Below are 288,358 nucleotides of genomic sequence, written 5' to 3' on the forward strand. Positions count from 1 at the left end.
GGAAATGAAAAGTAGGAACCTTTATTTTGGGGAGTGAAGCAAAAGTTGAAGAGAAGAATCTGCTGAGATAATGACTGTGATGTGGTCCATAACCCCAGGTATCAATCTCAATGACTCAGTGCTTGGGTTAGATTTGTGCTAACACAGCTTGGAGATTTATTTACCAGTCAGCCTGTTTGTGCCTGTTTGGACCTACACTCCCTTTGCTCTCTGAATATTCTCCCTGCACAGTTTCAGCACCACTAACGCCGTGTTGGAGTTGAGCAGGGGAATGCAATCTCTCCCCATGCAAGAAGCAAACAGAACAGGCTCACAGCAGAAAACAGCAGCACAGGGAAGAAGAAACAAACCTGGGCCTGCTGACCCCAGTTTATTCACTCCCTGCCACGCCAAAGAGTTTTTCCTTCTCGAGTCATCCCAGGGGTGGACAGAATAAAAATCCTGCTCCAGGAATACTGAAGTCAAATTGTTCCCTTCTTCTGCTTCCTCCTTCTCACATTGCTTGGAAGAGGGAAGGAGCTGGAACAGGGCCAGGTGTCACTGCAGAGAGGAGTCCTTAGCTGGCAGGGAGACTGCAGAATGTTTCCTACAACCTGAGTTGTTTTTTCTGATGGGATTCATCTTCCCTAACCTTCACCATCCAATAATTAGGCATCTAATCCAAGCCCTTCATTACATCTCTCTGGAGCTGATGCAGGGGGTTGGATGAATCGCCCTCAGGGGTTACTTGTCTCTGTGTGCTGACAACAGAGTCAGCCCAAAAGGATGGCTCAGAACAGACAGCAAACTCCTTGGCAGCTAAAATCCAATGGGATGAGCCTGAGCATCAGCTGCACCCCTGTGAGTGGCAGAGTGACTCAGAGCAAGTCACAGCTCACTACAGCACTGGAAAAGCTCAACAGGAGCCTGCATTTTCCTGCCTCTGGGGTCACTGTGTGCACCCTCAGCTCTGCAAAGGCTGGATTTAATGTATGTTCTCTATATACACTGGAACAGGGTGCCCAGAGAAGCTGTGGCTGCTCCCTGGAAGTGTCCAAGGCCAGGCTGGACGAGGCTGGGAGCAGCCTGGGATAGTGGAAGATGTCCCTGCCCATGGCAGAAGTGGGAAATGAATGGTCTTCAAGATCCTTTCTAAGCCAAACCATTCTATGGTTCTATTATTCTATGTATGCAACTTTTTGGGGCACCTGATCAGATCCAGGAGCAAATCAGGGAGCAAAGATGCATGGACTGTGACCACATGAACATGGAATATAAATATATAATGAGCTGTGCTGAAAATGGGCTGGAATACTCAGATCAAAAAGATGTGATCAGCTGCAGGAAGTTTGGCAGGAGGCAGGTCAGTAATGCAGTACCACAGGTGTTGATTTTGGGATGGATGTTCCAAAATCATGTAATATCATGTAACATTTTTATTAGTGTTATAAATGACTGGGACATCTCCAAGTTTGGAGACAATAACAATCCAGGGGGAATGCTTGTTTTGCCATTCAGAGAACCCTGTAGCTCTGGGAAAATGGGCAGAGAGGATTCTCATGAAGGTCATTGAAGAGAAATGCTGATCCTTCACCTGGGGAGGAATAAACCAGTGCACCAGTGGGCTGGAAAGCAGCTTTGCAGAGAAGCCCTGAGGGATCCCAGTGGACACCAGACTGGCCATGAAACAGCAGTTTGTCCTCAGAGCAAAGTAAATTACAAGAACCTTGGGCTGAGTGATAAATGTGTCTTAGGTTGCAATACTAACCAAAAGTGTATTCTATCACCAGCTGTTAAACCAGCTGGGGCAGGGTTCTTTATCCCTTCCAGGACCCATCCTCCCTCCAAGGGATCTCTGCTGTCCATGGGCCATCGAGGCTCACTGCAGGGCTGATCCAATTCCATCATCCATGGGAGATGCTGCACCCAGGGGAGGAGCCCAGCATTCCCACCTGGATAAACCCTGGCATTCAGAGCCCAGCACAGCCTGTGTGCACTGCATTCCCACCTGGATAAACCCTGGCATTCAGAGCCCAGCACAGCCTGTGTGCTCTGCATTCCCACCTGGATAAACCCTGGCATTCAGAGCCCAGCACAGCCTGTGTGCACTGCATTCCCACCTGGATAAACCCTGGCATTCAGAGCCCAGCACAGCCTGTGTGCTCTGCATTCCCAGAGGAAGAGCAGACCCATCCCAGCACCACTGGACCTTCAGAGGAAACTCCACCCTTCTCCAGGATCATCTCTGCTCCAACAGAGCCACATCTGTCACTGCAGGAGGGCCTGACTGGGCTGCTGCCAGCACCCTGACCAACAGGGTGTCAGGCTGTGTTCTGACTCTGTCAGGGTTTTTAGGACTTTTTTTTTGTTTGCTTGCTTTTTTTGTACTACTAAATTTGTATTTTTAATATTTCTGGTAAAGAACTGTTATTCCTATTCCCATGTCTTTGCCTGAAAGCCTCTTAATTTCAAAATTGTAATAATTCAGAGGGAGGGGTTTTACATTCTCCTTTTCAAGGAAGCCTCCTGCCTTCCTTCACAGACACTTGTCTTTCCAAACCAGGACAGAACGGCACCAGCAGCAGGTGGAGGGAGGGGATCCTTCCCCCTGCTCATTCCCACTGGGATGTTCCTGGGGCTGTGTCCTGTGCTGGGCTAGAGGTGCAAAACAGGCATGGACAGCCTGGACTGAGTCTGCTGCAGTTCCACAAAGGTGTTTAAAACCTCAGTCTCAGATAGCTGGGCCAGCACAACGATGAGAAGGGGAAGATCTTATCAAAAAATATCTTGTGGGAGGAAGGAAGAAGGCATAGCCAGGGTACTCTCAATAACACCAAGAGAAAGAACAACGTGAAACCTGCAAGAAGAAGAACACCTTCCACCCCAAACCCCATCCAACCTGGCCTTGAGCACTTCCACGAAAGAAGAATCAGCTGGCTCTGACATATTTCCCACTTTGTAAAAAGTCAATTATTTTGATGTCAGTTTTATAGAGTGTGGATAAAAATATGCTCACATCCACTGCTTCCTTTGGGTTCCTGCCTGTTCTCCTCTAATTGTTCAAAGCTGGTACAGCACTGGGGCATGAAAACCTGATGCAGATGACAATAAAATTAATGAATCACATCTAGAACACGATGCAATTGACATCACAGATATTTTGGCAGATCTAAAACCAGAACTTGTTCTGACAGGTCCTTGTACATATTTGAAATGTTTTTCCTTTCAGATCAGAAATTTGTGATCCAGAAACTCCTGTCTGCAGTAATTCATGCTACTAGGATTTTTTTTAATTAATCCTCTCCTGAATTGTTTATCTCAGTTTGTCATATATATGCAGAAAACACTACTCTGTGCTGGAATGGGGTGATCTCTAAGTTCCCTTCTATCCTGAACCATTCTAAGATCCTGTTCTTCTCTTTCTGTTGGGTGTAGAATGACAAGACATTAGAATGTAGAACCAAGATATTAGAAGTGTAATATCTACAGTTCACTTCATTCAGTGATTCATTTAAGCCTTTATACTCTGACCTAAGGGAGTTTAACCCAAAACATTTTGTTTTCAAGACTCAGAAATGTTTCCTTTTCTCGTTTGGGGTTTAAGCATTCACTTAAATTCATTAAAGCACCTGCAGAAATGGAACAGGTTAATGGTGAATCATTTTTTGCTAAGGATAGCTGTGGCTCTCATGTTTAAATTCCTATTTTTAAACAGTAAGAACAGTTTTAATTCCATATTGCTGCATGTATAAATCTAAGATAATTATATAGCAAGGAGATTAGGCTCTTATTTGCTTATCATGCCTGAAGATGTCATTTAACAATTATTTAATTTTCACCTAATGTAGAACTGCCTTATTAATTTGGTGCAGAGCAGCAAAGACCTTTCTTTAAAAGAAAACATTCACAACTTCATGAAAGAATAGAATTGTCAGACGTGTGAAGCACATTTTTATCTGTAACATAAAGCTTGACTTACTTAAAAAAAAAAATAGGCATGTGATGTATATTTATTGGTACTGAGGCTGATGAAAGGGGTCCCAGAACCAATCCCTTCCCATTTTTATGGGGTGTGTGGTGTGTGAGCTTCCAGGAATTGCAGGGAAATGCCTCTGACAATATCCAGAGACAAGGAGTGACCAACTCTTTGCCCTTTGAACCTTCCAAAATCTCCTCTCTGAAAGGCTTTTCCACTCATATAAGGAGCACAGAGACCAAGCAACTGATGCCTTGAGTTTTAGCTTTCATGTTTTTCAGACTCTGCACTGCCCAGGGCACAGCTCTGAGCTCACACCAGGCTCACTCAGCTCTCTGCACACAGCAGCCACACAAAACAAATCCTTCTCCTGCTGCACACCAAGGACAGCTGGCACAAGTTCTCAGGCCCCAGAGCACAACCAGCGGTGGCTGCAGGAGAAAACAAGAAGGATGGGACTGCATCACCTGCAGCTGGCATTGGACAATCCCACCCCAAAGTGCCAATGGACCCAAACTGATCCAAGGGGGAGGCCTGGGCAGCGTTTGTCCATTTGGGGCCCATTTTGGGCCCCCCTTGGGTGCAGCCCTGGCCAGGCTCTTGTGCTGCCCAAGGTGTGTCCTTCAAGGGCTTTGAATAAATCTCTGCTTTATTCTCCAGCTCTGCCCAGTCTCTGCTCCAGTCCAGCCTTCCTAAGGCATCCCAACAGCTTTCCTAGAAATCACCTGAGGAGGAGAAACCATCTCAAAATGAATAAAAACCCTTTCAGGTGAGGAAAATTCCAAACAGAGGAGGTGATGCAGGTGATCAGGGCACCACCATTTTTCCACTGCTGATCCACACATCACCAGCTGATCTTCCTTCACATTATCCTGCATGCTGTGTCTGTCAGATGCCTCCAAGTCTCCACAGGACTGGAAACGGATGCAGTAAAGCAGGTCAATGGCATAAATTTCCAGGTGTTTATCCCTGGAGGATTAGTGCCTACTATGAAAAGAAAAGTAAACTGAAACCCTGGAGTATTTTTGAGGCATTGAATGCTCAGGAAATGAGCAGAATTTCACACCCTCTGCTTTGGGGGCTTTATGCCAGGTAGTCTATAGGTGAACAAAAGCACATTGTGATCAAAGAGTGCTCAGCTCATATTTTATATAAGAACATGGGCAAATTCCAGTCTGAGTCTTTCAGTGATGTTGATAAGCACCCCAAGATTTATGTAAAACAAGCAGTTGGGTTCTTTTTTAAAGCCAAGCACTTGTATCAAAAAGTTCCAGTACTTATACTTTAAAAAAATAAAATCAAATTAATTATTAACACAAATAGGATGCAGCCTTTGCACCTCAGCTGTGTTTTGTCTCTATCCAATCCCAGATGTGATAAACTGTTCTGACTACTTTTTAGGGCTTATTTGCCTTTTCTGCCATTTAGATAGTTGAATGAACCCTTTAAGCAGATGACAGCTGTGAGGAAAGATCTATGAGCAGCAGGACCTTTCTTCTGATTAGACTGGAGCCTGCAGTCCTGATTTGTGTTTTACATATAAGTAATCTACTAAGCCATGATTCACTGACAGTGGCTAAAGGACTTAATTAACCAATTAATTCAACTTTTATCCTTTCAAAGAGGAATTTAAACCCTGGTGATCTATGACCATACCTCTAAACCTTGAATAAATAGCCATGAATCAGCACAAACCAGGGCTGTCCTGTTTCTTTCCTGCAGGCACAGGGCTTGTTGACTCAGTTGTTTGTGCAGGCTAAGCCTCCCAAATCATGTTTTCTAGAAACAAAAAGGGTAACCCGAGCATTCAGAGCAGGAAGCACAAGCTAATTTATAACAGGATTAACTTTGCTCCATCACCCTCCCTGTGGCATTGCTGGATCCTCTGCGTCGAGATCTCTGCTGCAGCTGCTCTGATTGCAATTCCACCCATGTCGCCTCTCTCCTGCAAGGCAGGGGCTGGTTTTGTGTTTGTTTGGGTTGTTTTGTTTACCCCAGTACCCTACACAGCCACCTCTACAACAGATGAAGGTTTTTTAGTAAGGAAAAGCAGCGATATCCACACGGAGCTCTTTGGGAGTGATGCTCTCCTTATTTGCCATGCACAGCACTGAATTGAGGGAGTTTCTCCGTGCAGAGGAAATCCAGCCCTGGGAGCTGCCCAGGGTTATCGGTTTCTTATCTTCTTTTCTTCCTGTTAGAGCTGGGATTAACACACAGGAGACACAGTTCTCGTGTTTGGACTCAGGTGTTTATCAATTCTTATCTAAAGTACAGTCTCACAAATTGTGAGCTCTAGCTAACAAGGTAGAAAATGGTTCTGCTCTTTAAAAATGTGCCTAAATTTTTCCAAGGTATTTTAAGTGCTATTTATCCAATACCAAGATGACACTTATATTATTTATACTTAAAATCCAATAATCAAAAAACAAAGGTCTGCAATGCAGATCTTTTCACCCAATAAGAAACAAAACCAACAAAACCATGAAGAAGAAGGTGAAGAAGAAGGACAGAGACAACACCTAAATCCTCCACATTGACCCATATATACCACTATATACTAACATCCTAAACTCTAAGTTTTCCACCCTGTGATATCACACACTTCTATTCAAACTGCACACCCACAATCTCAGTGCTGTCACTCAATTTTGGAAGCCTGTTCCACAGCCTCAGGTCAAATGCAGTGCTTGCTTGAGGGTCAGTGTATTTTAGCACAGGAAGTCTGGGATTCTCAGCTTCTAGAGTTCCAATAGAGGGTGTTAAGCTTGGATCTGCCTGCTGACCCCACAGGCATGAGTGGGATTCAGCCAAAGACGAAAACAACCAAATTTAATTAAAGATTCAGGTATCAGGTGCATGTTCTAATTCTCCCTGTGCTCAGTAGACATCGTAATCTGATTTATTTGTTTACATTTTTGTGTCTGTTTGTGATATCCTGCCTGAACTTCACTTGAATTGCAAGAGGAGGTGGATCTTCCCTATCTGAGGTGGGTTTGCCACCTCTGTGGGGTTGTCTCAGCTATCCCAGTCACAAAAGCTGGTATAAGTAAATAAACCTGCACCCTGATCAGGGTAGTTCAGCTGCCCAAATGCCAGATTCTTGCCACAAGTAAAATTAAAAATAATCTCTTCGGTAAAAAAAAAAAAAAGGTAAAATTTCAAAGTGCTGGCAAACACTTACTTCAGACCTTTGTTCATTTTGTCTGTTGGGCTCATGAGAAATTATGGCAAGGGAAGTATGGTTGCTACTTTTTTACTAACCAGAGATGAATTTTTGGTTTGCCAGACACAAATCCCTGTGAAATATTCTAAATTATCTTATGTTGTATGGGACATTTAGCAGTGCCATACAGCAGTTGTATGTAAGAGTTATCTCTTAGCGATACTGTTATTCTGTAAAGGCCTTGGAAGAGGTGAGTGGAAAATCAGGATCAGTAGAAAATATCCAAGCAAAGGCTTTGTCAGGGTTTTTGAGCAGCACACCTCACCCTAACTCATGTCTCATCCTGATTGCTATAAAATGAATAAAGGGTTTCCATGGCCTTTCGTCACTGACACCGGTGTTTAAGGATTGTTTGAGGCACTGTAGGAATATTTGCTCTGCTCAGAGGGAAGTTCTAACTCAGCATCGTGTCTGACAAAGTTCAAAAGAAACAGGGCAAACATGACCTTGTCTTTATGGTGTTCTTCAGCCTTTTTTTAATACAAGAAAAGTGATTATTTGAAAGGATTGTTTGAATTCTGCAACTCAGAGGCTGAACAACCTTCTTCTGTCTGTAGTCTGAAAATGCATTTTCAGAGAATAAAGGATAATTCCGCTTTGGTTATGTCTTGAAACTACCAGGACACCAAAGAATCCAAGCAAATTCTAATGGCAAATGTTTACTCTTCAGTTTTTTCCCTGAAAGATAACAACTAGGCCTGTCAATAACTGGTTATCATAGAAACACTGTTATTTTCATTGTACTTTTATCAGCGCTATCATTGTGATTTCACAGACATTTTGTGCTTTCAGAATTTCTATTTAAGGTGTAGCATGGATGAATCTTGAGTAACCTTTTAATACCTTCCTTTTTTTTCCCCAATACTGCAGCTAGAAAGTAAAATCAAAATTATTTCACTGAAGGACATGAAGAGGACATGGGCTCATCTCCTGGAGATACATTCCACCAACTCTCAGTCACAATTCTGGGGTAGGACTGATATAACCCTGCACAACAGTCAAATATTTGAGTTAGTATGAGAGAATCATCTTATAGTTAAATAATCACCAACAGAAAATATTTCAGGTCGTGCTAACCTGAGTACCAAAGACACCAACAGACTTTTAGGTACCCTAAATATCTCCTTTTATTAATTAAAAGAGAGTCAGAAATGATCAGCTTCAGAATGGATATGTAACTTTCAGGAGCCCACCTTGCCATAGCTACATCTCATCTTTGGCAACATCACAACATGGAATTTAAAGGGCACTTTGACCACCTAATGTGGCAAAGGAGGGAGTCACCTGAGTGTAGGAGTGGACATTTTAAAAGGAAAAGTTTCTTGTCAGTCACTGTGCAGAGAGCATTAAGCAGAAAAGAGCCTTAAAGAGATTTTTTTCAAGGCAAGCAGAGCGAAAAAAATCAAATAAAATTGACTTGAAGCAGGGAAAAAAAGGAGGGAGATAATAAAAGGAAGGCTGGATCAGAGGAGAAGAGTTTTGAAATGCTTGAAGAACTGCCCATACTGATGAGGGATGTAAGGCAGGAAAACGGCAGCTCCTGGAATAAATTAATTTATCTTTTATACTACTTGAATGGAAGTAATTAGGCTTGGAATGAAGTGTGAAGTGCCCTGAATGAAAAACCTTAAATGTGTCTCCCACTGAAGTTTTGGGGATGGATCTCAGAGAATCACAGGCTCCTGGAGGGGAGCCTTTGTTCTGAGGAGGAGCACAGAAAGTTCATCATTACTGTTCTACAGCCTGGCTGGGCCCAAGGAGTGTGGGGGGCCACAAAAAGAATCCAAATCATCAGAAACCAGAAACAAGTTCCTCAGAAACCAGGACTATGGCTGAGTTAGGAAAGCTCTGTTACGGTTGTGTTCTCTCTTTGGGCAACTTCAGACGTGTTACCTCCCTGTGAGCCCACAGTTAACTGTGAATGTGAAAAATTGCCTTTATTACTTTGATAAAAAACAGTTTTCAAAAGCTCTCTGTCTCTCAGTGAGAAGAGTTTCTTCTCTAATAGTCTCTTTGGAGGGAGACATGCACATTCCACACCTTTGGAGCCTCCAACTTTCATTTCAAATTCATGATCACAGCATCTGTCTGACCAGCATCTTCCCCAGGTCTGTTTGTAGGGTTGAAAATGATGCAATGCTCCAAGGAGATGCTGCCAGGAGCTTCCAAGACCTCTGCTCAGAGCTGGTTCCCTGCACAATAAACACAGAGATATCACCATGCCAGCCACCAGAACCTGATCTCCTCCCACCACAGCCACTGGCTCAGAATTTGGGGACACCAGGTGTCCCTCCTGCCAAGCCATGGTCTCAGTGATGGACCAGGTGTCCTCTGCAGAACTGAGCCCTGGTGGGTTTGAAAAGCACTCACTGGAACACTTTAAAATTTCCCAAACAGGGATGAGTGGGAGATTGCTGAAATCTACAGCCATGGTCAGTGCCCCACATGGAAAGAGTGAATTTTTTTTGTACAGCAGAGACTGCCTTGTCAAACTTACTCTTTGCTGTGTTTCTAGGGCAACATCTCTCTGCTGAGGCAAGGCATGAAGCACACAGCTCCTCCCGTTCCACAGGATTCTCCATTTAAAGAGATATTCTGTTTGGGGCCCTGAGGGCAATCTCAGAGTTACCTAAAATTAGTGCCATTTCAAAAAAAATCGTTCTTTTAATTGTTTCTTATTCTTTTTTATTGTCCATGAAACCTAGGAAATTCTCTGGGTTCAACCTACCCACAGTGTCAGAGCTGCAGATCAGACCAAACGTGTCCTAGTGCTCATTAGTTTGAAAATGTGACAATGGATAGCAAAACAAACCCATTGCTCTGTCACCTGTGCTACCACAGCACTCTGGGGCTGTTTGATCCATTTATTGGGACACTTTTTGCAGCATTGCTTCAGCTGTTCTCCTTCAGCTCTGTCTTGTAGTCTTGTACTCATTAGGAATAATCAAATTAATTTTAAATATCTTTTTGTGGAATGGTTTGGGTTGGAAGGAACCTTAACTCTCATCTCATCCCACCCCCTGCCATGGGCAGGGACACTTTCCACCATCCCAGGTTGCTCCAAGCCCTGTCCAACCTGGTCTTGGGCACTTCCAGGGATCCAGGGGCAGCCACAGCTTCTCTGAACAACACATGCAAGTACCTTCAATCTGTGAATCTCAGGCAATTAACAAGTATAAAGTATTCGATTTTAATTCAGGGCTGTCTATGCAACTAATTAGCATAATGGCTCAAGAGAATCTTTTGATCATTGAAGGTGAGAAGGGACACCAATTTCTTATAATTCTGAAGGAGGAAAGTACAACCAGCCCTCCAGAAAAGCAGACCTTTCAAGTCCAAGACCAACATGATGAAGCTCATTTGCCCCAGAGAGGATTTTTGTGCCTTTATTACTCAGGAATATTATTATTACTTTAAACAGATTCCTTAGATGGGAGACTTAGAGACAAAGTAACATTTTAATTTATTTCTCTTTGGGTTAATGAAATAGACATTTGAAATAGTTTCTAAGAACCAAGAGATATTTGGAATGCAATTAAAATCTTGATGTTTGTTATTCTTGGTAATTACTTTTAGATGAGTATTCAAAGCACTCCTGGATCTAAACACAGGGAATGCAGTGGGTGAGGTAAATTATTCAGTAAATACTGAGGGTTTCATATGACAGCACAAGGAGCATGAGAGGACACAGGCACCAAAGAATTCATTTTACCACAAATTAGGGCTTCTTTTTCATTTTCAGCTCAGCTCCCCTTGTGCCCCTTATATCAGCAGTGTGTAAAGAAAGGCAGAATTTTAATCCCAAGGTTTGCTCAAAAACAATTGTTTACCAACAGAGCTCAGGTGGAAAAAGCAGACCAAGCAAGGGAAGATGAATGGATTGACAAAACTGCAAACATCTGGACTGGTCTTGCAGTAGGATGTGCTTGACAAGAGCAGAGCAATATTTATGTTCCCAGCACCAAAGGAGGATTATCCTTTGCTACCTTATCAAGGTGTATTGATCTCTGTGCTTCACATTTCATCACTGCAACAGGGGCAGAGCCAAATCTAAACCTAAAAAATGATCAGGAAAACTACAGCTGAGGCTGATGTCTCTCTCTTTGTGATCTTTTTGAGAGAAATTTTCTGACAAATTCCAAGTTATTTGAGTCCTAAAAATTACCCTTGGGCTGAGAGTTTCTGAGGCAGAATGAAGCAGAATGAATGGAAAGCAGAAAGAATGAATTCTTGAAGCAGAATGTATGGAAATAACTTTCTGTGGCAGATCCTTTATCTGGAAAATGAGATTAATGATACATTTTCTCTCTCTTTTCTTTCAGTTCTGGAAATTAAATGTTTACATGATGGTTTATATTAAATCACTGGGAAAGGATCAGGCCTCTTGAGAGGTAAATAATAAGCCTCATGTCTTTATTAAGTGACCATGTCAGAGTGTTATCTTTCCTCCTGAATGGTCTTCTAATTATTATTTTTTTAAAATGCGGTTAATGGAAAAGGAAGAACAAATGTTTCAGCCTTGGGACCTCATCTCAGGGTTGCACATTGCACAAAAGTGCATTATGAAAACCCTTTTGTACCACCTGTAATTAGAGATAATTTCCAGCAGACCGGCTGTTCATTTTCAGGAACTAGGCACAGGTTATCTCTGCTCAAAATGCCCATTTCAAATGCCTGCCCTGTTGTGTTTTCATAGCAAGGACCTCTCCAGTTTTACTTCAGGATGTGAGGGGATAATTTATAACCTGGCTGAACACAGGGCACTCAAAAATGTGCAGTGTGGAGAGCCCACTCCAGCTCTGCTGCTTGGGAGGTGAGAGTGGTGCTGCTGCATAAAATTAGATTGTACCTGATGAAATGAATCCAGCTATTGGTTCTGCTCTCTGGGGTCTCAGGAAAGAACTTTGTGCTTTGTGTAACTGGAGTAAAGCGACTCAATTCTGGCAGCACAAATTTGCACATGTACTGGGTTGAAAGCAAAACCAGTGAGACTCCAAGTCAGAAATACAATTTAATAGAGAGAGAAGAAACAAACAACAAAAAGGGTAAAATAAAATAAGATAAATGCAATAGTACAAAGGACCACTGGCAGAGTCAGGATGCAAACCTGGCACCCTGTTGCTCAGGGTGTTGGAAGCAGCCCGCAGTGAGTCCTCCCAGAGTGACAGATGTGGCTCTGTTGGAGCAGAGATGATCCTCAAGAAAGGGTCCAGTCATCCTCTGGGAATCCAGTGGGAACAGCTCCCTTGGTGTTTGGGATTGCTGTTTTATCCCATGGAAAGGCTTTGGCTCCTCCCGCTGGGTGCAGCATCTCCCAATGGGATGAGGTGATGTTATCAGTCCTGTGAGAGCCTTCAATGGCCCATTCACAGGGGATGTCCCTCGGAGGAGGATGGGTGCAGGAAGAGATAAGGAGGCCCTGCCTTATCTGCTGTTATCAGGTGTCCATTAACAGAAGGGATCTGCCCTCTTTCCACCCCTAGAGTTACAAGAGATAAAGAACAATATCTCCCAACCGGCTTCAACAGATGAAAATAGAATGCACATTTTTGGTTACATTTTTCAACTCAAGACAGCACACAATGGAATATCAGGTTGTACCTCCTGGGCATCTTGTGGGGATAATTGTGATTGAGGATGATTAGGAGATAACTGTCATATATTTATAGAACCTCCAGCAGAATATTAGCTGTTTTCCCTTCCAGTCTTTCTGGTATGCCATGAAAATAAAACAATTAAAACAGTGTGAAAGTGTAAATGTAAAATACATTTTTACCTCTTTTTAGATCTCTACCTGGGTATAGAATCATTGAATCCTGGAATCATGAAAGTTGGAAAAAAACCTCCAGGATCACTGAGTCCAAGCATTAATCTCACCCCGCCAGACTCAACCACTAACCCATTTCTCTAAGTGCCACATCTAAAAATATGGCCATATCTATTTAAAACAAACACAGAACTAAACCTCATATTTTTGCTTTCACTGGCTCTTAAATGTAATTAAGTTTCAGATCAATCTCTTGCAGTCGTGAAAATGAAAAAAAAAGGAGCAACCTTAAAGAACTTGAAATCTTGACTCCAAATCATGGAGTCATTATTCTGATATTAATTTCCTATATTCTGATATTAATATTCTTCTTCTTGATAATAATTTCTTTTTCTTTGGAGGAGAAACTACTGTTTCCTGTGAGATGTGTTTTAAGAAAAAAAAAAAAGTTATCTCGAGAAAAATCTATTACAAATGAGTGCTCAGGAAATGTAGAGCTCAGGGGTTGGAATGAGAAATGGAGGTACAACCTGTGACTTACAAGTTATTGGCAACAGAAAGGTGAAATTTCACATCCCTTTGTAAGTATCCTTTTATCTTTGCCCTTAGGAAAGATCAAAGGGAGTTCTTGTTATTTCTATTCATTCTCAGAGCTTTATAAGTTGTACAAATATTTTGCCTAATGCAGTGTTAGAGCCCTTTGGGAGCTGGGCTGAGTCCACTCAACACATTGCTCCTGATAATTTTGTCCATGCTTTTTAATCTCTTTATGAAACAGTTCTTGGTCCTCAGGACAAAATCTTTACCGTATTATTGTACAGAGCCAGAAGCCAAAAGAGCAGTAATTAAACACAAAATGAGCACATAATTTAGAATTTCTTTACATAAGATTTTCAAGAAGTGAGAGCCTAAAAATTAAGCCCCAAGATTCACGTCTTGAGTATTGCAAGAGCTCTTGTCATCATGACTTTCAAGATTCAGAGTACAACACTCCTGGAAGCTTGTAAGACAGACAGGTCCTGATACCTGCCTTTAATTAATTAAAGATCCTTAAATGAACTTCCTTCTGCTGGGAATGACCTTGAGATTCATGCTGGTTCAACACTGACAGTGGGTAGCTTTCAGATTCTTTGCAAGGTGTTGCACAGCGAGGGGTGGAATGCAAGTTGAGATCTGTAGTCCTTGCAGTCACAGAGAATCAGTAATGTTTGTGCAAAGAAGCTGAAGAATCACATTTATTTAACATGGCAGACACTGCTGGAGCAAAATCATCTGTGTCTGCCTCCCTCCCCTGTGACAGGGTGAACCTTTTGCTGCTCCACTCCTTTATTCTGCATCCCAGCCAGCCCAGCTGTTCGTTTGTGCTTGGAATGGATTCTTTTTGTCCATTAGCCCCCTTTATCTCCATGTGAGAAATATCAGATCTTGAAATCCTCTCCACCCTTGACACATGAAAAGGTTGCTTAATGAAAGCCTTGGTAAGACACTAATTATCCAGTTGGATTTCTGACTCGTGCCTGAAGTTCAGCTGCAGGAGGAGGTTGAAAACTGCAGCACAGAACAGAATTTGTGCCTCTGCTTCAAAAGGAAGGATAATCTACTGAGTAAATGCCTAAAGTGTGGTTGTGCATCTGCTGGAGGCTGCATACAGGTTGTGGTGGTCTGAGAAATCACGTGTGCAAAGCAATCCCTTCATCATTTAATTTCCTCATTCGGCCAAGTGAAATGTCTGCAGCATTCTTGTCACTGGAGAGAGCAGTTCAAAAAATATACAGTCATCTCTTTTTTCTTTTTAAATGAAGAAATCCTCTGTTTAACAGATAGGAGTTTTTATTATGTTAAGCAATGCAGTTAATTAAATTTATGGTAATTTTTACTTACACGGCCATACTATTACCTTTCACACTAAAATATAAATTCAGGGAAGAAATGGAGTTCATGAAATTACTGAAAATGGCTTTCTTAATGATTTTCATTCCAAACGTCTTTGGAAACAACCTTGATAGCATTTTGAATGGGTTTTAAATATTCCATAGCAATAATAGAAGACTTAGCCCTACACTGTAAAGAAAGGGGACATTATATAGCTAGAGAAATAAAGAGAACCTTTGAGGTAGTTCTGATTTCTGTGTCTGTGCTGGAGGAGTGAACATTGTAAGCTTTCAGTAACTGCTCCAGTTTAATGAAATGAGGAACATAATATACTGAGAAATTAAAAGTATCTTGGTGGGGTTTTAACAACTTGAGGGAACAGAGTAATTAAACAACTTTATTTATACAAAATGAAAAACAACAACTTTAACCATAGAAATGATCACCAGATTGTGCTGGTTGCCCAGGGGATTTAAAAAGAAAAGACTAAAGAACATCATTAGCAAAGGCCTTGCAAAATCTGATTTCCTTTCCATTCTGAAGATTCTATGGTGTCAAACATTATGATTAAAATCCTGAATATCCAATTCTTATAATTGCCACACCAGCTGTTGCCCATCTCCTCTTCCTTCCTAACCACCCTTAGCAGACTTTTTAATATCCTTGAAGCATTTACCTCTTGTCTAATGATGATTGAACCTGGCCAAGGTATTTGATGAATAGTGGGGACTGGCAGACATGCAGCAGGGCTGCAGAATCTTCCTTCTCCTTAGGGAATCGATTGAAAAATGATGAAGACTTTGTTTGTGCCTTGCATTTTCTGTGCTGGTGGTGCTGGGTGGGTGAAAATGGGACTGGAAGTGAAGTTTGCTGTGGCATCTGGGAGAGCAGGGGTGTCCAGGGTTGCATGGAGGAGTTGCAGGTCAGCAACGTGACCTAGGGGAAGGTGTCCTTGCCCAGGGCAGGGATGGGACCGGATGGTGTTTGAGGTTTCCAACCTAAACCAGGCTGTGTTTTGATGCTGTGACTCTAATTCCAGGCCAATACACGTGAGGAAGGCCAGGAACTGTCTGGAGTGTCTGAAGACACTGCAAGAATGTCTCACCTGAGCACAAAGAGCTTCCTGAAGGCCAAGTGAGGGGATGGCTGAGAAGCCAGACAGGGTTTTTAAGTCTCTGCCAACCCCTTTGAGCCACGGGAGCCCTGCAGAAGCGGCTGCTGTCTCCAAACCCTGACATTTCAGAGCTCACACAGCCTCGGTGCTGGTCAGCCCAAGAGCAGCTGCTCTGAGCAGCCTCCCTGGGGGCAGGAACACCTGTTCTGTTTAACTGGCACAAAGCAAAAAACCCAAAAAGGGAGTGGAGAATCAAAACGTGTCAGACTCATCTGCTGCTCCTTCCTCCTCCTCAGCTACTCGAAACTTCTGCAGTTTTCTCTCAGTGCAGCAACCATATCAACCTTAGCAGGCTGGCTTGAGAAGAAAAATTGAAAGGATTATCTGATACCCAGGAGGTTCCCATCATTTCAGCATGGAAACACACACCCTGGGATGTCTGTGGAACAGCCATTCCCGTAAAAGTCCTATATTGCTTGTCTCAAAGCTCTTACAGAGAAATGTTGGTGTTTCCCTGTTAGCTCCATTTCTCAGGTGTGGATACGGTTTCCATTCCTTTCCACTAAATAAAAAATCCCCCAAAATACAGAGAGTTTGGTTCATGCCATAGCCAGAGATAAAGATTTCCTGCTGTTTGAGACTCCTTTTGCCACCTGCATGTAAACAACTGTAATGATCTTGAAGGGTTGATAGCTTAATCTGCTGGGAATAGTAAAGGTGAAAGGAAAATGTCAGGCTCTGACAGTAATTGCATAAGTATGATTAAGCTAAACTGCTGCCTACAAACTTTGATTGTGGTACAGCAAAGGAAGATGAAAATTATTTCCTGCTTCAGAGCAGCATGGAGGGAAAAATACATCCTAATTTTTAATATATCAAATGACAGAGGAATGATACCTCAGCAGTTTATTTATACAAACCCATTTAGGGATTTAGAATCATAGCTCATGGAGAATATTTTCACTGTGCATTACCCAGAGCCATCAAGGCTATAATTTAATTTGGGAGAATGGAAAGAAGAGGAGAATGTGGATTAAAATGGTGCTGTGTGTGTAAATAAAGCAGGACATAGTGCTGAATTACAGCAATATTAGGAGTAAACCATGATTATTTTGGAAGCTGTGGAAAGGCAGCAGAAACGTGACCTGTTTTTCTTTTTCTTCTCTGTTCTTGAGGGTGATGGGAATGCTTAGTTCAGTTCAGCAGAGTTCTCATCTGCCTTTGACTCAGCAGTGCTCTCACGTACTTATCCTCTTCAGTCCAGTTCCACAACTCAGATTAATTTGACCCAGCACCACTGACTTTACTGGAATCTCACCAATTTACTCAGAGAATTCAGCCTGCCCTGATTTCTTCTTCTTCCTGTAGCAGTTTGTGATCTCTTGCTGCCTTGGCTCCTTTTATATTTAATTTTTTAAAATCAAATATAACTGTTTTCCACAGTTTATTAAACCCAAACATTCAAGGCAACAAAGGTTAACGTGTCAAGTTCTTCTTCCTGATATAAGATTTTAGGTTTGACCAAGGCAGCCAGGGAATGACTTTTACAAACTGCTCATTGTTTATGTGAGAAAAAACCTTAATAACTTCAGGACAATTCAGCTAATATATATCAAATAAATCCCCAATGGTTGATAAAAAGGCAGAACACACTCTCTACTGGAGGATGAAAATAGTTTTCCCCAGTCTGATCAGCTTTATGTGTGCTGGAATTCTCAGAATCAAATATTTCTGACAAAAGTGCAAGAAAATCTGAGGCTGACAAATGTAACACAGTTTCAACTGTTCAAAGAGGTCGTGACACTTTTTTTCCAGGAACTCTGTTATCCATAAGTTTTCCTCAAAAGTCGCAGCTCCTTATCCTGGAAAAGGCAGCTGGGTTGATAAAGAGTTGGGAATGTGCATTTGCTAATTTATGTGTGTTACACACAAATTATTGGTTTTAATTTTGCTTTTACAAGAAAGTCAAATTTTCCAGAGGACAAGCTTGTAAAATGTGAATATAAATCCAAGAGGAATAAATTCAAATCCTGATTCAAGAAGAAAAGGTCAAAGTATCTTTTTTGAGGGAGAGAAGAAAGAGGGAAGGACACAGTCCTATCAGGGGAGAGAATAGAGAGAATAGTCCTTTCCCTTTCCTGAGCAGCTGAGGTTTGATCTGGAGTTTAGCACTCAAAAGCTCAAATGTCTTGGAATGAAATTATTACTTCCTTGGGACAAATTCTGCATGTAGGAGCAGCATTCAAAATTAGGCAATTTTATGACAGTGTCATATTCTGGTCATTTTTCCAGCAACCTTTGACAGGGCTTGGAGCAGCCTGGTCCAGTGGAAGGTGTCCCTGCCCGTGGCAGGGCGTGGAACTGGATGATCCTGAAGGTCCCTTCCAACCAAACCATTCTGGGATTCCATGAAACACGAGGCATGAGGAGAGATGGGACTGATAACCCTGTTTTATAAAGTTTTATAAAGTGTTAATTGCCTGGCTCTGCTCTCTTTCCCGTGGTGGGATTTTCCTTCCCTCTCCTCGTGATGCCTTGGGAAGGCAGAGCTGGAGAATAAAGCAGAGATTTATTCAAAGCCCTTGAAGGACACACCTTGGGCAGCACAAGAGCCTGGCCAGGGCTGCACCCAAGGTGGGCCCAAAATGGGCCCCAAATGGACAAACGCTGCCCAGGCCTCCCCCTTGGATCAGTTTGGGTCCATTGGCACTTTGGGGTTGGATTGTCCAATGCCAGCTGCAGGTGATGCAGTCCCATCCTTCTTGTTTTCTCCTGCAGCCACCGCTGGTTGTGCTCTGGGGCCTGAGAACTTGTGCCAGCTGTCCTTGGTGTGCAGCAGGAGAAGGATTTGTTTTGTGTGGCTGCTGTGTGCAGAGAGCTGAGTGAGCCTGGGTGTGAGCTCAGGGGCTGGAACACAGGGAAGGGAAAACTGAAGGCATCACTTGGATGTCTGAAATGCAGATGTGGGTGGGAATTTCATCCCCCAGAGTTTCACTGACCATCAGTGGACAAACCCAGGCTGTTTTCAGCATGGTTTATGTCACCTACACTGGATGTCTAATTGAGGATGAGAGGAATTGGATCTCACTGTCCATTGACTGAATTGATCAGACCTTCTCAAGGAGCCCCATGGGAGCAGCTCAGGCAGAAATGTCTACTTTTTTCAGGTGCTTATGAATAGTGAAAGTAAATACTTTGTGATAGATCTTGTCTCCTTTTTTATCACACAGATACCCAGAATCAGCTTTTTAGCCCAGAACCTTCTATTTACTTCTCTCTTTTCCCTATTTTTTCTCTTTTTTTTTCAATTATGAAAAAAATCTGTACACAAGATCTGTTACTCTGGGAATTTCTCTCTGTTGCCCTATGAATTTCTTGCTTTCTTTTCCATATTCCCACCTAGAATTCCTTTTTCTTTTTTTCCCTGTACTCATCATTATTTCCACAGCAACCAGTGGGAATTCTCAAACAAGGAGTTGTTATTTCAGCTGAAAAATAAGCAGCAGAAGCAGATCCATGACTGCAGCAGCAGAGGTACAATCTGCTCTCCTTTTCAGAGTTTTTGAGCATCCCTTGTCCTGTTTTATTCAAAAGATATGACTCCAATGTCAGCCTGAGTGAATAAATGTTTTCCTACATATCCTTGCTGCTAAAAATCTATAATTCAGTAGACTCTGGAAAAAAAAAAAAAAGCTCTTGAATCCTAAAATATTAACTTGAAATTTAAATGTGGACTTGTTCAGATAAGCAAGAAAATTAAGGATAATCCTCCATCAGGATGGAATGGTTTTATTACAGTTTATTTTCTGATATTGTCTGGATGGAGTAAGTTATGATGTCAGTGCCAAACATTTATTAGACATGAAAGGAAAAAAAAAAATCATTCTAATATTTCACCAGAATGACAGTGAAGGAAAAAACACTGCTTGCCATGGGTGAAGGAACCAGAGCGTTCCCAGTTATTGTGTTATGGTAATTCTTAGAAAGGAGAGTGAAATTCATTTCACTGAGCTCCACAAAAGCATCTGAGCCACCTTCCTCAGCTCCCTCCAGAGTCACTGAAAGGAAAAAAGGCATTTCCAGGGTGTGATTTTACCTAAACACCTTATATATAAAATAAATTTATCCTGTAATATGAAGGACTAAATTGAAATGAATGCCAAAATTATATTTTTTTTCTCTTTAAAGCCCCAGTTCCTGTCAAACCTATGAAGAAGAAGGAAGACAAAGGCAACACTTAACATCTTCTATCTTAACTCACACACATTGCCATATACTAAAATCTTAAAATGTAAGTTTCTAGCATTCTAACAGGGTCCAGCAATGGCACCAGAGGAATGGGCAGGAACTGATGGCCAGGAAGTTCCCCCTGCACATGAGGACAAACTTCTTCCCTGGGCAATGATCATGGGATGATTCTCAGAGATTGTGGCAAGCGCCACACAGCTCTCTGAACCCTTTTTGTTGTTGTTGTTGTTTTTAATTTATTTGCACTAGCACAGAAACTTTCATTGAAGATGGAGAGTGGCAGCATTTTGTCAGCCAGCTCCCTGCTGGATACAGCCCATCCAGCTCCAGCCCTTGTACACATCCAATTTACCAGGAGCAGGGCTTTACTAGACTCCCAAATCCCCAACCCAGTGCTCAAATTTCCTTCTCTCTGAGAACAGAGACATCTTTTTTTATTTTTTTTGTTCCTCTCAGAATCCATCAACCTAATTATTATGAACAGCTACAGCTGAGGCAAACAGCATCTACAACATTTCAATTAGTGCTCTATTGAAAACGCTTAGGACTGCATGTACCCACTCCAGCCCTCCCATCCAGCCACATTTTTCCCCTCCCAGCCTTCAAACAAGCCAGATGGAACGAAAAATTGTGCGCAGCAAACTTCCAGGTCACCACCGTGGGGCATGGAAAATGGATTGGCATTGCACACAGCACAACAGGAGCTAATTTTGCTCTTCTCTTTTCCCTACTGAGCAGCTGAATCTGGCCCTGACAGAAAACAGCTCATGGTGACAAGTGGCTTTATCTCTCAGTGTGGCCTGAAGTTTAGCTCACCTTGCATATTCCAAATATTTACCTGGAACCAGCACAGGTTGTGGATGCTGTGGTGGGTGAAGATTGGAGGATTCTGTGGAATTTCCTAGTCCCAGCTGGCATGTAGCCCTAAAAGGCTGTTGGAGACCCAAAAATAAAAGTCATGAGGTGCAGCTCAGCCTGGAAGGGGAGCTCCTCATCCTCCTGAGAGGAGGCTGGAGTGACGTGGGGTTGGTCTCTTCTCCCAAATAACAGGAGACAGAATGAGAGGAAATGATCTCAGGTTGCACCAGGGGAAGTTTAGATTGGATTTTCAGAAATATTTCTTCACAAATGGAGTGGTCAGACACTGGACCAGGCTGCCCATGGAAGGGATGGAGTCACCATCCCTGCAGGGCTTTAAAATGTGTGGATGTGGCCCTTGGGGATGTGATTTAGTGGTGGGCCTGGCAGTGCTGGGTTAACATTTGAATTCAGTGATTTTACAGGTCCTTTCCAACCTAAATAATCCTTTGACCCTACGAAATCTCATCTTTTCTGTCTTGGGACACCCCGGAGAAAGCAACAGTTCTTCCCTGATATGAAGGGAAAGAGAAGCACTGGAGCACAGCACATTTATTTCACACCAGAAAATAACCTCCCTGAAGTGAAGAATTCTCAGATTGAAGTGGTGAAGTGGCCTCATCCTCTGTGCCAAAGCTGCAAAGGGACAAAGCTAAAAAGGAATCTGCTCTGTCACCTTCAGCTGATGTTTTGCACAGTTGGAAGTTGGGGATGAGCAGGATCCAGCTCAATAAAAATTAACACTGACATTACAGACATTTAAATCTGGGATGGGCACCACCCTTTATGGCCAGATCTAGGACAGGATTCTCATTCCTAAACAAAACTTCTTGCCCTGTCAGCTTCACAGCTGTGCTCCAGAAGGGCAAAAAATTCCTCCCTCCTTGTTTAAGATATGACTTTATTCCATTCTCAAAGGGTTCTCTAAATGGAAACAAGCTGAAAAATTAACAATGAAAAATGTGATCAATATTTTGGAAGAGCTGGTAGTTTTATTTTCTATTGGAGAAACGTTTTCATCCAAACAATGGAATGGATTTTGAAATACATTTTTAGTGAAAAATTAGTCAGTGGTACAATTCTAACCAGCTTCCTTTTCCCTCCTAGAAGCAATTTTTTCCCATAAAATGGAGGGAGAGGGGAATTATTTGTTTCTTTGTCTTTCTAGATCATAATTTCATATTTTTATAACACTCCTATCAAACTGAGTCATTTGCTTGTTGTGGGAATGAGATATTAAGTGCATTACAAGAAAATACTTGCAAGAAACATCTTGCAATACTGATATTATTTACTTTAGTGAACACCTTAGAAAAACCTCAAAGGAAGATTAAATCAAACCTCCCTAGCAAATTTCAACAAGGTTCCTGATAAGCACAAAAAACCCACAGACAACAGTGAAATTCACTCCTACAGAAGGACCCTGTAAATTTTACCAAACAACACTTGGATTGTCATTCTATATCCTTCAATTATTTCAAGAAGGATCATAATGTTATTTTTTTTTAGTTTTAAATGATGATGATGATGATGATGATCCCCAGTCCCATGGGGTTGTACATCCCAAATAACCCAGGGTGGTGAAAAACCATTGGAATCTTGCCTTAGGAACAAAGCTCTGGGAATTTAATGTATGTTAAAGGTATTAAACTTTCAGAAGAAGTTGTCTTTTTAGTCTAATAAAGAGCCTGATCAGAAGGGATTAAGAAAAACAGTCATTAAAATGAAAATTATGGAAAAGTTAAAAATTCAAAATTAGGGCAGACTGGGAAACTGTATTTAAAGAGGGTGTGCCCAAGGTCTCTGTGTATTAGACAAACCTTATGATAATCTTATTTTCCTCCAGGACTTGAGTTTGAAAAGAAGACAGAAGCAAGAGGAAGTTCTTCAAGGGAAAGCAGCAAAAACCTGCCAGAAGGTGGAGAAAGGAATCAAGATGATGACAATAAAAACAAACAAACAAAACAAAACAAAACAAAACAAAACAAAACAAAACAAAAAAATCCACACTGTACATGTGGAAAAGTTGGCAATATGAATGTTATTTATAGAGCACAGGGGTGTCTGGAGTGCTGACCATAACCAAGGACTGTGCTGTCAAGTTATTGGCATTTTAATGAATAAAGAAGGTACAAAACCACAAAAGCCATTTCCTTCCAACAAAATTCCAGCTCATTTGATATGGTATCTATTCTGCAACTGCTTGTTCCAATAAAAATGTTGTGCCCAGCATGGACTGAAGAAAAGCACTCACTTCTGGATGAGGTTTCCAGCCTTCTCCAGTTGAAAAGTCAGAGTTTGTTAAGCATAGGATCCTAAACACCAGAAAATATTTTCAGGTAAACTTTCCTTTCAGAGGGAAATGGTGTTGACAGCCATACTCTGAACTTTTCATGACAGAAAAATGTCTGAAAAATTGAAAACATTCCGTAAAGGTATGACCTTTTTTTTTTTTTTTTTTTTTTTTAATCAGGGAAAAACAGAGGAAGAAAGGGAGAGGAGAAATAATATGACCAGGATCTCTTTTTATATGGTCATAACTATAAATTCAAACCCTAGGACAGTAAGGTCTTAAGATCTATCAAATTATTCATCAAAAGGAGTTAAAAGTCTGGTTTTTTGGAGAAAAAGAGTGAACTTGATCTCCAAAATTCAGATGTGGAGGCCATCACCCAGAAGTGATGAGGATTCTCAAAGATTTGCAGAGACCTTCCCCTGTGATCTTTTGCTTGGGCTCTCCCTTGTGCTTGGAAAGAAATTCTTGTGAGGATCCAGAGCATCTCATTATCTTGCTGTAAATGTTCTTTTCACAGATCCCTGCAAATATTTTGTTAGTCTGGTCAGCTGGGGATCGTGACCCATGCTGCTGATATTTAGTATTGATTATTAATTTATTTAGAAATTAAGGAATCTTTGAATAAAGTTTTCTCTGTGTTCTACTGTTTCCATCCCATGGCCCTGAAACAGCAGCATTGTGGGAATTGAGAGGAGCAGGCAGGGGCAGCCAAAATCTGCATTTCTTGTTTTCAGAGGAGTTTTAGGAAAGACTCAGCTCTCAGCAGTGCAAAGAGCTGTAAAATATTCCTGCAGGCAAGGGACAGATAACCTTGTTTATTGTGGTGTTGGGGTTTGCTGGGTGACAGGACAGAACACACACGTACCCCTAACAAGGTTAATGGGCCTGACAAAATGGCAAAAGCAGCCTTGTCAGACACCAGGCTCTTCTCCTAATTAATAATTTACAGCAGCTTATAGGAGATTTAATAACACCAGCCAGTGACAGAAGGGAGAAGGAGTAAATGTTCAGCTGAGACTTTGAGGTGTGTGTAAGTGGAATGGGCATTACCCAGACTGGGTGGTTTAATTAGTCAAAAATATTTTGTGAATCCCTGCAGCCCCTGAGGATAAACAGGCAATGCTGAGTTGTGAGCAGCACCAAAATTCCTTCCCTAAAGGTCAGAGAAGATGCAGAATATGAGCTTCTGCTCCAGGCTCAGTGAAGACACTGGTCCTAATCAGAGCAACAATCCCTAAAGTTTTGCCAGATTTTGTGGCAATCACTAAATCTGCCAAATACAGCATGTCAAGTTCATATTTCGTATTGTCCTTTTAGAATGTGTGATCTCTGAACCATGTAGAGACTCTGAGTCTGCTGAAGTGAAGAGATCCACTTCTCTCTAAACCTACACTCTAAAGTCTTTTATTTGCTTATAGCTCCTTCTGAGCATTATGTCCCATAGTTTAATATATATTAAATAAACCCCAAACACAGAAATAAAAACAAACCAAAAATAAAACAACTTTTCATGACAACTTTTTGTAAATGAAAAAAAAAAAATTTTCCATGAATAACCAAAGTGATCTGACCCATTTCTTTTATATGTAAAGAAAGAGAGATGAATGAGAAAGAGCAAAAGGTGGGAAGAAAAACTCGATCACCTTTATTTCAGGCAGCAGTATCTGGCAAAGTTAGAGGTAGATTAAAGAGGAAATGTAACACTTTGGTTTTTAACCCTGACTACAGGAGAATGACACAGAAAAGGGGGCTCAGGTGGGACCTTCTGGCTCCCCACATGTCCCTGACAGGAGGAGGCAGCCAGGGATGGATCAGGCTCTGCTCCCAGGGAACAAATGATAAAACAAAAACAAATGGCCCCAAGCTGCACCAGGGGAGGTTTAATTTGGATATTAGGAAAATTTCTCCCTGCAATTAGATGTTATGCATTGTAAGAGGCTGCTGAGGGCTGGGGTGGAGGAACAATCCCTGGAGGGATTTGAAGAAGGTGTGGATGTGGCACTTGGGGACAGCGATGGCCTTGGCACTGTTAAATTCATGTCCACCCTCAACGATCTCAGGGGTCTTTTCAAAACTGAACAATTCTGTAATTCTCTGACATTCAACCCACCGTGAACACCCTGTGCTCACTGATTTGTCCTGGCTGAAGCACCTCCTTCAGAAAGACATTCTGGTTTTGTTTGAAGGCATCAGAAAGGAAGAATATATGACTCAACTTGGAGTTGTTTACTGAGTACTATAAACATGCTTTATTTCCAATGTGAGCTAATCTGGCTTCAGCTTCCAGCCACTCCTCCTCTGTCTTTTACAATTAAGATAAAGAGCTTATCAGGAGGCCTTATTTCCTTCCAAGATGTTATATTCATATTATCTGACCATTACCAATCTAAGTCATGCTGTGATAACCAAAATGGACTTCTTTTTTTGTTTGTTTGTCTTTCAGACCATGATTTATACAACTGAATATCAATTTTTTCAATAGAACTATCTCTACTGGAGTTATTCCCTCTTGGCTCTTGGCAGCCACTGAAGAGCCAGTGAAGAGAGTCAGTGGAAATCAGGACACGATTTATCTCACCCTAAAATAAATATGTGAAATATGCCATGTGACTCACACCTGAAAAGGGCCTATTCCTTCCTTCTGACTATAAAATGAGCTGGGTCTGACCTGCTCAGTAGCAAATCCCAGTTTTGCAGATAAATAGTGTCAAACATGTTCTGTGTCTTCAGTATTTTTTTTTTTTTCAGCAGCAGTGCACAAGGACGTGCAGTTTTCCTGGATGAATTCCACAGGAACAGTATAGGGAGCAAAAATAACACATTGTTCTCCTCTTCACACAGCCAATAACCACTCCCACACTTTTATTTTTTGCACAGACAGATAAAGAGGATCACATTGAATCTTCTCTCCCTCTGTAACCTTTTTTAAATAACTGCTTGTAAAAATGCACACATTCCATTCCTAATTCTCAGGTGTGGAACTCTCCACATTACAAGGAACCATTGCACTGGCCCTCTTGGATTCAAGTGCCTCATTTGCTGTTATTTGATTATTTGCTGGGAAAGAAACCACATTTAGAAGGAACTCCTTCTCCCTCTTCCCATGAAAGCGCAGATTTCATAATGGTCAGCATCATTGTTAATGATGGTCATTAGAGTTATCTTGTTCCATCTGTCCCTGGGCCTGCATTCCATCTTCCATCAGGTCTTATCAGGATGCTGCAGCTGTCAATTAACCTCATTATCTGCAAGGGGGAAATAGGCCCAGAGATGCTGGCTCATGAGATATCTTGCAGTGGCGATTAAAAGATGATTTGACCATGTGAAAACAACTCTGTTTACAAGTCAGGAGCCTGCATTTGGTATTGCAGCCCTCTGTCCCCAATCAATCCCTTTGTGTGAGGCTGAGGATACCTCTGCACTGTTTGAAATTGTGTCCACATTGATCACCAGGGAGAGGAGAGGAGCAGCCTGTTCTGATGCCTGGCCAGCCTTTCAGAGAAGAAATTTTTCTGAATATCTGATTTAAACCTCCTGTGATGCAACTTGAGGGCGTTTCCTCTCATCCTGTCACTTGTTATGATGCCTTCAGTTTTCCCTTCCCTGTATCCCAGCCCCTGAGCTCACACCAGGCTCACTCAGCTCTCTGCACACAGCAGCCACACAAAACAAATCCTTCTCCTGCTGCACACCAAGGACAGCTGGCACAAGTTCTCAGGCCCCAGAGCACAACCAGCGGTGGCTGCAGGAGAAAACAAGAAGGATGGGACTGCATCACCTGCAGCTGGCATTGGACAATCCCACCCCAAAGTGCCAATGGACCCAAACTGATCCAAGGGGGAGGCCTGGGCAGCGTTTGTCCATTTGGGGCCCATTTTGGGCCCACCTTGGGTGCAGCCCTGGCCAGGCTCTTGTGCTGCCCAAGGTGTGTCCTTCAAGGGCTTTGAATAAATCTCTGCTTTATTCTCCAGCTCTGCCCAGTCTCTGCTCCAGCTCAGCCTTCCCAAGAAATCAGTTACCAGACTCCCACCTTATTACAACCTCCTTTCAGGTACTTCATTACATGCTAGGAAATTAAACCTACTTGATTGACATTTCTTTGAGATCAGTATGTTCAGAATGTTCAGAAAGTGTTAACCAGACTTCAGAAAACAGAAGCTGTAGGGAAAATATGTTTGGAGGGAGCTGGTTTTTTTCGAGTGAAGAGATGATGAAGAGATAAAGTTGGGTCCCTAAGTTACAGCACTGAGCAAATGTTACTTGATGAGACACTTATTTCCCAGAGAAAATTTGCCATTCTCAAAAGCTGTCTCAAATGTTGTGTATCCCCTCAACGACTTGGATTCTGGAGTTTTCTCTCCCCCCACCACTTTAATTAGCTAATGTTCAGATTCTGTTGCTCCTTCCCCACAGTCTGAATGTGATTAATTTGAAAATGCAGCTTAATTGTCCCTTGGACACACGGGCCACAGCCATTGCACTGAGCAGAGCCTGTTTGAGCCCAGAGGATTTGTTAGGACTGAGGCAGAACGAAGGGAGAGATGCTCCTGATGCCTTCAGGGTCACCTTTGGTCCAGGAGATTATTGGAGCTCAGGCTTATACATTTGGCGGACTAAAGTTTCTTGGTAAATATTTTCTGTTATCTGGATGAGGAAAAAAAAAAAAAAAGAAAGAAAAAAACCAATCAACCAAGCAGTCTTCCTCCCTCCTCTTCTGGCCTCCCTCTTAATTTTTCCCTTGGTAAAAACAATATTCAACTCTTTTGAAGGGGTGTTTTCCATGCACATGGACCTGAGACACCCTTGAAGGACTGGCACAGGGGCTGACACCATCATTTTCTAGACTTGACTTCATCCCTTCCAAAATTTCCACTTATTAAATTACTTTCTACTTATTAAATTACTGCTTCTTCCTCTCTCCGTGCTGCCACGTGCAGCCATGAATACACAGTTCCCAATTTCCTCACAAAATGTGACTTTGGTTGGGGTTAAATCCATCCCTGGTTTGTTGGCACCCAAAGCCTCCCTGCCCTGAAGGTGGGGTTGGTGTCATTGCACTCTTCCTTTCCTGCCTGTGCAGTTTTCCAGTGGCCTGGAAAGTAATAATTTTGAATTACTCTACAATTACTTCTCACCCATTTTCCCTGATCGTGGTAATTACACAGCTGAGATGATTTTTAGGCTTAAATTTGCTACATAGCACTGGAGAGGGAAAAGATACCCAGGGGTCCACAGATGATGAGATATTGAAAATCACTGCTGAAGAAACACACTGAAGGAAACAAGAAAACTGGCAAACGACTTTATTGGGTTTTCTAAGCTCATTCCTGATGGAAATGGAACCATTAGCATTAGGGGTAGCATTACCTCTGGTTTCCAAGGCCAGGCTTCTTAGGAACTCCTCCAAACCCCTTTTCCAAAAGGAAACTACCTCTAGCTGCTCCACGGGAGGTTCAGGGGGGATGCCAGGGGGAATTTTTTCCTGGAAAAGGTGGTCAGGCACTGGAAGGAGATGCCCAGGGAAACGTGGAGTCTCCATCCCTGGACATGGAACTCTGTGCTATGGTTGGTTGACGCTGAGGTGTTTGGTCGAAGACTGGACTTGACCTTGGAGGTCTTTTCCAACCTTAAAAACTCTATGAACCTGTAAAATCCTTTTCTGTTCATCAGTAATCCCAAATCTATAAAACACTCCCCTCTCCTGTTGTTTTCATTCCCTACCCAGCCTACATTTATACTCATCTGTGCAGGAAAACTGCTTTTCTGCTTGGAATGAACCAAAGGACAGAGGAAAGAGGGCATGGGGCTGTCAGAGCATCACCTTGACCCTCTGTCCCTTCTCTAACACTGAATTATCCACGTGCTGAAGTGCTGCTTGCAGGTTCTGTGCTCCTCTTTCCAGACAGAGCCTTGCAGAGGTGCAGAACACAAACCCTGAGGGCACTGCAGGGCTTTGTGATGAACCATCTCCTGAGCACTGAGGATAATTATTATTATTATTATTATTGTTATTATTATTGTTATTTCACCAACACTTTATTTGTTATTCAGGAATCCCCAGGCTGTTTTGCTTCCCCCATGGAGCCAATTCCGACTCACATTGCAAATTTCTGCCTGGGATTTCTAAGGAGATGCTCTCAAGTGCTTCAAATGAGAATGATCACTGGCAATTTTACTGGGAGACAATTCCCTGCAATCTAAATGATTGTGTTAAGCCAGCCTGCTTGCCTGTCATGATTTGGAAAGCTCTTTGGAAAAAAAAAAAAAAGAAAACCTGAAAGAGATGCCCACAAAAATTGCAGCTCTAAAGCTGATAGTCTTTATTGCCAGTGCTGACATTTCTGATTGGTTTTTCTCCTAGATTTCCAATCCATGTTCATTCAGAGCATTTCATTATGGTCCTAAAGTGTAAAACAGCAGAATTGATAGAATGATGGCTTTTATTGCCCTTAAAAAAAAGAACTAGAAATGAATAGAGGAACATTCAGAGGCTCTGTATCTGGGTTGTGTTTGTGCAGCTCGCTGCAGAAAACTGTCTCCCTGGTTCATTGAAATATTTATCAGCAGAGCAGATCCTTCAGAATTATCTGGGATAGTCACAAATATATGGAAAACCAACTTCAACTTTGGCTTCTCCATGCTGATGGCAAAGCCTTCATTAGATGTGGGTGACCCTGGGCTGAAGTGTCCTGGGAAAACATCTGTATCCAGGGGTTGTGCAGGGGTTGTGTCAGCATCTGCTTCCAAGAGATGGAGGGAAAACACTCTGGGGTTCAGAGCTCTTGCTGTTCTCCAGGGGAGACCAGTACCAAAACTGCCATTTCTGAGTGGGGAAACTGAGGAAGAGAAGGACAAATGAGATCACACCACCACTGTCACAACTTCAGCTCAGGTTTGCTGTTCAAAAAAAGGAATAACCTCAGCTTAATTCTTAATGTATTTGCAGGATGTATATTTATTCCTTAAAAAAAAACCAAACAAACAAACAAAAAAACCCCAAACCTCATGGAGAAGTTGTTTTCAAAGATGAAGTGGTGCTATAGCAATTTTGCAAAATGTAAATTCCTGCTGCCTGTAGATCTAATGGTATTAAGTCTGCACGTACTTGGTGAAAAGCCAAGGATGTCATGGGAGAATCTGAGGGATGTGCTTCATCTTTGGCTGCAAAAGCACTGAAAATCAGCATGAGCAATGCGTATTATTACAGGAATTATTGACCTCATTTGCACTGGGTGGATGTACATATGGGAGAGGAGGCTGTGGTGATAGTCCTTCCACATTTATAAATGTAAACATTTACACTGCAGACATCTTCACTTAGTGGAATAAACCCATATTTTCACTTTCAGCCGAGACGAGCTATTTTAAGAATCTCTTCACTAGGAGAAAATGGGTTGAATCCCAGACTTGTATCTTTGCCAATGTTTCTAAACCTTTCATTCACCACTTGTAAGGATGGAGTAAGTTTGCTCCTGAGGGCTGAGACACTCAGTTGCCATGGAATCATATTAACATACAATGGTTTGGGTTGGAAGGGACCTGAAAAAACATCCAGTGCCATCCCCTGCCATGGGCAGGGACAGCTCCCACTATTCCAGGGTGCTCCAAGCCTTGTCCAGCCTGGCCTTGGACACTTCCAGGGATCCAGGGGCAGCCACAGCTCCTCTAAGAACCTGTGCCAGGGCCTCCCCACCCTCACAGGTAAGAATTCCTTCCCAATATCCCATCTGAATCTCCTCCCTTTCAGTTTCAAACCATCCCACTCCATATCACCATCTGCCCGTGTAAAAAATCTGATTAAATGACAACAGCAGCATCTTCAAAGCAGCAGCACAGGAGGAGAGAAGCCAGAGGAATGCAAAAGAGAAATGCAAAGAGCTGCAGTTGGATGAAGTGCAGAGATGGGAGCTGATTTGAGAAAGGATGCTGCAACCTTTGGACAAGGGTTTGGACTCAATCAGGTACAAGAGGAATTAGCTTTTCAGGCAGGCATTAAGTGAATTCATGGTACGTTGGTGGGATAAAATAAAGACACAAAAATTATTTGTCTTGGGCATAGGCAGATCTGAGTCTTGCTAATCTTGCTACTGCAGGGGGAAAAAAAGAACAGCTCACAAAGCACCAATTTTTTAGGAAGAGGATGTGTTATATCCACCTTCTGTTGTGTCAGCATCTTAGAATCAGATAATGCTTTGATTGAACAGAGAGCAGAAACAAAGCTGGTGTTTAAAATAAGCAAAGTGTGAGGAACTATTAATTTCAAATGTAAAATATGTGCAGAGTTACAGTGAATGCTGAGGCAGTCTTGCTGTGACAAAAATACAAAAGAAGTTATATTAAACCCGTTGAATTTATTCACTGTTTATTGTAAGGCTATGTAAAACAAGTATAAATGATTAATAGAAATGGAAGTGAGACAGTTCAAAGATAAAAGAAAGTGCTAAAGAATCAGTTTTGGGGAGCTTTTCCCTCAAGTGACACTGCACCATGTCTTTCTGCCACGTGAAATATGAGGCCTTTTGTTCTGCATGACTTTGATTTTTGTAATTAACTCACTCTGTTTTGCTTTCTGTAACAGGTATTTCTCTGTGTAACTCTAGTAAGGATCCTTGTTCCTGTTGAAGAACTGCCAAAATCATGTTATCCACCACCTGTTTAAAAAGAAAAGCATAAGAAACTCAAAAAGTGCAGTGATAAATTTCAGAATAGAGTAGAAATCCAAATCCAAATAAGAAGAGAGAGTGGTGATCTTGTTTATTTGCCTGTTTGCATATTATTAATTACCTCAATAAATAAGATGAATGGATTTTCTTTTTCATATTTTGAGAATATAGGATAATATTAAGAATATTTTGAGAATATAGGAATGTCCTATATTCATCAGATCCCTTTCTTGTCTAATCCCATCTTCTCTTTGCCCAGAAAAGGTAAATTAGATGAAAATGGAAGAATCTCATGTCTAGAGTAATATATTTTGTTATTTTTGCCTTGACCTTTAGCAATTGCAGACTGATTAAAGCTGTCAAGTTGTAACATACCCTACTAAATTTATTTCAATATTATTAATGTTTCCTCTGGATAATCTTAACTTTCTTTTTTTCTTTTTAGTTTTCTACTTCCTTTGGTTTTAAACTGTACTCTTGCTCTCTGACATTTTTTCTCCTTCTCCTTCTCCTTCTCCTTCTCCTTCTCCTTCTCCTTCTCCTTCTCCTTCTCCTTCTCCTTCTCCTTCTCCTTCTCCTTCTCCTTCTCCTTCTCCTTCTCCTTCTCCTTCTCCTTCTCCTTCTCCTTCTCCTTCTCCTTCTCCTTCTCCTTCTCCTTCTCCTTCTCCTTCTCCTTCTCCTTCTCCTTCTCCTTCTCCTTCTCCTTCTCCTTCTCCTTCTCCTTCTTCTCCTTCTCCTCCTCCTCCTCCTCCTTCTCCTTCTCCTTCTTCCTTCTTCCTTCTTCCTTCTTCCTTCTTCCTTCTTCCTTCTTCCTTCTTCCTTCTTCCTTCTCCTCATTCTCCAGATTTTTATATTTCTGAAATGCATTTGTTTGGCCTTTGCTTCGTAGCTTTGGCTTTTGCTTTTCTCTTCTACGTTTGACAGAGCCAGAGGGGAAAGTGTTCTCCTGATGCAATTATTTTATTTAATTTATTGGTTTTGTTCATGTTAGAGGAGATGAAGACAGAAATTCTGGATGAACCTGCCCTTGGTTGTTTGCACAGGATTTTTGTGGCTGCCTCTGGATCCCTGGCAGTGTCCAAGGCCAGGTTGGATGGGGCTTGGAGAAGCCTGGGACGGTGGAAGCTGTCCCTGCCCATGGCAGGGGTGGAACGGGATGACCTTAAATGTCCTTTCCAACCCCAAAAATTCAAGGATTCTGTGATTTTCAGGTGCAGAGAAGGGAAGGGAGGCCACAGTCTCCTGTGGGAGATCAGATTTTATATCAACATACACTAAAATGCAAAGGGTTTTGTGCAGCAGGGGAACAGCAGAAGAGATTTCTACTAGAGAAGGAAAAGAAGCTTTGTCATATTCCATTTAAGAAAACTGGCTTTCAGCCAGTGCAGGGGAAGAAAATCTGCACAGAAAATAAAAAATACAGGGAAAAATCAGGGAAAAAAATAACATATCTGAATGCAATTAGCAGCTACACTCCAATGACAAAGCATATTCCTTATTTCACAGTCTGGCTTACTTAATGATGATAAACTACCAGCAGCAGCAGACACAGCTACTTCCTTTGTGTAAGCACAAGTAGGAGATATTTTGTAATGGCTAAAGCTGCATTTTCAAACCCTGACTTATCTTGGAATTTGCTATTTCACATATAAATTCTATATACATGCAGCACCCAGGACCCAAGATAGTGTATTTAAAAGATTATATATGTAGTAAAAGGAGTAAGAAATTGAGGATAATGAAGTTCTGAGAGACATATGAAACAAAGGGAATTTTTTTCTTTAGATAAAAGATGATTCCCTCATTCCACATAAAGAATTTCAGCAGATAAAACAGCACAGGCATCAGTTCCTCAAGAGAAAACTCCATGAGTTGCATTTGCAAATCTAACCATGAGCTCCTTACATTGAAACCTCTTCATGATGGCTTGGCTACCCCAGACTTGATGCTCAGGCCAATCAAAACCTTCTGCCATCCTCCCTAGAGGGTTATTTGCTCCCATTTGAAGGGAAAGAGATTTTTTTTGTCTTCTATAGCTGAAAATTTTCCAGTTGTCCTCCTTCAGCAGTAGAGAACCTCCTTCCAAAGGGTTTTGTGCAAGAAGAGAAGAGCAGATGTTAAACTGAAGTATTTTGAGAATCAAAGCCCTTGTGCACTGTTGGATAATCCTCACCAGGAGCGCAGCAAGGAATGAACTCAAGGCATCCTGTCAGAGAAATTAAAGGAAAAACACTTGACTGCAGGGCTGAGGGACCAATCTGTCTGAGCCTGCAGATAAAGGAAGGCAGGACTGTCCCAAGTGGCAAAACCAGTTCATAAATCAAGGGAGTTCAGATGGGGAGCGCGACCTTGGAATTCAGCCACAAGTTGGTCATTAGTAATTTTAGTGGGAGGTGTCTGGAGAGGATGTTTTGCATCTTCCAGCTGCTGAAAAAGGCAGCTGGAAATTGAGGGAAGGTGTGTGAGTCAGTTGGAGGTGGGAGCTGGAGAGATCAGTGACCTCTTCCTCAAATCTGCTTCGTTACTGTGTTTATTATGCTTTCATTACAGAGAAATTGCCCCGGCCAGGACTTAGGCCACAAACCCCCAGAGATCAATCTGCAGCACAAGAATTCTCAGGTGGACTCATCTTCAACCATCTTCAAGATTTGAAAGTGAGCATTTTATTGGGTGACTTTTAAAGGAATCGACTCCAATGGGCATCCACACCCTTTGGATAGGTTAATGCACCTGGAAGGAGACTTCTGCTCATCAGTCACATTCAGATAAACAAGCAGGAATCTCTGAATGCCTGGTGGAAGGTTTTTCCCGTGCTTGCTGGCAAGCAGGAGCCACAGACAACTTTCAGCTTTCAGAGAACATTAATTTCTTGAAATATTTCTAGTTTAATCACCTTATCTCACTACAATCGAAATCCATATCTCACCACAATCAATATCCATCACTCTAAGAACTGATAAGGAGTACTGCTTAGGCATGTATTTATTTATGGTTTCTTTTCTTTAGAAACAATCACAAAATCTTATTAAACACAAAAGCTTTGTGTATCCTGAGCTTCTTTATATTTATAGGTGGAAATTCAGAGTTATCAATCAATCCTTCCGAAGACCACTCATTATTGTTATTTGGATTATCAGAGAAGGCACAGATTTATATTCCTTGTTATTTTAATGCTGGTTTTTCCAATCCTTTCTACAGAGTATCAAAAACTTTGCTCAACAAATAAATCTCTGTAATAACATTTTTAGAGAAAAAAAAAAAGGTTTTGAAATCCTGTTCTGAGAAATAAAAAAAATATGTTGTTAAATGTGGAGCTTTTTAAATTAAATATATGTTTGGGAATTTGGAAATAACCCTGACCAAATCACTGACTTCTGGTGCTGCTTAAGGACAAGCCTCTCATTTCACCACTCCTCCTGAAAACCACCAGCCCCCAACAAACAAAACAAGAAAAGAAGAAAATACAAATATTTCACTGGCAATTTCAATTTTATCTTCCAAACCTCCTGCTGACACTTAGGGGGACACTAAGTGACAGCTCAGAGCTTGTCCCTTAGATCTTCTCAGTGCTTTGTTGCTGCTTTCCATTCCTGGCCAGTGCTGCCAACACCCAGTCCACCTTCTCCTCTGTGTTCCTGCAGACTGCCCAGGAAAGTGGAAAAGTCACCATTCCTGGAATTACTCAAAAATCATGTAAATTGGGGACATGATTTAGGGAAGAACATGGTATTGAGCTGGCACTTGTGACTGCGGATTTAAAGGTCTTTTCCAACCTTAATGATTCCATGGTTTCTAGCAGGCAGAACAGTTCACCCGGAGGTGATTGTTTGTTTTTTGATGAGGATGGTTGGAGAATTGGACTTCCAGGAACAAAGCAACTGAAGGGAAATCAGTGGGCTGGCTCTCACCTCAGCTGTGAGAGCCGCTGGTGTCTTCCATGTGAAACTTGAGTATCACTGCAGATATGACAACAGGAGGTTCACAGGCTCATCAGGACAAAATCCAGAGCCCCAGCCTGGGCTGAAAGGGCACTTTGAATAGCAGACTCCTTCCACACTCCTTGGAACTGGAAGTTCTCATCATTAGCTTTATTTTCTGCCAGACATAAAGAACCTTTTTGTGCTCTTTGAGACTCTGCAAGTCCCTTCCTTCTGATAAAGAGGTGTTGTCAGATAATAATATACAATTCCTTCAGTGAGTGCCAAGTATGAAAACACAGTGTAAACATCGTTGGTCCCCTTTTCATTTTTATCCAGGTTTTGGGAGGAGAGAAAATCACAGATGTTCCTGAAGTCCCCTGATGATCACAGGAGGGCTAAATCCTCAGAAGCAGTGGACATAAAACACAAAAATCCCTAAAACATTCATCCATCTAAATGTCTAAATTGTGGTGGGATGAATCTTGGCCACATAGGAATAGAAGAGTTATAAGCAGAACTGCCAGAATGCTGCAGCTCTGAGCTCAGATTGAAATAGAAATTTATATAATAAATTACATAACATATTTAAAGGTATATTCATAAAATGTACTTCTGTAAATTACACATTGATATGGCAGTCAAGTGAAGTCCTTGGTGATGGGGAAATGGGAAACTTGCAGGAATTTTTGAAGAAGGTAGAAAGGAGGACCCTGGGAACTCCTGACCTGTCAGCCTTGCCTCTGGGCTTGGGAAGATCACGGAACAGATTCTCCTGGAAGCTGTGCTGAGGCTGCTGGAGGACAGGGAGGTGATTCAGGACAGCTTTGCCAAGGCCACATCCTGCCTGACCAGCCCAGTGTCCTTCCCTGATGGGGCATCAGTGGACAAGGGGAGGGCTGCAGGTGTCATTTATCTGCAGTTCTGTAAAGCCTTTTGTCTTGGTTTGGAAAGACAGGTATCTGTCAGGGAAAACTGGAATTTCCCTTGGAATGGAGAATGTAAAAACCTCCTCCCTCCAAATTATTACAGGTTTACAATTAGGAGCTTTCAGGCAAAAATATGGGAATAGGAATAACAGTTCTTTACTAGGAATATTAAAAATGCAAATGCAATAATACAAAAAAAACAAAAAACAAGCAAACAACCAGAAGTCCTAGAAAACCGTGACAGAGTCAGAAATACAACCTGACACCCTGTTGTCAGAGTGTTGGAAGCAGTCCAAATAAATCCTCCTGCAGTGACAGATGTGATTCTGCTGGAGCAGAGATGATCCTGCAGACAGGTTCAGTGATGGTGAGATGAGTCTGGTCTTCCTCTGGGATCCAGTGGAAAAGAGGATCCTTGGGGTCCCTGTGTCCCCATTTTTATCTGGGTAGGAATGGTTGGCTCCTCCCCCTGGGTGGAGCATCTCCCAATGGATGATGGAATGTGTCAGTCACTGGTGAGCCTCAATGGCCCATTAACAGAAGATATCCCCAAGGGTGGGCAGTGGTGACAGAGATCACAAACACTGCCCCACCTGGTTTAACAGCTGGGCTGTTATCAGAAGGCATCCACCCCCCTCCCCCATGGAGTCACAAGAGATAAAGAAAAAAGAAGCCACTCCCCGACTGCTTTTTACAGATGGAATAGAACAAACTTTTTTTTTGGTTACATAACCCAAGACATCTTTGGCTCATCTTCCCCCCAACACCTTTCTCTGTAGATTAGAAAGAGGCAGAATTGATGGATAAGGAATTGGTTGGATGTCACATCCAGAGGGGTGTGGTCAGTGGCTCGATGTGCTAGGGGACATCAGTGGTGTCCCCTGGGGTCAGCACTGATGAAAATCTTCATTAGTGACACAGACAGTGGCACTGAGCACAGCCCCAGCTAACTTGCAGCTGGCACCAAGCTGAGGCTGCAGTGACATTCCTGAAGGATGGGGCCATGCAGAGGCACCTGGAGAAGCTCCAGCAGTGAGCCATGTGAACCTCATGAGGTCCAGCAAGGCCAAGGGCAAGGTCCTGCAGGTGTTTGAAGCAACCCCTGGTATCAATAAAGGCTGGCAGGAGAATGGATTGGGGGCAGCCCTGTGGAGAAGGACTTGGGGGTGCTGGGTGGTGACAAGGTGTGACAAGAGAAAATGTAACGTCTGCACTGAGTTAGACCAGAAATCAGCAAGTTTTGCAAGGTCCTACAGAGAATATTAGCAAGGGGCAAGCATTAACATAGAAGAGCCTTAAATAATCTCCCAGAATCTACTTAAAAGTGTTTTAGAAACTTTCTGAGCCAGAATTGGTCTCATGATATTTAATTGCCTTTAGGGACCTTTCCTCCATGGAGTAGCTTTGAATCCTTGGAAGCTTCTAGCATCTGTCAGGTCATGTCACAATTTTAGTTTAAGACATTTTTGGTTTTTTTGAACCAGGCCTCCCTGGATTTTTTTCTTTTTTTGGCATCTTTCCATCCTTACATTAGGAAAGACAGTGGAATTTTCTTTTCGTATTTACCTTCTCAACACCATTTTTATGTGTTCACACCACTTTCTGTCTCAGTAGTCTCCACTGAAGGTTGAAGTCTTCTCATCCAGAGCAATTCCACAGGTATAACTCCCATGATGACCTCCTGTTGTGCCTTGTTCATCACTGGTTTGTCTGTTTTTACTCTCTCAGAGGAGCTCACACACATTCCCTTCTGCTGACTCCCTTCAGTGGGGATGTAACTTCCATTGGAAGGATGATTCACACAATGTAATTTCTTTTAACAGCTGATCGTGAATCACAAGGGGTTGTCAAAGGGCATTTGTGGCTTATTTACCTGAGAGGAGGAAAGAACAAATTTTGTCTTCATGCCAAGCTGGAGGTCCAGAAAGAGGAGGTAGGTCAAATGGGGAAAAGAAATCTGAATTTATTGGTAGCTGTACTCTTGACTTCAAGAGCAGTGGGATACTGGAGCCTTGCACCTGAACTATTCACTTTTAGTAGATTTTTTGGATCTAAAACATTCCCAGAGGAGCTGCAGGAGATGCATGGTAGGATACAGGAATCAAGGAGTTTGTTTCAAATAAAGTCCCTTTGAGGGTATTGAGTTCAAGAGCTTCACACCCATTCAGCTGGGATGGAATTTCCAGCACTCAGCTCTCACTGGTGGCTGCTCTGACACCAGTTCCAGCATCCTGAGGTGCACAGCTCTGGGGGATAAGCTACTTTTTATTTGCTAAAAGGTGAAAGTAGTCACGCAACAGGGTACCTGCTGCTCTTCAGGTTCATGGTTTGAGTCACTGCCTTTGAACACAGTGGTGCAGTCCTTTGTCTACACACCAGGAATGTCCCAGAGGACCACAGCAGATGAGGGATTTGGGATAGTGCATCCCCCTGGCTGTGGACACAGTTCTAGGAGCAGAAATGTCTTTGAACAGTGCAGCTCATTTCCATGGCTGAACAGGGAACAAGTGACCGCACTGTCTGCAAAACACTCCCACCAGAGGTTGTCCTCAGGAGCCAGGGAATGTCTTTTTCTGATTGTTGGGAATCTTCTGGTTGGTGGGAAGTGACTGAGGAATATGGAGATCAGGGAGCCTCAGGGTCGCTGCTGGAACCCTGGAAGCTGAGAATTTCAGGCTTTCTGTGCTAAAAGGCACTGACCCTCGAGCAAGCACTACATTTGACCTGAGGCTGTGGAACAGGCTTCCAAAATTGAGTGACAGCACTTGGATTGTGGGTGTGCAGTTTGAATAGAATTGTGTGATATCACAGGGTGGAAAACTTAGAGTTTAAGATTTTAGTATATAGTAATATATATAAAGCAAGATGGAGGATTTAGGGTGTAAGCTAATTTCTTCTTCTTTCACCTTTTTCTTCATGGGTTTGGGGGGTAGCTTGTAATTAGGTGAAAAGGTCCACATTGTGGACCATGGGTGGTTAGTTATGAAGTTGAAAGTAAAAATAACATAGGTGTCATCTCATTATTGGATAATTAGTGCTTAATAGACCTTAGAAAGAGTTACAGACAGAGCCATTTTCTACCTTGTTGGCTGGAACTCACAACTTGTGAGACTGTGCTATAGATAAGAATTTATAAACAACTGATTCAAAGCACAAACACTGCTTGTCCCAAGCATTTAATCCCAGCTCTAACAGAAGAGAAGAAGATATAAACCCCACAGGTCACGAGGTATTTTTCAGCCTCACACTTCACAAGAGAATTCCCCTTTTCTCTGGCTCTCCTTTGGGTGCCCAGCACAGCAGAGGCTCTGCAGGCAGCCAGGCCTGGCAGGAGGGATCTCAGTGTGGGTGGGAGGCTGTGGCACTGTCCAGGGGCAGTTCTTGTCCAGCAGAGCAGAACAGGCCACCGGGGTGAGCCTCAACATTCCAGGCTTGTCAAACCTGATAGTGAGAGAGGGACTCATCTCATTAACCCTTGGAGGTCCAGAATGGAGAGAAACAGGAACATCTAGGACACAGCTCCTTGGAGCTGCTTTCAGTATCTCCTTGGGATGGGATGGATCTTGCCTCATGTTCCAATAGCTTCATTGATAACACCTGATCTTAATAGGAAGGTAGAGGTGCTTGGCCAGCTCAGATCCAGTTGTCCAGTTAATTAAATCACATCTCAGCTGTCAAAATACAAGAGCAAGGGCCTTCTAATAAAACACCAGCCTCAGCAAATATTCCTGCAACCAGCTTACCTGTGGAGATGGGTGGATGTGTGGATGGATGTATGGATGGATGTATGGATGGATGGATGGATGGAGGAGGGATGAAGGAAGGAGGGATGGAGGGATGGATGGATGGATGGATGGAGGGATGGAATCCATGGATGGATGGATGGATGGATGGATGGATGGATGGATGGAGGAGGGATGAAGGAAGGAGGGATGGAGGGATGGATGGATGGATGGATGGAGGGATGGAATCCATGGATGGATGGATGGATGGATGGATGGATGGATGGATGGATGGATGGATGGAGGAGGGATGAAGGAAGGAGGGATGGAGGGATGGATGGATGGATGGATGGATGGATGGATGGATGGATGGATGGAGGGATGGAGGAAGGAGGGATGGAGGGATGGATGGATGGATGGAGGGATGGATGGATGGATGGATGGAGGGATGGATGGATGGATGGATGGATGGATGGATGGATGGATGGAGGGATGGATGGATGGATGGATGGATGGAGGGATGGAGGAAGGAGGGATGGAGGGATGGATGGATGGATGGAGGGATGGATGGATGGATGGATGGATGGATGGATGATGGATGGATGGATAGATGGATGGATGGATGGATGGATGGATGGATGGATGGATGGATGGATGGATGGATGTCAAGGTCATCCGCAGGAACTCACACTTTGCCCTCAGGAAGCCTCCTCCTGCTCCCCTCAGTCCCTCACACTAGCCAAGAACTGTTATTGTGCTTTACACACACTTAAATAATAAAGACCTATTTAATAGACTGCTCAGGAGGGTAAAAATAAAACATAATTTGCCTGGGAGTGGCTTAATTGTTTTTCTACTCATAAAAATGGACTTCTTTGGGGAACAAAGTTCTTGGACAGCCTCTCCTCACTACTTCAGTAGGAAACCTGATACTCAAATCAGCTGAGATCATCTAAGGCAGTCCAACTGCTGCTGGATATGGGCCACTAGATGATTCTCTTGGCCCACTGCCCTTCTCCTGGGAAAGATAGGGAGCAGATGTTGGATCAGCACACAATAATTGAACACCTGGGAGTCTTCTTCCATGCTTAGCAAGCTAAGGCAGAGTCTCACTGCAGGGCTTTTGAGGTAGGACTGCCATAAATTCTGGAAGTTTTGAGGGAACACAGATAGGGCTTTGTTTTCTTGTGGGTTTTTTGGAAGAGGTTCTTTAAGTCTGCAGAGTGAACGTAGATAGCTTTTTGTGGGAAGAGCAAACATTTTTTTTGTGGAGGTATTTTTTGTCCTACATCATCTAATGCCCCTCATTGTCCTGAGGGCACCCTCAGGAATTTGGCCAGTGACACTGAGCTGGTGGCGTGGTGGACATGTAGGAGGGAAGGGATGGATCCAAAGGGGCCTGGACAGGCTGGAGAGGTGAGGCTGTGCAGACCTCGAGGAGGGCAACAGGGCCAAGTGCAAGGTTGGGGCAATCCCAGGCATAAAAACAGCTTGGGCAGAGAATGATTGAAAAAAGCCCTGAGAAGCCTTGGGGGTGTTGGTGGGGAGAGGCTGGACAGGACCCAGCACGGAGCACTCCCAGCCCAGAAGGTCAATCGTGCCCTGGCTGCACCAAAAGAAGTGTGGGCAGCAAATGGAGGGAGGTGATTCTGTCCCTCCACTCTGCCCTGGTGAATCCCCACCTGGAGTGCTGGATCCAGCTCTGGGATCTCCAACAGAAGGAGGACATGGAGCTGTTGGAGAGAGTCCACGGGAGGCCACAAATTTGATCAAAAGGCAGTAGCCAGGCTGGGAGAGCGAGGCTTGTTCACCTGAAAAGGAGGAGGCTCCAGGGAGAGCTCAGAGCCCCTGCCAGAGCCTAAAGGGGCTCCAGGAGAGCTGGAGAGGGACTTTGGAAAACAACATGAAGTGACAGAAGAAAGGGAATGGCTTTAAACTGAAAGAGAGGAGTGTTGGGGGGATACTGGGAAGAAATTTCCTCTGTGGGGGTGAGGAAGCCCTGGCAGAGGTTACCCAGAGAAGCTGTGGCTGCCCCTGGATCCCTGGCAGTGTCCAGGGCCAGGCTGGATGGGGCTTGGAGCAACTTGAGGTAGTGGAAGTTGTCCCTGCACGTGGCAGGGGCTTGGAACAGGATGATCTCTAAGGTGCCTTCCAACATAAATCGTTCTATCATTCCATGATCTTTAATTTATTTTCTTAGTGAGATGTGACGGGAGAAGACGCCGGACCTGCCGGAAAACCCACAAAGAGAAGCTTTGAGAGCTCCAGCTGATTCCTTAGTCTGCTCCATGGTGCTGGAACAAAACCAGAGCTGAGTGCATTCACAGCGTGTCTGCACAAGGTTTTTCTCCAGAGGAGGCATCTGTGCAGCCCTGGGGCTGTGACAGGGCTGGCTGGGCTGCTGCTTCTGCCCTGGGGCTGTGCCCACCAGGCTCCTGCACGTGGGCTCAGAGCCACAGGGCCAGCGCAGTGACTGGGACAGGGCTTTTCATGCTGGACAGGTCATGGATTAGGTTGATTTTATGACAAAATTGCTCCCCCCCTTTTTTTTTTTTTTCTCTGTTTAAAGAAAGTAGGGTGAAGGCTGAGGGCTCTGTGATGGTAGAGTCGGGGACAAAGAATCTCTATAAGCAAAGTAGCAGGGGTAGCACCTGGTTTATTGTGAGGGCCTTGCTTGTAGCTGCCGGGCACAGCTAAAGCAGGCCAGGAGAGCAGGAACAGAGGAGGAAAGAGAGGGAAAGGAGAAGAGGAGAAAAAGAGAGGAGGGCAAAAGAGAAGAGGGGATAAGAGCAGGGAAAAGGGAAGAGGGGATAAGAGAGGGAGGTTCTGAATACTGTACAATAAATATCTTTCCAAGTTGAATAGTATGAGTTGGACCAACCAATCTAATACAAGATAACAACATTTACATACAGACAATAGAAATGTCCCATTATCTAAGGCAGGCAGAAGGGGATTGTTTATCAAGGGAGCTGGCCCTCAGCTTAGCAGGAGTATATTGTTTAATCAAGGGAGCTGGCCCTCAGCTTAGCAGGAGTATATTGTTTAATCAAGGGAGCTGGCCCTCAGCTTGGCACACCATTATTCACTAGCTGATGGCCCTGTACCCCACACCCTAAATCTCAAAGCTTGCTTTCATTTCTATCTCGATTGTTGAACTCATACTCCCAGAATCTAAACCATCATATTTACAAGGCCTTTCTACTTCATCCTTCCCAACAGAAGGCAAGGAGAATCTGAAGTTAATTTACATGCCATGTGAAACAGAGGATGGGAGATGCAGGAAATGAAGGGGAAGAGGTACAAGCCCCTGGACAGAAGGAAAAGGCCTCAAGCTGTGCCAGGGGAGGTTCAGGGTGGACATCAGGAAGAATTTCTTCATTGAAAGGGTGGTCAAGCATTGGAATGGGCTGTCCAGAGAACTCTCCTTCCCTGGAGGTCTCCAAGGAATGACTGGATGTGGCACTCAGTGCTCTGTGTAGTTGACAAGGGGTCAGAGGTTGGGATCAGTGATCTTGAGGTCTTTTCCAACTTTAATGATTCTGTGATCCTGTGAAAAGATAAGCAGAGGAAAGGCTTCCACAGCAGGGAGAGCAGCAGTAGGCATACAGGTGTCATGGCATTTCAGGGTAATTAGAAGAACCTCTAATTAGCAGGCAGCTGCTCTTCCAGCAAATCTCTGAATTTGGGTAAGGATGTGGGTGTCCAGCACCTCAGATCCTTGACATGGAGCTGTGGGGTCTGAGAGCAGCACAATCAGCATGGGGCCAAGTGTCTGCATGGGGTGTCCTGGCAAAGGACTCCTCTGGGCCTGCTGTGGCCCCTTTAGTGGTCATTTCCCAGGTCTGGACAGCCTTCCCTGAGCCCCGTGCTGCAGGGAACAGTGCCTGGATGCTCCTGTGCAGGGGACAGGTATAACCCTGCCCTTCTGCAGGTACGGGATAGGGAACCAGCTGCAGACCCCTTCCCTTCTCCCTGGCCATCTCAGCCCTCTCTACAGCTCCTCCCCACTGAATTTCCAGCAGCAAGTGCCACTCCCTGCTGCTCCAGGGGTCCCGCAGGTGGCTCTGTGGCCATTGTGAAAAACGTGAAATGATTAATTCATGTTCTTACGGTAAATTGGAAAATTATGAAACTGTATAAATTTATATCAGGTAAAAGTCTATGTTTTAGGAGACCTTGTAGCAGATGGTGAAACTAACAACCCTGAAAGGCAGGCGCCTCATTCAGAAAGGAAAAAAAGACTTTTCGGGGAGAGCCTGCAGCCTTCTCAAGTACCGGGAAGGGACCTCCCGAGATAAGGTGGCATCAGCAACTCACACCTTGGTTGCCACCTTCACAGATCCTCAAGCAACATCATCCTTATCTCGATCATTCATCAACCATAAGGACCTATAGATATTGGACATTAACATCTGAACTGAGAAAAGAACTCTTTTCTGCTTGGTCGGGGAAACTCCTGAATTTGTATAGCTAGTCGGGAAACAATGGGAAAAACAGGGAAATATTGGCAAGGGCAGAATAAAGTGTATAAAAACCAAGCCCCGAACCGAGCAAATTCGTGAACTGTTGGGGGAGATAGCAGACTGCCAGACCCTGTATCTCACAGTTCACCCTTGGCATTTCCCAGGAAAACTCTGTCAAGTGTCTCCACTGTTGGTGGGTTTTCGAAATTCTGTGATTTGATCTTTATTAATAAACCAAATTATTATTTTAACTGGAATATCGTATTGGCATTTATAACACCATGCAGGGCAGTGCAGGTGCTGCTGTTCCTGGGCAGTCACTTCCCTCCCCGGCTGTGCATCTGCTGTGGGAGAGGAGAATCCTCTCTGCAAGCCCAGAGGGCTCAGCCCGGGCACGGGCCGCCTGCCTGTGTGCAAATACCATCTGCAAAATGGTGTTTCCAGCTGAAATTCCTGCTCTGCTCCCCCTCAGTTCCCCTCCCTGACAACTCCAGCTACTTTACCGCGTCTCTTTGCAATCAACTCTGCAGGTCCGCGAGAAATTGGCTCCTCTCATCCTCCCTCGCACGGCCCCCTCTCCCTGCCAGCAGCGAGGCCATCCTCCCTCCCATCGCCGTGTGCTGCTGACCCTGCAGTGATGAAATAAGAAATAAAAATTTCTGGGACAGCAGAAACGGGGCCAGCGTGACGGGGAGAAGGCAGATTTGGGGTACGTGGAAAAAAAGAAATAAAAAAAGGGGGGAAAGGGTGTTCGATTCAGCAAATTTGATTTGAATAAACCCCTCCTCCCGCTCCTCCTCATTGGTTTCTTTTTGCTTTCCATATTAATGAGAGCAGCCAAGGAGAAGCTATTGGTTCCATATCGCTTTCCCTTTGCTCAGGCACTCGGGGGAGGAGGTGTTTGCATTTCTCCGCAGGACCAGCTCGCTTTGCAGAGCATTGTCTGGGTATGAGAAGCACACACAGGCACAGGGGCAGGGGCGAGCGCACCGGAGCATCTCAGCCCGGCACAGCATCTCCGGCAGCCTGAGCGCCCCTCGCGTCCCCCGCCCCACCCCGAGCACCGACAACCCCCTAAAAAAGAGAAAACAAAAAACAGAGAGGGGGAAAAAAAGTTTTAAAATATCCCGCCTGCCTTCTTGCTTTTATTTTGTTGTTGTTGTTTGGGTTTTGGTTTTCGGTTTGGTTTTTGTTTCTTGGTTTGGTGTTTTTTTTTTTTTTTTGCTTTAGCGATGGCAAATTCCTTCACGGCCAGGAGCTGGCCCACCCCCTGAGCAAAGGCAGCCTGGACATGACCGGCAGGCGAGGGAGGAGGAATTTGGATTCCCTTCGGAGGCGCCGACCCCTCCTGCGGCCGGGGGGAGCCAGCGCGGGCAGCGGGGCCGGACCGCTCTGTCCCCCCGCGCCCGCCCGCGGGGATGCGGCATCGCCAGCGCCGGGACCGAGCCCTGCGGCAATGGTGAGTCCTTCCCCGGCCTCCGCCGCCTCCTCCCGGGGCAGCCCCGTCCCCCGAGCCCGGGGATGCCGCGGCGGCGCCGCCGCAGCCGGCGGGGGCAGAGGAGCGGGCGGCTCGTCTGCGAGTGACATTGATGGAGCGGCTGGTCCGGGTGCCGGGAGCGCTGCTGGAGGGGGGAATTGCGTGCGGGGTCGCTGCCTCGGGCAGCCTCGGAGGAGGCGTCCCCCAGATGGGTTCGGTGCTTTGCGAGCAGATCAATCTGCCGGCGGTGACAGGTTGAGGCGCTCGGTATGGGGATCACGTCTGGTTTTAACACAATATGGCTGGTAAATAAAAGCTGATTGCCAACAGCCCCGCCGCTGCTGTCGGCGTTTCCCGAGGCTCCCGATGCGAGCTCCGCATCCTCACCTGCCGCAGAAACTCTGATTCACCCTTGGAGCAGCGCAGCGGGACTTGCTTGTTTTTGCTGTGGGGTAGGAGGGAGGAACTGCGGTCCGTGTGCCTTTGACCTCTGCTCGCGTGGCTTCTTATCAGTGTTTGAACAGCTGGCTCTGATAACAGCATCTCCATGGCGAGCACATCTCCGCTCGGGGATGGCACGCAGGACAGGCTCCTCTCCGCTGTGCTCGGAATTTAGCATGGGAAGCGTTCAGGTATGTGTTGGAATCCGAGGAGTTTGCAGCCAGGGAAGGAACAGAATGCAATAATGCAGCTTGCTGTGCAGAGCTGGGAAATGCACGGGGGGGAGAAAAACCAGGGAGATTTGATTAGTGACACACTGGTGTTTATGGCTACACCAGCATCCCACTTACACGGCAGCAGATCTGGAAGAACTCCCTGGGAGTCAGTGGATTTCTTCTGCATCTGATCTGCAGGTAAACAGAATCTGGCCTTTAGCTTGAGGGATGTATTGGAGGAGCACTGGGGGTAGCTATAATACGAAGAAAATCTTAACTAAAGTGAATAAGGCAGCAAAGTGACGTGATTCTTTCTCAGGGAATTATCAATTACCATCCTTCTGGTGTGTGTTAATTACAGTGCAAGTGGTGGACTGGCACAGCAATATGTAACTGAAACAGCTTGTTGGTTTTTTTTTGGGTTTTTTTTTTTTTAATTTCATCTGTTGGAGTAAAAAAAAGAAAAAAACAACAAATGGATTTGCACTTGCTGTTATTTGGGTACACAGCCCCCTGATTCCGCTGTGCAGCCTATGCAGCACTGGTGAGGTACAGCAGGGAAAGGCTTCCGTGGCTGATCCAAGGGAATGTTTGATTGCTGGAGGTTAATGATGGCACAGAGGCAAACTCCTGAAAGTGCTCGTGGTGTAGCTGCAGAGAAGGAACGTGTTACACAAGCATCTCTCTCTGGCTAGTGCCAAACACCCTGGAGCTGGCTTGGAAGAAGTTGTCCCCTAGGATGGGTAAGGCAACGCTGGAATTTGGTGAATAATTAAGGAATGCTGGTCAGGGCAGTAAGAGGAGCTGGATTAAAGTGGATGTGTCTGTGTGTGGGTTGTGGTCTTACACTTTCATCCCCACCTGTTTCCATGTGCTGTGGGCCAGGGCTGCTGCTTTGTTGTCCTTCAGGACAGGTCCAATCACTCTTGTTTTGTCCCGGGCGCTGATCTCGGACATCGCGCAGCGGAAGGTTTTGGTTTTGCTGTTTTGTTCTCTCCATCCAAAGACGTGTGAATGGCTGGGATGACAACCACGGGCACTGCACAGCCTTCAAGGTCACAGGGGGGGCTTTTTGTGTGATAAATACACTTATTTCTCTCTAGGCAGGCTTTGAGATCGCTCCTTGGCTTTAGTTTTCCATCTCCCATGGGGGTCTCCAGGAGACTGGAGGGGTCTTTCCTCCAGAGGGTTTGAGGTGTCTGCTGTGGGCATGGTGGTGCCACAGCCTCTCGAAGCTGCCCAGACCTGCTGCTGCTGCTTCTGCTGTTTGTGAGGCTCACAAACACGGAGGCAGCAGCTCTGCTGTGGGATGCTACCAGGGAGAGGAAACCTGAGGCTTCTGAGCTTGTGGGCTGCTCTGCTGAGCACATTCAGACCTTTGCTCATCACGTCCCTCCTCGTTTGGCTGACTGAGGCAGCATCCTGGAGATATTTTTTTCCTGGGGTTGAGTTCCATATGTGCCTGTGCCTTTGCTAAGTTGAGCCCCGTGTCCCCGAGCTGATTCATTCCAATGTAGCAGATTTTGTTTGCCTTTCCTTCCTTCTGAGCACGCTTAGTACAAACAGTCTAATGCCTAAATTAGCTCAGATTATCTTTTAATGAAACCAGAGTATCTGAGTTAAGAAGCGCTGAGAAAAAGTGAACTCAGGGCAGGATCATGCTGCAACTCATGCCTGGTGGGGAAACCTGCAGAAATATCAGGTCTTGCAGTTAGTCCTGATTTAACAGAGAAATTGCTTATTTGCCACCGTTCCCAGGAGAGGAAAACTGATCTGAGGATGTGGAAGTCAGTGGAGAGGCTGAATTTTATTTGCCCCCTTTCCTTGGCCCAGAGAGTGCAGCCACAATCTTTAAGTCAATGAGGAGAATTTTTCTGTTGGCTTGTGTTTCCTTGTTTCCATTTCCTCTGCTCCTGTCACATCCAGCCAATCCCACACCATCTGTGCTTCGGCACACACTGCAGTCAACAGGATTTTGGAGCGAATTTTCCACATCAGGGCAGAAGTGGAACAGCTCTGCTGAAAGGGATGCAAAATGCAGCAGTGAGGAACTCTCTCCTTTTTGCCACCCACAAGTTGAAAGTCATCTTTGCTGACAGTGCCTGCTCAGGGTGAGCTGTGGCACTGAAAACAGGCTGCTCAGAGTATCCCTGAGGAGACTTTCCCAGCTCCCTCGGTGCTGAACTTGTTCTGTTCTCAGGGAATGCTTTGCATACAGAAAGGTGTTTGGTAGTTTTCCACAGCACTAACAAGTTCTAGAATTCCTGTGTTTACTGAAACGCTGTTTAGATTGCAATTGAGTGGGTACAAATATATGAAGAAAAAAAGCAGATTCTCTTTTTTTTTCAGAAGCTTCATGGCAGAATTGTCCACCCCTCACCCCATTGCTTTGCTGGTGTTTTATCCTCTGACCGACCACCTTTTGCTCTCTCAGTTTATCTCAATTTTTCTTCTTAAGCTTGCACTTTTATCTGCACAAGGCAAACCAGGAATGAGTCTAAAACTCACTGGGTTGTTCAAGCCTTGTTTATGTAACTCACTGCAGCTCAGAGATTGTGTCCCCCTGCAAGCTCATCTCCAGAGCAGCTGGATTAATAATTTCAGGGTTGAATTTAGGATGAGCTAAACCATTCCATCTCCTAAAGAAAAGGTGGGAGCATCACCACACAGAGGATTTAAAGCCAGTGTGGTTGTTGTGCTGAGGAATATTTCCTCTAAAGGGATCCTGCAGAAATACGCAGCTGCAGGGGTCTTGTTTGCTGCTCTGGTTCCAGGCTACTGTTGAATACAAATTCTTCAATTTATTTGCCCTGGAGACACCCTGACAGTCTCATCCTTGCTCATTCAGGTGTCATATTTTACTCCTTGATAGAGAGCTACGATCTGAAACTACTTTGATCTATTTAACTGCTATAGTTTTTTTGGTTTTTTAAAGTTTTTAAAGGTGGAGAAACCTCTTTCTAATGCCACTGGTAGAAAAACCCAAACCAAAGCAAGCACCAAAATACCCAACAAATAACTCAATAATTCTAGTTTTTGTTAATGTAATTCATGATTCACTCTAAAACTGAGAGAAAAGGGGATGAAAATGTATATGGTGAAAATTCTCTTAATGATAATTATGACATTAGCAATAATAATAATAATAGCTTATTTTGTAACACATTGGGAATATTGATGTCTAAGAGCTCCTCAACATACATTAAACATCTGCCAGGTCTGTTTTCAGGTTTGCCCATCCAGTCTGAGGCATTTCACAAGAAATGTGCCTCAGTCACTGTGGCTTTTGCACCCCATTAGAGACGCTTGGGTCACGATTGCTGCAAATGGAAGGATAATTATAGTCTGTTGTCTATGATTTGTCGGTTTGCTAAAAGGAGCTGAGGGCTAGGGCAGGAAAAGATGTTTTAATCTGTGTGGTGGGTTAATAGCCTGGATTTTTTATTTTTATTCATTTGTTGCTCAGAATCAGGCAAGTTTTGCTGCTTTCTGTCCCTGCAAGGGACAGGGCATTGTCCAATCTGATTCTGTGGGGATTCTTGAGAAAAAAAAAATGTATTGAAGGGAAATGTGACAGAATTAAGTTCTCGGTTTCTGGGGAGCAGATTTGTCATTAGGTCCAACTCTGAGAGGCTGAGGATGTATAAATTCACTCACTCTCAAGAGGAAACTTGTCCCCAAAGGCTCCTCTGGCAAAACTACTGCTCATTTCATGTGGAGGGAAGGCTTTCTCACTCAGAAGTGTTTGGCTGCCTGGATGATGCTCATGTACTCTCTGAAAGCATCTGAAATCAGAATTCTCCAATCCAAGCCAATCCCCCTAATTCAGTGTATGAGGAATGAGCAGAGTGGTTCATCCCATCCTGGAGTGGGTCAGATGAATCACCCCGTGGAGGCTCTCGAGCAGCTGACTCAGATACAAATCCAACATCAGCCAGATGGAGCCTTCCATGGTGTCTGAGGCATCCCCAGGAAGGGAAATGCCTCTGCTTCTCCCATCTTTCTTTGGAGGGGAAGGCTGGTGGTATTTTAATAGCTCACAAATTTTGATAGCTGGGAAGTTTTATGAAAAGCCCAAGACTGTTGTGATGGACTCACATCTTCCTCACCCTCATCTTCCCTTTATTCCATGGAGGGCAGATGCAGCGGCAGGAGAATTGGTGACACATGTCTCAGACAATATCCTACCTAGTTATCTTTGATAAAAAAATTATTCCTTGATTTTTGAGATCTGGTAGGCTTGCTTGGTGTACCAACACTTTCTTCCTTTGTCCAGCTACTCAGAGGGATTTTCCAGCTGAAGCTGGGGTGTGATTCTGTGGGTACAGGCACACATCTAGGACAGCGACACGAGTTTCTGCAGGCACACACAAGCTGCTCTGCCTGTTCCCTGAGCTCCAGATTCCTCTGCTGTGCCCTGCCTGGGAATGGCTGCACTGGAAGCTGCACGGAGCTGGAGATGAATGCTGACCAGACCTCATTAACTCGGGGTTGGCACCTTGTGAAATACGTTTTGACCAGCTTGGAGCCCTTGTGCTCAGAACTAGGTGACCTGAAAGGCAGCTTTTTGCCATATATCAATAGCTCAGTGCTTTTTTTATTTTAAAGCTTTCACCCTCTGTCCTAAGCTAACAAAGTCCGCTGATAAATAGGCTTAACTAACATCTCCCTCTTTCACTATGGGCTTTAAAATTATTTACTGAAAAACAAATAATGCAAAATAATAAAAACATGAACCTCTCAGAACACATTGGCACATAGACTGGAGGTAAAGTTGCAGCAGTAAGAGGTACATTTCTCCACAGCAGAAATAAATTATATATATTTGGAAAGGGAGTTTAAAATAGCTAAGATATCTTTAACTCTGAATTCCTTTTCCTGGAATGGAAGGGCTTTATTAAATCACAACATTTCTGTTTCTGCTCTTACTGTCACATTTTTGAAGTAGGTTTAGAGAAGGTGCTTTTTATTTCTAGCAAAAACATAAAATGGCACGGTCATGGTCGTAAGTAAAAAAACATTTCCTTTTAAAACAACATATTTTTAATAATGACATTTTACATGCATCTGCATTCTTAAATTGATGCAATTAGTACCAAAAGCCAAATACGAGCTTGGGCTTAATTTGCATCTAAGATTTTGGACACACAACAAAACTTTCCCTCTTGGCCTAGAAACAAATTCTAAAAAGAAGCCAGCACAAGTGCATTATTTAAAGACCCAAGTTAAAGTTAGTGAAGTTACTCATTTCCTGTGTTTTAGAGAGCTGGATCTTTGGCTTCCTTCCAGGAGTTTTGTGCTCTGACAGAAAACGCAGAGGAGATGAGAGAGCATCCGAAATGCCGCAGATGCTCGAGCTCCCCGTGACTAAGGCTGCGAGTGTGTCACAGCTGCCACCAGAGCCTGGGATGGCACAAGCCACGCTCATTCATCCTGGTTCTGTGGCTTTGGACAGCCTGGATGGGGTTTTTGTGCTGCTGGATGGGTCTGTGAGCCCAGATGATTGTGTGCAGTGGGCGAGCAGCTGGGAGAGCCTGGTTAGAGAACAGCTCTTGGTGGCTGCGGGGAGCAGGCGGGGTGCAAAGCCAATGTGAGCCATGTGGAAGTTGTTTCTCTGCATCATCCAAGCCTCTGGACACTGCTCTGTGTGCTCCAGCTTTTTGTTCTCTGGCCTGTTGCTTGTTCCACAGCTGGATGTGGCAGGCAAAAGATCCTCCACAGGCTACCAAAGTCTGGGTTTCATTTGGAAAAGGAGAAGGAAAGCACATCACAGCATTTTTGGTGCCTACAGCAAGTGTATCCCTGATGGATTTTCACCTCCAGTATTCAACTCATTCCCTCTTCTCTGCGTGGAACTTGCAGGTCCCTTTTGCTCAGATAATTTTCATGATGCTGACCCGAAATGGGATCCAGCTCTCAGATCAAGACACTTCAAAATGGGTGTGGGTATTGAAGTGTCTGCCTGTGTCTGAGTGCAGAAACTCCTGTTAAAATAAAAGTGGATTTAGGACATGATTCAGCCACTTAAACAGAGGTGTTAAGTGTCACTTGAGATCCCCTGGGGTGTCTAACATCCATCAGGGATTTGTCAGTGTGATGTTTATCTGCAGCACATCATTTCCCCTCCTCCTGAGGGCAGGTTAAATGCCCTGGGGTGCTGCTGCACCGAACACCAGCATTCCAGCTACTGATCCTGGCCTCTGGCCAGCGCCCAGTCAATGTGGATAAAGACAGTTATCTACTTTAGACTGAGCTCTGTAGCTCTTCAGCCTAGAAAGTCTTCCATAAATACCACTGAGACAGTGTCATCTGCTGTCTGAGTCCTGTCCTGGCTTTCTAATCCCTCCTGGCGGTGCAGAATGAAGCTGATCAAATCTTGGTCTCAGTGCTTTTACCAAACACACAAAGAATTGATTGATTTTCATATCACAAAGGGCTGGAAAATGCCTTTTTGAATTTCTTTCTTGGATCACAGTTAAGATACTGGGTCACAAAAAAACCCCACCAAAAAACAAAAACAAAAAACCAAAGCAAAACCACAAAACAAACAAACAAACACAACCCAAACCACAAACAAACAAAAAAACCACCACCAAACACCAAAACATAAACAAAAAAACCCCCAAAAAAACCACCCCAAAAACCCCAAACTCTGCTACATTGTAGGTGTATCTATCTATTTAGCTCCAAATCATTCCTGGAATCATTTTTCATGAGACAGCCTCAAGACTGCATTTGCCTTTATCCAGATTCAGCTACCACTGACAGCTCCTGGCTTTTGTTGCCCAGGTTGCTCCATCCTTCAAGGGTGAGAAAGAACTTCTGGATTGTTTGAATGTTTGTGATTCACCAGCTCCAGTCTGGAGTTTTTTCCTTGCGACTACTTTTCCCAGCTTCCTTGAGATGTAGATTTCATCTACACGTAGTTTTGCATTTTTAATGTGAACAGAACTTTCTGTCCAGGTTCCAGAGTGCTGTTGGCTTTGCTACCAGGTTGTTTCAGTTTCTCCAAGCTCTCCTGTTTGGAATGAACAATGTCAACCACACACTTTCTTTGGTGAAGGTTTGTGTGGCTTTTTGTCTGCTTTCATTTTTCTGGCATGTTCTCTGTCTCCAGAAAACACAGAGGTGGGTCCAAGGTGATTAAAGCAAAGCATGGCCTATTTAGAGCAAAACTCTTCAGAGCACCAGGCTTTAATATTCTTCTGATAGACTCAGCATCTTGCAGGACCTCTGGGGAGATTTATGTGCATCAATTTGGAAAACCTCTGATGAAACTCTCCCTGAATGAAAAATGGTTTCTTATCTTTCCAGGATCCATCTGGAAAAGTGAGTCTCCTAGCAGGAATAAAAATGGTTTCTCCAAACTAAAAGTTTCCCTTCTGGCATTGTCTTGATTTAATATTTGTTCTCCTGATGGATCATTACATCGACCTCTTGCTTTCCTTCCCATTGTCCCTACTGAATTAGAACAAGGATATAATTTAGTTACTCTGTTATTCCCAAAGATCTTCTTACTGAGAGACAGCTCTCAATAAATAGATTATGCATATTTTCATGTACACTGCATTATGCAGTACCATGGGTGTGACCCTTTGCCAAATCCATTCACAGCCAGAAGAATTTTAGTGTGTGAAATGCCATGAAAAAAATGGGTATGAAACCAGCTCAACCAGATCACTTAGATCAGATTGTCTGGAACTCACAGTTATTTTCTAAAAGAGTGAGAAGGAAGTTCACCTGAACATTAACATGCAGCTCATCTCTTCACTGACTGCAGAAACTCTAACCTGATATTCTGCTTAATGAACTGACAGACTATTCTGTAATGAATGTCATTCACTGAAATGTTGAAGTTTAAAAATGCTTTCGTTTAAACCAGGGGTTGTCTGAATTTCTGGCAATCATATATAATTTTATGTAATTTCCTTTTTCTTCTTTTATAACTACTTGCTCTAAAATACAACCTTCTTATGTGTGCAGATGTCTGGGTGGAACTAAATGGTGTTTGCTAAATGTTGTCTTTACAGCAATGAAACCTGTGGAATCCAGGTTTCAATTCTTTTGATCCCAAATCGGGTTTCTAAAATAATTAATTAGATTGGGCATCCTTTTTACTTCCATTAGCTGTGGGGGAATTCTGGGCAGTGGGTGCTGTGGAAGAGCCAGGTAAGGCAGATACGATGATCAGAAAAAGAAAAGTTAACAGATCTCCCCATTCTGTGTAGACTGATCAGACTGGGAGGATATGCAGGCATGTCTGAGTGCACGGCCAGGATAATCCAAATCACTCTCCTCAGCAGCATGTTCAGACTGGCATTTCATAAATCAGCTCTGAGAGCTTTAACCCAAAATATGACAGCTTCTGATTCACGGGCTGGTTTCAACATGCCAGAGTTTTCCTGTACTTGTGCCACGTCCTTGCCATTTCCAAAATGCATTCCTGTAAAGTGCTACTGCTTCTGTGTGACTGAAAATCACCACCTTTAGGGCCTTTGTGTTTACTTTTAGCCTGCAACAGGCAGAAGATCAGACCAGCAAGCAAAACCTCTATTTATATTCTTAGTGCATTTTTATCAGGAATGGCCAAGATAAAGAAGACAGACTTGAGGATGGCTGAGCCTACCTTGTTCTTTCATATTTCTGCAGCTGCTCTCAACAGAGAATCAGAGAATCAATCAGAAATTCATGGAATGGGTTGGGTTGGAAGGGAGCTCAAAGCCCATCCAGTCCCACCCCTGCCATGGCAGGGACATCTTCCACTATCCCAGGTTGCTCCAAACCTCATCCAGCCTGGCCTTGGACACTTCCAGAGAAGGGGAATCCACAACTTCTCTGGACAACCTGTTCCAGTGCCCCACCATCCTCTGAAAAAGAAGGCAGTAATCTCCAAGAATTTCTTAACTTCTTAAAGAAAATAATAATTTCCATCTTCCCTCAGTGCATCTCAGGACTTTGCTTCCTTTGCTGCTGGAGCAACATAGATGAGGATGTTGTCCAGACATCCTCCTGCCTTTATTTTCAGCACTTCTAAACTTTGTGTTAACCTTTGTGGCAACTTTTTTCTACTCTAAGTTGAAGGAGGCAAAGAAAAATTACTGATGTAAGGGAACATGAATAAAAAATTACTAATGTCCTCTAAATGGGGCAGCTAGTATTGACACCAACAGAAGCTGGACTTAGCCTTCAAAAAAGTTCTCATCTCCAAGAAAGATGTAAACTCCTCCACTCCCAGTGAAAGGAAGCACAGTGATTTGCGAGTCCATTTAATAATCAAATGTGCAAAAGAGTAAAGCAATGCACATTCCTCCAGGAGCTTTCCATTCCCCTCTGTGCTGTTACCATTCTCTGCCCTTTTTTGCAGTGTTCCCTCTTTGTCCATTTGGGATTCAGGCTGTGCTTACCATGACTTCAGCTAACATCACCATCAGCTCCATGGCTGGAAGCTCTGTATTTGCAAGCCTGGTTTTACAGAGTGTTCTAGGGGATCCCACATTTTATCCTTTATTTCCTCTCTCAGCAGATTCCTGCCTTCAGTGACCCATGGAATACAATACAAAGCAGGAGAGACACGGTGTGACCTGCCTGCTGTTTTGAGTTTTCCCCTCTGATTTTCCTGTGGGCAGCCTTGGAAGAGCTCCTCTCAATGTGCAGTGAGCTCAGGGAAGGAGCCCGTGTCATTTAAAGTCAGCAATGCTGAAATGTTTGTCAGGTATGTTCATCCTGCTTGTTGCAACTTGGCCTTTCAACAATACCACGGGATAAACAAGACCTGACCCCAAGTTCTTAGTAAGTCTCTTAGCAAATACTCTACTGATGTTCTTTGAATTCTTTTAAAATAAATCCTTTACACAAATCAGTCTAAGCATTGGAACTTTTTTGTTCTTTTGGGGGTTTATTCAATGTGTTGCTCCAGCAGCAATGAAATTCCATTGCAAAATCACAACACCCTGCACGAGACACCTGGAGGGCTACACCTCGAGTAAACCTCTACAATATATCATTGTCATGGAATCACAGAATGGTTTGGATTGGAAGAGACCTTGAAAATCATCCCCTTCCAGCCCCTGCCGTGGGCAGGGACACCTGCCACTATCTCAGGCTGTTCCAAGCCCTGTCCAGCCTGGCCTTGGACACTTCCAGGGATGGGACATCCTCAGCTTCTTTCGGAAAGCTGTTCCAGCACCTCACCACTCTCAAGGGAGCAAAATCCAATCTAAACCTGCTTTCATTCTGTTTAAAATCATTCCCCCTTGTCCTAGCACTGCATGTCTTTGTAAATAAACTCTCTCCATCACATCTACATAGACACAGGTTCGTACACTATATCTACAGAGCATAGGAATATAAAGTTCAATTATTTTTTTTTCCTAAAGCAAAAATTTTAAATAAATCAGATGACTTGTGCTGCATAATAGCTTCATAACCCACCCCTGCCCTCCCACTGTCCATTACAGGAGTCTGGGATGACTTGATTATCTATAAACATCCACAAAGTACATGTCTAAAGCTACTGGAGATAAATCCACTTTGATTTGTAAAACACTTTCTTAACTCCCCTTATGGATTTACAAAACAAAGGCTTTTCATGTCAAGGATGGGACATAAGGTTAATAGATTCAAAGTAAAAAAAAAAAAAAAAAAAAAAAATCAAAATATTTCCTTCATAGGTTTTTAGCATTTAAAAGGGAATACTTACTCTTCTCCCAAAGGATTTCTTAAAAGTGTCACTGTCATTATCCTAAATTGGTAGTTAAGGAATTATCTGAGGAAAACTCACGTCAGAGTTCTTGTGTGCTCAGACAGGCACAGACTCGTCGTCAAACATTTTTCAATTGCTTGGGTTTTGCATTTGTGCCTTTTTTTTTATCTCCACGCTGCACAGTGACAGAAATTTCTGTTGTCTTTTGGAGATGAAATGAATCTCCCTGGATGAGGAGAAGCAGTTTTCATTAAGATCTCTTCAGCAGAGGTTCGTTTGCTTGACAGCACTGGCATGAATACCAATGAGGCTGGAAACGGCGAGGAAGGCAGATAATAATTTACAGGGCTCTGATGGGAGGGAAACAGCAAGAATCTGCAGTAGCCTGGCAGAATGTGATCTCCAAACCCTCTATGCAACCTCTAAGTAAGGTATTTAACAAATGAAGGCAAATAGGAGTTGCAAACCTCATGGCCCAGGGAGTGTTTCCACAGCAGTTGGGATGAGGCTGTTGTGGTTGGTGGTGAAGCAGTTTGGCAGGGTGAGCAAGAGTGAGGGCAAAGCCATTACTGGAGCTCAAGGCCAAGGAAGGTTCCAAACCTGGTGTGTTTCAGGTTGTAGTTACAATATTAAAGTCATTTTCTTGCCCCTGCTAGGAAACCAGCACTGGTGGTTGTTGGCTGCCCCTTGAGCTCCCTCTTGTTCACAAGAAGGTGGCTGAGAAATCACTTCTGATCCAAAGGTGGGTGATGAGTTTAACATAAAAGCAAAGGCTCCTTGCTGGCTGCACAGAGAGATTTTTACCCTGGTAGGGGATTGCTCTGTGGTTATTGATTTGTTGCCATTGACAGATGGATTCACTCTGGTCCAGCTGTTGCCTTGGACAGAACAGCTTTTCTTTTAGACCTTTTAAGAACTTTTGGTCTACACAGCTCAGAAATGAGAGTTAAAGAGAGCCAGAATACCCTTTTACACAAGGAGAAGGGGAATAGAAGAATAGAGACTGCAGGATAAGGACACAGTAGAAATAAACTTGTCCACAAAGACATGTTCTGGTTCTTGGATGAAAGTGCTTTAGTCCTCTAAAGGAGCCTTAGGAGGTCAGATCTGACATGGGCACCTGTCCATGGTAACAAGAAAATGTTTCCAAATTTCAAATGCTCTGAAATGTTACATTAGTGAAGCCTTTACAAAGATTCTATTTAACCAGTTTTCTTTAAGTCTTGGCTTAGTCTCTGGTAATTAAAAAAATAATTCTATTCCTTAGTTGCTGCCTGTTCTGTGCTGTCTTTTTCAATTAATTTAGCCACTATTTGCTCCTTAGTCTGCAGCAGAGCTGGTGACAGGGAATATCTGCTCTGAGTGCTCCTGTTTGAATGTATTTCAGCAGAATATGTTATTGAGCTTTTGGGATATGAGGGACTCTACAACTCAGGAAAACAGTGTCTGTGCTGGGAAATTGATCACTAGGGAACATCCTAAACTTAGAGAATTTGGTCACTAAACCATTATTAAATTATTATTAAATGAATGATAAATAATTTGCATGTTGAATGGGATTGCAGGTAGCTGAGACTCTTTCTTGCAATGCCTGGGCTCAAGTCAGAGATGATCCAATCTCGTGCATCGTTCCCAACAGGCAGAGTGCAGATGGCCACTCTGCTTGAAGGGCTGAAGAGGTTAAACAATTTCTACAAACCCGTGTGCCTCAATCCAAACCCAGCACACATCTCAGTCACCGTGTGTGTTTGGGGGTGTGTGTGTGAAGTGTGGCTGAAAAAAGCACCACAAATGAACAGACAGAAAAAAAAATCCGCCTTGTGCCTCCCACATTCCCCAGCTCCTGTGCTATTCCAGCTCTCCTGGCAGTGTTGTTGGATTGCAAGAAGTATCTTGAGGCAGAATCCCTCGGTTCAGTCATGACTCTGTGCTTTGATGTCACGTGTTGTGGCAAGTCTGGATTGTGGCTTTTCTGGAGTGTCAGAGTTCAAACCCTGCATGAAGCGAGGCCTCAGCTGGGACAGGGCAGGAGAGATCCCCTTGGTGGACAGACCTGATTCACCAGGGTTGGGAAGTGTGCTGGAAAAGAGAGCTGGCTGCACATCAAAGAGCCTGTATACTCAACTTGCAGATTCCTGGGGAGCTGTTTCCTTAGTGACAATAACAACAAGAGCAATTTCAGAGCATTTCTTCATGTCTGTTCTTAGTGCTTTAGAGATGTTCAGAAGTCAGAGTACAACTGGCACTTTTCTTCAGAAGGGTTGTTTTTTCAACTGGCTTGTCTTTCTTTTCCCTTTTTGTGGCTCACGTTGACATATCAGAATTTTTGTTTATCACAGGGATCTGTCTTAAAACTGTTGGCATTTTTAAATCCACGGACACCCTGGGAGCTGAAGGAAGAGACCTTGCAGGATTTTTAATGTGTCCAGTAAATGGTAGCAAGTTGGGAGGTTATCCCTGTGACATCAGTGCTGGGGGGTGTGGAGGGTGGACAGACCTCAAAGCCAATCCCACTGCCATGGAAGGGACTCACCAACCCCCAAAACTAGGCTTGTAAAAGGAAAAAAAATAAGGAAGTGAAATGGCAAAAACCAAACAAACAGACACAAAATCACGCTTAAGAGACAACTCTTGACAAAAGTCATCAACCTCCATATTTGTCAACATCCAGAGTAAGTTATGAAAAAAAAAAATGTAACGTGATCTGGGGGGTGGAGGGAACAAAATACCATAAAATCCTAGAATGGTTTGGGTTGAAAGGGACCTTAAAGTTCACCTCATTCCAACCCCCTGCCATGGGCAGGGACATCTCCCACCATCCCACTATCTCCTGTCCATCCTGGCCTTGGGCACTTCCAGGGATGGGATGTCCTTGCAAGGGAGTGACCTGGAATTAGTGGAAAGATGGGACTGTTGTAGCAATAAGACAAATTTTTCAGTCTTTCCTGAAGAAAACCTGCAGGGTGAACACCCACTCTTCATCCTGGAAATTAAAGATCCTGTGCACACTCACAGGAATTCAGTTTTGATTTCCAAGAAAACAAAGCTGACTGAAACCCTCGTGAAAATACGCAATCTGGAAGCTGGGAGAACCTTTAGAGGTCACAGCGTGTTGTGAAACTGAGTCAGAACACAGGAAAAAAAAAAGTACAAACTCAATTATAATTTCTGAATTAGGAGGGCAGTCGGTACAGGCTTCATCTTTAACCAAAGAGACCAAAGAGTAGTGACTGAAGTAAAAATATGATTCATGCCACGGAGGTGTCAGGCTCTTTTTATTAACAGCAGAAAGAGACTAAAATATCTCTGCTTATAATTTAAACACTAATAATTAGCTGGGAAGAACTCTTTGTCCAGGAGCAGTACAGTCAATTCACTAACACCACATGATTCTTTCTTTGTTCAGGGTGTCACATAATTCTCAATAAATTTCAATGTCATGAGCAACTTTGTTTTCCCTTCCTCAGTCAGGGCAGGGGGGCTTAGAACATTGTGTGTGTGCATTTCCAAATGTGCTTTTAATTTCTGTTCAATTCTTAGACAGTAATTCTTGATTAAATTATGAATTGGTAGAAACTAAATCAGAATGAAGCATATGGCACGATCCAATATGGAAAAATCAATGAAAAAATAGAAATTAAAATACATATCACTTAAAATATTCCTGAAATACTTTCCCCAGTTATAAAAAAAAAATTTAAATTGTGTCTCCAAACTCAGTTATCATCAACCTTTTTTCAGAGTGGGGGAAAAAAAGCTAAAAATGTAAATTACAAACAGAAATGTCATTTATGATTAGATTGTAGATTAGCTATTTTAACACTTTGGATCATTAATTTAAATGGCAATCTCTAATAATGAAACAGCAGGGTTAATTAAGTTCTAAGTTCTGCTTTGGACAACTTGTGTCCACGTTTCACCCCAGTGCTTTGGAGCCAAATTTCAGTCTCTCTTGTGAGCTTCTCCTTGCTGTTACACAACTAGGGGTTTTTTTCAGTATCTCACCATTATTAAGTGGTTCCAGCCTAGACTTGAATCTTTATCCCTTCATCAAAAACCTGATCAGGTTTGACTCAGCTCTGCAACTCTTGGTGATAAAATCTGGGATCACAAACTGTGCACTGCATGTGTATTTTACACCAAACCACTCGATAGTATCTGAGAAAAATGAAAGTGATTTTTCTTAGCTCCAGCTTTCTGGGCTCTTTTCATGGGTGAATCTATTAGAGCAGAATACCAAATTAGGAATTAAAAGATTTACTAGGTTAAAGCAGAGAAATCCCACATGGGATGCACAATGGTACGTTGGTACTGGGGAGGAGGGAAGCAAGGAGGGGTGCAAACAAGTAGCACAACAAGAGTAGAACAAATTAAATTGACAGGGCACCATTTACCGAGCAGGATGCAAACACATTGATTAAATGGCAAATTAAAGAGCAGGAGAATTTGTTGCAGATTTTATTACTGGAAAATGTTTCCAGTCAAAAATTAGAATATATGCATTGCTAAGAGCCAGCTTCACCTGCTCTGTTGAGAATGACAAAATTAATCTGGCTGTTTGAGGGTTAAAATCGTAAACATCAAGAGTAAGAAATAACACATACAAGAAAAAGGGGGAAAAAAGCCCATAGGATTATAGGAACACCTTGGGTCCATGAGTTGTGAAATCCACGCAGTGGTTGTGGAGCCCTGCAGCTCCCTGGAGGCACCAGAAGCTCCAGGCAGCTCCATCTCATCATCACCTCCTGAACCACCCCACTGAGCTGCTGAGGAGAGCCTGACCTGATGGCTCACACTGCCCTTGGCTGGCAAAGCTTTAGTTTTCCATAGGATCACAAAATCATGGAATCACAGAACGTTTTGGGTTTGAAGGGACCGTAAAGATCATTATAGACCATTTCCCACCCCTTGCCATGGGCAGGGACACCTTCCACTATCCCAGGGTGCTGCAAGCCCTGTCCAGCCTGGCCTTGGACACTTCCAGGGATCCAGAGGCAGCCACAGCTTCTCTGTGCCAGGGCCTGCCCACCCTCTGAGTAAGGAATTTCTTGCTACTATCCAATCTAAACCAGCCCAATATTTAACCCAATTCACCTGGAGTAAGTTGGGTCAGGCAGTGATCCTTCGAGGAGCCTGATGTGGACAGGAGGCAGTGCAGCACTGGTGTCTCCAGGCTGCCTGGGGGTAATGTCCTTTGAGCACAGCCAGAGCTGGGGACAGGCATGTCTGTACCCTCCTGGAGGTGTTTGAAGCATCCCTTCAAACATTTTTGTTTGGGGTTTGTACCCTGTGGTGGACACCTCATTTCCACAGAAGGTCAGCAGAAGGAAAGAATTCACACCTTCTACTGAAGAAATTTCAATTTTTTTCTCAGCTAATGCAAACAAATGCTATTAACTTAAGAATAGTTGAAAAGAAAAACACTGTGGAAGAGTTGAAAAGAGAATTTGGTGTTATTCCCTGTGCTGGTGATCAGAGGAGGTACAGCAGGTACTGGGAGCTAAATTAATCCTGTGTGCATCTGCAATATTGAGGTTACCTGGTTGTGAAGTACCCAATGTCCTTTCTCACTCAAGGCACTCTGCAGAAGTGCTGCTCCTCCTTGAGGAGGCCTCTACATGTGGGAGCAAACTGGGGCATTTGGTTTGATTTGGGATACACATTAAAAAAGCAGGAGAAGGAGAAAAACACAATAATTTCCATTTTAGAGAGATGTTACTCATGGTCTTTAGGACTAGAGCTGGATGACTGTCACAGAATAATTATTAGGTTTTATTCACCTGCTTGTTTATGACCTGTAAGCCCTAATGTCCTGGTTTGGGTTTGGGATTTGTTTGTTTGCTTTGGTTTTTGGAAGAGTTGTTTTCATACATTAATAATGTTATCATACATTATTTTTATTTAAAGACTGTCATTATTTTCATTGCTGACTGGAAGATAACACAGAACACTATGCTCTTTGCAGAGCATGGGCCAGGATTATTTTCATAAAACCTGTGATTATTTTCCATCAAGAGTCAAGCAGTGCTGGATAGAATTAAACAATCCAAAAGACATTTAAATCTATGCCACAAAATTTTGGTTTTATCTAAGTGGGAGACCTACACACACCCAAAAATAGGGAAAATATTACTGGAAAAATTATTCCCTGCCTCACACAGCATTTTCATTTTATGGCTGTTTCTGAATAAAACAGTCTTCAGTAAAATCCCCAATTCTCTGGACATGCCTAATGACAGCCAAGCTGTGCCCTGGAGAGTCCTCTGTGCACCATCCTATCCAGACTCCAGCACAAAATCTATTCTGTATTTCCAGAACAGGCTCCCACTGTGCTGACTGCAGGTTATCACACATTTAGTTTTATTTGCTGAGAGAAGATCATTCTCTTCCTTTCCTTTCAGTGTCCCTACCCTGCTCTCCCCAGTGAGTTCCATGTTTCACAAAAACACACAAACTCATCCCATGCTTCATTTGCTGCAGCTGGCAACAAACTCCAGGGACAGAAGTGAACTGTGGGATAGGAGGGAGGAAATACGATGCAGATTCACCTTTTCTACTGCATGGGGAGGATTTGCTTGGGGTTTGTTTGTTTTGGGGTGGGGGTTTGGGGTTTTGTTTGTTTGTGGATTTTTTGGTGTGTTTTTCTGGGTTTTTTTTCATTTGGTTGGTTGGTTGGTTGGCTTTGGGGGGTTTTATTTGAGTGGTGCTTTCAAAAAATAAGTTTGTCTTTGGTGCAGAACACATTCCCAGGGAATGTTCACCAGACTGGCCTGAGCCAGAAAATGTTGTGAAGATAACTCAAAGTAATTCTGTGCTAGCACTACCTAACTCCTAGGGTGGCTTCCATGTTTAAACACAAGGATAGTTCCAAGGTCAGCCAAAGCACAGATAAACCATTAAAATTTGCCCTAGTTTTTGTCAGCTGACTCTCACATACCATTGATGGTTTCTCCTTTATTTTCTTGTCCTGGTTCACCTTTAATCCTCTCTTTAATCCTCTATTTGGATGAGGGAGCCCAAGGAGGACACTTGAATGTAGCTCTGTGCCATCAGCAGCCATGAGGGTCCTCAGTAATGCAGAAATGAGGGCTTTGGGACAGTTGGATCTCTGATCTTAATAAATTGCATCCTTTGGAGGCTGCTGAAGTGGATCTCCCAGTGCTGGAGGTCAGTGAAGCTTTTTCTTTCTTAGGTTGCTTTTCTTTATCAGGAATTATTGGATATTTGGAAGTGTTCTGATCGTTTCCAAAAGTTTTTATCAAATGCTGACCAGGGTGGGCAGATCCTGTGTTTCCATGAGAAACCAGCCTGGGAAATTGTCCCTGCCTACAGCACTGCTCTTCCTTCTTGTAGTTATTCCAAAAGATTAGAAGAAACCCTCTCCACAGAGTATCCAAGGAAATAGGGGAATAATGTAGAACTGATAAATGATACACCACGATGAAATAGCAAAATATTTGGCCAAAATCCTCAGTCCTAAAGAGTTTCTAAAGGATCAAACCTTCATTACCCGACGTGCTTGAAAGGCACAGGATGATGATGATCATGTGTTTTCAGTGCCATTTCAGCTGAGCTTAAATTGCATATTAAGCTCAAGGTGGGTGTGAATGAAGACCTGAACAGAATTTACACTTGATCTGATGTGAGGAAAGTAAAGGGAGGATGTTGGAGCAACAAGAAAAAAACTGTTGCTAAACACATTTTTTAACCTTAAATTGCTGCCCACTAAAAGATGCTACTCATCAGCTGAGTGTAGCTTTGGCAACTTTTAATGTTTGTACTGAATCTTTTAATGCTGTCTCTCAAATCCTTCTCTTTCCCTCCCTTCCTCTTGATAGAAAATACAGAGAAATAGGACGTAATTAATCTGTTGCTTTTAAATACATAATTTTGGATCATCTAACATAGGCTGTGAACTCTTTGGGATGCGCTGATTACATCTCAGGGGCTGTAGAAGGAGTCTGTGGAAATTATCTCAGGTTTAGAGGTGCACATTTTAATGAGACAGCTCTCACCCAGGGCTCTGAAGGACTCCCCATGGGGAGAGAGGCATTTTCACAGTGTCTCTGAGCCATGAGTCAGCCTGCTTCAAACCGAGCAGCGGGCACGGTGGAGGAGAGGGGATTTCAGCTTGGCTGGATTTACGTGTTTGTATCCTGGGTTTTACTGGGATGCGTGACGATAAAATGACAAAGCTACCCAGTGGAGAGGAATAGCACTTTGATTGTTTTCTGGGCCACCAGGGATATTCCAGTCCCACACGACACCTAAAGGAAAATGTGAATCACAGCTGGTTGAGTTGCGTCTGATCCGATGGCCATCCTGTCAATTTATAAACTTCATCATCAGAGAGCTTAATATCTGTAATCAGGATTTCCAGCTTTGCTTCAACAGACACATCCAAGAGAGAAAATTACTCATTTTTTTTTAGTTTCCAATGTTTCCTGTTCACACAGGATCTGTAGATAAGGTTGCTGCTGTAGTAGCTTGGAATTTGACAGGAGTATAAACAATGCTAAAATGGATGCAACTTACATCTTCCAGTGTTTTGGTGAGTTTCTTTTGGCGAGTTTTTTTTGGCGCCTCTAGAACTGATAAAATCAGAGAACACATCATTTATTGGCCAATGAGTTCTTCACGTATGTCTATGTGTGTGTGTGTTCATATGAAATTCTTGTGGTCCTGCATTGTTCTGACCTTCCCAGGTGCTGCCTTATTTCTATATTCTTATTTCTATATATTCTGCCACCCTATAGAGCACCACAGGGCCAGCTCATCTTCTGGAACTCTCATATGGAGATCCACCAGCAAATAATGAAGATGAATATAGAGATAGTCTTAATCACTGGCTGAAAAGATGATTACAGGGAGTGAATCACTTCCGTTCGTTTCTATTTGCCTTTTTTTTTAATCTAGAGGTGGTAAAGCTTCTTTATTCATAATTATAGTGAAGTGGTGTATGAATTTAGCGGAATATTTACATTATCTAGAGGAAGGAAAGGAAAGGAAAGGAAAGGAAAGGAAAGGAAAGGAAAAGGAAAGGAAAGGAAAGGAAAGGAAAGGAAGGAAAGGAAAGGAAAGGAAAGGAAAGGAAAGGAAAGGAAAGAGGAAAGGAAAGGAAAGGAAAGGAAAGGAAAGGAAAGGAAAGGAAAGGAAAAGGAAAAGGAAAGGAAAGGAAAGGAAAGGAAAGGAAAGGAAAGGAAAGGAAAGGAAAGGAAAGGAAAGGAAAGGAAAGGAAAGGAAAGGAAAGGAAAGGAAAGGAAAGGAAAGGAAAGGAAAGGAAAGGAAAGGAAAGGAAAGGAAAGGAAAGGAAAGGAAAGGAAAGGAGAGAAAAGAGAAAAGAGAAAAGAGAAAAGAGAAAAGAGAAAAGAGAGACATTTTTCTCTAGACTTTTCTCTAGACTCATTCTCTAGCCAATATTTTCTCTAGACTAATTTCTTTCTGTGTCAGGCTATGACTGCCTTTTGTGTCAGAGCTTTTAGAATCATAGGACCTTTATGGCTGGAAAAGGCCTCCAAAATCATTGAGTCCAACCCTTAACTCAGCATCACCAGGTTCATCACTAAAACCCTGTCCTCAAGTGCCACGTCCAGACTCCCTTGAAACACTCCAGGGATGAATTTTTCCTCATCAAAGTTTTCCTCATTGCAGAGCCATGAGTTTGCTCTGTGCTTTAAGGTGAAAGATGGGACCCAGCTCTGAACCAGAGCCATGTGGTTGGGAATCTGCATCTGCTAACACTGCAGTGTCTTCATGTGTCAGAGAAATTGGTTTACAAATATTCATATTACATGGAGTACTCTCAAAATTCTATGTTTATTTTTACTTTCCTCCTCTCTCTGGAAGGCTCTTTCAGGTCTTTTTTCTGCTGATGGTCCAAAGCTTTCTTCCAATTCCCAGCTTAACCTCTTGACCCAGCCCTGACTTTGATTTCAATTGCTTTTCTTCCTCTTTAAATTGATACTTCTACTGTTCTCAGGGCTGTGCCTGTTCCACACAGGCTCTCCCGAGCTAATCAAACTGATTTTGTGCTTTATTAGTTTGCCAGGATGAGTAGCAAAGGAGCAAGGCGAAGCCGTGTGCTGCTGAGGGCAATTTCTCGTCTTCCATTCACTGTGGAAGCAGCTGAGAGAAGCCAGGGTGGATAGAGACAATTCCCTTTCAGACAGGCAGATTTATGTGCCTTGGATTCCATCCCTGGTGCTGCAAGAGCACGTGCTGGGGAAGGCCCTAACAATGTCCAAACGTAATGAGTTTATTAAGCACAATGTGGGACACAGCTGGGAGCCCAGGCTGTCAGAAATGCAGCAGGAAAGGAGGACAATGGGAAATGTGGAGGGAGAAAATTACACAGTTTCCAAGTGCTCGTGCAGTGTCTGAACTTTATCTTTCAGTGTAGTAGAGAAGAGTGAAACGGTTAAAAAAGGGAAAAAGGGATTTTCACCTCCCTAAGAATGGAATGGACGGGATTGTAGCCCCAGGCCTGTTCTGGGATACATTTCCTTGACAATATTTGCTTGAGGAATCACAGTAGTAGAGGCATCTTTTTCTCTCCCCAGTGAGAAGCTGGGAAGCACTATATATCTATTTGTATATCTATCTGTTTCTTTATCAAGATGGGCTGGAGCCTGGCCCACGAAAGCTTTTGATGTTGATTAGGAGTGCAGAGGAGGAGCGTGGAGGTTCATCTGGGCCATCACCACAGAGTGTCAGCTCAGAATGCTCAGCCAAGTGCAAACTGTTTTATTCAGAATGCCTCTGATTTTGCACTGGAAAACAACAGAGTTGTACCCATGAGGCAAAGAAAGATCGTTTAATCATCTTCTCTGAACAGCTTGGCAATTTTTCCACACTCCCCAGCACCCTTTTCTCAATACCAAGGTTGTATCAGGCTGTTTTCTTCACACCATTTTGCATTTATTCCTTTGGCATCAGGAAATACAGTCACTTGCTCATTGTATGCACCACCTTCCAAACCAACAGATTACACTCTTTTATTGCCTATTTATTACTTTTGTCCTGCCCTCAGACAGGAAGGGTAGTCTTGTTTCAAAGGGGTGATAAGAGTTGTGCTGTTGCTGGAGCTCCAAGACAGGAGTCCTGGCCTTGGTTCCATCACCAGCTACAGGAACGCTCCTGTGGAGTCTGCCCATGCTAAATAAATAGTGGAATGTTTTGTTAGAGACACCCTTGGCACTTCTTCACAGCTGAGAGCATCTTGCATGGAGCCTGCCTCAGGTCTGGGGAGCAATGGTGGCTTTGTAATGGCAGTTGGACCTTAAGATAATCAGCTCAGCACAACAACAGGGCTAATTGAGGGTCTTAACCACACCCTGATAAATAGAATATTTTGAGTTAAAGAATTTTTTTGAAGGTACTGTCCAAGCACTGCACTTGGGAAGATCCTTAGAAACATTGGGAATAAAAGGCTCTGGTGCAGAGCTGCATTTTCTGCTCTGCTCTTACTCTTTCTCTGCCTGTGAGAGATGCCTGCTCCACATGTGCTGAGCAGGTTCAAAGCAGAGCCCGATGGACAGGTTGATGGACAGGTTACAGCTCTTACAGCCTCCTATGTGGTCATGAGAAACAATATTTACACCTACAACCATTTACACCAGTCAAGAAAAGCAAATTGATCAAGGAGCTCCTGTAAAACATGGATATCCCAGGTACAGAACACGTTTTCCTGGTTGTGGAGCAATAATTCTGCAGGCTCCTGCCAAGCACCACTTACAGCCCTGCTGGAATGGAGCAGCACATCGTTATCTTTATGATCCCAGAATTAATTTCATATTAGCAATGAAGTATCACATTTACCACAGATGCTTCAAAAGGATAATTGATCTGCTGTGAAAAGGGAATCTTCTCATATGATTTTTTTTTTCTTCTGCTTTCCCTAATGCTTCCTGAATGGGGGTGGCAGTTTGCAATAATTTCCTTGCATCAGTGTGTCCATGGTCTTTAGTTAAGAAGTTTGGTCATTTCACCAGGCCTCTGGGGACATCAATAACAGAAGGACACAATAAATCTGAGGGATAATGCAATGGGGAAAATAATGCCAATCAAGGCAAGAATTTTATTGATGATGTTATGTGGGAGACCTGCCAAGAAAAGCAATTCTGTGCCCAGGGAGGGATGAATTGTGTTCCATAGCCTCTGCTATCATGAGAATATCACTGCAAAGATAAGCTAGAAAATCTTGACCTCTGGGTAGCTGATCCACTCATGTCCACTTGAATTTTCAGAGAGCCTCAAGCAGCACCTCCATCAAACAGACATTCAAAGTTATTACAATGTCAAAATACTCAGATATCCAGAATTGACATGTCATTAACCTTCAATGTTTCATCATATCTGCACTGGTGCAGCAACATAATATGAAGGAGAAGAATTGTTATATTGTGAGAATTTCTTTTATTTGTAAAATTCAGGCATTTCAAATTGAGTTTGTTTTTAAAAAAAATGAAGTCTTGTTTAGTTTTATACATATGTCCCAGAAAAGCATAAATTATCAAAGCTCAGGAAAGGCTGGGCTTTATGCCCACACCTATGAAGGGATGGGATAGAGATGATTAGGAATTTTGATAATTTGAAGATAATCAGGAAACTAATCAGATCTTCATATAGCGTAAATTTGTATATCTTTCTTGAATTGGCTGAGCAACATTCACTAAAATCTGTTTTAGAATAGCTTTAGATTTTTTTTTTTTCAATATATTAGGAAAATTCTATAAAGCTAGAGGACTACAAAATGCAGGAGCTGTCAGGTTATACAGAAGTGATAAAGAGTGTACTTTGTAGGAACAAATTATAATGCTCATATCTTCAGGGAATTTCAATTTAATTGAAACCACTCAAAGGAAAATAATAAAAAAAAACCCTCAAAAAACCAACACTCAACCAAAATTGTAATGGGGGACAGCTGAAGTAAAACATACATGGAGGTTATTAGGCTGTGTTAATAAAAGGAACTCAGATAGTACTGGAAGAAAAGGCTGCAAGATAGAGGGAAGTCAGGGCTCTGTTTTGTTTACCATTAATGCTTTGGTGTCTTAAACTTTGGGAATGGAATTTTTTGTGTTTGCCCTCATCAGGCCTGCACAACCAGAGGAAAAGAAAACTGGTTCTTGCAAAGCAGTAATTCACCTTGTCCAAAATTAAGCATAATGTTACAGAACCCACAGAATGGTTTGAGGTGGAAGGGACCTTTCAAAAGTCACCCAGTCCAACCCTCTGCCATGGCAGGGACAATTCCCACCAGACCAGGTCCCTCCAATCCCCATCCAACCCGGCCTTAAGGGGTCAAGCTTTAGGATATAGAAATTGCTCCCCGATGTTATCTACATCTCCACTGACTGTAGGGAGAGCCTGGGCAGGCTGGGCTGAACAATAAAGATATTTTTGATGTGGCAATGCTGGTTGGTGTCCTCCCTAATGATCAGGATGATGGGACAGAGTGCACCTGCAAGAAAGTTGAAGGTCACACAAATTTAGGAGGAGTGGTTGATGGACCAAGAGGTTGATCGTGCTCAGAGGGAACAAGAGAGGTTTGAGAAATGGGCAGAAAAGATGAAGAAGGGACATGCAAAGTCCTGAATAATTCCCTGCACAAGGAGAGGCTGGGAATCAGCTGTGGGAAGCAGTTCCACAGAGAGGGACCTCAGGCTCTGGGTGGACACAGAGTGGATCCAAGCCAGCAAAGTGCCCTTGCAGCACTGAAATCCAAAAGCATCACCAGCTGCATGAGGAAGAGCCTTGGCAGCACGTCAAGGGAGGTGCTAATGCCTCTCTCTCAGCCCTGGAGTGCCTGGTCCAGTGCTGGGCTGCTGAGAGCATGAACACCATGAACTCTGGGAGGAGCCACAAAGATTATTAAGGAATTACAACAGGAGAACTGTGGCTGTTTAGCCTGGAGAAGAGAAGATTTGGGGGTTCTTATCAATGTGTAGAAATACCTGATGAGAGGGTGCAAAGGAGATGGAGCCAGGCTCTTCTCTGTGCTGACAAGAGGCAGGAAACACAGACAGACATACAGGAAATTCAGCTGTAAGACAACACTGTTATTGTTAGAATGGTCAGATTCTAAAAGAGTTGATCAGATAAATCACTGAGTCTCAACATTTGAGATATTCAGACACTGATTGAAAATGGATTTTGAATAACCTGCTGTAGCTGGCCCTGCTTTGAGCAGGGGAGTTAGACTTGGCAATCTCTTACCCCCAGTTCTGTGAATCTTCTTTAGCAGTCATTCTTCTTGCAAGACCACGTTGCTTTGATTTATTTCCCACACAAGGGTCCCTGGAAGTAAATGAAAATGATAATCCTACTTCACTTAGAAATATTTGGACAACTAAGCTCTCGTTTGTATATGGGAGTCTCAGCATCTGCAGTTTACAATTTCCTTCTTTTGTAATCACCTTTATCTTCACTTTTAGAAAGGGAGTTCTAGTAAAATTCACAGGTGTTTCCTGAGTTTTATGCAAGGAAAAAAAACATATCAAAAGCCTATTGCTGCAGAAAGTAAGAGGATTATTACTGAGTATTGCTAACAGACTTGGATACTCATTCACACTGAAATGCCCAAGCCAGGCAGCAGCTGGATTTATTTATTTCAAATATATCCATGCAAAATTGTTTCTGTGCTGTATCAGCTCCCTTTTAAATTCTGTTTTCTTAAGCAGCAATTTTCCTGCACGGTGAAAAAACTGGATACCAGCAGAGTCTGCCTGAATGTATCTGTCATGAATGTGATTCAGCCTGTGATTCCCACATCACGTTAGAACAATGGGCAACCTGCATCCATCCTTGTGGACCATCCTGTGAAAAAATTCCATGTTGTTTGTGGACAACTCTTTCAGGCAAAGGTGTGGGATTTTTGCCTGAGACTCTCAAGACATTTGTATGCAGCTGAAAAAGAGTTTTGTCCTTTGTAGCAGTAAATCCTTTCTGAAAATTCACCTCTTAGACCTCCTGATGTAATGACCCTTTGAATCCTGTTTTGTCATTGACAACAGACTCCGTGAGTGGGAGCAAGGACTTGAGGGACTTTCCCAGTTAAGCACATAAAGGAAGAATAAAATCATCTTGGTTTATAAAAGAAAGTAGTCAGACCCTTGGCTGCTGTGACCCATGAAGAAGCTTTAATTTCAGCAAACTTAGAAAGTAGGTAAACAAAACTGACCCCAAATACTTAAACTTCAAGAAATAATAACTACTCTATTAAAGATAATGGAAAGATCATGATGTTCTTTTCCTTTGCCTTAATGAGGTTGCTCTTTGTGGACTATTTTCCATGGAAAGCTTCAGAGCTCTTGCTGTCTGGTATTAAACCTTCCTTTAGCTTTTCTGTTGCTTTAAATATATCAACATCAATTTATTGACACCCAAAACAATCAAATTCTTTCTCAATCCTTTGTGGTCGGTGAAACTTTGCTGTTTTGGGTTTCATGTTGCTGTTCCATATATTTCAGACTGGAGGTGGGATTATTCTGTCCAGATTTAGATATCCACAGTGTAGATGTCAACAAACAAGCTGGCTGTTCAGAATTCCTTTACACTCTGGGAGGGGAATTTTAGAGGAGATGGTTAAAATAGGTCAGACAAAACATTTTCTTCACATGTCTGCTTCTCTCTGTTGATATAAAAAGAGACTTGACAATGAGCTCATGTGTGAGGATGTCTCTGCCTAAAGAGAGAGGGTTTCTAAAATTAGGAGAGGTGTCCTAGGTCATTGAGGGGTTGATTTCCCAGCTCTGCTCATGGCTGGTGAGCAGGAACGTGAGGAAGGGGCACAGTGCCTTTTAAATAGATGATGTAGCTGGAATACCACATTTAGGAACTGATAGGAGGGAAATCATAAAATGTTTTGCACTTTTTATTGGGAGCCTTAAGATAGAAAAATACCAAGTGACACTTACTCCTTAATCAAAGGAGTTTCAGCCCTCGGGAGAGTCTCTAAGCTGGTCAGGGGGCTGGAGCAGCTCTCCTGTGAATTCAGGCTGAGAGCTGGGACTGTTCATCCTGGAGAAGAGGTCCAAGGAGACCTTAGGGCACCTTCCAGTGCCTACAGGGGGGTTTAAAGAAGGCTGGAGAGTGACTTCTCATGTTGTGAAAGTCCAAGGGGGAACAGCCTTAAACTGAAGGAGGGTACACTGAGATTAAATACTAGGAGGAAATTCTTTACTCTGATGTTGGTGAGGCACTGGAACAGGTTGCCCAGAGAGGTTGTGAACTGACAATCCCTGGAGGTGTCCAAGGCCAGAAATCTGCTCTAGTGGAAGGTGTCCCTGTCCATGGCAGCAGGTTGGAATGATAATCTTCAAGTTTCCTTCCAACCCCAAGCCATTCTAGGATTTTATTACAATTTCCTGATCATATATTTTGCACCCAGTAATTCTCCACCTATGTTTATTCTTCATAGGGAAACATTCTTCACGTCTCTAAGAAGTATTGGAGTAACTGTGCAGGGGTGGTTGACTTTTTTGAAATGAATTCAGTCTGCAAAACCTCAATTTCTCCTGCAGAAATTGTCAGAACCTTTCAGGCTTGCACACCTGGGCAGCAGCTTGGGCACAGGGCAGGAGGAAGATGTGGTGGGAGGCCCTGCCTGGAAACTGAAATGAGATTAATTGAGTAATGAATTCCCATTCCATGGTCACTGGTCTAAACCATTGTGGGCCAGCTTTGAAATGTTTTGGTTTCTTTTCCAACCAGTGGCACACGTCCCAGAGAACCACAGCAAGGAGCCCAGCAGATCAGGTGATTTCTTTTGGGAGAAATCTCAGTAAGAGCTCGTAACTGCCTTGGAAAGCCACTAAAAATCCTCTTTCATACATCCAAAAAACTTGCTCCATTTCATTCACCCAGTGGGTATTTTACCCTTATGTGATACAGGGACTTTTTATCCTTTGGAGCAGTGATTTATTACCTTTTTTCTGCCTCCCTGGGAGTAGCCCCATTGTACCTGGAGAGGTCTCACTGTGTGGTTTTGTTCATTGGTGACACCAGATTGTGCACTTGACACTTGTGGGCTTCTCATGGAGGAATTGTCCTCACCAGCCTCCAGAGACCTTTTATAGACACAGAAAGAAATGGGCACTTGCAGCAGAAGCTTTGCCAGAGCTGTTCCAACCTGCCTTTGAAGCAACCCAGATACTCTCATAAAGAATCTGCTGTGGCACTGAAAGTGTTTCCAGTGGACAAAAGAATTCACCTTCAGAGGGGATGGGTTATTTTCTTGAGTCATTAGGTGACCAAAACAATGTTCTTTCTTGTTTTTTGCTTCTTCCTGTATATCAGCCATGCTTGAAATAAAGCCCTGAAATTATTTTAGCAACAATCAGCTGATTTCCAGATTCTCAGACACTTCAGCAGCCCTTCTGTTTCACCAGAGATAACTGAGGATTATTTTGAGGAACTTTTTATCCGTAACTGAAAGGTGCAACCCCTCTGTTATTGGTTCTCCTGACTCCACTAATTTTAATTACAGTGGCAGATGCAGATAAAACAACAACATGAAGCATCAGTAATGAAATTACAGGATTTATCAAACAGTGACATCAGAAGAAAATATAATCATTCAAGCTTCCCTTCCAATCCAACACTGATATATTTATTTCTTTTTCTCCATACTGAATGGTCATTTTTTTTAGTATTGCCTATATTTAAAAAAAAAAGTTTATTTTTCTAGTTTTACATAGCTGATAGCACTTATTTGGGAGGTAGCTGGGCTTAAATTGGTGATACAGATAATTACCCTTTAACTGATAATAGAGACAAGTGAACTTTAATTAGTAATAGGTGGACTCTGAATGTATGTATAATTTACATGCCAGGAACAGCTCAACAATACAAAAGGTTGTGCTGCAGATGCAGGGCAGAAGTTCTGGTAGCTGTTATTCCCTAATAAACACTCCAGTCTCCGTGGATGACACAAAGGCTTCAGCCCAGTATTTGGTACAGGTTTCCATGACTACCCCGAAGGCAAAAAAATTGAAGTAGATTCTTTCATTTTCCCTGCAATATGTGAAAGAAAAGCCATGAAATGGTTTGCAGATGTTCTTGTCGTCTCTTTAGAAGCTCCTTTGGAACTCAGGCAAGACAGAAAACAACCAGCCTGCACTTTTCAAACCTAGGCACTGGCAGGTTGAAGTAAAGAGTTCTGAAGGTCACCACTTTTCCCCCAGGGCATCTGTACGTGTCCATCTCTTAGTCAGGCATCTCCCACCCTTCCACTGTGTTTTAATCATTTCCTGATGCATCACAGTGACAGAATGAAAGGACAGAACACAACCCCCACAGCCCTCTCTGGCCTTTCTGGCCTGAGCTGCACACAGGGGTGCAGATGATCAGGAAATCATTTCAAACCCAGTGGCTGCTAATGCGTCTGCCTGCTTTTGTCTTGCTGCTGTTAATGGAATTCCGAGTCCTCACGGCTGAATGTCACCAGGGATGTTTGCTGTCCTCCTCAGCTGAGATCTTATCAATTGCTCATTATTTGATAAACCATCAGAAATACAGCTAAGTAATTAAATTCAGTGCCAGAACAGAGCGTGAGCGACTGATCAAGTGAGGATAGAAGGAAACAGGTCAGTTTGGAGTGAATTTCATGAATCATTGTTCTCCCAAAATGTATAGAGAGATTAATTTTCCTGTTTTATTTTTTAATTGAAAGACTCTCCCCTTTCTAAATGCTGATGTCGTGGCAGTGCATTGCAGTCAGTAGAAAACTTGAGTGTCCTTTGGTTCTTTTACAAATCATTCCTTTACAAATCAAAGCAGGATGATGAGAAATAAATCCAAATCTTAGAACACCTTCCCCCCCCAGTCCTCAATTCTTTCTGGGCAGAGGCTGAGGAATGGAAGTCACAGATATGGATGACATTGTTGTTCATACAAATCATTCCTGATTATGTCCTGGATGAATCTTTAGCCTGAGACTACAATTCATTCCTTTGCCCTCTGCTGCCAGGTTCTCAGAAAGGTTATTAACAAGCTTATTAACAGGTTATTAACAAGGCTGGTAATGGGTTTTGTTATCTGGACAAACTGTCTTGGGAACCAGACCCCTAAAAAGCTCCCAGACAGTTTTGCTTTTAAGATGCTTTTTGCTTTAGTGCTTTTTGCACTACTGAAAATCATGAAGAGCAAGCCACAGCTCCAGAGATGAAGCAGACAGGTCTTTTTTCTTGTCTGAAATAACCCACCCTTCCTTCTCCCCTGGGTACCACTTAGGTGTTTGCAGCTACACATCCTGTTCCAGCATTTCTTTGACACAAGTTACTGATCATACAAAGTCCTTTGCCTTTAAATTAGATATCCAAGGCCATCTTTAAATTCTGCAAAAGCCTGGTTGATCTCTAATAAGTGCAGCTCGCCGTTCAAGTGTTGGGTTCTCTGTTTTCTGTCCATTTCTTTTCATTCTCTCCATGGTTTCCATATTTATAATAATTTTCCTCTTTTGCTGCAGAGATCTGAGCCTTGACGTGAAGACCTCAACAAAAACATCTGCAGAGAGCCTGTGCTTCAGCCCTAATTACAGTGTTAACGAGCAAACCTTGTCCAAAATTAAGAGAGAAGATGGCCATCAACTGGAGGGTCTACTTCTTCAGCCTTGCACTGCTTCCTGTGGTAAGGAAAAATGATTTTACTTGCACTGTTCTGATATAAACTCATCTTCTCAAGGCCAGCACTTGCCAAGAGGGAAGGATCTGCTGCTGACAGAGATCCTGGATTTTTCTGGGTGGTCTCAAAGTTTGGGTTAAGGCTTTTCCAGCCTCCTTTTTTAATGAATTAGGATTGTGATCACTGCTCATCCTGAGAAGGACAAGTCCATCCCTTGAGGGCATTTGTTCACTGTTTTTAACCAAGATTGAAAATAAAATTAAGTAATAATTAGAAAAAAAAAAATAGTGGCTCTTCTGTTTCAAATCCATTGGTTTAAGAATAATTTTTTTCCAGACAGAGGGATAAAATTAGAGATCTCCTTCATCCCCCCCTGTGAAACCTAAACCTCGAGGTATCCCAGGCAGTGCTTTTAGAGGCCTCCATTTTCAGAGGAGCAATTTTAAGAAACAATACAAATGGGCCTCTAAAGATACTAAAGGCACTTAAAGTCATCCATCATCTTTCTGAAGATATTCAGCTCTTTGTGAAGATGACAGGGATTAATTTTCCCCACAAGCCTTTACTTACTAAACAACGTGTTCTTCCATTAATAACTGCGTGTTAACACGTCTGGGGGTTGTAACTCTGCCTCCCCATTGTCCCTAAACAGTGACTGCATCTCTCCTCACATAACAGCCACAAAACCACTGAACAAAGATTATTTTTTTCCCCCTTTGTAGCCTTGAGGAGTCCCACACAAGCCCTGCAATAACCTCGTGTTGCATTTCAGCACAATTCTGGGCTAAACCATTGATCACAAATGTGCTTTTCAGCTCTTCTCCAGCAGCACTGCTCACAGGGATTCAGTGACAAATAGCACCAGGATTTAAATCCTCCTGCTCATTCCCATCAAGAGTCTTCTACAGCTTCTATGCAAATCCTTTACACTTGCTCAATACACAGATATCCTCACATTGGTGAGTTTAATAGTCAGTATTTGAAAGAATTCATGGCATTTAGATAGTTTTCTTTTGAAATGACAGCTATTTAATGGGATGGAGGTGTGACCAGGGCATCTTTCAGCAGTTATTGCAGAGTTTTTTTGTTCTTGTGTATCAGTTGTGTGGCCTGTCTCATAGCAGGCAGCACACAGAACCTGTTTTTGCTTTGGCACACAAAAATACAAAATTTTCTTTCCTTTTGGCTCTTATTTAGAGTCCATTTCACTGCACATCTGGCATGTGGCATAATTCAGCTAAATTCTATAGGACTGGGTTGGAACTGTTACCATAGCTCTGTTCATCCAAATAATACAGTCCTTTACATACAGATGTGTGGTCTTGGAATTTCCATCTAGAGCGAGGCTCCTGTGACTCTTCCTTAGATTTCCTGGTCAGGTAGAAATGATTATTTATTAAAAACCGAGTATGTTTAATTTTTATAATACATCTCTAAAATTACCACCATAAACTTCCTCTAATGGAGAGGGAACGCCTTCCCCCCCCCAAATTAACCTGATTTAGGTACTGATGTCCATGTGAGATTCCTGACCATAAAAGGATTTTAGCTCAAATTCAGATGCTGGTTTTTTGGACATAGAAGTCCAAAAAACCAGCATAGACCATAGAAGTGTTGATGAAATGGATCCTGCCCTGGGAGAAACTGGAAAGCTGAATTCCTGGTCATGCAAGCATATTTTTCAGACTATAACCAAAATAATTAAATGACTCAAAAGACAAAAGGCATTTCTGTCAAATGACCAACAACCTTTAATATTTTTGGTGCACAGATCGAGATCCTCGAAAGGTGTCTTGCTATTTAGAGGTTAACAGTTTTTAATTAATGGAACTAAATGAACAAATCTCTCGAGCTCTCAGATGGGTGACCTTCCTGGCAGATGGAGAAGGACAGAGAATTCCCAATTGCTCACGTTTCAGGACATAACTGTGGTTGCTGAGCTGGATAATTAGTGATCAGCTCCAGCTTGTGGAAAGAACAGTTCTTAATGAAATACCAAATAGCAAACCAGAGCTAATCGGAAAAAAAAAAATCTGCTTTTTATTTGCTGCTTCTGCAAAGTTTGTGATCTTATTTATGATTATAAGGTTTTACTGCAGTCTTTTGCAGGAATCCAGATATTAAAGTTCACCATCTAACACACATGAATTTATTTGTGTGTTTGCACACACAAAATCCACCACGGAGGTTATACAATAATTGTGTATAAGTATTCATTTCACATGAAATCCCTACCTTTCTTTTCAGAGACCAGATTTAGGAGTGATATAATATTATTTATGCTTTTTCCCTCGCTGTGGTGCTTTTGCAGTTCATGTGGTAACACATTTCTCTCCACTGGGGCACACCCTTCCACTGCAAACCATCTCCAGTGTGCTGGGCTGGTCACCTCAAACTGGCACTTTCCTGTCATGCAGGTTTTCCAATTTTCTACCAAGGCAGTGGATGTGACTTTTAAAAAACTCAGAGTAATTGAAAGTCATCTTAGACTCCCAAAAAATCCTGGAAAAAATGTTTATATACTGCTTTCCTCTAAGCACATCTGGTCAGACCCACTTTACCCACAAAAGCCCCCAAAGTGATGTCCATATCCATAAACAAATCAAGAAAAGACAAAAAAGAGAACCAAGTATGAATGGCAAATTCCAGGTGGCTTCAAGTATGGGCTCCTACCAGACAACAAGAATATAATATGCTGAGAAATAATTAGAAATGAGCATTTTAAGGCTGTTCTAACTGTCAGAGTCAAGGGTGGTTCAGTTTTTCATGTGTTTAACAGGCTGTTCTGCATTAACCTAACCTGGGAACCACTCAGGACTGAAGGCACCTGCAAGGCCTTTAGAGGAATTCTTGAGCTTTACATTTTTTTCTGCTTTCCTAGATTTTCTGATTTCCTAGATTTTTCTGCTTTCCTAGCCTATGTTGCTATTTTAGCTGGTTTTAACCCATTTCTTTCAGCTGGCTCAGCTCTTCCCAGTCATTTCCATTCTTTGCTTTGGATGAAACTCTGAACAACCTGGGGTAGTGGGAGGAGTCCTTGGCAGGGGGTTGGGGCTGGATGGTTTTTGAGGTCCCTTCCAACCCAGACCATTCTAGCATTCTATGATGTGAAATCATTCTATGATTCTGTGATTTATTTTCCTTCTGAATTCACTTTCACTGGCATTTTGATTGGCTTTGCATTCCGTTCATCTGGTTTGGTTTTTTTATTCTTTTTAACTGGAAAATATTAAAAGAAGTCATCATAAAATTATGGAGGAGAAAGGATCCTAAGCCATCGTTCCTTTTTCTGGTTCCAAATGTACTTGAGAAACAATGAGTTTCATGACTCACAAAGTTGGCTTGGGGTATGAACTGAATTTTAAGTGTAACTGCAATGCAGGTGCTCTAACAGTCCGGAATAATTCCATCAGATGTATTTCTTCACCTAATACTAGGGATTTGCTGTGGGTACATATTTAACATTGCTAAGCTTCAATGTTTCCAGTGGTGGAATATTCTGTGCAATGTTTGATCAGCTGGGAAGAATGTTCTCCTTTCAAAGAGGGGGAAATATGGAGAAGGGAAGGTGTAAGTGCTGCCTCTTGTGTAACAACAGTGAAGTGTGATCTGAGTGAGAGTCAGATGGGAAAATGCAGATTTGGATGTACAGGCAGCACCTCACAGCACAGAGAATGATGCCTGGATCTGGTGATAGTTGAGTAATTCAGGAAGAGGTGAGGAGAGGAACTGAAGTGTTTGCTCAGCCCCTGTTGGCTGAAGGGGGGAATATTTGGGGATATTTCTCAATCTTCTCCGGGTGTGTGTAGGCTACAGAGCTACAGAGAACTCTCTGCATCCTCTATTATTCATCTGTGGCTGTCACTTCCAGTGCCAGGCTACCTTCAAATAGAATCATCTACGTTCCAGCCTCTGTTATTTTTAAAAGATGAGGCACAGACACAATATTCCACAAGTTTCTCTCCCAGCCTGCAGTGGTTTTAAGGGCAGACCAAACCTGAGGCTACTCAGGCACAGACATAAAAGCTTGGGTTGGTCCCTGCTCTTTAAGCAAACTATTTTTTTTTCCATTCCAGGGTTTAATGAGAGAGCTTTTAATGAGTTTACCTGCCTGGTGATTTGTAGCATCTCATAACCCTGTTAGAGAAGTCAAGCTCTCTGTGGGACTGCAGGTTTCTCAAACACAGTGCACAGTTGCATGTGACTTCCCTGTTATTTATGTAATGAAAATATAAATATTTTGTGTACAAACACAGCCAGGGAACTGCTGGGAATGCTCTCCATAGGAGATAAAGACTCAGCTCACCAAGGCATTAATGCTGCTGCAGCTTTTCCATTTTAATGGGAGGAACTGGTGCCGGGGGCAGTCGGGAGAAAATAGCAACCTCTTAACAGCCTTGTTTAAAATAGAAAAACAAAGTCTTTGGGTGTGTAATACTGGGAAAAGCAGTTCCAAGGACCAGGTTGAGAATTCTGGGATCACAAAAAAAACACCTGAGAAAATCAGCGTGGTGAAACCATTGAGGTTGTGATACCAACCACCTTCAAGGGCATGTCAGAGGCACAAAAATCAGGATTTCAAGTCCCAGGTGGTTGTTAGCCTGTCAGTGAGGTGGGACAGGGACTGAAGAGAGTGCCACAGGGTGAGATTTCCACCTGACACATGTGTGAGTATCTCTTTTGTTTTTTCTCTGAGAAAACTCAGTGTGTTTACACTCCTGCCTGAGACACCTAAAGGTGCTGGGAGCCCTGGATCTTGTGTTGCTGCTCTGTCTGCTGCACTGGCACCTGTAACCTCACCTGGGCACCTCAGGTGCCAGTCAGGGTTACTGCAGAAGCTAAAGAAAGACACCTGGTTAAAATATTAAAATGTTTTTCATAGAATTATAGAATGGGTTGTGTTGGAAGGGACCTTTAAGGTCAGGTAATGTCAGGGCACGGACATCTCCCACTAGACCAAGATTTTCAGAGCCCTGTCCAGCCTGGTCTTGAAGAGTTTTTAGCTTATTGAGCTGATTTGCACTAAAGATGAATGACAGGGGGAGATGAAAAAAATCTAAAAATGCACATATTCTACCAAAATGTGGTTCACAACACTGTGAACAAGCACAGGGATCCACCACAACTTCCTTTAGACAGATGAGATATCTCTGTCTCAGAAATGCGAAGCAGCAGGTAACAAAGCAAAAAATAGTTGCCCTATATTACATTAAAATGCTCCCTTTTATACCCCTCTGGAAGTAGCAATAATTTCTGTGAGAGGCAAGTAAAATTATGACAATGCTGGTTTAAGGGCATTAATTAATGCGATTTTTTTTCCCTGCTGGTTTTGCATTGATGAGCTTGCAGGAGGGTTGGATGAGCAGCCAAATAACAAATTGGGCATTAGAAGGAGGTTTTTTTTTTTTTTTTTAAAGGAGGGTGTATTAAAAAAAAAGAGAAAAAGTGGAATCAGAATCAGTGATTTTTCTTGTTGCTCAGCTGTTAATTATCCAGCTCCTGAAGGGACATTTTTCAAGTCTCTAGCAAGAATCTTGCCTGCAGTTCCTTGTGTTTGCTGAGTCAGCAGCCCAGGAGGATTTCCTATGCAGGCAGCTCCAGAGGAGAGCTGTGATGCACAACCAAAGCTGCATGGAGAGGAGGGGGAAAGGGAAGCCAAAGAGCAGGAAGAGAGGACAAAAATACAAAAAAAAATCATATTTACAGCACTATTCCTCTGTGAGGGATTTGTCTCTTGTATTCCCTCCTGCTCCTCTCACCAGGGCTGGCAATGAAGAGATTTTTCCCAGCCTGTGAAATAAACCCTGCTGCTTCTCAGAGTGAATTCCTGTGTCCTGTGGCAGGTGCTGGGCTCTGTTTGAGGAGCAGGGAATGATTCTGGAAGCTTCCCTGGGGGAACAGATGGGGTCAGTGCTCGTCCCAGGGTCCCAACCCCACAAACTCTGCACACCAAACCTCCAGAGATGGTTGGAGCACGGCTGTGGGGTTGGGAGAGCAGGGTTTGCCAGGCCTGAGGGGGCTGCCAGGGCTTCTCCTCCAAAGCAGCAGCAGCATGGCTCTTAAACCAAGCAGCTCTTTAACCTCTGTGAGCCCCTGAGAAAGCTCTGCTGCCATCTCCTCAAAATGCTGTTTATTGTATGGAAGAGGCTGCAGCAGTGACAGAGCCAAGCCTAAAGCTGCCAGCTCCAGCTATAGACAAGCCTGAAGCCCAGTTAGCTCTGCTTACAATGCATTATATAGTTTTCTTTGCTGAGCACCTTAATACATAAAAACCAATCAGCATCATACACAAATACCTTTACATTTACCTACAGCCTATCATAACTACTATCATTACCATATTATATGACAGTTTAAGCTTAAAGTTGTTTTTCTCTTTTCTCGCAGTGGAAAATTCTTAGACCTTTTTTTCTACTTGGTAAAAACATCTTTTTTGTTTGCCTGTGGTAGCTTTTGCTTTTCCTAAGACCTATTTCTGCTTGGTAAAAACATCTTCTTTGTTTGTGTCAACACATCCTTTGCTCCAGCCATAAAACCTCTTTCTAACTCGATTTATCCTTTGCTTTCTTAGTTGTTCAGTTACAACTGGCTCAGCAATTGTTAATTTAGACATCTTTTATTCTTCTATATCAAAACTTGCTTCCATCTCTATTCCATTCTCATGTTCCACATTCAGAGATCTTTCTGCTAAGCATACATACCTGTGAAAATTACTTGTCAAATTTTCATCTTTCCCAACACTCCACAAACCCTTCTCTGGGCAAGGGGGGAATTGCTCACCCCAGGGAAACTTGTGCTCCTGACAGGAAATCTGTATTTCTGTCAGGTTTGTTTTCCCATGTGGAAATCACTTGGAAGTGCAGATTTTGGAGCTGTGGATCCCATCTATGCCAAAATCTGATGGTCTCTGGGATGTTTTTATTCCATGCCACGTAATGCCAGTTTTGCCTGAAAGGACACCATGAATGAATCAGAGCTGCCTCTGTATTTTTCTGTGTGGTTTTTTTCTCTGTGTGTTTTGGAGCTAAATCTGCACTTAAATAAGTCAAGAAATTTACTTAGAGCTATAATTAGCTCCCTAAATGTTGCATGTCTGGATTAGAATCAGAGAATCCTGGAATGGTTGGGTTTGGAAGGGACCTTAAAGCCCATCCAGTGTCACCCTCTGCCATGGCAGGGACACCTTCCTCTGTCCTAGGGTGCTCCAGCCTGGCCTTGGACACTGCCAGGGATCCAGAGGCAGCCACAGCTTCTCTGGGCACCTGTGCCAGGGCCTCAGATTAAGATATTTGTCTATATTAATATATATTTTTGATTAATTATTCTATAATTTTAATTCTTCATTATATAGTTTTTTCTTCTATACTTAGTATTCTTCTGTACTTAGTGACAGACACCTGTAGATATTTGGGATATCCCATCCTAAAATCCCCCTCATGCTCTCTTTACTGCAGGGCCCTCAAAAATTATCTTCAGCTAGACTTTGGTCTCTTAAGTTTTTAGAAATCTGATTTTTATTGGGCATTTATAAAGGTTATGTGCCTCAGGAATAGATGACAGGAACTCATTCTTACCCACTTGATTGTCTTGAATTTTCTGTATCTTGTGACTCATCTTGGTGGGGTGGCTTTTAGGTTATCACAAATGCTGTTTACTACTGGTGGTTCCTGGAACACATTTTTAAAACTGAATATTAAATGTATGTTCTTGTATGAGTGAGGGCAGATGCCAATGGATCTTTGTGTCTGGAGTAAACAAAAATGACAAATGCATCCATTAAATACTTCAGAATCATCATAAAAAACATGCCAAAGCCAAAAAAGATCTATTTTAAACAAAATGGGAAAAATATTTTCCCCACAGAACAACATTTAAAAAATATTCTGTAGTACTTTCATAGAATTATTATTTCCAATAGAGTTCAAAGGATCCAATCTCAGTTTAAACCACTTTCCCCCCATTTTTGGTACCATCTAAGATTTCTAAATACCTATTTTCTTCAAAAAAGAAACATTGTGGAAATTAACTTTTTAACACCCCTCAGCTCTTTTGAAAAAGAACAAATGCCAGAGGCTTGTACTTTCGTTTGTTTGTTTGTTTGGGCTTTTCTTTTGTTTTTCTTTTTTTTTGGTGTGTTTTTTTGTTGTTTTGGTTTTTTGTGGTTTTTTGTGGTTTTTTGTGGGTTTTTTGTTTGTTTTGGGTTTCTTTTTATTTCTGTTTTTGTTTTTGGTTTTTTGTTGTTTGGTGTTTGTTTGGGGTTTTTTTGTGGTTTTTTTTTTGGATTTTTGTTTGGTTGTGTGTTGTTTTTTTTGTTGTTTTTGTTTTTGTTTTTGGTTTTTTTTTGGTTTTTTTTGGTTTTTTTGGTTTTTTTACTATCAGTATGGTTTAAACTGTAAATCCAATCAACACACTGAGGGGTATTAGTCTCAAGCACCATCTCTGAGGCAGATTTAATTTGTGCTGGGGAGTTTGATGGTTTCCCAGCCTTTAGGCGTGTTCAGTGCCTGACCTCACTGTTCCTCTATATCTGGGTTTCTCTTGAGGATTTCAAAGTGATAAAAAGTGATTTTACTGTTCCTGCCCTTCCCAATAACACATTTCTGCTGTGGCCTTTCCTTGCTCCTTTTGGAGTGCAAAATTCTCTAAGAGAAAATGAATTCTCTGAGAACTTTAGACAGATAAAAACTTTATCTGCTGGTTCCTCTTTCCATGTGATTTTGGCCCTCTCCAGCTCAGAATCTGTGACCAAAATGTGTTATTGGGTTATTTAGGCTAAATCCAGGCTTTGCTTTGCTTTGAAGACTTTTAAAACAGTTTGTCAACAATTTCACCTGCTGATATTTGCACATTTGGGAAGGGGCAGTCCAGAGATTTTGTTTTTTCTTCCCAGACAGGGAAGAAAATATAAACATTTTTTGATATTTGGCATAAAACTCTTTTAGACCTTTACTTTCTGCTTTCTTGTTTGCTAAAGGCTTGCAAAATAACTGATAATGCAAAATGTAGATTGGACAGGATTAAAGATATGCTAAAGCTCAAGGGTAGCAAGTTGTTTTCACCTCCTCAGAGATATTAAATTGTTCTTTTTTCCTGCTGCCCTCTGGCTGAGCTGGTTTTAGTTATTAGGTCTCTGTTAGCCAGTTATGATAATTTTCTCCATTATTTAAAAACCATAAAACAAATAGCAGATTTGCTCTGCAGTAGCAATTAAACTCTCACGTAGCTTCCATCTAAGTCCATTTTAGTACCTTTTCCAGCAAGGCAGACGTGCAAAATCAGAACCTTTGGGGCATCATGTGTTGTTCATTGTGTCTGAACTGATGGAGAAACACCAGGTGAACAAACTGCATCTCATTTAAAATAACCACCCACTCTCACTGTGCCCTTTTGTTTTAAAAGGTCTGTCTCCTCAAAATGATGAATTCTCTGTTCATCCAGAAGTGGCTGTAGCTGTAGGAATTCCCAAGAACACTTCCAGGAATTCTGTGCATGCAGGCAGCATCAGTGGGAAGGAGTTAAAAGGTGCTGAAGGGCTCTTAATACCCTGAGGAGAGCAAACTAATATGATCTTATATATGCAAATATATTTATTTTTCTATTCCTCCGTGTCATCCATGTACCCTTAAAGCCTGAGTGCTGTGGGTCAGTTCAGCTGAATTTGACAGAAGAAGCTCATCCTCAGAAAAATGAATTTTCCAACAGTTTCATGCCAATGTTGAGGCAGAGATTTTTTTCTTAGTTCTTCACAGAAAGATACATTTCACAAGAAACTCAAGGAAATTGTTAGACAGAAGAGTGTCCAAGCTGGGGCTCGTCTTAGCACAAGGGTTGATGGCTTTAAACTGAAAGAGGGGAGATTTAGATAGGATATTGGGAGGAAATTCTTCCCTGTTGGGGTGGTGAGGCCAATCTGTCCAAGGGTGAGAAGCTCTGTCTGACTCTTGGTTTTCAGCCATTCTGAGCTTCCTTTTCTCTTCTTGCAGTGGGAAATTCTTAGACCTTTTTTTTCTACTTGGTAAAGACGTTTTTTTGTTTGCCTATGGCATCTTTTGCTTTTCCTAAGACCTGTTTCTGCTTTCTTCAGCTATCCTGAAATGAAATAAATTATTTTTAAAAAGGACCATTGGGTTGTGTATTCCATCTCTTTTGTAGCTCAAACCCTTAAAAAATTTCATCAGTTGGATCTGATGACCTCAGGTTATTATTCACTGCACTGATGATCAGACATCTCTATTTTTCTGCCTTTTCCCACACATTTCTTTGCACATGGCTTGGTATGTAAATTATTCTCACCCCCTGGAATCCATGTCCATGGACAGCACTGCCAGAGCAGCTGGGGACACCCTGGGCGTTGTTGCAAAGCAATGGCTTCACTTTTGCATTGATACTCTTCCTCCTTCTCCACAGCAGTTTATTTAGTCTATTTATTCAGCTGTTTGATGATTCTATTTTAATATTCAAAGGAAATTTTTTTCTCTGAATTAAAGAGCTATATGAGGACCAAAAATAATAAAGTTTATTTTTTGTTGATTTCCACTTTCTGGTTATGACATGAATTCTGCAGCTATTTCATTTAGGGGATACAAAGATAGAAACAGAACTTCTTTTCCCTTTTGTACCTCTGGATTTTTGTTAGACCTCTGTTAACAAAATGCAAAATGATGCCTTGGGAATGACAATCAGAGTTTTAGGGGCAGCTCCCCACTGCACGGTGCTGCCTGCAAAGGGAAACTCTGGGATGCTGAGGGATGTGCAGTGGCAATTCTCCAGCTGTGCCCATGGAGCTGGGAGGAAAACCAAACCCCAAGCAGCTGCAGAAGCTGGCAGAAACCATTGTGAAATAGCTGTTAAAGCTGGGGAAGAATGAAATCTTATTTAATGTATTGCAAGGAAGAAAAAAGGGGAGTTTCACAGGGATGTGTATGAATTACATTCATCTAGAGAAAATTCTGTTCTTTTTGCTTTATGGCATTTTGGGGCATTGTTTGTATTATTCAGAGCTCTGTGATTTTTTTTTTCCCATGTGTGATAATGTGAAATATTTATCTATTATCAAAGGTGTAATGTAGAAATTCTGAACACAGTAATCTCAAGGAACAAATAAATGAGTTAGCATACTGGAATGACCCAGAATAATCCATGAGGGGCAATATAAAAGAGGTTTTTGCTTTCAAATTTTTGTTTAGCTGAAGTATGACAGCAATTTGCTCTCCTGGCAGAGAAATCCCTGCTCTATTTCTCTCTTCAGCATGGATTACACAGAGAGCATTTACATGTGCTAATGTTTTCTCCTGAGAGCAGGGAAATCAAAGCAGCCAAAAGAGCTATCTCCCATTTCTGATCCTGTCATTCTCCCTGGAAAATGAAATTTCCTCTTTCTATTAACTTCAGCCTGAATAAATGAGAACATTACCACAATTTAACGTTACCATTTCAAGGGCTTTGGAACTATATTCTAGTTGGGTTTTTTTGTTTGTTTGTGGTTTGGGGTTTTTGTTTGTTTGTTTGTGGGGGGTTTTGTTTGCGCTTTTGTTTGGTTGGTTGGTTGTTTTGGGGTTTTTTTTGTCTTGTTTAATTCAGAAATAAGTGGAGAAGAAACGCTCTGCATGTCTTTATTCCATTGCACGTGTCTGGCTCTAGGATGGACAATGATCAGAAAATCAGAGAATCAGAGCATCATGGAATGGTTTGGGTTACAAAGGACCTTAAAGATCATCCAGTGCCACCCCCATTCCATGTGCAGGGACACCTTCCACTATCCCAGGCTGCTCCAAGCCCTGTCCAACCTTGCCTTGGAAATTTCCAGGGATCCAGGGGCAGCCACAGCTTCTGTGGGCACCTGTGCCAGGGCCTGCCCACCCTCACAGGGAAGGATTTATTCCCAATATCCCATCTAAATCTTTCAGTGTGAAGTCATTCCCCCTTGTCCTGTCCCCCCATCCCTTGTCCCAAGTCCCTCTCCAGGTCTTCTGGAATCTCTTCAGGCTCTGGAAAGGGCTCAGAAATCTCCTTGAAGCCTTCTCTTCTGCAGGTGAGCATCCCCAGATCGCTCAGCCTGACCCTAAACTCCCTGAGAAGTAAAATTAATGTCCATGGTGGGTCTGAGTTTTCTTTCTGTTACTGGAAATTCATCGTCAGAAGAGAAATTGGCACCTGGATATGAGCAGGGAGGTGAAGATGAAGCTGTTCAAGGTGAATAAATGGAAAATTCTGGCACTTCAGGTCCTGGGCAGGCATTTATGTGGGGAAATCCAGCAGAACCTGAGCAAGAACCTTTTCTGAGGTTTTGGCTTACTAAGAACAAGACACAGGTACAAACTCGTGGCTGTCCTGCTGGGCAGGGAAGGTTTTCTGAGCTTGGGCTGCTCTTCTTGTGTGGCTCTCACACACTGGGAGAGAGGCAACATTTGGCTCGTGCTGCTGGGGTGGGTGACAGGTCAAGACTCCTCCTGTGGGAATCAAGGATGGCTTAGGATTCCAGAACCAGGGTCAGTGAGGGAATGGTGTGGTTGGATATCAGGAAAAGCTCCTTCCCCCCAGAGGTTGGTCAGGAACAGGTTTCTCAGGGAAGTGGTTGTGGCACCAACAGAGCTCAAGGAATTGGGAATTCCAGGGAGAATTTGGACAATTCTCTCACCTGCTGGGATTTTTGGGGTGTCCTGTGCAGGGCCAGGACTCAGTGGTCCTTGTGAGTCCCTTCCAAGTGAGGACATTCTGTGATTCCATGTCACAGATGAGGTAGGATCCAGAATTTTCAAGCTCAAATCCATAAGATTGGGCTCTTAGTCCAGTCAGGGACCCCATTTGTATGGCATGCACAACAACCCCAGCAGAACTCTCACCTCCTTCTCCAGGGTGCCAGATTATTGACATTTCTTCTCCTTCAGCACATTAAATTTAGGAGGAGATGCTTGAATATATCAGCCAGCACTTCTTATCTGTCATGTAGAGCTGCAACCATTTATGCTTTGGCTCTAAAGCCCTTTTTTTTTTTCCCTTTCTTGAAAAATTGCCTCTTGTCTAAATATGCAGAATTGATTCTCAGAGGCTGCACACTGCAAACAGCACAGCTGAGGCTTCTGCTGCCCTGGGGAGGAACCCCTGTGCCACCAGTTCTGCATCAACAACACCCCTGTGCCTGCCAACACTCCAAAAAACTCTTTTTATTGACTTTTTATTAAATGCAGATTAACTGCTGTACCTTGCAGGAGCTGAGAGCAAGGGGACTTGTGCTGCCAGGTTAATAAAATCCATCCCCTGTTTGGTCACGGATCCCTCTCCCGAGGAGGTTTCTGTGTGGCACAAAAGGCAGGAGATGCTGGAGCAGAATCTGGGTCATGGCAGGGCTGTGACAGCGAGACCTGTGGCTGATCTGTCAGGACCTGACAGGCAGCCAAGCCCTGCTGCTCTGTTTGGAATGAAGTCACCTTTTAAGGGGGAGATCTCTTGGTGCCATGAGAGCATCTCTGTCCCTGCACGTTGTCCCTCCTTAAATCAAACCCTACCCTGCAGTGATGTGAGAGTAAAGCAGGGATTTGAGGGAGGGAGTGCAATCTGGCACTGGGGCTTGTTTGGTTAATTTGGTTTCTAGTAATTCTGCAGTGCTGCTTCGTAAGACATTTCTGAACTTTTTGGAACCTCCTAGAGATCCAGCTCAGGAAATGTCATGTGGTTACTTGTAGGGTTTTCCAAGGAGGCCTCATGAGCAGTGCATGTGTGATAAATTCATTTTTGCACACATTTTATGCTCCTGTGCTGATGCCATGTGAAATAAAGCATTCAGATAAGGAATCCCACATGTAAGACATGCACTTTTTGCAGGATTAAGTAATAAGTTGCATTTTCACACCATGGTTCGTAAGAACTTTGAGTGACAGTTTATAATGGCAGAGTATTCTTGATCCAGCAGTGGTAAATAATGATATTAACACATAAAATGTTAGGAAAAGGGAAAAAAATAGGAAAAAATTTGGAAAGAAAGAGTGAGCTGGATGTGTAACACACCTGCAGCAAGAACTGCTCTCAAATATGTTGTTCCACGCTTGTCCAAGTTTTTGCACAGTAGGTTACACTTCCAAAACATCAACTTTTGGGGATTCCATCCCATGGCAATGTGGGAAAAAAAAATCAGGAATGTTCAGGGTCAGTTTCAGCCAGGGAAGATTTTCCAGGGTATAGAAAGGCTCCACCTGTTAGTAGGAAACATTTCTGGATATTCTGCCCAGGCTGTGGTGTGGAGCAGAGGTTTCATTTTTTTTTTTCTTTCTGGTCATTTGCTGTTCCATCTCTTCTCTCCTCCTGAATCTGCTGCTCTCAACTCCTCAGGAAATGGATTGGGGTGGATGTGTCTGAATGTTTCATGATGTGTAAAAAGAAAAGCCCTCTAATTGTCACACCTTGTCTGAGCTGTTCTGGGGTTCAGCCCTTGTGATTGAAGAAAGGAGCTGGGTGTGATTGTGCTTCCCTGGCTCTCGAGCTCCTGTGAAAATGCCAGTAATTAATTACTGCTTATTTTGGTTTTATTGTGGCTAATACACAGGTCCCTGCTGACTGTGAGTCTGGGCCTGTCTTTTATGGCATCTCTAAAAGAATTTTGTGGTTTTATTGTTCCTTTGAAACATCAGGGATGGGGAATTGAGGTTCAAAGTAATTTTTCATCACCTCTTCACTGCATGTCCTTGAGAGGGGCACATTTGTGCTGCATCCAGATCATGAGGCATGGTCCTAATTCAGAGCTGCACGTTTTCAGGGTCTGAAAATATAATATACATTAAATATAAATAGTATGACTATAATATAGGTTATAGGGTTAAAGACAAAGGCCAAATCCCCCACTGAAAGTCACCATTTGTTAATATGCATCAATGGAGAAATTAAAACATTTAACGAGACAGATACTATAAAACAGGTAATGTGTCTCCCTACACTCAGTGTTATCCAGGGCATCATTAAATGACATTAAATTGTTATTTTTAAGCTTCCAGATGCCCAAGACAGAAATGCTGCATGTGGTTAAACACCAATGAATTACAAACACACCAAATCCCTTCTGCTGCATGGCTGGGGGGAATTGTGTTGGTGGAACTGATCACTCCTCTGGCAGGGATTTCTCTGCCCAGAGCTTGGATATTCACTGTCAGGATGCTGCTCTGCTCCATCAGAGATTTTGTTTCCTGAGAATTGCAATGAAATGTTTCTGTTCAGGGGCTGTCTCCAGATATTTAAATGCTGGTGACCAACCACGTGCCCACTATTCCTGCTGGCCTGTACACTCTGGGGTGTAAAGGTGCAAGGATGGGGCACAAATCAGAATTTCCAAGGAGGATGGGGATGGGATTCACCAGTGCAGCCACTCAAGTCACCTTGGGATCCCATTTCTGTCTCCAGCACGAGACAAACACTGACACTGCAGGTCTCCCTCTCTTATTTTTTTTCACCCTGATAACAGCCAGGAGTGCTGATCAAAGCCAAGTGTCCAAAGCATTGGCTGGCTGTGAGGGAGGTGTCTCCTGATGCTCCTCAGCTGCTCAGCACTGAGACAGCCCCAAATACACAGATAAGGTGCCCCTCAATAGCAGACAGTCCTAAAAGCAGGAGCTCTGCTCTGCTAGGTCACCTAACAAAAGTGGCGTTGGTGACATTGTCTGTGGTATAAACCCAGACTGAGGGATCCTGGTGGGGAATAACATTAGAGGGGAGGAATTTGGAATTCTATATTTTGTGGAAAATTCAGTTGTTTTTAATATCTTTTGTCATCCTACAGGAATTGGTTAATATAGCTCCACTTTTCTTCTTCCTTATTTTTTTCTTTTTTTTCTGTTTTTGTTTTTGTTTATTCTTCTGCTTTTAGGGGTTTTTTTGTGTGTTTGTTTGGCTTTTTTTTGGTTTGGTTTGGTTTTTGGTTTTGGTTTTTTTGGGGGTGTTTTTGGTTTTGTTTTTCTCTTTTTCTTTTTCTTTTTCTTTTTCTTTTTCTTTTTCTTTTTCTTTTTCTTTTTCTTTTTCTTTTTCTTTTTCTTTTTCTTTTTCTTTTTCTTTTTCTTTTTCTTTTTCTTTTTCTTTTTCTTTTTCTTTTTCTCTTTTTCTCTTTCTTTTTCTCTTTTTCTTTTTCTTTTTCTTTTTCTTTTTCTTTTTCTTTTTCTTTTTCTTTTTCTCTTTCTCTTTCTCTTTCTCTTTCTCTTTCTCTTTCTCTTTCTCTTTCTCTTTCTCTTTCTCTTTCTTTTTCTTTTTCTTTTTCTTTTTCTTTTTCTTTTTCTTTTTCTTTTTCTTTTTCTTTTTCTTTTTCTTTTTCTTTTTCTTTTTCTTTTTCTTTTTCTTCTTCTTCTTTTTCTTTTTCTTCTTCTTCTTCTTCTATTTTTCTTTTTCATTTTGATTTTGTGTTTTTGGATTTGTGTTTTTGGTTTTGGGGTTTGGTTTTGGGTTTTTTTGTTTATGGTTTTTGGTTTTGGCTTTGGTTTCGGTTTTCTGGTTTTGTTTTTGTTTTTCCCCATGGCAGAGATCCCATCACCTTTTAAAACTCCAAGTAAAAATTTTCCTTACCCCTAAACTGGATCACTTGAATGCCACCTCACGGGGCCTCTAAGAGAGCTGGAAAGAGACTTCTGACAAGGGCATGTCGTGATAGAACAAAGGGGAATGGCTTCAAACAGGTTTTGATGGGATATTGGGAAGGAATTCTTCCCTGGGAGGGTGGGGAGGCCCTGGCACAGGTTGCCCAGAGAAGCTGTGGCTGCTCCATCTTTTCCTTTCTGATCCCTTTAGCTGAGCTCCACGCTCTGCTCTGAGACCCCATTCACTCTGCTCCCTTCTTTTCTTCAGTAATGTGAACTTTATTCCCTTCCTCGAGTTTTTGCAGCAAAATAGTGATGAAACCTCCCAGAAACAAGGAGAAAGAAAGGCTTGCTGAGAAAACCACTCTGAGCACAGCCTTTTGTACAAAGATTTGATTCCTTTGGGATCCTGGTGGGCTCCTTTCAGCTGAGAGATGATTTGTTTTTCATCCTCCACTTCAGCACAATACCCAACACCTCTGAGCACTGAAAGGAGAAGGAGGGAAACTGAGAATAAGCTCGAGCACTCCCAACTACAGCACCCCTGCTGTAATGAGCTCTTTGCCTCCCTTCTCCAGTGGTCCCCCCATTCCCCAGCCCCTTTGGGGAGTGTTGGAGCAAGAGCTGCTGCAGGAGGCATTGACTGGAGCTGCCTGCAGGGAGGAGAGCACGTGTGTGCTAGCAGAGGGAAAATAGCTTTAATTTAATTAGCAGATTAATTAAAGCTTGCCCCCCTGGGCAGGGTATGTGTAGCAGTGTTTGTGCAGGATGATGAGCACTTTCCTGTTCCAAGTGTGACTCAGATGGGCTCCACTGAGCTTGCTGGGAGCCTCTACAAAACAAATCTCCTGCCGGGGACCTTTTGTCTTTGGGGTTTTGTTTAGAGGTAATGAAGTATAAATGGGCAAATAACAACAAGTAATGGCAGGAGCTTGCTTTGCAGAGTGGCATCCAGGGCATGACAGCTGCAGAACTCCTGGGAGCTTCTCTGTGTCCCAAAGTCCCCAGTGAGAGGGGCCTGATGTTAGCACAGATCCCCTCAGGGAGAGTCCCCAGGAGCTCTTTGCAGTGTAAAAAACCATCCAGGGATTTTTGGGAGCCTTGGCTCTGCACACTCTGCACGGGTCCTGAGGAAAGCAGAGAGATCCAACAGTGCCCTGGGCTGGATTAAGAGCAAAGGCAGTAGAGTCCAGGAAATGTTTATCCCCATGTACTCAGCACTTGATGGATCACTTAGAGCATCATAGAATCACAGAATAAAGATCATCCAGTTCCACCCCCTGTCCTGGGCAGGGACACCTTCCACCATCCCAGGGTGCTCCAAGCCCCATCCAGCCTGGCCTTGGGCACTTCCAGGGATCCAGGGATTCCAGCTGCTCTGGGCACCCTGTGCCAGGGCCTCACCACCCTCACAGGAGAGAATTTCTTCCTAATAGCTCATCTAAATCTACTACTTCTGGAATATTAAATCAAATTTTAGGCTCCTCAATGCATAAAATATCTCAGTCAACTGTAGCAAGTTCAAAGGAGGGACACTGAGATTGCCTGTGAGGAGAGGATGAGGAAATTTGGCTTTTTTTGCCCGGTGGAAGGAGAGAAAATTAGGGGGCAACCCTGTAGCAGCCTGGTGGTATTTATGAGGAGACCATCAGGAGGAAAGAGCCAGGGTTCTCATCGTGATGTGTGGCAGGAGAATGAAAGCTCTGAATTTGTTGTACCTCTGCAGTGTCCTGCAGTGTTCTCCCAGAACCAAACAGAGACTGACTGCCTTTTGCTGTCTTTGTATCTAAATGAATATACACGTTTTCTAAACTGCTGTGAGTCAGAATCTTTCACCTCATTGAGAGTAATAAATTTTTCCAAGACCTGTGAATTTCATGCTCTATCAACTTGGATTCTTGATTTCTTCCTAGGACATGTCAAAACACTCAGAATATTGGTGCAACCTGTAACCTGGACAGAATCCTTTTTAACTCTGAGAAAAGTGAGTGCTGGAGTAAGTTCCACCAAGGGTGTGCACTCTCCATTCTCAGAGTTTTCCAAAACCCAGGTGGAGGAAGCCCTGGGAAGCCTTAACCAATTCCACTGCAGCTTCCAGTGCAAGGGTGAGCTGGATTTTCTGGAGGTCCCTTCCATCCTGAATTATCCATGGTTCTCCCTGGAAGACACATGTGGTGGTTGACATCCTTCAGAGAAAGCCACCAGAGACAGGGATGTCTGGGTGAAGGCAAAGAACAGGAGAGAATGAAGCTTTAAACATAAAATGTGTAGACCAGGAAAAGAAGGGTAAAGCTCTAGTTTATCTTTTACATCCTGTTGATTTTGGGTTGCTCTGGCAGCTGATGCAGACTCTGCTTTAAACAGGACATTCCTGTATTGCCAGTGCTGCCTAAAGAGTGAAAAAGTTTTGCTTTTCCTGAAAATCCTCTGGAAAAAAATAGGAGAGGAGAAGATGCCTCTCTGTCTGTTGCTGCTGCTGACAGAAAATACAGCTGTAAAAATTATGTCCAGAACCTTCTTAAGCATCATCTGGAACTCCTTATTCAGAGTTTATGATGAAATTTCAGGGTTCAGAGTAACCAGTAGTTTTGCCTAGACAGCAGATTGATCTAACAGAGAAAATCTGAGAGCTGAAAAATCAACATCCGTGTCACCTACAGGTTTACTCCTCTGGATCTGCAGCTCCTCAGATTATGTGAACAGCGTGCCCCAGATTGCTCAGAAATTAAATTGTTTCTATTCCAGCTTCCTCATTTCAGGTGTTCAGCTGAATCTGAACATCTCATCCCAGATTTATATAGATACAAATCCTCCCTTCTCTATCTACAAATTCATTTCCCACATTTCTCAGCCAGGCATGATATGTTAAAAAACACAGATCCCACCCTCCAACTTCCACTCCAGTCATTTTTATTAATTGATTAATCTGATCTTCTGTGCTAAATCTGAAATGGTTGCCTGGGGCTGGAGTAGTAGGACCACAGAGGAAAAAGAACACTCATTATTTTTCCTCCTTTGTCAATCACAAATTCCAGCAATTTAGATCTCTGTGATTTGCCTGTGACCCCCCATCCAGGAAATCTCTTGCTGTGACAGGGACTTGGCCAAACCCTGGATCCACACTGGGCTGCTCTCTTGCCAGCAGCTCTGCCACGTCACAGGCTGTGTCAGGAGCTGGAAATTGTCCTTGGAAAGAATTGTCAGTGATACCTGCAAGCCCTGCACCCCTGAAATCCTGCAGTGAGGCCATGCAACCCAATTCTGCTCTGTGCTAAAAGCTCTCAAAGCGATGAGAGCTTTCCCTTAAAGTTTGTAGGGGAGTGGACCCTCATTTGAACACCAAAATTCTCTTTCTTTTGAGCCATTTGAAAAGTAAATGGGAATTGCAATGCTGGTAGCAAGTCATCAGCTTTTCATTCCAATGTTGACCTCTGAGGAATGAAGGAAAGATCCAAACTGTGCTTTTGGGAATTGTACTTCAGAATTGTACTTCAAAATTGCTTCTTTGGAGAAGAAATTCTCAGAAAATGCTGGAGAAAGCAACTTTTATGAAATATAAAATCAGCAATCAGAAGGGCTATTAAACCCTTAGTTTCATTTCAAACACATTATGTCTAGCAGGTTTTTTAATCACTTTTCCAGTGAGTGGTTCATGCTGCCAGTACAAGGCTTTGAGAAGCATCACCTGCTGTTAGAGATGGGGTAAAAAAGCAATGTTGGTTTAATCCAAAATGACACATCCCATGGAAGACCTCAGTCATCCTGGGAATGCTTCACAAGGCTCAAAGAGGGGATTTACAATTGATTTCCAAGAAAAGGGAGCTTGCAAAAAAGATACAGAGAAGTTATTTACCAGTGAGTGTAGGGACGGGACAAAGGGAAATGGCTTCAAAGTGGAAGAGAGCAAGTTTAGATTGGATATTGGTAAGGAATTCTTCCCTTTGAGGGTGGGGAGGCCCTGGCACAGGGTGCCCAGAGGAGCTGTGGGTGCCCCTGGATCCCTGGAAGTGCCCAAGGCCAGCTTGGACAGGGCTTGGATCAGCCTGGGATAGTGGAAGGTGCCGCTGTCTGCGGCAGGAAAATTGGAAAAAAAAAATCTCTGAAGTCCCTTCCAATCTAAGCCATCCCATAATTCCATGATACTACAAAAAGCCAGGTCAGACAAACTCAAAAATAGTTTTACCCCATGTTGTGTAACACATCTTTTGTCCAGCATTCACTTCAGAAGGCATCCACTGAGAGAAGGGAACTGTTGATTGTGCTGCTGCTATTTTCAAATCTGCAGTGGGATGTGCATCTCTCCAGGAGCCAGGAGTGCTAGAAGGTACCCAAATCTTAAATTTGCCACTTGGAAAGGGATCAATGCTTTTTCCTGGCAGCGTGTTCTGCTGGTGGGTTAGCTGAACCCTGGGCACTGAGAATTTCAGTGCCTTTCTGTGCTGCCAGGCACTGATCCCAGGCAAACCCTGCACTGACCTGAGGCTTGGAAAAGGCTCCCAAAATGGAGTGACAGCGCTGGGATTGTGGGTGTGGAGTTTGGGTAGCAGTGTGTGACATCACAGGGTGGGAAACTCAGAGTTTGAGGGTTTAGGATACAGGAATGGATATAAAGCAAGGGGGAGGGTTCAGGGCAGAGGCCAGTCCTGCTTTTTCACCTTCTTCTCCACGGCTCTGGGTGGAGTTTTGTAATTGGGTAGAAAAATCCACATTGCAGGCCAGGGGTGGTTGGGTATTGGGTTAAAAGTAAAAATAATTGAGGTGTCACTTCATAATTGGACAATTTATTCTTAAAGGGCCTTGTAGAGAGAGAGACAGGGGCCATTTTTTGCTTTGTTAGCTTGAAGTGCTGTAGAACTCACAGTTTGTGAGACTGCAACATAGACAAGAACTAATAAACATCTGAGTCCGAACACGAAACACAGTCTCGCACATTTAATTCCGACCCTGGCAAAAAGAAGATAAAAACAGTGGGTATTTTCTTTTTCCTTGCATGATTTGTTTAAAGCATGGTGTCCAAACTCTGCTGCAGACTGTACCAGTGTGGCTGGGCTTGAACGAGTTCCCAATGGCTTTGCCCTTTCACTCAGTGGGAAGCGTTTTGGAATCACAGCCACGGTTTGGATGCCATTTACACAGGAAGGCAAAAAACACAATCAAGTGACAAACATCAGACCTTTCTGGGGACAACAACTTGTTGCACTGCCAAGCCAGTGTTGTGGGGCCCAGCAATGATGCAAATCAGTTCTGGGAAAAAAAAAATAAATCCAGATAATCAGAGCTCGTTCCCAAAGCCCTCTAATTTTAATGCAGCATTTTGATTTTGCGAGTCTTGGCCCTGGTGTGACCAGTTGAATCATTGCTTGGTGAGAACAGGGACTCGACAGTGTTGTTTCCATGACAAAGTGAGCCTCTTTTGGCAATGCTCACAGAACAATTTATCATTTTTGAAGCTAACTTTTCAATACTGGAAGTCATGATAGAATTAGTAAAATGTGTGTAATTCAGCTTGAAGTGAGTGATCTCATCTACCTTGTGGATTAAACTCCTTTCTTGCTTTATTTTAGAAACAACACTTAGGCAAAAGTTGAATCACACTCTAATTCATCTTTGTGTGGATGTAAAACCATGGCCATGAAGGATTTAATGAAGATTTGCTGTCACTGTTGTTGTTGATTCTTATCTGTCATTCTTTACCCCTTTCATTGTCACAGTGCCTGATATGGCTTATCCTGAAAGGAGTAGAAATGTTCCCATTCATTTAAAAGAAAAAAAAATAAAAAAGGGAAAAAAAAACCCCAAAGACTTTACAGACTTAACACAAAAATGCAAAAGAGGGAAGAGCAGCCAGTGGTACTGAATTGCCATATTTGATCTGGTCTTTATGGAAATGTCAAGTGAATTCCCATCTCACCATCACATCATTACTAAGACTTCAAAGCAGATTTTCTGATCCTGGAGGTTCTCAGGAATGCTGGGGCCATCTCACTTCTGCAGGTCCACTGAGTAAACTCATGGAGAGAAATCAAGTTTGATAGCAGCTGTGAATATTCATACTGAGAACAAAATGAGCAAAATGGTGATTTTTGAATAACTGTGGTCAAAGACAGTTCAGTTTTGGGCTGGACTCATCTGCATGGCTGGTGTGTATATATAATTATATGAACTAAATTCATATTATATAAATATATATGAAAAACATAGTTACATATAGTAAATTTATTGTAAATACATAAATTGTAAATATTGTAATTATATAAGTGTTATATAATATATAAACTATATAACATGATTGTTATTAATTTTACCATAATTTCAAGGAAAGAGAAAAGAGTTAAGCACTGGAATTTGCACAAAGCGCATACCAATTTATATTTATGGTGGCCACCTTAATGAAAACCACATAAGGAAAATGAAAGCTCTGAATTTGTTGTACCTCTGTAGTGTCCTGCCAGCTCCTTGTGTTCTCTCAGAACCAAACAGATATTGACTGCCTTTTGCTGTCTTTGTATCTAAATGAATATACACATTTTCTAAACTGATGTGAGTCAGAATCTTTCACCTCATTGAGAGTAATAAATTTTTCCAAGACCTGTGAATTTCATGCACTATCGACTTGGATTCTTGATTTTTTCCCAGTATGTGTCAAAACACTCTTTAACTGCACATATCACTGATCTCTTCTGGGAAACTGAAACCAGAGTGTCTCTGCTGAGCACAGGAAATTGCAAATGTCCTCGAGGGAAAAGAAATGGGATCACCAGGCTGGAGTTCCAGCCTCCACTGCCATTGGAATTGGGCCCTGCCTTGGGCTGTTGAAGCCTGACTTGGCAGATTAAAGGCTCCACCACTCCATGGTCGATGGAGAAACATCAAAGCCCTGGATCCTTTCAGGAAAATGTGATAACGTTAAAGCTTCTCTGCATTCAACAGACAAACCTTTTGTTATTAACAATTCAAGCCTTTTTGATTTTCCCAGATATGGAATTTCTTGTCAGCAGGGATGACAGGCAGCTCCTCTGACACTCAGGTTGATTCTGCCTCGTCTTTGCTTTCTGTTTCATTTTCCATGTTCCCCAAAATTATTTTTTTTTCTTTAAATATGCTGATGACGTGCTGCAAAATGGCACAAAGATGGTGATGGGAAGCCATCAGAATATGGTGTCAGCAGTGAAAGCTTGAGGAAAGCTGCAGGGCCAGGTGAAGCACGAGGCTCTGGTGCTCTCTCTGTCCACACCTGAGCCTCCTAAGCCAGACTTACTGGGACAGAGTTTACTAAATTCAACCAGTTTAGTCAGAGACTTCTGAGTAGATGTGGCAGTCTGCAAGGAGAACAGTAAAGTCTGAGCTTTTAACATTTGGCTTTCTTTACAATCAATCAAGTCCTGGCTTTGATACACCTCTAACAAAGAAGATGCCAGAAAAACTAAGGATAAATCACACCTTTTTGTCTTTTCAGTGTAGATTGAATCTAAATTTTCTTATCAAATGCTCTGAGGACAGGGGCATGGTGGGTTTATTAATATTCTAGGATAGAATCATAGAATGGTTTGGATTGGAAGGGGCCTTAAAACTCATCCAACTTCACCCCCTGCCATGGGCAGGGGCACCTTCCATCATCCCAGGGTGCTCCAAGCCCTGTCCAGCCTGGCCTTGGACACTTCCAGGGATCCAGGGGCAGCCTGGAATAGCCTGTCCTAATGTCTCACTAACCTCCATCGTTTGATGGACTTTGGATAAATATGTGCATCTATGTGTGGCATTTAACATCCACAATTTCAAGCTGAAATGTTCTGCAAATTAACAGTAAGCGTGTGAAGAAATATTTCCTTTTATTTAGTCACACCCTGCTTGCACAGACAATACATCATTAATATTAATATTATTACTATTACTATTACCAATAATAATGATAAGGACAATCTTATTACTGAATGACAGCTTTTCTAATCTATAGCTGATAATAATCTGTATAGAAACTGCCACATTTGTGTATTGAGGCAACCCCTGGACACTCCTCTCAGACCTGGGCAACTGTGGAGAGTGAGCCTGCACTAACAGCAGAACTCTGCTTTTCTTGCTATTTCCCTTTTATCTTTTTAAAATATATTCCAAGAACTTGAATGTCAGCCAATGCAATTTTCTCTATCTTTGGGGATGCTTAGGGGATGATGTAGCAGAAGCTCTTATGTTCTTGGGAGATCCTGGAGATCTGTGACAATTTATCTTTTCCAGGCACTTGCGAGCCCTTAAAACAGAACTGTGTTTGTTTTCAAGACAAACAAATCTAATATGGTTGTGCCTGGTGTGTCCCCTGGGGGAAAATAGCTGGAATTTATTACTGGGATCTTGGAGATGCTGAAACTGTGCAGCAGTATGAGTTCCTGCAAATGGTGAGGAGAGCTTTCCAGGAGAGTTCATCAGGAAACCCTCTCTGTCCTTGAAATAGCAGTGATGGCTTTTAACATTTACAAAAAAAACCCAAAAACGAGTGTGCAGATGGTTCAGAGCATCATCACACAAACAAAGCACAACACAAGCACCACCAGACTGGATTGTTACAGGCTCAGGAATGGTCTGGGTTAGAAAGGGCTTCACAGATAAATTTCATCCCATCCCCTGCCATGGGCAGAGACAAATTCCACTGTTCCAGGCTGCTCCAGCCTTGCCTTGGACACTCCCAGGGATCCAGGAGCAGCCACAGCTTCTCTGGGAACCTGTGCCAGGGTCCCCCCACCCTCTCAGGGAACAATTTCTTCCTAAGTCTTGATCTGAATCTCCCCTCTTTTCCCTTAAAGCCATTCCTCCTGGTCCTGTCACTGCCTGCCTGTGTAGAAGTTTCTCTCCCTCTTTTCTCTAAGCTGTTTTACCTGCTGAAAGGATTTCACCTGCCTTGGGGTTTGCTCTGAGGTTTTGGTGATTGGTGCATCCCTGATCCAAAGTGTTCACTCCCTTCCCTGGGATGTGAGGGAAGAAAGGTTGAACTGAAAGAGATGGGGCTCCAGAATAACCCAGAGCTGATTAAATTTGGGGATTTCTTTCCCTGTGTGCTTGTCCCTACTTAGCAGATAAAGGGAAAAAGGTCACACAGCACTTCCTCTGTGATTTCCACTGTCAAGAGTGAAGGAAATGGGATGGGAAATAAAATAACAGAATTGCTCCAGTGAACCACCTTCAGGCAGGGCACTGATTTTCATGGGTGGGATTTGAACCTCAGCTGTGCCCCCCTAAAGTGATCTCATGAAATCTGAACTTTCATTCTCCTTGAATTGATGTTCCCTGGCCTCTGTATGCTATGGGGATGAAATCCTGTATTGATTTCCAGAAATGGGTCACATCCTGATTTTGTTGCTGCTTTGGGATTGTCTGGATTAGGTTGGCTGCGGTGTTCCTCTTATACATTTTTTAAAACTAAATTCTTTGTTCCCTTCTTTTTTCCCCCTTTACTTTTTTTTCTTGTAGTGGGCTGTACTAGAGGGTTAAAGATAGAAAAAAAAGAAAGAAAATATTTGGATCAAGTCAGCCTGGTTTATTTGACATTTTATTATATTTGGCAAAAGAATTTGCCTTGAACTCTCTGGAAATAAATAAAGGTAACACTGAGGAATGAACAGGGTGACAGAATAAGAGAAACAGGTTTTATTTTGGTTTAGATTCCAGACAGATTTTAATGAATTGTGCAGAGACTCATAAGAAACCAGTGGAAGATCAAGCCTAAATTTATTTCTAATTCTTCTTTAAATTATTTCTGTATTTAAAGATATCCTTGTTCAGCTTTATGTGAAGAAGGAATTCAATAAAATAAAACAAACATATTACAAATCACATTTTGACGGGGAGAAAAATATAAAACCCCCAAATAATTTATGAGAATTTTAATTATTTAATTCGGCCTTAGACCTGCTAGAAGAAAAAAGAGGAGTAAAAGTAAAGAAGAAAAAAAGTAAAGAAAATGAAGTTTGTTACAGTTTGTTCTCAACTTTAAATGACATTTTTCTTTCTTCCTTTTTCTTTTTTTTTTTTCTTTATAATGGGATCTCAAAACTTACTGAAGTTTCCTGATCACGTCACCAGCTATTTTATTTTTGTAACTTTGTTTTTTCCATTTTCCCCCATGATTCAGGTTGCAGCAACCCATTCCAACTGCATCATTAAAAAGGAGCAAGAGACTTGTCTGGAGAAGATCCGGAGGGCGACGGCCCTGAACCCTCTCAATGACTCTTCCCCAGGTGAGTTGCAGGTCCTGCACACTGAGCTGACAATTTAAAGTGATTTTTTCACCATTTCCTGTGATGCCTGGAGGGGTTTTCAGTGCTGTTAAAGCAAAGCCTTCCTGGTAAGAGGAGCTGAAAGAGCTTGGGGAAATAAAAGTTCAATCGCTGTGGGTGCATAAGAACCATTCCTGGCTATTATCAGAGGTCAGGAATTTGTTTCTTTAGGTGATGGAGTTACAATATGTCTGCAAAACTAATTAAAAAAAAAAAAAAAAGAGAGAATTAAAAAGCAAGGATGCCTGGATGATTTTTGCCTGGATGACAGCAGCTTTGGGGACAGGATGTGACACAAAGTGCTGCTCTGGAGCAGCTCGTTTTCCTTCCTCATCTCAGTAATAATTTGTGAATCTCTCACATGGTGTGAAGCCCTTTGCAGGGATGAACGTGGTGCTGTCTCTAATCTTGATGGAGGATACTTGTGCTGTTGCTGAGATAAGAAACTGAGGCAGCGAGCAAAGAAATTTATAGTTTAATATCCTGTCTTATTTCCTCCTGACTGCAGCAGGAGCTGCCTGTGGCCAGCAACAAGGAGAGAAGGGCAAAGAATGACAAAGAAACTAATTGGAAATCAGGGTCCATTTACTGAGTCCTGTCCAAACTGCTTCTGCTGTGACTGGAATTGATAAAACCGGGGAGAAAAGCTGATAAATCACATTGTGTGTGATAAAGGAGGGGAGGTTTGTCTCCCCTTTTTCTTGCAGCACATTTTAGTGCAGAGCAAAGGAGGGCAGAGCGCAGGTATCTGTGTTACCAGTGTCCTCTAAAGCAACTCATTCCTGCACTTTGGCTGCTGGGAGTGTTTCCATCAGAGAGGAGGGTTTCCATCAGGGTCCTGCTGTTCCTCCCATGCATAAATTCATTTCTGTTCTGCTGCCCAGCTCTGAGCAGATGAACTGTGGGGTGTGGTGGAAGTGGGGAAAGCTCAGGGCACTTTGGGCACTTCATTTCTCCCCCAGGGGTGTGTTTTTGAGACCCTCTTAGTGCTTTACTGAAGAGCTTCCCAATTTTTCCCTGTTCCAGAAGTGGTACGAGCAAGGAAAAAAAGGGGGAAAAGTCTAGTTTTTGTCTCCTACGCCCAGAATGATGCCAGGAGCTGATCATGAGATGTATTTCTTATGCTTATGCAATGGCTATTGTTTGGATTCAGGAATTCAGAGAACTCCCCAGCTGAGAAGAGACCATTTCAGCAGCCAGCTTTTATTTCTTTATCACCCAAATCCAGAATAACCCTGACAGCTGGGGGCTGTTCACACTCAGCTCCTTCCATGCCTGTTCCAAATGGGAAGGACACAGCTCAGAGGAAGCCCAGAGCCATTGGAAAGGCTTTTGCATCTCAGAGTGATGAAATTATGTCACCCACTCAGGCAGGAAGGGGCTGGATCCTTCCAGGCTCTCACTCGGAGCAGAACCCAGCTGCTCCCTGCTCTGCTCCCCCTGGATTTGCAGGCTGAATCACTGGGAAGTATTTCCCAGGCTCATTGAGCATCTTTTAGTTGTTCCCCACATCCTGTGGCAAGGGGTTTCACTGCTGATGTGGCTTAGAGTAAAAAACAAAAACCAAAAACCAACAAAACAAAACAAAACAAAACAACCAAAACAAACAAACAAACAAAAAAAAACCCAAAACAAACAAACAAAAAACAAAAAACAAAAAAAAACCAAAACAAACCCCAAAACAAAACCCAAAAAACCAAAAAAACCCCCAAACAAACCAAACCAAACAAAAAAAAACCCAAACCAACCAAACAAAAAACCAAAAAAAACTCCACAAACCCCAAAACAACAATGACAACAACAACAACAACAAACATACAAACAAACAAACCAACACCCACCACATCCCCTCCAAGAGATTAATCTTCCAGTGAAGGATTCTGGTGTATTTCTTGTTTGAAAGCCCTTTCATTCTGTGGATCCTGCTTGCTGGCCTTTTTTTCCCCCCTGTATTTTAATTTTTTTTTTTCAATTTTTTGTAGACATGTTTTAAATTAATTTCATGTCACCTCTGGGACTGCAGCATTTCACTCCGAGTCCTGACCTCGAGACTCACTTTTCATGATTTCATGATGCTTATTTCAAGGCAGATCCTGCCACCCTCATTCCTAACAAACCTTTATCTCTTTCATTAAAGGATGGGATATCAACAAAATCCTACCACCTCCTTACTGGTTGAATTTTTGGAAGATGTTTCACCACAAAACTCGCTGAAGATGCAGAAGTGCAGGGGGTTGATTCCTCTTGAATTTCTCCTGCTGCACACAAACTATTTTTTATTTGGGAAAAATGAAAATTGCCCCACATAATTTTTTTATATTCAACACCAAGACCTACCCATGATGGCAGTTAGTGGAGAAATGTTATCAGCTTGTTTCTTCCAAAGAAAGAGAAAGATAGGGAATGACTCCCTTTCTTGTCAGAAACAGCTGAAAGAAGGAAGAAATCCCTCCTGACTGGTGAATAAAATTCTGTTTATTCTGAGGAGAAACACACCATTACCTCTATGACTATTCCTGCATGAAAATTCCCATAGACAAATTCAACATATAAATTTTTTGAGAATATGTTTCTCCTCAGTGAGGCTGCAAGGTCTGAAATGGGGTTATGAGCTTATAGGAAGTTTGTAGGGGCTTGTGAATGTGGTCAGGTTACTGTGACTTAAAAGAGAAATTCAGGTTTGATGGCAGGTGACACAAGGAGGGTACAGAACCTGGGTCAGGGACATGAGCAGTCTCTGTATTCTGGATTTCTACAGCATCTAGAACAATATTATAAAATGTTAAGGTTCATGAATCCTCCAAGGCAGCCATGTGGTGCAAAACAATGGTAGAGCAGGTTCTCTGCTGTTGTGTAGAGACCTTGTTTTCTGCACTGGTTCTGATTCTCTGCACAGGGAGCCCCATCCCTGGGTGGCAAGAGAGGAGGACCAGCTTCTGGGCTCCTACACTGTGCAAGAATTCAGTTCTGCTCCTTTGCTTCACCCCCTTGCTGTGTTCAGTGAACACAAACAATGACCAAATGGGGTTTCTGACGGTTCCTCCATTTCTCTCCCACTCCACCTCTCATGCCCAGATGTTCTGCTCCTTCCTTCTTTATTCTTCACAGCACTGTTTTCTCTCCTTCTGCTGCTGGGCCGTGCCTTTAATGCTTCAGAGGCAATGATTGCCTTGAGATTTTCTGTTTGGTTTATTGTTTTTTTCCCATTCGTTTTTTGATGGATTCTTCCTCTTAAATGCTTTAAATTTTTTAGGAAACTGTATAGGAGAAGAAATAGGGGGCATGTGCTGACCCTATGTGTCCGTTCCCGTTCAGTCATCACTTACAGCCTGAATGGAAAAGAGAATTTGAAGGAAATGAAATCGCAGCAGGACCCAGAATGTGACTCCCTTGCTCTGGAGAAGGAATTAAACTGATAAAGGGGAGTAATGAAAGCCAAAGGCAGACAAGAGAGGAAGGAGAGCAGTGATTACTTCATACTCAACTTCCCCAGGCAGTGTTGCCAGGCTATTTCTTACATCAGTGTTTCCAATCTCCTTTGTTTGAGTTTTTATCCCTTTCCAACTGTGGAGCTGCCCCAGTTTGTGCTGGACTCTCTTCTATCCCTCACCAGCCCTCCAAATATTTCCTGCCAGATCAGAATTGATAAATCTCGTTGCTGGTCCACATGCATCCTTTCTTATTTTCATTTCTCCCATCCAGACTCTTCTGACCTGTTCCCAGCCCTGGGGCTAGGAAAGACTGACACAGGAGTTACTCAGATATTAATGGCAGTTTCCTGGGTTATGTGCATTTAGCAGGGGATTTATCTAATTAAATGTTGGTACCTGCAATTGCATCTGCACTACAAATGAGCAAGTCACCTTCCTCAGTTTGTAGCTCTGGATGTAGAGCCTGAGACATAATTTATTCCATCCTCAACAGGTAAGATGATGTCTATTTTTTCTCTCTGGACACATGGAGTAAAAGGTGACCATGTCAGCTGTAAATAATCACATTTAGGTGTCTACATTTGATCAGATAAATCCCAGCTTTAGCTTCTGTCTTTGTTATATTGACCTCATGCTGGAGGTCTGGATTACCCCAAAAATCTGAATTGTGGTGGAAAGAACCCTGCTGATGAAATGGAGAACTGTAGATTGGCATGAAATCCTTTTCCCAGCTGTTTCCTGTCTTACTTCCCAGTGTTGAAACTACATATTCCAGATTTGTCCCTTGAATGTGGCTCTCTCTCAAATCATGGGAGGGTTCCTTGAGGGATTTGCAGATTTGTGTCTACAATTAAGTGTTCAAGGTGTTTAAAATGCACTAACCTGGAGCAAGCCAAGGTGTGGCAAAAGAGAATTCAGCAAGAGAATTTGAACAGAAGAAGAAGTGATGAGGCCTTGCTGGTGATTACGTGGTTCATGACTCACTGTCAAATCAATCATCAACCTTGTTTTCCAGTCCCACTCCTCCTGTCCTTCCTCTGAAAAATGCTGAGAGGAAGCATCATTCCCAGGCACGTCAAGGAATTGAAAGGAAATAAGGGTTTGAAGGGATGTGATGGTTCCTGCAAGGAATCACATTGAATCCTTGTTAAAAGTTACCCTGTAAATCAACAGGAAAGAAGCTGGTGAGGGCACCACGAGGTAGGAGATGGTAATTAGGAGGCAGAGCTGTGATGCAAGGAGAGATTTTGAATTATGTTTCCATCACACGAAGATGATGGAGCAGGTTTTTTTTCAGTTTCACATTTTTTATTGAGTGTCTCATCAGCCTCTTGTTCTCTCAGAGCCTTTGAATTATTTGCTGTTATTTCCACTGGCACCACTGGGAAGACATTACTTCACTGTGTCTCCCTTATTGAGGCAGCTGTGCCCAAGAACAATTGGAGCAGGACTGAATTCAAGCTAATGAATTCCTGGAGTTGGAAGGGCAAAGATAAGAAAATGTCTCTACACCTCAAAGTTTTCTCTGAGGCTGCTTTTTAAGTAGAATACAGACCTAGATAGCTTTGATCTCTATGGATACAGCTCTCCTTGGTCAAAGATGGTTTTTTTTTGGCACTGATGGATTTATCCATGTGACACTGCAAAAAGTGGCTTCTCCTACATTCATATTAGAGCTGGCAGGAACAAGGAAGAATTTTGAGGGAGAAGCCAGGGACATGTGATGACAGACACGGGGTCTGTGCTTATTTCTGGTATCCATTCTGTAGAGTCTTTGAACAAGTCTCCTGTGCACCCTTTGGGACCAAAGCTGTGAAGAAACTTTGCTTTTTCTCATGCAAGGAAAAGTGCTTCACTTATCTCTGTGTTCCAAGCATTGATTTATTCTTTAGCTCTTTGCTGAATTTCTCAAATTAAAGCAAGATAAAAGCATTTATCATCATGCTTTTTAGATGTTTTTGGGAAAGGGGGAATGGTTTTAAGTGAAAGAGGGTAGACTTAGATTAAGTATTGGGAAGAAATTCTTCCCTGAGAGTGTGGTGAGGCCCTGGCACAGGTTTCCCAGAGAGGCTGTGGCTGCTCCATCCCTGAAACTGTCCAAGGCCAGGCTGGATGGGGATTTGAGCAGCTTGGGACAGTAGAAGGTGTCCCCATGGCAGAGGGTGGGAACTGGATGAGATTTAAGGTCCCTTCCAACCCAAACCATTCTAGGATTCTGTAAGTTTGTTCACCTGATAGAGTGGATGAATTCATGTCACCTCCAAATGGATTTATAAAATAGAGAGATCTTTATCAGTGCTAGATATTGAAACTGTGTTCATAGTCAAGAGATCAAAATCTGAACTTGGAACTCACTGACACAAATACTTACAGAACTTACACTTGCCCTGTTTTTGCATCCACCTTCTGCTGAGAAGGTCGTATGATAAATTCCCATTTTTCTGCCTTGCCTGCTAACACAATCATTCTGGAGGTCTGAAGTTGGGTTGGATGAATTCTGTTGGTGATAATGACCAAAATCTTCATTTTTCAGGCATAAACCAAGCTTCTGGCTCCATAAAGAGTCTTTTCCTCAAATGGAGCAGCTGAAGCTGGAATGGTTGATTCTGGCCTACTGTGAATTCAGGCAGCTGAAAGCCTGGAAGTGCATTGCCATTGGAAAAGTTCAGATCAGCTTTGTCAGGGGAAAGAAAGGCTGTTGTGTCACAGTCAAACTGACCTGGAAAAATTTAAGGAAAGGTTTTTTTCTAGACATGGCTGCAGACAGGGCAAACCTCAAATGGATGAACCACCACATTTCTTGGAAAAGCCTCTAGGACGTTTCTTTCTCATCCCTCTTTAATACACAGCCCAGCTATATTAACTAGATGCTCTGCCTGGGGAGGAAAACAGTACAACAATAATTTTTCTGGTGAAGAATTCCTGGAAAAAGGGATTCAAATATCATCCACATTGCACCCTAGACACAATATTAATGGCAGATGAGCAGGCATGTTCCTTTGGCACAGTAAATCTCATGGTGCTTTGTTATGTTGACTTTGTTATATTGACCTCATGCTGGAGGTCTGGATCACCCCAAAAATCTGAAATATTTCAGAGCAGAAATAGCGTTGGTGTGATCCAACAGCTTTTTCTTCCAGGCCCAGCTGGATTTCCACTAGACTGGGAACCTCTGGACCTTTCTCCATCAGGGACCACAGTGTGGTTGGAATCATGTGCATTTCATCTTCAAGAAAATCATTGCTAATTGTAGTGTCCCCTTGATTTCAGAGGTGAGTGCTATCCATGGGATAGTCCTGAGCCGTGGCCAAGGGGTGCAGCGTGCAGGGCCACAGGTGTGTCCTGCATCACCTGGGGTGTCCCTCATCACCTGGGGTGTCCCTCATCACCTGGTGTGTCCCACATCACCTGGGGTGTCCTGCATCACCTGGGGTGTCCCACATCACCTGGGGTGTCCCTCATCACCTGGGGTGTCCCACATCACCTGGAGTGTCCTGCATCACCTGGGGTGTCCCACATCACCTGGGCACAGCTCTGCCATGGATTTTCCACAGCACACAGGACAGATGTGGTTATTTCAGTCTCTGCCATAAGCATCTTAACCTCAAACCTTACAAATTCTTTTTCACCACTTTGTCTCCAGGGATGGAATTTGTCTCTCTGGGTTTTGGTGAATAATTCTTCAATTCTCTGACCTCAGTGAAGTCTGAACCCTGTAGAGCTGTGGGTCCTTCCTTGGAGTTCCTTTCCAGCTCTGGGTTCCTGACATTTGGGGATAAATGGTTCTCTGTAATGGCCTTTTTCTCTCTCTCCTGACTCAAGAGGGAGGCCAGAGGACCAGTTCAACCCTGTGGACTCTCTAAGCTGGTTAAAGCTCAGGCAAGGTGATCATCAGCCTGGGAATGGTCAGGGAAGATGACTCAGAGAAAAAGATGCAAAAATTGCTGTAATGGGGCAGAAATTTCTTCTGTTGCCTCAGGCAGCAGGAACACACTTTGGTGGTTTAAACAAGGACTGCCACCTTTGCAAACCCTGCTGATAAATCTGAGTTTAGTCATCTTCTTCCAGCATTCGCTGGACTCCCATTCAGAAAAAAAAAAAAAAAAAGAGGAAAGAAAAGTACTGGAATTTAATACCTACATCTCTGAAAACACCATTAGCTGTGAAACACGTGTATGAGCTACTGCTCCCATCCCATAGTGTATTCACTGTGATGATTCCCACCTGGTTCTTTCAAAGCCATTACTTTTGTCATCTCCAGAATTGCCAGGAAGTCCTTCTGTAATAGGCAAAGAACATGGGTTAAGAGAAAATGAAAGGTGAATTAGAATTTGTCCAGGCAGCTGGGTAAGATAATGACTCGGATAAGATGAGTTTCTGGGAACCAGATTGAATAAAAGTATTTCTCTGTGAGCAGTTTAGTCACTGAAAAATGCAGGTTCAGGTTACATTTTAAATCGTTAAGGCTGAAAAATAGCAACCATTAACAAATTTGGAAAATGAAAATATATGACCATTTCATATTGTTCTGTTCAACAGAATATTGTTTCAGAGGTACTGGAACTTAAATTGAATTAGGGAGGAAAAGTAAAAAAATGATAAAATTCAAGATAAAAAGCTAAAAATGAAATTCCCTTTCTGCCTGTCTGACTCTCTGTTTTCATGTCAGACAAGACAAAGGAAAAACTCTCAGTTAATTGAACAGAATGGGATTTTTGTGAGTGGTGTGCTTAAAAATAAAATATACATTATTTACACAGTTCCACCTGTGAGTTCCTTGTTTCTATGGTGACATCCAGTTCATGAAATCCTCTCTTTTCTTTGATCCAGACTTAAATATTTCCAAGAAGACCACTCTGACCATCTAGTACGTGGTGTACATGATGATCTAGAGCAAAGGGAGCAGTTTCTTTCCAGTTTATGCAGAGATTATTAAAGTGTTGGGGTTTGCCCCATCTATTGTTTATTTTCAGTGGGTTTTTTAATTTGGTTTTGTTTATTTTGGTTGGTTGGTTGGGGTTTTTAATGAATATTTTCAAATATACAGCATAGTAGATGCAGCCTGATCCAGTGTGAAGTGTCCCTGCCCACGGTGGGGTGGAATGAGGGGATCTTTAAGGATTAAGGGTTTTTTTTGCTGGAGGATGTTAACCAAGCTATGAAAAAAATGCATTGATTGTAGACACAAATGAAAAAAAAATACTAAAGTGAATAATTCTGAGCACTTGTTTATAACAGGGAAAACACAGGATTACTGCACACCACATCCAGGAAATTTGGTTGTTTTAGTCAAGTTACCCAAAGGCAAGGAGAGGGCAGTTCAGCAATAAAGGACAGTACAACAAAAATTTATGATCCCTGCTTGAGCATACAAAAGCCTAGGAGGATGTAAAAGATGCTGATATAAACATTAAGACAGACAAAATACAGATTTTGATCCTTTCCTTAATTCTTCAGCTTTGGGCTTCTGCAGCTAATTAATGCATTAAATACGCCAGTGAATATAACAGGATCTACCAACACAGACTGAAATTAGGACTCTGGGCTGTGTTTAGGGCATGTTTATGCCCCTGGTGTGATGGGAAATCTGTAATATCTGCCCATTTCCACTGTGCCCTGCAGTAGCTCCCCATTTGTAATGATGTTCCCTATTTCTGGGGATGACAATCAGGATCCCTGTTCCTTCTGGCTTTTTGTTGGGCTGGAGCAGGAAAAGGAGCAGGAAAAGGAAAACTCTCAGTCTCTGCAGCAGAGACTGAGAGTGACTCTGGTTTGCAGGACCAGCAGCTGGACTCCACGACCCTTGTGTGTCCCTTCCAGCTCAGGGTATTCTGGGATTCTGTGAGTTTTCCTCACACAACTGGAGGTTTCTGTGCCTTAGGTGTTTCCAGCTTGGCTGTTGTCCCAAATCTGCCTTCCCAGTCCCAGGACAAAAGCTGTTTTTCGAGGGAGTGACTCATGAGGTGCATTTGGAACATCTGTTTTCCAGAGAGGACAATGTTCTCCAGAGCTGCCTGTTCCTGTCTATCCCCACAAAAACTTCGAGGGCCATTCAAATGTAGATGTTTGTGATGGTCCATTAAATCCCACTCTGGAAAGCAAATTTGCCAGGTGCCGCTTCCTTTGTTCGTGGGAATGGTTGACTTTTATTCTTCTCCCACCACTGATGAGAGGAGAATAAAAGTGATGGGAGCAAGAAAGGGTCGGAAGAAATTCGCATGGTGTTCTGTTGATAACTTCAGTGGCTTTCTTGTGATAACTTCGATTGGAAGATTTTTCTGTGCCCACTTAAGAATCACCTCTTCCCCAGCACTTGGGTTTCTGGAGGAACAGTCTGACATTTTATTTAAAATCACTCATTTTTCTACTTGCCTGTACTCTAGGATCGCTTGGAAGACTCTAGCCGTGAATAAAATTTTATTAGACCAAAGACTCAAGGGTCTTCTTAGCCTGTTCTTACCATGAAATGTTTTTTTCTTATGAGATTTCACCACACACTGATATTCTCACAGAGGTGGCCAGTGCTTAAAGCTGCCCAACTGTACAATTTCATTTCTTCTTGCAGCTTCTTCTGTGCTACATCCACTACTTCTTAATATACCTCACAGACTTAAGCCAAGAACTTCATTACAGGGAACTGCCTACTCAATAATACATGCAGCTGAATAAGTGTAATAATTTGGACTCCTGACAGGCTTTGCATATTGATTTTTCCTCAGCAAAATAAAACTGAAGCAGAATAAGTTAAATCATCTTCAGATAGACGAGCAAGTTACAGTGCTGTAACAAGTTCTTAACTGCTCTAAGTGGTAGAAAAATCTCTGTATATACTTATCTCAGCATGGCAAAAATGAGATAATTCAGCCCTATTTACCCTCCAAAGCAGCTGCACAAAGTCACATTCATATATTCTGTGCCCATGGCAGGGGAATTGGAATTAAATGGTCCTTAAGGTTCTTTCCAAGCCAAATTATTCTATAAATATCAACTCTCTGAGCTCTTACTAAGCTTTATATTTTTCTGCAAAGTTCTTGGCCTTTTCTACTACTGGAAGAAGAAGTAGGAAGAAATGCAGGTCCAATCTTCCTTGTATTTTATTTTTCTGTGCAAAGCAGGATGAGGATGGGGAAGGGAGATCCTTGGCTTTGCCCATGAGCTGCTATCCAGCACTGCTGGCTCAGAGTGGATGTGGTAATGTGGTCCTGGAAAAAGGCAGGGAATGAAAAATGTGCAATTCCTTCCCCAAATTCCTCACAAGAAAAGGAGGGAACAGGGAAGTGAAAAGGGAAAATTATGTCATGTGATTTTTCCAATCTGCTGTAACAGGAATTAAGGAATTTCTTTTTTGTTTTGGGGGACATAAAGCTTTATACGTGGCAATATTTCCTTCCAGAGAGAAGAATTTTGCATTCTGTGCAAGAAAACAAATTAACTTGGCCTGTGCTGTTCTGCTTCCCAGCTTGAGATTTCATTTTCTAATGAGTTCCACCACAGAAACAAGTTATTCTATGGTGCAGGAATTCTTTACCAATGTCACTCTTGGGTTTAAAGGTGGGATTAATCTCACTTTAGCTGGATGAAAGCAGAATATTTTCTTTAAGTGGATGTGTAGGCTCTCCTATAAAAAAGAAAAAAAAAAGAAGGAAAAAAGTTGATTTGACTAGCCTAAGTTTTATAACTATTTTAAGAAAATGTATTCATTTAAGATACTTCAGAAGTAAGATAAAAGATCTTCTGCTCTATTGGTGTGTCATCTGATTTTCTTTCATTTCCTATAGACAGGAATGTTGAATGTTGGAGTCCATTTTCTCCCCAGTATAACCATCATTCCTGCAAAATATTTGGAAAGGAATAGAATTAAGAAAAATTTGCCCACAAGACCTCAAATTGATCTATTAAAATAAATGTTCTTTCCTCTTCTTTTCCTTTGAGAATTTTGCTCCTGGATGATGCCATGAAGGCTCACGATTTTGACAGCTCAGTGAATGTATAATGTCTTATAAATTATTTACAGATGAATCAAAGCAATTACCTGTCTCTTGCACAACATTGTAAACATGGAGTTTAGAGGCGTTTTTAGTTTTAACTTGAATATTTTGAGCCTTAAGCCATGTGGAAATGGCTTGACAGCCAACAGCCTCACCTCCCAGCTAATAAAATATTTATAGCTATGATCAGCTTGTTTTTCAAAAAGATCTTTGACAAGTCACACCTTTAAAATATTGATGATTCCTTAAGTAAACACATTTTTTATCAAAATGAGAGCAACCAGTCCCCAGCTGGCAGTGGAAGTCAGTTTTGCTATCAGCACCAAGAACAGGTGGAATTCTGCTGCTCCCAATCCCATCTCAGCTCCCACCGAATCCAACAGGCATTTTTGGAGTGTGTTTCAGTGAAGAGAACTCTGCTGGGCTCTGTATTTAGGGAAAAAATGCCCCCTTTGGGGAAAAATTGCATCACTGGATGTGAGACATCTAAATTATTGGTTAAATTAGCTGGCGAGTCTCCCAAGACTCCTTGTAGAGTTATAGACACAGAGGTTTACATCCAGTTTGCATATTAAAAACCTAAATTAAGGTGCCTCAATAAGCAAGCTGAGTCCCACTGAAGGTGTATCCGTAATCTCAGAGCTGAGCTGCCTCTTTCACTTCCCAGTCCTGGGGTTCCTCCTTTTTTCAGTGTTTATAGACATTATTTTCTTTTTCTTATTGGTGTTTTGGTTGTTGGGTTGTTTGGGGTTGTTTGGGGCTTTTTTTTGTTGTTTATTTGATTGGGATTTTTCTTGTTGTTGTTTTGATTTTTTTGGGGGGGTTGGTGGGTTTTGTTTGGTTTTTTGCAGGTTTTTTTGGTTTTTTGTGGGGGTTTTTTTGGTTTGTTTGTTGGTTTGTGGGTTTTTTTGTGAAGCAAATGGGAACCTCATGGAAATAATTGGACATGGGTTAAACAGCATCATTTTCACCCTCCAAGAACAGACAGTTGAGCCTTGAGGACAAGCACCTGCAGATGCTTTTCTTATTGATCCTTTTCCTTGCCTTTCTGATTACCCTAAAAGCCATTTCAGGCTTCCATGGCAGCTTGCACTTTTGGTAATCAAGCCATACATTTCCTGCTCCCACTGCTGCTGGAATCGATTGGTTTGTGTCCTTTTGCAGAAAAAAAAACACCACAGATCGAAGGGAGCAGAGAGAAACAACACAAGTGCAAATCACAACCCAAACAAAAGGAAAGGCTGCAAGGATCCAGCACTGAGTGAGCAGCCAGGACCTGGCTGAAAAAATTACTGGACACACAAGTCAGTGCACAAGGAAATGCTTTAGAGGAGAAAAACAATTATTAGAGTGTGTAATGAGTATGCCCAAGCCACATGCCAAGAGCAAAGCCAAATTGAAATAACCAACACAATTAATAAAATGCTCTGAAGGATTGTTGTGCTTATTTTAAGAACGTGCCTCATCTTTATTCCCAAGACAGGAAAGGACTTGAGTCTGTTCCAGGTTTTTGGCCATAAAGACTAATGATTAATGTAATTCCACCCCTTCTCTGCTACCCTGCAAACTGCCCACACCAGAACCCAGTGCAGTCATAACTGAATAATCCTGAACAGGATTAAACACGCTGCTCCCAGTCTGCAGGACTATTTCATAATTATCTCCATGCAGGACAGACCAGAATCACTGATTTCTTTCTCATTATTCCACTGGACTGAGAACTGATAAAGAGATTTTCCAGTGGTGTGCCTACAGCAGCTGAGCGTTCCTGCTCACATGAATAACATTTCTCACTTGGGTTATAAACTGAATGGATTTTGGGTGCTTCCTCATTTTTCTCCTACCTGTATCTCAAACAGACTGTGGGCAGAGTAATCTATTTGAAGATAAATACAAATATAAACCTGTACTCTATTCCTGCATAAATACACACCTACAGCTATAAAAAACTTACATCTAACTGAGGTTTACATCAGGATTTAATTTTAAATCTGCTAAATAAGCCAACATCTGTTCATTCATGGAATATTAGGAAGAAATTTATTATTGCATTTATCTATGACATTGAAGTTATTGCCATCCCTGCAAGTCAAAAATTCTCAAGTGACTGAAACATAAAGAAGTTTCTGGACCTTTGTAACTCAAGCACACAGAATTGAGCCATGTAATAAGTTGGGTTGTTGTTGTTGTTTTGTTTTTGTTTTTGTTTGTTTTAGTTTTTTTGTGTTTTGTTTTTGTTTTTGGTTTTGTTTTGTTTTTTGATGCTTTGTCCAGCTAATAAAAACATCACAGACAATGAGAACTCCCCAAATTCCCTTTAGATACTTCAGTTATATTTTATTTTGCCTGGGTGCAAGGAAGGATCTCTGTGAGTCCACAGGTCCCTTTAGGATTATTTTCCATTTTTCCATAATGGTTCCGTATTCCGATTAAAAAATATTGATTAGATATATGCAAATGTTCATAGTTCTTTATTATTTCATATGGGAGGGAAATTACCTGCCCACACACGTTTGTGAGAAATACTACAGAACAGTTTGTTTCCTAGTTGATCTTGGTCTCTTTCTAATAGGAAGAGAGGGAGAAAGAATAATAATATACTTACCTAATTTTCATATTTCTTTTTTAACCCATCTCTAAATTTTCTAAATCAATTAATCTCTAATTTATAGCAGCTTTAGACATGCAGAAACTAATTAACTCTTTTGGAATTAATTCCTTATTTACAGGAGTAAGCCACAACAAATTGAGGATGTGCAGACTTTTTTTTCCCCCAAAAATATTGTTAAAATCCACATTCTTCCCAAAATACATCCTCCTTCAATGGTTTCATCAATGGCTTTTATGGAGGTAGTGACTAACCCAGCACTGCTGAAGGTTTAATCTGTATCTCTGTATATTCTTGGTGTTTCTGCTCCTGTAGATTGACCATAAATTGTCAATTCCTCTTGGCAGCCACCTCCCATTTCTTCGTGTATCCTGCCAGCCTTTAGACAAAGAAAGCCAGGCCCATCACACTTATTCTGCTCCAAAGACAAGCAGAGAGGGGTTATCTTGTCCCTACTTATTCAGGTCTTTCATTAACAGAACTGTAATTTTAGGTTTTCCTGTGATTTTCTGGGCATTTTCACCAAAGGTATTCCCTGGACCTAAACATCAGAAATACTTCTGCCATCTTCTGTGCTGTTTATTCCATTTCCAGTGACCCTAGTGAGGCTGGATCACACTGAATTTGTGATGTTATTTTTTCCCACTTTCTGAATATGTTGAGGGCACTCAAAAAAATCCAGTAAGGAAGAGAAGACAGACTTTGTTAAACTCAGATATTTTGTTCCTGTTCAGGAGCCTGAAATGCAGCACTTGCACCCCTTCACAGGGGACTGGACTGGCTGTTGATAATGTATTTATTTCCTTTGTTTCCTCCACCAGACCATGAGGTCCCACGAGCTCTAATAAGGAATTGTTTGACTCACCACTAGAACAATTTCCAGGACAGATTATGGAATTTTGCACTCTGGAAGAAATTAAGTTATTTAATTCAGTCGTTTCTCACCCTCTGAAGGTTTGAAGGAGTAAACAAGGAACAAATGCCTCTCAGGAGTGTCCCCACTGGCGTCACTCTGGTTACATCAGGAGTGAATTTGGCCCAGGATGGGTTATAAGTTATCTTCTCCTACATTTTCCACTGAGATAATTCTATTTATGAACCCCAGAAAAGCAAGAAGGTGGGGAGCAGGAGCCAGAAAACAAAGGGGCAGCTTGATTTTACAATTCTGGCTCTGGAGAGCCATTTAGATTTCAGTGTCACCATCAGTTGTGGTTTGTTTGGTTTTGTTTTTCAGCTGAAAAAAAGAACAGAAAATCTTCTTACACCCAGAGCTAGCCTGAAACAAAAAGAATAATGATTTTTAAATCCTTTTGAGGGATCTTAATATATGCATACCACAATTTAATTTCTGAAATTATGATTGACTTGAGGTCAGTTGCTCTTTTCAGTTGTTTATTGCTTGCCTGTTTTCTTTGGTCTATTTATCCTTTTAGAAACAAGTCATATTTCCAAAATGTTATTGACTGGGCAATTATTAACCTCAGGCTATGCTGAATAATTTCCACTGAAAACCCTGTTCTCCTGTGTTGGGATTTTTTAAGACACAAACTCAGAGACTGTTTCAAGGTTTGTGTCTCATTTTAGTCCCACTCCAGTGCTGTTGTGAGATTAGTTAGAAATGAAAAAAATCAAAGAAAGATGTTATCATTATTTTCTTTTGAGACAGAAAAGATTTGAAGCCATGAATTTATTATTGTGAATCCTCAAGGCTCAAGAGACCTGCTGTTAAATTTTCTCTTCATCTCCTTCCATGCCATTAAATCCTGTCTCCATTTTCAAAGGAACGCAGACTCCAAATTACCAAAAAAGACACTCTCAAAATTTTTCTACTTTCTCTGTCTCCATGGCAACTGTTTATCCCAGAGATCTTTCCAGATGTCTTCTTCACAGGCCCATAAATCTCATAATGGGCCCAACATCACTCCAAGGGTGGCAAAGCTGTCTGTGGACTGTTCAGCTCTCCAGCTTGGGAAGATTTTTTATCTTTTTCACCCTAGCTGAAAGCCAGGTTCACTGTGAGGCACATCAGTAGTTGTGGGGAAAAGATATTAAATATATATGATATTTTAAATATATGTATCTATTTCTATCCAACTAATTCAACATCACAGCCAGTTGCATGCTTAGATAATTTTAATTAAACTGTTGACAAAGGCAGGCCACAGCTGACAGTGCTTTTGATGGCCAGGCTGTGGCCGTAGGATGTGACCAAGGGAAGATGAGGCTGTGTGGAAGAGCAACGCCTCTTTCATGGTTATTAACCCATCTTCTCAAACTCTGTCCTGACTCCACAACCTTCAGGCAGGGTTTTTTATGGTGCCCTTCCCAGAAATTCCTGAGCCCAGCCGTGTAAGGATTAAAAGCTGTAGCTGTGATGTATGAGAGGCCCGCTGGGCGCGGCGGCAGCAGCTCCTTTTCCCCTCTGTCTCAGCCTGGAGAATTAATGAAAGATAAAGTTCAGGATGCCCTCAGAAGTGTTAAAAATAAGACGCTTGACACGGCCAATATATCAAGCAGCAATTTAATAATTAATTAATTAACATGGTAAAGTGTGAGCAAAAAGGCAGCACTGGGTACAGTGGTAGGGGTTTTCCCTTCCAACTGCACACCCATTGCTGGATTTGATGGTATTTTATTTGCTATATTCATACATATTCATAAGCTTTCTCAGCAGTTTCCATTTCTAGTTTTAACGTCACAATTCAATACCTAACAGCCATAAATCTATAGATTGTCCTGTATAATTCTATAGACCATTGTGATCTATTCTGATATTTCAATACTCCAGGATGTACTTCCAGGATATGTTTTTCCAGGTGGTGGGATCTGGCTTCCAGATATGGGGTCCCATCTCTATTTTCAAGTCCATCAATCTCCAATGCTGATGTCCAGTTTCCCTCTCCAGGAGCCATAAATCAGTGAGCTGAAGTCATATCTTCATGTCCAGGATGTTTTCCCACCTTGTGTGAGGCCTGAGCCCCCTCCTTATTTCCTTCTTTTGTCTAAAAAAAAACCTTTTTGCACTCTAAAACTACAGTTTAAAATTCTTTAATACAAAGCAAGCTTCTAAAGTTATAATTAAAGGACACTTATTGCAGAATAGCTTGAGACTTATAATAGATAATTGCAAGCAAAAGATTTATTCAAAAACTTCCTTCCATGCTTTCCTCAGCTGTTTATTAGAACTCATCTTTATAACTGTCCCATGGCTGTGTTCCACCACTATGATTACACAGATTTTCTTCATTTCCCTGACACGAAACATAACTTTGTATTTCACAGAAGGGAGGGAGATGAGTCAGAACCGGTGCTGGGGGACAATGGTGGTGTGAAAAAGTCATATTGTGTGTGTGGCTCTATGCAGATATTTACTATATGTAATATGCTAAGTAGAAGGGTTATGCAGTATTAACATTTTAATAATATAGTTATCACCATGGAGGCCTAACTAGAAAAACAGACTGGAGACACAGATCTGGGTGCATCAGAGCTTGCAGGGCAGGAGCACCGGTTTATTTACAAAAACTTACTTTTATACTTTTTCTATGAGGCCTGTGGATTGGAGGAAGGAATTCCCACCTCCACACCACATTGGTCTAGGAGGCTGTCATTCAACCTCCCCTTCTCTTGGAGAAAGAGTTCATAACATTGCCAATATTTGCAAAACATGGTCCTGTGTTTACAATTCACCAGCGTGAGAAACTGCACATTTCTCCTTTAATATGAATGCTCAGCAAACCAGGAAAATTCATGGCAACATATAGTAAATGTAGTTTTAACATTGAATCTAAGTAAAAATTGTGTGTAAAGTATTTCCCTAGCTCAAGAAAAAAGAGAAGATAACCCGGAAGTTTCTGCACAGAGAGAATAATTACAGCCAGACTAAAACCCCTCTTAGATTTTTCAGAAAGAAAGATTCATATCTCCTTAAATCCACAGAAGCCACCTAGTCAAAGCCAGACTCCATGACACCAAAAGTTTAGCAGAAGGCTCTTAGCAAACGAGTTTTTCTTAGATAAAGTATGCATAATCATTAAAGTTTGTCCTCAAAAATAGAGAGGTTTCTCCCTAACGGGGCCCTTCTCCTTACGAGCCTTTGTCTAGAGAGGAGAGGGGACAGTAGGCCCGGGCTACCTTCTTTGCTCTTATTGTCTCATGATTTGTCCCGTCTCTGAAAACTTTTTAAACTTTTATTATTGTATTAATTTTTTTATAACCAATTTTTATTCTTTATTAAATGTTCATAAATTTCAAAAAACAAGTAATTAACGTTTATCACAGTGGTGTTCTGGCTGCCCCCAAAAAGGAAAGGTGGTGAGGGGAGCAGGTGGTGTCAGCAAAGCTGCCTCCAGCATCTCCCACATCCCCTGCCCTGGGCAAGGCTGGGTTCTCTGCAGCTGCTGAGCCTGGCACTGCCTCGGCTTCTGGCAGCTTGGAAGTGTCATCCTGTCTTCCAGCAGTGATGGGGAAAAAAAAAAACCAAACCAAAAATCTCCCAGTTTTTTCTGTGATTTCACAGCGTCTCCTGAACAGCGAAGCGGTGACTTTCTCAAAGAGCAGCAGCCAATCCTTTTTATTATATTTAAAGCAGGTTTAAAAAAAACCCAAGACACCTCTTTTTGATTTCCCAGCTTACTGGCTTTTTACTCTCCTGCCTAATTAGACAAAGAAATGTTCCAGAGATTTTGCCAAATTGAAGTTTCCCTTTAAAACTCTTCAAAGCTCACCTAAGGCCAATTGTCTGGCAGCACTTAAAGGATTCTGGAGATGTTCTTGGATGAGGTTTTCTTGGCAGGTATCAATGCAAGAGCAGCAGTAAGTGTGGGCTTAGCAATGAATATCCTGTGGCTGCAAAGAACTAAACAGCTTTAAAAGCAGAAAAAGAATTTACACTTCTCTGTTTTTAAATAACAGCTGCTGTAATCTAAAAGCTGATCTTTGCTATGTATAAAATCATCAAGGAATAAAAAAGTTATACAGCGTATTTAATATATCAAGTGTGATATATTTTATAAAATAATTAATATTTGTAATATAAAAGTGATTTTTATATAATAATATAAAATATTTACATCATATAATAAGTATAATAATATACATTAAATGTGTATTTATAATGAAAATATATGTTGAATTTATCATGAAGTCATATTTTCATAATAGTATAATATTTATTTTATAAAAATAATATGCTCTAAAGTCTGTTATTCCCATCAAAAAACTGAGTGTTTAGAGTGCTGCCCCTTTTAGTTTTTAATACAATTTATTGCTAACTCAGTTCATTGGAAGTGAAATAACTCAAATAATTTTTTCTAACGTTCTCTTTGATTAATTAGGGTGATTTTTAAAACATTCTCTGCAAACACTGCTGCACTTGGATATCTGAGAATGTCATGCCATAAAACAAGTCACTTTACTGATAATGCTGCACCAGTAGAAATAGCTTGGGTGGTTTATAAGTCTCATTGCAAAAAGAAGGGGTTCTAAATAATCATAATATATTTCTGAGTAACTTAATACTGAGGCAGCAGCTGTCTAAGGACACCTAAATATTGAGGTGGGTCAAGTGCTGGTGAGCTGGATCACAGTTTATTGTCCTTCACATTCCACTCTGGCAGAGAATCTTGGACTATACCTGTGGAACTCCTCTGATTCCTGCTGGTTTAAAACTAAAATCAGGCTTTCTCTCATTGCCTTTTCTAATTGTGGGAAGAAAATATGCATCTCGAGCTGATCATTTATTTTAGAACAGGTTTCCCCAGAGAAGTGGTGGATGTCCCATCCCTGGAAGTGTCTAAGGCCAGGCTGGACAGGGCTTGGAGCAACCTGGGACAGTGGAAGGTGTCCCTGCCCATGGCAGGGGATGAAATGAGATCCTGAAGGTCCCTCCCAGCCCAAACCATTCCATGATTCTGTGGTTCTGTGAGAATTAGAAACTTTTTGGCAGTGCTCTCCACAGTTGTCAGGGTTTTTTTTAAAGTTATTATTTATTTTGTGGACTGTGAAAGAAATGCAGAACTTCCCTTAGAGTTACACACAAAGCTTTTATACTGATGAGGTGGATGAATACCAGGTTAGACAGCACAAGGTGCATCTCTGGGCAGCAACAGCATTGCTTGGATAGAAAAAAAACCTTCTTGGTGTAATACCTGGGACCAGATGAAAAATGGACTCTGCTCTCATAATTCCAAAATTTATCAGGAGCAGAACTGGGAAGAGGAGAAAAAAGCTTTCTCTCTCTTATAACTTACCCTGAAATTCCAGTTGGTGTTACATGTCCACTCTGTTATGGTTTGGACTTTCAAATGAAACTAAAGAATCCTAGAACTCCAGAATGGTTTGGGTTGTAAGAGAAGTTAAAGCTCATCCCATTCCAGCCCCCTGCCATGGGCAGGGACAACTTCCACCATCCCAGGCTGCTCCAAGCCCTGTCCAGCCTGGCCTTGGACATTTCCAGGGATCCAGGGGCAGCCACAGCTGCTCTGGGATCCTCTTCCAGTGTCCCACAGTAAAGAATTTCTAACACCTTATCTAACCCTGCCCTCTGGCAGTGGGAGCCATTCCCTGTGTCCTGTCCCTCCAGCCCTTGTCCCCAGTCCCTCTTCAGCTCTCCTGGAGCCCCTTCAGGCCCTGCCAGGGGCTCTGAGCTCTCCCTGGAGCCTTCTCCTCTCCAGGGGAACATTCCCAGCTCTCCCAGTCTGGCTCCAGGGCAGAGGGGCTCCAGCCCTGGGTTCATCTCCGTGGCCTCCTCAGGGTTCATCCCAACAGCTCCACGTCTCTCCTGTGCTGGAGGTGGGATCTCAGCAGAGCAGAGCTGCAGAATCCCCTCCCCTGTCCTGCTGCCCACCCTGCTTTTGGAGCACAGTTGGCTCTCTGGGCTGGCTCTGACAGAGTTCCAGGGCTGGTGCCCAGCTCCAAACACCTCCAGAAACAACATTTCCCTGACAGGAGCTCCTCAAAGACACCTGCACTTTGAAATGTCAATTACTTTTGGAAATCATATCTCCATACCCAGGCCACGCTCAAGCCCTTATTTATTTTGGTATTTACCCAGATTTATGAAGGAACAGAGAGCTCCTATCTCATATTCCCCTCTCTCTGAAAGGCTTTATATGTAGTGTGCCCTTTAGAAGTTATTGTGCACCACATAATTCAGTTTAATATGCTGCTTTGTTACATTACGTTTCCTTTGATATTACTCTCCTGAAGGCAATGCGACCTTGCAGGTGATATTTTAAACCAATAAATGAGGAGAGGAACTGAAAATCAAACCGAATGCTGTAAGCCAGAAGGGTGGATTTTCATCTCAGGCCTTTATTTCCCTACATGAAAAATACAGAAGTCTAACATTTATGTAATTACATTTTTTCTCGATTCGCCAAGGGAACAAATTTTATGCAAATTCTTGTCTATTACCTCCTGTCTGTGCATGAATCCATGAATTCCATTGCCCATTGCACTGTTACACCTTTGTTCAGTGCCCCATTTTTGACAAGAGCTGGATATAAGAAAATGTCAAAATAATAACTTTGACAGAGAAGGAGACAGGTAGGAGTTACCCATTTTGTTTAGAGGAGGGAATGAGTAAACAGTGAGTTACTACACAGGGATTTGCTATCCAAAATTCCTCTCTGCTTTGCACCTTCTCTTGCCAAAAAGTTGTCAGGGATGAGAGGAAGTATTTTGCACTAGGGCAAGATGAGGACACAGAAGACTGTAAAGAGGATTTTAATATAGAGGGTATAAATAGAGAGGCGATTGAGACATAGACACCATAAGAACACAGGATATAAATCTTTAAGAAAAAAAGAAAACTGGACTCAAATCTACCAAAAAGAAGTTTTTATGCAATCCTGGTGACACAGTGGCTCTGTGTTGGTGAAAGATTGGAGACCCTGTCCTCAGCTGGTTTAAAATTAGATCAATTCCTTCAACCCTGTGAACTTCACCTTTGGAGCTGCCTAAAATCTGGTTTTACATCTACCCACTAGTAAACTGTGACAGTCAAGACAGCCCTAGACAGAGGAGAAAAGGAATATAAGGGACTGATACCTAAAGATTTTTAGCTTTTTTTAAATATTTGTGGCTTTATTAGATTTTTAATATCTAGCTGTAGAGTTCCTAGTGCTGTCTTACACTTCAGAACAGCAGTGACCCTTCCTCACACATTGTGTCACCTCCCTGAAATTCCTGACACCTTCCACTGCCCCAGGGTGCTCCAAGCCCCATCCAACCTGGCCATGGACCCTTCCAAGGACAGGACATCCACCACTGCTCTGGACAGCCTGTTCTAAGATAAATGATCAGCTGGAGATGCATATTTTCTTCCCCTGGTTAGAAAAGGCAATGAGAGAAAGCCTTTTTAAAAATTTTTGAATTTCTAGAGAAAATAATTTTAGCATTTCTAGAAGAAAAGAATTTCTAACAAGGACACCCAGTTTTGCACCAGCACTTGGGAGGTATAACCCCATAACAAAGGGTTAAGAACCCCTTGGAGGGACTCCAGTGGGGCAGGGTGGGTTACCACAGTAACCAGTCTCATATAAGGTTTAATTTTTAGATATCCTAATTAATTACACTTATAAAAATTGTGAAATTCCAATGCCATGCCTGCCCACAGGGATATTTTGTGCACCTGAAAGCTTTCATTAAAAGACTGCTCTTTATGCTATCAATCCCAATATTGTTTATTCTGAGGGTTTTTCTCCTGGTTCCAAGCGAGGACCATCAGCAATTTCAGAAGAGCTGTTTATCACTGCTCTCCTGCCAGCATGGCTTGCTTTGGGGACTTTTTTTTTTTTTCCTCTTGGTGCTTGTCCAGAAATTTCAGGCAAGTGAGAGCCTTTTAGCTGCCAGGAGTAGCAGGTTAGGGCGAGTGTGAAATGAAAAATGGGAATGAGGTTTGTGAGGACGTCTGTGGAGGCAGGATGACTAGAATGGCTTTAATGCTGAGTATAATTTTAAAAATGCAGCAGAATACTCTGTCAAAAATGATAAAAATGTTATATTTTTATTTGTTACTATATTTATGATGATATTCATTAATAATTGTATTAATATTTATTAATTATCAATAATTACATAACATTATTGTACTAATTATCGGTAATCATTATTAATGGTGTAATAATATTATAAATAATTGTAGTTTCTTTGCAAATAAATGTGGCCTTTCTCTGAAAGAGCTGTTCTTTTCCAGTGGCTGCCAAGTCAGATCCATCCTTAGGTGTTTGAAGCACCTCCCTCAGCTTCAATGTGGAATTTAAACTTGGGTGTCACGGGCTTTGCATGAAATTTGTATGAAATCCAGAGTATAAAATCCACAATCTGAAATTCACATAGAAATTCATAGAAAATTTACATAAACTTTATGCTTCAGCAGAAAGGACTCTGTTTCTGAAGTGAAAGAAAAGTACAAAGTGGATCCAGTCACATGGAGCTCAAAGTCTAAAGATGAGTTTTATTTCCCTTCTACAAGTAGAATTTTGAGGCAGAATATAGGGGCTGATCATGAGAGCTTTCAAAAGCAGCCACCGTGGCTTTGCTGTGGTTCAGAATCCTCAGGGACGTGTCCCAGCCCTCAGCTGGACTCCTTTTCTTAGGCTTGGGAAGTGTCTACAGGAGACTGTGGTGATCCCTCTAACCAGAGAACAGAATTGGTTCATTTCTACCCCAAAAGACCAAGCAGCACCTGTAGAGAATGCAAACATAAAAACCAAAACCAAAACCAAAACCAAAAAAAACCCACACAACAACAACAACAAAAAAAAAAAAAAAAAAAAAAAAAAAAAAAAAACCACCACCAAAAAACCCCAAAAAAACCCATAACCAAACAACATTTCAAAGGCAGCTGCCTAAAGCTGCCTAAGCTGAGCTTTTTCTTACCCTTCTTCTACTGAGTGTGGTCAGTGAGGAGATGCAACTCCACTTTACAGGGTCACTCCCCGCCAGTGCCACCTTAAAATGGGATTATTCCTGTCTGGAAAGCCTCCCTGGGATGCAGAGGAAACTTTTCTTTTCTGAGTGGGGCAAATGGGTGAGAAAAAAAAGAAATTAGGCATCTGAAGTTCAACTAATCCAGACTTAACCTATAGCTGCATGATTTTGTGTTTCCTCAAAAGTCAAGAGCACAGAATAGAGACTCCCAAAGGATCATCCATCCCTCAGAGGAGAGGGGTGAGTAAGTGGAATAACTGAATAAGTGGAAGCACTTTCTCTGCCATCCTGTGAGAAGGACAGAAGCATTTACCCAGGACCAGGTGCCAAGTTTTGCAGCCCTTCTGTTCTCTGGGATGAATCCCACAGGAATTCCAGCTGCAGGTTGCAGTGCAGGCTTGGGAAGGGAAGGAAGGATTTGTGCTTTCTGGAGAGAGCCTTGGGTTGTGCCAGGGGAGGTTTAGATGGGATATTGGGGAAAATTTCTTCTCTGGAAGCGTGATCAAGCATTGGAACAGGCTGCCCAAGGAAGTGATGGAAACACCATCCCCAAAAGTGTTCAAAAAGCAGGTGGATGTGGCACTGGGAGACAGGGTTTAGTGTGGACCTGGCAGTGCTGGTTTGGTGTTCGGAGAGGGTTTTTCCAACCATAATGACTCTCTAAATCTGTGATTATTTTGATTCCAAGACCATCCATTAGCAAGACCACTATCTGTAATTTTGTTGTTTCATTCCGTCTCGCATGAAATCTTTTTCTTTTAAACCATTCCTTGTTATTACTGATTTCCTAAGATGTTAAAATACAGGAAAATTTGTTCAGCTTCAATTGGAGTGTGTGAGCCACTTCTTTCCAAGCCTTCTTGGGCATCCCTACGTCACTGGGCAGTGGGGAGACCCCATCAGTGCCAGAGGAGACCCTGCTGGGCAGTTTCACACTCAAGTCACTTTGATTTCCGTGGGCAGATTTCACCCAGCAGGAGCTGCTGGCTGCAGCTTGGTTTACAAATGCAGGGAGATGGTGCACGCTGCCCTTTATTCCATTTAATTTTTTATTTTATTTTATTTTATTTTGGTTTTCATCCTTTTTCTTTGCTCTTCTAAATCGTTTGTTTCAAATACGCTTTTCCAAGCGGGATCAGACAATGTTCTTATCCATGGGGAATTCTTCACAATCTCCATCTCTCCCCTATTTTAAGGTAAATTACTTGACTTGCTCCTTCTCTCTCCTCTCTCTCCTCCCAATGTCAGCACATCAGTGTTTTCTAACACAATGAACTTGTAATTTCTTTTTAAATGGGGTTGGTTTTTATCTCTGCATGGAATTGCCACAAAATCAGCCACCTGCTATAACTGAATTTCATCCACACTGCCGTGGGATATTTATACTCTGGCTGTTCCTGTTCTGCAGCCTGAGGATATCCTTGCATTTCTCTGGTTTTCATTACCCATTGCTGGATAATATCTATGTATTGGAAGATATCTCTGTTGAAATAAGAAGAAGAAATAAGAAAGTTTTTCCTATTCCTATTCAACACAGTTAACTCAAGCAAGACCAACAGGTGTTTCTCTAAAATCTCATTAACCACTGATTATCTCCAGCACCTCTTGTAAGCAAATGTCTCATTAACGTGGATGTTCACACATAATTTACTTTTGTACATAGTGCCACACTTCAGTGAGCCATAAACCCTGTGCTGCACAGCCTCAGATTTCCATGGAAAATGCATTTCCTGCTGCGTGGACAGGCACAGGCTATCAAAGACAATAAAATCTAACAGCACTCAATGTGCTCTTGATTTCCATCTTTAGTACATAAACAGGATCCCAGAATTATAAAATCAGAATATCCTGAGCTGGAAGGAACCCACAAGGATCATGGAGTCCAACTTCTGGCCCTGCACAGCTCACCCCAATGTGTGCTGAGAGATTCCAAACCTCTCAAACCCCAGGATTTGAGACTTCCAGAAAGATCCTAGTGCATTAAAACATTCATGGGATGAGATCCTCATCGGGCAAAGGAAACAGTCTGGGGCAGGAGTGAGAGAAGAGAGGTAGAGGAGAAAATTTAAAGGGTCCCTTTATTTTTTTTTCAGCTCCTGTGATGATTTAATGAGCATTTTTGCCACAATTTTGTATTTTGGTGGGTCTGGTGGGTCCTGTTATTATGATGTTGAACATCTCAACGTTTCTTGACCCTGGCCTAATTCCTCAAACACCAACTCACTCAGAACTGCTCTACTCACCACACGTGGTGCTCTCAGCCTTCTATTTTGGTGAGAAAGCACAGGGCTGGATTTGGTACCCCTGAAGCTGATGGGGAAATAAAGCCCCCAGTTCCTGTCCTGAGAACATTCCTGCTCCACTGGTGGGGACCTGCTGCTGTCTCCAGAGCTGATGGAGCCCACACAGCTTCTACAAGTTCATCATACACATCCCCTTACACTGCACTGGTGCCAGGCAGAAAGCAACACTTGGAAGTATTACCTGCTTTTCCTGAAGGTTTTATTTCCCTTGGCACACAGTCAAAGACAGAGAATTTTGTCAGAAAACCTCCTAGAAAATCATGGAGCTGGAGGCTCTTTTTCAGTTGATGGAATTATTTGCTCAGTCTCAACATCAAATGCATATAAGCAGTGGAAATATTTAGGTTTGGTTCTTCTTTCTTTTCCTACTGAGGCAAAAGATGGTTTTCGTTTGAGATTCACTCACTAATTTTTTTTTTTTTTTTAATATTAATAGGAAATTTAAGAGACTGCTCTGAGTTTTTGTGTACACTGGATAAACCTTCTAGGTTTGTGAGCTGGTAAGGTGGTGGTTTACAGAATTACAGGAATATTTATTCTTGAAAGCCAGTTTTTCACACCTCTGGCACAGAGAGCAGAAAGAATCAGGAGCTGGGTTCCTTTACTGCATTTACAATAAATTTTAAATTAATTTTTCTCATATCCCAAGGGAAGACAGCTCCCACCCACAGTCCCATCACCTCTCTTCCCACATTCATGTAGCAGGAAATTGGGATTTTTTACCACTCAGACCTTTACTTCAAAGTTTGTCACCTGAAGCTTCATCTTTGAACTGTTATTAAAGACCTGAATCTATTTTTAGCTTATGCAAGAAATCATTAGAGGTCCAAAAAATCCTCTTTTGACATTGTGAGTTTATATTCTCCAGAGCAAAGACTGCAGTAAAATTAATGAATGATGTTAGGACATTTCTTTGGTAAGGAAGGACAGGATTTTAGAAAATAAGCAGGATGGAAAAGTGAGTTTGTCTCATATATCCACAGAAATGGCTGGAGGATGAAACAGAAACTGCTTTTCAGTTTTCAGACAAATTCCAAAATGAGCGAGTTCCCAAACCTCCACAGGGATTACAGCCAACAGAAATTCATAGAATTTCATCAAAGATATGACCCATAAGTTGTGGTGGTTTGTTTTTTTTTTTTTTTTTTAATTAACCCAGCACTTCTGAAAGATAACTAAATGGCAGCAGGTTTCATACTCAAGGGAAAATTTGTTTCTGGCATGTTGGAGTGATTTAATTGGGATTAAGGAATGTCATCTTCTGGGAGAGCAGAGTCTGGCCATCACTGTGTGATGCCACAAAGGATTTTTATGCTATTCCTACGAATGAAAAATACTTTTACCAATGGAAATTGACTCTGTTTACTGTTCTAAACAAGAAGATTTTTTGTTTCTAGAAAGAAGAACTAACCACAAAGCTCAATAACAGTGTGAGGAAAGGAATGATTTCCACCACTAACATATTTTATCCCTCCTTCTCCTCCACAGGTTGCCCAGGAATGTGGGACAACATCACATGCTGGAAACCTGCAAGTGTGGGAGAAATTGTCTTTGTCAAGTGTCCTGCACTGTTCAGATTTATCATCTCTGAAGATGGTAAAGTATTTTCTCCTTGTTCTTCACCTCTACCTGGTAAAGCCTCGTGGCCTGCCCAAGTGTAAAACCTCATTTAGATCCTCAGGATAAAGACATCAAAACCTCTACAGCTGGGCTCCAGCTATAAATAAATTGCACAAAACCAGGATATTTGAGTGTAGATACGTGAGTGTGCATGGGGTGGGAGGGAAGGTGTGAAAAAAAAGCCTTCAGAGACTACACAACATGAAAATATCACAAATTTGAACTGCTAAAGGGAATATTCTGCCCTTGGGTCTCACTGAATTCAGGGGGGACTCAAAACTCTGTTTGGGTCTTGGGTGGCACAGTTGGAATCTATTTTAGCAAAAATTTGAAATGTAGAGCAGGTCCTGCTCGTGCTGAAGGAGAGCATAGGGTTGAGATGAGCAGTGAGGAGCCCCCGTGTTGGGGGTCCAGGGAGGAATTAAAGATTTCTGGAGAGAGGCAGAGGTTCCATCACATTTTCTTTGTGGTCTGTGGAAATGAGACATAAACATCCTCCTGTCCCCGTGCTGGTAATTAACACAAATTGGTCCATTTGCTGTCAGCACCCAGCACCCACTGCAGATGCCTTAATTAGCACTGTCCTTTGAGGAACAAGCTCATCCTTTTTCCCAAAGTTTATTTTACCAATTAATTATTCATTTACAGCCTTGAGTCCAAAATCTGCTTAATTTTTTTTTTTTTGCATCACCACACACAGAGCACAATTTTTAGGAGACAGAGTTTCATGCACAGCTCCAGGAGCTCTAAAATTCTCCCTTTTAACACATCCATTCCAGCATGTCCAGGCACGGGCATCACCAATGTCACCTAACCCATGACCCACGTTAGAAACAGCATTAACTCAATTTGACTCATTGTTCCAGGTCTTCAGTAAATGATCACCTGTTAATGGAAAAAACCTTTTAAATAGAAATTTTAATATTTGATTAACTTATTATTAATTTATTATTTACTATTAATTTATTATTTACTTTATTTGAATTAAATTATTTAACAAATACAATTATATTTTATTACATTTATTTTAGAATTACTTAAAAATTTTGTCTGTTTAAATAAAATCTGAATTTTTATTGTATTTACTATAATTATGGCTTCCATTTATTTAAATATTTTGCTTATTTACATAAAATTATTTAAACAAAAATAATAAAAAATGCATTAAAAATTATTTATTTCAATAAAAATAGTAGAGCCTTTAGAGAAGCAATTAAATATATATACATATATTCATATATTCATATATACATATATACATATATACATATATACATATATATACATATATATACATATATATACACACGCACACACACACACATATATATAAGCTCTATTTATTTCTTTGTAGCTGTATTTATTTTACCTCTGGAAAATAAAAGGCTGAAATAGCATTTTTATATAATTTTCCCAGGATTTACAGATCTCCTCACATCCTGTATTTCCCATTTAGCCTGTGACAGTACAACCCTAAGGCAGGAATATTCCATTCATGTTCCCTTCCTTTACCTCCTCATGGGATCCCCAATAAAAGTGACAGCTGTTCCTTGTGTAGGGCTGGGTGTGAGGGGTTTTTGGACATCTGTTCACTAGGAACCAACCAGGATTCATAATTCATTAGATAAACAAATAAACATTTAACCTGGAGGAGCTGGAGATCTCAGCAGATGTGGCTGGGATTGCACTGCTGACCCCAAGATGGAATTACCAACATCCCAAAACACTCCTGGGTCAATCAGCATCAGCTTTGCCATCGTTGCTGCTGATTTTAATTAGCCAAGTGTATTTGTTCAATGAGGGTTTAATGAAATAAGTCACATTTCTTGAGGGCTCCCCAAATAATGGGTTATTAGAGAACTGTAATGTTTCTAAGACATGGATAATCACATTATAGGGATTTTTATAGTGTCCTCTGGCTGCTGCTCTGTTTCTAGAATGTGGACCTAGGCTGGGCATGGACACTAATATTTATTAATAGCAAAATCATTCCTAGTACAGCAACACTTTTGTATGGCCATAGATAATTTTTACAAACTCAGCAATAACTTTAAATTGTACTTTCGAAAAGTTTGTGCTCGGAAGCACCTGTAGGTACAACGCAATCCCAGGGAAATCATGGGATGTGCTAACCTTAAAGAGTGGGTGGGAAATATCTCACTTGGCTTTCAATTTTTATGTGAATTTATGAAGTGATCACATGGATTTCTGGTTCAGCGATAGAAATCAATGGACACTTGTAAAAGATCTTTCTCTGACCCCTCTCAGATGCTTGTCTGGAGGTGAGCAAAGTCACTTCTATGAATTTCAGAAAGAAACCTGGCTGCCTTTATTTGAATATCTGATTTCCATATGGAGTAAAATGGGAAAAAAATAAAAGAACCTACAAAAGAAAAATTAGCTAACTAAGCTGTCATCTGGAGGGATGCTTTTTGGAAAAATTAGCTATTATTATTTATTATTAGCTATTATTTAACTAAAAATACCAGCTGTGGCTGGTTTTAATCTGCTCTGCTTTAACCTTCACTGCAGCTGAACCAAGGAGTAACATTTGAGCTACTGTCAACATCATGCAGGAAGTTCAAAGTGAAATTCTGTGTGTTTGGCAACTCTGCCTTCTAAAATTTCATTTCACCTCTCTGATCCTCCAAAATCACCAGAATTTTTCATTCCTTTCAGATGCAGACTGTGAAAGAAAGTACAGTTTTCAAAATCTCTCCACTGGAGAGTCCTTTCCTCCAATAGAAAAAGATCTTGTTAGCTCCTGAGTCTTTTCTTGTCTTGCAAATTAAAGATCCCTGTGGCTTTCCTTCTAAATAGCTCCCAAAAATGATTAGTTTTTCCCCTTCCACATGGATTTCTTTGATTGGTATCCATCAATCATTATTTCCACCAGGAGCTGTCATTTCCAGGACCTCCCTGTTGTATGTCAATATTTCTCCATTGCCTTCCCAGCACTGGCTCCAGAAACACCCACTCCACTAATTTATTTAAAGCCTTCTAAGGCATCTTTGCAGAGGTAAAAAGAAGAAAACTGTGTCAAACTGTGGTGTTACCTTTCAGTAGGACACAGCAAGGCCTAGAGATGGCCCTAACACAGTGATCTGCACTCCCAGATGGAGAATATTCTCTTGTTTTTTGTTTTTTTGGGTTTTTTTGCCAGACAGGTGATACTGCCTGGCAATGAAAATCCACAGAAGCAAAATCTCTCTTTTTTTCTGCTTTGCACTGTACAGCTGAAATATTCTGGAACCTGTAAGCACACACCCAAAAGGAACACAGAATGAAAATCCATAACCAGATCAGAAATGAACATATTTTCAGTCCTTTGATTTGCAGTTAAAAAGTAACACAAACTGTAATAGACAGTTTCTAAGCATTGCCATACACTCCACATTTGGAAAACGCTTTAATTCACAAATCCAAACAATAAATATGAGCAGCTCTTACTGAATCTTCCAGCAATTCAGCTAATTCATCTGGTGCTCAGTTTAGGACACACCCTGCTAAATTTACCACAAAACGTGGTTCACCGTGTACAACTGAGAAAATTCTCCTAATTTTTACCAAAGATATAAAACCTATCCTATGTTGGTACCAGGATTAAGGGTTCCTCATTAAAATCCAGTGGAATAAAAGATGTAATCAGGTATTTAGAGAGTTTAAGAGGGAGTTACACCCTATGCTTACAGTTCAGAACCAAACTCTTTGGCTCGTTGCTTCTCTTGGTTGAACACAATCAGTGCCCATGCAATGAGCTCTGTTATCCCAAGAAATTGGAAATAGTCTTGTCACGGATCCCATTTAAAACACAGGGAAACACTCAAGTACTGTGTTGCACTAATTAATTGATTAATTGATTCTGTAAGAACCCCAAGCCTCCTAAGTGCTGCACTAGAGATGCCATGGCTGGACAGTGGGATTAATAAATTTGGAGTTAATTGGATTTGGGAAGCAGCCTGTGCCCGAGTTTAGATGTTATCCCTAATCAATTAGAATAAGATGACAAGAGAAGAGTTAATGAGAGGAGAAGTGATGCTCCATCTTTGAATGTGGAGAGGCTTTTGTGTCCTTTCTGGGGAGACAATCCTGGTGATGCCTTGGGAAGGCTGAGCTGGAGCAGAAACTGGACAGAGCTGGAGAATAAAGCAGAGATTTATTCAAAGGACTTCAGGATTCACCTTGGGCAGGACAGGGCCTGACCAGGGCTACACCCAGATTGAACTAGGATTGTCACAAAAATGGCTCACTGGTCATGAGATCTTTGTAGGTTTTTCTAAGTTTTTCTAAGTTTTTCTAAGTTTTGGTCCATTTGCATATTGGGGTTTAATTGTCCAGTTACGCTTCAGGCTGTGAGGTCCCATCCTTCTTGTTTTCCTTCTTTAGTCCACTGTTGTTTGTGCTTTGGGCCTTGAAAGTTGTCCTTGGTCTTCAGCAGGAAAAGGATTTGTTTTGTCTTCCTGCTCTGTGAAGGGGGCTCAGAACTGCACCCCTGGGCAGCACAGAGTCTAAAAATCCTGAAAGCTAAAACTTAAGGCATCACTGGTACAGCCTTTAAAAGCTGGCATGGGAAAATGGTACAAAACCCCCAAACTGGAAGAAAAGACAATAAAAGCCATTGACTTCCCAAAGTGAAAGCTGTTGAAAATATTTGCAAGTCACAGTTTCTATTAGTTGGGGTTATGTATTGATAGTTTTTTGATTAGGCAGGAAGAAAAGGTAACTGATAAAGATCAGGGGCCTCCTAAACACCTGAATATCTCTGTAAGGTTGTGTGCTTATTTTCTGCTGAGGTAAAAGATGCAGGGTTTTGTTGCTACTACTGAAATTAAGGTCAGCATTGCAGAGTGAAATTGGAAATTTCATTTGCCTGACACAAAAGGCAAAAGATCAATGCAAAGGTCCAGATTTCTCTTCAAGGATGTTTTGCCTGGATGAGTGTTCCAACATCCTGCTCAGAAACTGAGGGAAGGAAAACCCTATAACCAAGTTTTGTTTGGAAAACATGGATGAGCCATCCCAGCATCCTTGAGCCATTGGAGCTTATTTATATTTATTTATTGAAGCAACCAGGACTCTGAAACCTTTGTTTCATCCTTAACTTTATATAACATCCTACATAGCAGTCACAATCAAGTTCAGTGCAACGGTGTCTATTTTATATATAAACCATTAAAGAAAAAGTTAAAAAAAAAAGAGAAAGAAAAGAAAAATATGTATAAAATGGCACTTGATAGATAACAAATCATTTCCAGCTGGTTTTCATCCCTGGGCTTTGCACAGGCAGTAAAGCCATGGGATCACTCCAGTTTTTCCAAAGAGAGGAGGACAAGCTATAATTAAGCCTCCATGGTCACAGCACCTCAAAGTCCATCTGCAGTGCAGAGAAAATGGGAGGAAAATGCTGTCATCAAAGAACACTAACTATATCTACATTTCTAATCAAGCAGCTGAGGCCTGCTGAGGCCTCTCAGATGTTTTCTAGCAGAAAAAAAAAAAAAAAAAAAAGACATTTTATGGCCTTTCCCACCAAATTATGGGGACACAGGGCTCTGTGCCTCTGATTCTCAAATGTGCAGGATGAGCAAGAGTGTTTCAGCTACAGATTGAGTCCTTGGATCTTTGCAGGGGGATGTCCTGCAGTGGTCAGGGGACAGCTCCAACACAGCTCAAGAACTTTCTCAATGACCTGAGAGCTAATTTGGCCTTAAGGGGAAAAAAAATCTTGCATCTTTGGGAAGAGTGCAAGGGTGGAAGATGCTGAGGGCTGGTGAGAGTGGTTTGGAGAACACTTGGACTGCAAAAGGGAGTAGGTTGAAGTGTCACTGTAGGGAAAACATGAGCAGACCCTTCAACCTTTCCTAACACTCTTTGCTCTGTTCATGTTCCTCCTGTTGACCCAAATGACTGGAAAAAGAGTTCCAGGTGATTGCAGGATTTTAGGTGTGGTGGGCACATATTCATTCTTACCTTTGAGCAAGGCATTTAATTTCCTTTCTTCTCTAGCAGTTATTTCAGAACTGACAGTGTCTGTTGGGCAAGGTTTCAAATTTTTTCATGGTTTTTGTTTGGAAAACTTTTGTTTTTCTCTCAGATATGATCCCTGCCCTCTTCAGAGCTAGGAGGCCCTTCAATAGTAATTGCATTGATCCTGCACTCTGATGGATGCTCCTGTGATAGCCAGACTCAAAGGAAGGACTCACATAACATTTAGACGATGCTTAGTTGCTATGGTGACCTCAGTCCACTTCTAGTTTCACATCTTTTAAGAGGAAAGAGGAAGAAAAGGATAAAGCTGTGATTTCCCTTGAATGTTATTGATCATATCTGTGCATCAGTCCTACCTTAGCCAGCCCTGTGTGCTCTGACCTTGCTGTTCTCCACATGGGACCTCACTGGAATTCTCCCATGATTTCCAGGGATGATTCACTGGATCTTGTCCCTGTGGCCTGAAGGCAAACTGGGATATAAGAAGAGATTAATTATATATCAGTCTGTCCCTGTCTTTACTGCAATGTCTTACACAAACCTCTAACAAAGACTTTGCAGGAGCTTGTTCCTCTCATGGTGGGACAGATACCTAAACTCAACCACCCTCTGGAAATTCCAGTCTCTCTGCCCCTTATGGGAGAAGATATAAAAGCCAGGTGAACTTATCTTCATGTAGATCAACTGGATGGGATGGGTTTGACCCACAGGATCAATTACTCAGATGTCTTCAGGCCCCAGTTCTTATTCAAACACACAAATACGGACAAGGCTTCCTAATCTTACCCTTGATTGTCCTCTGCCCCAGTTTTCTTGTTTTCTAAATAAAATGAACACCACTTCATTTTTTTTACTGTCTCTGTGTGAGCATTATGTTCACAAATCCCTTTGTCAAGGCAAATGGAGATTTACAGGAAATGACAGAATAATAGAATCCCAGAATGGTTTGTGTTGGAAGGGCCCTTCAAAGCCTTCTCAGTTCCACACCCTGCCACAGGCAGGGACATCTTCCTCTATCCCAGGCTGCTCCAAGCCCTGTCCAACCTGGTCTTGGACACTTCCAGGGATCCAGGGGCAGCCACAGCTTCTTTGGACACCTCTCCTGTGAGGGCCTGCCCACCCTCACAGGAGAGAATTTCTTCCCAATATCCCATTTAGCCCTGCCCTCTGTCAATTTGAAGCCATTATCTCATGTCCTGTCACCTCTTGCCTGTGTATAGATGACTTTTAATCTGTAGTTTAAAGTATTGGCTATGGGGCATGAGGCTGGAGAGACCCAAACCCCTGGAAATAGTCGTGGGAAGCACAGGCAAAGGTGTGTGAACCTGTAGGGCCATGTACTCTGTGACCTTGCCTGCCTGCTGCTTCCTACAGCTCCTGCTAATGGAACTGTGAAGTCCAAGCAGCTATTCCTGGATTATTCAATCAATTATGGAATCACAGAATGGTTTGGGTTGGCAGGGACCTTAAAGATCATCCAATGTCATCCTCTGCCATGGACAGGGACACCTTCTACTGTCCCAGGGTTCTCCAAACCCTGTCCAACCTGGCCTTGGACACTTCCAGGGATCCAGGGGCACCCACAGCTTCCCTGAAAAACACCAAGAACCGTAACAAAGGAGCTGGGATGGCTGGATAATGTGTCTGGGATGATGTGTGTGCAGCACAGGACCGGGCACAGGGCCGATGTCCCTTCCAGGGGAGCAGCGGGCAGGGTGTGGAAGCAGGACCCGTGTGGGGAGCTCAGAGAGCTGCAGAAAAGCTGCTAAGTAGCCTGCTGCTCGTGGCTGTGGCTTTGCCAGCCGGCTGAACAGATTGCTGGAGCAGGAGAGCAGCAGGCACCACGGGGAAGGCAGAGAGGAGGCTCAGCGTGGTGGATGCGCGGAGCCGGGCGCCAGAGCTCCCGGGTTTATTTCACGTTTAGAAATGGAAGGTAAAACTTCTAATCGGTGCTGTGTAAAACAGGAAGGAAGAAATTAAACTCTTAATTGTCCAGCCAGCTCGTTATCCACATAGCTGGACAGCAGGATAACAAGGGGTTGTGAATGTTTCCTACAGCCTCACCCTGCACTTTCTGTAGGGACACAACATGCAGTAAAAACAGTGCAGCATTTGCATGTTGATCTTAGCGCTGTCAAAATCCAAAACCTTTTGGAGAATTACCTTGGTGGAGCAGCCCTCCAACCCACAATGCTGAGATGAGAACAACAGGACTAGGGGAGGAGTGTGAGCAAGCCAATTCAGGACCAAACAGCTTTGGAAGCCTTTCATCCCCTCCCACCCCGCCACTAATAAGGGACAAATGCTGGAACAAAAGGGTTAAATGCGAGTTGTGCTCAGATAAACAAAGCCACGGGAGGCCAGGCAGGTGGAGAGCAGCCAGCACAGATTTGGCACCAAGGAGGAGATCTAAAAGGCTCTGAGGCTCATCGTGCACAAGGCTGGTCCTTGGCTTCAGCTTCCCCATCCCTGTCCACTTTAAATCAGGAGCAATTGCTGTCGTCGAGTTTTTCATCAGTTATTGTATAGTGAGGGGTGAATTACAAGTTTGGGTCTCAGTAAATAAAAATCAAAGAGGAAAGTCTGATAAATGTTGAAGAAAAGGGCAGGAAAGGTCTGGGACTCTGCCACCAGCTCTGTGGGGAGCCATTGGCAAGCCTTTGGATTTTTTTTTTCCCTCCCTGTTTTACCTCTTCCTACAGAAAACAGAAATAAGGAGCATTTTCTGTACTTGGTCTTCAGAACTGGTAATTCAGCATTCTGATAGATCTTCTCTAGGATCTCTATGCAGTGCTGCAAATAACATCTAATTAACAATGTCAATTAAAGCATTAATTGTAGATTTTCTTCCCAAAGAGTGACACTTACTTAAGTCTGGTCAAACAGCAAATAACACAGCCTGTCAATACACTGGATAAACCATCCTGTATCAAGGATTACAGCAGCTTCCTCAGGAGTTTATTGACTAATAAGAGCAATTACTGATTTAATAAGTTCTCAGTGTTCTAAGGCACTGTTAGTATCTGCTATTGTGTCCATATTTCCATAGTTTGGGTTTAGCTATATGTGAGAAACACAGATGTCATTCAAATAAAACATAAAATCATATTTTAAATGTTGTTATCATAGAATTATAGAATGGTTTGGGTTGGAAAAGATCTTAAAGCCCATTCAGTCCCTCCTCCTGCCATGGGCAGGGACATTTTCCACTGTCCCAGGTTTCTCCAAGCCCTGTCCAGCCTGGCCTTGGACAATTCCAGGGATCCAGGGGCAGCCACAGCTGCTCTGGGCACCCTGTGCCAGGGCCTCACCACCCTTTGAGTACAGAATTTCTTCCTAATACCCAACCTAAACCTGCCCCCTTTCAGTTTAAAGCCGTTCCTCCTCATCCTGTCGCTACATGCTCTTCTCCAAAGTCCCTTGTAAAGATAACCCTTGAATTAAACCCCTGAAAAATGTGTTCCCAGTGAAAACGCAGATGAAAATCATATTTTATTTATTCCTCATTTCTGAGAGAGCAATGCATTTCATTAGACCATTGTATAATCATATCAGTGTGCTTTCTCTTCTTCATCAGTGAAGTCAAACACACCAATTCCTCATTGTTTGTGTCCTAAAAGTAGGAAACAAGAAGGTTTGTGGGAAAACCCATGCAGTGAGGGGTCCTGTGGTCCTGTCCACAGCAGAGTAAATTTACTGGGGTCTCCCTTGAGTCTTAAAGGCATTAAGGTGAAAATCTAACCCAGAAAAAAACAAAGCTTTGAGGTAATATTTTGAAAAATGAGAGTGACTCTGCCGTGCCTGGGATTCCTTACAACCCTTTAAATGCAAGGTCAGGTCTTGTCCCTCTCTGTGTAAACACATTAAATGTTGTGCACAGAACAAATCCACTTGAGCTCCATTTCATTCTCAGCCACGTGAGGAAACATTGGTGCTGGATTTCTGTCAAGTAAAGGTCCATCTGCAGGACACAGGAACTTGCAGTGCCTGTGGCAGGGCAGGAGCAGCACTGTGCAGGAATTCAAAGGGTCCCTCATGTCCTTTTATATATATAAAAATATATAATATATTTGTTTGTATATATATTTTTTATTATTTTATATAATTATTATTATATTATTATTATATTATTTGTATTTTTATATTTTTATATTTTTTTATATATAAATATATCTGTTTATAGAGATAAAATATCTGGTTTTATATATAATATATAAATATATAAATTGTATAATATATTATATATATTCTATATAAAATAGAATATATATAATAGAAAACAATATGCTATATACTATATGCTATATACTATATAATTCTTATAGATAATTATTGTAATAGAATAATGTAATAAAGATAAAACAATAAAGTAATATATATTATACTATATGACAATACATATATTATCTCATATATATGATATATCATATATGATACATAAAATAGAATTTATAATATATAAAATATATGATATACAATATACTATATAAAACACAACATATAAAATATAAAATGCAAAATATAAATATAATATATATCATATCTCTTATGAGATATGATATATATCATGTTTGTGTGTATATCTGTATATACACGGATATATTTTACATATTTATATCAATACGTATATTTAAATAATTACACAGAAATACAAAAATATATCCATACACCCACAAATATAATTGTATATGTGTTCATTTTATCCCAACACTCAGTAGATGAACTTTGACTTTTTGTTGTGACGCAGGGCATGATGTTCAATGTAAATCTAATTAACGTCCTGGTATCTTAACTTATTAGTGAAAATGGAGTTGATAAATCAAGCCTGAAAGCCTGTACAGATAAATGTTGTACTGGAACTTTTTAAGTACATTACATTAGTTAGGACTCAGATATAGAAATGTACATTGATGAAAGGCTTGTTTGCTCCTACAAATCAGAAAATTAATGTTGTTAGAAATGTGAATCTCTTCATAATGTCCAACCACACATAGTGAAATGTAATAATATTTTCAGTATGTATACAAAAATATTTCTGTAACAAGCCTGCAGAAAAACTAATGTGTTTTAACTAGTATTATGGACATCATGAAATTAAAAATGAACTAAAATTTAATGTTTTCACATCAATGAGACTAACTGCCATCTATATTTAGAATGAAAACATGATCATTTTTATTCCATGCTTTTTATATTGTAGGAACAAAATGGCTGCAGTCAAAACATTTAAATTTAAGAGAAATGTCTTTTTGTGAGCCATCACTATAATATGCCAGGAACACCAGGCATCAATCTACTTAATACTGGCCTTGTCCTTCTCCAGAAAGAATTCTGCACAGTTTTAAGGTCAACCTACTCTACAAATGAGAAACTAAAACTGGATTTTTTGAGTCAAAGGGGTTTGGGGAGTTTTTCTTGCAGGTTTTTCTACCCTGCTTGTGTGGGTCAGTGTGAGGCACAGGCTGCTGAGTTAGGTGACCTCACCCAAGGGACAAGTTCCATCAGAGCTGCTGGTTCGAGTGACAGATGCTGTGAAAAGTGAAAGAAGTGATCATGAAAGAAGTGACAAAGGAGTGGTGGTTTGCTCTTTGAGCCTCTGGTTACCTGATAAACCACAGATAAAAATTCCCACACCACAACCTTCTCATACAAGTTACTGAAGCTTTTCCCAATCCCTAATCAACATTTGACCGCCAGGGCTGAAAGGGGAAGAATCAACCTGAAGCCCCGTGGCTGCTCCAGAGGATGCAGAACTAAGGTGCAGTGGACATTTAACCCGCTGCAGTGGACATTTCACCTGCTGCAGTGAACATTAACCTGCTGTAGTGCACATTTCACCTGCTGCAGTGGACATTTAACCTGCTGTACTGAACATTAACCTGCTGCAGTGGACATTAACCTGCTGCAGTGGACATTTCACCTGCTGCACTGAACATTTCACCTTCTGCAGTGGACATTTCACCTTCTGCAGTGCACATTTCACCTGCTGCAGTGCACATTTCACCTGCTGCAGTGGACATTTCACCTGCTGCAGTGGGCATTTCACCTGCTGCACTGAACATTTAACCTGCTGCAGTGGACATTAACCTGCTGCAGTGAACATTTCACCTGCTGCAGTGAACATTTCACCTGCTGCAGTGAACATTTCACCTGCTGCAGTGGACATTAACCTGCTGCAGTGAACATTTAACCTGCTGCAGTGAACATTTCACCTGCTGCAGTGGACATTTCACCTGCTGCAGTGAACATTAACCTGCTGCAGTGGACGTTTCACCTGCTGCAGTGAACATTTAACCTGCTGCAGTGGACATTTCACCTGCTGCAGTGAACATTTAACCTGCTGCAGTGAACATTTCACCCGCTGCAGTGAACATTTAACCTGCTGCAGTGAACATTAACCTGCTGCAGTGAACATTTCACCTGCTGCAGTGGACATTTCACCTGCTGCAGTGAACATTTAACCTGCTGCAGTGGACGTTTCACCTGCTGCAGTGAACATTTAACCTGCTGCAGTGGACATGTCACCTGCTGCAGTGAACATTTAACCTGCTGCAGTGGGCATTTCACCTGCTGCAGTGAACATTTAACCTGCTGCAGTGGGCATTTCACCTGCTGCAGCAGTCTCTGAAGTCCTGGGAAGGTTTTTCCCCCTTTTTCTGGCCACGGGCAGAGCGATCTGCAGCAGCTGCCTGGGGCTGCTCTGTGCACGGTGCAGCAGCTCCGCTCCCTGGCTCATGGCAGCTCCTCCTGCTGCATCCCCAGCCGAGCCAGGATCCACCCAGGATGCTGCAAATTCGGGTTTTCATCCCAGTTCAGTTCAAGTATTGCGCACAGGGGGTTGGGAGTTGATGTGGAGTCGTTCCAGCCTTTTGTTTTGGAAGACCAAAAGAAAGGGAAAGGGAGATTTCTGATGTGAGCCCAAGGTTTTATCATTTCCCACTGTGATAGTTGTGGGGTTAAGGTATTGAGCAGTGTTTTGGAAATGTCCGAGTCTTTCTTCAGAACATTCCCCTAAAAGTAATATTTAAAAAGTCCACAAAAAGCTCCTACATCCATTTTTCTCACTCTTCCTAGACTCTGATGAAACTTCATGATAACCAGATATTTAACAATATCAGCCATCCTCTGAAAACCCCTTTCCACTTATAAATACACAGGGCTAATACAGAAATAAAGATTTAAACTTGCAGCTCTTCTCTGGGCTCTGCTACATCCATTCATCTTATGGGAGTCAAACTTTATCAAAATTAAATAGCAACCTATTATCATTATGAATTAACTCTTTTCATTCTTCAAATTTCAGGTTGGGAAGTGGATAATCTGGGGCAAACCCATGCAGGTAAGAGCCACTTGTGCTGCCTAAATCCTCAGTGCTTCTGTTCCCAAAAATTGTGTGCACGTGATAATTTCAGATTATTAAAATGTTGCCTGTGTATCAACCATTATGACAGTGATCCATGTACTTAACTCTAATACTTGCACAAAAAGTGAAATGAAAAATCTCATAAGTCTCTATAAATCAATGTGATTTTACCTAAAGCCACAAAATTAAACTATCTTATTTAAAACAATTAGTCACCACTTTGTTATTGATGGATGGAAATAATTTTTCATTAATATCTAAAGATTATAAATGTAAATTCCTATGGAAAAATTATTTGACTCCTATATTTTTGCCATAAACTTTGCCCCTGTTTATTGTATGAGTTTTAAGTTCTAAATTTAGAGATTCAGCTTTGATTTAAACTCCCAAGTAAAGCTGTGTTTACTTCCTGAGAAGACAGCACCAAGTATTTATTGCCTTTGGGCCTGATCTAAACAAATAAAAATCAATTGCACTCCATTCACTGATTTCCACAGAGACCAGTTTGGGCTGTAATAGAAAACACAATCAAAACAATTTCATACCCAATTTCCACTTTTCTAGGTGATTATGACCTGCTGGAAAGCACAGCCCAGTCTCTCCTAGGTAAGAAACAGAACCATGGAAAATTTTGTCTCTCTTTTTATTTATCTCTGTTAAAAAGGAAGCTATCAGCTTTTTTGGTTTTTTCTTTTTTTTTTTCCCTGAAATTTTGGTATTATTTTCTAATTAGTTCTAATAGTTATGACATTTTCTGCTCTGTGACTTTTAGCAATATTATGAAAATTTATTCCTCCTCTATTAAGCTTTGCAATCTAAGAAGTTTGCTGCTAGAAATTATATCTACCTGCTTAACAGTAATTACTAAATGGTGTTAAAGGAAGTCAGCACCATGATTCAGTGCTTTTTTTTTTTTTCCATGGAAAACCAGGGATGAATGTGCAAGAGTAATTTAACAAAATTTGCTAAGTAACTTAAATGAATGCAGTGATTAAAGAGATAGATTCTGCTGCATGGATGGCAAACAGATTCTCTAAAATAAGGTTAAAAATAAGGTTATGAGAGACTAAACTGCTGTAAGAATGCAAAGCAGCACAACTTTAATAGCAAAAAGCAAACCCCAGACCTGGAAATTTCCATCAGTTTTGGTCAAGGTGCAGCTGAAACTCCAAAAAGTGTGATCATTTGATAAATGCAGGCTGTTCCTTTGTGCTGGAGAGGAAGAAGTGCAGCAGCAACCCATCCCTAATTTTTTAGGAAAGCCATCCCTCCTTTTTTAGGAGCTTTGGGAAGAACAATGGTGCTTCAAAAGAGCCCCACAGGGGCTGTCCCACCTCAGGCAGTTCTGTAGGTAAATGAATGTCAGGAGATTCTTCCTCTTCTGCCCCCAACTCTTCATTCCCAGTATGGTTTTAAAGCCTAAGAGTGTCAGTGAAACCATTCAGGAGCTGGTTCTTATATGAGATTAGCCAAAAAATTATGATATTTAAGCCAATATTTGCTTAAAACCAAGGTTAAAAACCAGGATTGGGATAATTAATAGACAGAGGAACATGAGCATTTACCAACTGAGGCCACCTTGGGTGTCTGGAGATGGAAAACAATTGCCATGAGGACAGGGATGGGAGAGAGATTCCCAGTCTATAGTCCTTTGTTTTCTGCAGAGGAAACACAAAGTCACAAAGTCACTCTGAGATCAGAGCCTGGGCTTGGAGATCAGTGAGTGTCTTATGTGCCTGCAGGAGAGCAATCCAGCTGCCTCTCCGTGGATATATAACATCTGTCAGAGATATCTGAGGATCCTGACTGGCTTCCAGCACCTGGACCAAAAAATTCATGTTAGCCTGGTGTTTTCTCACCGGTCCCATGCGTGTGCCTCAGATATAAACCATTAAAAATAGCACAAAGGGCCTGGTTTGAAGCACTGGCCTTCCCCTTTGGCCATGTGGGGTGGAGATATCTTCCTCAAAGCTGTGTTCTTGGGATGCCTTTTTGAAAGAAATGCACAATTAGCTGACCCCTGGTTCAGGAACCTACTTGAGAATGAAATGTTTGGAGGCCTGGAGACACTGAATGTACTGATTAAATATTTTTCCTCTCTGGTGACCAACTGTAGTAATAGCCATCCATAAGTGCCTGGATCATTAAAGACATCATTAAATTTCCAGAATTAAATCTACGGATAGTCAGGCAAACAGTGCTTCCAGGAGAACTGTGGGGTTTTCTTTGCACCACGGGGAGGAAGGGGATGTCCTGGGGATTTTTCTTGGGATGTCACGTTCCCACCTGCCCTCGGCACAGGGGACATCAGCAGGAATTGCACTGAGGATGGCTGGTCTGAACCTTTCCCTCATTATTATGATGCCTGCGGCTTCGATGAGAACGAAACAGAGTCTGACAACCAGGTAGGAATTAATCTTAAATTTTATAATTAAAAACAAATGAAGGGGGGAAGGGGTAAACAGCAGGCTGCTTTCTGTCCAGCCTCTGGTCATGTTCTGATTTGATAGTGATTAAAACAACAATCAGATGGATATAAAGCTGTGAGAAGTGAGATCTGACTCCTTCCTGGGCCTGTATTGAGTATTTATAGAAGATAAGCTTTTAGTCTTGATGTATCATGGAACTTCTGGATTTGCAGGCTAACCCTCAATTCTGCCCCTGTTGATAAACAATCTCTTAGCCAGCTGTTTGGGGTTTTTTTCTGCAGATAGTTATTAAAAAAAAATAAAATACAGGTAGCCTTTGCTAGCTCACTGATAAACAACCTCATGGTGTGCAGCCTCAGCCATGGAGCAGAATTTAATGTGCAGTGAGACCTCAGAGGAAATGAGGACAAACCAGGGAGTCTGAGACACAAATCCTGCCCCTGGTTCCCCCTGCACTTTGGCAGGTGTGTGGCTGTTGGTGAGGGTTTCACGCTGTGGTTTTTGCCTCCCAAGGATTACTACTATCTGTCAGTGAAGGCTCTGTACACGGTGGGATACAGCACGTCCCTGGTCTCCCTCACCACTGCCATGGTCATCCTGTGCCGCTTCAGGTGAGTGGTGTTATAAATGCCAATCTAAAAGTCCAATTGAAAATATGATTTGGTTTATTGAAAGATCAAAGTACAGAATTTCAGTAAAAACCCCCAGCGGAGTTACTGGGAGATCATCAATAGATGACCTGGGACGCAGTATCTGGCACACTGCCGCCCCCCCAAAGTTCATGAATTTGCCTCGTTTGGGGCTCAGGTTTTATACACTTTATTTTGCCCCTGGCACAAGATTTCCCCACAGTCTCTTTGTTCCTGGGACTGGTTATCCTTGGTCTGTTGAAAAGATTTTCCTCTGGTAGTGCAAGGTGCCAATTTCGGACTTCCTGTGGGTGAATGCAAACTGAGCTTTGTGAATGGAGGGGTGTTATTCTCCAGAGATCCTGGTGATGATGGTGCTCTGATAGCTCTGCTGTCCACGAGAGGAAGGACTGATTGCTTATCTTAATGTGTCCTCCTTTCTGATGCCAACGAAGGAGCCCAGATTTCCCGACAATTCTTTGTCTTTTCCTATGGTAATTCTAAGGTGGTGCCTGCCTCGGGATCAGTGAATTTCCAGGTGGGCTGGAACTAAGGTTACATTTTCATATAACATATTTACAGTGGTTACTTATGATTTTTAACATACCATAACCCATAAGAACACGAATTAACATTCCATGTTTTTACAGTGGGGACACCAGCACTGAGCTGAGGAAGGGAGCTGGGGCTCAGCTGCCCCAAACAGAGTTAAAGGTTTTATCTCACCAGAGGTAGAATAAGAAGGGGAAAATCCTTCAGCTGAGTTGCTCTCCCAGCTTGGACACACTCCAGAAGTCACACATTTCAGCAGAGTGTAAATTCAGGAAAAGCTGTGGGTCTGGTTTATGAAACTTCACAAGCTGCACTGGGCTCATTCTGTGTCTATTTTATGCTTCTCTGAATCCTTTTACAAGAAAATCCCCAAATCCTCCTCTCTCTCAGGTTTAGGGTCAGTACCAACACAGTTTTGGCTCAGATGTTGCTGTTGTTAGCACCAAGGTGCTCTGGTCAGGCGTATTCAGGCCCAGTGTGACATTTCCACAAAGTAAAACTATTTGCTTCTTTATTTCTCTTTTTTCCCGCCCTCCATTCCTCTTTCCTCTCCAGGAAGCTTCACTGCACTCGGAATTTCATCCACATGAACCTTTTTGTCTCGTTCATCCTCCGTGCAATATCTGTGTTCATCAAGGACGGGGTTCTTTATGCTGAGCAGGATGGAAATCACTGTTTTATCTCCACGGTGAGTCAAACTGAAATGAATCCTTCTCCTTCACTTTTTTTCCAGCACAAGACAACAAAAAGCAGTGGGGCAGGGAGCAGTCTGGGGAGTATCATGAGCTGAGAAGTTATTAGAGGAAAAGGTGGTTGGTGTTTAACTTCCCTCCCAGTTCCCAGACTGGATGTTTCATCTTGTGATGTCACCAGCATCCTTCAGAACAAACCTGCAGGTTTTATTTTCTGCCTCTGCCATGATTGTTCCTCCCTTCCCCAGATCTGCTCAGTGAGAGGTGGGATGAGAGCAGACTTGAGCAATTTCTTTCCTCTGGAGGTCTGGTTTTCCTCCGGAGCCTCTCTTGTTCTGGATGCCAGGCAGAGTCACGTGTAAACAGGGTGACCCTTCAGACACAGAGGATACACCTGATGGTCACAGTCTCACAAAATCATCAGCATTTCCCACAACTTTGTCTCTTAAATATGTAGTTTCACACAGAGCACTCTTTCACTGATGCATTTAGCATTTATTGTGTGTAAATCCCAATTCCTTTCACATTTAAGGCTAGTACTTGATATAAATCAGCTCACTGGGTGTAATTATGATAGAATTACAAACTGAGCTCTCCTTTATCCATCCAGTTATGAGCTAAATTCCCTGTGAGTCACTTCCACAAGGCAAGTGCAGCTGTGTAGTTTCTTAGTCAGCCTTTTCTTTGTCATTGAAACTAGTTTTTGCTCTCAGTTCTTCTCCATGAGAAAGCTGAGGCCATGTTAGATCTGTAATTTGTTCTTGCCACTCTTCCAATGGTGGCAGCTGCCTCTTTGTTTGGAAACACTTAAAACATAAAACGTGTTTAAATCAGCCATTTTATGACCAGATCTTCAGCCTGGGTAGAGCTTCCATGAAGAAACTCAAGATCTGAAGGTTTAAACACTTTGATGGTGGATCTGGCCCAGAGGATGAAGTCAAATTGGGAACTAATCACTGCCTCCAGCAGGAGCTTCCATTTTATCCACAGATTCTACTCGGATTTTTTGGAAAGTCCTACTTTTGTAGGAGTAATGGCATCTCACAGGGGTGCAGCACTGGAAAAAACATTGTGTCCTACTCTCACAGGACAGAGCTTGGCTGCCACCAAGGCCTTTGTCACAGAAATCATTTAGGTGGAAAAAGCCCTCTGAAACTGAGTCCAGCCATTCCCAAGCCCTGCCAAATTCACCACTAAACCACATCCCCAAGTGCCACATTTACACATCTTTTAAACACCTCCATGCATGGTGGCTCCACCACCGACCTGGACACCCTTCCAGGGATTGACAACCCTCTCAGGAAAGAAATATCCTCAATATCCAAACTAAACCTCCCCTGATGCAATTCAAGACAATTTCATCTTATCCTACCATTTGTTACCTGGGAGGAGAGGCTGACCTTGTTACCACCTCCTGCCAGGGAGTTGTAGAGAGCAGAAATGTCCTCCCTGAGCCCCCTTTTCTCAAGCCTAAACAAACTCCAATCGTTGGGGGTTTTTTTTTAATTTTTTTATATTTTATTTTAATTTTATTTCTAGTTTTTATTTTTTCTTTAATTTGCTCCTTCCTATTTCTATCCATGAATGAAAGCTTCCATTTTTTTTCTTTTTCCTTTTTTTTTTTTTTTACAGCTGATCACTCAGCCTCCTTTTCCCTCACACTTCCTTCCATTTTCTGTCCTTGAGTGACAACTCTGATGATGGATGGCAAGGTAGTGCCATTCCCAGCTGCACACAGGAGGGTTCATCCTCTCAGATCCCATTCTCAGGGCTTTCCACAGCCATCCTGCCATTTCACATCCTTCTCTGGCTTTCTCGGCACACAGCTGGATTTTTTTTCTTCCCTGCATTTAATCCTGGAAGGGGGCTTAACTCCAGCAATTGGTATTCACTGGGGCTGTGGGCCCTCAGCAGTACAGGACGTGCTCAAGCTGCTCTGAAATGCTCCTTGACCACTTCCCACTGGTAAAATTGGCTTCTTCCCATCCAGGCTTTGCAGTCTGAGTGATGCCTGACATTCCCCACATTCTTTAAAACCTTCACCATTAAGACACCAGCCTCAGCTCTGTCCACGGGGAGATTTGGAGAGGTTGAAAGCTTTTTTTCCTCCATTAGCCCCAAGGAATGACTTTGCTCTTCCCCATCCTCTGCAGGTGGAATGCAAAGCAGTGATGGTGTTTTTCCACTACTGTGTCATGTCCAACTACTTCTGGCTGTTCATCGAGGGCTTGTACCTCTTCACTTTGCTGGTGGAGACCTTCTTCCCGGAGAGGAGATATTTCTACTGGTACACCATCATCGGCTGGGGTACGTGGCACTCCTTGTCTCACTCGTGGCATTCCCACATCAGGTTTCAAACTATGAAAAAAAACCCCTATTTTAGTCTTAGAGAAGTGTTGTTACACTGCACCAAGCAAATGATTCTACATAAGGAAAAGGGTTCCAGCTTCACCCCAGGCCCTTGTAGGGGAGGACCCCAGACACTTCTTTGTTTTCCTGACAGTGATTGGCTCAATGCCAAGATGAAAACACTGATGGGTCTCTTTGGCTGTGCCTCAGAAATGTAGCTAGATTCTATTGGCAGCAAGCCAAACTGTCCCTCCTAAAACATCAAATGTTTAAGAAGGAGCACAGAGGTGCTCAGTGCTTTTTGGGGTGCCTAGTCAGGTGTCAGATCCTTCTCTGTCACTTGCACAGAGCTTTTGTTCTTCTGTTTCTGTGTTGTTTGTTATTTCTCATTTATTAAAACCTTTGCTTTACAAAACACGCCCAAGGAGGCTCTCACAATATTATTAAGCCACTCTGGGAGGCTGCAGGTCAGCCCTCAGAGCTGATCCATCTTCAGGGGGCTCATTACACTCTGGCCAGCTGTAAGACTTTATCAAAGTACCACTGCAGCCCAAACTGCGCTGTGATTTTTTTTTTGTGCGTGTGAATAGAGTTGCACTGAACTCTGGAGGACACCACATGCCTTGCAGAGGTGTAATCTACAACAGAAAATTGCCTCCTACGAGATATGATCTGAACATCAACTTCTGCAGCTTAATCAAATCTGCCAGGCTGAGTCCAGTCCATTTTCTAAGGCTTCATTTGTGCCTTTCTTCCAGCTAATAACTAAATTGAAAGTGTATCCGAAGGGTATTCACATCTGCTTTTCCTACCTGGATGGGAAATAAAAATTGCAATGGGAAGGAACAAGATTTATTTCAGAAAAGCCAGTTAAATGATAATAACTGGTGGTAATTATTTTTCATTCTGGCCTTCTGGATATCAATTGATTCCTGTGACATGTTAATGCAGGCAATTCTTTGCAGATGTTTTTGTGCAGAAGTCAAATTGTGAATGCAGAATACATTCACTGAAAATGTTCCCTGAGAAGGTTAAACCCGATTTTTATACTTTTAGAAACTCCTGAAATAGAAATAATCCTGTATATCAATGTGTAAAGTCTACACACAAACCCCATGCCCTAAGCTACTCTCCTTTGAAAAAACATCCTAATGTAGCCTGAACCTTCAAAAAAATCAACAGATGGCCTTTTTTCTTCCCTCCCAAAGCAGCTGTACACAAACCAAAATTTTCATCTCCTGGCAAAGACTCCCAACAGTACGGAGAAAAAAATGTTTCTAGAAGGTATAGACGAAGAGAAGGTACAGAGAGAAAGAAGTGAACAAATTATCATAAATAATCTGTGCCATAAAAAGGCTGTTGGAAATGGATGGTTACTGGAAAAGGCTTTTGGAAAAGCAACTGTGGGAAAGGGTGTTCGGGGTTTCTTTTGTACCATCCACAGCTGTATAATCACATTATAGCTGAGATTAAAGTGATTTTCCAAGGAGAAATTGGGGGTTATGTATATGAAAATCTGCCAATCAGAAAAGAAAACAGTGCAAAATTGCAAATTGTAAAATCTTTGTAATCTGAACATAAATCAGAGGTTGAGTTCCTTTAATTAAGTTTGCACAATTCCTGTACCTGTAGATTTGTCTGAATGTGAGAATACTGAAAACCACCATATATTAACTGACTTCAACAGGTTTGCAATCAGTCCTTGTAATTAATGAACTAGCCAGATGGATTCATTCTGTAAAGCAATCTCAAAATATTTAGTTTTCAGTCGAGTGCCACAGATAATAACTGGCTGTTCAATTTATAGACTTCATAAAATCCCAGAATGGTTTGGGTTTGAAGGGACATTAAAGATCATCTGTGCCACCCTCGTCAGGGACAGCTTCCACTATCCCAGGCTGCTCCAAGCCCTGTCCAGCCTGGCCTTGGACACTTCCAGGGATCCAGGTACAGCCACAGCTGCTCTGGGAATCCCAGCCCAGCCCCTCCCCACCCTCCCAGCCAGGAATTCCCTCCTAAAATCCCACCTAACCGTTCCCTCTGGCAGTGGAAGCCATTCCCTGTGTCCTGTCCCTCCAGCCCTTGTCCCCAGTCCCTCTGCAGCTCTCCTGGAGCCCCTTCAGACCCTGCCAGGGGCTCTGAGCTCTCCCTGGAGCCTTCTCCTCTCCAGAGGAACATTCCCAGCTCTCCCAGCTTCTCTCCACAGTAACAGAGCTCCAGCTCTTGGAGCATCTCCGTGTCCTCCTCTGTGTTCATTTCAGCAGGTCCATGTCCAGCTTGTGTTGGTGAGCACAACACTCCAATCTCTTCAGATTCAAAACAGCATCAATAACATCCAGTAATAACTCTCCAGAATTGGATTTTTTTTTTTTTTTGGGTTTTTTTTTTTTTTAAAAAACACAATTATTTTCTCATCTCCTGCCTGTTTCAGTGGGACTCGCAGTTCCCCTGACCTGGTGGGAACAATTGGCAATTTGCAAAGCCAACAGAGGCACTCCCAGAGTCTGGATTCAATCCCTGGAGGGCAAAGGCAGCCCCTCACTCGGGGCTGGTGGGGAGGGAGCTGCTCTGAAGCAGGGAGGAACAGGAGCTCAGCACTTTGCAGCATCTGGGTGCTGATCTGTCTCTCCAAATGTGCTGAGGTGTCAGCGTCCTCATCTTCAGGGATTAATGGGAGCTGCATATGGCTCTGTTCACCCAGGCAGTTCTTTCTTCCTAAATCTGCAAGATGCTGCTGAGTTCTCTGGGTAGGCTGCTGTCTTCTTGAGCTCTGCTGGTGCCTGCTCCTAACTCAGGGCAGCACAAGTCAGCAAAAATAAATCGCAGCCTTCAGGGCTCCTCTGTTTTCCAGCGTTCCTCAGAAGCTGAAAAGGAGGTGATGGAGAGATGGAAATCTTTTGATGTAAAGAAAAGTGGTGTGAGTAAATGTATATTCAGACAGCAGATGAATCTGATCCAAGCTGATCCGAAACGTGGGGGTTTTAAATGTGTTTTTATGACACATTTAGTTTTGATTCTGCCTTCCTGCACATTTTATGGATTTGGAACGCTATTCATAGCACCAAAATTTATACTGAAGAAACGAAATAAAACATGAGCACTGTGTTTTATAGAATCATAGAATGGTTTGGGTTGGAAGAGACTTTAAAACTCATCTTGTTCTCATCCCCCTTCCCTGGACACTTCCAAGGTTGCTCCAAGCCTGATCCAGCCCAGCCTTGGACACTTCCAAGGATGGGGCACCCACAGCTCCTCTGGGAAAACATTTGATATTTCACGGTTAATTTGATAAAATTGAAATTAATTTTTGCTATCTAAAAATTAATTTTAACTCCTTTAAGGGCAAAAAGGGTTTTTCTCAGTGTTTTGTAGGTATTCACCTGTGAGAAAAGACGACTTCAACTGGAATTAAATATGCATGATTTCTGCTCCCCAAAACCTGTCATTTATTTCTTTATATCATTTTCCTTTTGAATTCTTCTCTGTATGGTTGTTTGAAGGAGGAGGGCTCCTCAGTCCCCCAATTTTTATTTCTGGTGGTAGGAATATAATTAGACAGAGACTCATCTAAGCTGGTTCAAATGACTGACTAATTAATGTGACATCAACACAGCCTTGCAAAATGCATTAAATATAATTGTTCCTGTCAACTTACCACAGTCCTGTTCACTGCTGGGAGCTTATCTGGGGTTATCAAGGTCCTTGTTTTCTTTGCTTTTTAGCACTTTATGTTTTCCAGTGGTGCCTGAGCAGATGTCACCAGTTTCTTAGTCAAAGGTTTTATTTACCATACGGTGGAGATCCAACTTACCCAGGGTTGTCTTGCATAAATGCATTATTTTATAAAAATATTTCCACTGGGAAAAAGAAAAAAATCACACTTCTCCGATTTTCAGAAGTGAAAATAAATCCAGGTTTCTCAGTGGGTTCTTACTGTTTTAATTGAATTCGCATTCTATGTGCATTTTTTTAAAGTGAAGAAATGTCTGAAATAGGAATTAAATCCTTACTCCAACATTCTCTTTTTGGAGTCTGTTGTTTTGGTATTTTTTCAATGAAAAAAAAAAATTAAATATTCCTGTGAGCAGAGGAAACTTCTTGTCTGTGGATTTGTTTTGATTGAATAAGTAAAGAAAAGCTGATTATTTACCCAGTAACAGAGAAAATGCAGCATATGTAAATCATTTACAACAAAACCACAGGAGGACACACAGAATCCAGTAATCCCATTCCAGCTCAACATCTGGCACTGCAATGCTTTTCTGATTCCAGTAGCTCCAGACACAGATGTGGTTGATTGTGTTCTGTCCAGATTTATTTTATTCCTCGTGCAACAAGGTGCAGTAAAACACTGAGCAGTAATGACCTGGCACAGCTTTATTCTTTCCTGTCACCAGTTTTGCCCCTACAATCCCACCCCTGGTTGAGAGGGATGTTTCTGGAGCTCTGAATTAACTCAATAAATTGCATTATCCCATGCACTGGTGCTGTTGGGGAACAAACCTTCAGTGGAGAGGTTGCATGAATGCTCCTTGCTGATCATCAGGCGTGTCTGGAGTGTTAATGTGTCCCTGTCTTGTCCTCTGCAGGTACCCCAACAATCTGTGTCACTGTCTGGGCAGTGCTGAGGCTGCACTTCGATGACACTGGGTAGGTGTTGCTGTGTGGGAAACGATTCCAGGGCCCCATCCAAAGCTCAAAAACCCTCTCAGTGAAAAAAATCCTCCTGATGTCCACCCTGAACCTCCTGTGGCACAACATTTCCTCCTGTTCTATTTTCTCCTCTCATTTCTGACACCCATTTGTGTACAAACACCATTCAGGTCCAGGGTTCAAGCACTTTTCTGTTCTTGGGGTTACAGTTTGATGTCTGTGCCACCCCTGCACTGGGGAATTCCTAAAGGAAGATCCAGGCATCAAACCTGCAAACCTGCAGCTGACCCCACTCCCTGCTCCATGAAATGACTGGAGCCCAGGATATGGTTTGTCTCACTTATAAGAGCTGAGAGTGGAATCCCACACAATTCTCTGCTTCTTTCCCTCTGGTTGTGGAGGAAAATGAAGGTGATGAAGTCAACTGTAGAAATTTTTGGAGATAAATCTAGTACAGTGAAGGAAATCTGCACAAGGCATTACTGAGCTCTGATTTACCAGGACAATTAGGAGCTTAGCTTCCCACTGAGGAGGGCTTTCCATGAATTTTGCAGGGGAGATGAACAGGTACAGGACAAAAATCCACATTCTGTCTTCTGTGTGGGAAAAAAAAATCATAAAAATTCAGAAAGGTAGGTCCTTCCCAAATTGTCTCTTTTGGTAGGAAAAAAACCCCAACCAACCAACCAACCAACCACCAAAACCAACCAACAAACAAACAAAAACAAAACAAAAACAAAACAAACCCACAAAAACCCACCAAAAAACCAAACCAAAACAAAAAAAAACCCACAAAAAAACCCCAAAAAACAAACAAACAAAAAAACCCCCCACAAAAAAAACCCTGCAAATAACCTGTTCTAAAGGACCAGAAGGAAAAGTTGCTCCCAGGGCTGGCCCTGCATATTTTGTATTTTGTCAGTATCTGCTCCCAGAGAGGAGCAGATGTGGCAGGTAGGAATGGATCTGTATTTACACCCTGAAAAGACAAACTTGGCAATGCTTTTTCATGAGAGCTGTGTTTGAACCTGGTGAAAGGTTAGAAAAAAATGAGGCAGACTGAGTAGAATTTCAAAAATCAGTCAGTGTTTTTTTGAAAACACAGAATTGAGGGAAAGGCACTTCCTACCAAAATCCCATTTCCAAGTCATTGAGGCTTATGCTTTGGTTTTGCCTAATATTGGAGATACCTGGATGCAAAATTTCCCCAAAACTCATTGTTCTGTCAAGTTTTTTTTCATCCTTGTTCTTTCAGACTCTCTCTGGAGAGCAGATAAAGCCTTTCCTCCACTGGGGATGCCAGTGCTGTGACCCAATGTTCCATTTTGACATTAAGACAAATTAAATCATTTCTTTCCACGCAGAACAAGCCAGAAACCCCTGTTGTGTCATTATTTGGATTACAGCACTGGCCCTGAAAGCACTAATTTCTCTTACAAGTGCAAACAGCTCTTGCATTTTGCAGGTAGGGAGAGTGTCTTGCAGAAGGAATAAAGAATAAATTAAAAAAAATTTAAAAAACCCAAACAAATCAAAACAAACAAAAATCACCATTCCTTTTATTTAGGGAAGCTATTTAGCATGCAAGACATTTAGACAGGTTCTAGCTGAGAGTCTCAGTGGTTACTTTTTAAAAATCAGCCAGCTTTGTTCTGGGAGTGGGGGAGAAGCCAGCATGAGCCTGAAAACGTTGTGGAAATTACTGAACTGGAAAACCACAGTGGCAAAGGCCTGGGCTGAAATACAGGCTCAGAGCCTGAGCCCCCTCCTGCCTGTTCCTTGTAAAACTGGCAGAGCTCCCTCTAGTTCAGCTCCTGCCTTCCATCCCTGGGAATGACGGGATCCAGGAGATAAATGCAGCTGTCTGTTCATCCAGAGCTCTGCTCCTGGTTTAAGTGGAGCTATTCCAGACCTGGCCTCTGCAAATGGAAATCACATCCCTTCCCCAGCCCCATGGCTCCCTTCCCTTCGTCCATCCTGGAAAAGAATAATTCCTTTTTATCCTGTCTGTAGGGAAGCATTTGACAGAAATTAGGGAGCTTGGTTACATAGTACAGAAAATTCTAAAATTCTAAAATTCTAAAATGTCATTGATTCCCACTCTTTTACCTGAGGAGGAGATGGAGGTTCCTTCCCTCACATTTATCCTGTAGGTGTCTCAGGGATTGGACATCCTTGAAAGTCCTTGAGAAAAACCTCTGTGAGAGCCTGATCTGATTCATTGTTGACATCTGCAAGGTGGAATTTGGGAATTGAACGCACTGGGGACACATCCTGTAAGAACAGAGCAGTGGCCTAAGTAGAAGAAAAGGTCTAAGAAGAGGAGAAGAAAAAAGCAGAGAGGTCTAAGAATAAGAATTTGTGGGGGGTGATTTATCACCCCAGAAAGCACATTTAAAATACCTCAGTGTGGGAAAAGTAAACCCAAAACAAACTCCCAAGTTCTCTTCATCCCAGCCAGATTCTGGGATAATTACTGGGCTGTTGGTCTCTACAACTCAGATAATGGAATTAGAGGTGGATTCCTATCCCTGTAATTCCTCATTCCTACACAAAGTGCCATGCACCAATATCCATTTGTACAGCAAAATTAATATGAGAGTTTGCCCAGATTCTTCCAACATTGCTCAATTCGCTGAAGATTTTCAGGGCAGATTTAATGTCCATCATAAAGAGGTTGAGCTCTGCAAATAATGGGTAATTTTCAGAAGATAACTCCTAATTTATAAATGTATACAAAGAATTTAAAAGATAATTGGTGATTTTAGATCCATATCAGTTGATCACTGACAAAAATCTTGATTTCCAGACTGTGAGTGAGGAGATCCCTCTGAGCATTTACCCCTTTCAAATATTTTAAATTGGGCTTCCAAAGTGAGATAACTAGAAAATATTAATTTGCACTTGAAAATCTCAGTTATCAGTTCCTTAGATTTTGGGTGATTTCTGTGCAAACAGAAGCAAAAATACATCATTTTGTGTAAATTTGACACCCCACCTCTGAATTTTCTCAATTCTCACCAGCTGCACCACACACCCCCTTATTGTTGGTTTTATGGGAATCCAGTAAATTCTTGCTCATCTGAAGTGAATAAAAAATTGTTTAACTGAAAATAATGAATATTGTTCAACTGAAAATATAAGTTTAAATGAAGTTTCTAAACCAGGCATCACTCAGCCATTTGGGATTTCTCTCACACGCATTTTGATGATGGGATTTTAGCTCTTTCTCCTCACTTTCACACATGTATGTAGTCTTGTTTAAAGATTTTCACTTTTCCCCCAGATGCTGCCACACAACCATTTTAATGACACACAAGTTGCATTAAGCTCTCATGAGACCAGCAGGGTTTTATTCCTGAATGTTCCTCCCCATTGTTCTTTGGCATTTGACAAATGCACCATGACAGCCTCTGCTGGGACTTTGGCTCTTTTCCCAGTGGGAAGGAAAAATTCTTTCTCAGAACTGCAGGTACAATTTAGACAGATTTCTGTGAATTTGTGTTTTCTAGGGAGAAAAACAGGGAAGAAAGTGGAGACAAATGAAAGAAAAATTTTAGTTGACAAATTCCTGATGCTTTAAAAGAGTCATGAAGACATTTCTCAATAATAAATAGTAGTCATTATAATAGTGTAGCAGGGCCTGGAAAATCAGATTCTTTTCATTATTTTTGGTTTTCTAGCTCTAAAAATGTATATTGACACTCAAACCCTCTGTGAATATAAGCTATATATTTGAATGTCCAAGTGCACCTATGTGAAATAAACTTCTGCAGAATCCTTTGGTGATTTCAGAGACAGACTTTAAATTCTGGGGTAGAAATGTCATTTTATTTATGATTACTCACTAGCAACAGCTTAACAAAGGAGCTGACCCCAACTGTTGCCCAGTATTTGATCCTGCTCAGGTGAATCCTGCATAAGACTTGCAACTGGAATTTTCCCAATGACTGGAAAATCATTCCAATATGTGAATTCAACCAGGCTTACTGGAAGTTCCTGGTGTAAAATTCTTTGTGTCAGGGTCAGAAAAACACATTCTCATCTGTTAACCCTGGGAAAATAAGTGAGACATAAAACTGGAATAATGATCAAAAAACTCCCATCCATTGACATATATATATATATTTAGTGGCAGCTTTACAGTTGTATTATAAAGACAGAAACACACTTAAAGGGTTTTTTCCAAAGTATCTAAGCTGTTTAGTAGGAGGTACCATTGAAACTGCCACAAAACCACTTATTTTACTTCTAATGACTGTGGAAAGGCTGCAAAAGAAAGTCGCAATAAGACAAAGTAAAGAAGTCACTTCCAACTTAGATAAAATAATTTAAGGTGCAAATCCAATCTCCCACATCCTGCCCCCTTAAAAACAATTGTAATTTCATTAATCTCACTGCTATGTCCTGTTTTCTTTCCTTCTCTTTCCCCCTCCCATTCCTTCCTTGACGGCTGCAGCTGCTGGGACATGAACGACAACACTGCCTTGTGGTGGGTGATCAAGGGTCCCGTGGTTGGGTCAATCATGGTGAGTAGCACCTGCAGAAGGCAATTCCTCTGCTCTCCTGAGGACAAATAACCAATTTAAACTTCTCCAAATACTTCACAAACTGTGCTGCATCCCTGTGCTGGACTGGCGGGCAAATTCTCTAAACTTCTGTCACTTGCCGCCCACAATGCCAAGGAATTTCATTATTAGGAAGGAATAACACTAATTAAATGATGGAGCTTTGCCTGCAAGCAAAGACTGTAGGAAAGGAGTTGTTCAGTTGCTTAAACACAGACACAAATGGCATCATTAGGACCCCAGAGCAGGTGGAGAATTTGTTTGGGGCTGGCAGAAATATCCATACATAGGATGTATGGAAATTCTGGGCCCATTGGGGTGGCAGCTGAAGGCCAAGTGGGACAATCCAGGGCATCTAAATAAATAGTAAATGTCAGTGACCAGGAAAATAGGCTCTGTCTGCTGAATGGGATTAATCTCACTACATTTATTTATCTAATATTAGATTTAAAATTGTATTTGCTTACAGTGCAGGATGCTGAATTGTCAGCAAGGTGTCTGAGCTCTCTTTAATTGATGGAACTCTTGGATTTGGCTCCATTTTTGTCAGATACCTGCACATGGAGGACTGAGAGGTTCTAAACTGCTCTGTTTGGGCTTCACAGAGTAGCTAAAATTGGAAAGAATCACTAGAAGTCGTTTAGTCCGACCTCCCTGTTTAGGCAGGGTCCCCTAGAACACATAATTCAGGATTGTGTGCAGATGGATTTGGAATATCTGAAGAGACGAAATATTCTGGTGCTCCAAATAATTTTGGGGTTTTAAAAAGCTGTTGGGCTCCTGCTTTTAGGAAAATAAATTGAGCCCCTGGACAATGTGGTCAGTGGCACCTGAAAATGTCGGGCTTGTCACATGTAAGTGTCTCATTCTGGGCACCATAAGTTGCTCTCCAGGCACAGAATTAAGCAGATTTCCAGTGGCTTTTGTGGGAATTCAGCCATCCAGCTCACAGGTAACCAATAAAAAAGGAGGGGTTTATTCTCTTTTAAAGTCTTTGGACAGCTCTGTAAATTCCAGCAATCATCAGATAAATGAAAGGAAATTCAGCCAATTTCAGCACCAAGATAGAGAGGGTTCAAAACCCAGGTTTTTGCCTATGTGTGAATTTTCCTGTCTCACAAGCAGGTCCCATGAGGGATCATGTTCTGCTTGGGGAATCAGTTAAACCTGGTTTCTATTGAAAGCATTAAAGAACCAAGCAACCAGCAAGGGACAACTGGGCTCCTCCATCCCTTTGTAGCCCTCAGGTCAGACAGAAACTGCTGGAAAAGATGCTCATATCTATTTTCTGGTCTCCCTAAAGGAGTATAAGATTTTGTAATGGGCCAACTTAAATTTCCACTGTTCTGGCTTTAAGAAGCTATGGAGCTGATAGCCAAATCTCAAGCCAAAGCATTTAAATAAATCAATTTTATCATTCTCCAGGTTTTTAAAACCAATGGAAACTGTTAAACTGAGAAGCCAATTGGTCAGAAAATGGGAATTAAAAATGTGTTTAGTCTCAAGGTCTTTATTTTATGATTGTTTTTTGTGCAGAGATCGTTCTTTTTACTCTGGACAGGTTGATAATTAAAAACGTTGAAACGTTTCCATTTATATTTCTCTTCTCTTGTCTTGAAACTGCAGAAATTCTGCCTCATTTTATCTGCAGCAAGGGGGATAAGACCTTTGTAAACTTTGTCTATTAATCCTGGCCCTATAAAACTTTTAGACTGTGGTTTGGAGAAGAAAAAAGGGAATGTAACCAGCAAATCACTGGGAATGTCTCGTTCTCATACTTTGTAAAAGTATGTCATTGTCACAATTTTTTTCCTTTTTTTTTCTTTCCCCCAGATAAACTTTGTGCTTTTTATTGGCATAATTGTGATACTTGTGCAGAAACTCCAGTCACCTGATATCGGGGGCAATGAATCCAGCATTTACTTGTAAGTACAAATAAAGCAGTAATCAATTTAAATTACTGATATGCACATAGGAAAAACCCACAAAGTAAAAAAGAAACCTCAGCTGAATTAGGCTGATTTTTGAAAAGAGTTGCAAGGTCCATTAAATTATTTTGGTTGATTTTTACTTTAATTTTTCAATCCATCAGCTGTGAAAGTGCATTTTAATGCCAGCTTTCACCTTTCTTTAAAAGGCCTATACAATAAGCATGAATACAAGATTAAAACCAAACCCAAACCAAACCTGTAATGTTTTTACATGTCAGTTATCTGCAAATTGACACCTTGACCAGGTATAAAAATTGTTGCTATACTCATGGGATGGTTTGCTGTGCTTCATAAATTCAGGACATGGTTCAGAGTTCACTGAAATCAATGAGATTTGGTGAAAAGGTTTAATTAACTTCAGGCTGAATTAGAGTGTAGGAAGATCCCCTAGACATGCTTATGTCTCTTGTAAACTTAAATGCATTCCACTTAAGCCAAGCATTTCACACACATCCCCTTAAAATTGTTTTAAAATGCACACAAATCCTAAAATTTCCCGCTAGATGTTTGTAGCTTTGTGATTTATATGGGGTTTTTTTGAGCTGGAATCCTTTTTATTGGTTTTGACCTCATGAGAGGGCAGAGGTTTGCCAGTTGAGGTGGTCCTCATTATTATTTTGAGTGCATGCAGTCATTCTCCATATAAAAATTATATTATTTTCTGGAATAACTAGGATATGGGGCAGCACATCTGCTGTTGGCCTAAACACCACACACATTTGGTTTGGGGATTTTTTTGTGAGCTTGGGTGTTTTCTTGCACTCAAGTAGGACTATTTAATTTAGTACTAAATTCTTGATTAAAATAGACAAGCTATGAACACCTTAAATAAAACTAAAAGATGTTAGGGTAAAGTAGCAGATGCCTATTTTGTAGCAAATATAATTATCCAGTGATTAGTTTCACCCAAAGTAACCACAATCATAGTATAATGATGTCATCCATCTAAATGACAATTTTCAGGGAAAAATATGTCCTCCAGCTGCCTATTTTTCTTTTTTTCCCCCTGTTATCTAGTTTAGATTTGCATTAAATAATAATATTTTCTACATCAATTTTCATGTCTGTAGCCAGACATCCACTTACTGAAAGCACTGCCCCTTTCAGCTTGCTCTAAACCTTGTTTCCACGGCCAAAAAAATCATTCTTTAAATTGATTCTGTGAGTGGATTCACCTCAGAAAAAAAGCTGAGGATGAGAGTTAGTGACTCGTTTAACTTGTGCATGGTCTGCCCAGGGCTTGCATGAAGGCTTCCCATGGATGTGCTGCTGGGAAGTCATCCCTGAGCCTTGGATTGTAATTAACACCCGAGAGGAGTCTGAATTTTTTAGTGCATGTTTGGTGTCTGCTGCATATTTCACATATGAAGCAAAGCATGCCGTGGCCTCCAAAGGTTTAACTGGGTTACCAAACATCCCTTGTCATCTTGGATCAATATGGTGACTGGGTTTTGCTGGTGTTTTTCCTATGTGTATAGCTAGCCACCAAAACCAAGAGAAAACATCATATTTTCTGTTCCATTCGCTGCCATGATTTATTTTATTTTATTTTTTTTTCCTCTCCTCATATTTTTTTGCAACTTTTATGACCGGGTGTGTATAAATCGATCTCGCATTGATGTATGTGTTATGGAGTGGAGTGTTGTTTATCCAAACAGATTTGACAGCAGAGAAGTTCACACAGGGACGATGAAAAGGAATGGAATTAATAATTCTGTGCAGATACAGACCAGACAGAGTCAATATTTGTGCACACATACCCTGTACAAAAGAGAGTTTGGAAGGAAGGAAGGCAGTAGATCATAATCTGGTTCTGTCACCATATTGAAATATCTCACATTTAGACTGTGGCTCATATTAAGCATTTTCCATGTTCTATTTTGCTGTTTCAACCTATTACAGCATCATTCCATCAAACCAAATTCCTCATCCAGATCTTTATTCCAGAAACATCTTTAAGCACTTTGCCTTTAGTAGTGAGGAACTGTGAGGTTGAGGAAGGATTTTCAGCCTGTTTCTGAAGGTAATACCACATGGATCTGCAGCAGGGATTGGGATTTATTCCAATATCAGTCTTCTATTTTTTTGGAATAACCCTTTAGACAGCTGGTACTGCAATCATCAAAAAAAGAAAATGGAAGACCCCAAAAACTTGGCTACTGACTTGGAGCAGGATTTCTTTTTTTGTGGTACCTGTTTAGGTTCAGGTCCTGTTAAGGACTATTTTTGTTAGAAAAATCTACCTCTGGTTCTACTTCACAGACACTGTGGTAATGGTTCTGCAAAAGCACTTAAGCCTGTATTTGAGCTTTAAAGCCCTGGGGATGGGCTTAAATTCAAAGATTAATCATAGATTGCTACCACTGAGCATTCTTTATTAAATCTCCCTCAGGAGAAGTTAGGTGGGAGCTGTGGCAGGACCATGGCAGAAGAGAGCACTGCAAGGGAACTGAACTTTAATTAATGCAGTGCAGACACTGAGGAATGTAAGATTTGTTTGAAAAGAATTCAAACAAACATTTTTATCATTTGCCACCCATTACCAGAGCTTTACTCCCATAAATTAAAAAAAAATTTAGACTTCCTCTCTAAACAACCTGATCATTGTGTGCAACAGCTTTTGCCTCTAGGCTGGCAAAAGCTTGGAACCACGTTGTTAATTCCTGACGATTTTCCTGGAGTGGCCAAGTGTTTTCATGGTTATAAACTTCCATTTTCTCCACCTGTGTGTTCAGTCATTCATCACCAGTCTCACACCTCCCCAACCTTTCCTCATGCCTTTAGTCCCCTCAGAGCTGCCTGCATGCTGCTGATCCCATCCCAGCCCGAGATCCCAAAAACCCAGCAGGTTCTGGGAGAGCAATCTCTCCATCTTTCTTTGGCTGATGTTTTCAATAGAAACTCCTCTCTGTGGCTGAAAATATTGGAGGCTAGATCCATCAAAATGTATGAGCAGCTGAGGTAGGAATTCAAAAAAGAAATAGAAGACATCCCCTTAGTGATCGTTTTAATTCTATTATAATTCTGGGTTATTTCTCTAAGAAACTTTCATACTTCCTCCCAATAGTTATCATAACCATCAGTTACTTTTTAGTGTGAGGAGAGCCAAAGATGTAGGATATTGTTCTTGAAACATTTCTGGTTTCAGTTAATCTTGTGTCAATCCTGAATAATTCCACCAAATTAAGCATCAGACTGAAGCAAAATCAGTAATGCAAATGGAATAGATTTTTATCTGAGGGAGAAGTTCTGAGATCCTCAGGTGGTGGGGAAGCATAAAGAGTTATTGATCGTATTTTTAGAGTAATTAAGACAGCTATTAACGTAGTTCAGGCAGGTTTCTCACCCCAGCTGGTGAAATAAGCAGTAACATGCCATGATTACAGACAGAAAATGGTCTGGGTTGAAGGGGCCTTAAAATCATCCAGTTCCACCCCTGCCATGGGCAGCCTTCCACTGTTCCAGGGTGCTCCAAGCCCCATCCAATCAGGCTTTGAACATTTCCAGGGATCAAGGGGCAGCCACAGCTTCTCTGGGAAACCTGTGCCAGGGCCTCACCTCCCTCACAGTAAATAAATTCTTCCTAATATCCAATCTGAACCTACTGTCTTTCCATTTAGAGCCATTCCCCCTTGTGATATATCCTATTTAATCTCACAGAACAAACAGCCGTGTCTTGAACTGGTGCCTGTATTTCCCATCCAGTTATAAATTATTTAATTTGATTCCAAACTGAAAGAACCCCCTGATTTTTAACAACCTCCAACACTGTTTGTAGATATTTTGAAGAAGTAGGAGATTACTTTGGGATAGTTACCCCATGCTGAGAGCCAAGGAGCATCACCTCAGGAGTCTGTGAATTAAAGGGGATCTCACAGTCCTGGGGACTGCAAACACACATTCACAGCCCTGCAATGGCTGGTTCAGCACTCAGAGCAGCACCTCAGGCCCACAGAATTTGCATGACTTTATCATCTATCAGTTTCTTCTCTGGAATTTTAGGAAATAAAATATCTTGCCAGAAAATAAACTGATCTGGCAAGATTTCACTGTTTTTTACCATGAAAAATCCAGCCAGCAGTGTGTAACCTGATGTGTCAGAATCTGTTCTCAGACATCCTGCTTTTGGTCAAGTTGTTGTGGAGAGAGTACATCACCCCCCCAGAAAAAAACCACCATATTTCTACAGAAATGCCTACACAAAGCTTAGATCCACACTGTTATTTTCACAAGCGTTGTTGCAATTGCTGAAATATTCACTCTAGAGAGAAAATCATCATCATCACTACCATAAAACACCACAATATTTAGTGGGTGCATGATGGTAGATGCATGCTGGGATAACCCTCAAGGTTAAAAAGACCCCACACATTTCCATCAAATCTTTGTTTCTTCATTCATTTTCAAGGATCAAGCACATATAACTGAAAAAAAAATCTTTCTATTTTACTATGATTTCCAGTTTATCACGACTGGTATAATTTGGGAGGGGGAAGCTTGTTTCTGCTTTTGCTTTGACAGATTCTTCATAAATTTTGTATCACATGTTGAAAGCTCAATGAAAAGAAAACAAACCCCACATATATATCTAGCTAATTCAGGTCTACGTCATTCCTCCACTCAGCATCTTGCTGGAAAGAAAGGAGAATCATGGCATATATCATAGGTAGGTATGAATTTACCCGTGGTGTGACCTAGAGGGTCAGGGCAGCCAAAGCAATGTTGTAACCCAGATGTTTTGGTAAACAACACTCCTCTAAAATCCACCTCCAAAGCCACTGGAAACGCAGTGATTCATTCTGCTACCGCTTTGTCTTGCTGCAAGTGCTCAGACTGCCAGAGTTGATCATTATTGACAGGCTCTTGGTGCCAAAAGGGCTCATTTTTTTTGGTTTTTTTTGGACGAGCAAATGGCAGATGTTGGTTGGACATTGTGTTCTCTAGGAGGGCACTGCAATTTCTGACCAGCTGCCCAACCACCCAGCAACAAAAGGAGCTCGTTTCCTTGGGTTAATCCTTCTCCACCACAGGGAGATGGTGGAAAAGGATTAACCCAAAACTGCCAAACACAGATGATGGTCATTTGATGTCAGTGCATGAGCAGCAGGGACCCAGTGCTCCTTTCTCAGGAATGCCAGGGGAGTAGATTCTCGCTGCTTTGATCGACACTAATTCTTGATGGGCTTATTTAAAGTTCTAGAAAAAAAATGTGCTCATTCACTCTTATACTTTTTATGTGAATTGCCTAAGGCAAATTATTATTCTGGGTGCTGGTTGGATTTTTTTTATTGTTTGTGTTTTTTACTTTGGAATTTTTGGGTGGAAAGGATGGGGCTGTTCATTTGTGCCAATCTTTTCAGGTAGGAATTGGAAAAACCTGAGTGTACTCATTAGGAACGTAAGATCATACAAGCTATGTGCCATAATTAGCAGGAGTGTAATTAACAGGGATGTTAACTATCTGTTTTCAGATGAAATAATCAAAAGCCCTATTCTGCTTTGATGACGTAACCGTGGTTTCAATTGCTGTAAAATCAAACAGCACAGAATATTTAGTTAGTTTATAATGTACCTGGGAGCTGTTATTGCTACTGAACAACTGAGGGTAAAATCCCTAAATCCCTCAGGTGTCTGTGGCAAGGACAGGAAGATGAATTTTTGGTTGTCAACTCTGCTTTCCCAGCCTAAACACTGTCCTGTCATCCAGTGCATCCTTTAGATTCTTACATAAATGATGAGATCAGACTTAAAACTATTTCTGCCTTAAAAGGGTTTTTTTTATTTCATGGCCACGTGCCAGAGGAATATTCCAGAAGAGCAAATCAGTATTTACAAAGGAAATTCCATTCCATTTCCAGTGATATGCAAGCACCTGACCAGAGCCTTGGCGGGATCTGATTTTGAAATAGTGGATCACAAATCTTATTTCTTGTTGTTACAAAATCACCTGTGACGAATGCAACATTAAAAAGAGTTCTGCTTCTATTATCTGGAAGTCTTTAGAAGGGAAATTTTAGGGTGCAAGGCCTTGGCCTGTGCAGGTGGTGTCTGTGTGGTGCAGGCTGACTCCTGTCCTTTTTCCTTTTCAAGTAATATTGAAAAATAGGCTGACTTTGTCTTTAAACACAATTTCTGTGGCTGTAAGGCATTTTTATGGGAAATTTTATGGTTTAAATGGATGTACAGACAGAGAAAAGGATACTATGGTGTTTTTTGTTATTGATGAACTCATGAGATTTTGAAATCTGCCTAGGTTTCATGTGTAAGAATTCTCTAATAATGACAAAATTTCTCTTTGGCTCCATGATCTGTGGCAGCCTTAGAGGACAAAGTTCTTTGTCCACAAGTTGCATCCTAGAAGAGCAAAGCACAGACTTTTTCCCCCCATGTGTCACAAGAGCAAGCCATGAACTGAAAAAAAAAAAAAAAAAAAAAAATTGCATTAGAAGAGAAGATCAATAAAAGATGCTCCTTCTCTTGAAAGATCAAGGAGGTGTGCAGGTTGGTGAGGGAGAGAATAATGCCAGGTTTTAGCCAACACTACAATTCTCTTTATAGAAGTGATTTTTATATCTTTTTTAAAGAAAACACAGCAAAGCTTGCTGCACTCTCAACAGTTCTATCAAGGGTTGGGTTAACCCTAACAACCCTGTTCCCACAGAGTTCGAGGCACCAAAAAAAGGGTAAACAGTGTTTTATCAGTTCCCATTGGAATGTTAACAGCATGTACCCAGAAATTTCAGATCTGAACACCTTTCAAAGACAGCACCAAAGCCACCATGGCTCAATGCCATAGCTGGTATGGATCAGAGCTCAGAACACCTGGAGAGGCCCAAGCCAGAGGGATTTGTGCATAAGTTCTTGTGTCTGTAGAGTGCCTGGGTAAATACAGGATTTTGCCCACGCATGTGCTGTCTGAAACACTTCAGATACCTAAAATTGTTCCAGCCTTGCTGCTTAAAAAGCCACAAATACTTCAGCAATGTGCACAATACAAAGGTTGTAAAGGGAGAGTGGCTGCACTTCACTAAATTTGCTGTAACCTTGTAAATTTTGCTGCACACTGGAGCTTCCTGATTAGCAAAAAAAAAGCAGCTTCTGGAAAGAGAATCCAGAATGGATCTCAGATGTGTTTCTGAGGTCACTGCACTTGGTCAGAGTGAACAACCTAATTTTGATGTGTATTGATATGCTTCAGTTGTCATGGAGATCAGCAGGACATCCAGTGCCCAAGGCCAATGGTTTCTTTGAATTAGCCACAGATTTAGGTGCAGTATCTTTTATCAGGGCAGCTTGCTTAGATCCTGGGAAAGACAATGGGTTTGGAGAGTCAGAAAAAAATTCAGAAGTTTCAAATTGAGTGTTAACTTGAGGATATCCAAATCAGACCATTCTGGCTGTTTGTCCTTTTCCTCATGCATTGCTCATGTCTAAGTTTGCTGGTTTGAGTGCACTGTTAGACTGAAAGGGGTAGATCTGAACTTTCCCTTGTCCCCAAATCATTTTGCACCTCTGATTCTTGGAATCAGTTACCTAGTGTAGAGATGAAGGTGGAGATCAAGCAACTGCTCGTGCAGCTGTTGATGTGAGACTGCAGGAAATGGGGAATAATTCTGACATCTCTGATCCTGAATGTGCTTTCAATTTATACCAGGGCTCGATGCCCATCAGCAACCATGGTCTTCCTCTTAGTTTTTCCCACCATTCACACTTTTTCCTCTATCATATGAGGACAGCAGGAATTTACTTTCCCCTCAGTGTCTCTGTTTCTCCTTGCCATTGATTTATTGTGTCTCACTTCAGCAGCTGCCATTGTTTCACATCCAGTGGGATTATTTTTACATCTGGAGAATTTTTAGGATGTACTCCAAACAAGCACACAGCCTGAGGTAGGGAGGTTACAAGGAAGATGGTGCTGTCCCAGTGTAGAGGGGTTTTTGATCTGGAAAGGCGAATTTCTTGTGAGGATCTTGTGTGTCAAAGGAACTGTGTGCTGCAGAGCAGGTAATCAGTTTTCTAAGAACAAACTCTGCCTGCTTGGAGAGTAAAAGAACATTCTCAAAGGCCACCAGTCTATAGTGGCTTAATACAGAATTAAGTCTCAATAAAGGTTATTTAAACAAATGCAGACTACCTCAAGACAGCACCAATCCAAAGCCTTGTGTAAGGTTCACATCACAGTCTTAGTCCCACCTGTATCATGACTGAGGGATTTCCAAACTGTAATTCCTCTTTATGTTTCCAGTGGAAACACTGGAGTTGTTCAGCTGATTAAATGTCTGCAAGCCCAGGCTTATTAGACAAAGGCAGTGCTCTCTTTTTTCATTAAGGAGAGGTGTAGGGATGGGTTGTACTGTGAATCTGCAGGGATATTGTATAAAATGTAAGGCAGGTGAGTCAAAACAGTGAAACTGCAGCTTCAGAGCTGCAAATTATATAAACCAGTGTAGTTATACTGATGCTGAGCTCTGCTGACAGGAACCAAAACCTGTCTGTAATGCTGGAGAATCCACTTCTCATGTCAGACTGGGACAATAAACACTCTCTGGGCTTTGCTCATTTGCTTTCTTTCGAGGACAGTGAGCTAAATCCCATTGTCAGATACTTATGCCTGGGTTTGGATATGCAAATTCTTCATTTGAAACAGTAAAGTATTCAAAATCTTAATTTATATAAGAATCTCCTTTGGCCTGGTACATTTTTGTAACTGAGCATTCTATTGTCTGTTGCACCTCAGTTACGTTACTGCACCTCCAAATCAGAATTATTCCACAGTGCATGACTTGGATCTGTGCTCTGGAGTCAGAGAGAATAACCCAGCCTGGCAAAACAGGAGCTACAGAATTAATATAGGGAAAGAATCGGGGCACAGAACCTTGGAGATACAGTTCATTTAAAGGCTGTTTTTGTTGGAAGAATTTTGCCCTCTGCTACCAGCTTTATTCTCTAGAGCACAGGCAAAGGTTAGGCTTAATCTCTTCATTATTTAACTCCAAGTACAGCAGTGGTGTTCTCCTTCTTTTCATGTCCACTCTGCAGAAGTTAGAAAAGCCAAGAAGGGGCACTGTAGATGGGATTTTTGACTCTCTTTGAGCATTCTTCAAGCCTCAGATCTACTCAAGGGTCAGGTTTACGGGACAAAACGTTCCAGTCCGAATTCATGTTTGTTAAACATTTATTTTTAACCAGAGCATAATCTGCAAGCACTCATTCAGCTTCAGCTTCTTATTTTGGTGACATTAGCAAGGAAAAGTAGAACTCTGGGTAACAAGACTAAGAATTTGGTATTTGTTTTCCGTTAAAGGCTAGAGATACAGTTTCCTTTTTTGTTTGTTTGCTTTTTCCCATGAAGACTACAATATTTGTTGTACTTTTATCAAGACAGCAGAGGATCTACCTGCTTTAACAAAACAATCCTGTTAGGCTCTTTCCACAGTCAGTAGAGACCTACTCAGTCCAGAGAATAAAATCCTTTAGTGCAGCTTATTTCACTTTAAGCAACAAGTTTAAAACAGGTCAGGTAAATCTCACTTTATGGCCTGTTTCTCACCAGTGCCTGCCCAGCTGACAAGGAAAAAGGCACGCAGCTATTTTGTTAACCCCAAAAATTAGAGGAGGTGCAACTAAAAGACAACTTTGCTGAGAAGGAGATGTGCTGGATGAGAGGGGTGAAGGACTCTGCCTGCACACAGCACTGCAGTGGGGTGGAACTGGAGAATCTGTTTGTTGGCCACAGAACAAGTTCTGTTTCCCAAACATTTCCATCTGATCCATAAGAGCATGGGATTTGTCAGTGTAGTTGGTGTTTTGAAGAGAAACAAGTGCAGCTTTGGGGGATCCTCAGCTACTGAGCAGCAAGGAGAAGATGATAAAGAGAGGAAGCGGGTGTGTGATATCAATAATATATTGTACAGACCCACTTTTCAATTTTCTCCTTTCTCTCCCCTACAATCTTTCTATTTCCACTTTGGTTAACTTTCTGCTGTATTTTCAATGCTTTATTTCGTTGATTTGTTTCTGCATTCCTTCTCCTGCCACTACACAGCTGCCAATCCCACTCATGGTGAGGTTACATAGAATTACTCGAGCAGGGTGCACAAAGATTGTTCATGAGGACAGTTTTAATTTGCATGGATCAAGTTCTGCCTTTACTGCCTTCCCCAAAGGATTCCCCTTCAGCACATTCAGAGACAAGGCACAAACCTCATCATTCCCTGTGTGCTGGTAGCCACCTAAATTCAGAACCACAACCATTTTCATTACTGATGTACTGGATAAAGCAGCATAAAGTCCTTCCCCTGGGTCAGCATGCTCGTTTCACTCCTCCTAAGCACCTCTGAGACACCCAGAATTGAATTGCAGCTCCTTTTGCCTCAGATTTGTGTTCTCTCTCACTTGCATCGAGACGTCCAGGTGTTGGGTCTGGCGCGGCGGCCTTCAGCCACATCATCCATCGCTCATCTCTACCCCGGGAGTGTTTAACTTTTTCTTTCCCCTTCCACCCTAGCACCCTCCCTCTTCCTCCCAGATGCAGCTGCAGTCCCTGCCCAGGACACTTGCGGTGAGGCTCAGCTTGTTTGCCTTTAGCTGTCTAAAGTCTCGTGCTCGATCCGGGCAGTCCGGTCGTCGTCTTTGGTCACTCGGGGGGACCAGGGCGCCTCCGTCTCACAGAGCATCCCCCGAGCCTTAGATGTCTCTGTCACACGGGCCAGCTCAGCCTGGGAGCCCCTGCTCTTCCCCTGACTGAGTCCAGGGTGGTAGTTCAGTTTGGAATCTGTCTCTGGCACGTAGAGTTAGATGTGACCGACTCCGTTCTCTGTGTGCCTGCAGAGGTCTGAGGATCCTGCCCTGACTCCTGTAGTGTTTTCATAGCCATGATCTCATTTCTGTTCATTTCCTTCTGTTTGTCAGTTTTTTTCCTCCTTCATATATTTTTTTCTGGTTCCTGCCTCCTCTGTCTCTTCTCTCTTTCTCCCTTTCCTTCCACCAACTTCTCTACTTTATTATAAATAAAGTTTGCAAAATAAAAAGGGGAGGGAGAAAGGAAAGAAAACGTCTATAAATTCTGTATTCTAAAGGTCTGGGACCCTTTACACCATCTAAGATCAGAGAGATGACTCTACTGAAATTAGAAATGGCAGAGAAGAAGTGCTAACAGCACTAAAATATTAAGGTTTTCCTAAGAAGTGCTAGCATTGTTTTCTGTCACAAACCCATGTGTCAATGTCCCCTCACTGGGTGGGGAGCAGCAGTTAATCCGTAGATAATATTTTCAAAATCAAGTCTGGGTTTTTTTCAGTAATTCTAGCAAATATCAAGTACTGTCACGTTAGGTCTATTCACCAGGAAAACCTATAAAAAATCAATCCCTGCAGAATAAAATGGAGCATAAGCACCAAAGGAAACATGGATAAGAATTTATTTCTAGATTGCCATGGCAACATTAAGTATTTCATTGAATACCACAAACCTCTACAATAACCCATGGCTAAGACTTTTCAAAGTGATTATTGATTTTTAGACGTTTCCTTTTCAGGTTCTGTACCTTAATATGCCTCGTAAGTGCTTCTTTTCAACACAGGCTGAGCAGCCCTCTTGTGGTAAAAATTGGCCTGAGAAATGTGGTTCAGATCAAGGGATAAAAAAAAAAAGAGTGGCACTCAAAATCCATAGTCACTTCTGAAAGCCTCAGTCACAATAAAATGGAGCTATCCCTAAAATCTCTTTGCTCATTTTTGATCAGTCTGAGCAGGCAATTAATGCCCAACTCAGCTCAGTGAAAAGCAGGTGGTGCAAAAATGCAGCACAGAAATTATAGTGTAAAAAGAGCAGTCATTTTCATGTTTACTTTCTCAGCAACATCCAAGAAATGAAATCCATTTTATGAGTTGAAACACAGTTACTATTTCTATTTTCTGGATGTGTGCCTGCCACAAGAGACTGTTCTTTCCTGCTCTTACACTGTAATATTAAATAACAACACAGTTATTAGGCTTTAATTATCCAAAAGGAAGCAAAACATAACTCCAGTAATGGGGATTGACTTAGAGGAGCTAAAAGTAGGGGGAAATTTAGTATATTTTCAATTCATCCTGGTTTACTGTTCAGATTATAAATTCTGTGAGTTGTGAACACAGATCTTAGACTGTGTAACAGAAATGGAGTTTGGTTTGTTTGAACAAACTCAAATGTTTGCCTTGAAGGCAATTGCTTTAAAAATCAATGTATTCTCCTTTATATTCATGGAGATTTAGTCAGGGTACTCAGTGGTGTTTGGTGTTCATCTGTCCTAGAGTGGACATCTAAAACAGGTCAGATGTACCGGGCAGATAAATGTATTTGTCTCTCAACTGTTTATTCTGATGATTCTCAGGGTCCTAAGGATGTCCATTTTACTTAGACACCTGTACTGTAAATGTCCAACCTCTCCTGAGGTGAATCCCACCAAAACACTCACGTGTTGAAAACAAAACAAAAATTCTCCCTGCGAAAGTGGACAAAAAATCACTATTTTCAATTTTCATGTTTTTCAGCCCAGGCATAAGATCTCTTATAGGATCCCTCCAAATGCCTTTCCATGTTTCAGATTACCCTTCTTGTGACTGATTTAAGTTAGCCTCTCCTGGCTGGTTGGAAAGGAGCTATTTTTGTTCTCTGTTCCTGGAACCCATCATGCAGGGATCAAGGTCCTGCTCCACAGTGTATGAGCCTGCTGCTTTGATGAGTCTCAGTGAGTGTGACAAAACAGAAGTACCTCCAAAATTACCAGCCAGACATGCAGACCCCATACTGAGCTCCCTCCCCATCACCAAGGAAGATGGGAAAAGTGCTTTGGTGTCCTCACTAGAACTCTGTTAAAAAAGAAAGGATCCACACCACAGTGAAAATTCGCAACACCTGATCCAATTTACTTTAGTCTGACCCCCACCCTACGAGTTTATGTTACTCCCTGATTGTTCTCCATGAGCATGCAGTCAGTTTCCATTTGATATATTGTTCTGTGCCCCCTGTACCAAACCAGACCGCGCCGGCCGTGCGCGATTCGGACGCGTCAGCGCTGCCCTCAGGGCCTTTGAGTTTTGGTCTGTCCGTGAGTCAGCACATCACAACGGCCAGCAGCAGCCAGTGCACTTCCATTTTTTTGTTGAATCTTTTGATTTCTGCTTCGGTCGAGCCGCTGGTTCGTGCTGTGACTCCATTCTGTCGTGTCCTGCTTTCCATCTCTGTGGCGTGTCTCATGAAATGTGTTGAAAGTGACCTACCTTGGCCTGTTCACGGGATGCTGAAAAAAATGCTAATCTTGTCATATTTAGCAGCTGCGTTCAGAAATGCTACTGTAAGCCTAAGAGGGCTAACCAGCACTCTTGCAAGATGTCAGAACTATCCACCATTACCCTGTAAGTGTACGCACTCCCGTGACATTACTGTGTGTGTGTGACGCATGTTGCAATTAAATGAACGGATGAGAGCAGAGGGGAAGCAGCCAGAGAGCAAAGCACTCATTTAGTTCTTGTTGCATGTAGAATATTTTTTTTTGTTCTTGTTCTGTGCTTTTGCTGATGCGCCACGATCGAGGATTTTAAGGTCGTTTTAATTTTTTTTTCCTTTCTTTTTTCTTTTTTTGTAATTATGGCTGATGCTATTTATGGTTTTGGGTAGTGTCTGTACAGAATTAATAGCTGTTCTTTATTGTACAGCAAAGAGGTGAGCACCTTCAAACAGAGAGAAAATGTTTCACATGAAATTGTCCTAGAAAAACTGGGTGAGATCGAGTCAATCAGAGCCTCAGTGGGTATAAAACATCTTTTGTCCATTGAACTGAGTGAAGTTAACTTAATAAACACCCAGGGGTGAGGAAAGGCTAAAGCTGACCTAATACCAGAATGAATTGTGTCCATTGTAAGTTACAGAATCATAGAATCAATGAGTCGGAAAAGACCTCCAAGATCATCAAATTCAGTCCAACATTGTCAAGTATTGTCAAATATAGAGTGAGGCATCCAGAAGAGTGAATAAAAACCATTCAGCCAAGAGGTGTGAATGAATCACTATCCCATGGCCCACCTGACCCCTTGCTGCTTGCACAAGAAGCCCACAAGTTTTCACAGATTCATGGAATCATTAAGGTTGGAAAAGAGCTCCAAGGTCATCCTCTCATTTTGTTTAGATGAAGTGCAATTTCAGACATCTATTATATGTTTTCTGATGATCTGACTCCTGGATTTCACAGCAGTTTTATAAGTGTAAGTCAACATTTTCTGAGGTGTCCTGACACACAGATCCAAAACTCCAGGATTTTCCTAGAGTACTTAGTAGTTATCTTCGGTACCATTAAGGAAAAAAGATTGATTTGTAACTTAACTGCATATATGGTTACATTTTTAGTTAGAAAAAAAAAAGTGAATTTTCTGTGTGATTTCATATATCTTTGCAGTATTTAACAAATAGAATAATGAAGATGCTAAAAGATATTCAGTCGGCAGACTGGAATCCTGCAAAACCAGATAGAAACAGAGAAGACAAAAGGGAGCAGCTCCATCTGCTACACAGAGAGCAGCTGAAGACTAAAAACAGTTAGGTAAAACTAGGAGCCAGGTTTAGGAGGAGATAATTTGAGATATAAATTTCACTGCCTCATGGACATCCTGATGCAGCACAGGCATCATGCTGGACCTTTGCAGAGAACCAGATTTTATATGAAATGCAGTGTTTCTGGAAGATGGGAGACTCAAAACTCTCTATGGTGAAATCTTTTACCTAGTACAGGGCAAAAAGAGTTCAGCCTAAACAGGAGGAATTTAAACCTATGTTTTTTATGTCTGTTGAGGTATCAAAGTCTTGATAAGCTTCCCTGTTTTTCAGCTCCTCGCTCTGAAGATGTGGTTTATGCATGGGAAAATTAAAAATCTGGAATCATTCAGGTGTTCAGGTGTTGCCTCAGGTGTTTTGGAAGTAACACCACAGACCTAGTTAAATTTTTGGGAAAGACTGGAAATGATCTGTCAGGGAGATTACTGAGGTTCCTGAAAGTCACGTTAATATGTTCACATTTTGTGACAAAAGAGATCCTTCAGTTTATTAAACATGAGCTGTGCTGAGCAATTCATTACTAATGACATCCTGTGCCTTCATGGTTTGCTCTTTATCCTTCAGTTTGAAATATTGTCACGATTTCTTTTTTGCACAGGTTTTTCACAGGGATGATGAATATGTACCTTTGGCCAGAGAAATTGGGTTCCTCTAATCTAAACCTCACAAATCTATGGGGCAGAAATTTGTGTGACAAACTCGGTGCAGGTTCCCTTTGAGGCCAGTGGATAGATTTAGGATGTGATAAGAATTTTCTTAGGGGCAGAGGATTTGTCCTTGTGTGTCAGTGATTCTTGCTCTTCACAGACAATAAAGGGAATTTAAGTGTGCATTTAATTTAACTAAAAACAGATGCCATCACTGCAGATATGTCACAGCATTAAGTTAATCAATACATACATTAATAGATGTACTCAGTACCCATGGGGTTTACAACAGGAGTCACCTCTTGTTAAAAAAGGCATCTGTAGCACACAAGAATTATGTTTTAAAGGTGTATTTTTTCTCTCTATTGACTTTAGAGACCTATTTTAAATAATTGCATTATCAATATCTATGTTATGTATGTCCAAACCTGGGTGAGGTGAATGTTGCTTTTCAGGACTACAGACCTCGATGTCTTCATTGCAAAAGTTCATATTTGATCAAAGTATTTCACTTAGGACAGCTTCTAAACTGGGAAATCCTCTTACTTCAGAGAGGCAGAACTAAATGGCAAAACAACAATATAATCTTCCTTCAAAGTCTTTGGTTTGGAGATTTTTTTGCTTCATTGTTGATTTTTTTTTTCTTAAAAAGTTTGAGCAGTTGGGACTTTTGCAGTCTCCCTATAAATGTGGATGTGCAATGGAAAAATATAAGCATGATTCCCTCAAATACTGGTCAGATTAGACAACCTTCCTACTTAGTGTTTCTTTTACCATAAAGTTCTAATTTCTTTATTCAATAGAAGAGTGAGGGAGAACAGAGGGCCCCATTATTTTTTTGTACTAACAGTTAATGGGAAGTCCACATTCATAGCCATGACACTAGAGAAAGTCTTAGGTTTGAAGTGATTTTAAGGAAAATAGTGGCTGGAAAACAGAATGTCAGCCTCAACAAAAATTGATATTCAAATGGCTTTTGAATTCCCAGTGGGAATGTGAACAAGGCTTTTGCTAGACCTTTTGGAGAACATTATCTTCCAAACAGCCACTTGGACAATTATTGTCCTCAGAACTTCAAGATCCACCCACCCCACCCTGCCCAAGTTTCTTGCCTGTCTGAAAGAGTTGGGGAAGAAAAGAAGATTAAAATCTTTGGCTGTTACACACCTGAGAATTCCACTGTATCCTTTAGGATTTTCACTCCCTGTTGCACATAAACTTACACACCTCACTGGACCTGCTTTAAATCTTCTCTCTTCCCAATATTCTTGAAAAAAAGCAATTTATCATCATCCATACTGGCATTAATGTCTCTCGAGTTTTTTCTTATCATTAAAATCTTTTTTCCTCTCTATTGATCTTAATAATCTATAAACTTCCAAATATCTTATTTAATGCATTTTCTTCCTCATTTTTATGACAATATTGAAGACAATACCTCAAATAAGTTGATGATGGCATTATATTTCCAGATCCTACAAACTAATTGTGTGATTAATCAGGTATGATTAATGCCAGAAAACTGACAATAAAGTCTTCCTCTGCATCTTCCCCTAAATTAATCTCCCAAGAGTGCAGTGAGACAGAACATATTAATAAACAATTCTATTCTGACTTTTAGATCAAAACAACATTTATCCTTTTGTTGTTGTTGTCATTAGATCTGAATATAAATGATAGGAGATAGGGAGAGATGATACTTTTTTGTCCAGTTTACTGCCTTTAATTTGATTTTTTTTTTAACTCCATGTCTAGTTTAAGACACTTATATTCTTTACATTCCTTTTTTACGGAGATAACATTATTCTACAGGCTCTTCTTCAATGTTTCTGTTCCTTTTTATTCATCTGATTGCATGTCAATAGAGAAAAAGGACCAGAAAGAACTCCAAAACTCTTTTACACTGGCTCACTTCAGTATAGATTACTTTATATAGAGATCATCAAAGCTGGACAATCTGAATGCTCTTCATCACCCTGTTCTGAGGTTGTTCCTCTCTTTTCAAAAGATTTTGGCCAATGTCTGATTTTATAACCCACAAGAACACTGTTCTCTGGTTTGTGGGGTCTTCCACCAAGACCTGAGGTTTGGTGTCCATCAGATTTATGGCTCAGGTGTGTTTAGTGCAGTCTCCAGACAAAAGTTGGGATGAATTAATCCCCAGTTTATCCCCGATTTGGGGCCCAAAGTCTGACTGAGAGAGACCAGCACTGCACTCATGTCCTATTCCCAGACCATTAGTGGAGATAATTGTGCTCACAAATTTCTTGAAACTGTGTTAAATAAATCTCCAGTGCTGCTGAAACAAACACATCATTTTGGGTTATCATAGAGCATCTGTTAGCAAATTCAAATCTGTCCGCAATGTATCAAATGGATAAAAGCAGAGGGGGCACTTGAGTTTTAACAAATCATGCAGCTCTTTGAAAAATCTTTACGGTTTTTTACCTTCCTTTGTCCTCCATCTGCCTTCTTCACTTACCTTTTCAATAATATTAATCCCCTCTGAAAATTGAAAATATTCAATGATATTATTCCCCTCCCTCCTGGAGGTTTTTAGGTCACTTTGTTTTTAATACAGCACTCGCTTTATTTTCAGGTCAACATTTTCTTTCTCTCTTTTTTTTTTTTTTTTTTTTTTCTCTTCTCTTTTTCTCTGCTCAACCAGACAGTGACACTCACCAAAACATGCACAAGTCCCCTGCTTTGGGGGAATTTCTCCAGTTAAGTGCTCACATGTAAAACATTCATTTCCAGCCCGTTTGTTTATACCTCCTGAGCTTGATTTCCCTCTGAAACCTCTTTATTCTGAAGCAGTGAAGTAGTTAAACAGTGGAATTGCACTTAGGTTTCCAACAATATCAATTGAGACCAAAATCAAACCTTCAGGAACAGTTGTGAGTACAAGAACTTGCAGGGGGATTAACTTTTATTCTTATGGCTGTTGGTTTTTTAGCTTTATTTGTGCGGTTGTTTTGGATTTTTTTTTTTTTTTTGCTGTGCAGAAACATATTCACACACACACACAAAAATCAACAAAACACAAGTGATTTCAAACACTCCACTGGGATTAAGGTTTATAATTGTACCATGGTAGCAGTCTGAATCCCTTAGCAAGATTCCCCTCATTTTTTGGCATGGTAGGAGAAAATCCCTGCTTATAATAATGCAAATTAACATAGCAGCAGAGAGCATTAAGCATAATTAATGTGCCATTACTGTAGCAGTGTGAAGAAGGGGGAGCAAACTGCAGGCTGTGTGCAAACAGTCCTTGGGAGCAAACAGGAAAGTTGCATTATTTGTTTGTACAATTACGCGCTGTACGTACCCCCAAAAGTCTGTCAGCAGAATATTCTCTGTGCTTTCTTCTTTTAATTGAAGTGCAGGTTGCTAATTGCAAGGCTGCATTAAAGTTCTTTCCCTCTGTTGTGACAGGAGACTGGCTCGTTCCACCCTGCTGCTGATCCCTTTGTTCGGAATTCACTACACGGTGTTTGCCTTTTCTCCTGAGAATGTCAGTAAGCGGGAGAGGCTGGTGTTTGAGTTGGGACTGGGATCCTTCCAGGTGATTATGCACTGGATTCAGCTTTCCTCAGAACCAAATCTCTGTTCTTTGTGGCTCTCAGAGCGTGTCTCTGCTCATTTATGTTTTGTATACCAGGATTTTGGGGTTGTTGGTTTGCTTATTGTTGTTGTTTTTAACTCCAGTAATTTTCTGTCATTCCTTCAGGATTTGAATTACTTTTTTTTTTTCCTCTCCTATTTTCCTAGGGTTTTGTTGTTGCTGTTCTCTACTGCTTCTTGAACGGGGAGGTAAGACTTTTAATATTTAATGTCCCTCACCTGTCATCCACATCCCATTTTCTTGTGGGAGTAACTGCTGTTCCAGCTGTCCATTCTAACTCATCATCTACCATAATGCCTGATACTTTAGTCTGAATCTCACAATTCTCAGAAAAAAAAGAAAAAAGAAAAAGAAAAAGAAAAAGAAAAAGAAAAAGAAAAAGAAAAAGAAAAAGAAAAAGAAAAAGAAAAAGAAAAAGAAAAAGAAAAAATAAAAACAGATTTGTGATGTCTATAAAACCAAAACATTGGCCTTGCCAGAGGTGATGGCTCAGATTAAGCCTTCCTGACAGGTAGGATATGGGCAGGTCTCTTTTGAAATGTCATCCCAGGTGCAGAATTTCGCCCTGGTTTTGTTCAGCTTTGCCCTGTTCTTGCCAGCCCACCCTCCCAGCCTGTTCAGCTCTCTCCAGGAGATCTGACATGTGCCTGCCACCACCCAGCTTGGAGCCATCAGCCAAATTGGTGATGGTGCTTCCAGTCCCATCAGATTGTGATGAAGATGGTGAGGCCCTGGCACAGAGAAGCTGTGGCTGCCCCTGGATCCCTGGAAGTGTCCAAGGCCAGGCTGGACAGGGCTTGGAGCAACCTGGGATTGTGGAAGGTGTCCCTGCCATGGCAGGAGGTGGAAGGAGATGACCTTGAAGGTCTCTCTACCCTCAATTCCATGCTCTCTGTGGAACAGTGTGGGGTCAGATATCAACACATGGAGGACACCATTAGTGATGAGGTGCCATGCTAAATAAAAACCATTTTTGACCTCTCAGTGTGGTCTCCTTCCTCTCTTGCACATCATCCACCCACTCTAAATCTTGCCAGCTCTCCTGGCAAAAGGCTGAGGGAAGCAGTCTCAAACCCTTCACTGGAGCCCGAGTTTTCGTGGGTCCTTGGCCTCTTTTGGTGGCACCACCCAGCTGGTGCCAGCTTCTCTCCTGAGCCCTGCCACCTTCATCCCTACACACACACAGCCCAGGGGTCTCAGATGCCCAGAGCCATCCCCAGACACCACCTGGGTGCTGTGCAAGCCTCACACTCCTTTCAGCACATGCCAACCGCTGCTGCCCACATTTGTGGGTTTTTCTGGTCCTCCTGTTCCAGTCTGCATTTCCCGGCCTGGTTATCTGACTGAATATTATACTGAATATTCGAGGTAATTGTTTTCTGAGTTGATGGAAAAAGCCTCTCTGCTCAGTGTTGCCTAAAGAGGAACACGGCACATCTAGAGTTCATCCATTCTCTCCTCCACTGCTGCACATCTCTTGTGCAGCCAACAGTTGGAGTCTTTCCTAAAACCACCTTCTTCTCTTCTTCTCAAGGGGGCTGAGTGCAGGTATAGCCTGGCAGTGCTGATCTCTGGTACAAAAAGGTCCCAAACTCTTTAATCCAAGGGGTTCCTTCTCAGATAAACCACAACAATGTCCAAGCTCATCAAACAAAATTATTGGTTATCTTTGCTCACGGGCATAGTCAAGATCTCCTGAAGTCCCTTGGAAGGAGCGTGGGGGTGGTTCTTAGCCAAACCAACACAACCAGATTAATTAAAGCCATTTTCCCTCTCAAGATATCAGAAATGGTAATTAGAGACTGTCTTCTGCCTCCACTAAATTTCCAACTGAAAGAAAATGTTTGGAATATCACACTCTTCCAGATGCAAACACTATTCCCTTTTTACAGAGATAACTCCATTCTCTAGCTAATCTATAAATATTTATACTTTAACCAAAACAGGAATTTGGAAGTCCTAAGGAGAATGTAAGTTTTCCAGTTGGATCTTTCCTCCCTGTAGTTTTTGTCCATACAGCTGAAGCCCTCGTTTAGTATTTTGACTTACACAGATCCATTTTGACCATATTAATCCAGGAAAATCTAGCAATGAATGTTACAGACAAGACAAACATCTTTGACACAGCATTGGAGATTGGAAAAATATATTGGGCAAACATCTCTACATATTTCCTTGTTCTTATACTATTTCATTCAGAAATATGATACAGGAATGAGGAATCAAGTAAATGTTAAGCTACTACAATCTCTCTTATATTTACTATATCTTTACTTACTTATATTTATATTTTCTTTATTTATTTTTCTTATATTTACTTTACTACTTTATATAATTATACACTTATACACACCCCAGCAATCTTGCCAGGAATCTGGAATGAGTGAAAAGTAGAAAAGCTGTGGAATTATTCACTCAATATGCAATCAAATTTCTGACATTGGATTGTTTTTTGTGGGTGGCCATTAAAAAAAAAACAAAACAACAACAACAAAAAAACACTCTCAGGAAAAGGAGGTGGCCCAGATGTAATTAATCCCAGAGCTGATCTGCTTGGAGAGGATCTGGAAGCAGGAGGCAAAGTTTTCTGTGAACATCCATCCATTAATGGCAGATGAGAGAAGCTGCCTCTGTGCACAGGAGTTTCAGTATTATCCAGTACTTTTTGATTGCTGGTTTCTTTGGCTCCTTATTGCATCTTTGGTACTGGCCATTGATGAAAATGGGCTATTTTTTTTTCCTCCAGGTGGTGTTGATCAGGTCTTCCATGCACCTCTGGGCTAATGCTAAATTATCTAAAATCAGAGACAGAACCTGGGCTGGGCTGTAGTTCCCCACTACATGCCCAGACCTCTCCCAGCCATGGAGAAGTAATTTCAGATTTTTCTGAAATGAAGAGTTTAATATTAACCTTAAAAATAGTTCTGTGGAATTGTGGGCTTTTTTCTAATCTTGATAATTTGTCAGCATGTCCTCGAGCGGCTAAGTACATAAAAAATGACCTTTTGAAGTTTCTCCCTAAAGGTGCAATCAGAAATAAAGAGAAAATGGAGGAGCTGGAAAGTCAACCGGTACTTTGCTGTGGATTTCAAACATCGCCATCCTTCTCTAGCGAGCAGCGGAGTGAACGGGGGGACACAACTCTCCATTCTGAGCAAGAGCAGCTCTCAGATTCGGATGTCCAGCATAAATGCGGAGAACCTGGCGACATGAGCAGCTGAGGAGAGCAAAGCAACCAACGAGCAAACCAAAAACCATCCCTTGAAAAAGAAAAAAATGAAATAATAGTTTTGGTGGTGGTGGAGGTCTCTCACCCTTTTCCCTTTTCCCCTTTCCTTTCCTTTCCTTTCCTTTCCTTTCCTTTCTTCCTTTCCTTTCCTTTCCTTTCCTTTCCTTCCTTTCCTTTCCTTTCCTTTCCTTTCCTTTCCTTTCCTTTCCTTTCCTTTCCTTTCCTTTCCTTTCCTTTCCTTTCCTTTCCTTTCCTTCCTTTCCTTTCCTTTCCTTTCCTTTCCTTTCCTTTCCTTTCCTTTCCTTTCCTTCCTTTCCTTTCCTTCCTTTCCTTTCCTTTCTTCCTTTCCTTTCCTTTCCTTTCCTTTCCTTTCCTTTCCTTTCCTTTCCTTTCCTTTCCTTTCCTTTCTTTCCTTTCCTTTCCTTTCCTTTCCTTTCCTTTCCTTTCCTTTCCTTTCCTTTCCTTTCCTTTCCTTTCCTTTCCTTTCCTTTCCTTTCCTTTCCTTTCCTTTCCTTTCCTTTCCTTTCCTTTCCTTTCCTTTCCTTTCCTTTCCTTTCCTTTCCTTTCCTTTCCTTTCCTTTCCTTTCCTTTCCTTTCCTTTCCTTTCCTTTCATCTCCTCTCCTCGAATCTCCTCTCCTTGAATCTCCTCAAATCTCCTCCTCTGAGCAGAAAAAGCAAAGGAAAAATGTAAATATCTCTTTTTAACAGTCACTGTAAATACCCAGCTGTACTCAAGGCCATCCATGGAGAATGTTTAAAAGACAAACAAGAGGCCAAACCCACCCACTCAACTATTCCCATTTCAGAGCATCTGCGAGTAATCCGTGTCCGTCCAAAGTAACAAGTGATTGCTGTGCAGTTGTGATCCTTGGTTGCCAAACTGATCCTAGTCTGTGAATGGACATGACCGTTGTCATCTCTCCACTTGGTTTCCATTTTGGGTTGGATTTGCCTATTTTTTATTTTTTTTTCCCCTAGTCCAACATGTCTTAGCCTGTCCCTGTCTTTTGGCACGTGAATTCCCGCAGTGTTTCTCCTTGGAGTCTTAGGGTGGATCTAACGTGCTTGTGCTGATCAATCCAGCTGATTCAGGAGGATCTCCAGAAGATCCAGTCCGGGGCTGGACTCAGTCAGACATTCCCGATGGATTTAAAGGAACAGCTGTGCCAACACAAAGCTGCACACCAGTGCAGGGACCTGAGGCGCGAGCAGTGGGATCTGCTGTGCTTCTCCGTACCCAGGGACGCTCCCAGGAATGCTTTCTGTTCTAGCCAAGCTGTGAATTTTCTAAAGGGCCGTGCAGTTGAGATAGAGCTCTATTTTTGGCATCGACTGATAGACTGATCGTTTGGACTCTTTGAATAACACCAATTCCTTCCCACAAGTTCCTCCCCTCCCACCTTGAGAGCAAGGGGCAGTTCCAGGGTGGCCTTTCCCTCCGGATGACCTTGAACCCTCTGCCCCTGGGGCCAGACGTGGTGTTGGTGGCTTGGGGCAGTGCTGTCACACAGAGCCCAGTGCCTTTGCAACCTGGTTGACTTCTGTGTGCTGACTCTTCCCTGCCAGAGCAAAGAGGCACGAGAAGGACCTGGCAGGATCACCCTGGAAGGGCAAAAATCGCCGCATTTGGAAAAAAACCCTAAACCACTGAGATGGCACGGAAGGAAAGGATAAAGACTTTGGCTGACTCCCCACACCTGGCAGTTCTCTCTCTCTTGGAATATTCTGTTTGTTTCACCACCAATGGTCTTACTGCTTTTCTTGGAGAGGAACTCGAATGTTCTTTCGACCTTTGCCTTGTAGTAAAAGCCACGACTGCTACAAATCTACTTCAACCCAACGTCGATGATGTCAATCCTTGAGAGTCTTTATACAGCGCAAAAAAAAAAGGCTTTGAGGGCCGTCCTAGCGCTCCCTTCATCTTGGATTTATGAATTTATGAACTGAGAAATATATATATATCAAATATATATATATGTGCGTGTATGTGTATGCATATATTACAAACAAAGATGAAAATGGCATTTTAAATGTGAAGTTTTGAACTGAAACTAATAGTAACCAGGAAATTCAAAATTCAGGCTTGTTCTTCGGTGTTAGTTGACATGATCATAAACTAAAAACAGAAAAAAAAGTGAAATATTTGGAATTTTAGTGTCAGCTGAGTGTGAGCTTTTAATTTCACTGGTTTTTGTTAGTTTAAGTAAAAAAGAAAAAAAGAGTTTTGATGTCATTTTAAGCAAAGATTTTTAAAGATATTCCTAATTTACTTATTTTTAAAAGAAGAAAAAAGAAAGGTCTCAGAGAGTTGTAAAAGAAATATTAATTATAATAATACTTAACACATATAATCGTTTATGGGAATAATCTGCTCTTGGATGGAGCCATCTAAATGAATGTAAATTTAATTTAAAACAGACAGAAATGTTGTTTGAGGTCATACTGGTAGAGGATCACGCTCTTAAGAGATGGGGGCAGCCCTGTCATGTGAAATCTGCCGTGGCACAGAGGACCAGCAAAACAGCTGAAACCACTTCCATTTTACTCCAGGTTCAGCAATGGGATTTATAGGATCCAAACACCTTTTTTTTCCCAAGTCTACAGCACCGATTTGCTGCTCTCAGGGCAGGATTTGTTTCCCTCTTCCCAAATCTCTGGAAAAGTCAAAGTGTTTTTAACTGATAGATTGGCTTTTCGTCTCTCTTCAGATACTTCTTAAAGAAATACTTCTGTTTTAGAAAGTTTCCCCAGGAACCAGGTACTTTGCTGTCCAGAGAGAGCTGGGGAAAGGCAAATTTATCAGGTAAATGCATACTTGGACAATTTTCTGTAGGATGGGCTTTCACAAGGATTATATTGCCAACACTGCAAATGTGTTATTTTTTAAAAAACAAAAGCTATTTTTTTGCATGAATGGCTATTAGCCCGTTTTCAATCATTAATAAATTAGAATTGTGGAGAAAAAGATGTTAAATAACTGCCTCTAGATGGAGACTTTTTCTCGTTTCAGTCCAGAGTAAGAAGGTGTTTGGATCTTTATTTTTTAAATTTTTTTCTTCTTTATTTTTTTTTTCCTGTTCAAGTTTTTCTGAGCCTACTTCTGGATTTTGTTGTTTTCCTGGCCATCCTACAGTGCTCTGCAGTTTGAGTTGGTGGATCTCTGTCCAGTGCCTTGTGGGCAAATGTCCACATCACCCAAACCACCCTCCCACCCTGCACACTGGAGACCAGGTCCTCAGCTAAATTAAAATCAGTCCAAAAAACTGCTGTTGTTGTTAGAATAAACCCAGCTCACCTGGAACTGGGATTTGGCCTCAGCACTTTGTTCTTACCATTGATTTTTGGTGGTCCCACCTAGAGAGTCCAACGATGGAAAAGTGGTGCAAAGTTGGATTTGCTCCTTAATTCCTTGAGCCAATGCTCAGGAGTTTGGAGAGCAGTGAAGGGGAATTTTTTACTGCTGCAGAAGTTGTGTTTCTTGTTCAGTAGAAAAAACTGAATCTGTTCACCAGCACTGAATTTACCAGAAGAAATGGGATCTTCAACATATTAAATATAAAATATACTACACACACAAAAAAGAAAAAAAAAAAAAAAAAAAAAGGAAAGAAAAGAAAAACAAACCTAAACCCTTCTATTATGATTTTATTTCTCTGAATAAAGGTGTTGATGCCCTGGCAGATTTGGCTTTTCCTGAGGCACTGGAACTTCCCCAGTGTCCCTGGAAAGGTGGCACTTGAGGTGGACACAGTTATGGGACCCAGACTCTGATGCCATGGCACAAATGAGCTCTCCACAAATCTCTCTGCTGAATGTAAAGCTGCAGGTGCTGGCCAGGCGTGGACACCCCACTGTGGCTGTTTTTCCATTTGTTCCAGGAGGGAAGAATCCAACAGGCAGTTTCGCTTCTCTGTGTGTGTAAATACCAACTGAGTGTAACAGTGCTTTGTTTGATTTTTTCACTGTGAAATATATTTTGGAGCTAGAAAGGCTGTGTTATTAAAAACAGTACACAATTAAAACAAAAAAAAAGTGTGCAGTGCTCCTTGAGCCATTTTTTCTACCATGTCCATAATGTATTTTCTGTCTGATTTTCTTATTTTGCTTTTATAAATGTACAAAAACTTCCTGTGCTGTGGGTTTTGTGACTATTTACTGTATCTAACACTGTTTTGATTACTGATTTGTCAATGCAGAGTGCTGGTACTGCAGGACAGTTCACATCCCAAAAATGGAAACTACAACCTAGATTGTAAAGGCTGTTTCATTGCTGCATGGTGATGTCACGTCCTTGGACTTTCACTTCTAGGATGTTCTGGCACTCAGAGCCCAGGGAAAGAACCTGAAATGCTTCATTCTGGGAAGTTTTGAATCACAGAGGAAAAACACCCAATTTCCTCTGTATCATTTTAGTATTTGCATTTGAAAACCAGGTGTTAAAATGGAGTGGTGGGAGAAGGGATGGAGGCAGGTGAGTCCAGAGGAAAATGCAGTTTGGAAGTTAAATCCAGACATTTTATTGAGTGTTTGGCTCCTCTCTTTCAGCATCTGTCTCTCATTGCACCTTAAGGACAATGCCCTGCAATGACAAGGCTAAATAACAACCAGAAATGGGCAAGAACTTATAATTTGAGTTTACCTTTTCAAAGGATTACTTTGTGTTAATAATTTGAGTTTACCTTTGCAAAGATGACTCTCCCTGGACTCTCCATCATCAATAGCAAGTGTGAGATACCTTCCACAGGGGGATGAAGTCCACAGAATCAGCAATTCTGGCTGGAGGTGACCCCGAATGACAAATTTGGTCCAACCTTTCATGAGAAAGGGAGCCAAGATGAGTTTATCCAACATCCTGTCCAGTCATCTCCTCTGACAGGGACCAATGGCCGTTCTCATTCTAAAGAAAATTTCTTTCTTACATCAAGCTGATCCCTCTCCTGGTGCAGCTTGTCACCCTGGTATTCTCCACGTGAATCCTTATGAAAAGGAGAACCTTCCTCCTCTTCCTGAGCACTCCTTTACCACTGGAATAGTTTGGTGAGGTCCCCACTGAGGCTTCTTTTCTCCAGGGAAAAACTCCTTCAGTTTTTCTTCACTGCCCCCGTTGTCCACCCCTCTGATGATATTCATGGTCCTCCTTTTGACCTTCTCCAGCTTGGCTACTTCTTTCTTGCCTTTTGAGGGTCAGGATAGGACACAAGGTAGATTTTCTTGGTGTAATGCTAAAAACCTGACCATGAGACTCTGATCCTCCTCAGCAGTGACAGAAGGATTTGTTGCCATGATTTGTCTTGCCCATGTATTAGAAAATTGTGGCTTTTCATAATATTTTCATATCAAAGGTAGATAAAATTCCACTTCTGAATAGCAGGATAGGTCCAGTGCTTGCACGTGAAGGGACCTCTGGTCAGCTCAAAAAATCAGGTTTTTTTTTCAAAAGTCCCATGGACAAAAGAAACCAGTAACTAAAAATAGGCAAAGCCAAAACAATCAAGAACAAAACATATTCACTCAATATGAAGGGAGCTCTTTAATTGCCATTATTTTCATATTTTACTTTCATTCCTAAACTGATCACCTTTCATTTTAAAATTCAGCACCGTTTTTTTCACCTTCTCTTCCTGCTGGAAATTTACTGTAAAACTTTTTTGGCAGTTAAAAACCTTTCACTGAACCTGGAGTTGAAATAGCTCCTGGCTCACTTGTCATACTTGTCATTGGATTCCTTGTCATACTGATCTTGCTTCCAGTTTCCTTCTCTTTTCCTGAGATATAAACAGCTTTATTTCACCTGAAGTCTACAGTTTGTCTTTGATCATACAGCTGCAAGATGAGACTAAAAATAATCATGCTATTAAGCTGCATTTCTCTCAGCTCTAATCCAAATTTGGGCAGCAAAACCAATGCAAAGAATCAAATGTAGACAGACATGGATTCATCAAGAATAGCAGGAAAATTACCTGAAAACAGCAGGCTAAGCATCCTGGGGGGAAAAGGAAATAAAGTAAAAGAACAATAAAAATTGAGAGAAAGATTTCCAGTTCTTGAAAGTGTATAAATGAGATTTGAGGGTTAAGCAAATTTTGTTCAGCCAAACCTAAAAGGAAAATCACTCCAATATTTTGCTTTTCTGTTTTCAGCAATAATCTTGCATCCAATCAAATGGATAGGACACACATCCAGTCAAAATACTGCAGGAAATCATCATTAAAATAGTTTAAAATACACTGATGGTGTCAGTTGGGGAGGTTTCAGTGCTTTTGTCTGGCACAACTACTAAATCTCTACTAAATCTAGCCTGTGAACTGTACAAATACCCAAATTTACACTATTTTTCTATCCCAGTCTTGACAGAAATTGGATATCAAAATTTCAGAGGAAAAAAAAAAAAGTTCACAGTGACTTTAGCAAACAGTAGCTACAAAAAGAAATGCAAACCCCATTAATTTAATTGCCTTTGCCAATATTTGAACTTGGTTTTCAATAGTGTTTCAGGGACAATTGCCCATGTCAGAAGCTTTCAGTCTGTGGCCAGTGGAGGCTTCAGAGCCCAGAGATGGTTTCTGAAGTGTCCATGGGTGATTATTAAGGAAAATAAACTCATTCTTTGTACAGCAATAGATTTCTTAAGGCTAATAAAGAGCTTTAGTCCTTTCTGTGTTTATGCAAAGGCTCCCACAGATCAAAAAACCTAGAAAATTCCATAAATTAAGACTTTCCCCATAAGGTTATGTGGTTCCACGATACCAAACTTTCTCTTGAGTTCTGAGATCTTTCTCTTTTTCTCTTTCACGTGGGCAAGGTGTGCTTTTATTGTCCGTGTTGTGCTTCTCCTGCTGTGCCCTGTGACACTGCAGGGCAGGGACTGTGACCTCAGCTGAGCTGCCAGGAAGGGCTGAAGGGCTGGGGAGAGCAGGAGATGTGGACACCACGTGGGATCCAGACAGGATCAGTGCCTGCTCCAGTTCTTAAGATGTATCTGTGGATATCTAGGAAAGGACAAACTCCCAGGGTGGGATTCAGTCCAAATTCAGGATTTATAACTTCAGTGAAGGCAGTGTTCCTTGGGCTCCCCTTTTCTGCAGCTGTAGAAACGTACACAGTGCAAAAACACGACCAAATATCTGTTCTTAAGCAGTTTTCTTCCTTAGGAGTTAAATATTAAGGGCTGTATTAGATATGTGTCCCTTTCAACCCCTGGCACTACAGGCATTATATATTCTAGCTCAGAGTTAAACCTCTGGAGGAGATCTTGTGTTCCTGAGCAGAAGGCTGAGGACACACCCACATCCCTTGGACTCCAGAAGTGAAGATTTCTCCCTTTAATCTGGTTTCTCCACTTTGCCTTTTTGGTCACAAGAGAGAAGTGAGCAATTTCAGAGGACAAGCATCAAACATATTTTTGATGGCTGCTCCAGGGAGAGATGATTCACACTTTGCACGTGGCTGTTTCTCCCCACCAGGACATCTCCCTGACCAGACTGGAGACAGATGCTGACCCTGGGGATGCCTAGATAGAAATGAATTTTCCCTGGCAACTCTGCCCAGTCACTCTTGTTCTGTCTCATGCATGCTGAGCAATGATGGCCTTTAAAAGTTTTGGGCTGGCTCCTATTGGGCATTTCCAAGGATATTTGGGGGAGGTGGATGGCTGGTAAAGAGTTAGGAGCTCTCTTGGAGAGTTTTCAGGATGCTTTGTTCTCCCTGTCAGAACGTGTCCACACAACCAGCACTTCTGTATCCGGGAGCAACCACAGTACATCGTGCACATGCTGTGGAAAACAAAAATTAAAAAAAAAAAAAAGGGATTTTACCCTCTGATTTTAGCAGTCAGGCACACGCAACCAGTTCAGAATTGCATTTAAGAGCAAGATAGGAAGATCTGGAGGATGCAGCAGCAGCTGAGGATGCTCTGATGTCAATGATGCTCCATGTATATCTGTACTAAAGAGCTAAGTTCAGCTAAATACACATTGTACTTTGTGTATGAAAACACACCAGCAGAGCTTGAACAATGTTTTGAACCTCATGGTCGTTCACCTTCTTATGATTCAAGTTGCAATTTCCCATTGGCTTTCTTTTGGGGAATTCATCCATGTGAAGAATTACTGTGTGATATGACACTGTGTGATATGACACTCTTCAGTGTCTGAAATTACTTAGGCTTCTGCATATGCCTTTCCCAATGGACTTTGTGCTTGCAGAGAAGTCTCAAGAGGCCTTTGTGTATCAGTATAATCTGTAAAAAAACAAATATTTGGTGTGTTCATTCTCTTTCCCTTCTACTTGTCAATTTAGTGGCAATGCAACCTGCTATAGCTCTGAGAAGAACTGAGTTATTGGATGGAAAACTGTATTTTGGCTTTTGACTGTGTCAAGGTACAAAGTTACTGGCCTGTTGGGTCTAATACTGACCTTTTTTTTGGTCAAAATTGGTTTAATTGGTAATGGATTATTCAGCTTTGTTATGAGGTGGAAACACAGATATCAACTGCTGCTTTCTAACCTTTTTTGTGTTTTGAGAAATTGTTTTTAACATGTATACTGCTGTAGATGACACAATAAATGTATTATCATTTTGTAAAAGTCTGTTCTGATATAAAATTGCACCAAAGAGAACTTTTTGCCTGTGAACTTACAGGGTAGTGTGTTCTTTTCCTGAAGCAGAATCTCTTTGTGCTAAAAGGGTTCACTGGGAAGGAAACCCTGAAATCTGCTGGGCAAAGTCAGTCCTGAGCCAGCCAGGGCTGAGATCTTTGCCATGCACAGTGCTCCTTCTCCATAAACCACTGCTCTTTATCTCCCTGCAGCAGTGTCACACAGGAATGTGGATTAATATCACCAAATCAAGTGTAACACAATCCCTAAAAGCCCCTGTTGGGCAGGGAAAAACCCAGCTCCACAGAGCAGCTGAGAGGGGTTTTTAAAGATTTTATTCCATTATCAATCTTGTAGAGTTTTACACAAGAGATGTAAAACTCAACGCCATTCTATCAGAAGCCAACCTATTTCTGTGATAAAATATCTTATAAATGCTTTTCAGCCTTTTGCCTCACAATGCTGCTAGTACTTCTGACATCAATCACCTACAGTTTTACCCCACTTGGGTTTGGTATAATGCATCTTTCTCAGTTCTAATTCTCCAAAATATCTGCTCTGTTTGCAAGGCCATCTTTTGAAACTTGTTTCCAGTTCCATTTCTCTCTCTCAACGTCTGTCCTGTCCCATGGCCTTTCCAAGTCAGCACACCTTATCTCTGAGTTTGCACACAGACTCTGTGAGCTTTCAGTCACATGGGCTTTGAGAATCCTCCACAAATCCATTTCTCCCACCACAGGTCCTCTGGGGACTAAATATTGTTCCTACAGGGTATAAACAGAAGGAATTCTGTTGTCCTCAAAGGTGTTTTCCAGTTGCCAAAGCTGGAAATAGATTGGTCTGTGATGGGCTTCAAGCCTTCCTTTCTTTTATAGTCAAAGCAAACCTGAAGAGTTTTACCATCAGGGTAATTTTTAAAGCATCAAGTACATTAAACTCCTGAAACAGAGGATTCCACAGAAGTTGAGCTATTTCGGGTATTTTCCCCACCTTCATCCTTTGTTTCATTTTCCAGAAGCCTTTTCCTGTCCCACACGAATCCATGAATCCCCCACACAGGCTGCATCCTGTAACTCAGTGTTCAGTCAAAGTACAGGTATCTGGTAAAAATACAAAGTAAATTTGGTAAAATGCAAAGCACAGTGTGCTTTGATGGGAAAACAGACACACCTTTAGTGAAACTGAGGCCAGAGTTGTGTCAGGGAGCAGCAGGGCTGGAGATCATCACCCCACAGCATCGCTGAGGCAGGAGCAGAGGGAGCCATGGCAGGGGGGGAATTGGGCAGGGCAGATCTATAGATTTTCATTCTTGCCATATTTCAAATCACTGAAAATGCCCTTCACATGGATTTCCACTGTGACCTGAGGCAGCCTCAGGCCTTTTATTTTGAGGGCTGAATAATGGGACATGGGATTTGTCTACCCTTCCCACCATGTGCAGAATGGCTGCACCAGTCAGTGCCTCCCTCACCGTGGAAATCAAATCAAAAAGCAAATGTAGAACAGGGCAATCTGGAAAAACTCAAATTTCTAAATGTTTTATGCAGCCTAAGTGATTTACTTTTCTAGGCAGAGAAAGAAAAGGCACCTCCAAAAGTATTTCAGCCTCTTTACAAGCCCTATGTAAATATCCACAATTTCAAAGACAAATCACCACACTAGAGCACGTTTACTCCAAATCCCAACCCTGATCTCAATGAGGAGAACATTTAGTAGCTGTGTCAACACACTAATTAGCAGCTACCTTAAATTCAGTTGTATTTTCTGCAATTGAACAAACCCTGCTCAGATACTCAATTCCTGCTCTGGGTGCATTAAAGATCTCAGTGCTCAAAACAGGTAAAGCTGCCTGCTGGGAGAATTTATTTCAGTTTGGAGCCACATCAAGCTTTCTGAAAAACAACATTATCATAGTTAAAAATCTACTCTCAATTAGCAATTTGTTACCTTGACAAACTGTCTTTGCTGCGACACCATAAAAATCAGCTGAAAAAGTAGGGTTTGATCTTTTCGGGGTGTTGTGTAGTTTGTAAAGGGATTTAAAAAGAATTTTTGGAGAGTTAAACTCTACAGAAGACATCAGGAGGATTAGAGGAGGAGAAAGCAGGGGATGTAATTTAATGATTTCTTGCAGCTGCCCTTTGGGAGTGGTTTAAAACTCATTCGGGAGAGGTTTGGGAGCCCTGCCTGCCTTTGTGGGCTGCACACCTCCAGCTCCAGGAGGTGGCAGTGGCTCCACACAGAACACACAGCACAGCTAAACATTGTTTGGGACACTTCTGCTGCCTTCCCATCAAAGCATCCCTGCCTGAAGCATTCCCGACTCATAAACACACCCACACGGACTCGGGTGTGTCACCAAAAAGGGATCAGGATCCTTACCACAGCCCCAATCAAATATTTATCCAAGGAATCTTAGCACTCCCCAGGATTATTAACCTTTTATTTTATAAAGCCTCAAATGAAATATCCAAACTGACACAAATTAAATGCACAAACTCAGATGAAATATCCAAACTGACATAAACTAAATGCACAAACTCACAACAGCTGTAATTGCCACTTGCATTTTATAGATGTACATCATACATTTTGTACACAAATTCTCATTACTGTGCTCAGCAACAAAACACAGGAACTGAGATTACTTTTACAAATAAAGCCGGTAGGAAAGTCAGAATAGACAAAATTATTCCTTACAACAAACATATGACATTGTGACAGATGGGTTAAATGCTTAATTAATAAATAACTTATTTTAATCATTTTTATAGAAGCCTGGACAATTAATCTCTGCTTTAATAGAACTAGAGATGAAGCACCTAAAACCAGCAGAGAGATTTCCAGGAGCCAAATATCTATTGGTCTAAATAATTAACCAAAAGCAGAGCAAACTGAGGGACTGGAATATTGTTTTTTTAACGCTGAATTGATACTGGAACTCAGAGTGGGAGTGAATGGCTGTGTTCTCCAAGCCTGATGTAGCTTTTCCTGGGAATACCCCTGTCTTGACTCATCTCATGCACCTCCTGTGCCTTTTCTTTGTTTTTGGAGGGGCTGAGGTGGAGTCCAGCTCAGTCCTGCACAGGAAGGTCACCCAGAGAACGGTGCAGGCACAGCTCTGGCTCACTCTGCTTCAGCAGCCCCCACAGCTGGGTGTGCATCCTGTCCCCTGAAACTTTGACACCCCCACGTTTTTCTATTCCTTGGTAGCTTTGTTGACTTTATTTGTATTCACACAGTTCTGACAGGTCACAAACTTTAAAGCAATGACCCTTTAGAAATGGTTGCTGACTTTCCTGACAGGGGACTTTTCTCCTGCTTTATCTTTGATAGCTATCATGATGATGGCTCCATGGAAAGCTTGTAGAGCTCTTCACTTCCTCTAGGTTTATTTTCTCCTGGTGACATTCTTCATTTCCCCTTCCTTTTTTTTTTTCCCTATTTCCTTTCTTTTTCCTTTCTCCTTTCCTCTTTCTTTTTCCCTTTACTTTTTCTCCTTTCCCTTTCCCTTTCCCCTTTCCCCTTTCCCTTTCCCTTTCCCTTTCCCTTTCCCTTTCCTTTCCCCTTTCCCCTTTCCAGGTCTTCTTGTGCAATCAGGACTTTTGTCCAAACACTTTCTTTCCTCATTTTATGGCATTGGCAGAATTGGGTGTTTCACCAATTGATCTTCAAGGTTCTGATTTTCTGTCCCACAAAAAAATCCCAACATCTGGGCACTAAGATTCGGTTTGGAAGTGATTCTGAGCCCCAGGGAGCCCAGCTGGCACCTGGTATTGGTTTTGCTCTGATTTATTCTTTCCCACATCATCTGCCTGATATTCCCCTATTCCATATTTTCCTTTGGACAAGAAAAGGGTTTGGGATCCTCTGGCCTAATTTAACCCCTGTTCAACAGGTTTAGAAGAAGAAAAAAGAAATCAAGGAGGTGTTTTGTGTCACTGAAGACAGTTTGAGTTTCTTTTTAAAGCAGGTTACTGCTCTATAGGTAACTGCTTCTGAGATTTCTGTGCTTAATTTCCATTAGATTGTCTCAAGACATCTCAAAACAAGCAGTAAAACATCAGAAATCGTTATGGCAAAGCTTGGCCAGCAAATAACCTTTTCAAATGATGGTTAGGAATTGTGGTCTTGGAAACTGGAAATTTTGGGAAATGCTAACAAATATATAACAAATGTGCTGGGAGGAGTTAATGTAGGGGTTTGTAGCCCTGATTTCATGCCTGGGATGTTTTGGTTTGTGGAATTTCTTTCCCAGGTGATTTGTTGTAAACAAGAAGAGATGTTTTGTTAACTGTATCTATGTTTTCCATTCCTTTTAGAGGAGGGACTTCTTGATGGCCCTCTGGCTTGACCAGTGTGGTTAAAGGGGTGTTAACTTTGCCCACAAATCATATTGGTCTCTGTAAATAGAATGTAAAGAAATGGTATTTTGAATAAACAGCTTGCTTGCTCTTCCTTACCTTCTGAGATTCACGGGGTCAGTGTGGCCTATTTTGTGTCCTATACAGACAGGGTTTTTTTGTTTGCTAACCTGTTAGTTCACTCTAGCTCAAAGCCTGGCTTTTCACAACAAAACAAGAGTGTTTAATGCTTCAGGAGAGGAGAGCCAGAGCTGTGATGCAGATCTGTACCGGGTGAGAACAGCAGCCCCTGCTCAGGACAAGGAATTTACAGGGGAAGACAGAAAGGACCCAGCTGGCCACCTCTGGGATGGGACATTGCAGTGTCACATCAACCCCTCCTGCTGGGAGCCCTCAGACAGTGGTGACACCCTCCTGGAGCACTGAGGTTCTCCTCTTGGGGCTGATTTTGTCCAGCAGGGAGAGCTGGGTGACGTAGTTGACCGGGCTGGTTTCCCTGGACAGAGCCCCGTGTCTGTGGGGGAAGGTCAGGTACTCCTGGTGCTGCCACTTGCACAGTTGTTTCTTCAGCTCAGTTTGAACCTGCAGGAAGTTATAAATGAAGAGAAAATTAGGAGTTAAAGAACACTGGAGGTAAAAAACTCTGCCTGAGTGCTTAGCCCATGTAAGTCAGGATTAAGCCTTAACACATTTTTAGAAGAATTTGAACTCTGTCCTTATTCCATTTGAAAGAAACTTTTAATATCAAAGATTCAGAGGATGGCATGCAGGAGTACATTTGGACATCAGGGCAGGTCATTGGCAATATTTATCATTTTGGTGGCCCCTATTCTGCCTTAATTTTCCATGTGAATCACACAGAGGCACAGATAACCCCTGAGTACAACTTCATGGATGGGCCTCTGGATCTTCCAAGAATCAAATAAATAAAAGAGAGATTTCCTCCACCAATCCAGTATTCCAGCTCTATCCCAGCAAACTCAAGGCCCTGCAGCACTCCTCAGTTTCAAATACTCATAACACATTGCCTGGCAGCAGCACAGTCTCTCACATTGTCACAGACACTCAAAACTGCAGAAACACACACACACAGAGAAAATAATAATTAGCTTTTAGGCTTGCAGGGAAGCACAGCAGATGCACTGCCAAGTGGTAATGAGTGGCCAAGCTGCTGCAGGAGCAGTTATCCCTAAGAAATGTGGCAAAAAGCCAACCCAGCTTCATCCTGGGGCAGAGATCAGGCTCTGCCTCTCCTGTTTTCAACACTTAGTGGATTTCTGTGTTGTGAGGTGCAATATGCAGGCTATTAAAAGGCTGTTGGAGCAATTAAAAGACTGCTGGCAAGGAGTCTGAGATACAGAAGGCAGGCTGGAAGAAGAGCTTTCTGTATTCACAGCTAAATCTTGAAGGGACTCTCCCAGAATGGCCATTATAAATTGTTCTCCTAAGTAACAAACATGTTTTAGGAATTACTCATCCTTGGGTAGGGTTGCTTGCACCTTGCACCTCCATTTAGCCATTCCTGTGAGGTGCTGGAGTGTGTCCAGTGAAGGGGACTATTTTTAAAGGGTCGTTTCTTTAAAGTTTATTTTGTGTCTTTCTGTCACGACGGTGTGAATACAAATAAAGTCAACAAGGGTACCTAGGGACAAAAAAAAAAAGTGAAGGGCAATGGAGCTGGTGAAGGGATTGGAGAGTAAATCCTGTGAGGAGCAGCTGAGGGAGCTGGGAAAGGGGCTCAGCCTGGAGAAAAGGAGGCTCAGGAGGGACCTGCTTGGTGTCCACAACTCCCTGAGAGGAGGTTTTAGGAGGGGGTTGGCTTCTTCTCCCAGGAAACAGGGACAGGAGGAGAGGAAACAGCCTCAGGTTGTTCCAGGTTGGACAGCAGCAGGATTTTCCCATGTAAAGGGAGCTCAGGGCTTGGCAGGGGCTGCCCAGGGAGGTTTGGAGTCCCCATCCCTGGAGGTGTCCAGGGAAGGGCTGGAGGTGGCACTGAGTGCTCTGGGCTGGGGACAAGGTGGGGATTTGGCACAGCTGGGACTCGATGGCCGTGGAGGGCTTTTCCAACATTGATAATTCCATTTTCTATGAGAATTATCCAAGTTGAAGCCACTGCAGAGACTGAGGCACCATTAGTGTGTCATTCTCAACTAACCTACTCACCTTTCTGAGGATCAGACGTAGTTTTACATTTTCTCATCTGTTTTGATTTGTTCTGCCCTTTTGGGGGAAAGTGCCACCAAAATGTAATGAGGTTTTTAAATGACAGGCTCACTACCACTGCAGGGAGTTTACTCAAATTCTACCAATGTTATAAAAGTAGGAAAGAAAGCGTTTGAACAAAAGCCCTGATTGCACGAGCAGACAGGGAAAGGGAAAGGGAAAGGGAAAGGGAAAGGGAAAGGGAAAGGGAAAGGGAAAGGGAAAGGGAAAGGGAAAGGGAAAGGGAAAGGGAAAGGGAAAGGGAAAGGGAAAGGGAAAGGGAAAGAGGCAAAAGGGGGAAAAGGGAAAGAGAAAGAGGGAAAGGGGAAAGGGGAAAGGGGAAAGGGAAAGGGAAAAGGAGAAAAAGTAAAGGGAAAGGGAAAGGGAAAAGGAGAAAAAGTAAAAGGAAAAAGAAAGAGGAAAGGAGAAAGGAAAAAGAAAGGAAATAGGGAAAAAAAAAAAAGGAAGGGGAAATGAAGAATGTCACCAGGAGAAAATAAACCTAGAGGAAGTGAAGAGCTCTACAAGCTTTCCATGGAGCCATCATCATGATAGCTATCAAAGATAAATCAGGAGAAAAGTCCCCTGTCAGGAAAGTCAGCAACCATTTTTAAAGGGTCATTGCTTCAAAGTTTGTGTTCTTCTGTCAGAACTGTGTGAATACAAGTAAAGTCAACAAAGCTACCAAGGAACAAAAAAGATGTGGGGATGTCATGGTTTCAGGAGCAGATCAAAGACAGATCTGTTCTGAAAATAGGAAAAGAAATTTAAAAACGAGAGGAGACTGTGAGTTTTAAAGGTTTTGGTAATCTCATCGATTTGCTACTCACCTCTGCATTTGAGAAGCAATATAGGAGAGCAACAACAAAACCCTAAGACAGGGAGGGTAGAGAGAGAAAAAACATGGATTTAAAATCTAGAATCAATGATAGATATCATGTTTTATTCACAGTTTGTGTAAGACAACAAAGAATGCATATTTCCCAGTTTTCTATTGGAGTTCAGGTAATGTGACAATATATATTGAGTTTTCATGACAGAATTAAATTCCTCAATGGACTGGTGACATTTTATTTTTATTATTGCCCTTGTACAGGGACAACAAGGATTAACTTGCTGTTTACTGCATCCTATAAACAAATTCTCCCTCAGATAAGGCAAGCATAGAAGACAAATCATTTGCAACACAGATCAATGTGGACAGGTTTTGGTGGGCTACAGGGGAAAGGGGAAGGGAGAAGATCTCAGCTGTTCTGTATGAAATGTACCACACACAGCCCTGACCCTCTCAAATCCATGCTGCTGTTCTGAGCAGTGGAACAGCAAAATAAACAAAGAGATTTTAACATGGTTCACTTCTCCTAAAGGGTAAGGGCAGGGCAGGTGGTTGTGCACTCTTATTTACCATCCCTCTTGTCGTTATTACATGTGAAATAATTTTCAATCAGTTCACCTTAATCCACAGACTGGTCTTCATGGTATTCTGCCATTGTTATTCCATGAAAGTAGCTATTGTATTTACTTTTGGTGATTATTCATACGAAGTCTGACTCAGAGATATGAAATAATAAGGGAACAAGCAACAGAAGAGCTCGTGAAGGAGTGAGAAGGGATGTGTGTGTTGAATTTGGATGCATTCATAAATCCTGCTCCAATAACCAGCCTGAAGTGTGGTGGTACAGACCAAACACCTCAACCTGTTGAACATTTTGTCCATCTTACCTGAAATGAGCCCAGGCCCAGCTCGATGTAGAGCCGAGCCTCCAGGCCAGTGCTCTCTGGGAAAAATGCAAACACAATGTAGTGCACCCCAAAGAGGGGGATCAACAGTAAGGTGGATTTTGCAAGGCGCCTGGAAAAACAATAATTAAAGAACTGTTAGAAACAGGGAATGAGTGACAGCAATTAGATGTTGAAACATTTTTAAATTCAGTTCCAAATGGAGGCAACTGCATCCAGAGAAATTATGGGCAGGTCCTGTGGCTGCACTGATGGGATCTCCAGTGATTGTGAAGAGGTTTGTAACAGCCAGGACTAGGTTTGGTTACAGATTGAAACCTGCTGAAGTCCAGGGCATCCCTCTGGCTGCCCTGGATGGTCTGAGACCCTGGCAGGGGGGTCTGGGACCCTGGCAGGGGGGTCTGGGACCCTGGAAGGGGGGTTGGAGACCCTGGTACAGAGCCCAAAGTGACATTGTCCTTGCCCTCATTCCATGGGAGAAACTGCCAACCTGGTACGAAGAATTACAAGCCACAAGAGTTTGATATAAATAGTAGTTAGTTTATCACAGGGTGCAAATGTAGAATTTGGGTTTTTTAGAATGGAGTCAGAGAAGGCAAGATGGACAAACCAGGGTGTGACCCTGTCCTTCTTCCTTCTTGTCCTCCATCTTCTGCTGTGGTGGGTCACAGGGGATTGGTTTAGACATGTCTAACATAGGTAATAGATATTGGTAATTAATTGTAAATAAAAAATACGCTGTGGATGATGGCTGGGTCAGAGAAAAGGTACAAAAGGTCTGAGCCCTCCCAACCTGGGGGGAGTCCCCTCGTGCTCTTGCTGCAGCAAAGACCTTGGCAGGGTGCTGGAAGAACTGAGGGATAAGAAATAATAAACAACTTTGAGAAACCAGAACTTTGTGTTCTGCTTCTGGCAAGGGCATTCAAGGAAAAAAGACTCTAACCAATATATCTCAAGAAAACCAACCTGAGAGTAACCTGTTACTGCAAAGAATTTAAAGGAAATTATCTTCATCTTTCCCTGTGTGGCCATTTGTGTGGAAAGGACTGGGAGTGAGCTGGATTCATCACCTGACATTTAGTGTTTACTCTTTCAAGCTTTTGAAGTTTCATACTTTGTATTTCCCTTTGCTCTTTGTCCCCAGCACATCCATCCCACGCTTCTCCCCCTGAAGAAAAGCAAGACCTGATATTTGGGATGAAAAAGAAAGTTCACGTTGTCATTTATTCTCTTTCAATTAGGAGTAGAACATTCTGTTCTCCTACCCATAAAAATTTTCTTACAGCAGTTGGAACAGGTCACTCCTAAGAGACCCAGAAATACTTACACAAAGTGGCTTGAATGGCTCCCTCCTCCCTCTTGGGATTTCAATTTATGGACCAGAATCCTGATCACATTAATGAATATAATAAAGTTAATCTGCAAAGACAAGACAAAATCTAAAAATTTACTACAAACCAGGACATGCCTTCAGCTGACACAAATAACTGAAAATCCCCACTTCTAGGAATTGCACTGCTATAAAGCAGTGCTCATCTCTTCTCAGCTCAGATCAATAGCTTTAGAAACAATAATTATCTTTCCCACCATTGTATATCTGTAAATAAAATATGATTAAAGTATTGTTGAATTATTTTAGACCTACACATCTTAATATAATTTTATGTCTGATATTAATGCCTTGTACTTCTGGTCAGAACTTTAAATTTAGATTTTAAATTTAGATTTTAAATGGTCTAAAAAGTCCCCCCTGTTCTTGTCATTGTTTATGACAGGGATTATTCCAGATACAGACCTGAGAAACCAATTGCTCCCTCCCTAAATTCAGGTGGTATAAACTCATGGATAAGGGAGTTTTTTTTCAAGTTGCAATCATAAGAACTCATTTTAAAAGCACACTAGATAAAGTTATCTATATGCAGAAACTCGAGGGAAAATGAAAAACCTTACTAATACAGTCAGCAGGATGGGGCCTTTGATGATCCACAACACCACTCCATTTTCATCATCATCCCAACATCTGAAACAACAAACAAAACCAGGTGGGCACTAAGTTCTAAATCACTGTCTAAATGTCCCGTGCAGTCTAATCTAAAGAAAACTTAATCAGCAAGAATCACAGATTGAAGAACCAAAACGAAGTGAAAAAAACCCCACATTTGTATTTTCAGGCTTCTCTCCTTCTCTAATCACTCTCAACTCAGCTTCTTATTCAACTCTCCTGACTTCTGAGCAGGCAGGTATAAAATATTTTCTTTTCCAGCTGATGTCAAATGATCTGAAAGCCTCCAGGACAGCTTACAGTAAACAATCTTTCTGTCTGGAGCTCATGTTAAAAGAGGCAGATAAAAAATAAAATAAAATAAAATAAAATAAAATAAAATAAAATAAAATAAAATAAAATAAAATAAAATAAAATAAAATAAAATAAAATAAAATAAAATAAAATAAAATAAAATAAAATAAAATAAAATAAAATAAAATAATTGAATGGAAACAAAAGAAAAAACTTCTTAAGAAGTTTTGGGAAGTTCTTGTTTGAAGAGATTAGGGTTAGTTATTTAGGATTGACTTTGTACAGAAGCAGCAACTTTCTTGAAATGCAATTATTTCAAGGACTGGGCATTAGGGAACTTAAATGAAATTTCAAGAGTTAATACAATATCTCCAGGTTTTGTTACTCCATGTACAGACATAAAAATCACAAGATTTAAAGTATTTTCTCACTTCTGTACAAGCTGTAAAAATTAGAGGTAAGGCTTTGAATCATGGGAGCTTTTTCTCCCCTTACCTTTTTCCGTGCACATCTTTTCTTCCCCTCCAGAAAAACAGAACACCATAAAAAATAGGATGTGCCTGTGTTCCTTATCCAGCTCTGACTTACCCAGTGTTCTGTTGGTGGATTCGTGTGAGGACCCAAGCAAACATCACAGCAGTGGGAGCTCCTGAGCAAACCAACAGGAACACAACAATTGCTTTGAATATCGTGTCCCATGGAATCTTTATTCCAGTAGGTTCACAGAGCACAAGGCTGGATCAAAGGCCAAGTTGTGGGTCAGACAATTTTCAACACCTTTATGAAAGAATTCAATTTGCAGCCCAGGGAAAGGGAAAAAGAAAAGGAGTGAAAGGGCAGGAGAATGAAATCGTGGCAAAGGAGAATAGGGGATGGTGTGAAAATACATTTTCAGAAATAAATGCTAAGAATTACTTGAAGGTTTGGATAGGAATTACAAACACTTGTAAAGCTGGAGTAATCATCTATTTAGCTGGGGCTCTTTTATCTTGTGGATTGTGTCCAACAAACACCCTTTGTACAGCAGCTAGAAGAGTTTGTATTTTTGTCCTAAAGGCTCTTCTAATCACCCCAGACCAATCATAAGATAAGAATTCTATGAAAATTTCACTGAATCCAGGATCCAGTGGTTTCTAGCCTCACTTTATCACTGCATATCCTTCTATCCTTCTACACTTTTGACTGGGTTTTTTAAAGGCCTATAAAGCAGAAATTGCTTTTTCTCTCCTCCTGTGGAATTGAATTTTCAAAGACCAGATGACTTTCAAAGCTGCCACAACAGTGGCTCTAATGTGAAGGAGGTGACATTTTCACTGATTATTCTATAAAAATATAGACAATTTCTTTTTAAGTATAATTTGAGATCTGTAGGAAGGGCCCACAACTTGTCCTTCCAAATTTTAGCCTTTTGCTCAAGTCCTTTAAACTGAGACCTTGTTAAATTCAAGTTGGCTTTTTAATTAATAAAAAGAAATATTTCCCTCACCATCACCTAAGATGTGAGTTACCCCTGAGGTATTTCTCACCTTCCCTTGATTGCAGAAGGAGATGAGGATTACCACATTATTAATTGAGTTGTTTGCTTTCTTATCTCAGGTTGGCCATGATTAATCGAGGGCTGAGAGTCTACTTTCAGACAATCCTATTTGGAATAGCTCCAACAAAAATTTAATTACATTAAATAAACTCTAAAAATCTGAAGGTGAAGGATAAATTAATATTTATTCGGGATAATTTGGATTTCACTTCTAAGTCAAAAAAATTGTAACTACTCAGTTTGGTTGGGTGCCTGTATTTTAGAGCAGCCAAGGTGAGACATGGGAATATCTGAGAGTCACAATAAACAATTCTGAGCAGTGAATGAAATTTATTTCATATTCCTATTCTTAATATCAGAGATAACTCCAATTCCTGTATAACCTCAAAAGATTCCTTAAAGTCAGAAGATCTCTGAAAATAAAAGAAAAACAGAATTGTTTGATTCCTAGGCCTGGACTCACATGATTAAAAACAAAAAGCAACTTAGCCACCCAAACTTCTTTGGTCAGTGGAGGAATTCAACATATTTCTAGGATGTTATCCAGCATATCACTCATCCCCTTGAGGCCTGGATTATTCACCACCACGGTGAAAATACATAAGATATAAATGGCAATACAATGATGTGGCTTGGAAAAATGTCACCTTCAACAGGCTCCTTTTACCCCAAAACACAGATTTTTATCCACTTCTGCAAGCAACCAGAAATCCTGAATGGCCCCAAGAGGAAGGGAGCACTAACCCCAGCCAGTAAAGATGAACCACCACACAAACTTCTTGTTGGAAACAAAGGTCAGCAGCAGCAGGGTTTGCAGGTAGATCCCTTCGATGAGGAGCCAGAAGAAATTGGCTAAAATACTGAATTGGAAGAAAGCCACAGCAGCCTTACAAGCAACCTGGAAGGGCAGAGGGAGAAAAACCTTTTAGGTCGACTCTCATCATGGCTGGTTTCTAGAGAAATGCAGGCAAAATTCAGTGTTGCCACACAAGAACGAAGAAATAACAAAATTTCTGTTGGTATGGGGGTTTAAATGTTTTAAATTGACTTTATTTTAGATATCTGGAAGGGAAATGGTGGTGGTTTGGTTTTTGGGTTTTTTTGTGGTGTTTTTTGGTTTTTTGTTTGTTTGTTTGTTTTTGTTTGTTTGTTTGTGTTTGTTTGTTTGTTTGGGGTTTTTTCGGGGTGTTTGTTTGTTTGGGGGGGGTTGGGTGGGGTTTTTTTTTGTTTGTTTTGTTTTTGGGGGTTTTTTAAATCAAAGATTAAATCCTTTACTGGTAGAAATTGTTAGAGCTTCATTAGAATCAACAGATCTAAACATTAAAGTTGAGTGGAGCCTTAGCACTTGGTCTTTGGGTTTACATAATATTGTTGATTTCAAGATTTCAGTTTTAGCAATAGGAGAAATAGGATGAAAAGATCTCCCTGTTGCCTTCAGGTAAAGAATTAAATGTTCAGTCAGGGGTGAGAGAGAGGAGGAGTTCAGTACCGTGGACATGAGGCAGTGGTCCATGGTTTCATCTGCAAACAGAACAGCATCTTTGGTGAAAACAGCAACTGCCCTCAAGATAAAGGAGACAAACAGGTGCATGTGGATGTAATTCCGTGTGCAGTGGAATTTTCTGGCATGGGAAGAGAAAATAAAAATGTTTCATTTTTATTTTATTGTATTATTATATTGTTATATTAATGTATAATTATATAATTATATGATTAGATTATTTATTATTTATTATTATTTATTATTTATTTATTATTATTTATTATTTATTATTTATTATTATTTATTATTTATTTTAATTACTTTAAATATTCTTTATTATTTAATTTATATTTTATTTTCTTTTATTTTCTTTTTCTTTTTTTCTTTTATTTTTTCTCTTTTTCTTATTTCTTTTTTTTTTTTTTTGCAGAACCTTGCAAAGCAATAAATGATCTGCCACTATTTGAGAAGCAGCGAGACAGGAGGGAGCAGAGAAGCTGTTACCTTTCTCAGCTAATAAAAATTCTAGGATAATTGTCCTTGGATCACCACACATTTAAAGGAGATGCCAGAAGCAGAGAGTAACTGTGGGACTCTTGGGTTGGATTATAATACCTCTAAATAATTTTTAATAACTTTTTTTTTGTTGAACAAGCTTGCATCAGGTTTTTCGGCCCCTTTGGGGTCAGAGAAAGGATTGAATTGGTGTCAGTCACATGTTATGGGATGGCTGCCAGAGCTGTTGCCCTAAACTGCACAAATCTGCATTAAACTGTATTAATCTGCATTAAACTGTATAAATCTGATGAGGAGCAGCTGAGGGAGCTGGAAAGGGGCTCAGCCTGGAGAAAAGGAGGCTCAGGGGGACCTTGTGGCTTTGCACAGCTCCTGACAGGAGGGGACAGCCGGGTGGAGCTGGGCTCTTCCCCTGAGTTACAAGAACAGAACAAGAGGGAAAGGCCCCAAGTTGTGCCAGAAGAGCTTTACACTGGATATTAGGGAAAATTTCTTCCTGGAAAGGGTTGAGTACTGTACTGTTGAGTACTGGACAGGGAGGTGGCTGAGTCCCCATCTCTGTGGGTATTTAACACACACACAGCTGTGGTGCCTGGGCTCGTGGGCTAGGGGTTTACTTGGATTAACTGTTGGACTTGATCTTAAATGTCTTTTCCAGCCCAATATTTCTATGATTCCCTTTCCCTAGACTGCCCTGTGCATATTTAACCTCGAGCTGGAGGAATCTCCCTCGAGGTTTGGACATGTCAGGCTCCTGCTCTGGTCCCTCTGTAAGGGCCATGCCAGCCCACTGCAGTCAGGGAGCTGCTCTGTGCTCTGCCTCAGCCACACCCCAGATCCACTTCCTAATGACCAACATCAGCAAATGAGGCATTTAAATTTAATTAAATCTCCTTTTATAGCTCTCAGTTATGGAAGCAATGGCCTTTCACAGAGGGAATGGACAATTTAGGAAATTCTGGTTCGGGAGCATTGGATACTGTTTCTGCAGAGTCTGTCCTGCCATGCACTGTAGGAATGATCAAAAAATGATAAAAATGATCTAAAGTTATGACATTTCCACTGTATGGTGTCAGTTAGGAGATGAATAGAGGCTGCCCAGCTTGATTGTTTTAACATCTGCAGGGAAACACTGCAGCACGAGCAGAGAAGGACCCATCACCATCAAAGGTGTTATGCCTTAGAATGATTTAAAAAAACCATAAAAATACCACAAAACAAAACAAAACACAGAGGATCTGAGAGAAATTGTCCTAAGGCACCCTGAGAAAAAGCCCATTGATATTTACCTGAAGGCAGCAAAGACAATTAGAGCTGTAATGAGCGAAGTCACAGATGCTGCATAGCCAGCGGTGTAGACACGCCAAAATGCAGAATAATAGGATTTCTGTAGGGAAAAGAGACACAGCCCAGTGTAAATGGTTGTGCTGGATTCACCCTGGGGTGCTCATTCCACTGGAACACATTTCCCTCACTGGTCAGCCCCACAATCCCTGTGCTGTTTTTCATGCTCAAAATCTGCTTCAGGATTTTCCCTCCACCACAAACAAAAGTTTTCCTCTGTGTCCTGCTTAACCCTACACAGGAGAGAAGTTTCACACCCCTCTGAGCATGTTCAACAGGAAAATACTGACTTTGATGTGTAACCACCTTGTCTCATGTCAGTACATAAAAACTCTGGAGCACTGAAACCTTCCAGTGGGAGATTTGTGAGTCTGTTACTTTAGACCTGGGCCAGATTCGATAAATATTGATTTTCATGAACAGTTATAGCTGAAAGTGAAATAGAACTCTCAATTTGCTGGTGAGGAAGCTGAAACATTGATAAAGAGTTACATCATGTTGTGGAGGTAAGATAAAGCCAAGAAAATCACCAAGAAATTCTCTGGATAAACAGTTTATTCTTTGCTGTATATTGTAGCACTGTAAAATCTTTACAATTCACTTGTTTTTAATTAAGATCTATATCCTAAGAAATCCTAATCCAATGTCCTAAGAAAAAAAAAGCTTGTTTACTTGGCTTTAACTATGTAAATTTTATTCTGATTCACTACAACATCACCTAATTATTTAAAATCCCCAGAAACTAAATTCTCTGAACCCAGGCAAATTTCCTCCTTATAAACCCAATGGACAATTTGTTCTCTAATTGATCCCAAATCTGTTTATCCAAAAGGCTGCAATTCTAGGCTGAGGCAACAATTTAGCAATTTTAAATAGATTCATAAAGAGATCTTGTAACCCTGACATGACAGGAATCATCCTGGTGCTTCTGAAGTAGCCCTAATCTTTTATGCAGTATTTTTAAAAAAGAGATGGAAATTAGAAAAGAGGCTATTTAATTGAATAATGAAGTGTTTCAATTGATTTTATCTGTTTTTGTAGGATGGATTAAGAAACAGCATTAAATACAAAAGACATTGTAAGTGCTCACTGTACATACAAAATACAAAGTGGTTCTCTTAGGACACAATTGGGATTTTTACTCGCTTCCCTTTGTGTGCAGTGCAGCAGAGATTGCTGATCTTATCTTCCTTTTGTAGTCAAACATCGTGGATTTGACTGGAATAACAAACTAAACAAAGCCAGAGCCCAGATAGCAGCTCTGTGCAGAAATCTGCTGTACTGTTGAAATATAAATATAGCTCCTTGCTTGATTTTAGCCTAGACCAGCCAGAAATTATGCCTGGTTTAGCATAATCCAGGGACTGCTTGGAAAAAGTGAGTTTAGTACTGTGGGACAATCCCATGAGGGTTGGAGGACTGTGCTCCAGAATACACATTCTTTTATTAATCTTACATCCCTTCTGAACTGTTCAGATAATTTCTAGCACCTTTCTAGAAGGCTTTAAAGCAGTTATTTAAGTTTTCTAAGCATTTATTTAAGCTTTTAAAGCACTTCCTCAAGGTGCACAGTACAAATATTCTTATTCAGAAGGTCACTGAGATCTAGATATGAACTCCAGTACGCTGAGGAGGAATGTGGAAATAGAAATCATATCAAAATGTGGATGTGAAAAAAATTCTGAAGCTTAATTGAGCATGAATGATGATTTTCAGGTAGGAAAAATATTCACTTCCTGCTCCACTGAATACCTAAGATAAAGTGAGGAAATACTCAGTGGCATCCAAGCGTTCCCTCCTACGGGATGTGTGTTGACCACCAGGCTACAAAGTTAAGAAATATTTTTGTGTCTCAAATAAAATCTGGACAGCAACACAAATAAGAGGGATCCAAGGGAATTTTCCCTGAAATAAAGCCCTGAAGACTGGTGGGTAGGGATTCCCTGGGAGATGTGTGCATGATGAGGATTTACTCTGACACAGAACCAAAGCCTTTGTTAGTTTGGACAGGTGAACTAAGTGTGAGTTTGACACCAAGAGGAGACATTTGGGTGAAGAGGAAGATGCTGGCTGCTGCTCACTTGCTTTATGTTAAGCCTAATTTATTAAATAAGTTCTAAATATACCTAAAAATTTTGAGTTCAGCACTGAAAATGGGTCCTGACAGGACTCAGGTGTTTGGAGCACCCAGCTGCTCAGGAGAGGATGCTCTGGAGATGTTCAGAAGCAGGAGATCAAAGCCCCACCTGATCCTCAGGTCCTTTGCTGGAACCTTCATCAAACCCACAGGCAATGGTGTAAGGTGGGAATGGCTCTGACCAATATTCCTCCTGTGTGCAGTTCCTCTGAAGGAAACCTTCAACAGGAAAACACAGCAGAAAATTAATCAGGGGGTGCTGGTGCTGCTGTTCTTTAAGTTTTGATGAGTTGCAACAATTTCTTAATGCCCCTTTGAATCCTAACTGAGGCACTGGCAGGTTTAGTCATATTCAGGGAGATAAGCTGTAAGAATGACAATAATCTGTATATCTATACTTTAAAAACATTGAGGGACATGTTCCCAGTCATTTCAAGATGCAGTGGGACTTGTGCATTTCATATGGGAAATCAACTCTGCAAATTGATTCCTTCCACAGAGGAAATCAAACCATACATTTACACCAAATTTGGGATTTTGGGCAAAGCTCTGAGCTGTCTTTTCCAGACTGGAAGCTCCATACAAGCTTTGATCTTGGTCCTGCTCTGACTGCAGGATTGGACTGGATGACCTCAGGAGGTTCTTTCTAATATTAATTAATGTACAATTTTATAAATCAGCACTTCTATGACATATTCCTCTATAAATTTAGCATCATGGTGCACTTGTCCATCATATTTACATCACCAAAGGGATGAAAGAATTCAGCAGAGCACAACACAACACATAAGAGTGTCAATATTGACCCCAAGCTGAGATTTGGAGATAATTACTGGATGCTGACTGACATAGGAGCATTGTAAATGAGGAAAATATGAAGGAATCCTCAACTGCTAGAATTCCTTTACAATAAAAAAAAAATAAAGAAAATAGGGATAAGAAGAATAGGAAAAAAAATCTTGCCGTGGGTACTGGTGAATTCTTCGAAAAATCGTGGGCAGGGAATTTTAACCACTTCCCCAAAAGTGGCTCTGGGCCAGCAGGTTAAACCATCCCAATCTCTGGCACATCCTGTAAAAAAAAGAAAAAAAAATGCCTCTAAATAAAGAAAACCACAGAGAACATCACACATTTGATCTTCCATAATGAGATTGTGGCTTTCCCACTTGTTCACATGCAAGAAGAGCCACAGCAGGACGTGCAGCTCTGCAGATGAAGGAGTGGAGTGTTTTCCTTTTCTCCTTGAATGCATCCTTGCCCACACTTGGTATTCCAGCTGGACTTCCCCCTCCTTATCTCATGAGAGAATGTGCCTGAAATTCAAGCAGGCACAATCCAAAAGTCAGATCAATTGGAGCTCTTTCCTGTTGTCAAAACAAAAGCCACCGAAATCAAAGTATTGAATAATGATTAGCACTTGAGATTTCTCATTACTCCTTTCGAGTTTCCTCATTGCAGAGTCTGAAATACATCAGACTTAAAATTCAGCCTGAACCTCTTTATTTCATGTTTAAAAATCTACCAATTTCCCCTGGCTTAAAGGAAATTCAGGCTGAAGTCCCAGTCCTAGGCAATCAATGCCATTTTTGCAATGGATTTCCAAAGGGATTAAATTCATCCCAAACTAGGAGAACGTCTCAGCACTATGAAAAAGGACTGTCACCTGGGAGTAGGTCTGACTGGCTGGAATTCATGAGGTTCCCTGAAGCAGACACTGCTGGCTGATGACACAGGGTGTGCTGCTGGCTCTGAGAGCCCTAAAAAATGAGGGTTTTCAGGAGTTTCAGTGAATCACAGCTTTGTCACAGCTGCATCACACTGAGACTTCGAGCTGTCGCCAAGTGGGCGTGGGGGCAGCACAGAAAAACTGCCAGCATGTAAATGTGCCTGAAACAATAAAAAAAACCCCATCATGCTCCAACCAAAACTAATCTCTAGGTAGTCATGAGGGGGATATAAAGCAGGGGGTTGTGTTGGGAGGTGTTGTTTTCTTCCATGATTCTTCTCTGCTGCCTCTGCGATGGATGACAAGGCAAATCTCAAGTTGTCAAGTTGAAATGTGGAAACAATACTTGCCTGGAGCTGAGCAAAGTTACTCTCTGCCTTTCAGAAGGGTAGTCCTGAGAATCTCCCACAGCATTACCCTCACATCACCCTCGGGAGGATGAAATTCCTGGTACACCAAATTTTCCAGGGAAAATAGAGGCCCTCATTCATTAGCTGTAATTTTAATTACCTCTAAAACATGTCAGGTAATCTCAGCTACCTTTGTGAACAGCAGCAAGAGACAGAGACTTGCAGCTCTGATTCATCCCAAATGTTGCTGCCTTCTTCCTGAGGACAGGATGAATCACACCCTGCACACACCTGGCTCTCACTGATGCTTACAGCCTAAATTCAGCTGCTAATTGTTAAATTAATGAAGCCAGGCAATATCAGTGTGTCCTGGGTTGAAAAATGTAACCAAAACTGTGTATTCTATTTTCATCTGTTGAAGCCGGTTGGGAGATATTGTTCTTTATCTCTTGTAACTCTAGGGGTGGAAAGAGGGCAGATCCCTTCTGTTAATGGGACACCTGATAACACCAGATAAGGCAGGGCCTCCTTATCTCTTCCTGCACCCATCCTCCTCCCAGGGACATCCCCTGTGAATGGGCCATTGAAGGCTCTCACAGGACTGATAACATCACCTCATCCCATTGGGAGATGCTCCACCCAGCGGGAGGAGCCAAAGCCTTTCCACTGGGATAAAACAGCAATCCCAAACACCAAGGGAGCTGTTCCCACTGGATTCCTAGAGGATGACTGGACCCTTTCTTGAGGATCATCTCTACTCCAACAGAGCCACATCTGTCACTGTGGGAGGACTCACTGCGGGCTGCTTCCAACACCCTGAGCAACAGGGTGCCAGGTTTGCATTCTGACTCTGTCAGTGCTCCTTTGTACTAGTGCATTTATCTTATTTTATTTTACCCTTTTGTTGTTGTTGTTTGTTTTTTCTCTCTCTATTAAATTGTATATCTGACTTGGAGTCTCACTGGTTTTGCTTTCAAACCACTACACAGTCCCACCTAGACATGCAGTGGGCCCCACACTTACACTTAACAGCTGAAGGGGTCCTTCTTACAGAGCTTGGCAGATTTGAAGAGCTGGGTCTAAATATTATTTTATTTGGCAATGTGGAGTTAAAAGTTATATTTGTGTGACCTTGCGTAGGAACCTGTACGTCTTAAATCTTAGAAATGATTTATTTCCAGTGACCTCGACAGTTTATATCAAAGGAGCTGCTGAGTGCAGAGGCTGAAAGGGAATTTTTCATGCTGAGGTTTTCATGCTGGTGGTGTCCAAGTCACCCGAGACTCCACAAAGACAACTGCAGCAGGAGTTGTATCTATGAATGCTGACAGCACAGATATTAAACTCCTGTTCAGCAATCCAGCAATTTTTAGACAGTGAAGGAGAAAAAGAAAAAAAAAGTTAGAACTTGAGAATTTGACCTATTTTACACATCTGCTCCAAAATTAGAGGAATTTCCCCATGGGCTCTGCTGGTGGCAGTCATTGGGCACTCCTCTGTACAAGAATAATATGGAAGAACTTTAGATTAAAGTCTTTGCCACCCAGACTTGGATTCCAGCACAGATTCTGTGTGACTGTTGAGGTTTAACCCTACAAACTGTGATCCCTCTGTTTGTCTCACTGAGTTCCTGAAAACTGAAACACAAGAAATGGACTTTTACCTCTCTTAGTGTAGTTTTATCCTTCAGATAAAATATTTGGGGTAATTTGTTTTTCCAGCTCTAATATTTAATTTGAAACTGTATTGAGAAAGGCTGTAAATACCAGAGCAGGCTTTCTTTAAAGTCTTTCCTTATCTGGAGAATAAAAGGTGGAAAAGGGAGCTTTGAGAAGCTCAGAGTGGACAATCTCAAATTCAATAAAAATCTCAGGGATTTTTATTTCTTTGGCTACAAACAGGATCCTAAAACCATGTAATTACTTTTGTGTTGAAGAGGAAGATGCCTGGAATGGCATCCTGTAATGCAGGTAACGAATAATTTTTGAAAATGCCTAATTTATACCAGAATTTTTTGCAGTGGGTTAATGTGTGTTCTAAGTGCAAAATGTGTCCAAGAGGTATTTGGGCTTTCTGAAAATGTCTGTGAGAAATAGCATCAAAATCAAATAGGAAATTAGATGAGAGATATGAAACAAGGGAGTCAGTGGAAATTCTGCAGATTAATATGAAAGACAAAGGAAATATTTTGGTGTTAGACTCTGATTTTCACCAGGTTGCTAAAGGCAGACTTCCAAGTCTTTCTATCCCGACCAAATGCACGCGGTGTCTTTGTCTCATAATTCCTCTGCAGAAAACAAACATCTTAAAATTCATGGAACTGAAAAATCTCCCTGAGGTGGATTCAAATTTTTCTAAACAAAGCTGACCAGAATAAAATATGACTGAATTTTTGAAAGAGTCTGAACGTTTTGAAATTCCATGCTGAGTTATGTCTAAGCATGTTTCCACAATGCCAAAATCCCAGGAGGGAACACCTCACACAGCGTTCTTAATATATTTTACAGGCTCTGTTATGTGTTTTGTTTTAGTTTTCCAAATTTATATCTAAGCATGTGAAAGACTTCGGAACACCACCACAATAAATCTGTACGAGCAAAAAATGACTAAAATTGTAAAAATGTAATATTTAGAAAAACTTGGGGTTTTCTTTATCATTTTTCCCCCCCCCAAAGAATATTTTCACCACATTGGAGTGATGCCCAACATGATACAACTTCAGTAGGGTCTTCAGTGCTTCCTGTGGGAGTTTCTTTGGTGTTTTGGATGTAAATAAAGAACAAACCAAACACTTCAGCAATGTGAGACATTCCAAGCCAGGGAATGCCCAGCAGGACCCTTACCTTTCAGATCAGGTGAGGCAGATTCGTTGTGCTCCGAGCAGAGAGCCTCCTCTTTGACCACCTGCTGGAATATTTTGCATTCTGGATGGATCCCCGTAACCTTGGCAAGAGAAAACCAAAAAAACCCCCAAGAACTTCTGTGATTATCCGAATGAGGAAAGCCAGTTTGTACCTCGTGGTTTATACTTGGAGGTCTAAGAATGGGAAAATTCCAGCTGAATTTGGGTGGGTTTTTTGCAAATAGCACACATAAATGGCAGGAGGAGTCTGTGATCACAAATAATTATAAATTTGTGTACATTTCTGGGTGTGCATTCCATATGGATTCTTCAGTGTGATATAATAACCAATTTATGCAGCACCTCTTCTCCAGTCTAGACAATTTTATCCCCTTCCTTTTGCAGTTATGTTTCCCACAAAACTTAAATAATGTTCGCAGTTTTTGGATTTTCACATTTACCAGCTGCCCAAAACTGGATGAGTCCAGTAGCTGTGGGATTATTCACATCAAGTTCTCCAAACCTAAATACAGCCTGACCACAGAAGTATTTCTTCTCCATAAACCAACTAAAATTAAATAAATTTATTTAAAGAAGGGTAGTCTTGGCCATAGTTTAATCTGAATGACTGAAAAATTCTGTAGATGTATCTGAGGATGTTGTACACGCCTTAGACTGAGGAGCTTCTTCCATTTTAACAGATGAAGAAATGAGAAAAAAATTAATGACTTGACTGGGAATCTTAGGGATTTTTTTTTTATCTCACAGATTAAGGTACATTTGAACAGTTAAATGGATTTCTAGGCAACAATTGTTGAATTGGGTCTAAATTCATTCTCTTAGCTACAGGTATTAGTCCCATTTATTGCCATGTATTTTTCTTGACCTCCATCTCCCACTCCAGAAAGTTTCATGTCCCCTGATGTCCTGTATCACAACTCCTGTGATTGTGAAGATGTTCTATAACATACACAACCCCAGAGTGGCTTCCTCTGCAAAGGAAAATTAATTCTGAGGGAGAAACTACACAGCAGTGTCTACACTTGCTTTGTTACCTGAGCTTCTTTTGCAGCCCTTGGGGATTCCAAGGATCTCTCAGTCCCCCAGAAATGATTGGTGCTGTTTGGGATGTTAAAAGGTATTTCAGCCCTCTTGTGTAATTAATTTTTGTCAGCCCTGTGTAGAAGTCTCAAATGCATTATTTGGAGTCTCAAATGCATTATCTAATGTCTCAAATGCTTCTACACGCCCATTTTTAGCAAACTGAATTAAACTGAGTAAAGAAAGCCACTGAACTGTATTCAGAAAACTGGACCAAAGTCTTTTTTGGGATATTGGGATCTTCAAGACATAGGGAGTCTTGTATGGAATAGAAATTCTCTTTTTTTGCTTCATTGCTTGCTTCTTTCTAACTTACGCTATTCAAGACAAAGCCAAGGGCTCAGTTAGCAGGATTTTCAATGGAAAATGATGGACTGAAGACTTTCCAACATGTTTTTGAGGAAGACTGTAGGCTGTTTTCATTTCTAATTACTTTGAAAAGTCAATGCAGATGTGAACATTACTTCTATATTGCCTTTTCCATCTCAGAAAAATGATTTTTTGGCCTTCAAAATGTTTTCACTAAGAAGAGCAACCAGGGTTTCTTTTAGCTTCCATAGAAATGCTACTGGAAGTTGTGCAGACTCTTCCATCTTAGCAATAATATCTGCCAAGGGGCAAAAATTAGAGCACAACTTTAAAAACCTTTAAAAGTTCTGCCTACGTTTGAGTTTTAAAGTAGCATAGACAGACTTTTCTTAATTATGAGGCCCCAGAGATGGTTCATCCATGCTAATATTGGAACAGAAAGAGGATTAGGGGCACTGTTTGAAAAGAAAGTTATGACACCGTGCTTTTTCATGCATTATAATACTCCAGTGGGTAATTCAAAATACATTTTATAAATCAGCATGAGTGACTCTTAAAATAGTACTTTTTGCTCTTCACCTGTAGTAACTTGATTCTGAAATGAAATTTTTCAGGTATTAATAGAATCCCTGCTCTTCACTTTACATTTAAACAGACATTTCACCTTGCAGTGTGCACATATAACAAATGAATTCTCTGAGTAGAAGTAACAAAATAACTGCTCCATAAATCTCTTAGTATTTTAGTTCATAAAGGTGGATTCAGCTGGACAGGGAAAAAGCCATCCCTCTACTTTCTGAAATTCCTGGATTCTGTTACAGTGATAATTCTGTATTTGGAATATTCTTAGCTTTGGTGTTTAAAAGTTATGGGAATTTAAGATGATTCTCTAGCTTATTCACAGAGTCCTCTGCTAAAAGTTTATTCTAAAAGGCATAACCCAAAGTGCAAACAAACCACAAAATTTGAGAGGTCTTTGAAAAAAAGCACTGAGGAGTATGGGTTAAATTAACTCCCACCTCATCCCAGAAAGGCTGGAAATCCTAGAAAATCACAGAATCCGTTCTGACAAAAATTTCAGAGGAGGAAGAGTTATCTCTTCTCCAAATGTCAGTCTGAGGGACACAATCAGAGGGAATGAGGGACACTGAGTGAGTGTGGCAGAGTCCTGCTCAAGGCAGGCTGCATCTCCTGCCTCCTCTCCTTTGGAAAATCCACACCTGCTCAACCAGAGCCTCAACCCTTCATCAGAGCTGTTGGAAAAATGGGGGAGTTCTCAATTTACCATGGCTGGGGAAGCTCATTAGAAAGAAGTTTTCCACAGAAAGAGGAATAAAATACTGGAATGGTCTGCCTGGGGAGGTGGTGGAGTCACCATCCCTGGATGTGTTTAAAGAAAGCCTGGATGTGGCACTGGTGCCATGGATTAGTTCAGGTGTTGAGGCTGGGTTGGACTCGATGATCCTGGAGGTCTCTTCCAGCCTGGTGGTTCTGTGATTCTGTGATTCTGTGATTCTGTGATTCTGTGATTCTGTGATTCTGTGATTCTGTGATTCTGTGATTCTGTGATTCATACCCCACCCCTGGGGATGTGGTACTGCCTTGGTTTCCCCAGTGACAGAGGAATTGCTAAAACAGGTCCAGCTAGTCCTGCCTCCCGCCTCTAGAAACGGTGATAAAACATCAGAAAATGGGATTTTATGGTTCCTTTTGGAAATCCTGATGCACTGGTAGTGATACCCAGAGGTTGGGGAGGTGCTGGCACAGGGAAGCTGTGGCTGCCCCTGGATCCCTGGAGGTGTCCAAGGCCAGGCTGGACAGGGCTTGGAGCAGCCTGGGATGGTGGAAGGAGTCAGGGTTGGAACTGGATGATCTCTAAGGTCCCTTCCAACCCAAGCCATTCTGGGATTCTTTGATAGCCATGGTGATACTGCAGTCAATCCCACTGACACTCACAGGTAGAGTAATTAAGCTTTGGCTCAAAGTTTGTTTCCTTCTGGGTTACTGGATTTGGGGTGGGCAGGGCTATAACCACAGGAGCCCAGACTCTTTATCAGAGGCCGGTGCAGAGATTCAACATCACTGACACTTCAGGGTTTGAAAATCAACATCAAGCCCAATTTCAGATGGAACACACAAACTATGAACTAAGAAACAAAAACGAGGCTGGTGTTATTAATTTATAATCACGCAGCCTCGCTGAAAGTAATGCCTCAGTTGGACAGGAAAAATAAAGCAAAAATCACACATATACAAGAAACCAAGAGCAGTGATGATGGTTCAATTTGTTGGTTTTCCTCAAGCTTTAAGAAAAAGAAAGGCATTAAACCATTGCATAGTAAAGAAAAGCCTTGTGGGCAGAGCATTACTTGCAATTTGTTGTCTATAGCTTATTTTCTGTCATTAGTCTCACAATGCCTTGAGCGAAAAGTTTTTGCTCTAATTTGCCTACATGGGTTGGGCTTTGGGGCTTTCCAGAGTGCAGGAGCTCTGCATTTGGTGCAGGGACATTTATGGCAATTTGGGAGGCATCTGCTGAAAAGGTGGATGTGCAGGAAAAGAGTAGCTCCTGCTCACCATAGAAAAGGAAAATTTAGGAACCAAAACAGAGTATTCTGAGGCAGACACTGGCACAGTGTTCCCTGCCACAGCGAGAGGTTAAGAGGCTGATTTAAAATCTTATTCCTTGGATCAATATTTCCCAGCATCTCGGCAGTAACCTGGCCTGACTCTCACTGGAAATCACAGTGGGGTGCTTCCATTCCAAGATTTACACAGAAAACTTAGAGATTTCAGGAAGTATTGTGGGCACTCATCAAGGAATTGAGCTTTGCATTCCTGAGCATCATAACACAAAGTTTAGTTTGTTTATTGCTAGTTTTTGGGTTTTGTTTTGGTTTTTTTTGTTTGTTTGTTTGTTTTGGTTTGGTTTTTTGGTGTTTGTTTTGTTTTGTTTTTACTGGATTGAATGTTACTAACAAGTTTGAGTCAAAATTCAGTTTTGACTCCTAGTCCTTACCACAAAAACCAATCTTGCCTGGAACACGGTGAACACTAAAAAATTCCCTATTACCATGAGCATGCTAAAAACCTGAGACAGTTTAGACAGACAGATGTTGGGCTTGCATTTACTTTTAGACTTCATTTTCTTCACATCTTATAAGGTTATTGCACCAAAACCTTAAGTGGCTTATTCATTGAAAGTTGTATGATATTGTTTTCTATTTCCTCTGTTCCATGATAGTTTATTTATTTCCCCAAATCTGCACAGAAAAAAATCAAAGTAATGGCACTTCAGGCTTTGATATATTTATGTTGGACAACAGGAGGTTTAGCAAGCACTGGGAGGAGTATTTCCAGCAACATCCTCATGCCACACTTAGTGCAATTTAATTAAAAGCAATCTTTCCTGAGAGTCCATTCAAAAATGGTGCCCCTGAGCTGCTGTGGGGGTAGAAAAACTGTAATTTAGATGTCACAAAAAAGACAGATCTCCACTCATTAAGAAGTCCATTAGCACACTTGGGGAAAAGTAGGGACATTTTCTATGCGCTCTGAAAATTAGGGAAGTGCTTCAAAGCTGGGCACTGAATATATTATTCACCTTTGAAAAAGCAATTCCACGGGATCAAAGAGCCAGCAGTAACACTCAGTCTTTTTTTGAAAATTAATCAAAGCTCCAAGAATTGGCTGAATTCATTGACAAGATGAGAAGACTTCAGAACTTGGAGGCTCCTTCCAGTGATCTGTTTCAGCTTCCAGTGCCCTGCAATCCTGAGGCCTCACAAACGGGTTTTGCGTCAAGTGCATAAATCATTGACTGAGAATATTCATCACTCTCCTTGCTGCCTCTGTCTCCTCAGCTTGCCTTCACTCAGATCCCATCTCAGATATGCTCTGAAATTAATCCTGTACTCCCAGCTCCCGCTGCCTGTGCTTCCCCAGGTCTTCTGATATGGCTCTGATGCCTGAATATTTTGGCTCTCCCTCACACAGACTTGTCTGCCATTCGTGTCACACATGGACTCCCACCTTGGAGGATTAAAACTCACCTGCTATTTTAGAATACAGAAAAGAACAGCAAATACAACTCCTGCATCCCCCTTTTTTAAGTGTGGAATGAAGTGTTCAATTAGTCCTGAAAGTTGGCCAGGATTGCCAGAGACATCAGGCAGGAGAATCAGGACATACTTTGAAATACACACATTATTGCAGTGAAATTTTGATGGGCAGGAAGGGCTTTTAGGATGGAGGAAGACTCATGGAAAAAGAAGAAAATTTTGAAGACAGGTTGAATAACAGACAAAGAAAACCTCAGCCTTCAACAACTTCCCAGTCAGTTAATGTATCTCATCTAAACCTTCCATCTGCTTAACTCCTTCTTAAAAAGCCAAGTGCTAATTAAAAATCTTTGAGACTGGGGAGTGCAGGACACCGAAGCCAATTTTCACATGTGCTTTGGAGGGATCTGGGGCCCACCCCGAGCTCCATGAGCTCCTGTCCATTCCACAGCTGCATTCCCAATTGCAGTAAAAACTTTCCTGCCCAAGCCCTGGCCTATAATTAATTCTGGGATATTCATAATGCCATATGTGTAGTGCTGTGTTCTGTCAGAAAACAAGAAACTATAAAAAATAGTGATTTCTTATGCAGTAAAAAAAGTCAACTCAACTCTTGCAAGCTCAATTGCATCCATGTAATTTTTTTCCACCATCCCCAAGCCCTGATTACCACTGTGGATGAAGCCTTCAGTTTTCCATTCCCTGTGTTCCAGCCCCTGAGCTCACACCCAGGCTCACTCAGCTCTCTGCACACAGCAGCCACACAAAACAAATCCTTCTCCTGCTGCACACCAAGGACAGCTGGCACAAGTTCTCAGGCCCCAGAGCACAACCAGCGGTGGCTGCAGGAGAAAACAAGAAGGATGGGACTGCATCACCTGCAGCTGGCATTGGACAATCCCACCCCAAAGTGCCAATGGACCCAAACTGATCCAAGGGGGAGGCCTGGGCAGCGTTTGTCCATTTGGGGCCCATTTTGGGCCCCCCTTGGGTGCAGCCCTGGCCAGGCTCTTGTGCTGCCCAAGGTGTGTCCTTCAAGGGCTTTGAATAAATCTCTGCTTTATTCTCCAGCTCTGCCCAGTCTCTGCTCCAGCTCAGCCTGCCCAAGGCATCAGGGGCTCTGGAAAGCACCAGGTCACCCAGCAGTGACAGAACTCCAGCCCCAGCTGTGAATTCAGCTCTCACACAAAGCCCTGCCCTTGGCTCCCAGCTCTGGCTCCATCCTGATCCCAGAAGCTTCCAACCCCAAAGCTGCAGCCTCATTTCCAGTCTTTCTCTTCAGTCAGTTAAGTAGATTATTTCAGGAGGTTTTTTTGGCTGAAAATGACTACCTAGAGGATATTTTCTGTGTTTGTTTTCTCTCTCTAACTCTATTACCTATGGAAGAAGGGAAGCTGAGACACTGATTGCCTCACAGTCATTTAGAGGAACATATTTTCAATATTGTTTTCAAGACATTGAGGCAATGCTTGAATGCTCCTCTGTGGATTGGACTGTATTTATATGACTGTGTTTAACTGCATGACCTTACAGAGAACAGCACTTGCTATACATATTTATCCATGTATATCATTATATTTATTCACAGGTATTCTTTATGAGACAACACAGCCATACTAATTTATTTTGTTTAGGAGAGCTGTGTAATTAATATTACCTTGAGAAAAAATAATTTGTCAGCACTGCTGAGTTGGGGAGAGCATTTAATTATTACTAATGCTTGAAGAATAGCAGAACACTAGTAACTGAGGATCCCTATTTTCTGCTTCTGCAAGTATTCTTGTAAATTAAAGAGAACTTTCTCCTTTTCTGTATCATTTTTTTGCCTGCAGGTGAGATTCATGTCATTTAATCCCAAAATTCTGAAGCCTGGAAGTCAAAGTCCTACAGCAAGTTCATTTTATTGATCTGTACTCTTGCCGTGTTTCCATCTCTTCCCAGTAATACTGAAGGAGACTCAATGAGTAACTTTAGACCAGAATCCTAATTTTAGATAGTTAATTGTAGATGATTAATCTAAATTCCCCCATCAAGCCTCCCTTAATGATCAGTGAAAGCAGACAAGCAGTTCCAAGGGAGGATTCCTCCTACTTTTCTCAGACACTTGTTTGAGGACAGTGACTGCCTGTACAGGAGCTTGTCTCCCTCCATTAACTCCCTCCAGGCTAAAAAAATCACCTAAAACCAGATTATTCCACACATCCAGCTCCCCATGGAGAGGAATTGAAGGTCTGTTGCCCAGAACACAATAATCAACCACACAGAGGCAGAGGTCTTCAGTGAAAGCTGCTCCCCACCGAGAAAAGGAGGGCCAGCCTGTTTATTTCTTTTCCTTTTATAATTTTGTGGGTCTGAAAGCACATTGGATCTTGGGGTTACTACCCCTTCACCCCACTGGCTATGCAAGCAGTCAACCAACATTGTTTTCAGGCTGGAAATATGTAAGCAAAGGACAGTGAACAAAAACAAGAAGGGTTGTTTATGTTCCAAAGCATGAGAAAGACTGACCCTTAATATCGCAACAGTAGCTACAGAACTGACTCCATCTTACAAATAAGTAGAAGGCTTTAAAAAATCTCAGAAAAACCAGGGCAACAAAGGTCTGCAGGGATCAGGCCGGTAGAAGAAGCACAAATTAAACACAAAAATTTAGACACCCAGTTTTGTTTAACTGGGAGTCAGCACCTTGCCATGGGTTTGGATCAGTATGTCCATTAGCACAGGAAATACTTTGCTGAAGGGAATGTACAGCTCAGTGGTGAGCAGCCTGTGTTTCCATTCTCTACTCCATTCATCAGATCAGACTAAAGTCCTTCCCAGAAATGGCAAGTGTAGGTGTTTGAGGAGGAAAGCAGTTTAGCACAGCGTGAAGGCGGTGAAGACAAGGTCTTTTCTGCTCCTTGTCCTCTGCATCCTGAGACTCTGAACTCTTTAAGACAGCAAAAGTCATTTTCAGGCATTTCAGCCTCCACTGTTCTCTGTTCCTTGTCACTTACTAGTGAATGGTAATTTTTTTAGTGTCAAGGACTCTATTCTGCAAGGCACAAAGTACACCCTGCACCATCCCCGTGGAGCTGACAGGAGGTAACAACACCCAATGCCTCAGAGGAAGTTTTCAGCATCAGCCCTCGGGTTTATTTTCATATCTGATTAATGACTTATTTGCAGAACCCATGCAGGAATTATTTCTCTGCTCAGACATGATCCTTTGAGATAGGAGAGGTTCATTTCCCCACTACATCCTGGGGGTCTCAGGCCTTCCCTGACTCTTTAACTAAACATGCACAGAGACCTAGATTGAGACACAAACCCCACTGACATTCAGAGCACTGCCTCTCACCAGACAGGGGGCTGATGTTCGTGTTTTGAGGCCAAAATCTGCTTAGATCATGCAGTTTATAGAATTCCTTTTATTATGGGCACAGCCTGCTGCAATATGCTGCAATATTAAGATGATGAATGGCAGCCCCCAGATGTGCACGATCCATCACTTGGGATCAGCTCCACTCTGCTGACAGCTGCAAGAATGAGTTGTGCCTCCATTAGGTGTAAAAAAGGCTGGCCCAGATGCCCAAATTGCTTCACCTGCAGCAGTCTAACCCTTGAGGCTGACTGGTTTTGCATGAGAGAGCAGTGTTACACATGATAATAGCTGCACTGGCAAGATTCACATAGCAAGGACCCAAAAGCAGTCCCTTGTGCATAAATCTGTGTAACTACAGAGGAGACTGCAAGATCCAGAGATTCTGCAGGTGTGAGAATTCACATCCCAACTCTCAATATTTCGAAATGAAAGGTCAGGTTCAGTCTGTAGTTTATACTCTCACAGTTATCCACAGAACAAAGCAGGCCCTAGAGAAGCACCCACTCCACCTGGCTTTCCCTGGATGAGATGGAATGTTTCCTGGGGAGGTGACTCTCTCCCTCCTGACTCCAGCGGGAGCCTCAATCCCAGCCCACGCTGAACATTCCACTGTGGAATGAGTAAAGTTTGAATTAAGGAGCCCCTGGAAATCACACCCGGAGGAAGGGTTCCAAACACTTCCCTGAGCCTGAGGATTGAGGGCAAAGAAGAAGAATCACTGTGCTTGGATTTGCAGGGATTTTTGTTAAGGCAGTGCCAGCAGTGGCGTGTGGAGGTCAGGGAGGGGTGGCTGTGCCCGGGTTGTGTCCCTGTGCTCACCCACCTTCCCCGAGGGGCAGAGCCTCAGCCTCACCTGCTGCCCTCAGGGCACACCGACAGGAGACAGCTCATGCTGGCTGAGATTAGAAACCTTCAGCCCTGAAAACATCCCAACAGAGAGGGAAACATCCCCCATCCATCAGGAGGAGCTGTTCCTTCCTAGTTATCCTCCTCCTCCTGCAAAGTTGCCTTTCTCAGGACAGCTGGGACAGCGACCTGTCCCCTCCTGTCCTTCTAGAGCCCTGCTGCAGCCATTCTGCTTTGGGGATGCTCTTCTGTCCCCCGCAAACTGCAGCTCTAATGAATGGAAATGAAAAGGCATTCATTAACAGCATCTTGGGGTTGGAAAACTGTAGTGAAAGCAGCTGGGTCAACCCATTAACTCGGGGATATATTTTTTTCTTTCCTCTAACATCTCTGTCTCATTTTATATTTTTTTCTTCTTAATCCTTTCCTCCCTTTTCTCTCTCTCTGCCTGCTCCCTGTTAAGAGAAAAGTTCCCCAGCTTCTTTCCCCCGCCCCGGCTGCAGCGGGGCAGCTGCGGAGCCATCCAGCTGTGCCAGATGTGCGGTCCCCCCGCCCCGGCTGCAGCGGGGCAGCTGCGGAGCCATCCAGCTGTGCCAGATGTGCGGTCCCCGCCCCGGCGGTCCCCCCGCGGGCATCACTCACCAGCGGGAGCAGCAGCCAGCGCAAAGTTCGCATCCTCCGCGGCGGCCGCCGGGTCCTGCGCTGCCTCTGCCGGGTGTGATGCTGCCAAAAGCCGGGGCTCTGCCCGCCCCCACCGGCACAGGGCCCGCCCCGAGAGCCCCCGGGGACCCCCGGCAGCCCCGCAGGGCGGGAGCGGGGGACAAGGACGGGAGCACAGGGGGACAAGGGGTGGAAGCAAAGGAACAATGATAAGAGCACAGGGATAATGATAAGAGCACAGGGACAAGGATAGGAGCAGGAGAAGGGTGAGAGCACAGTGAGAAGGATGAGAGTAGAGGACAAGGGTGGGAGCGGGAGACAAGGGTAGGAGCAAAGGGACAAGGGTGGGATGAGAAGGACAAGGACAGGAGCAGGGGACAAGGGTGGGAGCACAAGGGACAAGGGTGGGAGCAGGAGAACGACGGGAGCAGGGGACAAGGATGGGAGCGGGGGGACAAGGATGGGAGCAGGAGAAGGACAGGAGCAGGGGGACAAGGATGGGATGAGAAGGACAAGGACGGGAGCACAGGGACAAGGACGGGAACAGAGGGACAAGGATAAGAGCACAGGGACAATGATAAGAGCACAGGGATAATGATAAGAGCACAGGGACAAGGATGGGAACAGAAGAAGGGTGAGAGCACAGTGAGAAGGATGAGAGCAGGGGACAAGGGTGGGAGCAAGGGGACAAGGGTGGGATGAGAAGAACAAGGACAGGAGCAGGGGACAAGGGTGGGAGCAAAAGGGACAAGGGTGGGAGAACAAGGGACAAGGGTGGGAGCAGGAGAAGGATGGGAGTGGGGGACAAGGATGGGAGCAGGGGGACAAGGATGGGAACAGGAGAAGGACGGGAGCAGGGGCAAGGGTGGGAGTGGGGGACAAGGACGGGATGAGAAGGACAAGGACAGGAGCACAGGGACAAGGATGGGAACAGAGGGACAAGGATAAGAGCACAGGGACAAGGATGGGAGCAGGAGAAGGGTGAGAGCACAGTGAGAAGGATGAAAGCAGGGGACAAGGACAGGAACAGAGGGACAAGGACGGGAACAGAGGGACAAAAGGATGGGTGCAGAGGGACAAGGATGGGAGCACAGGGACAAAGATTCTCCAGCATCCCCAATAGATATTGGATTCAGCCCCACTCACCTGTCCAGTGTCCCATGTGCAAAGCAGGGAGCTGGGACAGCAGAGAGTTTTTTGGGGTGTTTTGGAAGCAGAAATTCTCTGTGCCATTCTCTGCACTCACCCCTCCTGCTGACGGTGGGTGCTGGTTATGCCAGGGTCTGGGGTCTGAGTGGGTCTGGCACTGTGGGATTCCCTTTGGGACTCCCAGGGATGGAGTTTCTGGGTTTTGGCTTCCCCCTCCTCTCAGGCAGATTTTTTTGGGCAATGACAGAATTTCCTCCAGAGCTTGCACAAGATCTTTTTGGCCCTTGTGTCACAAAGATGTCTTGAGCTCAGGGTTATTTCTTGGTGCTCAGAAAGTTAAAGCTTTTCTTGCCTACAGATTAAATCTGGAAAAATAAAATAAAATAGAAGAGGAAAAAAATTAAGCGTGAGGGTTCCTAGGACCAGGCACCAGCTCTGGATTTTGCCCCACTGAATATTGCACTGAGCTATTTTCAGGACCTGGGAGAACCAAAATGATGAACATGACAAAAGCAGTTTTCCTTGAGAAGACTGAAGTGCTGTTTCATATCCTGTTTATCATTCATTATTTCCCAGTGGTGTTAAGCACACAAGTTCTGGACAGTCAGAGGAGATTTGGGGATTGATAAATTACTTCAAAATAAGCATTCAGTGCCATTAGAAGAAATATTCCTTTCTGCAGCTTTGTCCATAGGTGTACAGCTCTCCTACAATCCCTGTGTCTGGTTTTCCAGCTCCACCCAAATATTTCAGATACACACTATATAACATTTGTAACCAAATTCTCATTTAATCTTCTCTTTTCTGTGTTTGTCTTTCATTACTGCAAAATGGCACCTGATCCCTGACCTGCACAGCCTCAAATGTTACTCCAAAAATCAGATTTGTGAGAAAATAGATTAAAACTTCAGAAAAAAAAAAGAAATTAAGTCTGATTTTGACTTTTTCCCTGTCTGTAATGGCAAGTTAAAACTGTGGCCACTTTCACTAGTCAGCAAGGCAGTTCCTACTTCCAGTGCAAAGGAAAATGCAAAGTGCAGACCTGTCAGACACCCCCAGGACAGGAACAGTTCATAATCCCTGCTGAGCTTTATTCAATCGACTTAAATATAGAAGATCAGAGAATAACAGAACAATTTGGGTCAGGAGATGGGGCTCTGGCCCCAACCCTCTGCCCTCACAACTCCAATTTCACAGTCCTGTTGCTCAGGAATTTGTGTTTCAGAGGGAATTGCTCTCAGAGCCACGCTGTAAACACCAAAATGCCACTGAAGGAACACGTGTGGCATTCCAGCCTCCAATATTTCACCTGGATTCTTTTATTGAATGCCTTGAAGGTCACTTAAAGGAGGTTTTAAGGTCATCACAACCAGCTTGGAGCAAACCCAAGTGTGAACCATCTTTTGTTTGTAATTTTTTACAGAGTTTTTCAACATGAATATTTTTTAGGAGTTTTTTAGGAGAAGACACTGCTTGATGGAGCAGACCTGGTCTCTCAATATTTGCTTTCTCATACATTTTTCTCTCTCCCATCTGCTTTTCCTATCTCATCTCCAGCTGATCAAAAGAGCAGTCCACATTCCCATCCTTGAGACTTAAATTAATTAGCTGCAAATTCCTCTTGTAAGAATATTTTTCCATCCTAATAAGGAAATCAAGCCTCTTTTTATTGGGGTTTTGTAACATCTGTCTGGAATTAATGTTATAAACCTCACCTACATTAAAGTCTCTGATTTCCTCAGTCCTCTCACATCTCTTCATTACTTTAAACAGATCCTTGGGACCTTATTTAGTCTAAAAACTAATTTCTGCTCATCATATTAATTTGCTTTATTCATTTTGCTCTTTGCTGTTTCTCTGTATGTACCCAAAGATCCAATAATGAAACAATGCAGGAAAGAAATCATACTTATTTCTCATAATATTTTCATATGCTCAGATGCATTTTGCTACTTTTTGTCACAAAGCAGGTCCTTGCCTGATGAGCTGCCTCTAACTAAGCATTTTTTTTTCTCCAAAAATTACAGGATAATTAATCAAAGATAAGAACCACCTTTGTTTTCCTGCTGCTCCACAACATCAGCCTGGGCTCAGAATACAACAGATGGGCATGAAAATGTCCTGTTGTTAACAACAACAAGCCAGAGTGTTGGTATGAAACTTAATCAATGAGGCAGCAGACCTGAGATTCCTCCTAATCCCCCTCATGGATAGCCTGAATCAATTGGTGCCATTTAATGAAAATTACTTGACATTTGCTGAGCACCTTTGTGGAAGCTGGAGAATGGGGTTTCGGTGCCATATGTTGCCTGAAAATGGGTTTTTCATAACAAAAAGTCTTCCTGAAATGCACCTGAATTTCCTCCACCAGCACTTCCTCAGGCTGGAGAATAGGGTGTCCCATCCCCACACTGCAGCATGAGCCATCAGCCAGAGCATGAAGGTGAATTTATTGACATTTCTAAACAATCTTTTGATAAATCTGACTAAAGATGCAAAACAAAAAGCCCTGGGATTACGAGAAGGAGGCTGCAATTACAGAAGGTACATAATTCAGTGCTCAGGCAGAACATGGTGTTACTGAGAAACATATTGGGAGTGTAATTAACAGCAAAACTTTGCAGTATTTTAAAAAAAAGAGGGCATAAAAAAAGGCTGGAGGTTTTATTCTTGAGAGTGATCTCTGTGGGGTGTTTGAGGCAGAGGGGTGAGAGCAGGAAAATAAAACAACTGGAGGCAACGGGGCTGGGTTTGAGATACTAAAAAGGGAAGGCACTAAATATCAAACAAGTGCTTGGAGCTGCATGAGGATAATTTGTCCAGTTGGTGTTCTCTGTAAACCCTCCCCTGTTATCTCCTCACTGCTTTTTCTTGGATAAAATTGACTCCTGCTGTGTCCTGGGGCTCTGACTCCATCTGTGCCCATATTCTGTTACTGTTCCTTGGCCTGACCCCAGGGGCTCCTCCAGAATAAAGGCAGAAATCACAGACCCCTGGATTATTTGGATTCTGTCCTATCTGGTTTGATCTGTAAACTCAATTTCACCCAAGTATCTAAGGCTCTTTGTGAATTTGAAAAATATATCTGATTTGTACTCGTCTTCCACAAACATATTATTTAACTCTTTTAAAAATAAACTCCTTTAATCTTTTCAGCATTTCTACTTGCAAAAAAAAAACCCCAAAACTGTCAGCGATGCTTCCTCTACTTCCACTGTATTTTCTTCAAGAATAAGCAAGTTATTTTTTCCAACCTAAGGGAAGTTACTTTTCCCAGTGACACAATGAAATCTTCATTCCTATTAATAGTCTCTAAAGAGTTGACAGACCAGCTGTTCCTGTCCTCAGAAATTGTTTTGTGCATTGTATTATTCATTGGTTTTCTTGTTTTCCTCTGGCCACTTCAACTTGATTTCAATTCTGTTTCTTTTTCAAGAGGAGGAGAACAACCCTCATTTTTATTCACTAAAATGCAGGTTTAAGACTAAGCTTGCTCCTTTTCTAAGGACCAAGAAAATATTCATGTTTCTCCTAGGTATAGATTGAGCCAATAAAATTGAATTTGGGTAAACAGGAATAACCTGGTTTTAGCAATACAGAAGTCTATTTACTGGTGTATACTGGTCTTTGCTTCTTTTATGTTTAAAAGAGAGAGTCATGGAATTCCAGGGTGGTTTGGGGTGAGAGGAATCTTAAAATTCATTTCATCCCCACCCCCTGCCATGGCAGGGACACCTTCCACTGTTCCAGGCTGCTCCAAGCCCTGTCCAACCTGGCCTTGGACACTTCCAGGGATCCAGGGACACCCACAAAATTCTCTGGACACCCTCTGCCAGGGCCTGCCCACCAAAAGGACATCTTTTTTCCAGACTTTTCCCTTTGATTATCCCAATTTCCCCAATGACTGCAGAAGGGACTCACCTCGCCAAGTTCAGACATTAGGTATGTAAATGTGAACTGATAATTCTGGGTTGTTTTCACTGTCACGGTGCTGAATGCAATCTGCCTGACATGATGTACTGGTTTGAAAGCAAAACCAGTGAGACTCCAAGTCAGAAATACAATTTAATAGAGAGAGAAAACAAACAAGAAAGATAAAAATAAAAAAAAAATAAGATAAATGCAATAGTACAAAGGACCACTGGCAGAGTCAGAATGCAAACCTGGCACCCTGTTGGTCAGGGTGTTGGAAGCAGCCCGCAGTGAGTCCTCCCAGAGTGACAGATGTGGCTCTGTTGGAGTAGAGATGATGCTCAAGAAAGGCTCCAGTCATCCTCTGGGAATCCAGTGGGAACAGCTCCCTTGGTGTTTGGGATTGCTGTTTTATCCCTGTGGAAAGGCTTTGGCTCCTCCCGCTGGGTGGAGCATCTCCCAATGGGATGAGGTGATGTTATCAGTCCTGTGAGAGCCTTCAATGGCCCATTCACAGGGGATGTCCCTCGGAGGAGGATGGGTGCAGGAAGAGATAAGGAGGCCCTGCCTTATCTGCTGTTATCAGGTGTCCCATTAACAGAAGGCATCTGCCCTCTTTCCACCCCTAGAGTTACAAGAGATAAAGAACAATATCTCCCAACCGGCTTCAACAGATGAAAATAGAATACACAGTTTTGGTTACATTTTTCAACCCAAGACACATGATTTGGGTCTATGTGGAGGACAAGACAATAATTTCCTCAGGGTGTGCTCCTCTCTATCACCATCTCTGAAAGGAGGGAAGGATGAGAGCTCAGCTCTGGATGTTTCCTTGGGAGCTGCAGTTCCACACTTCACACGTTGGGCTATGAATGCCTAATGCAGGCTGGGTAAGCTGGAAAAGTGAACTCCCACTGTGGTTAATCATCAGCCTAAAGTAATTAGTCAGATTACCCTTTCAGTTCCTGTTAGAACCTCCTTTGTGTTAGGAGACCCTGAGTCCAGAGCCATCCTGTCTCTTTCAGTTATTTCAAAGCCAGCTGTGAGGAGGAGTTTGTTAAAGACACTGGGAAATTTAGACATCAACCTGTCCATGTCCAGATGTAAACTGGATGTTCCAGCTTCCTGTGGGGCAAAAAGTCACCTAAAATGGAACCTTCTAGTACATTTAGTCCATTAAATGGTTCTTTAAAGTCCATCAAGTGTATTGGCCAAGATCCTGCACAAATTCACACACCTCAAAGCTCAGTTGTGTTTCCCAATATGAGGAGACCATAAGCAATTAAATACTTTATAATTGAATATAAACATCTGTAGTTTTAAGTATTTGCAGTGAGGGGTCAGGAGTTCGGTCAGGCTCTGTCCCCTGGACCCAGATATGGCACAGGGGGAAAGGGCAGGAACTGATGCCCAAGAAATTCCACCTGAACCTGAGGGAGAATTTATTCTTGTGCAGTGACCAAGCCCTGGATTGTCCAGAGAAGGTGTGGAGTGTCCCTCACTGGAGATACTCAAAAGCAATCCAGACACAATCCTGAGTAACCTGCTCTGCTGGAGCAGGAGGTCGGACCACACACCTCCAGTGTCCCTTCCAACCTTCCCCAGTTTGTGATCCCCTGATTTAAACCCTCAGGAGCTGCCAGCTGTGACACAGGGACTCTGAAGGAGGGCAGGTCAAGGCTGCCTGGGCAAAGAGAACCAGACTCCCATTGCTCCAGTGTGGAGCAATGAATCAAGCCCTGAAATCAAATAAGACAAACCCCAGCCAGACCAGATATCTGATTTTGGCTGACTTTTCACATTTGTCTTCAGCAAGAGGAATCCCTTCCCATGTGTTGCTCAAAGATTAATTTAATTGCAAAGCCTGGCTTCCTTTATCAAAACCTATTTTCCTTTTTACATAAACTCCTTACCTAAACCTTTTGTCCACACCATCCCAGACTGTTTTTCCTCAGGACATGGAGCTTCTTGTGTATTTCCATCATCTGGTGGAAGATTTCACTTCCTCTATTTAAAGCAAACTCTTTAATTTCACACAGAGGAAAAAGAAATCATCTTTTGCTGAGAGGAGATTGTCATAAGATTTTTGTTTCTTGCTTTCTGTAATTCTGCATATTACTGTGAACCACACAAATAAATCTTCCATTATTTATGGTTGGACTCACAATAAGAAAGGCCAATTAGCTAAGGATTGATTGCCTCTCGATTAGCTAAAGATTGCTCACAGAGCAAGATTGCAAGATGTAAATACTCCAACTTTTTAAAAATACCTGTAATTTAAAAAATAATGTAAAATAGCTAAATAAGAAATAAATACAGGCTGATGTATCATTAACCATAGTTCCTCATTGATTAATTCATTCATCTCTGATCCTAGAAGGAGTGAGGTTCTTCTCTCCTTCTGCAAGTTTTATGTTGTATATATGTACACCTGAAATTCTCTAGCCATATTTTATTTACAATGAAAGAAGAAAAGAGGACAGGCTTAAGCATCTCTTTTTCATTAAAATTTTCTGGTTTTTATTTTACCATTTACCAACTTCCATTTTACCATTAGGCCAACCAGATCCTTTATGGAACTGCCTGTACTTGTAAAAGGAATCCAGCACGTAAATCCTTTATGGGATCTGCTCACTGGAGACTCTTTATTCTGGGTGCTGGGACTTCGTAAAAGGAGAATGAAAGAAAAAGGAAATCACAACAGGAACCAAAATCTTTCCCATGAGGGAAACTTCATGAGCTCAAGGCCAAGCACTGCAAGTTATACATAGGGGAAAAGAACTGATTCCATTTCTGAGAGGGCAAAATGCTGTAACTAAAGATTTCTGTGTTATAACCCTCAAATGAGACAGAATCTGGTCTTACAGGGATGAGACTTTCTTGTAGCTCAAGCTGTGGTCACCAGAGCATTGGTATTTGCCCAGAAATGTAATTACCTCAGGGAAACAGGAGGTCCATCAGTCTCTGTCATTAAAATCAAAACCAAACCAAGGGAATTCAACCATAAAGTGGTTTTGGTTTATTATTTTTTTAAAAGAACAATGCAATAGCAAGTACTTTACACAATAATAACCAGAGAATGAGCCGACTTCCTGCAGTGTAGTACAATATTGTGTTGAATAATGTGAGAAAATTCTTATTACAAAACCCCAATACAAATAGCTGGATGAAAACCACATCAGGCTTAGGACTGATCTATACTGAAAAACTCACAAACAGAATGCACATCAAAACTGATCAGTGTTACAACTGATTTACACCCAGGAGGGCAGGAGTAAATAAAAGTTCCATGAAGCATGGACAAGGAAAACTTTGAGATTTAAAGCCTTTTCCTATTCTAAGATCCTATTGTGTTAAATTCCTTTATTTGTCAAACATTCCTTTTGTTTTAAAGACAGATTTGTTTACCTTCCTCTTCTTTCTCCACCACTATGTCAAAATCTGTAAGAAAAACTCTGGAATTATAGTAGTAAGGCCAGAACACATGAACCCATAAATTTCCTCTTGAAGAGGAATGATTCCATTTATATTTTTAACAGAGAGTTTTCTGAGCTGAGCAGTTCAGAATTTCTGAACATTCACTGATACCCTTTTCCTGGTAGTTATTTTTGCATAAAGAGATTTTAATTCTCCCAGATGAATTATTTGAAAAGTTGATGAGTAATTCTTGCAAGCTGACAAAACAACTGTGACTTGAAGCTTCAGGCACGTGGCACCTTTACATGCTCTGATCACACTGACTTTGCTTATGCTTTTGGTTTCCTGGTGCAAAAATTATAGGGATTATTTCAATACTTGGCCTTTTTTGTGTGTGTCTGAGGTCATGAAAGTGGTTATTTCCCTGAATTTTCTCCTCTCCCGGGGAAAATAATTGTGAAAAATGAAATCAGAAATCAAAATTACAAAATCCCTGCAAGAGTGGTGGTGAAAAAAATTCCTCTAATCTGTGAGGAGAGTCAAGATTTACACACAGGGCAACTGAAATATCAAAAATTTAGGATGATGATGGTGCAAACAGATTAAAAAATTTTAAATCAGACACCATCCTTAACAAATACCTCTTTTTAGCAGCTGTCAGTATCAATTTCTAGGGCCAAATGGGTCTACAGACACCCAAATGTGACCAGCTGAGCCTAAACCATTGTGCTGAAAGCGACTGACCAATGGAAAAAGTCATGAAACCATTCACAGATTTGGCCCAGAATCTTTTTCAGGAGCTGCTGAGCTGCAGATTTCCTGGAAACCAGCCAGGTACTCTTGGAAGGATCACTGCATCTTTGTGGTGCTCCTTCACCTTTTTGCTACAGTCACTCTCAGGGTGGTTTCCATGTTCTAAAGCTAAAGCTTTATGGCAAAAGCAGGAAAGAAACAAAAAAACCCTCACCCAACAACTACCAAACCAATATCTTTTCTCATTTTGAACATTTCAGGAGTGCAAGGTTGATCCTGCTATTTAAATAAAAGCTCTTGGAGCAATAATGTTTGACTGTAATGTTTGCCATTAAGAGACCCTGAGTTTTTCCCCGAGATATTATTAAGGGAATAACAACATAACAACGCTCCTATTTACACTTGCTGCTGGATCTAATTCTGGCTGGAAATATCAACAGCAAATCAAATCACACAGAGGCAGAAGGTGGGCGAGGATGAATGAAGAGAGCAACGTGGAGTTTTCCACTTTGGCAGTTTATTCCTGGAATTGCTTTCCGGGCAGGGAGATGAATCCTGCAAAGATTACACGATGATTACATCCTTGGCCTGAGCACACATCCTCAGAGCTCTTCCTGGAAGCTTCAGCACCTCAATTCAGGTTGAAACGAGGTGATTAGTGGGTTATTTCTGCAGCTCCTATTGCAAGAGGAATAAACTACCAACAGCAAATATAATTCTCTTCCAAGAGGGACAACAACAGCCCCTGTGGCCTCTGCTAATTAATAGATGGCAGTGAGCTTGGCATGGAGGGTTTAAATGCTTCCTCCTAATGCAGGGCTTGTTGTTATTATTGTTTCTCCTCCTGACAGAGAAGGGCTTATTATAGTGGAAAAGCTACCAAGGTAGAATCACCATAATTAAAAAGACATTTTATGGAACACGAGGCAGCAGGAGAGAGATTGTCCCTTTATTTTTGGCTGGCTAAATGTGGTCTGAGGTTGTTTCATCCTGGAGGTGAGGCAGTGTTGTTGGTTGGGAAGAAAAAGGAAAAGAGCGTGGAAGCCCACAGAAGTGAGATTTTTGAACTGGAGGAGCAGGAATAATTTGTTTTCCATCTTGGTGTTGTTTCTTATAAATGGGAAAGATGTTGAGGCTGGCCTGGTTTGGTTTCTTCTCTTCCAACACACCACTGAACCAAAAAAACCCCCCAAACCTCAAACAAGTGGGCATAGTGTGCTTAGGTTTTATGAAATGTCCATTTTTTTAAGTGAAGTTCATGGAAAATCCCAAATTGCCAGAGGTAACAGAGTAAATATGAACACTGTAAAAGAGAAACCATCCCCAAACCCCTCTGTGATGCTTTTGTCACCTTGATTTATCTCCTGGTATCTCTGCAAAGCCAAAACAGGCAAGGAAGGGCCAAATACTGAAAAATGTTAGATCATAAATGCTGCATTTATGTGAAAGCAGAGGCACATAAATAAAGCCCATGGAAAAGTGTTTTGAGCTAATAAAAGTGCACAAAAATTGATGGTTTATTAGCATGCAGACCTTAATATAAACCACATGGACAGATTTTAATTGTTCATTAAATACTTCACCTTCATTATGGAACCCATACAGAAATGTGGGTACTCCGAGAAATGTCTGTGTAATGCACATTCATAAACTTGGTAAATGTTTGTACAAAGCCAACTCTTTGAAGGATTGGTGCTGCATAAATTTTAATGAGAATCCCGTGACAAATGAAAAAAGAACAGACAAAATGAAGTCAGAAATGAAAGAATTCTAAATAATGTTTGGGTTGTGCTCTTGGGATTTTTTTCTTTTTTCTTTTGTTTCGGGTTGGGGTTTTCTTTGAGCAAAACCAATTAATCTGATAAGAAAAAATGATAATCAGGTTTTATTGCTGTCTGGGCTTCTGAGAAAGGGTAGGACATCCACAAAAAGTGTTTGCTCACACTTTGAATGCAGCATTTGCAACCAGACCAACAAGGTGATATTTGGGGAGACACTCTGTGATCTCTGCATTGCTCAGAGCTGTGCCTCGAAGTATTAATGCCATTCCCATGGAATATCCAAAGCTAGACCTGAAGGCAGTGGAAAGTGGTGATTTCCTGATGGAATCCTGAATTCTGGAAGGAGAATGCCACCAGATGAAGGCAGTCTGTAATTATAAATTAAGTGTTCTTTCATTCTCACCCCACTTCCAAAACAATCCAAATCTGTGCTTAAAAATTAGTTTCTAAATTTTCCAAATAGGTGTAACTTTTTTTTTTCCTCCCCAAAATACCTTGATTTTATGTGTGTGACTTTTATGGGGAATTTTGTTCATACAAAAAGTTTAAATGTTTCACTGAAACCCTCCAAGCCAAAACAAAAAACGAATTATTCCTACAGTGAATCTGATAAAATAATCTTTTTTTCTTTTCCCAAGGCAGCTACTTAAAGAATAACACAAGTGCCTAAGGATGGACATCTGGCCTCATTTGAGATTTTGGGGGACATTCTGTGTGGTCTCCAGCTGTTGCTCCAGGAAGACAAAATCTGTCAGCAAAACACAGCCCTGGAAATGGTGATATGGAGCATCTGAAAATGAAATCCTTCTGTGGTTTCCTGGAGGATGAAATGTGTGATTTCTGTATATCTGTGTGCCCTCAGTGGTTTTCCCCTCCAAAAAACTGAAATCCAGTGTCCCACTTCAGTCACTCTTGAGAAAGTGACAGTCTGGACAAAATAATAAAAACAAGGTTTTATAGAGTGGAGCACAAGTTCTTAATAACTTTTTATTGTGCATGAAAAATGCATGAGACCAATACTAAGAAAACAGAAATCCTATGAGAGTTCAAATTTTCTGCCTCATTTTTATTAAAAAATAAACAAATCTTTCGCTGTTTCACTAATCACAGATTTACCTTTGTTATTCAGGATCTAAAAGATCTGAACACTGAGTAAAAGGTGATTTTTTTAATGCCCTGCTGGCACAGAAAAAATCACATAGCACTGTTGTACATGTCAGGAAATAAAGCTGAGTCTGTCAACAGTAATTTAGAGTTTGGTCCTTACATTTTTATAGTTTTTCTTTGAAATGTAACTCTCTGGAATATATTAATATTCCTATGAGTATCTCCAATCCTTGGAGACATCAATTAACCCTTTTAGTACTCTGGGTGGAATAAAAATAAAGGACCTGTAGCTGCAATGTGCTAACAACACAACCCTTCCCAAGAGACCAAGCCCTTTCAACCCTTGCTGACTGCACATCCCAAAGATTTTCCTGGCAGAAATTCCAGGAATTCTTTCCTCTCTGTCCCGGCTGTGTGGCACTAGATGGAGCTGCGGACCTGCAGGAGGCTCCGTGCTCCATCCCTCTCCTCCTGCCCGCAGAGGGACCCCGAGCTCTTCGCATCTCCCACCAGCCCATCCAAGCCAAAATTCAGTCCGGGCTTTGATTCAGCCCCTGTGATTTACGGTGGTCTCAAAGGGGAATTTTATTTAATTTTTTTTTTAACTGAGTTTTTGAGAAATGCGGATTTTTGGAAGCAGGCAGAGATGGGACGGTCAGAGGTGCACAGCAAAGAGTTTGGGAATGGTTTTGTGCCGTGGTTTGACCACGCTGGCAAATAAGGACCAGGCTGATGCTCACTCCCTCCCTCCCCTGAGACAGAGGAGAAGAACTGCGAGAGAACAAGCGAGAAAACTCATGGGTGTGTTAAAAATGACCCTACAATAGTGGCTTTCACTTTTGTGTATTAGTCTTTACATGTGGTTATTGATTTTGTTGAAATATAGCTCAGTTTATAACCCCTTTTAGCTGCTTGCTAATATAAGCTAATTATTAAATTTTTAGGTATGCACCATAGAGCCCATGGAAATAGTAGTGTGGTGAGTTTATTATGTTGGTGTATGCACCTTATAGCTTACAGAAATGATTGTGTGATGAATGCATTGTACTGTAGGCCTTAGCAAAATATAAAATGTTAAAATGCTTCTATGTAACTGAGAGAACTCTGTAAAGCAATTAAGTTTTTTCCCATATCTGCTGAATGATCTGTCCAATTGATAACTGTGGCTCTGATGCCTTCAGTTTTAATTTTTGAGTATTCCAGCCCCTGAGCTCACACCCAGGCTCACTCAGCTCTCTGCACACAGCAGCCACACAAAACAAATCCTTCTCCTGCTGCACACCAAGGACAGCTGGCACAAGTTCTCAGGCCCCAGAGCACAACCAGCGGTGGCTGCAGGAGAAAACAAGAAGGATGGGACTGCATCACCTGCAGCTGGCATTGGACAATCCCACCCCAAAGTGCCAATGGACCCAAACTGATCCAAGGGGGAGGCCTGGGCAGCGTTTGTCCATTTGGGGCCCATTTTGGGCCCCCCTTGGGTGCAGCCCTGGCCAGGCTCTTGTGCTGCCCAAGGTGTGTCCTTCAAGGGCTTTGAATAAATCTCTGCTTTATTCTCCAGCTCTGCCCAGTCTCTGCTCCAGCTCAGCCTTCCCAAGGCATCCACACAAACCAGAGCACTGAAGGAGAATTAGAGAAGAACTCATTAACTCCTCGTTATCAGGGAAGTGTGAAACAACAGGGTGAGGCCACAAGAAGGAATAAAATATATTGACCTGATCTGCAGGATGTCACATAGATAAGTCAAAGTGGAAAAGAAAAGCAAAGGAAAGTTTCTACAACATCAAAAGCTCCCAAGAATGTTTGAATAATGCACAAAACATATGGGTATGTATGTACCTCAGTAAGGTAACATATATAGATAACTCTGTCTTAATGTACTGGGATGTTTATTAGCCAGGAACACCCCAGCACTGGACATTGTCCTTTTTTATTCCCTCATTAAACTTTTGAAAATAGTCTTAGACTGAACTTCTGTTTTTCACAGTGGAAAGAAAAGATGGTTTAATACCAGGGAAAGCCAAAGTGCCCCACCCAAGCAAAGCCAAAGAAGGAATTCATTCCCTGCTCCCCACGGGCAGGCAGGGGTTCAGCCAGCCCTGGGAAAGCAGGGATCCATCAGGGGGAGCAGGGACTTGGAGGCAAACACCATCACTCCAAATTCCCTTTCTCCTCCTCCAGGTCTATATGCTGAGCACGTTAGAAGGTTTGGAATATCCCTCAAATCAATTCAGATCAGCTGTTCCACCTGTGGCCCCTGAAAACTTCTTGTGGAGCCGGGGCTCCTGACTGGGTCAGAGACAAGCAGAAAAGGCCTTGACAAAAACATCCCTGTGTTACACCAGCCCCAGAGCAGAAAGAAAACGAAACCTGTCCCAGCCAGACCCAACACCCCGTGCTGAGCATGGCTTTGGGGTGCTTTCCCAGGCTCAGGAATGCAGGATGGGAATGCAAAGACAGGATTGCTGAAGCTGGGGGCCTTGAGAAGCTGCAACTTTGCAGAAGCACAGGAGACAGAGGGATCCCTTCTCACTGCTACCCACCACCCCTGTGGCTGTGGGGACAGCCCTGAGATGCCATCCCAAAGCCTCTGATACTCCATTCTCTCTTTTCCCTCACTTTTCAGCAAAATACAGACCCACTCATGTGGTCTAATGCTCACCCTGAGCTCCTTCCTTGTGCCTGTGCACAAGGTCTCCCAAAATTCCAGACAAATACTGAACCATCCCAGAACTGTCCTGTTCCAAAATAAAACTTTCAGCTGACCGTGGCTGCTCATCATTGCTAGATTTCCTGGGGTGTAATTAAGGGATCTTTGATGGGAGATGGAGCAGCTTCAACAAGGGACCCACAAGGCAATCAAAGCTGCCAGGTACTGTCCCAGTAACCCCCTGCACTGTTAGGAGCCCCATGAAGGTGTATCCAGCTCTGAGGGTTAATCAGCAACCTCCAAAAAAATGGGTTAAAAATAATTAGCGTGGCAGCTTGATCAGAGGTGTTTTGAAAGAGTAAAAAGGTTTAATTAAAGAGAATATAACAAACTTTACAGAACAAAAGAGTATAAGCTGTGCACAGTGCAGGCTAAGACACCCCAAGAAAAGCCCCAAGGGACTCCCTGCTCTCTCTTAAGTATTCAGTGATCAAGGAGAGGTTTTTGACAAGGTGCCCAATAGAAAACAGCCCCATTCCTTGGAGGAAGGGCTAAAGCATCCAACTGGTGCCTTTGTCCTGGCACTGGGCAATTACAGTGAGGAGAATATAAAAGTTTCTGGTTCATTTTTCTTATTAGCTCAGGGGTGAAACTGAAATTCTTTTCTTAATGTGGAAACACCTGCTGGGGTGTGGGAGTGCACTGCAACACTGCATGATGATAACAGGATCCAAAATGGTGACTCTACAGCAATATTTCCCATTTCCAAGGTAAATTAGGCAGATGCACTTGCTCTTTATCAGATGACAAAAGCACGGGATTATATTCAATGCCCCTAGCAAGCCAAATACCTTGTATAAATCATTATCTAGAATATAAGTTATATAAAATACGTCTCTGTGCATTTTTATCCAATTTTAGACACACATTTGTTCATATTTGCCTTCCCTTGAAGATAAACTCTGCCATGTTTACTGCCTATTCAGTCACTAATTAATTAATAGAATTAATTGACTCCATTGCTCCGTCACTCTCACAAAGCCAGACAAATACGACAGCTCTTGGGGAAAAACTGATTTTTATTTCGATCTTTATTTAGAGTGATTTCAGTTAAATTTGTGGATTAATGTGTAGGAATCCTCCTTTTGTAGTGCTCAGGCCTTTTTTTTTCCCCACTGACTTCATCTGCAGCAGGTGCCTGCCCTGATGAGGCTTTGAAAAGGGCAGAGTTGTGAGCAGCTGCCTCACATGTCCACAGTCTGCTCTGTGGCTGATGGCACCATAAAACCTGACCTTGTCCAGCAGCAGGATTGCTTCTGGATTTAATGGAGCAAAACCTGGAAAGGGAGGTGGCTGCTCTTGTTAGAGGGGAAAAAGCAAAGCACCATCTTTTCTTCGTGTCTGAGAAAGCAGAATCCACAATGTTCCACCTGAACTGAGCCTGGGGAACAGCTCTGTGCTTACTTTTGTGCTGATCAGCCAGAACATAAAGTAAACGGAGACCTTGGGAAAAGGGAAAAATCATTATTTGATGTGTAAATAGTTCTTTATTTGCTTGCTGATTAATTAAATGTCTGGAATTTTATTCCCCCCCCTAAAAAGCTGTTGGGTTTTTATATATATATATTTTGTTGTTGTTGTTTGTTTGGGGTTTTTTTGGGGTTGTTTTGTTTTGTTTTTTGGAACAGATGATGTGATTAATCTATTTAAATCAGCCCAACTTTGGTCTCCAGGCTGGGCCACCAGGGCTGGTTTGTACCAATCCAAGTGGTATTGACATTCCTGGGATGGAAAGTCCTTTGGACAAGGAAATAAGAAGTCCTAGAAACAAAATTTCTGTAGGAAAAGGGGAAGGGGGAAGGGAAGGTTAGGGAAGGGAAGGTTAGGGAAGGTTTGGGAAGGTTTGGGAAGGGAAGGGAAGGGAAGGTTTGGGAAGGGAAGGGAAGGGAAGGTTTGGGAAGGGAAGGGAAGGGAAGGGAAGGTTTGGGAAGGTTTGGGGAGGGAAGGTTTGGGAAGGGAAGGGAAGGTTTGGGAAGGTTTGGGAAGGGAAGGGAAGGTTAGGGAAGGGAAGGTTAGGGAAGGTTAGGGAAGGTTAGGGAAGGTTAGGGAAGGTTAGGGAAGGTTAGGGAAGGGAAGGTTAGGGAAGGTTAGGGAAGGGAAGGTTAGGGAAGGGAAGGGAAGGTTAGGGAAGGGAAGGGAAGGGAAGGGAAGGGAAGGGAAGGGAAGGGAAGGGAAGGGAAGGGAAGGGAAGGGAAGGGGTCTCTTTTTGTGTGAGGTTTTTGTGGGGATTTTTTTCTGTTTATGTGTGGATGGGGATCTTGTCTTTCTTTGGGACCCTTCACCAAAACCTTTAACCCAATAATTTTAGCTAATATTTGGAGGCTCTTTGATCTCCCTTAAACAACAGGGAACTTTATTTCCTTGTGAGCAGTTTTTCTCTTGGAGCTGTCTGAACGTTAAACAGCAAACCCCAGCTCGGAGCAGTCAGTCCAGCAGCGAGTTCATTTGATCAGGCTAATTAAAGGAACAATTTAATAAGCTCACACAGGACACAGACTGCAAGGATGCTGCAGTCTGTGGGGAGAAGAGTCCATCAAAGGGGTTCTGCATCAGGGAATGTGGACTGGGTTGTTGTAGCTCTCTTGGCACATTTCTGCCCTGAGTGCTGTGAGAGCTGACTCCTTCCTTTAAGCCTTCCTTCAGAATGCTTTGGGTATCTTTCATTTAGCTGCTTGCTGCTGAAGTAGGAAAATATCCTGTGTTAGCAGCCTCTCCTCACATTAAAAAGTGATTTTTTGCTTTAATGCAGGGTGACCACTGATGGCAGGGAGAGGAATTCAGGCCCTAATTACAAGAGTCCCATGCTGTGACAGGCAGGGGTTTTGCCTGCAAGCAGGTCCCTGGGAGAGCAGGGGTGTTTCAGTCCTGGGGGAGGAAGGGGCTGGCAGAGGATGGTGCTGAGACAGAGCTCAAGCTGATGAGCTGAATCCATAAACCAGCACAGCTGATTAGAGCTGAATCCATAAACCAGCACAGATGATTAAAAGCAGACTTTAAGTCTTGATTTTTAATTTTCTTTTAATTTTGTGATACTTGTATGAAGTGTGTCTGGTCAGCCATTATCATTTTAATGCTTCTTTTTCTTAAGTGAGAGCAATTTTGAAATTTTTGGGTTTTTTTCTCTGCTTTCACATCTCCCTCATGCTTTCAGAAAGTTGGTATTTTTTTGTGGGGATATAATACTTTTTTACTGTTTATCACAGAATGGTTTGGCTTGAAGGGACCTTAAAGCTCATCTTGTTCTACCCCACAAGCAGGGACAGCTTCCACTACCCCAGGCTGCTCATAATTAGGGATTACTTATATATATATATATATATTTTTTTTTTTTTTAAATAATCCTAAAAAGACTTTGATTTTGAGAAGTAGAAGGGAAAAGCAGAATTAATGCACATCAGCCTTTACTGACAGGGAAGGGGCCGATCTCCTCCTCAGCCCCAGGCAGTGTGTTTGTCTTTTTCAATGCTTTGATGCTTCTTTCACAGGAGCTGACAATTATTTTATCTCCAGATGTTGACACATCTTGAGTCCATCATGTCAAGTGGCCACCAAGCAGCTTTTTGCTGCTGTTACAAAACCAGATATGAATTTCTACAGCCCTGCAGAACAAACCTCAATGAAAGACACAAAGCAACATCAGAAATGTTTTTAGAACAACACAGCTGTGCCCTACACATTAAAACTGTGCAGTTTCAAATTGTTCCCCTTTGTCCCATGATTAATCAGCCTGTGTAAAAAGTCATTCCTCCTCCATTTTTATTTACTGGAAGGCCAAAATGAGATCTCCCTGGCTCCTTCTCTTCTCCAGGCTGAGCAGTGGCAGCTCTCTCTGTTTCCACAGCAGAGGTTTTTATTGCTATTGCCCTGACAATAAATAGCCTGCACTGTTTCTGTTCTGTTCAATGCTGTTCTCCTAAACAGCTGTTGCTTAAAAACCAACATAAGTCAACTGTAGATTTTTCTCTGCCATCCCCACTCATTAGGAAATGTTAGAGCTGCTGGAATTGCTCTGCCCTTTTGTTTTGCTCTCATTCAGAGCACTGGGGCTCCTGTGCCTTTTGCTGTGCAGATCCCAGCTGGTGACCCAGATCAGCTGCCTTTCTCCCAGCCTTATCTCATTTCTACCCCATTGGGATAAAACACCCACTGTTGTTAAGGGCATTACATCTATCCTGCACCACGAGCAGGTTTTGACTGGGAGCTGCAGGAACTTCCCAGCAATAGTCACAATTTTTTCCCCAGATGGAATCCTGGGGGATTTTTGGAACAATCATTTTCATCCCTGGAAGTCTCCAAGACTGGGTTGGACAGGGTTTGGAGAAACCTGGGATAGTGGGAGGTGTCCCTGCCCGTGGCAGGGGGTGGAACAAAATGATCTTTAAGGTCCTCTGCTACCCAACCCATTCTATAATTCTGTGATATTCAGGAATGATTAGGCCTGGTAATTTGTGCCTGTCTCCCAGTGAGGCTGAGGGAGGGACAGCAGTGATTTCCATCCTATCACTGCAGCGTGGACACTGTTTAGTTCAGGAGAGTCACACAAGCAGCCTTCAGCAGACATCCACCACTTCATTGCTGCAGCTCAGCCCCACATCCAGCTTTAGACAACTTTTAGATCCCTCAGCTTGCCCATTTAGCCAAGGAAATGGTCTTTGTTCTTCAGGGGCTTCTAAGTATCCTTTCTTTTCTTTCTCTCTTTCTCTCTTTCTCTCTCTTTCTCTCTCTCTCTGTGTCTCTCTGTCTCCCTCTCTTTCTCTCTTCTTTTTTTTTTTTTTTAATTTTATATTTTTAAATTTACTTGCTCCATTTCCAGCTTTTTGTGAGTGTTTTTTTCCCCTCAAGTGCCATTTACATCTCTGACCCGGGGATCTCCCATTTGTAGCCCTCCTCAAACATTTATATTCTGCCCTGGCCAGAGACTGTTCTTGTTTCCTTCCAGGTTTGAATAAGGGTCATGGATTATTAGCATGTTGCAGTCCCAATAATGAACTAATTATTGTATTTTCCCCTTCATTTCCTGAACAATAGTACAAAGTTAATTCTTGACAGGCAGGCCTTTGCTGTAGTCAGGTTTTTGAGTGTTTGCTTAGCCATTCTTTGCTTTTCCACCCCCCAGAGTATCTGCTATAATAAATGCTGGATATGAGAGCAAAACCCTGCATGAAACTCAGGAAGATCCCTAAGGATACACAGAACTCTGACCTTGGACAGGTAAAATTTAGAGGAACCGGTTTGGAGCTTGGCTTTGACTTTGACATCTCTCTTCAAGGACTTTTCTCAGCCCAGGCCCCTGCTAAGATCACAGCACATTGTTAACTTGTTTTTTCCAATATTTTGTGTGCTCTTGGAGAAAAACACCTTTTTGCTGAGGAAAAAAAAAAAGAAAAAAAAAGAAAAAGAAAAAAAAAGAAAAAAAGAAAAAAAGAAAAAAAAGGTAACTGTAGAATTTAAAATGCTGCTGATGAAAACTCCTGCAGCTGAATTGTTCCAGCCACAGGGTCACAGGGCACATGGAAGAAAGGCTGAGCAATGTGCTATTTTCATCAAATGCTGTTTTACTGACAGCTTCTGTGGAGAAAACCAAGCCTGAAGAAAGCTTTTCTGATGCTGAGACAATTAATAAGGGATATAAAACTGGCCTTAAGTTCCCAGGAATGATGGGCACATTTCCCTTTAAATTGACACCATAAATATCCTTCCTTGTGCTCTAAATTGGGCCCCACTGAGGGTCTCACTTGGCCTACAAGTCCTCTGAATTTCATTTAACTTTTTTCTTTCTCTTTCTGCCATTTCTTATTTATCTGAATAAATAAATGCTTGGGCCAACCTGCAGTAGTGGAAAGGGCAGCAGGGAGTTGGAATGAGATAGCCTTTAAAATAACTTACAACCCAAACCCAGACCTCCAAGTCTGCCTTTTTTATTTTAAATCTAGTTCATTTTGTTTCTTCAGTTTTGACTTTTTAATGTTACGAATCAGAAGCTGCATGTCCTTTCCTATTCTACTTTGTCTTTCCTTTTAATATTGCTACTGATATTGGCATTCATTCAATTAACCCAAACTCAATTTGATCTTACTAGATTGATTTTTCTGTTAACTGAATGTAACACTGGGAAAATATTTGTAGAGCTAAAATAGATCCACGGGGACTTGCTGGAATATCCCTGCAATCTTCATGTACTTTATCAGAACTGTCAGTTCTTCTCATCTAATTCTGACACCTACATGACCTCATTATTGAGAGATCTGAGCATTTCAGGCTTTTTTTTATTTATCTTGACAGCTTCTTTAAGAGACGGGGACATAGGATTATCTCTCTTTTACAGTTGGCTGAAACCCATGAGATCAAGCCTGGATTTATTAATTTCTTTTAAGGAGTGATGAACCTGCTGTGTTTCTCTGACTCAGCTGTTAAGGGACCACAGGGCAATTAAAAAGCAGATTGTTAAAGGTAACTGGATTTTCAAAAGATCCAATAGTGAAACACATGGCATTTGTTGGAAATAAATTTATAATCCTAGGGATTTTAAAAAAGGGAGTATTTTGGAAGTGGGGTTTAATCATTTTGACTACTCAGGTCTTATGAAACTATGTAAGGGAACACTGCATATTCTTTTAGGAATCTGGTCCTAACTGATTTCCACATAATAATGTCTGCATTTACTTTAAAACATCAACTTCTGCTCCATAAAAACTAAACAAAATGATGAGAACACCTGAAACAGTTATTAGAGTTATTAGGCTGCCTCCAACAAATAAAAAAAAAGCCAACTCTCTTGACTTGCTCTCCTAAATTGTAGTTTTGTGGAAAAGAGCTTTGAGGTGACACATGGAAGAGAAGGAAGATTTCATTACTATTTGTATTTGAGAGTGGACCTCAAACCCTTCTCTCTGTGCCTGTTTCACTCAGATGCAGCTGTGGCTTTTCAGTCCTTGATAAACCCAGCTGTGGCAGGGTTCTTTATCCCTTCCAGGACCCATCCTCCCTCCAGGGGATCTCTGCTGTCCAGGGGCCATCCAGGCTCACTGCAGGGCTGATCCAATTCCATCATCCATGGGAGATGCTGCACCCAGGGGAGGAGCCCAGCATTCCCACCTGGATAAACCCTGGCATTCAGAGCCCAGCACAGCCTGTGTGCACTGCATTCCCACCTGGATAAACCCTGGCATTCAGAGCCCAGCACAGCCTGTGTGCACTGCATTCCCACCTGGATAAACCCTGGCATTCAGAGCCCAGCACAGCCTGTGTGCTCTGCATTCCCACCTGGATAAACCCTGGCATTCAGAGCCCAGCACAGCCTGTGTGCTCTGCATTCCCACCTGGATAAACCCTGGCATTCAGAGCCCAGCACAGCCTGTGTGCACTGCATTCCCACCTGGATAAACCCTGGCATTCAGAGCCCAGCACAGCCTGTGTGCTCTGCATTCCCACCTGGATAAACCCTGGCATTCAGAGCCCAGCACAGCCTGTGTGCTCTGCATTCCCACCTGGATAAACCCTGGCATTCAGAGCCCAGCACAGCCTGTGTGCACTGCATTCCCACCTGGATAAACCCTGGCATTCAGAGCCCAGCACAGCCTGTGTGCTCTGCATTCCCAGAGGAAGAGCAGACCCATCCCAGCACCACTGGACCTTCAGAGGAAACTCCACCCTTCTCCAGGATCATCTCTGCTCCAACAGAGCCACATCTGTCACTGCAGGAGGACTTGACTGGACTGCTGCCAGCACCCTGACCAACAGGGTGTCAGGCTGTGTTCTGACTCTGTCAGAGGTTTTTTTTTGTACTATTATATTTTTATTTTAATTTTCCTCTTAAAGAACTGTTATTCCTATTCCCATATCCTTGTCTGAAAGCCCCTAAATTTCAAAATTATAATAATTTGGAGGGAGTGGGGTTACATTTTCCATTTCAAGGGAGGTTCCTGCCTTCCTTAGCAGACACTTGTCTTTTCAAACCAAGACAATGATTTATAGCACTTGATGAAAAGGCTGATTGATGGCACAAAGAGAACTTGGCTCTCCCCAGTCAGTGAGAGAAACGATGGCAGTGTTTCCACACCTTTCCCTACCTTGTGTTTAGCCTCATCTTAACTGTGCACCAAGGAATTTTCAGATGCCTCACCAGGAGAGCAGATGGTGGTCAGGGCACACCACAGCAGTAGAGTCTGGTTTATTTTCTCTATAGAAATCAGTCTAAAATCTGTCCCAACCCAGCCTGGTTAATACCTGTGTGTTTCTGTAACCAGGGTTCTCCAGTGACATGCTGTGTCTAGAAGGATTTTTGAGACTTTCTCAATTAATGGGTGAAATCAGAGAATTCTAGAATGGTTTGGGTAGGAAGAGATATTAAAGTTCATCTAATTCCACCCCCCTGCCATGGGCAGGGACACCTTCCACCATCCCAGGGTGCTCCAAGCCCTGTCCAACCTGGCCTTGGACACTTCCAGGGGCAGCCACAGCTTCTCTGGGCACCCTGTGCCAGGGCCTCCCCACCCTCACAGGGAAGAATTTATTCCTCACATTTACTCTAAGTCAATCCTCTCTCAGTTTAGAGCCATTCCTCCTCATCCTATCACCACAAACCCTGCTAAAATGTCACACCTCAGTCAACAGCCTGAGATGGAGGAGTGACATTTAGATTTGCACCTCGGGATTTAAAATGATTCATCTCAATCATGCTGCCATCATTAGGGCTCATAAGAATGAGCTACTTCACGTGGTCATAGCTACATTCCTGTGCCTGAACAGGCAGGGGGAAGGGGGTTAATTAAGGGTATTTAATTACTTTCAATGCCTATTGCACAACATTTGTGCTGGACCCATGGACAAGCTGCCATCACTCAGCTGAGTGACAGGGACTGGTCACAGGGGAGCTCTCAGCAGGAGGAAATTGTGGAGCAAGGAAAGAGAGGAAGAAAAACTCGCACTGGCCAAAGCCAAGAACACATCCATTAACCAGAGACTGATGGCTCGTTCCATAACTTGTCACCCATTAAAATATTGCAGCTCTATCCACGCTGGTGTACTGCCAGCTGCACTAAAAATAGGCCAAGTGTGCAGCTTTTAGTCCCCTAGGAAAAAAAAGAAATTGTTTTTGTGCATTTAAAACACTTCACCATGACTCACATTCTTTGCTTGGCTTTCCTGTGCCCTCAGATGGAACATTTTGCCAGAGGTGTCTGGTGCACCCTGAAAGCAGGCTCTGCAAAATAAAATTAAGATGTGCTGTTCATCAAAGCCCTGTGATGTGAGATCCCCTCCAGCCAAGCAGTCCCAGGAGGGGAGGAAGGTTGTGAGGGTGCTGTCAGTCTGATGCTGAGGAGCTTGGGGACAGCAGGTGTGGGAAATGGATTTGTAGGGAATTTTTAAAGCTTGACAGAAGCCTCACATAGTGTGCATTTGTATTTAAACCTCGAGATAAAGTGTGCTGATTTAGAAATGCCATGGAATAGGACAGACACTGAGAGAGAAATTGAACCGGAAACAAGTTTCAAATGATGACTTTGCAAATAGAGCAGATATTTTAGAGAAGTAGAACTATGAAAGGTGCCTTGTAGCAAGACCCACAAGGGGTATTTTTAGATGATTGGCTTAGAAGAATTAACAGCATTGAGTGGCAAAAGCTGATAGGCCAAGAAACACTTATGTATTGTAATTAAGAAATAGTTTAGCTTCTGATTTTAATAGCGTGGATTGTAACATATGTATTGTCTCACCCTTCACATAAGACTAAAAATAGAATAAAAGGCTTTGAAACACCTCTCAGGGGCCCCATCTCTAGGTCAGAAAAAGGATAATCTGACAAGCAGGGCCATCCTGGGCTCCTCCTGTGCCCTGTGAGGGTGGCAGGAGGTGACTGCAAGGGTTTGCATGGACTGGGCATCCTGTGGAATTGGCAGCTTGAGCAGCTGGGGTTGATGTGGTGCCTGCTGGGGAGGGTCAGGCTGGGAGAAAGATGATGTTTATCCTCCTTTGGACCCATTTATTGGAGTTTTATTTATTGACAAAGAAGGAAGCAGAGGGTTTTTGAAATGCACTTGCCTTGGAGAAGACTGGTTTCATCAGCCTTGCAAACACACGGGAAAGAGCTGTGAGGTCTGGTGAGGGAAGGCTTGATTTTGAAGCCAAATCATAGAACCACGGAAGGATTTGGGTTGGAAGGGATGTCTAAAGGTCATCTAGCCCAACACCCTTGCAATGAGCACATCTTCAAATGAAAAATGTTTCACTAAGACAAAAAACCCCACAAAAAGTCAGTCAGAACATCAGTGGGGGGCTCATCCTCCTCAGCTCAGGCACTCCAAGCAGCCTCTGCAGCAGGGCCACCATTTCCTCTGCCCATCCTCTTTTACCTACTGAAACAAGAGGGGAGGAACAGTTTTTGTCTAATATCAGACATGTAAAAGATACCAGACAATTTCAAATTAGTCACCCAGGCCCTTTCTACATCAGACACGAGAAGCAGAAGCTTCCAGATCCCAGCTCATTTCCTGGTGACATTTTTAGGCAGTTATGTGGCATTCAACCATGATTGAATAAACCAGCGGGTTTATGACCTTCAGATAGAATTTGAAGCTGAATAATTTGCAGATCACTGACCAGTTACTCTCCATCCTTATTTTAAATTTTTCTCCTGTTTTTTTTTTTCCTTTTCAGAGCAGCAAGCTCTGTTTGCTCCTCTGTTCCCAAGGTGCTGGTGCAGATCCCTCATTCCCTAGGGACATTTGCCACCTGTGCCCTGTTAAACTCCTGATGTGTCCCAGGAGCTCCTCCATTCCCCTGGCTCTGCCTCACCGAGCTCTTTCCCCTGTTCATTAACATAATTACTTCCTTGCATTAGGTTACACCTGTAATAAAATCTCTGCTCCTCCTGTTGGAGGCCACAGAGGTTGAAAGCTTGGTAATGAAAATCACCAGTAACTTAACAAATTATTTTCCCCTCTACTATTTGGCTGGTTTGGCAGAGGTTCCTTTCCCTGTGCTGAGTTTTTCCCAGTGTAGGGGCACCAAAAATCTCCTTTATCAAGCTCAGCTTGATTGTGATGGCTGAGAGCAGATGTGAGGTAAGAGGAAATTCCCTGCATTGCATGGAATAATATCCATTCCTAAATTCAAGGACAACATTCAGTTCTAGAAACGATGTTGAGAAGAACCAGCAACTGGTTTTGAAGAAGACTTTTTTGTACAATTCTGAGTCTTGTGAGCTCTGTGCTTTGCCTGGGATTGAATTCTCTTTAAGAAACAGCTTCCACTCAAATTTGGTTTTGCCCTACTCTGCCTCTTTCTGCCTCCCATGGGAATTATTTCACAACTGGAAAGTAAATCTTGCAGTAAGACCTCCCAAGCTCTCTGTCCAGAGGTGGATTGATTGCTGTCTTTAAAAGGACATTGCTGACAGGGAGGAGTGGGATGCTAAATGAGTATTTTAATCTAGACAAGAACACAACAAAAATATGAAAAATATGAAAACTGAGAGCAGTTCACTTATTAGAGCAAAATCCTCAGAGAATTATGGTTTTATCAGTCTCTTGAAGTTTGTGATCAGCTCTAAACAGGTGTTTGGTACCTTTTCACACAATCTGGGGTATTTTAAAATATGTGTATGGGCAGGCAGGAGGCACAAAGTGCTCACTGCCTGCTGAAGTGGCAGCTGAGCACCCAGTGGAGTCCCATGGCTCTCAAACAACACTAGAAGCCTGATTTTAGGCAAATAAATTCTATCCCTGGGCTCTGATAAGGGATTTAGGGAAGAAGCTGGTACTTTTAGGCAGCAATATGCTTGACCTATTTATGTTTCCTCTTAAAGATGAGGTGAATTGTCCCCTTGACCGATTTCACGTGGGCTGAGGAGCTCAGGGAGTGCCATCCAAACCTCAGGAAAAGCCTAAGGGAAGAGCTGGAGTTAATTCCTGCCTCTCAAGCCCATCTCCATTGCCTGTCTCTCCAGAGCAGCCAAAACAGAGCCACATTTTGGTTTTATCCTGGCTGGGAAGTCGTGGTGACCTGCGTGCCTCAGCTGTGACTCGGCCATTTGTCACCTCCTGTGCCAGGCAGGCAAATTGCCCCTGCAATCAGGGTAATTAGGGAAAAGCAGTGTTTTGAGCTGCTGCAACCCTCAGAATAAAACATTTCATTCGAATCAAAGTGCTCTGATCAAAGTTGGAGAATTAAGATAACAAAAGAGCAATTAGGGAAATTTTTCAAATGAACAACTTGTGTGGGCGGAAACAGGTTCTTTCAAAAATGTCATCAAAACATCTGAGCTCTTTAAGAATGCTTCTTTTCCTTTTGTTTGGAGATTGCTCATTTAGAAGAACAACACAGGAACAGGCTGGTGTCACCTGTTCTTTTCCATTTTTCTGCTCCTCAGGAGGAGTGTCCCAAATCCCAGGGCGATGGGGACAGCTCCGTGTCCCAGCTGTGTGGCCCAGATCAAGGTCTGACTGTTGAAATGTTCACAGAAATGCCCAGAGCACTTCTAGGTTCAAATGCAAACCTGCTGTTCTACAGCAAAGATTCTTCCCTCGGGCTCCCACTCCTTCCTGAGGGTCAGGGGCTGTGGGAGGCTGGGGGTGTCTATGGATGAGGAGCTGGACAAGCCCCAGCCATGTGGATTTGGAGCCCTGGGAACCAGCTGTGCCCTGGAATGCATCAAAAACACGGGGGCAGGGTTTGAGGGGGAGATTCTGCCCCTCTGCTCTGCTCTGGTGATGTCCACCTGCACTGCTGCCTCCAGCTCTGTGACCTCCGACATTGGATGGACCTGGAGTGACCCAGAGGAGGCCACGGGGATGCTCCAAGGGCTGGAGCCAGGCTGGGAGAGCTGAGGGTGCTCATCTGGAGAGGAGAAGGCTCCAGGGAGAGCTCAGAGCCCCTGGCAGGGCCTGAAGGGGCTCCAGGAGAGCTGGAGAGGGACTGGGGACAAGGGATGGAGGGACAGGACACAGGGAATGGCTTCACTCTGAAAAAGGGCAGGGTTAGGTGGGATATTGGGAAGGAATTCCTGGCTGGGAGGGTGGGGAGGCCCTGGCAGGAGGGTGCCCAGAGAAGCTGTGGATCTCTGGAAGTGCCCAAGGCCAGGTTGGACAGGGCTTGGAGCACCCTGGGATGGTGGAAGGTGTCCCTGCCTGTGGTGAGCTTTGCCAACCCTTCCAACCCAAACCATCCTGTGATTAAAAAATAAATAAATGTGGCAAGACTCACAGGGGCTGGGAAGTTCCCTGGTGGGCTCTGGCAGAGTGTGAATTGTCCCTCTTTGCAGTGCTGCTTTGTAAGGAAAGGACCTGAGGGTGGAAAACAAAGCAAAGCAAGCCTGGCAAACAGAGCAGGCTGCACCTTGAGCAGGCAGAGGGATTTGCACTGCAGGACAGCTGTCCCAGGCTGATCAAAGAGCCCCTGCCTCACTGACAGGGGAAGGGGTTTTCCTGGTTGTGCTGGTTTGAAAGCAAAACCAGTGAGAGACTCCAAGTCAGAAATACAATTTAATAGGAGAGAGAGAAAAAAGTAGAATAAAATAAAAGCAATAGCAAAAAAGACCACTGACAGAGTCAGAACACAACCTGACACCCTGTTAGTCTGGGTGGTGGCAGTCCAGATGAAGCGCTCTTGTTGAAGCAGTGATCCTGCAGAAAGGTCTGGTAGCTCTTGTCCTCTGGGAATCCGGTGGGTAAGGGCCCTGTGCTGTCCCAAATCCCAGATTTTATCCAGGTGGGAATGCCTGGCTCCTCCCCATGGGCAGAGCATCCCACAATGGACTGATCCCATTCCCTGAGTCCTGCCGGGGTCCTTGATTGCCCATCAAACAGAGAGAGCTCCCCAGGGAGTCACCTGTGAGCCATGGGCAGGGCCTTGGTGGCCCATGAACAGGAGATATCCAGAGGGAAGGGCCAGGGAAACACTGCCCCACCTGGTTCCAACAGCTCCTGAAGATGATGAGGGACTGGGAATTGTGCAGGGGGAGCAGCTGTTTGGGTGGAATGGGATTCAGCCAAGATTGTCTTTTTCTGCACCTGAGATGATCTTACAAAGCTGTTCCTGAGATCAGGAAGGAAAAGCAGACCCAAAACATCCAGGGAACCCTGGATTCTCTCCTCTCTTCTGTGAGTGAGGGCTCTGGAGTGGCTTGGGAAACCCCAGTTGCTTCAGTGGGGTGATCTGGTGGGATAATCAGGCTCAGATTTCCCATTTTCTCCCAAAAACCCTTCAAGTTGTGCATTTCTTGCTGTAGCTGAGCACCCGTCCTCAGCACAGAGATGTTGGTTTCTCCCTCAGCCCCAAGGAGTGGGAAAGGGCCTGACATTCCCTTCAGAGATGAAAAAGGAGGATTCCTTTCCCTCATCCCAGCCCTGTGGTGTGGGAGGACAGTGATGTGGAAGAGCAGGGTCTGGTCCCTTCCCATGATGTGGTGGGGAGGGACAGGGACCTGATTCAGAGCGAGGGTTTTATCTTCATTTTCTGCATCTGGAAGTCAGATGAGCTCCTGCACCTGCATTCCTCATCCTGGGATCCCTTTCTAACCCACAGCTCTGAGAAAGCTCTTCCAAAGGCTCCTGGTCAGACTGACCTTGGTTCCTTATTTCAGGGTGAGATGAATTCCCCTCTGGATGGGACCGTTTGTCGCTCTTGACTACAGAAGGAAACTGGGGGGGAGAATGTTGGGGTTAAATATCTGCATTTTAGCCAAAAAGAGGCCCAACCTTCACCTTCCCTGCTGCCATCAGAGCTGCACCTCCCCCAGGCTTTCAGCAGGGCAATGACTGCAGAGAATTTGGTCCACAGCACATTGCAGGATCCAAAATATCCACTGCAGCTTTAATCTTTTGTATGCTAATGCACGTCTAGACAAACCAGGGCAGCTTGTGCTGAGCTCAGCTCCCTGCTGCTCCTCAGATATACTGAAAATTACATGAGCAACAGTGAAGCGGATTTTATTTTATTTTATTTTATTTTATTTTATTTTATTTTATTTTATTTTATTTTATTTTATTTTATTTTATTTTATTTTAATTTATTTTAATTTAATTTTGTTTTGTTAAATGAAATTAAATTAAATTAATTAAATTAAATTAAATATTATTTTATTGTGGAAAGTTTTTTGAATTTTTAACACCAGGCCTTCAACCTGACAAATGAAAATACACCTGGAATAGGTGAGGGACTCATCTGACAGAGACTCTGTCATGATTGATTATGTACAAACACATTTTACATCCACAAGAAGTAAAAGTTAAGTAGCCAAAACATAATGAGTGAGCAGTGAGTGCTCACCCATCTTGGGAAGGACGTACAAGGTTCACATTATTTCTGCCCTGTCCTCCTTTTATCCTTGTTTTTCCTGTTGGTGGAGATAAAATGGGAAAAGGAAAAAGTAAGAGGAAACCAAACATCCAACCTGCTGAATAAACTGCAAGCAGCTCCCCTCTGTACTCAGAAAAGGGATTTAATAACCCCATGCAGCCCTGCTCTGCCTGCATTTGGAAATTGTGATTATTCCACCAGAGGCACATCTCACAGCGATGCGTATCAATCCTAAAATATCCTCCTCTGCTGGAATGCAGGATGGCCTTATCCATCTTCATCAAAATAAATCAAGAGCCTTTGCAAAGAAGATTTCCAGCCACGGGTCACCGCCTCGCCTGGAAGCTGCAATTTAGGAAGAAAAATGTGATGAAACTTCTCTCAGTTTCTGACATGGGGGTGCGTGGCAGAGTGTTCAAAGCTGTGGAGTTCCACACGGCCTCCCGGTGCCTTGAGGGAATGTTTGTTCCCAGAGGAGAGGCAATAATGCCAATTCAGTTATTCCCCTGCTGACTGTGTGGGAATTTGGTGAATGTGGCTGAGCCAACGTCACTGACAGTGATCAGACACTCCTCAGCTGTGGTGCCCAGCAGCTGGGACAGCTGGGAAAGCTGGGAAAACTGGGAAAGCCAGGAAAGCTGGGAAAGCCGGGAAAGCCTCCTGGGCTGTTCCTCTCATTGCATCAGGATGAGATGTCAGGGCAAAAACGAAGCTGAAGGAGACATCACAGCTCTGATATATTAATGAGAATTACAACACTGGAGCTGATATTCCACAGAGCAAACAAAGCTTCCTTGGATTAGCACAGCTCTCTGGAACTCTCTGGAAATGTCTGGAGCTGTCTGAAATTGTCTGGAGCTGTCTGGAGCTATTTGGAGCTATTTGGAGCTGTTTGGAACTGTTTGGAGCTCTATGGAGCTGTCTGGAACTCTGTGGAGATGTCTGGAGCTGTCTGGAGCTGTCTGGAGCTGTCTGGAGCTGTCTGGAGCTGTCCAGAGCTCTCTGGAGCTCTCTGGAACTCTGAGGCTGTCTGGAACTCTGTGGAGATGTCTGGAGCTCTCTGGAGCTGTCTGGAGCTGTCTGGAGCTGTCCAGAGCTCTCTGGAGCTCTCTGGAACTCTGAGGCTGTCTGGAACTCTGTGGAGGTGTTTGGAGCTGTCTGGAGTTGTCTGGAGCTGTTTGGAGCTATTCAGAGCTGTCTTCAGCTCTCAGAAGATCTCTGGAGCTGTTTGGAGCTCTCCGAAGCTTTCTGGAACTGTTTGGAGCCATCCAGAGCTCTCTGGAGCTGTTTGGAACTCTCGGGAGCTCTCTGGAGCTCTCTGGAGCTGTTTGGAGCTCTCTGGAGCTGTCCAGAGCTCTCTGGTGCTGTTTGGAGCTGTTTGGAGCTGTCCAGAGCTCCCTGGATCTGTCTGGAGCTCTCTGGAGCAGCTGTTTGAGCAGCACTAAGAGAAAAGGAACAAACTGCTGTAGGGCACTGTGGAGGCTGAGCCCAAGCAGGGACAAGCTGTGACGTTCCTGCCAGGAAAAGGAGAGTGGGTCTGGCTGCCAGCTCCTCCCCAGGAAACATCTGGCTCACACCAGCCCAGCTGGTTCCTGTGCAGTGATGGAGAGATGCTGGGAGCTGGTGGGTTTGGGGATGATTTATTGAAATATGAATATCGATCTAATATCAATATCCAACTGTGACGGACAAAAACTCTCTAACAGTTAAAGTTAGAAAGTGTATGTTTATTGTGGTGTGGGATAGCTCCCTAATGGGCACTGCAAAGATCACAGGTAATTACAAAGCCTTTTATTCACAAAAGTGTTGAATACACAAAATACAAATGCATATTCTTACCCCTGTCACCTCCTCTTCTCCGCTCTGTATTCTAATTGACACAAAGGTGATTAAGCATGCAGAGTTTGTTCCCTGAATTGGGCCAGTGGTCCTTTTGTGAGGAGTGGTCACCAAAAGGAGGAAGTAAAACGAGTCTTCCTCGTTCTAAATTTCAACCTTTTCAGTGCAGATGTGATTGATGGATGGTAGAGCTCCCTGTTTCCTGTTTTCCAGGACTATTTCAGTGGGTTTCTGGAAACAGGAGGTCTGGTGTTGTATTGATGAGTTTCTCTGTTTGACAAGCAATGAGTTCTTAGATCCGGGCTAGCTTATCTCAAATCTGGTTTCTTTTAGCCACCCTCTAACTTTTAACTGATTTCAGCAAAGCTTATCTATTCATTTCAGCTAAATCAGCAACATCTATTGTTAACTATAACCTTAGCTTTTCTCAAACCTTCAAAATTAGTGTCTCAGGGAGAGTTCAGGAGGATTTGGGGGCTCAAGCTGAAAAGCACAAGGGACCAGGAGGGTTTGGGGGCACAGTGGGGCAGGGGGCAGAGGGGAGGACACCAGTGTTCAGTCAGAGAAGGAGGAAGAAGAGGAGTCACCCCCTTGCTGAGCACGGGGCTACCTGGAAAGGAAAACCACGACAGAAGGGCCTGGAGCTATGTGGGTGTTGCTTCAAAAATGCTTCAAAACTTTTGGGCCTCGGTGCTGGTGACTCTGGATGCAGCTCCAGAGCATCCTCTGGCAAGGGATTCCTGCCTTCCTCTCCTCTTTGCAGCTGCAGAGCTCTGCTCCAGGCCTGTGTGCACTGGATAAAACTCCAAAACTTTGGACATCAGTGCTGGCTCATCCATCGTGCCAAACTTCAACAGGCAGTGGTACTCAACTTCCAAGGGATGATTCCTTCTCCTCAGCTTGCTCGGGGTGGGAAAAAAAAGCCAAACACCCCAACACCTCATCTAAACACCTCTAAACCATTCTTTCTGCCCTGTCCTCCTTTTAGCCTTATTTTCCCATTGGTGGAGATAAAATTTTGAATGGCTTCATCTTTGCATCTACTTGCATTCTGCAGCTGCCCCTGAAATCCCAAAACTGGCTCTGAGGTCTTGATTTGTTTTGGATTTGAGGATTTGGTCACAAAAAGATGAAAAAATTCAAAACAGGAGGTGTTTTGAAAAATGCAAAAATGTTTTAAAGAAAAAAAGAACAAACTATAAAGAACAAAAGAGTAACAGCCATGCATGGTGCAGGGAGGTCCCTTACACCTGATAAGACACCTCAAAAAGCCTCAAGAATGTCTGTGTTCTCTCTTAAGTATTCAGTGATCAAGGAGGGGTTTTTGGCTTGCTGCCCATCAGAAAAAAAGCCACATTTCTTGAGGAACAGCTCAAGGATACAAAGGGTGCCTTTGTCCTGGCACTGGGTCAATTATAGTGAGAGGAGCACAGAAGTTTCTCCTTCTTCTCCCTTAAAAGTTCAGGCGTGAAACTCAAACTCTTCCCTAACATGGGAACACGTGTTAAGAGGTGGTGCACAGCAGCCCAGGGGGTTCATTTATCTCATGTTCTCACCAAGAGGGTTGAGGGGGATGTGTAGACACCAGGCTGAGCAGGGTTCTGCAGATTCTGGGGACAGTTACCATGACAAAAGCACGAGGCTGGTTCAGATGGAAAGTGCTGCCCATGGAGATGCTGTCACAACGACTCTTTCCCACTTGTTGTGGACTGCCAGGATCCTCAGCCTTCCAGTCACAAGGTTTGGGCTTTTTTTTCCATGTCAGACATCCCTTTTTGTCTAGGTTAACAACCCTGGAGGTCTCTGACCTTCCCCACATTTCCAGCAGTCACTAAAACTCAAAACCTCAGTGCCAGTTTTGGGATTTCGGGGGCAGCTGCAGGATGAAAGTAGATGGAAAGATGAAACTGAACGTGTTAAATGGCACCAGAGAGCCAACCTGGTGTCTTGTCCTTCTCAGAAGTTTGCTGGAGGTAAATTTAAATGGGATTTTGGGAAGGAATTCTTCCCTGAGAGGGTGGTGAAGCCCTGGCACAACGTGCCCAGAGCAGCTGTGGCTGCCCCTGGATCCCTGGAAGTGCCAAAGGCCAGGCTGGAGCACCCTGAGATGGTGGAAGGTGTCCCTGCCCATGGCAGGGGGTAGAACCAGATTTTTAAGGTCCCTTCTAACCCAAACTCTTTGAGACTCTGTGGTTTCCCTCAATGGATCTAAGTGCAAACTCCTCTTAGAATGTGCTTGAAAACATTTTAAATTTGCAGCCCAAGTTCAGCCATGGCTGTTGAAAACACCAGGGAAGCAGCAGAGGCAGCAGTGGATTTTCCAGGCTCCTGGATCTTACTGCACTCCCCAGATTGACACAGCAGCACAGAGAGTTCAAGCAATCCCTCAGGGGAAAAGAGTCTTTCAAACAAACGGGAAAGAAATGAATGTTTGCTTAAAATGCTAAACATATCCTAATTAGTAAATAAAGTGTAATTCAAATAAGGCTTGAGAATTCCTGCCTGACACTGTTATGCCACTTGTGATATTTCTGTTTGTAGTAGGAGAGATGAAAAAAAACCCCACAAAATAGATGAAAATCAATGCAAAAGGAAATAAAGCTTTAGATTAAAAATGGAGATTCAGATTCAACTCTTTCTTTGAAGATCCTTTGGAATCAGCAGAAAATACATCTCCCCAAACTTAATCAAATTCAGCTTCCCAAAAGCAGGGTTTTTTTACAGGTAGGGGCTTAAGAATGGACACAGCCACAGCAACAACCCCTCTTTTATTACCACAAACAAAAAATGACTTTAATCTATTGAAGACAACTGTTGGAACACCACACAACCTTCACCTCTGGGCAGCAGATCCCCAGAACTCTTTACAGCACCGACTTATCTCAGTTTGTGTAAGCCAGGCTGTTAATCATTTATTTGATTCCATTTTTGATCTGTGACCAAGGAAAGTCTGTGGCTCAGTTTTCACTCCTGAACCTTTTACCCCTTCCTGACCCTTTTCTGTTGACATCAGTGAAGTCAAGTGGAGGTGTTTATTTTCTCTTATTTATGCTCCAGTGTGTGTTGCCCTCTGAAGCTCTGGTGCATTAAAAAAAGTACTGCAAATCTTAATATACCCCATGCTGGTCATGGGGCAGAGGATGGCCTTGCTGAGAGCTTCTCCTCTTCCCATGAGAGACAAGATAAAATCAAGTTACATCTCTCCAAGTAAATTTTTGCTCCTCATTGCTGGGATTAAAATCAGAATCCTTATGGTTATTGGAAAGAGGCCGTGCTGGAAGGAGTTGTCAGGGACACAGACTGGGTGTGAACTGAAAGAAGGGAAATTTAGGTTAAATATTAGGAGGAAATTCTTCCCTGTGAGGGTAGTGAGGCCTTAGCAGAGGTTGCCCAGAGAAGCTGTGGCTGTTTCACCCCTGGCCGTGCCCAAGGCCAGGTTGGATGTGGCTTGGAGCACGCTGGGGTAGTGGAAAGTGGATTAAAACTGGATGAAGTTCTCTTCCAAGCCAAACCATTCCATTCTGTAATTTCACGACTGCAGACCTCCAAGGGCTTTGCAGTGCTTTTGTCCATGGATTCTCAGGTCTGTGGGAGGCACTCCTGGGGGTTCCTCCCACACCTGCACTTTCCACCCTGTTGTTGGAGGTTGACACAGTTTGGTTTTGAGTTAGAGATAGCTCCTTTGCCTCTAGAGTTGTGAATCTTTAAAAGGTGACACGTCACCCTGTTTTTGAAGGATTTTCTAAGCCTTCTGTAATGTTCTTCATATTGGAATCAGAATTTTTACTTTCTCACAGTTTTTACTATAAACACTGGCCATGTTTTGCTAACTGTAATTCATTGTTTACATATTTCTAGGTGGGAGGAGAAAGTTGATTGACAGTTGGCTTGACCAATGTGGTTTGAGAGGTGGAATTCCATCCTCCAATCCACAGGCCCCATAGAAATGTATGAAATTGAGTTTTGTAAATAAACTCATCCCTTTTCCTGCTTCGCTCACCAGCGTGTCCTCGTGTGGTTCTTTTTGTGTCATCTGTGACAGTGACACCCCAATACACCTGAGTTCACATGACCCATGGGCATCTTGGCAAACTGCTAAAGGGAGGAAGGGTTGGAGTGCTCACAGGAACAGATTTTCCCTGGGTGGATGTTTCTGTGACAGTTAAAACCCACAAGAAAACTGTTCCAAAATCAGCAAGATCCATGACTCTAAAGAGACTCCTCTCCTAAAGAAGTAATGAAAGACTATTTTCCAAATGATGGAACTGACGGAAAATCACAAGGTGTCTCTTTGTGTTGCTTGTGAGAAAGTGAACAGTTTGTGGGGAGAGGGTATTGGTGATTGATTGAGAGACAGGAAGACTGATTTGGTGATCAGAATTCGATTTTACTCAGGTTTCTCAAAAGCTTATGTACTATTTCAGACAGGTTAATAATTTCTACTACAATAATCAAGTTAAAAATCACACAGATAACTCATGCATTTTACAGTAATTCTTTGCTTGCAGAAGTTGATTGAATCTCCTCTCTTCCCCTAAGCAGGTGTAATCCCATCTTCTGTAATCTTCAAAGTTCTGTTTGTTCCTGCCATGGCATCTTGGTTATCAATCCAACTATGTTAATCGAGTCTGTTTGAGTCTCTGTCTTGTGTATTCCCACAAGAGGGGAAATTTTGAGAAGTTTCATTTTCTTTTCCTTTTTTTTTCTTCTTTAGTGTGTGTTAATAAATCTATCTTTGTAACCTTTAAATTGAGCCTGTTTTGCCATTTTCCTCCCAAAGTCTATCTCACAGAAAAAAAAAAAAAAAGAGCAAACACAAAAACCATCACAAACTTGGTGGATTGGTCGAGAAAAGTTAAAATTGAACGTGAAACTACTACAAAATTTGCTGTGACATCGTTCTAGCAGTGTGGCATTTGTTCTGTGACACCCCGTGAGCCTGCACAGCCCCGGGGGGACATCCCAGGCTGTGCAGGACAGGCAGGAGGAGCTCGTCCACCTTGTGTGGGTGACATTTGGGCCATGTCTCCCCCCAAGGGGTCCCTGCTGGCTCAGGGGGATGCTTTGTGCTGCACTGGGAAGGGAAGCACTGAACAAACCCCAGGGGCTCCTAAATTAACTTCTCCCACATCATTTCCAGGGTTCTTTCTCCTCCTGTTTCAGGCCACGTTGGACTCCACGTCTGAAGAGTTTCATTATTTATGAGTCGCTCTCAGCTGAAGGGAAGCAGATCATGTTTTATTGATGTCCTTTCAGACTGAGCACAGGCTGGATAGCTCTTGGAGAATTTCCAGTCCCCCCTACTTTGTCAGGGATTGCAAGGCTTGTACCAGCCCTCCCCTTTGCAGAAAATCCTGCAGATTTCCAGCGTTTTAGCTGGAAGTTACTGTTAAGACATTTGTTTTTTAAGACAAATAAAACCCCCACAAAACCCAGACATTTCCCCCCTTTTTTATTTTATTTTTTTTTTTTTAATAGAAGCTGATAAATACACACACACACAGGAAAGGAAGATTAAAAAAAACAAAAATAGATGAACTCAATTTGTCACAGATCCCTTTTAGCCCCTAATTTTTGTGTGTGTGCTGCTGCACCACACGTGATCTTTGACTTTGCATGTCTCATGGGTTACTCCCCTACCTTTAATCAGGGGAACAATTGGCAAATCCGGGGGGAAAGGCACTGGGAGATGCTCTGGCACATTTTGGGCTTTAAGAACATTTTGTAAAAGCAGTTGTAAACTCAGGGACTTGCCTTGTACCTTGTCTTCATAAAAGTGGGGCTGCTGCTCTGGGTGTGTTAAGCAATAAATGATGAAATGTGTGAGAAAACAGCTCCAAAATATCCCAAATGCTCCAGTTTCTCTGAGGCTGCTGCGTGTCTGATACACAGAATTACAGGCATGTGTTTTCTGCTTATTAGCATGCAGAAAGCAGCAACTTCTGCTCTTTTCCTTGGAATCACATTCTCCAAAGGCAGCAAACAGCACAGGGCTGCAGTGGGAAGCTCCAGGCTCCCGGATTTCACGGGCAGGAGCAGCAGGATCTGGTGGCACCCAGGGAATTCCTGTGCTGCAGATGCTGTCCTTGGGCACAGTGGGAAGGGGGGAATAAACCCATCTCCTTTTCCTGGGGAATTTGCAGCATCAGGAGCTGCCTTCCTGATTGTTTTTTTGGGTTTTGTTTTTTTTTTTGCAGACTGACAGCAGAAGTTAAGCATGCAGATGATGATCCTGTGGCTGCCCTAGTTTTTGGCAGCCTCAGGAAAATCTGGACAAGAGAGGAGAGACGGTTTTGCTGTGCCTCATCCCAAACCTGCTTTTTATGGGGTGGAGGCTCAGCATCAGTTCAGCTCTAGGGAGGGTCCCCAAAGTCTTTGCAGGTGTGTGGATAAAAGAATAAGAGGTGTAGGCAGCAGATTTTTGCTCAAGGTTACTCCCTGGGGAAGGTGCCAAAATCTCTGGCAGGTCCTACCAGCCTGGAGCAGCTGGAGGTCAGGGTTAAGAGGGAGTGGGGAGGTGGTGGGAGCTGCAGTGGGTACAGCCAGACATCAAACCTTCCTCCTCAGGCTCTGCCTGACCCAAAAATACCAGCTGTGTGGGGCAAAGCAGATAAAAAACGTCTCCATCCAGAGCCTGGCCTCCTCCTGGGCACAGCTCCAGCAGGAGGAAGCTGTTTAGGGAGCTGGGAATGTCTCTCAGGAGGGCTGGTTCAGTCCAAGCTTTCCCTCTTTTCTCCTGCAAGGACAAAGCTTCCTGGCCACTGCTGCTTGCAGCTCTGTCCAGGCTCACGTGTGGAGTGAGGACTGACCCTGACCCTTGGGGAGGGTGGCACCTCAGCCTGGTCCCTGGGCCACCAGAGCCACAGCCGAGCTGCCCATGGTGCCAGCAGTGCTGGGGAGGGCACAGAGGGAAAGTGGGGCTGAATCACAGGATCAAGGAATGGTTTGGGATTAGAAAGGACCTTAAAGCCCATCCAGCTTCACGCCTGCCATGGGCAGGGACACCTTCCACTATCCCAGGCTGCTCCAAGCCCTGTCCAGCCTGGCCTTGGACACTTCCAGGGATCCAGGGGCAGCCACAGCTGCTCTGGGCACCTGTGCCAGGGCCTCCCCACCTCCCAGGGAACAACTCCTCCCCAATATCCAATCCAAATCTACTTCCTTCAGCTTAAATCCATTATGGTTAAAACTGTGTGTGGTGCTCACAGCTCCTCTCTCTCCCTGTGGCCACAGAATCACAGAATGATTAGGTTAGAAGAGACCTCCAAGATCACTGAGTCCAACCCACCTGAGCTTCATCCCAAAAACACCTCTTGGAGGACACATCCTGCTCGAGCTGTGCTGTGGGGATATTCTGATCTCAGGTCAGAAGGATTGTGAGGAGTCAGGAGGGTTTCACGCTCACTGCTGAGAAATCAGCTCTGTCTGAGCTGTCTGGGATTAGAAAAATAACCAGCCTGGCCAACCCCCAGACTATTTCTGTGCTTTTTTAAGCTCCATGTGCCTCCAGGAGGTCTCTCCTTAGAAGGACTTTGCAGCTCTAACCCAAGGCTCCTCTCACACCCAGGCAGGTTCAGGGCAGTTCAGGGCAGGTTGATCTCCTGGAGGGGAGCCTGCCTTTGTGCTGAGCTGTGGAGAAAATCCCTGTGAATCCCCTGCTTTGTTAAAAGCTGGAGTTTGTATGAAGTGAGCCCAGCTCTGGGATTTTCCCAAACACACCCAGCACTCGCTCTGACTTTGATCAGCAAAGAGAAGTCACCTCAGGAGGGTGTTTATTATTTTTTGTCTTGGGTTAGGGCTCGAATGTCTTTGGTGGGCATCTTCAAAAGCTGCCCTGGGCCCAGCTGCTGTGCAGATAACAACGAGCTGCTCTTTGAAGCTGGGATCTGTGTGTCTCATGTGTCAGGCCTTTGTAGCACTGAGCATCCCTGCTTTGGGATCAAGGACCCCTCTGCCTCTGTTAAATTTCGTGTCAGGCATGAATCTGTATCCCTCTGCCTGGAAACAAGAGAGGCTGAGCAGCCTGGACAAGGAAAGTCCACAAAAATGAAGAGGGAACTGGAGCTCGTTATTTTGTGTCCTGATTTTGGCTGGGGCAGAGTTAATTTTCTCCCTAGCAGCTGGTACAGTGCTGTGTTTTGGATTTAGCATGAGGATAATATTGATAGCACACTGATTTTCTGGTTGTTGCTAAACTGTGCTCACCGTAAGTCAAGGAATTTTCAGCCATTAGAATGTACTTGTTATAAATATTCATAACATTAGCTGAAAAACTGCTGGTGCCAAAGTTTATTTATCTGCTCTGAGAGGTGGTGTGCTGGATCTTAGAGCTGTGCTGTGCAACTCCTGCAGGGTGTGCTCCCTGTGGGAGCTGGGATGAGTTTGTTCCATTTTTGGCTCTGTAACACCGACAGGATGGAATTGCTGCTTGTGGAAATAATCTGGTGTTTGTACTCATTATCCCCACCCAGACTTTGTAGGCCGTCTATTGGTAATTTCTAATTGTTGTACCTTTTATCTTTTCCCTTCAGAGGCTCAGGCCATGGGGATGACACCTCCCTTTGTCCTCCCCTTCTCCTCCAGGCTAACTATGGATTTTGAAGATCTTTGGTATGTTCAAACCATCCTGTCCCCACTGCTGTAAGTTCTGAATGTGATCCAGGCCTTCAGCTTGAGGAACCATTTCAGAATTCCAGGCAGAGGTGGATAATTCCCAGTGGTGGGATTGGCCTAGGACAGTGGGCACCTCCTGTGTTTTGGAATTCCACCTCTGAACGAGGCCAAAATGATCATCCTGGAAGAACAGAAGGGGGAACCCCATCAATGTCTTTTTACCTGAGGTATTTTTGTGTCTCCCTGGGGTGGGATAAATGGCCAAGCCTCCTGTTTGAATGATTTTAAGATTCTGCAGAACTCTTACCAGGAACAGCTGTGGCCTGCTTCTCCACACCTCCTTTCAAACCATGCCTGGTTTTCTGGAGCCCTTTTTACCCTCGTTCTTTCTCCACAGATGGAGCTAGATTTAAAAAAATAGCATCTCCTGGATGGGCTTTATTCATTCCTGGTGGTGCAGGTCATCCAGAACTCACCCAGCCCATCCTGTGGTAGTTCTGTGGTACCAGTGCCAACCCTGTGGTTGTGGGGTAGCACCACGCAGGATTTTGGATCCTTTGTATCTGGAAAGAAGGAAAAGTGTGTGAAGAGCCCCATGTTCAAGTACAGCCAACAGCAATATCCATCATCCCCACCTGAAAACGGTTCAGTTCTGAAAATCCAGACCTAAACCCCTGCAGGCATCAACCAGCACAGCTCCAGAGGTTCCTCTGTGAGGTTTTTAATGAGGTCACCATGTTTTCACTAAAGGAGATGCTCCACTTTCAGTTTTGGAGAAGATGTAGGGTGTGAAGAGCAGATGCACGTGGCAGAGGAAAACCACAGAATCATGGAATTGCAGGATGGTTTGGGTTGGAAGGGACATTTAAGGTCACCTAGTTTCAAATCAATGCAGAGACTCCTTCCATCATCCCAGGCTGCTCCAAGCCCTGTCCAGCCTTGAACACTTCCAGGGATTCAGGGGCAGCCACAGCTTCTCTGGGCACCCTGTGCCAGGGCCTCAGGGAGGAATTTCTTCCTAATATCTAATCCCAACATGCCTTCCTTCAGCCTAAAGTCATTTCCCTTGTCCTGTCACTCCACACCCTTGTGAAATGTCCTTCTCCAACAGTCCTACCCTGATGAAGTTAATAACTTATTTGTGATCCTTCAGCCTTGGAAAAAGGGGCAAAATTATTTTTCTACCAGCCAGATATTGGAAGATTTCTTACAAATCCTCATAAATCTTTAATGCTGGTGAAGAGCTCTACTCAAGCACTCTCAAAGCTGCGAGGAGCTGTTGGGTCCTCTTTTTCTGTGAGATTCCCTGCTCTTCCTGTGCCTGAGCTGCAGGCAAACCACGATGCATTGGTTATTCTGAGCATCTGTGAGTGTGACCCAATTACTGCTCAGGATCTGTCAGTGCAGAGCAGCACAGAGCACAGACGTGCCTGGTGCTGGAGCTAATTAGTATTTCCTTTGTAACTTCCTAAGGAGGTGGGGAGAGGGGGATATATTGAAGAACACATTGAAAAAAATGGTATTTCAGGGGCTTGCAGTAGTTTGAATTTCAAACCTGGCCAGGGTCCTTTCTGTCTGCATTTTGATGCTGAATTTGTTAAAACGAAAACCGTATCTGTCTCTGTAACTATCTACACACGTGTGTGTGCATATAAAAAGACAGAAATATATCTGGAAAATCTGTCAAGCTCAGAGTGCCAGCATATAATTAACAAAACAATCAATCTGGAGTGTAATAGACTGAGCTGCTCTTACTGTCAGTGAAGAGAGCTATTTAACCTTCTCGGGGCCAGAAAAGCAGCAGTGGTGGAAATATTCACTGTCAAGCTGATTTGTACCAAGGAGGGAATGAATTTTAACCCCGGGCTTGAGAAACCAGTTTTGGGAAGGGCCAAGAGCTGTGAATTCCCATAATGTTGATGTCAGGGGTGCCCCATGGAGCGGCATTTGCAGATTTGCCAAGTGGGCAGCTCTGGGAAGAGGAGGGGTGAGAGTTTATCCATCAACCCCTTGGTTCTGTGCTCCAGAAGGGATTTGCTAAGGGAAAGGTCCTGGGGGTGAGGGTTGGCAGCAGCAGAGCGTGAGCCCAGGTGTGCCCAGGTAGCCAAGAAGGCCACTGGCACCTGGCTGGGGTGACCAAGGGTTTGGCCAGCAGGGCCAGGGCAGGGATTGTCCCTCTGTACTCGGCACTGGTGGGGCTTGGGGCAGCCTGGGAGAGTGGGACGTGTCCCTGCCCATGGCAGGGGGTAGGAATGAGGTGATTTTTAAGGTCCCTTCTGACCCAAACCATTCTGGGATTCTGTGGTTTCTCCAGGATTTCTGTCACGTTTGGTATCTTGGGTTGCAATTCAAGATGTATTCCATTCCCATCTGTTGAAACTGGTTGAAGAGGTGTTTTTTTCTTTATCTCATAACTCTGGGGGGGAGGTGGCAGGTGTCTTCTGTTAATGGGCCAGCTGTTAAACCCAGCTGGGGCAGGGTTCTTTATCCCTTCCAGGACCCATCCTCCCTCCAGGGGATCTCTGCTGTCCATGGGCCATCCAGGCTCACTGCAGGGCTGATCCAATTCCATCATCCATGGGAGATGCTGCACCCAGGGGAGGAGCCCAGCATTCCCACCTGGATAAACCCTGGGATTCAGAGCCCAGCACAGCCTGTGTGCACTGCATTCCCACCTGGATAAACCCTGGCATTCAGAGCCCAGCACAGCCTGTGTGCACTGCATTCCCACCTGGATAAACCCTGGCATTCAGAGCCCAGCACAGCCTGTGTGCACTGCATTCCCACCTGGATAAACCCTGGCATTCAGAGCCCAGCACAGCCTGTGTGCACTGCATTCCCACCTGGATAAACCCTGGCATTCAGAGCCCAGCACAGCCTGTGTGCACTGCATTCCCACCTGGATAAACCCTGGCATTCAGAGCCCAGCACAGCCTGTGTGCACTGCATTCCCACCTGGATAAACCCTGGCATTCAGAGCCCAGCACAGCCTGTGTGCTCTGCATTCCCACCTGGATAAACCCTGGCATTCAGAGCCCAGCACAGCCTGTGTGCTCTGCATTCCCAGAGGAAGAGCAGACCCATCTCACACCACTGGACCTTCAGAGGAAACTCCACCCTTCTCCAGGATCATCTCTGCTCCCACAGAGCCACATCTGTCACTGCAGGAGGACTTGACTACCAACAGGGTGTCAGGCTGTGTTCTGACTCTGTCAGGGTTTTCTTTTGTTGTTAGTTTGCCTTTTTTTTTTTTTTTTTTTTTTTTTTTTTTTTTTTTTTTGTGTGTGCTACTACTTTTTAAACTTTCCTGGCAAAGAACAGTTATTCCTATTCCCATATCTTTGCCTGAAAGTCCCTTAATTTCAAAATTACCATCATTCGGAAGAAAGGGGTTTACATTCTCCATTCCAAGGGAAGCTGCAGCTTTTCCCTGGCAGACACCTGCCTTTCCAAACTAAGACATTTGGGAAACCCACAAAGAGGAGCTGATAATTCTGCATTTGCATGGGTGCTATTAATTAATAGTGGCCTCCCTGGAGGGAACAAACACCGTGCAAGAAGCACAGCCCAGGAGAAATTCTGCCTCTCAGTGCAGACACCACCCCAGAGATTTGATTTCTAATAGCTGTTGACACCAAAAATGCCACTTCTCAGAAGGGAAATGGGCATTTGGCTGAGTTCCCCCTCAAAAAATTACACTAAGGACCACAAGAGTCTTGACACAGACTTCTGGCTGCTGCAACTTTTGCTGCAGTTTGGAAATTCTCGCTGCTAAATAGAGATAACACTGAAAACATCTTTCTGTGGAAATGTCAAGGCTTCAGTTATTAATTTTCTGTGGAGTATATTTGTGCTCCATTTCCAGTTCTGAATCATCCAGTTTGCTCAGAAAAACTCTTCTCCTGCAGCTCTGGGTGCTGGATCTTAGGAAAAAAAGTGTGTTCTCTGCAAGTATTTCTAGGCAGGCAAGAGTGTAATGAAAAACTGGGCGATGTTTTACAGTTAAAACTTCTTTTTTAAATGGGAGACATTCAGATTTAGAGGCCAGAAGGTTTGTTCTTCTGGTTTAATAATAAACCAGAATGTTATTACTGGTGTTTTCAATTCATTCGTGCAGAAATGGGACAAACAGCAATTTTGAAACGTGCTTGTATTGCCTCTTTTCCTGCTTTTCAGAATTAATTCTTTCACCTTGTGGATTCGAATGGAATTTTGAATTTGTAATGGTGCCATTTGAGCAAAAAGCCCTTTACCAAAGAATCCCTTTAAGAAAACATTTGAAGCCGAGGCAAAGAGTATTATTTACTTCCGAACACTGCTTTTGGACCATTTATTGCTTTGTGGGTTTTTTATTTTTTAACAATGGGATTTGTTTTATCCTGAATTTTTCTTTTCTGTCTGAATTATGCACAAGCTGAGAAAGCAACGCTCTCGGAGCTCTATTAATAAGTGCTGTGAGAGGCCTTGGGCTGCAGCTGATAAAAAGCTACTGCATAAGTACAACTCCACATTATTCTATATATTTATTAAATAAAAGCAGTGTTTTTTTCCCCTCCTCTGACTTGTGCTGCTGCATTCATATGGGAAAGTGACATATTTTTATTTAGGTCCTAGAAACTTCTGTTTGAAGATGCAACTATAAACTTGCTTTTCCCAGCTGAAAACTGAATTTCCTCCTGCTGGAATTAGGAGGAAAAAATAAGTCTGGGAGGGGTTTTGCCTGCCAGAGATACGTGCAAATCTTTTTTAAGGTTCTGCATTCCCTGGAGTTTCTGGGGTGAAGGGATTTTAGGACATGAAATGGAATTTTGCTGATTTCACTGTGTTTGTAATTTGGTCTGGAATGTTGGTTGTTTTTTTTTTTTTCCTAAGCCAGGATGTCAGCATGGACATAACCCAAATTTGGGGGTGTTTGTTTCCCACATGGGCACAAGGGACATCCTTTAGGGGAGCAGGAAATGGTCCCTGACCCATGGTGGCTCCTAAGGACACCTGGGCAAGCACTGGAAAGGTGTTGGTGGGAGGCCAAAACTGTAACAAAAGCCTTTGTAAGGATTTCAGGAGTTTGGGGGAACCTGTGACAGTGTTTGGTTGCTGGTGAAGATGTTTCTGGAGAGTTCCCTCTGTTTTTTTTTCTCAGGTCAGATTTCTCCAATGCACCAACCTGCTCTGGAGGGCTTTGTAGCTTGGAAAAGGAGGATTTTCTTCCAGTGACAGCACAGAACAGATTTTGGAGAGTGGTGTTGACCCCTTTTTTCAGGATGTACAATTAATGTAATTGCCAAATTCAATCATTAATGATTTCTTCTGTAAATTAAATATAATTGAATGATAGTTTTGTTTCCTCATCTTCTTTGAGACTTCCAGAACAATTATTTGGAGGCATTCAAAACATCCAAGAGAGGATGGAAGTTATGATGAAAGTTTAGTGGGAGACCTGTGTTACTCTGGAGCAGCATTTGGAGCCTGGTGAGGTGCCTGGAATTGTCTCAAAAGGCAACAGACTCTTCTGTGTGCTCACCTGAGATGAGTTGTTTCTCAAAAGTCCCTCAAGAGACAGAACGACCTGAAGATGACCCTGGGATAGCTTAGGTTGGAAGGCTTAAGTTGGGTATTTAGGAAAAATTCCTCATGGAAAGGGTGGCCAGGCGTTGGAACGGGCTGCCCAGGGAAGTGGGGGAGTCACCATCCCTGGGGGGATTTCAGAGACTCAGAAATGTGGAACTCGAGGACATGATTTAGGGCTGAACATGGGGATGGTTCTGGGTTGATTCTTGGACTTGGTGAGGTCTTTTCCAACCTTAAGGATTCCGTGATTCCAAAGTGGTGGCCATGCCCATGAGGATGCTGCCTGCAGGTGTGAATTAAAACCCTTTCAGGTTTTCCAAGGCTTGGCAGGCTGGGCTGCCAAACCATCATTGGATTAACCCTGAGGATTATTTCCAATAGGGCTGATTCCCTGAATTCAAGGAGCAAGAGATTACTCTGCACCTTTTTGCCTGACAAAAAATCACTTGCAAAATTCAGCTCAATTCCAGAGCAGCTGGATTGGTTATTTCATCACAAAAGAGTAATGACAATGCATAATCATGGACGGCGGGATATTTACAAAGGCATAAAAAATGAGACCTTTTCCAGTGAATAACAGAGGCCAGGGATACATAGGAAATTATTCTGCCTTTCTTTAGATATGTACTTAAAAGAATCAGCTTTATCCCAGCTCCTTCAGCATTCATTTTTTTTTCCAGGGGAAAATCAGGGTTTTGCTCAGGTTTCTTGAATACAGAACTGCTTCTAACACTTGCACATTGATGCCTGCAGCATTGCAAATTTAATAGATGCGCCTCATTTGCATAAATCATTTAAGAGCACAGCTCCGTGGGGGAACAGAGAAAAATTAGCCTCAATATTTGATCCAAATCCTAATGAGGCCAATGGAGAGGCTCATCAGGGCCCTCCCAGACCATTCCTGCCCCAACTGGGAAGCCCAGTGGCTGCTGTGGTTGGACTGGGGTGGCAAAGCTGCAGTTTTTATTCCCACCTTTGACCTCTGTGTAACCTGTGCTGTTTCTTCATGGCTCTAATTCCTTTGTCTGATAAAGCAGACAACTGTTAATGAGATTCTCGGAAAATTATTTGGGGCTGGTTCCCAACACATCAGATTTGTCAATTTATCCTGAAACTGGGGTCCTCAAAATTAATGCTTAACCCCTGCTGGCTATATCAGGTGCTGATGAAACCCCAGACTATTTCAGACAGAGGGATTTCAGCTGCCTCACCCCAAATTAACTTCGATGCCTGCAGGACACAGTAATTTGCCATGGAAACTTGTTCCAAATTCCATGGAGAAAGGTCATTGTCAAGGCTGATGGCAACGTGTTCAACCTACAAGACAAACACAGATCTTCTGGATTTGATCTTTGAGGTCTTTTCCAAACTTAGAAATTCTGTGGTTCTCTCTAGGTTTCCAATCAGCTCCCATCCTTGCCCAGCCTGGTAAATTTGCCATGCTGGGAAACTGTTTGCTGGCTTGGGGTTCTTGTGAACAGCCAGGAAGGAACCTGGGAAGTGTCTCTGTGGGAAAAAAGCCCACATGAGGTTAAAAGCTTGATCCCAGTCTAACATCTTGATCCCAGTCTAACATCTTGATCCCAGTCTAAAACCTGCAGGCAGCAACCTGAATGTCCTGGTGTGACTTAACTGCCAGGCTTGGAGCTTGACAGTTGGATGGAAGTTGATTAATTATTATAAATATTGGAGTAAAAAAATATCAAGGGAGGTTTTATACTTTTTGTTTGAGCAAGGACTTTTCTGCTGTGTCTCCTGCTGAGAGCTCACTCAAGGAAAAATTAATGTCCTTAATTGAATGAATGAAACCATGAACAGAGCAAGAAATGTCACTGCTAAATTTGATATCTGTATTATCTTCCAGAGAATGACAGCAAAAAGGAGAAAATTTGCTCCAGTGGCTTTGGACTAGATCCTCACACCTGAGGAGGAAAATCTTCTTGTGCCCCAGGAAGAATCCCCTCGGGCCAGGCTGAAGGCCAGGGCCAGAGAAGAGTCCAGAGCTGTGACCAACACTGGTTTAGTGGTTTTTGGTTAAATCCATGGATTTCTGAGGTGCTCTGCCAAAGTAACAAAGGATTTTCCAGCACACAAGGAACACAGAGAGACTTCAGGAAGATCTTTCTCATTTCCTGTGCCATTGGTGTGAGTGATGTCCCCATTTGTGCCAGGCTTTGCCTCATGCAGCTTTCCCCACCTCTTCCTGAGGTCAAGACAAGTTTTCCCATTTATTTCTCTGACTGCTGGATGAAGCCCTTACTGACACAACCTTTAAGGTGTATATATACAGAAGAGAAGTTCATTTTCATGAAAACCCTTTGCTGTAGTTACAAGTAACTGGATGGAGCCAGTTTAATGCTGCTTCATGATTGATTAACACCTAGAACACCCCAAAAATCTCATTTATACATCCATTCATAGAGCACAGAGTATTTATCTGGAGCAGAAACACTCAACTGACTTGTTTTAAAGCACAGGAGAAAATAAACCTTCCCAGGCACCCAGTATTCCACTTTCACCATCACAGTCAAAATCCCATTTCTTCCCCTCTGCCAAAAATTGCTTTGGCCATAAAAGGTTGAGAACAGAAAAGGGGCAGGACCAGGAAAGACTGCAAAGATCTCAAATTATTCCTGTTCTGGATCACTACCTGGATATGGATTTATTGCTCTCCCCTGAGTGGAGGTAAGAGACTGGCCCCACAAATCTGCCTTAAGTTTAAGCCTACAAATATCTTAATAAATATAAAAATATTGCTACTTACTCCACGCTCACCTCATTTTCTTGTTTTCCCCACAAAATGAACAATTTGGGCTAGATATGCCCTTCCATTTTTTTTTTCCCCTCTTGGGACTGTTTTTATAGGGAATGTGTTTCTGGAATGGTTGAACAAGTTCCAATGGCAGGGACACTTTTCCTTCCTTAATCTTGCACTCTGTTTCTTTAAAGGGATTCTGTGGTATTTCTGCTGTTTCTACCCCTTTATTTATTTATTTATTTTTTAATGGGATATTACCCACTGAAGTTGCATTTCAAAAGCACTTTTAAAACTGCGAAGCCAAACCCTCAGAAGTTGGGCAACCCCAATGGGACTTGGGCAATCCTAAAGAGAAGGATGAGAGAAAAAATCCACTCTCACATCTGCCTGCTCATGCTGCCCCTGAGGTGAAATCCCAATAAACAAGTTACAAACCAGACCAATTCATTTACATGGCTTGTCTGCCTTGAGGAGAGACTCACAGAAAAGAGGAATTACAGAGGACTGGAATGAGTCACTGCACTGCCTGCAAGGCTGAAGGGAGCTGGGATCACTGAGCCTGTGAAATATTTGCTGCTAAAAGTAGATAATAGGAATATAAATATCTAAGCATCAATTTAAATATAAACATAAATATGAAATAAGCATAAATATAGATATATTTCTTATAAATAAAACATAGAAATATTCTATAAATTCAAAGCTGTACCAGGAGAAGAACATCCATGGTCACCTTATCAATTTTATGTGGAGCAATACATGAATTTTAATGCCCATTTCTGAAAATTTTGGGGAGAGGAGAAGGAAGATCATAATCCATGGAGAGCAGGGGTTGCTCTGAGATGGGGTTTCTTTTTATGACTGATTTAGGTGGCACTGCAGACACCCCACAGCCACCTCAGGGATGCTGTTCATGCCATCCTGCTGCCCAAGCAGTGTCCTTATGACCTGTGAGGTCTGACAGTGCAAAGGGACCCAGAAAACATTTGGAATAAACACTAAGGATGCAGCTACTGCAGTGAGTGAAATAGATTTGGGATCCTTCTCTGGTGTTCAGGCATGCTGGAATGGCCCACTGCTATTTTATTAAACTCTGACTTTCCAAAATACGATGTTCCATCCAAAATGTTCATCAGGAGTGACCCACACTGCCTTTCCTCGTGAGACACCCCCAGAAATTTTTTGGGAATGTGCTATTCATCCCTGGCACAAGGCACACCAAGGAGGATTACAGCAATATCACTACAGGGATGATCCATTCGTGTGTCTGGAAATGTTCCCTGGTACTTGTGGAGAATGATTTCAATTGTTAACAGGACTGTCTACGTGGTTAAATCCAACCTGCAAACCTGGTGTTACGGCAGCAGGGTCACAGGGTAATGTCACTGAGGTCTTTCATGGAGCCACAGAATGGTTTGGGTCGGAAAAGACTTTAAAGATCATCTAATTCCAACCCCCTCCATGGGCAGGGACATCTCTCACTGTCCCAGGCTGCTCCAAGTCTCAATGTCCAACCTGGCCAGGGATGCAGGAGCAGCCACAGCTGCTCTGGGCACCCTGTGCCAGGGCCTGCCCACCCTCCCAAGGAAGGATTCCTTCCCAAAATCCCATCTAAACCTGACCTCCTCAAATTAAAGACATTTCCCCTTGTAAATGTGAAAAAAATTCCAGAAAACTCTCCTTGGACAAGAAGAGTCTTTGCCACGATAGCAGAAGCTGTAGGACTTGAGTGAAATCCCCTGATTCTCCATTTATTTCTGCCCTGCCCACACTCATCTGCTCCTCGGGTTTAATGCAGGGGTGCAGCAGAGCTTCCAGAGCAGAAATCCCTCAGGGCTCCTTGAGGAGGCCAGGAATGCAGCCCCTCCTTTGGCACAGAGGGAGACAGGCTGGGGCAGAGACGTGGCAAAAGGTCACCTGAACCACACCCAAACCTGCTCCTCCTGCTGTGTCTCCATCAGGGCAAAGCACAGAGAAAAAGAAGGATTCATAGAATTAAGGAGTGGTGTGTGTTGGAAAGGACCTTGAGGATCATTCCTGCAGTCAGGAACAGTCGCCTGAGGTATCGTTCACAGGAAAGAAAAGGAAGGTTTTTCCTCATGCTGTGGAAATGGGGAATGGGAGAAGGACAATGAGTTAATACGCTTTGATCTCTTTTTCAAGTGCCTCCAACAGCTGCCAGGCCCTCCTCCCTCCTCCTTTTGGGCTCCCTGCCAGTGCACTGCACCTCTGAGCAAGGAGAGAGCAGCTCCTCTGCATTTTGATGTCCTGCAGCTCCCACAGGGGCCAGGGCACACCTCTCACACCTCACGCCCCCAGGAAAGGGCAGAGCTGCAGCACACACAGCACAGGATGTGTTTGCTGCTTCTAATAATCACAAATTCACACCACATAATTAATATATCGGCACTAATCATCTCAGGAAGTTGAAATAACACCTTTCTAAAGTATCATATACTCATGACCTACAAAAACCCCACTGAAACAGCTTACAGCCAATAACAATCACAACGTGGATTTGTGAGGTTGTAACAAATAATAAAACCTTTCATGAAATCAAGGATATGGTAAACTGCATCTTCTTCCATCCACTAACAGCTGCTTACCAATGTTTCATCACAGCTGTTCCAGTGAAGTGTCTTATCTCTAAAAATAACTAAACTTTGCAAATAAGAGGAGCATATTTTAACAAAACTTGAATGATTGATTTCGTGAAAGGTTTTATTATTTGTTACAATTTCACAAATCCACGTTGTGTTGTACGTTCAGAAAGAATGGCAAGAAAATGGCAAGAAAATGGCACGAAAATCCTCCAGGTGCCACGTCTGCAGTTGGAAAATGTCCCATGAGGGCAGTGAAAGCAGCTGGCTCTGACCTGTGGCTGCCATCACAGATGGGGCACCTGAGCTGTCACTGCTCAGGAGTTCAGGTCGTGGTGTTTGGTAAAGAAATGTTTTTGGTAAAAGGCAAAACATTGTCTGTGGCTTTCTACTGAATCAGAGGGAGCTCTGGAGACCCTGTGCTTGCTCCCACCCCTTGGGATTTAGCTCCTTCTCTGATTCTGGCTCAGGAGTTCACTCTGGAAAAGCCAGGGGCAATTTGGCTGTGCAGTCTGTCCTTGTGCTAAACAGGATTAAGCTGAGCTCAAGCTCAGCAAATCCCCTTTTGTGCCAGAGAATTTCATTTAAGGGTAAAGCAGAATCCTTCAGCCCCAAGGCACACACAGAGAAGGATTGTGTGCTGTGACTCCAGCATCCCAAAATCCCACCTGGCCATCCCAGACATGAATTCCAAGAATGGTTTGGGTTGGAAAGGACCTTGGGGTCACTCAGTTCTAACCCCCTGCCCATGGAGGGTGTTGGAATTGGATGGTCTTTAAGGTCTTTTCCAATCCAAACCATTCTGTGACTCCATGAAAAACCACAGTGACACTCACCTGTGACTCTGCTATGGTAAAATCAGGTTTGCAGATGGGATTTAACCCCCTAGACAGCCCCGTGAATGTTGAAATTATGTCCACAAAGTGCCAGGGAGCATTTCCAGGCACTCAATAATCACCTATGTAGTGAAATTGTTATAATGCCCCTTGGTGTTTCTCGGGTTTGTTGTTCTGCTGCTACTTCTGCCTGCATAAAAATGTGGTTAAAAAAGTAAAATAAATGAGCCTGACCAGAGCCCTGATCAGCTTAGAGAAATTTCTCTCACAGTTACACCAAGTAAAACAAAGCTATTTTAGGACAAGAAAATTTCAGATGGAGTGAGTTTGAGAGGCTCCTGAGGCCTTGCAAATTGAGTTCAAAACGTAAGGCCTTTAGATAGCAATGGCAATACTCTTACATAGTGTGGACAAGGCATCTTTTTCCTTTAATGTCCCTGTTGGAAGCCTTCCAAATGGCTTATCATTGATGATTTTTAATCAAAACAGACAATTCACAGAGGTCAGCTGCAGGGGTGGCACTGACTGGCGATCAGGCTGAACTTGGCAATGATGGCACTGGCAGCTCAAAAGAACATTTTGGCCAAGTGGAAGCTTGGAAGCTCTCAGCAGACTCCTCATTCTTGGTTTTGATCCAGGAATGGCCATGACGGGGAGGCTTGTCACAAAATATTAAGCACAGGCCTGTCTGGATGGAGAGGTGACAGCAGGCAGAGAGATCTCCCTGGAGTGACCCACACAAGGAGATGTGGAGATCTCCATCCAAGGCCAAATTCCTCCTCTCCCAACATGCTGTGTTAGCAGAAAACTCCCCATCCCTGGAAGTGTCCAAGGCCAGGCAGGGCTTGCAGCAGCCTGGGATAGTGTGAGGTGTCCCTGCCCGTGGCAGGGGGTGGAATGGATATTTTTTAAGTTACCAGGGAGGGATGAGGTGCTCTGAAAACCCCATTGAAAGTGCAAGCGGTAGTGGATAAAGATTCCCTCTGATATCCAGAGGTTATCCATTCCATTGCTGTCAGTTGCCTTTTCCAGACATTTAGGAAGTGCAGGAAGTTTTGAGCCTTCCTGAAGGAGCTGAAAGCAGGCTCTTGATGTGCAGGAAGATGGAGGCTGTGGAGAAGGTGGACGAAAGCAGGAGCTGTGTGAACATCCTCAAAGCCAAAGATCTTGGCTCCATCTTCAGCTATAGCCCCGTTTCTCCCACACTGGCAGCTGTAGCCAGAGTTTGATATAAGTTTTTTTTTTTCTTTTTGGGATCTTGGAAGCCATGGTGTTGCCCTCAGACTGTACTGGCTTGTCCAAAACTGTCCCAAACAAGAAATTAAAATTCAGATCAATAGATTTTGTAAGCAAAGAAGAAAAGGCTCCTTGTTTTGTAGCACTTACAGTCAAAAAAAGATCATGATATACAGAAGTGGGTGAATTGTCCTGGCCAGGCATCAGACACTGCCACTGCTGACATCTCCAGCTGAGACAGTCCCAGGGAATTCTTAATTCAAGAAAAGAAATGGGCACTTTGAGTGAGGTTTTCAGCTGTCCGAAAACAGGCTTGGAGAGTTGCACAGTGGGTTTAGATTGGACATCATGAAGAAATTCTTCCCTGTGAGGGTGGGCAGGCCCTGGCACAGGGTGCCCAGAGAAGCTGTGGCTGCCCCTGGATCCCTGGAAGTGTCCAAGGCCAGGCTGGACAGGGCTTGGAGCAGCCTGGGATAGGGGAAGGTGTCCCTGTTCATGGCATGGGTGGAATGGGATGAGCTTTGAGGTCCCTTCCAACCCAAACCATTCCGTGACTCCATGGTACTGACCAAATCTCCCATGATTATAAAGAAATTCACTGTAAAAACACAAGCCAGGAAATGAAAACATCATTTCTACTTCAACAGATTCATGGCAAAGTTGAAAATTGGGGCTGAGCAGTTTGTCTGAGCCTCTTTCACGGGTGCTGAGCTGAGTTTTTGGTGGCCACAGAATTAAGTTGTGGAAAAACACCTCGATGTAATTATGCATTTGAGAAGGGACAGAGTCAGCAGAGAGCAAAGCACATCTCTTGTCACACGTGCAGCAAGATAAATGGAACAAGCAAAGGTCTGATTTGTTATTGCTCCCATCTGGAGGGTAAACCTGACATTTCCATCTGCCAATAGCAATTTATCGTGAAGCAGAGCTGCGGGGAAAGTTCCCTCATGCTAAATCAATGAGCAGAAGAAATGAACCTTGTGTTACAACCAAATAAGAAGCTTAATCACAGCCTACGTGTCTGGCTGCATAAATAATTCAAATACATGCAGCTGCAATTTCAATGTATTAAATCCAAACCTCCCAAACAGCCCAGTGAAAAACAAAAATTAATATTCCATTAGTAAAGAAATGGAATAAATTGAAGTTCAGGTTTGCTCTCACTTTGTCTTTGGGGAAGAAAGAACTTTTTACAACCCACAAGGAAAATAACTGTATTAATGATCATCTGGGGGTTATTCTATCCCAGTTAAACTCTCTTTTCTGGAGCCACAGTCAAATTCTCTGTTGAACCCACAGTGCCCCCAAAAATTATTCCTGTTACTGAGCCAAGGTCATGAGTTTTAGGTGTATTACTGGAGGTAGAAAATGTTTTCTCCACATTTCCTAAAAGCTCTGAATGTATATTTTTCTTACAAATGGGAACATTCACTAGGTGCTAATATAGTAAAGATAATTATGTTCTTAACAACAGCAGTGTCCTTTTTGGTGACACGTATTTTTTAATGCTGTAATATTCAACGTTTCTGTGTGCATTGCTCACAAAAAAAAAATCTTATTATAAGAATTTGATTTCAGTATTAACATAGAGCAGAAGCAAACCCCAATTATTTCTATAAGGAGAGAGTACTGGATATCCTGTGAGGTGTGCAGCTGTGTATTTCCAGCAAAACTATAACTGTTGCCACTTTTCTCCCCCAGCTTTGAAGTGAAATGGGTTTGTGTAACATCTTCGTCACTCCTTTTTTGTTGGTGCTGTTTCCCACGACACACCTCTTCCTCCACAAGAACCTGTGACCAGATTTTGTATTCTCTAACCTGACAGGACCAGAGCAGCTGTGCCTCAGAAGGGCAAGGACAGCTGTGCATGCTGTGACCCACTCATCCCTTGGAATTCCAGGTTCTCCTCGGCAGCACCTCTGCAGTCATCATCACCTCAGACCTTTGCTGTTCACATCCATCAGGAGCCCCTAAATCCCTCCTTTATGGTTTCCATAATGCATTCAGCCAGAGGAGGGTTTTGTGGGGTGTACTTTTGCCCCTTTCAAAAAGAAAAATTGGGAATTTCAGTGTCTTCTCTGTCTTTTTATTTCCAAAGTCCTAATGCAGACAACCTGAGGTTATTTAAGTATATTTAAATCGAGCATAAATTTATCTGCTGCACCTGCACAGATGAATTTCCTCCTAAACGGAATTAATTACATTGACAAGAACTCTCTAGAAAGGAGTTCTGGTGAGTGTCTCTGGCATTAGTAGCTGCTTAATTGACACCTAAATCCAGGTGAGAGGATTTTCCCCCGGAGGGTCAATGCTGCAATGACAATTATCTTTGTGTTTACAAAGCTAACAATAGTTTTTCACACCATCCCACCTAGCAGAGGGGAACCAGGGTTTCTCTGTGTGCAATGAAATGTCATTTTCAGGTTCTCTTTGTAGAAACACATTGTTTTTCTGGAGAGAAACACTGGGTGGAAGGTTTGTCCCCATTCTCTGGCTGAATTCTGCCTGTGGGATCTATCCCTTATGTGAGGAATTTGTACTCACCCTGTTAGGACTGGGTGAGGAAAGCAAACACCTGGAGAAGGTCAGAAGAGCTTTAAATCAGGGTTCAGACTTAACAGGAATTCAGAATAAAGGAAATTTTCACTGTCCACCTCACCAAGCTCCACTGTGTTAGTTTAAATTTGCTCTTTTTTTGGTTCCTGGCAGGTAAAAGCTTTGGTAATGAGCTTCTGCAGCCAGATGACAACAGTGAGGACTCTCCTTTATCTTCATTGCTGAAGTGTTTCAAACCTGTGTGCCAACCTGCACTTCTCCAGCACTTTTCCAGCCCTTGACTTCTCAAGGACCTGTTTACCTCCTGAAAAAAGATGTGTTCTAGCTGTGTGTGTGTGAGACCCCTTCTCAAAAGCTCTCTGGAAATTTCCCTCTTGTTGGAGCAACTGCTTCTTTAAACTTTGCCTCAATAACACCTAAAATGTCTTTTTCCCTGTGAACAGACCATAGCACTTGATGTTGAATCTGAAGAATTTCACTCTTGTTCAAGGCTTGGGCAACTTCCAGAGCTGGCATATTGCAATGGATGTGAGCAGCCCTCCAAAGAATGTTGCATTAATTTACATTTTGCCCTGTAATTAGATTTGAATGATGAGAGTTGCTGAATTCTATACATCTTTTGTCGATGTTAGAAAAGGTGCTCATTGACCCTTTCCACTCCTGAGCTCCACAGAACAACCCTTGTGTTTCTAATCTGCCACAAGAATCATGTGTATTACAACTACAGACAAATCAATCATCATGCACATTGAAGAAATGAACTGATGCAGTTGGATATTAAATTCCAGAATCCCAGAATGGTTTGGGTTGGAAGGGGCCTTAAACCCCCCCTTGTTCCACCTCCCTGTCATGGGCAGGGACACCTTCCACTAGAGCAGATTGTCCAAAGCAAGGACTCAGTCTTGATCTGAAGTGTTCCTCTCACTTTATTTAGTTACTTTGACTAAGATGAGTCAGTGGGAGGGAGGCAGTGCTGTCCTCCTTTTTTGAAAGTCCTTTTGAGTTTACCTTGACTTTTTCTCTTTTCTTTTATTTCCTTTTTTTTAAAGTGTTTTCAAATGGCTGAAATGAAATGTTCCATTTCATATCACAGTAAAATTTCTTTTCAAGTGGTATTTTAATGATTCTCTTTTCAGTGGAAACCCCCCCCGTAGCATGTGTGTTTTAATATTTTGTTCAAAATAAAGTACAGTCAGTTTTGTCTTGGCCCTTTCCTTTCCTTTCCTTTCCTTTCCTTTCCTTTCCTTTCCTTTCCTTTCCTTTCCTTTCCTTTCCTTTCCTTTCCTTTCCTTTCCTTTCCTTTCCTTTCCTTTCCTTTCCTTTCCTTTCCTTTCCTTTCCTTTCCTTTCCTTTCCTTCCCTTCCCTTCCCTTCCCTTCCCTTCCCTTCCCTTCCCTTCCCTTCCCTTCCCTTCCCTTCCCTTCCCTTCCCTTCCCTTCCCTTCCCTTCCCTTCCCTTCCCTTCCCTTCCCTTCCCTTCCCTTCCCTTCCCTTCCCTTCCCTTCCCTTCCCTTCCCTTCCCTTCCCTTCCCTTCCCTTCCCTTCCCTTCCCTTCCCTTCCCTTCCCTTCCCTTCCCTTCCCTTCCCTTCCCTTCCCTTCCCTTCCCTTCCCAAACAAATGCAATCAGTTGTTCACACAAGCCCTAATCACTGATCCAGCTGATGAATTCCAAATCTTTCCTTGGAGATGGGGAAGCTGTTGAGAGCCCAGAACTGAGTTGTACCCTATAATTTTGATTCCAAGCTTTATCCTTGCCCAGTTCTAGCCAAAATCACAGTAATTGTCTCCGAAACTGAGGGTTCCTTGCCAGTAATGGAGGCAGGGGAGGATAAAACCATCCAGAGTTCTCCAGGTCAGGTAATTTCCAAAGAGATCCTTGGAAATGTGACCATCACAACCTGGGAAAGGGCTGAGTGCAGACTCAGCCAAGAGGGACCTGCTCCCATCATGGACCAACGTATCTGGAATTTTCTCAAAAGCTATAAAATTCCTGGAACCCCCTGTTTAGACCCCTATCTGTGAACTAAACAGGACACCAGGAGAGCTGGAATTTAGTGGCCAACTGGATCACACTTGGTGGGAAATACTTGATGGGATGGAATGAAAACCTGCATGCATTCCAACCCCAAAATCACATTGCACACATAAATCTATGACACGTAAAAATTCCTTCATCACTTCCAACTGAGGTCATATTTCTACCAGATCCCCATTTTATTTTTAGCTGGGAGCAAATAGGACATAATGAAATATTATGGATTCTAATGGCTTTATGCCAAAGAGCTCAGAGTTAAGTGGCTGATAAGAAACAGCCATTGAATTAGGTATCCCAGAGCAATAAATCTGCAAGAGCTGGGGGAGGCAGATTCTTGGCAGCAGTGCCCAACTGGTGTTTGAGTCTTGCTGCTGGTATTTTACTTCATTTGTAAAATAAGTTTCACAAGAGGTTTCAGGTAAAAAATGACGATAGATTGCAGACACTTTTCAGGAGAGAAAGATAAATATGTAGGTGTTGGTTCAACCCTAGTTTATTTCACATCAAGTATTGGCATCCCTGGGCTTTAAATGACACTTGATTTGGAGCTGATATTAAGTGACAGAACTCCTGTTTGTCACCCAGGACACCTCTTTATCTAGATATTGAAGTTCTGAGTTGAATTAATTGTCTCATCCCTGGAAATGTTCGTGGCAACTTGGTCTAGGGAAGGTGTTTCTGCCCATTGCCAGGGGAACAAAATGAGCTTTGGGGTCTCTTCCAACCCAAACCATGATGTGATTTTATGATTCCTCTTCATATTTGGACAAAAAATGTGCTTTAGGGAGTCCTGTCTCCCTCAACAAGCACATTAAATCACAGGCTTACAAGCCAAATGTTTCCCTTACTTTTTCCTCTCTCTACCTCAGTCATTGTACAATAATTATGTAGATTTGCTCTGAAAACCAAGGGCAGGGGTGATATTGGCTGGTTTCAGCATTCCAGGTTACTTCCTGTACCCTCAGGCTGTGTGTGGGAGGGATTCAAGCTGTTGATCTCTCCTGGGAGGAGTGGAGGTGCTTCCAAGGGGAGAGGTTCAATCAGTATTGGTGGGTGGGATGGACTCCAGGAGAAGTTTTCTCAATTAGAACCATGAAAAGAGATCTGTTGCCATGTACAGGAAACTTCTGCCTCTCTGGTCTTTGGATGCAAGGCCGGATTAGTTCTGAGCTTTCCACACCCATCCAGGTGCCTGACAGGAGCTGGTGAAGTCCCCTGTCGCTTTGGTTTTTCTGAGTTTTTTTAAAGCCTTCTACTTGTCTATAAGATGGAGTCAGTTATTTAGTTTTTGTACAGTATTAAGGGTCAGTTTTTCACTTTCTCACACTTTGGAGCATAAACAACCTTTCTTGTTTTTTTCACTGTCCTTTGTTTACGTATTTCTAGCCTGAAAATAATGTTGGTTGACAGCTGGTCTGGCCAGTGGGGTGAAGGGGCAGTAACCCCAGAAGCCAATCCACAACCGGACCCACAAATGTATAAAAATGGAAGAAATAAACAGGCTGGCCCTCTTTTTGGGGAGCAGCCCTTCACTGCAGACCTCCTGTCTCTGTGTTGTTGTTTTGTGTGCCATCCAACAGTCCCCAGCCCTGGAGGTGCCCAGGGAAGGGCTGGATGTGGCACTCAGTGCTCTGGGCTGGGTGAAAAGATGGGGATCAGTCACAAACTGGACTCGATGGTCGTGGAGGGCTCTCCCAGCCTCAGAGATCCTGTGATTCTGTGACCTGGGAAATGGCCATTTTAAGATGACATTGGCACTCACCTGCCTTTGTTCCTATGATTTAACAAAGGAGTAAATGCATGAGGGGTTCTGCAGTAGGGGTGATTTCACTGTGAGCACTGTCAGAAGAGGATTTCAGGCTTTCAGAAAGTTCAGTGTTACAGCTGGGATGTTGGAACCCTGGAAGCTGAGAATTTTAGGCTTGTGCTAACAGGCACTGACCCTCAAGGAAACACTGAATTTGACCTGAGACTGTGGAAAAGGCTTCCAAAAATGATTGACAGTGCTGGAATTGTGAGTGTGTAGTTTGGATAGAAGTGTGTGATATCACAGGGTGGAAAACTCAGAGATTAAGGGTTTAGACAATAGTAATATATATAAAGCAAGATGGAGCATTTAGGCTATAGGCTAAATCCTTCTTTTTCACCTTCTTCTACACAGGTCTGCGTGTTGTTTTGTAATTGAGTAGAAAAATCCACATTGCGGGCCACGGGTGATTGGTTATTGGGTTAAAAGTAAAAATAATTTAGGTGTCATTTCTTAATTTAACAGTTTGTGCTTAAAAGAACTTGTAGAGAGAGACACAGCCATTTTTCACTTTGTTAGCTAGAACTCACAGCTTGTGAGACTGTACTAGAGATAAGAATTAGTAAACATCTGAGTCCAAACACAAAAGAACTGCGTCTCCCAAGCAGTTTAATCCTGGCTCTAACAGAAGAAACGAAGATAAAAACCCACATTGTGACACCATGCCTGGGCTCTTTGTGCCACACATCCTTGGGATCCTCGGACAACCCAGCATCCTTCTGAACTGAGAACAGCCAAATTCCTTCTGTGGGTTGTACTGAGTCCCAGTTCAGACTTTATATCTCCAGCATGAGGGTGTAGATACAACCAATTGCACGTGGAGTGAAGATGATTTAACCACTGGCATTGATCCCCTACGTGGGAAATTGTCGTGGAGATCACAAAATTCCTCATCCTGGTATTTTGCCATGGAAACCACGGGTGGATCAAAGGAAGAGGATCTCATTTGCCACTTCTAAACATGATTATTTCTAATAGAGAAAGATGCTTTTGCAGTCCTGAAAATCATGAACTTACACAAAGAAGCCCAAAAAGCCAAGCTCAAAACCTTCCAGAGGCTGTGATTGCACATCCCATCAAATGCAGAATCATGGTGTGTGCCTAAGAAAAGCCATGCTTTGCTCTTTGCCAGCCAGGAAGGACACAGAGGACACACAGCTGGGACCAGAGAGGGTTGGGCTGATTTTTTTCCCAGACTGCTCAGGCGACCTTCATCAAACCCACTTACATTAATTTCTGAGCAGTGATTGGAGTTCCTCATGGTTTTTTGGCAGGATGGGATTATCCTCCCCTCTACAGACACAGGATAAATGTAATTGGCTGGTTTTCCCTTTCCCCAGCCCTCACAAGCTGTTTTCCTGATTTCTGGCTTAACCCACAGAGAGATCCATTGGAAGTCAGTACAAACAACTTTG

The 288,358-nt window shown here is 42.4% G+C and overlaps 2 protein-coding genes and 1 long non-coding RNA gene across 6 annotated transcripts; 1 reads left to right on the forward strand and 2 right to left on the reverse strand.

Annotated features, from left to right (window-relative positions):
* Positions 1 to 43,561: 43,561 nt before the first annotated feature.
* On the reverse strand, positions 43,562 to 47,532 carry LOC134560658 (uncharacterized). The gene is made up of 3 exons (XR_010082777.1): positions 46,898 to 47,532; positions 45,537 to 45,662; positions 43,562 to 44,117 (listed from the first exon to the last, which is right to left on the reverse strand). It is a non-coding gene; the product is annotated as an uncharacterized LOC134560658 (long non-coding RNA).
* On the forward strand, positions 45,724 to 185,623 carry ADCYAP1R1 (ADCYAP receptor type I). 4 transcript variants are annotated; one of them, XM_063416865.1, is made up of 17 exons: positions 45,724 to 45,980; positions 46,264 to 46,492; positions 77,337 to 77,497; positions 104,159 to 104,264; positions 132,058 to 132,165; positions 145,481 to 145,516; positions 146,105 to 146,146; positions 147,842 to 147,945; positions 148,483 to 148,580; positions 149,706 to 149,838; positions 151,996 to 152,149; positions 156,781 to 156,841; positions 161,304 to 161,373; positions 163,246 to 163,337; positions 182,075 to 182,204; positions 182,411 to 182,452; positions 185,276 to 185,623. In XM_063416865.1, the coding sequence occupies exons 3-17, from the start codon at positions 77,447 to 77,449 to the stop codon at positions 185,483 to 185,485; spliced, it is 1,437 nt and encodes a 478-aa protein (XP_063272935.1). In that variant the 5' UTR covers positions 45,724 to 45,980; positions 46,264 to 46,492; positions 77,337 to 77,446; the 3' UTR covers positions 185,486 to 185,623. The 4 variants fall into 4 exon arrangements, with proteins under 4 accessions (XP_063272935.1, XP_063272942.1, XP_063272920.1 ...); XM_063416872.1 differs by lacking the exons at positions 45,724 to 45,980; positions 46,264 to 46,492; positions 77,337 to 77,497 and adding an exon at positions 176,717 to 176,800 and having other exon boundaries at positions 103,785 to 104,264; positions 185,289 to 185,623; XM_063416850.1 differs by lacking the exons at positions 45,724 to 45,980; positions 46,264 to 46,492; positions 77,337 to 77,497 and having other exon boundaries at positions 103,785 to 104,264.
* Positions 185,624 to 195,975: 10,352 nt separating this feature from the next.
* On the reverse strand, positions 195,976 to 213,396 carry LOC134560664 (vasoactive intestinal polypeptide receptor-like). Its single transcript, XM_063416891.1, has 11 exons — positions 212,675 to 213,396; positions 211,821 to 211,930; positions 209,520 to 209,617; positions 207,721 to 207,853; positions 206,976 to 207,129; positions 205,283 to 205,343; positions 204,349 to 204,418; positions 203,726 to 203,817; positions 202,381 to 202,510; positions 201,489 to 201,530; positions 195,976 to 199,038 (listed from the first exon to the last, which is right to left on the reverse strand). Exons 1-11 carry the CDS (start codon positions 212,961 to 212,963, stop codon positions 198,850 to 198,852), a joined length of 1,368 nt encoding a protein of 455 aa, XP_063272961.1. The 5' UTR covers positions 212,964 to 213,396; the 3' UTR covers positions 195,976 to 198,849.
* Between the last annotated feature and the right edge of the window lie 74,962 nt (positions 213,397 to 288,358).

Source organism: Prinia subflava, chromosome 1 (assembly GCF_021018805.1).
Source record: "Prinia subflava isolate CZ2003 ecotype Zambia chromosome 1, Cam_Psub_1.2, whole genome shotgun sequence".
Classification (NCBI taxonomy): domain Eukaryota; kingdom Metazoa; phylum Chordata; class Aves; order Passeriformes; family Cisticolidae; genus Prinia; species Prinia subflava.

What these genes read in the sequence shown, in the direction of transcription:
- ADCYAP1R1 (XM_063416872.1), top strand. Translation starts at nt 104,021, where the DNA reads ATGACATTTTTCTTTCTTCCTTTTTCTTTTTTTTTTTTCTTTATAATG. An exon ending in TCTGGGGCAAACCCATGCAG is followed by an intron (nt 145,517 to 146,104) that starts GTAAGAGCCACT and finishes CCACTTTTCTAG; the next exon opens with GTGATTATGACCTGCTGGAA. An exon ending in GTACACCATCATCGGCTGGG is followed by an intron (nt 152,150 to 156,780) that starts GTACGTGGCACT and finishes TGTCCTCTGCAG; the next exon opens with GTACCCCAACAATCTGTGTC.
- LOC134560664 (XM_063416891.1), bottom strand. Translation starts at nt 212,963, where the DNA reads ATGCATTCAAGGAGAAAAGGAAAACACTCCACTCCTTCATCTGCAGAG. An exon ending in ATCCACCAACAGAACACTGG is followed by an intron (nt 204,419 to 205,282) that starts GTAAGTCAGAGC and finishes TTGTTGTTTCAG; the next exon opens with ATGTTGGGATGATGATGAAA. An exon ending in TGGGCCTGGGCTCATTTCAG is followed by an intron (nt 201,531 to 202,380) that starts GTAAGATGGACA and finishes TCCCTGTCTTAG; the next exon opens with GGTTTTGTTGTTGCTCTCCT.